This window comes from Perca fluviatilis, chromosome 12, assembly GCF_010015445.1.
Source record: "Perca fluviatilis chromosome 12, GENO_Pfluv_1.0, whole genome shotgun sequence".
Lineage (NCBI taxonomy): Eukaryota > Metazoa > Chordata > Actinopteri > Perciformes > Percidae > Perca > Perca fluviatilis.
Genome location: NC_053123.1, coordinates 6929934 through 7147433, shown reverse-complemented (window position 1 = coordinate 7147433; position 217500 = coordinate 6929934). Strand labels below are relative to the sequence as shown.

The 217500-nt window shown below is 40.0% G+C and overlaps 7 protein-coding genes, 1 long non-coding RNA gene and 1 other non-coding gene across 17 annotated transcripts in view; 8 read left to right on the top strand and 1 right to left on the bottom strand.

Annotated features, from left to right (window-relative positions):
* The first annotated feature begins 3225 nt into the window (after positions 1-3225).
* trnas-cga lies at positions 3226-3307 on the top strand. The gene has a single exon. It is a non-coding gene; the product is annotated as a tRNA-Ser (tRNA).
* Positions 3308-3838: 531 nt separating this feature from the next.
* nabp1a (nucleic acid binding protein 1a) lies at positions 3839-8402 on the top strand. The gene is made up of 6 exons (XM_039818769.1): positions 3839-4899; positions 5094-5232; positions 5403-5474; positions 6137-6221; positions 6803-6872; positions 7268-8402. The coding sequence occupies exons 1-6, from the start codon at positions 4806-4808 to the stop codon at positions 7465-7467; spliced, it is 660 nt and encodes a 219-aa protein (XP_039674703.1). The 5' UTR covers positions 3839-4805; the 3' UTR covers positions 7468-8402.
* Positions 8403-13791: 5389 nt separating this feature from the next.
* On the top strand, positions 13792-16400 carry LOC120569903 (C-X-C chemokine receptor type 2-like). Of its 2 annotated transcripts, none has more exons than XM_039818076.1 (2): positions 13792-13896; positions 14319-16400. In XM_039818076.1, the coding sequence occupies exons 1-2, from the start codon at positions 13890-13892 to the stop codon at positions 15365-15367; spliced, it is 1056 nt and encodes a 351-aa protein (XP_039674010.1). In that variant the 5' UTR covers positions 13792-13889; the 3' UTR covers positions 15368-16400. The 2 variants fall into 2 exon arrangements, with proteins under 2 accessions (XP_039674010.1, XP_039674009.1); XM_039818075.1 differs by having other exon boundaries at positions 14292-16399.
* A 5057-nt stretch (positions 16401-21457) lies between these two features.
* spegb (striated muscle enriched protein kinase b) lies at positions 21458-68473 on the top strand. Of its 2 annotated transcripts, XM_039818073.1 has the most exons (41): positions 21458-22583; positions 38226-38309; positions 38833-38899; positions 39074-40617; positions 40781-40924; positions 41099-41281; positions 42128-42294; positions 42581-42669; positions 44777-44952; positions 45224-45484; positions 45970-46128; positions 46562-46751; positions 46900-47129; positions 48067-48186; positions 48335-48439; positions 48844-49050; positions 49152-49275; positions 49818-49990; positions 50070-50182; positions 50387-50555; positions 50710-50806; positions 51032-51232; positions 51519-51576; positions 51714-51791; positions 51964-52136; positions 52217-52243; positions 52373-52525; positions 53776-53818; positions 53952-54020; positions 54144-56895; positions 57033-57182; positions 57730-57846; positions 58444-58611; positions 58770-58892; positions 60388-60552; positions 60845-61691; positions 62253-62492; positions 62662-62885; positions 63863-63938; positions 64654-64803; positions 64974-68473. In XM_039818073.1, exons 1-41 carry the CDS (start codon positions 22166-22168, stop codon positions 65227-65229), a joined length of 10890 nt encoding a protein of 3629 aa, XP_039674007.1. In that variant the 5' UTR covers positions 21458-22165; the 3' UTR covers positions 65230-68473. The 2 variants fall into 2 exon arrangements, with proteins under 2 accessions (XP_039674007.1, XP_039674008.1); XM_039818074.1 differs by lacking the exons at positions 38833-38899; positions 39074-40617.
* Positions 68474-68852: 379 nt separating this feature from the next.
* On the top strand, positions 68853-71632 carry LOC120570216 (SPEG neighbor protein-like). The gene is made up of 5 exons (XM_039818450.1): positions 68853-69040; positions 69575-69681; positions 69788-70095; positions 70928-71069; positions 71343-71632. Exons 2-5 carry the CDS (start codon positions 69575-69577, stop codon positions 71479-71481), a joined length of 696 nt encoding a protein of 231 aa, XP_039674384.1. The 5' UTR covers positions 68853-69040; the 3' UTR covers positions 71482-71632.
* A 2424-nt stretch (positions 71633-74056) lies between these two features.
* On the top strand, positions 74057-103559 carry LOC120569618 (carboxy-terminal domain RNA polymerase II polypeptide A small phosphatase 1-like). 2 transcript variants are annotated; one of them, XM_039817568.1, is made up of 7 exons: positions 74057-74469; positions 86483-86631; positions 90935-91036; positions 97347-97403; positions 99306-99398; positions 101293-101478; positions 101636-103559. In XM_039817568.1, the coding sequence occupies exons 1-7, from the start codon at positions 74397-74399 to the stop codon at positions 101762-101764; spliced, it is 789 nt and encodes a 262-aa protein (XP_039673502.1). In that variant the 5' UTR covers positions 74057-74396; the 3' UTR covers positions 101765-103559. The 2 variants fall into 2 exon arrangements, with proteins under 2 accessions (XP_039673502.1, XP_039673501.1); XM_039817567.1 differs by lacking the exons at positions 74057-74469; positions 86483-86631 and adding an exon at positions 87316-90237.
* obsl1b (obscurin like cytoskeletal adaptor 1b) lies at positions 103383-141867 on the bottom strand. Of its 6 annotated transcripts, XM_039817561.1 has the most exons (38): positions 141461-141867; positions 138764-139884; positions 136265-136534; positions 134911-135171; positions 134464-134775; positions 134092-134358; positions 133599-133874; positions 133145-133420; positions 132613-132888; positions 132040-132315; positions 131420-131692; positions 130968-131240; positions 130789-130863; positions 128642-130126; positions 127908-128183; positions 126158-126433; positions 125164-125442; positions 124690-124965; positions 124175-124450; positions 122662-122922; positions 121947-122222; positions 121578-121850; positions 120725-121000; positions 120353-120628; positions 119797-120072; positions 119441-119716; positions 119030-119299; positions 118678-118944; positions 118281-118550; positions 117436-117702; positions 116095-116361; positions 115294-115406; positions 114211-114364; positions 110836-110997; positions 110493-110597; positions 109406-109672; positions 107878-108147; positions 103383-104884 (listed from the first exon to the last, which is right to left on the bottom strand). In XM_039817561.1, the coding sequence occupies exons 2-38, from the start codon at positions 139776-139778 to the stop codon at positions 104874-104876; spliced, it is 11055 nt and encodes a 3684-aa protein (XP_039673495.1). In that variant the 5' UTR covers positions 139779-139884; positions 141461-141867; the 3' UTR covers positions 103383-104873. The 6 variants fall into 6 exon arrangements, with proteins under 6 accessions (XP_039673495.1, XP_039673496.1, XP_039673497.1 ...); XM_039817562.1 differs by lacking the exon at positions 128642-130126 and having other exon boundaries at positions 141461-141866; XM_039817563.1 differs by lacking the exons at positions 128642-130126; positions 130789-130863; positions 130968-131240 and having other exon boundaries at positions 141461-141866.
* On the top strand, positions 112157-133251 carry LOC120569626. The gene is made up of 8 exons (XR_005640925.1): positions 112157-112266; positions 117554-117683; positions 118505-118564; positions 121720-121889; positions 122094-122247; positions 125303-125436; positions 126173-126292; positions 133192-133251. It is a non-coding gene; the product is annotated as an uncharacterized LOC120569626 (long non-coding RNA).
* A 44883-nt stretch (positions 141868-186750) lies between the features above and the next one.
* col18a1a (collagen type XVIII alpha 1 chain a) overlaps positions 186751-217500 on the top strand; it is a 66494-nt gene continuing 35744 nt past the window's right edge. Inside the window, exons 1-15 of the mRNA XM_039817583.1 lie at positions 186751-187226; positions 197125-197666; positions 200539-200622; positions 202734-202805; positions 208174-208249; positions 209890-209946; positions 210752-210888; positions 212782-212808; positions 213051-213257; positions 214071-214097; positions 216172-216234; positions 216404-216481; positions 216986-217036; positions 217184-217309; positions 217414-217476. Coding sequence (XP_039673517.1) covers positions 186857-187226; positions 197125-197666; positions 200539-200622; positions 202734-202805; positions 208174-208249; positions 209890-209946; positions 210752-210888; positions 212782-212808; positions 213051-213257; positions 214071-214097; positions 216172-216234; positions 216404-216481; positions 216986-217036; positions 217184-217309; positions 217414-217476 — 1980 coding nt within the window. The 5' untranslated portion in view covers positions 186751-186856. The remainder of the gene's footprint in view (positions 187227-197124; positions 197667-200538; positions 200623-202733; positions 202806-208173; positions 208250-209889; positions 209947-210751; positions 210889-212781; positions 212809-213050; positions 213258-214070; positions 214098-216171; positions 216235-216403; positions 216482-216985; positions 217037-217183; positions 217310-217413; positions 217477-217500) is intronic.

The window sequence follows — 217500 nt, the reverse complement described above, 5'->3', positions numbered from 1 at the left end:
ACATTGTAGGGGGTATGCATACCAATCTCTGGCACTGCAGGTTTCCATTACCTAGACCCCACTACATCCATTATATTTCTTCTACGGTATATAAGTAATGGATTCCTAACTTCTGAAAGTCAAAATATGGTGCCCCACATATTATGATATTTAACTATGCAAAAATCATGCATTACAAAAAAACAACAAAGCCAGTTTGCTTCAATGTTATCTGTAAGAAGGAGATGAATAGACCTAAATGATTTTAAAGATCGTATTACCTGTGTTTATTAAATGTGCTTACTCATACAGATGATTTTTTTTTTCTCTCTCTCTTCTATGCATAAATCATCTTACTGAAAAGGGATTAAACACTAGGCTTATGTGTACATTCTTTGTACTGTAGAGGTTAAAATATGACTGGCTTTGAGGTATTTTCTGCTTAGTCATGCACATGTGTTACTTTGGTGATAGCTCTGTCTGATCATTTTGGAAATGTAATATCTAGATCTGTGTATGTGTGTGTGTGTGTTTTTATCTGCCATGAAATCAGACGGTTTTATCTGGGTCATATGTGAAAGCTTATTTTGATAGAAGGTTCAAACACCATCTGCAGCATTTGTCAGGTAGTGATATCATGTTTTAACATCATCTTTGTTCATACAGAGTTCTTACCTTTTTATGGCCTGTTCGTTTAGTTAACCACTTAAACCAAAGACGTTTCCTTCACAGCAGAAGATACCCTGCCACTTGAGTGTTTAAATGAACTCCTCCTGTTTCAAGCATCTTGTAAACATGCAGGCATTTCCTTTCAGAAATTAGTATTGTATACATCAATAAAGATTTTATAACATTCAAATATTGTTTGTGGTCTTTATATATGTTGTTCATGTCATGATCCTAGCGACTTGCATGTTTGACTTATAGTTCCCAGGGAAACATGTAGTTAAGCTCGCTGTCGCTGAGGCCATTGCGAGTTTGGAAATAACTGTAGGTCATAGCATTTTAATCTAGTAAATCTGAGTGTAGGTAATAGGGTAGTGGGGGATTAATTTTAGTGAATGTGAGTGGTTCATTTGCTCAACCCCTACTTACATACTGTAGCACAGTTTGCGGATTTAGAGTGCTCTATATAAAATCAAGACAAGACGGACGATGGAGTCAAAATCACAAGGGTCGCTTCACCCAAATTACAAAATAACCTTTAGGCCTATCCATCCATCCACAGCTTAAGGCCCCGTTTACACGAAGGGAAGACGCAGATATTTTCCTGTGGTTTGGCCTCTCATTTACACGAAAAACCCAGTTTTTTTTTATCACAGAAAACGATTATTTCTAAAAACTCCGGCCAAAGTGGAGATTTTGGAAAACTTCGTTTGCACGTTTGCATGTGAGACAAACGGAGGTTTAGGCAGCCAAGAGAGAGAAAGAGGACGTGATTGGTTGCTGTTGTTGCTATTGTCGGGATTCTGATTGGCTAACGTGGGCTTGAGCTTCTCGTTACACTGCCACCTACAGGTCTGGCATGCTCTTGACTGCATATATACACGGGTACATATCATTGACATATATATAATGGACCAATAGATCCCGTTGCTCTGGACGGAGACCAGTGAAGGCTATGAGAAGCACTTTTCCGGTGATACCTTGCTTTACTGCGCAGCCTCCAACTGAGAGAGACAACATAAATGTGACGTGAGCAACCTGTCTGAAAGTTGGAAGTCTTCTGGTAGCTGTGCCAAGAGATATCTCAATCATTCCCAATCTTACAGAGACGGAGAGTGTAGGTGTATGTAAGGAGATAACATGGGCACAGGCTAATTACTGCTAACTAAAATGCTATTTAACATTAGCAATTAAACCTAAACAGCTAATGTAAGTCGAAACTGCCTGCAAGCTTCTCCTGTACTATACGGTAATTCCTCTACTGTGCGACAGTAAGTCACTTGGTTATGACACAATCGTTAGCCTATTTTTACAAAAACGTCTGCTACGGGGCCATAACGTGAGATACAAGGTAATGGAGCCTTTTATACATTGTCGTGTTTCTTTAGAACTAAACAATGGACAAATAGAGTCTTTAAACGCTTCAGATGTAAAGTTATTCGCAGTCAAGTGACGTAAAAAAAAAAATGGCGGTCAGTGGAATGCTAACAGGAGGTGATACCTTTGTAGCAACAAAATGGCGCCATCGGAGGTTTGAGTTCTGAAGCGAAGCTTACCCCCTTGGTACATATAAACGAACACTTTTCTGAAAACCGAGAGGTTGAAATGTCCGTTTATGAAAATAGCCGGCCACGTGTGAACGTAGCACAAGTTCCTTGGGGGGGGGTGTATACTTCCAATCAAAATAGTTTGCAGTGTGTTATTTAGAGTAACATGAGACTTTGTTTCTGGAAAGACAGGTTTCTGTTCATTTTTTATTTTGTTTTATAATATTTTTCAGAGCTTTGGCAACCGGAAGTGAGATTTCATCCTCATCTGGGGTGGAGGCAGTAGCCTAATCTCATAGACTAGACCTGTTCAAACAACTTAATGAATGTTGCTCAATTAAATACTTTATATAACCCTAAATAATTAACTGTAGCTTAATCTGACAAGCTACAGGCAAAAGCTAAAGTACATTGTTCTTCTGGCAGTTATTACAGCTCTCATACTTTTATTTTGACACGTTAATGTTACTTCCTGTCCAGAGCGGATTTGTTTTAGTCAACTTTGATCTTAAGACGTAAGACCAAAAATAACATTATAAACGAGACCTGTGTTCCATCAGATTTTCAATGATTATGCACATTATAAAAATGAGCCCGTATTCTCGCTCTTGGGTTAAAACATGAATAACAAAAAAACAACAGTTGAAAAACGAGCAGTTTTCCAGTTAATTTTTAATTTGTATGGACATTGGAAAAACGAGAAAACGGAGCTCATAGTTTTGTTCGACCCGTTTTTTCATTTTTGGTTTAAAACGAAAAACGGATTATACTTTAGTACCCTGACCCAACAACAGCTACTGTGAGTAAGCCGAGGTGTTTTGGTGGTGTTTACCTCCCTCTTGTGTCCAAGACTCAACACTCTGTGATTCTTCCACAACATTATCTTTCGTTATATCGATTGCATTCTCTTAATACATCCATGATGGCAACACTTCAATTAGCAAGCCTAAACACATTTTCTGAAATATTTCAACGTTTGCAACTGATGTCTTTGTTGTTAAATATGTTTCTGGAATCACTTCCATGTTATGTAGTCACGGTGGCCGAGAGGTTAAGGCGTTGGACTCGAAATCCAATGGGGTTTCCCCGCACAGGTTCGAATCCTGTTCGTGACGTTATTCTTTTTGCTTTATTTTCAAACGTGTTAAAAATAGAAGGCAAAATAAAACCCTATATTTATAACTAAGGTGTAACGTGTTTTACACGTGTAACTACTGTTTATTTGCCTTTTGCGCTCCGAGTGTGTCTGGTCCAACCCTAGACTGTATATGAAGACGATAAAACGGGCTTAAAATGGATAATTAATAATAAAGGTAACAATTACCCAAAATAACAAACTTAATGAATAACGTAGCTTCCTGCCTTGACATTGAACTCTCACATATGCTCTCTTATTCTCGCGTTGTTTGTGAATAAAATTAATTTGGTACAATCCAACTACTTTCTTTCTTTTCTGTAAACAGATCTCAGCCCATTGTCTGCTTGTATTTGTGATTGCAGTGTATTTAGAAATAAAAGCGTGGTAATTGTCTCTATCTGTCAACTTTATTGTATAAGAGCAGACAAAAGGAAATGTATACGTGTGTACCCCTTCACTATGTAGGATAATGGAACTAACCGAGTTTTATAAATTAGACAGGCACCCACTGACGTATTTTTTGGGGGCATTGTTGAAGCAGGGGAATGCATGTAACTGTTAGTGAACAGCTTGTATATATTTTAGACAGCGTTTTGGGGCCTAAGTGCTGTTAAGGCATATCTAACACGGGTATTTGACATAAGGCTTTTCGAACAACTTCAACGTTATAGGGCGCCTTAGTTAGATGTAGACTCATGACAAAGAATTTGGCCAGACTGCGCGCTAGCAAAGCTAACAGTTCCTTAGGAAGAGGCACACAAAGGAAATGCGGTCGATTTGAAAGTATTAACGTAAACTAAATGGTCAAGGGAGATAACTTATCTACAACTACTTTGCAACACAATAACGTTATATCTCAAGCTATGGTGTAACCTGCAGGCAGTAGAGAATTTTGTTAAAAACTAACCCCGACACATCTTTCATCTACCTAGCTAGCTAGCTAACGTTAACTCGCGAGCGTTGGCTGACGTTATGTGAAGAACTGCCGTAATGGCGACAACATTACTCGTAAAAAGAGTGCACATTGACTTTTATCCTAAAACTAAAAGAAGGCAGCTAGCAAACTAGCCTGTAGTACGAGCTACCTAACGTTTAGTCAAGTGTTCCTTAGCAAAGCTACTCCGCTAGCAAATGTGCTAGTGTAGTTTCTGTTTCGAAGAGGGCAGTTAACTGTTCGTTTCAGATCTTTCTTCCAGTGTCAGTGTTTGTTGTATTTGACTTGAATATAGTCGACTAGCTAGTTACCTTAGATGCCTTTTTGTCTATAAGCAGTTACGATAACGTTCGCTAGTATTTGAAGTAGGAATAAGTTAGCATTGACTAACCGGCTAATTAGCTAGCTGAGCTAACGCTGTACGACTGTAGCTAACGTTACCCACTACAAAGTAACGACAGCCAGTAGCACCGCTGCTGCCACCACTGGATTTAAGTGACAGCAAGGGGACGAACAGTAGTTATTTCTCTTCGAGACAACAATGGCAACCGCAACAGGCGAGGCCCTGTTTTTATTAAAGGATGTGAAGCCTGGGTCGAAAAATCTGAATATCGTATTCATCGTGTTGGAAATAGGTAAGTTAGTTGGCCCGTGACGTCTCTTCCGAGCCCATCAACTCGTGTCAACACTGTAAATTCACTGTTAATGGGGACTTTGACTTTTAATGAACTCGTACCATAGCCATACATGCTAGCAATTTAACCCAGGTTGGAGTTGTTTTGAGTAGGTTGGCTATTTTGTCTAACTTAACATTGCTTTGTTCTATTAGGACGAGTAACCAAAACGAAAGATGGTCATGAGGTTCGCTCGTGCAAGGTGGCAGACAAGAGCGGGAGCATTGCCATCTCTGTTTGGGACGAGCTCGGCAGCCTTATTCAGCCAGGGGACATCATCAAGTTGACTAGAGGGTAGGATTGATCCCACGCATGGAAACAAACTGACAAGTTACGTTACTTGCTCAGTTGACACATTAATGCACATATATGTATACTGGTTATATACCTGAGCAACTTTTTGTTTTAAATTATGGGAGAAATAATTTTGTCTTCAGAAGTTTAATTTGATGTTTGTGTGTTAGCTATGCATCCATATGGAAAGGCTGCCTGACCCTGTACACTGGAAGAGGAGGGGATCTACAGAAGATTGGAGAGTGAGTAGCTGGGCACAAATCTGTTTATACTTCAGTAAAGTTCTTGTACCTGTTGGAATTCTCTACTGCTCAAGCATCATACAAGACCAGGGCATTTTGTGAAATTGGTCGGTAATGTGTTGGTTTTAAATAATTGCTTTTAAAACATCAATACATTACATGTCATTTAGCTGATGCTTTTATCCGAAGCGACTTACAATTGCTATAGATCAGAGGTTGCACGCCTCTGGAGCAACTAGGGGTTAAGGGTCTTTCTCAGGGACGCACCGCTCCCAATCGAACCCAGATCTCCCACACCTAAGGCATGTGTCATATCCTCTGCGCCATCATCACCACCACCACCACCACTATATACGCACTATATAATAAACTTTTTTAGACAGAGTTGTATAATTCAAGAGCAATCACATGTCAGCGGTGTATTTTCTCTAAACAACTTAACATACTGTATATAACCTTTTTAATCCCAAAATATCACATTTACACTAGTCTCACTTTGGCTTTTATTTTCCATTGAGTAGCCTCCTGGAGAATAAGTTTTAATATTCTCCTTTTTTAAAAGACTTCATATCTAAATCTTAAAACGTATGCCTTACGGTCAGACAATGACCGTTTCAACCGAACACAATTTCTGAATGTTGTCTTTAAACATGTCTCCACAGGTTCTGCATGGTGTATTCAGAAGTGCCCAACTTTAGTGAACCAAACCCAGAGCTGCAAACCCAAAACAACCAGCAAAACAAGTCTGTGAGTAGCAATGCAACCCCCCCCTGAAATTGCTGCTTGTGTGCCCATAACATAGACTATATATAAAGATGGACCGCGGGTCTCCACTTCCTCCCACTGTAGAAAAGTGAAGCCAAAATATCCTGGAAACTGCGCAGCCATCTTGTAATCTGGAGCCAGAGTCTGCACCGTAGTGACCAGACAGTGGAGCCGCACTATCGAAGTCCCGGCTATACGCCTGCCCGACCAATCGCGTTTCATTCACAGTGGTCAATCATGACGTTTCCCCTGTTTTTATGATTTATGCCCTATACTGCAGCAAATAACCATGTGGGGGGAGATGAGGAGTTTTGGCTTCACTTATACAGTCTATGAATCAATCCCTGGTCAATATATTCACCCTTAGGTCGGGATATTTTCAAAACAGAAATAAATCTGTTTAAATAATGGCCATTCCAGTCCCCCTTTAAACATACCTTTCTTTTGATGACCTATCATAATTTAAATCTGATAACTTTGTGTGTAAAATAGTTTAGTCTTCAGTCCAGTCTTAACACTACTGGTGGTAGATTGATAATGGTGATGTTCTCTTCCACTAACAGGGTAAACCAGACCAGAATCAGAGGGGAAACTCTCCGCCCAATCAGAATTCAGGTACACCTGCCCCACCAGGTCAGTATATATTTCTTCATGCAAATAAATTGTAGGAAACTGAGTTGTGCATGTCCTCTAGATGGTGTCAGTCCAAAATGACTGTAGAATGTGGGTGTAGTGTGTCAGTACAACAGAAGTAAACTTTTGTGATCATTTGTTTGCTAAAATCTAAAATGAGACCTCTCGGCACTTGCATTTTTGTGTTATGACAATGGGCCTTTATTAGCACTGATGATGATGATGATGATGATGATGATGATAATAATAGCTCTGTTCTTTTCAAGTGTCCCAGTAGGCTGACAGTGACTCAGCATGCCTAATGCGCGTGTGTGTGTGAGGAAGGATGACATGTCTTGAGATGATTTTAATTTTTTTCCCCCTGTGAGTACTTATCTGTGTTTGTCAACCCAAAGGTAATGGTTCCATGCCACCGTTTAACAACAACCCACCACCTGGGGCACCCCGTGACACTGCATTCGGGAGCGTTGGGCGACCCAACGGCCGGTCACCTGGCAATGGAGCACCTCCAGTTACTGCTGCAGGACCCCAAACATCCTCAAAGTCTTCAGTTACCATTAGCAATGGCAGGGACCCAAGGCGTGCCAAAAGATGAAATTGGGGTTTGGGGGGGCTCATGTGGGAATACTATGGACATCCCCATTTCCCCCTGCTCCCCTTTTTTTCTTTTTTTTTCTTTTTTAAAAATGCATTTCTGCCCCTTCCCATCACAGCCTATATTGACTTTCAAAATATTGTATTAAATTATGGACTGCTTGCATAATTTTTTTTTTTTATACAGGCTAACCTAGTCTGTATAGTTTTGTCATGCGTAGTGCAAGTAGCGCTCTCAGTAAGCAGTGTGATTGTGACCTACCACTTAATGCGCTAGTGGGACTTGTATAGTCGATGGTTGAGTTGTGGTCAGCCTTTTCTTGTCTACACCCCCGTCTTCTAAATCTTACTGCAAATTGCCAGTTCTGTGCCAGTGTTTCCTTCCCTGTTACGTTCTTTCAAACTATACACCCTACTTGAACACTTGATGCACTTTCTTCTCTTAATTTATGTCGGGGCAAACTTGGCTGCCATTTAAATCAGGAAATCTGTTTCTGCTTTTTAGTGGAAACGGCCTTAAGTTGGTGAAAATGGACTGAATGCACAAGCAAAATTTCTTCAAAAGGGTCTTTGCTCTCTTAACCGAACTGTATCTGAAGTGACTCTGTGAAAGGTGTTAGTTTAGAATTTTTAATAGGTAGGTAGATTGATATTAAACAGTTTTTTCATTGAATAAGGTTTTTTTTATTTTATTTTTTTGTTCGCCATCAACTGTACCTTGATCAAGGTGGGACCACTTAAATGCTGGCAAAGCAGTGCACAGAATAAATTTTACAGTAATTCTGCTGCCACGTGTGGTCTGACAGTCAAACACAGGTTACGGTTAATGTCAAGTTTGTTACACTGCACTTAAGGTATAGAACGTCTTTAGTAATATTGCTATGACAAATTGTGACTGTTGACGTGCAAGGACCTTGAGTAAAGATTTTTATTTGGCTTTGTTCAAATATTTTCTGGCGATGTACACTGTGCCACAGGTAGAAACTGTACCATAGTCAAATCTTCCCACCACCACCACCACACACAAGAGTATCCAGCCCTCCATTACAGATAGGCCATGGTTTACACTGCCACCTTTAGAGCTCCATTCTGTCACTGACACACTTTAAATATGCCTCCCATCAAATTTCATGAGATGTTTTGATTCTACGGCACCATCTAGTGTCTACAAAAATAAACTTAGTTTAGGAGATGGTTCAAAATATGTGCTATATCAGAGTAGTGAGCCTTTTTAAGCAGGTTGTGGTAAAATCACAAGCACATCTACACTTTTACCAAAGGGAAAACTTTGGTATTAAGTATTCCATTTTGAAGCAATTATTTCATAAAACCAAACCCTGTTTCTTCATATCCTTTGTTGCACCAAGCACCGAAACATTGTCTCCGGTTGTCAATATTACCCCATTTCACTTTAGATTCACTTTCTTCTTGCTCATTGTGTCCCAACTGGTAGAGCAGTACATATACCATTTTAATGAGATTAGCTTTTCACATTTCAAATGACACAATGAATCTTTGAGCATAAAAGGGAAACTATTTTTTTCAACAAGATTAAAGTGGTCAAGTAGGATGAAATGCAAACAAAACATTTGTGTGTGCCACTATATCTACATAAACTGCAAGACTGAAACATGGCTGTAGGGAAATGTCTTTCTAAAGCTGACCCAGTCCTAATGTCAGTGGTTGATTTGAAGTGCTCAGACCTTTGATTTACGTAAAAGTAGAAATACTGTTAGAAGTAAAAGCTTTGCATTCAAAATTGTACAAAAGTAGTACAGTAAGTAAAAGTACCATAGTATTAACATCAAAATATACTTAAAAGTACCAAAAGGGAAAGTACTCATGCAAAATGGCTTATTACTGGATTATAATTTTGATTCATATTTGTAATCCTTTTAATGTTGCAGCTGGTAAAGGTAGAGCCAATTTGAATTACTTTACTTTTTTCATTTTTTTATTTTATTTAACCTTTATTTAACCAGGTAGGCTGTTGAGAACGGGTTCTCATTTGCAACGACGACCTGGCCAAGAAAAGCATAAGCGTACAAGACAACATACAGTTTCACATTCAACATAGTACGAGAAAACCGAATACAACAGGCTACAAAGGTACGGATTAAGTAGGCAGTTCAAGCCGGCACAAAGTGAGGTGTAAGTAAGTCGATGGATACGCGAGGGTGGTATGGTGATAACATAATATACATGAAATAGACAATCTACAACATTGCTGAGATGTAGTAAAGAGTCAGAATACAGTTAGTGCATAATTAAATTGTGGGCAAGATAGTGATGTGGATCCAGTGATCAGTTATAACGCAGTATATATAAACAGATAGTCTATATTAGAGATGTTCCGATACCGATACCAGTATCGGTATCGGCTCCGATACTGCCTAAAACGCTGGTATCGGTATCGGGAAGTACTGGAGTTTATGCACCGATCCGATACCACGTAATGAAGCCCTAAAGAAAATCTACGTTAAAGTAGTTTATTTATGTTCTTTTTCATTATAACTATAAAAGAAAGTTCTGGGGCATTCCTTGTATGCGTTTGTTCATGTTTCACAAAGAGTTTAACCTGAGCCAGACCGACAACAAAGAAAGAAATCATATCACATCCATACAGAGATAGTAGTATACAGATGTTAAAACATAATGAAATATATGACTCACTGGTATCGGATCGGTACTCGGTATCGGCCGATACGCAAGTTCAGGTATCGGAATCGGTATCGGGAAGCAAAAAAGTGGTATCGGACCATCTCTAGTCTATATGAATGCTGAGAAGTAGTGAAGAAAATATACAGTTAGTGCAAATATTTGTCTAGGTAGTGAGGTAGAAACATGAATAACACAGTATACATGAAAAGACGAAGAGATGAAGTAGAGAGTCAATGTACCGTATGTGCAAAGTGTGGACGAGATAGTGATGTTAAACAAGCGTAGCACAATATATATGAATAGACAGAAATATTTAAATGCTGTAATGTAGTGAAGAGTCAATATATACAGTGGGTACGGAAAGTATTCAAACCCCTTTAAATTGTTCACTTTGTTTCATTGCAGCCATTTGCTAAAATCAAAAAAGTTCATTTTATTTCTGATTAATGTACACTCAGCACCCCATCTTGACAGAAAAAAAACAGAAATGTAGAAATTTTTGCAAATTTATTAAAAAAGAAACTAACTGAAATATCACATGGTCATAAGTATTCAGACCCTTTGCTGTGACACTCCTATTTAACTCACATGCTGTCCATTTCTTCTGATCCTCCTTGAGATGGTTCTACTCCTTCATTGGAGTCCTGCTGTGTTTAATTAAACTGATTGGACTTGATTAGGAAAGGCACACACCTGTCTATATAAGACCTTACAGCTCACAGTGCATGTCAGAGCAAATGAGAATCATGAGGTCGAAGGAACTGCCCAAGGAGCTCAGAGACAGAATTGTGGCAAGGCACAGATCTGGCCAAGGTTACAAAAGAATTTCTACAGCACTCAAGGTTCCTAAGAGCACAGTGTCCTCCATAATCCTTAAATGGAAGAAGTTTGGGACGACCAGAACTCTTCCTAGACCTGGCCGTCCAGCCAAACTGAGCAATCGTGGGAGAAGAGCCTTGCTGAGAGAGGTAAAGAAGAACCCAGAGATCACTGTGGCTGAGCTCCAGAGATGCAGTAGGGAGATGGGAGAAAGTTCCACAAAGTCAACTATCACTGCAGCCCTCCACCAGTTGGGGCTTTATGGCAGAGTGGCCCGACGGAAGCCTCTCCTCAGTGCAAGACATATGAAAGCCCGCGTAGAGTTTGCCAAAAAACGCATGAAGGACTCCCAGACTATGAGAAATAAGATTCTCTGGTCTGATGAGACCAAGATTGAACTTTTTGGCGTTAATTCTAAGCGGTATGTGTGGAGAAAACCAGGCACTGCTCATCACCTGCCCAATACAATCCCAACAGTGAAACATGGTGGTGGCAGCATCATGCTACGGGGGTGTTTTTCAGCTGCAGGGACAGGACGACTAGTTGCAATTGAAGGAAAGATGAATGCGGCCAAGTACAGAGATATCCTGGAAGAAAACCTCATCCAAAGTGCTCAGGACCTCAGACTGGGCCGAAGGTTCACCTTCCAACAAGACAATGACCCTAAGCACACAGCTAAAATAACAAAGGAGTGGCTTCGGAACAACTCTGTGACCATTCTTGACTGGCCCAGCCAGAGCCCTGACCTAAACCCAATTGAGCATCTCTGGAGAGACCTGAAAATGGCTGTCCACCAACGTTCACCCTCCAACCTGACGGAACTGGAGAGGATCTGCAAGGAAGACTGGCAGAGGATCCCCAAATCTAGGTGTGAAAAACTTGTTGCATCATTCCCAAGAAGACTCATGGCTGTACTAGCTCAAAAGGGTGCTTCTACTCAATACTAAGCAAAGGGTCTGAATACTTATGACCATGTGATATTTCAGTTTGTCTTTTTTTTAATAAATTTGCAAAAGTTTCTGCATTTGTTTTGGGGGTTTTTTTCTGTGAAGATGGGGTGCTGAGTGTACATTAATGAGAAATTTAACTTTTTAGATTTTTAGCAAATGGCTGCAATGAAACAAAGTGAAAAATTTAAAGGGGTTTGAATACTTTCCGTACCCCCTGTAGTTAGCGCAGGTTGTGGTCGGAAAAGCAACGTAGGTGTGAAAACAAGGTGTTGCAGCAGTGGTCGGGAGAACTAGTTTTGCAGGCCGGGGCAAGGTTGCGGTGGAGAGGTGCAAAAGCACCTAAACAGATATATGCAAATGTACATTAGGGCTTGTCACAGACAGTTGGATAGGGTGTGTAAAAATAATACATGAAAGATGAACAATTAGCACGTGCAGCGATTGGACAGGAGGTTGGTGACACGTGCTTTAAAGGTAGTTGGTGAGATTTATCAGTTGATATTTTGTATTAATAAATCTAAAGTTGTCAAATAAATGTAGTGGATTAAAAGGTACAATATTTGCCTTAAAGTTGTGGAGTAGAAATATGAAGTGTCATGAAATGGAAATATTCAAAGTAGAAGCACTTTAAAATTGTACTTAAGCTTAGAACCGTTAACTCACAGTTGCTCACAGCAGGTTAAAAATAAGATTAGGTTAAATAGATAGTGTTGCTAAAAAATGGATTATACAAATAAATGCTATTGGAAAAAGGGCGCCAACGCAGTCCCCCACTACCACAAATTATGCCGATGAGATTCCCACATTTTGGGAATCGGCAGGGGTCAGCACTCCTCAACCAATACTTGAGTTAATGAACTTAGTTACTTTCCATTACTGCCTGACGTTTAGTAGCCCAATGGTTTGTCTCGCCCATATGTTCAAAACATGTTTATGTAATTCCACGTCTGACAAGATTGCAGCACTTGTGACAACTGGAAGTTGAAACACACGAGAAGTGTGGCAGGAAATGTGATGCTCGGCGCTCATGTGTCAACACAGCTGCGTGTCATGAGCTGAGGGGAACTTCCTCAACAGCAGTGGTCAATCAGAAATGTGGTCCCATCATGTGGCCTTTGTTTTTTTTTAATTTCACTGCACATTGATAGAGGTTTCAACCTTGTGACCTCATCAGCTGTCAGGAAAGTATTATATATATATTTTTCTTTCTATATAAATGTTTTATCTATATAAACAAAGGCATCAAATAATAAGGATATGAATCAGTTGGAAAAGCAGAGAACCAGGCAAAATTTAAATACTTATTTTTTTGTTTTTATATACTGCATTTCTGGCATATCTTAATAGTTCATCCAGTGTTTATTTTGAATCCATAAACTAATGGTTTCTCTTTCGATTTTACATACAGTGTGACAGCACATCTCATGACACCGATGATTCAGATAATGTGGCATGGGTTTGTTTAGGGGATGCCTGGTTAAGGGATAACAGTGACTATTGGAAATAGTCTGATGACTGATGTATCAACAAACACTTCACATAAGTAGAAAAGAATGGTTGGGAATTCAAATAAATAAATATGTAAAAAGCATAAGGCAAAAAGTCCAAGAACAGGTTGACAAAAAAAAACAACTGAGAAGTTAGTAGGCTACTTAGTCGTTTTAAACTACATAAATCCAAATGGGATTGGAATGTACGCAAAATAGAAAAATTACAGAGGTCTTTTATCCTAGAATAAGTATTCAAAGTATACTCCATCTACAGAAATATAAGACCTTAAACAGAATAACATCCAAATATATTTTAAAGTCATGTGATGTGAAATCATATCTTCCTTTTTGTTTTTTTGGAGCGAATCAGAATCTGTGTATGTGAGGCAAGCAGGACAATAGGCATATGCTTAGGGTGTGATGGGAGGGGTGTAGAGAAATACAGTGTTGGTTCCCTGTCTCTTTGTGACATACTCTGTGCCTCCTACAAAGAAGACGCCACAATGACTGGTGAGTATTTCCATCCTTAGAATAACAACTTACTTATATTGACTGATATTAAATAAATACATGTATTCATAGCAAACAGGCAGGTTTAAATGTGCAGCCGTTAAATACCTCACTGACATAAGTAATGGGCAGTTTGGCAAAGGGACAATTTACATTTAATATTCTGATGGAAATTCTGTGTAAGACGTAAAGAAATGTAGGCTGCTTCATTTTTTATTTTTTTTAAAACAGTAACAATGATGTTTTAGTGTACAGTGACTTAGTACGTATAGCCTGCTGAATGTCTGATCTGTTAAAAGGTACATTAAGTATTTTTGTTAGGCTTATGTTAACAGGTTTATAATAATGACATGCATTTTGTATGACTAAAATGTCATATTGTTTGCTGTCCTCAGATCCAAACACGTCTTCTTTTATTCTAGACTTTGGCTCTATTTATGACGAACTCAACTTTACTTATAATGACACCGAGTTCAACGTAAACCCCGAGACGCAGCCCTGCGACGCCTTCAGCATCCCAGATGCCGTGATCGTTGTTGTCAGCGTGTTTTACGTCCTCGTCTTTCTGCTCGCCATTCCTGGGAATCTGGTGGTGGGGCTGGTGATTGGCCTGAGCAAGCAGTCGCTGCCTCCCTCTGACCTGTACCTCCTGCACCTGGCCGTTGCCGACATCCTGCTGGCCGTTACGCTCCCCTTCTGGGCCACCGCTGTTACCAAGGGTTGGGTGTTTGGAGAAGCCATGTGCAAAATCGTCACCATCCTCCAAGAGCTGAGCTTCTACTCTAGCATTCTCTTCCTGACCTGCATTAGTATTGACCGTTACATGGTGATCGTGAGAGCTATGGAGGCCCGCAGGGCTAACAGACAGCGAGTCAGCTGGGGAGTTTGTGCTGCCGTCTGGACTGTTGGCGCTCTCCTGTCTATGCCGGGGCTTTTAAATTCTTCTTTTAAATCCGAAAGCTCCAGCATGATAGTGTGCGCTGAAAAGTACGATCCCAGCAGCGCCGACATGTGGCGGCTGGCCACCAGAATTCTTCGCCACACTTTGGGGTTTTTAATCCCCTTGGCCATCATGCTGCCCTGTTATGGAGTAACCATCCAGCGCCTCCTTCACATCCGTGGGGGATTTCAGCGGCAGCGAGCGATGAGAGTGATCGTGTCCGTGGTCGTTGCCTTCCTGCTTTGTTGGACGCCGTACCACATCGCAGTGATGGCAGACACTTTCTTCAGGTCAAAGGTAGTGCCGTACCGGTGCCCAGCAAGGATGGCAGTGGATCGGGCCGTGTTTGCAACCCAGAGCCTGGGGCTGCTCCACAGCTGTGTCAACCCGGTGCTGTATGCGTTCGTGGGAGAGAAGTTCAGGAGGAATCTGTTTCAGATCATGAGGAAGATCGGCGTCCTGGAGAGAACGTCCGTGACGAGAAGCAGCAGGTCTTCACTGTCATCAGAAATCACATCCACGTTCATGTGAGAACACCCAAGAGACACTTTGAACTATTCCCATAAATGAACCACATCAGGGTATGTACTGAAGGATCTCACATGCTGGACAGCAAAGTTTTGATACTGCATTTTTTTTGGCAACTCATATCTGGTGGGAAACTCAATCATTTAAAAAAAATATATATATGAAATTTGCCTACAGTTTACCTAAATTTGTAAATATTTTTTCATACTTTTCTCTATTTTTTCATCATATTGAACTTGGTTTACTATTTTATGTCTTAGCTACCTATTTCTACTTGCATGTTTTTATATTTTTGTTATATATACATATTTGAATGAGCATTGTTGGCGGGAGCCAAAGTTCTAAACGTTTGATTGCCAGCCATTGCTTCTCTGCAATTTTTGTGCACATGACAGTAAAGTATTTGAAAGTTGCTTTCAACCCTGTCCCGGCTATGTTGTTTCAAGTAAAAATCCCCTCTCTTACCTCAGTCAGGTCTAGTTCTGAGGAAACTGTGGCAAACATGTTTGTCAAGTTTCAATGTTAGACTATATTTCAAAACAATAGTACTATGTCACAACTTGAAAACCAACATCCACTGATGAACACCTTGAGATGCAGCTGAAAGCTCTGGGGGAAAAAAAGGAAGAATTGGACCTTGAGTTAAGACACTTCAGCATTAAATAGTGAAACATCTGACCAGTCATTTTTCTTTTATAAGTATAGCATATGCATGTGAATTATTAAATTGATTTTGTATTATTCAGATTTCCAAATCAATACCAATGTACTTTAAAGAGCATTTAACTTCCAGCTCAATGTCTACTGCAGCAAGTGAAGCAGAAACCAAACTATCCTGTGCAATACTTGTTGACTTCTTATACATTTTTATAGTAATGTATTTACATTTTTATAATTAAGTCTTGTTTAAAGTTGTATGTATATTTAGCTGAAGACAGCAGGTTGTCATTCACATGCCACACAATTTGTAATCTATAGTTGTATATCATCATTAAAGTTGTTAAAGTCATTAAAGTTGTATAGACACTGCTATCTGTTTCTGATTAATACAACACCATTGAGTCACCGCATCATATCACAAAAGCTTTTACGTTTGACATTAACAGCTGATAGAAGATAAAACTATTAATGTTTTGATGTGTACAACCACAGCTTGTTCCACCTCTGTACAGAAAAAAAAACCTTTGAAAAGTACTGTTTGGTTACAGAATTATCTCAGGGAAGTGCAGCTGACAAGGTGCCAAATTTTATTAAAAAAGCAGAAGAAGGAAAATAGTTTGCTTATTGCTATATTACAGGTCAGTCTTCCTTCCTTGATTAGGTTTAATGCATCCCACAAAACCAAATCAGAGCTAACATTGTCAAATTAGTTCAACCTAATTAATTAGCTCGCTATGTTATAGTAGGCTACATTACAACATAGTGGACACAATGGAACAAAGATCAAACCTTGGTGCTCTTCACTTACAGTCGTGCCAGCTCTTTGTAAATATCTTATAAGATTAAATAATAAAGCCACCCTGAAGTACCATCGGCAGTTTATTTGGATTTTCTACAAACTAGAAGAATGCACACCAGCAATTCAACAGTAGTGTATCTTTCCAAACACGTGCCCCCTTTAATTACTATGAATAATGCATAGACCCTGTTACAGTTTTATAGAGACTATTTTCTGGTAGAAAGAATTTACAAATGAAAAATAGTTGACATAATAAAATAGTATTATATTGTATACTAATAGGCTAAGTAGCCTACTACCATTCCTACTCTTCAACATCTACCAGTGTTTCCTTTAGGATTTTTTTTTAGCAGTGGGGGCAGGTCTGTCCGAACAGAGGAACTATAGGTCACTTAACATCTACAACCATGCCCGGATTATCCATAAGGGCACTTGGGCCAGCGCCCAGGGGCACCAACCATTCACAACCAGTGGGGGGGCACCACATGACACAAGCTTTAACAATATTTTCCGTAAATTGTTAGATTATTCACTTGAAATTGTTGAAAGACCATACATTACTCGTTTATGAACACTAATTTCACAATAATAGTAATAATAATAAATTATAAATAAATCAATATTACATGACCACTATCACTCCCTTCCCCAATCTGTCAGAGTTGAGTTGGTCCGAGCAAATGTATCATTTGGCGGGGGTGGGGGACGGGGGGGTTAACAATAATGAAAAGTTGCCAGTTTAACCCCCCCAAAAATGGCACCACATTGTCTTAATACGGGCCTGTCTACAACAGGTTCGTTTAAAGGAATATTTCACCGCTGGAAAGCTGAATATATCTTTAAATTGGGTCACTTATGTAGTAGAAATGTGAACAAAAAATTGAAATTGGTGCCTTCTAGGCCGAGAAAAGCCAGAAAATGTGTTTTGGTCTTATATGGATGAAAAACACCAAATCCCAGAATGCACCTGCTTCGTTGCTTTGAGTCCACTCCCAAGCCACGCCTACCGCTTGACAGACCGACAGAGGCATTCAACTCAACTCAAGCGTGTTTTATTGTCATTTCAACCATATAACCGAAACAACGTTTCATCGCGTGACTCAAGTGGTGTTACACATTTAACATATATAAAAACGACATTATATAAAAACGACATACGAAACAGGCTACATTTAGTACACACACTTTATAGGCTCCGTAAAGTTCAGCTAACGCATACTAGCATTAGCGCTTGGTAAACACCGAGCATAAACACAGCCGTGAATTAGTGTGTAATGTAGAATGGTCGGCATTTAACAGTCACAAACTCCACCAGCAGTTAGCAGTTAAATGGATACAAATCACCACATTTCTGCGCCACTCGGTGTTAACACAGCCCACCTCTTTTACCTGGCGACAGAGCATCTCTAGCTCGGAGGGCTAGCAGGCCTGGTAGCTGGACAGTCCGGTACACTATTCAGGCAGGTTTCCACAACAACAAAAACACGGCAGTCTCTGAACTCACGTTGGGAGTGTTGTTGAAGTTGGATGTAGTCCAGTTTGTGGTCTAAATGAGCGGACACTTGCAAGCAGGATCCGTAAAGTTCAGCTAACGCATACTAGCATTGGTGTAGCTAAACACAGAGTATAAACACAGCCGTGAATTAGCGTGGAATGTCGAATGGTCGGCATAGTACACACACTTTATAGGCTCCGTAAAGTTCAGCTAACGCATACTAGCATTGGTGTAGCTAAACACAGAGTATAAACACAGCTGTGAATTAGCGTGGAATGTCGAATGGTCGGCATAGTACACACACTTTATAGGCTCCGTAAAGTTCAGCTAACGCATACTAGCATTAGCGCTTGGTAAACACCGAGCATAAACACAGCCGTGAATTAGTGTGTAATGTAGAATGGTCGGCATTTAACAGTCACAAGCTCCACCAGCAGTTAGCAGTAGCTAGTTGGATTTTATTTCTACACCAGTCCGTTTAACACAGCCCACCTCCACGGGCCGGCGAGAGCAGCCTGGTAGCTGGATAGTCCCGGTTCCGGTACACTGTTGTTCAGGCATGTTTCCACAACAACAAAAACACAGCAGTCACTGAACTCACGTTGTGATTTTCGTTGAAGGAGGATGTAGTCCAGCTTGTTGTTTAATGAGCAGACACTTGCAAGCAGGATGGCTGGGACAGGTGGACAGCTAGCGTTAGCTTTCCACCTAGCCGATGAGGATCTCGTGCAGGCGAAGCTCACGTAGTGTGCCGAGTATTGCGTCTGTAATAACGTTTCCTCCATATTCTCCGATCTGTACCGATGTATCCCGGTGGTACACACGTCCGGTAGTTTGAATGCAGATAATTGTTGTAAATGTTTTCTGCTGAAAACCGAAAGCCTGTTTAGCGAAGATTCAAGATGGCTGACAGTCGTTTTCATTCGGAAAACCTCGGCCAGACTCGGCAGTCCAACCCCCTGTGGGCGTGTTGAAAACATACGGAAGTAGATCCTACTACTGGCTGTAGTCCTTTGCCTCTGGCCCAAAAATCTTCATTTTACGTCATCGGAAGATTTTTTCCAGGCCCCAAATGTAGAAATCTCTCGTCTCAGGGGGACATGAGGGAGGGAGGCACGGTCATTCAGAAATACTATCGGGTTTCTACTGATACAAAGCTGAATGCTAAATCGGTGAAGTATCCCTTTAATAGTCGACTCGGAAGAAAGCAAACGTTTTGATAATAAACTACATCAACACAACAGTATGTGGAGTTAAACTGGACAGGCCCAGTAACGTCTGAATAGTTCTACTTGTTGTTAAATTGCAATGTGAGCAGCAGGATTATGGAGTTAGGAATATAACTCCATACAGGATCATTTAAAAGGCAATCGCGACTACATTTTTTGTACAGCCCTATTTCTGATACCGTGGTGGCAGAAATTTTGCCATGGTGGGCCGCCACTACAAAATCAACAGAGGAAACACTGTCTACTACAAGCCTACTACTACTGCTGCTACTACTACTACTACTACTACTACTACTACTACTACTACTACTACTACTACTACTGCTACTACTACTACTACTAAGTAATGTAGGCTACAGTACGTTTGATCTGGAATACATGTAGGCCTATCACTACCAAACATCCTGTCCAATATTTATATGAGTTTAAGAGCATTTTGTGCTTGCCATAATCTGCTTGCTAAACTTACATTAATAGGCTACATGGTGCCTGACTAATTTCCTGCTTGTCATATGTCCTTGAACATTTTCAAGTCCCCTGCTTTTCTTACAAGGTAGCCTAAAAGTCTTGTTTTGCAACATGAAACTGTTAGGATCTGCAGCTTTGGATCTTCCCTGCGGTCTTCCCCGATGACTGTATCCCCCATCTTGTTCTGTTTTATCTGTCTTGCCGGTGAGAGAGGCTGCGCGTGGCACTCACCTGGCTGCCTGCTTAATCAGCCACCTGCAAGTCCTCGGCGCTGATTGCCATCGCCTCCTGCTGCTTCCCTCCTCGTCAGTTCGTTGTTGCAACCTCAGTGGTAGGCTAAGTACCCGGCCGACTAGCACTTTTTGAATCCCGCTTGTTAGAATTTTTGCTGATTGCCTGTTTTGCCTGCTTGACTCACCCTTTGGTTTTTTTTGTTCCTTCAATCCCTGCCAGGCTCACCTGCTCGTCTGCCACGCTCAGACCCGTAATTTGCTCTGTCCTCGCTCGGATCCCCGCTCACTACCCCCGGACACCGGCTCCCTTCTCCCGCCCGCGCCATGCCCGCCAGTTATTTGCACATTTACTTTGTTTATTGTGAATAAATTGTTGACTCCTGCCAGTGTCTGCATAGTGGGTTCTGTTCAGTTTTGAAGCATATCCTTAACATAAACTGCTTCATTCAGGTCTTGCATGGTGCACGTAACGTGCACCATGCAAGCAGTACCAGCTAAATGCATAGTAATACGCTATTAAGCTGTACTGTCAAGTTATAAATTGCAGTTGCATTTAAACTTTTACTGTTGAGGTACCACGTGTGTTTTGATTTCTCATTGATAATGTGGCGTTATATTTGTAGCAATAATGCTAGCAGTAGAGTTGCATAGCAATAGGCTAAGTCAGCAGTACATTTGACTTAAATGTTTGTGAGCTGCAGTATTACAATCACTCGTCTTCCATTTGATTAAAATATTTCTATTTATTAAGACAGTACTAATAGGCACTACAGGAACTACTGCTTGCCTTAATTTTTTTTCATTTGTTTCTTGTATTTCAGGTGTTTTACTCACTGAGCACCAATGGATACTCTGCAGATAGGATACTGCCTCAAATTTGTTGTTCATGTAGAAGATCCTTAAAATATCTATAGGGCCCCAGCTGCCATCTTGCAATGTTAATGCAGTGATGTTTTCAGTTTCATGATATCTGACCACCTCAACACAATTGGGAGACTTACGCCAGCCTCTACATTTGACCTACAAATTAAATATCTGTCCCATGCTGACCACCCCCTCCTTTGTGCCAAGTGTTGCACTATCTCACATGTTCTACTGACCTCAGGTTGGCTATAAATGACAAGGGGGCGGGAGCCTCGCAGTGAGTGGGCAGGCAGCTCACCATGCAGCTGTCATTGTAAGGCTTGCTGGACTCTGACTGTCATTTCCCCCTTTAGACAGGCTGGCAGTGGCAGGGGGAGATCATGAGTGGGGTGGTTTAGCTCATGGGATATGGAGGCGGGGGCACTGTGCAACTTGCTGGACAGGACTTGATGCTTGAATTCAAACAGAAGCCAAGCAAGAGCATATCTCAAGGCTGCTGGGAATAAAGAGGACTTTACGCTGAAGATTCGCCTTACTCTGCAGAGAGGTTACACACTACTGGGAAATGGTTATAAAATACTAAAAGGTCAGAGGACATCAGGAAAAGGAGAGGAAAAGCAAGGCCGCCACTTCCAGGAGACAAGTCAAGGGAGCTGTTAATGCAACATGATCCAGTGTGTCTTGCCCTAAAAATACCTCTGGGCAGGAGAGTGGCAGCTATCTCTATCTGCGTAATTACTTGGTAATCAACCATTTATTTTTCTTCTTTGGACAAAAACTGAGGTCAGAGAACAGCGATTTGAGGGGAATTTATCCACCACAGATATGCATCGAAATATTATAGTTTGGCTTTTCAAGTTATAGAAAGTTATTGATCTTAAATTCAAAAATGTGAGAACTTAAACAGTAATTGTAAAGCCTGCTCATAGATTCTAATGTCCTTGCTGGATTTTGCTTTAGAATACTAAGAGAGGGCCCAGGCAGTGTTATAGCCACACAATCCTCATACACAGGTACAGAATCCACTGTAGGATCCACCAAATCGTTTCAACCATGAGAAAAGCTGAGGTGCAAATGACCCTGAAAAAAGGGGCAGATGAAGCAGCGGCACCCCCGAGCCCCATCCTCCCCCCAAAACGGTCCAAAGCGAGCCCAGAGCAAGCTGTCCCGGACCCTCGAGGACCTGGCTATTCTACCCCAACTCCGCCTGTTTTTACACGCAAAATGAGGAACGCCGCTGTGGGGACAGGCTGTGACATCCGTCTGAAGGTGACTGTGGCTGGAGACCCGCAGCCCTCCCTGTACTGGTACCACAATGATGACCTCCTCAACATGGAGAACCAGGAGTACGGCGGGCTCTGGATTAGGGATTGCAAACCCAGTGATGCTGGCCTCTACACCTGCATCGCCAATAATCACCTGGGAGAGGCCCGGAGCAGCGCAGTGCTGGCTGTCTTGGATCTGGGTGAAGGTAAGACTCCTAAATACATATAAAACACTTGTATCTACACTGGCCCTCAAGTAGAGAAGACTTAGATGTTTCTAGATTGGTTTGTCAGCATTCCATGTGGTGTCTAAATTCCATGTGGTGTCTAAATCTACTAAAGGAACTACTAAAGCATAATATCATACTCTAAAGTATTTAGGAACCTATACTGTATAAAAACACTTAGCAAGTAGCCTGAAATGGATTTGATTACAAAACATATAGTTCCTCTTAACCTCTTAACAAAGAAATTCTGATTTATAAAACCCTGCATACACGCACATCTGTAAGCAATGTTCCCTTTATAAATCACAGATTACCCACAAGCGTGCGTACGGGAATCAGCCTCTTATCCCGGCCTGTACCCGCCCATTTTTAACCATAAATAGTCAATGCAAAGCACCTCATGAATGCTGATCAGTATGTTAATGACCCCGGCAGATGTTCTTTCGTTACGCCGAATCATGGCGACTGGCGGGGAAAAAGCAAGAAACTTCTCAGAGCTCGGGAATTGCTGCAAATTGAATTATAATTTCGGCCTGTTCTCGCACAGTGTAGGGAAACCTGATCTATAAACTAATAATACCGTCCAAAACGGCAGGCATTACGGCACTCGGGGACAGCTTCGATATACTAGACCTATATGATAAGATTTAACAGAACTATATATTATATCCAAACAAGCCTTAGTGATAAAGGTGAAGATTTATAAAAGAAACACTTAGCTGTCTGCCATTTCCCTCTGGAAACAGCCGGTTTCCCCCAGAGTGGCGAGGACCTGTATTTGGACCAGGATGGCACGGTTCCGGCGCGTTGCCCTCTTTACTGGACCCAATTCAGTACAGAGATCCAAGAGCTCAGCTTTAGGGAATTTAAATCGGCATATTAGCCAGTCATCGTCATGGTCCCTGAAGTCTCTTTTTCTCCTGATTCTTCCATTGGGGGTTAGTCCTCCTGCAGGGCCAGCAGTGCCATCATGCAGCATTACGCACGGGGGTCACCACAGTATTTATATGTTTACAACAATTTGTGATTGTAGACACCTTGCCAAAATCACAGCATCAACTAGTGGTATCCGAGATACAATTTGAAGACGAAAGTCTAATAGGCAAACACACTTTTCTTTAACAGTACTAAAGTTCGGACCGATAACGAGGACATTAAGTATAACGATTGCGCGAGAGCTTAACTGCTGTATTTCCAGACTTGTGTATGCTGGGTTATTTTACTCCCCAAAGGAAAGGGACACAACAAGCATAGGAATAAACAGGTTCTGTACAAAGACATCAGTGTCAACAAGAACTATTTTGACTAACTTGTGTCATATAAGGTGTGATAGATGGATACCATATACTGAACAAATTGAATTGTTGCATTAGTTCAAATTGTATGTTAGAGATATTTATCCTAAACAAATTCCCATTGGTCCTTCTATTGTGCAGAGATAGAAGAGAGGTAGAGAGATGGTTGTTGTAACTCGATGCGACACTGCATTTTTGAAAGACGTCTTTCTAAAATGTTGATATTTTACACTGTAGGTGACACAGATGATATCTTGCAAACATAGGTACTCTGTGAAGTCAGATTTATTTTCAATATATAGCTTAATGTTTAAACAAGGAATTGTGGGTATTGCTGTTTGAGATTAGCATTTGAATAGATTTCCACCATGCATGCAGATACACTGAAAATAACTCATTCTTTAAACAACATGCTTTTAAAAATTTGGCTAAAGCCAGTTTGTGAGTGTATTACAGTCAGATTCCTCAATTTCTAGCCAAGGATGCTTGGAAGGCCACTGTAGCTCTTCTCTGTTAAAGCACTGTTGGTCCATTGTGAAGCCTCTTATTATGCATCTTGTGATCTCCAGCACTGATCTAAATTCAGCTCGCCTGAGTGCTTTGGCCACCTCAGCTGCTTTGAAAAATGGTATTACCAGCTCCAGAAATATGCCCTTCGTATATCAGCTCAAGTACTTTGTCATTGTTCCGCAGTGCTCGGCATGAGTGTGTAGTGGAAACTCAACTCTTCAACTTAGAACTGCCTTTTCTTGCTGAGCGTATATGTCAAGACTCGTCACTGCTGAATACAGTTCAGTCAGTTCAACACGAGTAAAGTTCTGGCAAATGATAGCATTCTCTGATGATGTAGAATAAAGGACCGGGTGCTTGCATAAGGATCCTCGCTGAGTTCAAGCAACAATATGCTTTGTGCAAGCTCAGGACAAAAATCGGGTACTTAAAAGAGTGGCGATGTCTGCAGACTGGGCAACGTGATGACAAGGGTTCTTTTTAGTGTGGGCAGCAAGAAACCACAGTGTATTACATTTCCTTAGCTGTATAAATATGGGATGCTTGGACATAGTCCACGTAAACGAAACACCATCAACCGTGAGTACTTAAAAAATGAACGACAGGAAGAGATGCTGATAACAAAACATCTCCATTTGGGGTGTGATTCTTGGAAAAAGTCATTGAGCTTTTCTTCTAAAATTCTTTTGTTTTCAACTTAAATCAGTAGGACTGACTTTGTTTTGAATGGTGCAAAACACCAGATTAAAAAATGAAGACAGGAAGCCTACAATATTAACTACAGTAATTATACAGTTTTTTTCCCCCAGCGCATAGTCATTAGTTGGTCAGCATGAAGCTTGGGCTTGAGGAATCTTTATTTGATCACAACTTCATGTATTCTACGGCAGAATCAACGTGTTGTTTTCACAGTTCACACGCTATCGCTGTCCCACCTCAGTAATGTATTGCATGCATCACCTCAGGCGAGCCACTTTATGTGGAAATAAAGTAAAAATAGAGAAGCAAGATGAAAGGGGTGCTTCCCCACACCCTTGTTATACTGTATGATAGTATTAGTGCTCAAACAGCTCACGTTTGAGGGCATTACAAAAGAAAAGGGTTTTCATGTCAGCGGGCAACACAACAGTCACACAGATTCCCATAGTTCTGTTTTTAAGTCCGATCAATCTATCTGCTGGACAAGAGCATTGTTAACATTGTCAGGCAATGAGGACGATGCAAGCAGTCATCCGTTTGCTCCTGGATCCTCTTGTTTTGTGTTGTGGTGCGCACTCAAAATGATCTAGATTGGGAGATTTTATGCATTACAGGTGTATCAGAGACTGAATATCAGAAACCGTTGTAGGTCCACAGTAATCATCAGTCACAATTAGTTTTCTTCAAACAAGGCTTGAAAACCAGCTCTTGGTTCACAAGGTTTTTTTTGGCTCTCCATTTTAACCTTCAGTTTGATTCAGCTCTCTGCTGCTGTGCAATGTGCGTAGTCTACAGCTGTCCCATCACTCAGTGATACTGGCTGAACCCTTTCTCTCTCTCTCTCTCTCCCTCTTTGAAAATGTCTCCCTGTACCGCCCCCCTCGTCTACCAACTCTCCCTAGTTATTTATACATTGGAATGTGCCAGGCCTTAGATTTTTGTGATGTTAGCAGGCCACCGTCTCTCCTGTTACACAGGAAGACATCACTGCTAATTGTAGCCCGGCCCTGTATGACTTTTCTTTTCTCCCTCTGCTGATCTGGGAACGGAACAGTTTTGAATCTACTAAATGAAAATGCAGATGCACAAATGTCTGCCATATGTTGTGATGTCATGCATCTCTCATGATCCATGCTGTTTTTACTAAACAATGTCTCTCTTTTTTGGAGATTCTGCATTTGATTGTGCAGTCAGTGGATTATTCAGTCAAATATGTTTGAATGTATAGCACAAATAAGTGCCTGAACTGTAAAAATAATAACAGTAAAGCAACAGATAAAAAATTAATAAAACCTAGATCTTTAAATCTGCATGTAATTTGGTTACTTGGGGGGCAGCAAAACAAGTTGCTGAAAGAGGCAATATTAGCATTGGGAATCTGTTTCCTGGCTACCTCCCTCTTGGTCTTGTCCGAAAAACACATGGCACTTTATCAGGTAAATGCTTCGCCAGGCTCACTTGCTAGTTACTCACTTTGGCTGTCATTTGTGGCTAGCGTACAGTGGGTTTATCTTGAGTTTTTTTTTGGCTGAAAAATAGGTCCTTGCTGCAGCAGAAAACAACCGTGATGAGAGCTGTGAGAGGGAACCAAAACAGTAAAGTTGGCGGGCGTAAAAACCGAAACAATGACATGAAAGACGCTACAATGCTCCATCGAGCTGAGGGGAGGTTGCAGAGTTAGGTGATCATTATCTGTAGGTCTGTCTCTCCAAGTGACATCTTGATCATTATACACATTTGACCCATTGTTCATAAGAAAATATGGATTAGTGCAGCTTTAAATCTTGGGTTAGTGGAATATAGCTGTAAACAAAAAACAAAAATTAGCACCATTTGATTTGATAAACATCTGAAATCCTCCTCCTGCTGCCAACAGGCTTTTTCAAAAATGTTTCAAATAGTTTGGCCTCAGATTGTCAACTCGTCTCTTCTGTCAGGTGTCTTCCAACAGGCCCTGAAAACTGCCACAATCTAAACACGTCAGTCACTGATGAGCAATTATAGGCCCATATCAAACCTTCCGTTTCGAGACAGAATTATTGAAAAAGTTGTACATTTCAACAGCTTAACAGCTTCTGTGATATGCACTACATATCTGAGACAGTCTTCCAGAAAACTGAAGACCTTTCTGTTAGACGCTGCCTTCTATTAAATCAAGTAATTGTTTATTTCTCACACTGCACTGTAACTTTTATTCTTGTATTTTTATAACTGTCTAATTCTATTTTAGCTTGCTTTTATTTCTATCTCTCTATGTTTTATGTAAAGCACTTTGAATTGCCTTGCAGAAAAGTGCTATATAAATAAACTTACCTTGCGTTGGTGAGACTGAACCAAACAGAAAGCTGCAGGCAGTAAAAGCAAAAGACTGAGCTGAAAGATGCGAAAAGCTGCAAAGAGCTGATGAGAACAGCAGAGCTGAGTGATTACTACCAGTTTAGTAACTGACTTGATTTTATTCTAAAAAGCCATATTGCCTGTTTAAAGCTTGCAGAGTAATATACGGTTTGAAGAGACCTAATACTGGGAACTTTAGATGTTACCGCTGAGCATGACCATGGCCTCTTTCCAGTAGTTTCCTCACCATGTTGTCTTCCTTTTGACCTGGGCCTTTAATGTGAGTGAACAGGTGGAGCTGCAGTTGCACTGTGGAAATCCCCTACATCACCATGTGGCTTTAATAAGTAGACATTAGTAGATCAACAAATGAATGTTTAATGGACAAGAAATCCTAAAGGGTAAATATGAAGCATATTAGAGCTGTTAACGACTGTTTTGTCTTAATCACAGTAACAGGGACGTCACTAGGATTGAAAGACAGGGGGGGCTTAGCCCCCAGGGTATGTGTAACTTGCGTATGCAAAATCTTTGCACTCACATCTTTCGTTACTGTATTAGAGCTACACATAAGTCAACCACCAGTCAAGAAACCAATATGTTAACAAGTCAAAAGTGACAGACATATCCTCTTCTTCCATTTCTACTCAGTTCCTTCTGTCTTATCCTTTAAGATAAAACTAAACCCTAAGGCTAATTTCCTGACTTCGAAATGCAAAGTGGTCACATGAAACAACATCCAAAATGTCCAAAAACTGACAGAGGCCAAACAGCTAATAAGTTGGTAAGTTAAACAAATATGAAAAATAGCAGTACAAGAAAAAGAATAGGCATCACTGCATACTTTATCATGTAAGATATTAATACGGATCCTATTTAAAGTGGCTACTGTCTAAATACAATAACCTGATGGCGGAAGGAATAAAAGATTTGGAGTAATGATTACTGTAGGACTGCTTTCATTTCATTTTCACATGTGTATCTGTGGGGTAACATGTAGCCTACCACACAGTAGTAGACTACGTGTTACGGTGCGTACTGCACCGTGAACTCAATACAGCGAAGTATGTGACAAATTCTAAAGTTACAGATTAGCCTATTTGTTTCTTTATAATAGGCATACATAAATCACATGCCAAATCACTATTGGTCAAAACATTAATGAATAGGGGCGGCCTCTAACACCCCCAGTAAGAGCGTTCTCCCCATGTAGGCTAGGCTGCGCGGCCCGGATTTGAATCCGACCTGCGGCCCTTTGCTGCTTGTCATTCCCTCTCTTTCTCTCCCCCTTTCCTGTCTATCCACTGTCATTATTAAATAAAAAATAATCAAAAAAATAAGTTTGCCTTTCCAGTTCAATAAACCAAGTACTGCCATCTGACTCACCCATCACAAGACAATGTTACAATGAATTATATCATACCAAAGCATTGTATGGCTCAAGACTATGGCGATATAGTATTCACTAAAAAGCACCCAAGCAGAAAGCACAATAGTAATTCTGAAACGTGATTGACTGAAGATACAACAATCACACAACACAGCTGAGCGCAGGTTGCAAAATAACAGTCACTTAGTCAGCTGGCAACTTCACAAACTGCAAAAGCCAACATATACTGCACTTGACCACTAAGTCTCACACAGGCCTATAGCAGCATCACAAAATTATGATGCAATACGTCTGATATGCATGGCATTTCAATAAACTTAAACTAAATATGTACATTATCTGGTCACACGGTCACAAAAGGTTGTATTAGCCTAGTCAATTTACAGATAGCATAATAGCTCTTACCTTTAGAAGTTCTAATTTCTTGTCTTTTTCTTTGCAAAGTCGCAGATCAAATCCTCAACGTCAAGCTCCCTCAGCAGCTCGCTAAACCCTACTACACATGCGCTGCTGTGTGTTGGTAACTTTACAGGCAACGCAATAAATGTCTCCGGTGGACAGTGAATATAGAATCCACTCCCGTGGTACCGTTTCACCGTTGTGAAGGTGTCGGGTCTGTGCCTCGTTAGTGAGAGAGCGGGTCTTTCTGCCGCCAGCCTCGTTCCCCCTCCGAGATGCTGGATATTTAGCCGCCCGATTCTGAAAGGCTAATGTCCCTCTGGGTATAACTTCCTCCCGGACGGTCTCTGTAATCGGTCCCCGTAGTTCAGGGTCTTCAGAGATGATGGTACCTGAGGTGCTATTACCTTGTTCTGTAATGCTGATGACCGTCCGGCCTCATCTCTGTCTTTTTCCACAACAACTTCGCTAAAGTTAACGTTAGCTACCGTTAGCTGTGGCTGAGTGTAGCTGGTAGAAGGCAGCGATTCTTCCAAGCTAACGTTGGCTAGCGCCTCGACATCCTCCTCTTCGTCATTCCCAGCTCTTTTAAAAAAGCTTTTTTATTCGCGGGACATTTATTATAGCAGCCGCTTTCACTTCCTTTTCCACACTTTCACTCGCTGATACAACCCAATCTGACCGGGGATCAGTTACTAATTAATTCCACTCTTTCAATCTCAACTCGTTCTTAGAAAGCTGATCTTGAATCAGTACGATGTAAACAACCTGCTCTATGCCCACCCACCTTTATCTTTAGCCAATCTACACAGTGCATGCGGCCAGTCATCATACTGACTTATAAAACACACAATCACGATACTTCATTTTTTGTAAACAACTTTCATTTTATTCTGATTGGATAATTATCACCATAATGATTAATGCCCATTGGGTAATCCGGGCTTGATCGCAGTTTGCCAACAAGGGCGCTGCAGCACCTCCAGTGCGTCTATGCGGTGCGGTGCATCATCTTGATAGCACAACGACTCTTTGTAGCCTACTTCTGTCTAACTTCCGACTTTTCGGCTTTGTTTATTGTAGCTGGATATATCATTTGTTGCATCTAAATATGAATGAGGGGATAAATCGAATTGTTGTTCTTATTATTTAGGGGGGCTTAGGAACATTTTGGAGTAGCTTCAGCCCCCCTAAAATAGGCCTAACGACGTCCCTGCACAGTAACTCCAATCTGAATTTTCGAGTCTATGAGGGACCTTTATATCCCATGCTAACATTCAAGATAGGACGATATGGTTCATGCAAAAACAGACAACAGCATGGCAATGAGTAAACATGATTAAATTACTTAAATCTCTCCCTGGTCTGAAATTATTAAGCCTCTCTGAGTTAAGTAGCCATCTTGCACAGTGTGGATTTTCTGAAGCCTAAAAAGAGAGCCAAGGGGAGATGCAGAATTCTAGTTTTCTCTCAGACCACTTGAAAGAATTTTTGCTGAAATATATAAATTTTGCTCAACGACGCCAAATACAAATTGCCTACTACAGCTTTGAGAAAACGGATTTGTTTTACTGGAGTCCACTGGTGGAACATTATGATTCTTAAATTAGCTCTCTTTTAACTTAAAACTATCATAATGCACTTTAGTTGGAAATATCTCAATATCAAATGACATAATCATATAGTTGAAGGCTGCTGGAATAAAAAGAATGCACAACCCGGGAACAAAACAGCTCCAGTGCTTTACCCAGATGCCTTGATTGTCTGGCAACAGTGAGGTTATTCCATTTGCAATCATTTTATGGACTTTCACAGACACAAGTAAATTGAAACAAGACACAATAGAACCGATCACTTCTGGCTCTCTATTCAAGAAAATTCCTGAATCAAGTTGATTTTCTTTGTAGTAGCATGGAACATTTTCATGCCTACTGGTACTAACACATAACCACCCGGCAAAGTTCCTATGGCTCATCAGAAACAATTTTCAGAGAAAGAAATTTGACTGTCAAATCAAAACTAAAACCAAAGAGCTAAAAAGCTTCAGGGACTGCAGAGTTGGGTAATAATTCTCGGATTTCACCACTAAGAGCAACTCCTCTCACATGACATGTAGGAATTATATCTGTTGATGATAATACGATATAACAATTTCTTTAGGGACGCTTTAGGAAAAACAAATGCCAATACATTGAGGGTGCAATAATTAGCATTTTAGCATCAGTAAGTCATTCTAACACTGGATATGTCGTAGTAACCATAAAACAACTTATAATTAAAGCTGAATAGACTGGCAGCCTCTGCATTCATATAGCATGCTGTAAAAAAATCACTTTAATATAACACATTACTCACAGACAAACTAGTATGTATACAGTTATTGTGAGAACACAATTATTGTGCTACAGAGTATTATTCCAGTACATGGCCAGTGCCAAATCGTGCTGCAGCTAATGCTAAATCAGTGCGTTATTTTTGTCACAAGACAAGAGGATGATGTCAGATTTCCCTTCATAAAATTAATTTATGTATGAAAAGAAAACAGAAAAGGTACACATTAAGTGCAGCTCCTAAGCAAGCAAAATACACTCTACATGGTCTGATATTACATAATAAACAAACTATGGAATTAAGCCTGTAGGTATTTGCAGTTATGAACACGATAACCGTATTCTGTGGCTGCAACCATTAGATATTTAGTATGAGTTATTATGGATGTACCTTCATGTATAACGCTGTAAAGTTAGTGCCCTTTTTTAGCATAGGTTTATTTCAAAATGTGAATTTACTTAGGCGTGTGAGCATGCTCACTGTGTTATTTTGTCCTGAGCACAGTGCCCTGCTATGTGAATTGAAATGTCATTTCTAAGCGTAGCTATTCCTGTGTACTGAGTTCTACTCGGCGGTGAAATGAAATGTGTAAGCAGTAGTGCTTATTCCTTTCCCTCGGGGTAAAGGATTCTTAGATACTGAGTCTTTCAAAATAAAGCATGTGAGAATATCCAAGAACTATCACACTAAACACATCAAACATTAGCAGCAGCTGAAAATGTTAAATGTACAATACAACAGCTATTATCTTTTGTGTGTAGCAGTGAGCACGACAATTAAACCCATCACATCCTTTGGAAATAGGATTGCTTTGTGTAGTGAGTAAGCAGCCAGTAACACGTTTGCTGTGAGAGCTTTCGGTGTTCCAGCAATGCAGAGGAGTGAGGAAGGTCCCTTTAGCTGTTGCAGTTATTCTCCCCGTCTCTGCCGACAACACAACATCGGCTCGCTACACCAGTTGAAGAACAAGGCACAGACACATGGGGAGGAAGGAAAAAATGAAACATGTCAACCAATGCTGTAGAACAGTGATCTCAAGAGGGCTGGATCACTCCCACTGGTTTTTCTGCCTATCAGTGTGCACTGCCTGTGAGGTGGAACACAGCGGGGGAAGATGCTTACACTGTCGCTGGCTATTGTGTGGACAGGGGGGCTCCCTCAGAGTGGATGATATGCATGCAACAGACATTTCCACCTGCGGATAGCGATCTGTGCTCTACGCTTCTCTGAAACGGATTCTCTCAGAAGAAGTGCTGACACTCTGAGGTGCAACTTGTTATATAATGGAGAAAAAGTCCTTTTCCATTTTTCTTTGCATTTGATTGAGAAGCTTTAACCTGCATGTTAGCAGACTTACAATATATGTCAAGTTGAATCTTTTACCTCCAAGTCAGACATTAATATGTCCTGATTTAGGCGTGTAGTAATGGCTCGGAACCCCCAGCGTATCTCGGGGAATACCCTGCTGCTGAATGTGAGCCAAGACAAAAAATCCCTGTCGAGGACATACCAGCAGTGGCTATGAAAAAAATCCAGACCAAAGACAAAAATCAGGCAAGTGCTATTTCATGTTATCTTTGTCAATCATACTTCTATTTATTATATACTGATTCAAGCATTTACTGTATGTAGAACATACAAGACTGTAAAACATTTCATGTGAAATGTTGACAGAAGCATTTTATTAACATTACTGCTCAACAACTGGCCGCACAATGTTTTCTCAACTGACGGTGTCAGATGCAATGACATTGATTAAAGGATATGAGGCTACTCTGTGCACCTTTAATCGAAAGGGAAAGAGATTAGACCAGTGTTATTGTGGAATATAATCACCTTGGTCAACAGAAACTAGCATTAGAACTCTGATTAGAAATCACCAAGCTCAAGGCAGCGCCATAGCTTTGAACTAACTTCGAGGAATTGTGAGTTTCACTAAAATGCTGATATATTGTGATGTTCCTTACACTGGTATTCTTCTTTTATGGGGTCATAGGCTTCTTTATCGTTAGATATACATATCGTGAAACTATTGAAATATGGTAATGTTACAGTGCGGTTCTTAAAATAGCAGAAATAAAAATAGAATCGAGAAGACGATTAAAAGACAAAACCGATTTTCTTTTTCTCCTCTTACAAATGTCACAACAACAAAGAGGGCAAAACTCAGGTGGTACTTAATGTATAAATCTCATTTTGGAGGATGTAACTGGAGCTGTGTGGCTTCCTGCAGGGTTGCAGCGGCAGGTTTATGAACCACATTTTCCTGGGATTGTAGTGGGATCTATACAGTAATACCCCATGCAGTCACTCACTGCCATCATACCCCTGTCAAGCCAAACTAATTAAGCTGTGTGATGTCTAATCGCCTCCTATGTCGGAACTTGCTTACTACTTAAGATGTGCTTTAAGGCAGAGTTGAAAAAATCTAAACTTTTTTCTTTAAAGGTCCAATGTGTAGGAATTTCTCCCATCTAGCGTTGAGATCATATATCGCAATCAACTCTCAGCAATATGTCCTGTATGTCCCTTACCGGCTAACGTATTTCAAGATGGCGCATGAATATGGAGCGTCTACCCAAGGGGTTAAGCTCAAGGTTTGCTTATGTTCACTCCTTACATATACCTACACTCTCCGTCTCTGTAAGATTGGGAATGATTGAGATATCTCTTGGCACAGCTATCAGAACACTTACAACTTTCAGACAGGTTGCTCACGTCACATTTACGCTGTCTCTGTCAGTTGGAGGCTGCGCAGTAAAGCTGGCCATCACCGGAAAAGTGCTTCTAATAGCCTTCACTGGTCTCCGTCCAGAGACACGGGGTCTGTTGGTCCATTAATATATATGTCAATGGTTAAGCTTCGCTTCAGAACTCGAACCTCCTATGGCGCCATTTTGATGCTACCTAGCCATCACCTCCCGTTAGCATTCTACTGACTAGCATTCATTTTGACGTCCCTTGACAGTGAATAACTTTACATCTGAAGCGTTTAAAGACTATTTGTCCATTGTTTAGTTCGAAAGAAACACGACAACGTATAAAAGGTTCCATTACCTTGTATCTCACGTTATGGCTCCGTAGCAGACATTTTTGTAAAAATAGGCTAACGATTGTGTCACATAGTAGAGGAATTACCATATAGTACAGGATAAGCTCGCAGGCAGTATCGACTTACATGAGCTGTTTAGGTTTAATTACTGATGTTAACTAGCATTTTAGTTAGCAATAATTAGCCTTTGCCCATGTTATCTCCTTACATATACCTACGCTCTCCGTCTCTGTAAGATTGGGAATGATGAGATTTCTCTTGGCACAGCTACCAGAAGACTTCCAACTTTCAGACACGTTGCTCACGTCACATCTACGTTGTCTCTCTCAGTTGGAGGCTGCGCAGTAAAGCAAGAGATCACCGGAAAAGTGCTTCTAATATCCTTCACTGGTCTCCGTCCAAAGCAACGGGGTCTATTGGTCCATTATATACTGTCTATGCGTCTACCCCAGTTCATGCGAACGCAAATGTAAAATTTCAAGCCAAAAGGAATACTTGGAATTGATGGTGGTGGTCAATATTCATGAAAAAGGACAAGTTTGTGAACGGGCAACACAGATTTTGACAATGAACAACTAAACACGTTACACACTGGACCTTTTAAAGTAACTTATAGTTGCTTTCACTATCATTCAATGAAACCTCTGTAATTTCCAAATGCAATTTTCTTAACCAAAATGCATCCAAAGGAGTTAATCATCATCAAATGTTGTTCACTGTTCCTCTAACAATGTCCATACCCAAATCCTGGGGTGTGTCTGATACATTTTTTTGTCGGTCAGTAAATTTTCTGATGCAGTGACCTAATTCCATACTTTACTATTTACGACATACTGTTTTGAAGTTAGTATATTGAAAATAAAAATACTTCATGAATATGTTTTAAACTAACTGGAAATGATATAATTGCGCCGTCAGACGTCAATCAAACTGTACCATAGTCGTTAGAATACATGGATGGGCTGGGAACCATCAATGTCTGTACCAAATTGTTTTTTCAAACATTTGTTTATTGATGAGATGTTTCAGTCTGGACCAAAGTGGTGGGCTGACAGACATAGCCATCCCTTGAGCCACACAACCAGCATTACTAAAAACTAATGCACTTTTAATTAGTACATACATTTGCGAATGTAGCGTTATCAGCGCCATGGCCAACCCGCAGAAAGCGCACGCTGCGATACATCAGCTTGTGTCGTATTTACCAAACCTGCAGTTCATCGGGTAATCAGCGCCTTTCTCCGCCCACTATGCCGTAAATTGCGCTGTAGCAAAGCGTTAAGTACTGGTGCTATGATACGGCTGAGTGCAGACTGCGATATTCCCACTGCTGATGCTATGACTGAAATGATCCTGATGCCAATATGCATGACTGCTTAATCTGTAACCCTTAATGATTTTGTGTTCACTCAACTGACAAAGTGTGATCCTTGTGGCAAAAATCCTTTCAGCTCGTCTCCTTGGCCTATGTCTTCGTCTTGCTCGGATTACTGCTGCTATTTCACCAGGAGGCATATGCGAGGAAATCCGCTTCCAGGTTTACACCTGCCTTTAAGAGGCGTTTTTTGTACATACCATGGAATATATAATTAGGCGCACTTTACGCTTCCCCTCCCATCTCTTTATGGAAAACTCCCACTCTCCCCTTGACCCTCCCGTGAATGCATATGCATGATACGGAAAAGCGCAATTTGCCATTTTCAGTCCCCGCGACAGGCAGTCTGCGCTTTTACCTCAGTGCGGCCTGTTTGTACATACCTCGCCATGCTTTTACTCGCATGTTGCGAAACAATTACGCCTGAAGTGGGCGCAAAAGCGTTAGTACATCTGGCCTCCGTCTTACTAAACTTGGCATTTTCATGCAGCATGTGGAGTATGGCCTAAATAAGATATAATGACTGGCCTCTTGGAGATGTTGCGGCAACAACATCAACAACATATTTTTTTTGTTGGTAGTTGTGGAACATCTGACTCTTTGTACAATGTGTCTGTTTTCTTATTTTTAATCAAGTCAGAGTAAAGACCGACAGAAGCTTGTCATGGCTAACAGCTCTTATCATTTTTGGTTTATGGAATCATTTGGATTATCAACTTGACACATGGCTAGCTATTAGAACAGCTATTTAATCAATAGACATTTTATTACTTTTCGGACTATAGAAGTGATTACTGTGATGTGCCTTATTGTATTTTTCGTTTGTGAACACTGCTTCATATTAAAAATTTGGACAAAGTTTGCTGATGCTTATGAATGCTTTTTGGAAACAGTTGTACATTTTCTAAATACAATGTAAAAATCTCATATACAATGCATACAACATACTCTGGTGGCATTTAAGACATGCTCATATATAAAACATCTGCATTTGTAACTGCTTTATCAGAACATCAGGTGCTATTCTGGGAAAAAGATTCCATTGAAAATGTCCAAGGGAGTTTTGTTTTGAAATCTGCAAAGTAGTCATATGATATAAATATTGCATGAATGTGCCACTTATGTAGATTTAATAGCTTTAAGTAACAGCATGAGCTTGACACACACACAACATGCAAAACACTTTGAGAGTTACCAGTTTTTTTCTTTCAACATTCCCAGTATTTCTCTACCGTTTTCAATATGAATAACCTTATTGTGTTCTCTTACTGCAAGGGAACATCAGATAGCCTCTGTTTTTTTAAGTCCACCTACTGTGAAGCAAACGCCTCATGAAAGCTGCTGGGATGCCAATGACTCAATACTGCTTTCTATTTTGAGTTCTGCCAATGACTGAATTTTTACTGAGTCGGAGGAAAATAGTCATATCTTTCAGATAATACAGCTGGAACAGCTTTTTAGCTTCAAATGGATAAAATGGAGAGAATGTTTTTTTTCCTGAAAATACTGAAACACGTATGTATTTTGATCCTACGTATTATATTCCCGTTCTTAACATTAACTTGAAGATGCTGATGAGAAAATGAAGAATGTTAAGGACTCAGCAACTATTCAGCTGCAGCACATGTAGTACATTTAGCCTAGCTGTGCTAATGAGACCCCGAGGGTGAAAACATTTCAACTCTAATGACAGTCATAATCTAATAGAGATGAGGTCCAATGCAATGGAAAAGTGAAGTTGAAGGAGGTTAATTTAATCTTGGATATGTTGTTGTTGTAAAATACATAATACATATTATGCATAATATATATATATATATATATATATACATAATATGTATTATATATATATATATATATATATATATATATATATATATATATATTTTAGACTAGTGTACCTGTTTATTCTTCACAGCTGGGATTCTGTTCTAAATATATTGCACAATTGAAATCTCCCCTTCAACATGAATTTGCCCTTGGATTTTTCAATTGCCTTTCACCAAACACCATTAAAGAGTTAAGTAAATAGGATAATGTAGTCTATTGATTCCTATAGTAACAGTGTGCACTATTTTCTTCTTCACTATGGAAACATGGTTTTCCACTAGTGTTGAAAGATCTTACACTATTTGTCTCAACTAATAGTGTTCTTCAAATATTGCTCCAGTTCTATTGAGTCTAATTAAGTGAGAAAAAAAAATTCTCATTGTTTTATGTATTTTCTTTTCAGATTCCGAAACAACAGAGGATGAAGGTGACCAATTTGAGACCAAAGAAGATGGTGGGGATGTTGAGGACCAGGCTGTGCATACAGGTATCCACCATGTTTCCAGCTTGCAATTATTCCTTTAGACAAATGTGGATTTTGTTACATTTCTGTTTTACTGATTTCCACCAATGCTACAATATTGCAACATTTATAGACATTAATGACAAATCTAAAACTGGCCACTTATGGGCAACATTGACATATTGTCACTTGATAAAGTTATTATGGTGAAGGTTTTAGCAGCAACTTCATCTACATGATGAATGTAAATTCAATATTTGCTCTTTTAGCCCTGTGAAACCTGTGAAATACTGGCTCTTTAGCTGCTTATTGCTCCACTGTGTTGTGATCCAGTCGCTAAGTTAGTCTGTGTCCGCTAGGTGCTGGGTATGTAATGTACAGTATGTAAAATGGAGCTTTTTCTGTGAAAACAGCTGGCTGCTTTGGCTGAAAACAAGGCTGATGAGAGATGAGTTTGCATGCTGGAAAAGCTTGTTTGATAATCAATGCAAGAACCTGATTGCTTACCTGTATCATATATCGTATCTCCTCTTTACATGAGATGCAGTGATGGACACATTTGCAGAAGATGACAGTAGAACACATGGATATGAGGATCACTCTATCACAACCAGGCAAGGCAAAGAAACATGCAAATAACCCTAGCATTTAAAAAAAAAAAAAAAAAACTCAGGCTGCTGATTGTATTATTGGACTCAGATTCCCTACTAAAATACCATGAGAACACAATGTGAATTAGTAACAACTTACTGATTCCAACAGATTTTGCTTCAAACCCTTTATTTCAGGAGCCAGTCAGAGAATATTTCAAGAGAATCGCCCCCACAAGCCCTCCCACCCCCATCCCCGAGACTCGTCAAACGTCCCTCCACCTCTCCAATGCCAAGCCGCTCTGGTTCAACTACACCTCTCAGCTTGCGGAAGAAAACTGTTGTGCCAATCGATTACCAAGACACAGTGCCTGCTGAGTTTGAAGAAAAGGTTAAGCAGCCTAAGTCTGCGTCCCAAAGCAACACCCAGGACTACCGAGCACAGACTCCACTGAGCGACTACTCCCGGAAAGAATTTACTCTCAGACCATCCCCAAAGCTTACCAGGGCAAGCTCAAAGGTTTTTGAGAAGGTTCGTGGCTTAGAAGAGCGGAGACGAAGCCTCGATATTCCAGAGGGTTCCATCTCAGCAGGATCCTGGGCTGGGTTCAATCGGGCTGGATCTGTAGATTCAGATGATGGAGGAAGCCGCTTGGGCATCTCTAGAGAAAGTTCAAGGGAAGATCTAAGGGAGGCTTTGAAAGAGGATGCTGCTGAACGAAGATCTATGTTTAAACAGAGAGCTGCCTCACTGGAGGAGAAACCTCGCTACTCCCAAAAAGTTCAGGACATTGAGAACAAGTTCACCGAGGAGCTCCAGCGCATTAAGAAGCTTGTTGGCAAACCTCACCTGAAAAAGTCGTTTTCAACTGAACAGCTCACTCTAAAGAGCAGGCAGCGCCAGCCTTTAAGGAAAATTGAACCTATTCCACCACAAGTCCTTCAAAAGCTCCAGGAAAGGGAACGTGCCCAGTGGGCAAAGGAACAGAGAGAAAAAGAACATAGTCAGCAGCCAATGCAACAGCAACAGCAAGCACAGCAAGAACAAAATAAGTCCCAACCCCAAAAGACAGCAACGACTGTAACAGTCAGTAGATTTGGAGAAGTTGCAGGCACCCCAGAGTCCATGCAGTTATCTGACTTACCAGGACAACGATCAGTGAGAGAATTAAGTCGAGTCAGTCCAGTAATGGAAATCATCCAGAGATCATCATCACCATCATTATATCATCAACAAAGGGCAGAGTCGCCAAGCAGAAATGTTGCTGAGATGACATTACGTAAGGTTGAACGAAGGCCGCCAAGTCCGCTTGTACAGAGGGTATCTCGAATGCAAGAATCCTCGCATATCCAAGAATCGCTTGTGCAAACATCACAAAAGGATGAGACTTCAGGGAGAAAGACGCCAATAGAGGTAGCATTAAGAAAAATTGAAAACAGACCTGAAAGTCCATTGGTACAAAAAAGGGCTGCCATTGTGCAAGACCTTCCTCCTCAACCTCCTCCAAAACCCCCAAGGATGTCACCGGTCACTCCAACGGAGGAGAGAATGGAAGTGGATCCATCCAAACCAGCCCCCAAGATAAGAATCCCCACGATTATTGTTGAAGATGAAAAGATGGAAGAGGATGTTCACGTGAAGTCAAGTGAGCCTCAGCAGAATACTGCTAGTGCCAAAGAGGGACGACAGCTGAAGACCAAAGGGAAGAACCGTCGCCCTCGACCCATGTCTCCAGAGTTAGGTTAGATTTGTTGTGCTTCTTTTATTTAGCTTGGGAAGTTCAAGTCTGCTTGCTTTTCATGTTTAATCAACCAATTACTCATTCCTTACGAGAGGGGATTTTCCTCTAATTTGATCACAGGGAAAAAAATGACTTCAGGCGTGTCTTTTGTTGAACTGTGCAGATTCTTCAGATGATTCTTATGTGTCTGCTGGAGAAGACCCAATGGAGGCCCCTGTATTTGAGTTTCCCCTGCAGGACACTGTAGCATCTGCTGGTGCAGATGTGCTACTAAAATGCATCATTGCCGGCACCCCCCTTCCTGAAGGTAACATGTTGTACTGGTGTGTTTTAACATCAAAGACCTCACAGGTATTTTTGAGTTGTATATTTAAGCAATCAAATCACAAATAGCTATTATAATTACTATATAATACCTGTACTATATATTATTATACAAATAGCAAATCATTCTTTGTCTCCTCTGTCTTCTCTGTTAAAGTTACCTGGACGAAAGAAAATATGGAAATAACCGGCATTGCAAGTTACGCAGTCAAAGCGGAGGGTGAACGACACACCCTGCTCATCAGATCAGCTGGAATAAGTGATGGTGGAAAATACTGTGTAACTGCTGTTAATCAGGTGGGAAAAGCATCCAGCAGTGCCACCCTTACAGTCAAAGCAGGTACGTTTGACTTTTGGGATACCAGATGACACTAAAATGAGTATATACTGTATAGTGCTGTTTTGTGGTGGTTTGCCTTCACTCTTGACTCTTCAAAACGTGAAACCTAATCTGAAATCGTTTGATTAGCATTAATATGAAAAGGAAGTTATTTTAAATTAGAGCAGTTCAACCAGACAGGATTATGGACGTTAACATGAAAAGCATCTTGCGGCTGTGACTACCACGACAGACATGTTGTTTATTGTTTTATTGTCATCACCACTGAAATATATCTATGTCTATGTCCATTTAACTTGGAGGTCAGTTGTTATTATAAACTGAAAATTGTTAGAAGAAGAAGAAGGCCATTGTACCTAACAAAAATTTGAAAAGCTCTTATTCTACATCTTAAAAAAAAACATCTTCCCAACAGGGCATTGTGTTTCAGCTGATTTCTCCCTCCCTTGTCATTATTTCACTGAGCAAAATGTCTGTGCCATATATTCCAGCTGAACAACCTCACTTATAGTTACCATAGCAACACAGAGGCGAAACTGAACCTATAAATTGCCCACTGAGGCTCACTGGCTCCACCCACTGTGAATCCACTATTGTTTGGATATAACATTTGACATCTCAGACTCTAATTATATTTTATGGGGGATTTTTCTCTCTCTTTCTCTCTCTTTTTTTTTTAAATACATGAACTCCTTGAACTCCTGTGTTCTTATTGAGCTGTGCTCTCAGGAACAAAACAAAAAAAGTTTACAGAGACAAAATGAAAGGTACATCTAGGAATTGTTTGTAAGCAGGATTGTCTGAAACTACAAAATGAACCATAATGTAACTTTGTCGCTTTTACAGAGTCTGTACAGGAGCCAAAGGGAAACCTGGGCGTGCGTAGGGATATCAGCAGCCCTATTACATCTGATGAGGAGTATCTCAGTCCGCTGGAGGAAGGCATGGATTTTGGAGGGCCAGAGCTCAAGCAAACTTTTGACACACGATTCCGGGAACCCCCTGCATTCCTGGTGAGACTGCACAGAGCTCGGTCTGATTAGATACTTAATTGACTTTTAGAGTATGGCATTTGTATGTTTAGCATTGACACTTACTCGACTGCATTTTTGACTGGTTGGTTGCAAAATATTGCATGGAAATGTTTTATGTACAAGATGTCCCTGATATTATCGATATTCATTTTCCCGTATGAATGTGTTGTCTGACTGTGTGGTCATCCTATCAACACATCTGTCAAATGAAACTTACAGGTAAAATGCATCTCTCAGCTTCTAACTTACATTACATTTCAAACAGGTAACAATGAGTGATCAAGCTGTCATTGAAGGACAGGAAGTTACCATGTCTGTTCGAATAAGTGGACAACCCAAACCCATGCTCTATTGGTAGGTTCCCCCCCCCCCCTCACTTCATCAAACTACTTAAATTCATTGCTTGCACGGGTAAGGGAAACAACTGTCTCTGTATCACACAACCCATGAGCAAGCTTGCTTGACTGCATAGTTTGTTCTATGGCATGCTGCTTTATTGCATCAGTTAAAGGGGAAGACTGGAAGATGAATGTTTACTGCCTCACAATCACCAGTCTGACGGAATGAGTCTTAATAGGGTAAAGGGAAGCATGGCGTGCTTCCCCCATTTACCATGGAGCTGCTCAGTGCCCAGAAACACAAATGTCTGGCTGAGCTAATGAGCTCTTAGACAACAATCTGGAATCCACATGCGATGCTAAGGCCATCCAAAAAGAGCCCCGATGTGATTACACTTCCTTACAAGGGTCCTTTAGTGTTTGTAGAGCACTTCCTTATATGTTCTATGAGCCAGTGGTTCTTTATTGCCGTTGTTAGCTAGGACAGCAGCTTCACAATACGAAGCTGGTAATATTCTATATTTGTCCCATGAAAAGACCAAAGCCGGCTATATCTGATTCCTCTGTGCCATAAAGCTCTGTAGGTGGCCCCCTCAGACCTGGCATTAACATGCGTCTTGGGTGATCCGATCACAAGTGGACAGCTCTTAGTACGTAAATTCACACCTGGCATTAGAATGTGTCTCCACATGCATCTTGAGTGACCACTTGTGATGGGATCTTCTCACTTCCCCACACACGTATAACATTTCCAATTTCAAAGACTAAATCCGTTGTTGTCTTTTACCGGCAGGAGGCAGCAATGCACTTTCCATATCTAGTCTTCTGGCAATTAAAAGAAGAAGCAATACAAGAAATACATACTGGGTCTATTCCGTGGCGTGTTCCAGGCGAACCAAATCGGCCAAGATGTTTGACACAGTTGAAATATTTCGCTATGAGCTTTTCAAAAATTTCAGAAGTCATGGACAAAGCCAGGTTGTGCAATATTTAATATGACGCCGTTTGCGCGCGAATGAGTACGTACTTAATGCAGAGGACGTCAGTTAAGTCAGTGGTCCTTCAACGTGGCCCAGAACACATCTGCCTACACACTGCTAAAAGAATGTGGCCAGCTCCGAATGTGGTCTGATCTCAGTGCGTCTTGCGGCGCATTCACACCTGTACAGCTGTTCACTGGTGATTGGATCATCCAAGACGCATATTAATGCCAGGTCTGAACAGGGCCTTTGTCGAGGAACTACTAAAAACACATCAATGAGCCACACAGTTACCTGGGTGATCTTAATAACTGTGATGTTCCTTTATTACCACAAGCATGGGAACATAGGGATTTTGAGTTAATCCTACATCTTGCTGTACAGTAAATACTCACAAGGGCACCATCTTAGGTGTTGAATTAAGAGTTATTTCTCACACTTCCCAGATGGTCTGGTGTCATGGTCTAATTATCCATGCAGCACGGCTCGCTAATTTTCTCCGTTTTGCAGAGAAGAACGAGAACAACACTAGTGTATTTTACTGATAAGGCAACAGGGCACCCACTGTTGTCACCAGTTACCTTATCTGTAACGGCATGTATTCCATGTTGCTTTATCAGTACAATGCATTGTCATGAACTGTGTCAGCTGAACAGTGCATCCCACACTGGGAATTTTGAATTAGAACAAATCATTACAGATCGAATACTCAATTTGTAACGGTAATTTGAATTTCATATAAAAACTAACTGCCTTACTCAGTAAGACTAAATGAATTGACAGATGGACTAACACATTGTAGGTGTTGGTCTTTTCATGGGATTTGTTAACAATAAGTGCAATGTAGAATAATGCCAGCCTTAACCTTTAATACAGAAGACAAGAATAGGCTGAATCATACAGGCAGGTTCTTGGAGTTAGTCATGACTCTTGAGAGACAATAGCAGAAAAGAATGTGCTAAACATAATATTGGCAGTCCTGGAGAATGTATCCCACCCAACACCCCCTTTATACCAGCCAGGAGAAAGCTTGTAGTTGGGGAAAAGTGTGTGCTTGGTCATCGATCATTGCATAAATTAAGTTTAAAAAAGCTCTGTGTGGTTTATGCATGATTCATCTCTCTTAATTCTCCTCTTATGTAGGCTGAGGAACAGAGTTACAGTAAAAACAGGCCCACGTCACATTGTACGTGAGACAGAAGATGGCGCTTTTGAAATGACCATCAAGTCAGCAGTGAGATCGGACTCTGGGATTTACACCTGTAAGATCATTAACGAGTATGGGACGAAGCAGTGTGAAGGAAAGCTGGAGGTAAAAGGTATGCTTCTTTTCTAACGTACAGGTTTGTTGTCTTTAAGACTGTACAAATCCACATCTTACTTCCTTTCTGTGTTTGATGAATGGAACTGTTTTTTTTAAGTTTTATCAGGTTAACTACTTGCAACATTGTGACTAAATTGCTCACACTAATTTACTTGTTAATCAGCATATATATATTGATACATTGTGACCATTGGCTAGTTCGCAACACCAACGTTCAGGTATCACTTAACAGCACTCTTCAGAAAATGTCCTTTATTTGCACCCAGCGCCACCAGTGGAGCCAGGCCTGGCTGTCATTCGCCCGGTCAGAGACATCACAGCCAAGGCTGGAGAGACAGTTTTATTTGAGTGTCATGTCATCGGACCGAAGGACACTGATGTGGACTGGCTTGCAGATGGGAAACTGATCCAGCCGGCGTTGCTCAACTGTAAGATGCACTTTGATGGGAGAAAGTGCCGGCTGCTGCTCAACTCCGTACACGAGGATGACAGTGGCACATACATGTGCAAGCTCAGCACAGCTAAAGGCATGTCTCAAGAATACAAATCACAATATGTGTGATATAAAATGGAAATGAATAGGGGTGTAATGAAACATCGATCTGGATCCATATATCGATTCAATGATCACCGATCCAATATTATTGATACATATCTTGCATTTTGATGTGCATTTTTTTTATTGAAAGGAATAGTTTGTTTTTCATTTAAACATCTGGAAGAGCTCAGGAATAAAGTTGTCAATTATTCCGTAACTTTTTGTGAGTTGATATAAATGTAACTGTGTTAAATGGACATATTATATCGTATCGATCACAGGCCCCTGAATTGAATTGAATTGAATCGTACCGTGGCAGGCTTTACGACATCAGCAAATATCTTATTGTTGTCCAAAGAATCTATATAATATCATACTGTGACAAAACTTGTGATTTACACCCCTAAAAATGACTTCATCTATTGTCCTGCTTGTCTCCTCTGCTACTTCTGAACTGAAATGTTGACTCTCCAGAGGAAGTGACTTCATGTGGCAAACTCAAAGTCATCCCTTCAATTGAGCCTCTCTTCACTCGCAAGCTGGATGTTCTAGAAGTGATTGAGGGCCGTAACGCTCGATTTGACTGCAAAGTCAGTGGGACGCCATCTCCTAAGGTCATCTGGAACCACTTTGGTAGGATTGTACCTAATTGTTCTTGCACCCAGGTGTCTCACAGAACATCTTAAGTTTAAAGGTACAGTTCACCCCAAAATCCAAACTACATATTTTTCCTTTCAAATGCATCTTCTGGCACCACAAGTCGAGCGTCATCTAGTTCTGTTATATTCCAGAGAAGGCAGACATTTCTACAGCCGATATCTCCAGCACTGGGTAATTATAAAAATAAAAATAAAAATAATCTAGATTGATAAGAAGCACTACAGGTATGAGGAAAAAAATGTATATTTGATTTTGGGGTGAACTGTCCATCCAAGCCTGTGAAATGATCGATTCTTACCTTTTTCGTTTTATTTCTTACCCTCTCTGAGTTTTGCTGTTGATTTTGTGATTTATAACCCACTTTAGAACTAAAGTGATGAATTGCTCTTTTTTTTTTTCTTTTTAGACCATCCGCTCACAGAAAATGAAGACATTCGTATTCTTCAGGAAGGAGGCCGCCACTCTCTTTTCATTTCTCATGTGACCAATGAGGATGAGGGCTTTTACACTGTCACCGCCCGTAACAGTCACGGCGAGGCAGAGAGCTCCGCCGAACTTTACATACAAGAGCCACGGCCAGCCATCTCCTCACAGATGTAAAGATCCTGTTATTCTTTGGATGTTGGCTAGAGCTCTTGTGCATTTCAAGGACCTTTCTAGATTATGAATTATAATATGTTATAATTCACATATTCTGCTATGTGCTACTCTCTCCGTCCTTCTGTTCCATGTCTTCCCTTTTAGGGCTAAACTGGAGAAGATGCCATCGATCCCAGAGGAGCCAGAGGTCCCAGAGAATGAGGTGGAGCGTTTCACTATGCCGGACTTCATCAAACCCCTTTATGACCTGGATGTGATCGAGGGAAAAGAGGCTGTGCTGAAATGTAAAGTCGCTGGTTTGCCATACCCCACCATCGTCTGGTTCCACAACGGCAAAAGGATTGAGAGCACCGAGGACAGAAAGATGACACAGTGTAAGTGTTTGAAAATGGATTAATATTCAGCCTGTAAAAGTACTCAAGCCTTTACAAAGCAGTTACACTCTGGGCAATTTATTTCAGCTTCTTAAAATTCTTTCATTGAAAGTTAAATTAAAATGAATAGTTTATCAAAATGGAAATTAACAAAAACCTTAGCAATTACATAAAGAAAAGGAAACTTCAAGGAAAATCAATTGGGTTTGTCTTTGCTTTAAATGAATCCCCAGTTATTGCAGTATGTAATGTATAATGTTCAGACAGAAATAATCACAGGAACAATAAGAATTCCCTGACTTTTATTAAACGTCACTTTTGTGTAAAACATATGTATGGACTCTATTGAATTTATAATAACATATATATATATATATATATATATATATATATATATATATATATATATATATATATATATATATATTGTTATACGAGACTAAACGACAAAGTATGTTATTTGTCAGTGCCTTCCATATGACAGTTACATAACCAATTCATATAAGCATTTTTTCGATCTGCCACCTGTATAGTTAAGGCCTGGTTGGGTTTAGGCATCTACAACTACTTGATTAAGGTTAGGGAAAGATCATGGTAAAACTTGTGTTGACAGGATGTAAACCCCAGTCACTGGAGTCAAATTCAGACATGTTGTAAACCTGACCATCCAGCCCAGTCTCCTTCATAAGAGGATTTAAAGCTCTGTAACGATATCACGCTACTTCCGAGAATGGACAGTTAATACTCGCACAACTACAAGAGTTTGCTTTTCAGACATTTTAAATGATTCAGAGTATTTTAACATTCATACATTTTTCAGGTCTAAACAGTCTCATTTAATAGGCAGGGATTACGTTTAATTTCACATTGTTACAGAAAGCTGAGTTGCATAAGACCAGTATACCTTATATCCTTCTTTCTCTGCTTTCTCCTGTAGTCCGTGACGTCCACAGCCTGGTCATCCGCTCTGTGTGCCATGCCCATGGTGGCGTCTACAAGAGTGTCATCTCTAACAAAGTTGGCAAGGCCACCTGCTACTCTCATCTCTACGTCACGGGTGATTTTCTCATTCCATTTCTTTTGGCACAAACCATGAGACAAAAACACAATGGGCTTCAAACAAGTACTCGTACTAGCAGATTTGTTCGGGCAAAGGCCGATCAGAAACATTTATGGACCTCTAATTCCATCGTCATCATTTTCAGATATCCTCCCTGACCCTCCCGATGGCACTCCGGTGATAGAATCCATCACTGGTAAAACAATCACCTTGAGCTGGAAGAAACCAAGGAGGCTGGACCCTTCCATTGGTATGTGGGGGAGACCTCTAGCTCACCAGTAGAGTATGCGTCCCATGTAGGCTGAGTCCTTTGAAGCGTTCTGGTTTCGAGTCCGACCTATGGCCCTTTGCTGCGCGGCCCTTTGCAGCATGTCATCCCCTCTCTCCTCCCATTTCCTCCCTATCTGCACATCTAATAAAAAATTTCAAAAGTCCCAAAAAATAATCTTAAGTAAATAAATAAAATAACATTGTTTTGTTCACCAGATCAGATAATACAATTATATTGAAAAAAATGACATAATACAGACAAAAATAATACGTAAAAAGGACTTCATTTTATGCTTACAAAATTGTTTTATTTTTGTAGACTGATAAAAAAGTAGTTTCAACATCGTAGTGTAGATTTTTGCATGAAAGACTTTTTCTTTCCAGATGCCAGCTCCCTGATGTATGCCATTCAACAACAAGCCCTGGGCTCCATCCAGTGGATCATCATAGCTTCTGGCCTGAAGGAGACCACCTTCACCATCACCACCCTCTCCAAAGGTGTGCGCTATGCTTTCAGGGTCCTGACCATCACCTCCAAAGCCTTCAGCAAGCCCTCTTCTAACACCGACCCAGTGCAGCTTCTGGACCGAGGTACATTCAGGCTTTCAGAGCATCCATCCATCCATCCATCCGTCACTGTGTGCTAGGTTTATTCAATATTCTCTGTGTGTACATTTTGGATTTACTTCTAGGTCCCTATCTTCAGGAGGCTCCAGTGATTATTGATAAGCCAGATATTGTCCACGTGATGGAAAACCAGTCAGTCACCATCACTGTCACCCTCAATCATGTCAACGCTGCAGTCATCTGGAAGAGGTATCTCTGTCTCTGTTGTCAAGTTTCTTTTAATAACCTTTTTTCTTTATTTTATTTTTACATGAATGCACTTTACTTGTATTTTCCTGTGATACGTTTTCCAACATATACAGTATATACTTATATACAGTAATTGTTTTAATTTTAAATTTTATTTTAGTCTCATCAAATAAAGAAAAGAAACAATGTTCCAATATTCATAGGTTTCTAACAACACTGCAGTTGGATTTGTGGTTTTGTTGGTAGTTCATGATTAGTTCACTGGTCCAAGTCAAGTGGTATCTGGTGGCAAGGTTGCCACCTTTGGACCCCAGTGTATTACAGGATAGTCAGGGTGTATGACAATTCATACAGGCAGCTGTTTATTTCCAAGTGATTATCAAAGATTACAGAACAGTTAAAAAGTTTTTTTTGTTATTGTGCCCTGAATCACCCTCAAGCATGAGCCAAAACACACACCACACCTGCCCAGTGAGTCCGCTGCTCTGCTCTCCAACTACAACATATTAATCCTGGCTTACAATACAAACACTTCTCCACAGGAGGGGAGCGGTCCTCGCCAGCAAGCCAGGCTTGTATGAAATGACAATGCCAGATGATGACCAGCAAACGCTGAAGCTGCTTAAAGTCAAGAGTGCTGACATCGGAGAGATGCAATTTGTGGCCTCCAACAAGTACGGCAGCGACAGTTGTACCTTCAACATTGAGATGGCAGGTAGGCAGGAGATCGATCTGTCCGTCTGTCTGTCTAGTTAATGTAACTTGGTATTTCACCTTTGCAACTCTGTCCACAGCTCCCCCAACATTTGAAACTATCATGGAGGACCTGGACGTTTGTGCTGGGGAGACCCCTCGCTTTGCTGTTGTTGTGGAGGGCAAACCCATTCCTGACATCCTCTGGTTCAAGGTTTTTATCCATTTTAGCAGTCAAACATTAATTTACAGTAATACAGTTTATACCAAGATAAACTGAACTATACAGCAGGGTCTGTTTTTTATTTGAATTTGAGTTTAATTTTTTACAGTAAATGGAGATTTACCAAAACCGATCATTTTTTTTGTTATAACTCTTCAAAGAACCATTGCCAAAATGTACAGTATTTGCTTTCAGAATGATGTCCTGCTGTCGGAGAGCAGTCATTACACATTTGTGTACGATGATAATGAATGTTCCCTGGTGGTCCTTAACGCTCGCCCAGAGGACTCCGGGGTTTACACCTGCACTGCCAGGAACTTGGCAGGATCTGTGTCCTGTAAAGCTGAACTCACCATTCATGAAGGTAAGAGGTCAATTTATCAGAGCCATACAAACTCTAACACTCCTTGAATGCATGGCTAACAAGCTAAGTGAAGGAACTAATGTTTACCATTCAGTACTGTCATTATTGTGAGTCAGAGTTCCCTTCTTTAATAAAAACTTGCTCATTACTGTAGCTAAACGTAAAGAGGATCCAGTGGACGATGAGGAGACTATTCTAAGAAAAATGCGCAGACTCACTGACAACTATGACATTCACAAGGAAATTGGAAGGTAAGGCATTTTAAAGGCAGCATTTGAAATCCCATACTTTGATGCAATATAATGCAGAATAACCATTTTCTGCATTAGAACCAGTTTTTATTAAACACCCCAACATATGCTGTTTTTCCTCATGTCTTAATGCCTCCGTCTTGCTATTTTGAACAGATTTTGAATAATTCCGGACTTGAGTAGTAATGAACTGAGTTTTCCTCCTGATTTTTTTTTTTCCTCCAGAGGTGCATTTTCCTATGTGAAACGTGTGACCCAGAAGGTTGGCAAAATGGAGTATGCTGCAAAGTTTATCTCCACAAGGGCCAAGAAGAAGGCGTCTGCTCGAAGAGAGATGAACCTGCTTTCCAAGCTGGACCACGAGAGAATCCTTTACTTTCAGGATGCCTTCGAGAAAAAGAATGCAGTCATTATCATCACTGAACTGTATCCTTATTATGCTGTTAAAACACGAGTACTCTGATGCAGAGTACACATTTAGCCTTGAAAAGTAAGTGAAATGATATGAATGCAAGAAATGAGCTTTTTCACTTTTATTTATATAGTTGTACGCATTGTGTTGTTCTGAAAAGCTTTTTATGAAAAAGTCTGTCTTAAGAGTGAAATAAACATGTATACATGCATGCATACTGTAAATGATTACAAACAATTAGCAATTATTGTATAATGCGTCTAAAGTCCCAGAAAGAATAGCCTTAATGAATCTCTAAAGATGCCATGAGGAACTGCTTGATAGATTTACAAGGAAATCTACAGTAATGGAGTCTGATGTAAGTGCCGTGTTTTATGACTCCACAGCAAATCTTACACTAAACACTTCAATTTCCATGTCATGATCATATGTATGTCATTTATTTATCAAATAAATTACGACTGTACTGGTATGTTTGTGTTTTGGAACCACCAGGTGCGTTCATGTATAAGACAACTGATTGAGGGTGTGGACTACCTTCACCATCTAAACATCATACACCTGGACATTAAGGTAGATTCTCATGGATCCTCGCTCTCCCACTCTTTCATTGTCTTCCTTTAGATATAAAAAAACGTGTATTAGAAATGGAACACTGGAAAAGTTTTTGTTCTTACATTTAGCAAATGATCATACAAAATGTGCACTGATGGCAGAACTTGATAAAATACTATTCTTTCCTCAGCCTGATAACATCCTCATGGCAGACTCCCTGGGTGATCAGATCCGTATCTGTGACTTCGGTAACGCAGTGCAGATCACACCCGATGAGGCTCAATACTGCAAATATGGCACACCAGAATTTGTCGCACCAGAAATTGTCAATCAGACCCCCGTGTCAAAAGCAACAGACATCTGGTAAATTATCTCTTGAACTTAGTTTGTTTGTTTTCTGTTAACACACAGCCTTTTTATAATTGTCTTCTTTATTTTCCAAGGTCCATTGGAGTTATTGCATACCTGTGGTAAGTATAATTTTAAGTAAAAAGATTTATTTTCTTCATTATTAAATGTATTTCAGGATGCTGAATATCAATGTCAGTTTTTGACATGTTTGCCTGTCTTTAAACATGAGTATTTACTTCTGTTATCAGTCTGACGGGAGTTTCTCCATTTGCTGGAGAGAATGACCGCAGCTCCGCACTGAACATCCGGAACTACAACGTGGCCTTCGAGGAGAGCATGTTTGCGGAGCTTTGCCGAGAGGCTAAAGGGTTCATCATAAAACTGCTGGTAGCAGACAGGCTGTGAGTTACTCTGCTGGATTTCTTTATCAAGATTTGTTTTATGTAACATTATTGTGAAAATACATATATACTTATATAATTTATAATTGCAACAAGCCATTCAGGAAATGAGTTCTACTGAATAATGCATGAGATATTGAAGGACCTATTTTCAGTCAATCCTGATGTCTGAAACCATCCAAAATATACAGTATAGTCTTTTAGGTAAACACAGTATATCAGAATGAGAAATCCGATTGATAACAATGTCCTTATTTAACATCTGTCAATAAACTTGTCATCACTTGTAAAAACACACAAATACAAACCAGATTTTTGTCAACAACAATGAGATGATGACGTGAAGTGTGCAGTTTGTCAATTCAATATCCGTCTCATTCACTATTCTCAGATTTAATTCAATATTTTTACTTAATTTACTTAATTATTTTAAAGTAGTAAATTTTTTAATGTACATTTTTATATGATAATTAATAGTCAATAGTAATAACAGTATTATAATAGTTAATTTTTCAAAGCTGTTTAAATAACTCTAGACAATGTCACAGCTGTCACCACATTTTCCTCTCTGCCAATTTGTTACTGCATAGAGAAAATTGTTCCATAATAAGTGAAGTTGCTCATGTTGTTTCAATATTAGATGGTTATCATAGTGATGGTCAAATGAAGCTTCGTGAACCACTGTCTTTATTTTCTGAGCTCACTAGATGGCGCTCTCTGTTCAAAGAAAAAGGTTAAAGGAATGGCAATTCAGTGTGTTTTCAACCCTTTGTTGAACAGAGAGCCCCATCCAGTGGGCTCAGAAAAAAGAGAAAATGGTTCACTAAGCTTCATTTGGCCATCACTACTTATCAGATGCACATTTAGTTTTTATATTTAATTTTTCTTTAGTCCTTGTCTGCAGTTCTTATACGACCATATTCCTCTGGTGCTTTTAGGCTTTTTAGGATTTAGGATAGCTAAGACAACCCAGTTTATTAAGCTAGATAATGGAGGGGCGACCTCTAGCTCACCCAGTAAGAGCGTACGCCCCATGTAGGCTGAGGCCTTTGCAGCGGCCCAGGTTTTAATCCGACCTGCGGCCCTTTGCTGCGTGTCATCCCCCATCTTTCTCCCACCTTTCCTGTCTATCCACTGTCACTCTGAAATTAAGGGAAAAAAAGCCCCCAAAAATAAATAAAAATAAAACTAGATAATGGAACAAATGTGCATAACCTGGAAGACTGAAATATGCCATCATCTTCCTCTAGGAGACCTAATACTCAAGAATGTCTCCGACACCCCTGGTTCAAGGTAAGACTAGGCCATTGGTACTTCACACTACAGTGTTAATCATCGACAACCTCTTTTTGCAGTAATTTCTCCTTGATGATACCTTGCTACGTCCTCATTTCTTTTTATTACATTTAATGTCTTTATTGTACAGCTACTGAGCAAGGGGAAGGCCATAAGTACAGAGGCCCTGAAGAAGTTTGTATCTCGCAGAAAATGGCAGGTGGGGGATGTTTTATTGCCTATTCTGGCTTTCTATATTGCGTTACAATTAGAATGCCTATACATAATTATATGGTCACATCTTTTAATTTTTTTTAACTGTATCATATTTCCTCTTTCACAGCGTTCACTAATCAGCTATAAATCCAAAATGGTCATGAGGTCCATACCTGAGTTGCTAAACGATTCCTCCAGCCATGTCTCCATTGCTGTTCCCAGGCACCTTAAAGAAGGTTCCCCTTTGCCATCATCATCTTCAGATTCTGATGAAGACATTGGTGAACTACCATTTATTCCACAGCCACTTAACATGGAATTTTCTGGATCAAGGATATCACTTAATGACATCCAGACCAATGAGCAGGAAACAGGAAAACAGGACGAAACGAGTATATTGTCTGGGTCTCCTGCTCAAGCCCAGAAGGCAATGGAATGTGACCCTAAAGAAACAGATAAAGAAGGGGTCGAATTATCAGGTAAAGGCCACCTGCGGAAAAGGTCGTCACAAGAAAATGACAGGGGTTCCTCAGATGAAGAATCCCCTGCTGAATTGCCGCAAAAGTCACAGCTGACTAGAAAACCCCTGCGAAGGGGTTCAAGCATGGAGTCGGACAAACCAGAGGGTGGACGACGAAGAGGAGAGCTAAGACGTGGAGGCTCAGCCGACAGTGCATTGCTGCTGCGGATTACACCGGAGGAAGGAGCTGGAGAAGGAAACCAAGAGAATGGGAGGAGAGTTCTCAAGAAAGCTGTCTCTATGGAACTACCGAGGAGGAGCACCAGCCCAGGAACGGCCAAGATGAGTCAAGAAGACTACGCTCTTAAACTGGAGCTGATGAGACAGCGACTGCTTCGTGGTGGCTCTGTGGACAACAAGATGAGTGGGCTGAGAGGACCTCTGTTGGAAACATTAGGAATGGGAGATGAAAAACGTGCAATATCCTCAGATCGCTACTCTCGTACTGCTCGTTTGGGCCCACCCCCACTAATCAGAGCTGCATCCAGCGACTCTGCAACGGAGGACGTTCCCAAACCCAAAGTTTTGCGCAAAACTGCTTCCTTCAGTCAAGGTGATTCAGAACCCATAGCTTTACACCGCCGTTTAGGAGCTCCCTTGGAGATACCCTTGGCGCAGGTAGAAGAGAGAAGGCTCAAGGAGGCTATATCTATGTCATCTCTCACTGAGCAAATCAAGCTAGACTCCCGTCCAGTAACTCCCAGGGAACCTTCACCAAAACTGCCGGCACCAGAGTCAATTGTGCAGGAAAGTCCAACCAAAACAGAAAGCGAGGAGTCATTAATGGAGAAAGAGATAAAGCCTGATGACACTATGAACGAAAAGATGGATGGGCTGACCACAGATAGTAATTTTGATGAGAGATCAAGCACAAGTGGTTTCTCAGAGAAGGACATGAGCATATCAGAAGAACCAATGATTGAATCAGAGTATACGGGCCAGGGAATTCCTACACCTCCTCCAGTGGCCCAAAGCTCGAAACTTGAAGAGAAAATGGAGGAAGAAGGAGAGATCGAGCAAGAAGAAAAAGGAGAGATTATGAAAGAGGAAGAGGAAAGAATTGTCAGTGTTGCTGAATCGAATGCAAAAGGAAGTGTAGACGCCTCTGAAGAAAATATAAAAGAAGAAGTAACTATGCCTGCAAAATCTTCTGATATGATCATAACCACAAGCTCAGTTATGTTGAGACCAACACAGGAATATCCCCATCCATCAGCAAATGTTGTGTCAACTTATGTGCCACCCTCGCTTCCTGCTCGAGTTGTTCTTCCAGATGGAAGCACTTCAGCATATGCAAGTATTATGCAGACCATCATGGTCCCTGCAGTTCAGCCTCTCAATGACCAACCTTTAGGCCCTTCCACACCCATTGTTGCTCCAGCCACCTCATCATCCTCAGTATCAAGTGACACATTGGTACCCACATCTCCACCTGCCTACATGTCCTCGGCTTTACCTGGTCCACCAAAGCCAGCCGTCATGTCAACCATTGAGCATGCTGCTGTGTACTCCCGGGTAGCATCACCAGAAATGATGACAAAAGAACCCAGTCCACCGAAGACTACCATACATGCTTCATCCCAACAAGAGCTCTCAGCAGGAGTTGACTTCGAGGACATTACCTCTGAAGAGGTCTTTGAGGCACGCTTCAAAAAACGTGAATCTTCCCTCTCAAGAAGTCTCAAATTTCTGTCGCGGTCAAAGAATGAGGACAAATCACAAGCGATTTCACCAGACTCCACAGAGTCAGGTGAAGAGATATACAGACCGGGGCCAATCGGTGCACCATTGCAATTAGCACCAAGGAGACTTGAGGAGAAGTCAAAGTCAGTCCTGGACCTTCGTGAAGCTCAAAAGGACCAAGGCTTTATGAAAAGACTCTCTATGCGCCTGAAGAGAACTCCGTCAACTGAGCGCAAGGACGAAACGACCAAAGAAGAGGATTCCATTGCTTCAAGACGTAGGCTTTCTTGGACTCTCGGGCGAAGAGGGTCACAGGAGAAGAAGGAAGTGGAGATGACGCGCATGGATGGTGGAGATAATGCGTCGGGGGAACAAGATGAAAAGGAGCTAAAGAAACCTAATGAATCGCCGGTCTTGGCAATGCGCAGAAAGATTGAATCAACAGTGGCGGGTATCTCCACAAGAATTCGCAGTTTTTCAGAGGAAAGGAAAGCATCAGAGGACAAGGAAACCAAGAGGACACCAATTCTTTCATTGCTTCGCCGTTCAACGTCAGAGAGCCGTGCTATGAAGAATATCAGTGTTCCTCAGAACCAGCTGGCATCTCAGGCCAGTAATGGTGCCTCATCAGAGTCTCTAGACTCCATGTCCAGCCTAAAGTCAGAAACACCTAAGGGTATGTATGGTATATACTCATACGTCATATCTTTGAAAAGTATTAAGTTCTCCGTGTTTGGAGAGTACTATCAAGAAATGACTTTCTTACATGCATGATGGTTGATTCATGGAGGCAATTGTTTTTTTCTTGTACAGTTGCAGAGACTGAGCGCAGATCCCGCTGGGACAGATGGGGCCTGACCAGAGGGAGGCGAGACAAGACAGTATCACAGCCAGACATACCAACAGCAATCTCCAGAGAAAATAGTTCCTTACGTTCACGCCATTACTCCAGACTAGCTTCTGGTAAGTTACACAGGAGTCTGCATGAAGAGATTCTGATTGCATGGTGTCAAGGGTAAGGTAATGAGAGCTTAAAGCAATAATTTGACATTTGGGGAGATAAGCTTTATCGCTTTCTTCCCCTGAGTTAGATAAGAAGACCACTCTCGTATCTTCCCATCAAATATAAGGCAGTTAGTCAGTCAGCAAGCAGCAGCTTAGCTTAGCAGAAGAACTTTATGTTTTCCTTTCGTAAACATTGCATGCTAAATGGTCTACCAAACAATAACACACAAATGTATGTCAACATCAGTAAAAAAATACAATTTCATTGCTTCATAAATGTACATGTGATGCCTTTGTATGGCCCATACATATACCTTGAAAATGAAGAGGGTTTTGGGGGAAGAACACAAAGATAAAGGTTCCCAGCTGATCCTATTTCAGAAGTTGTACAGTGGTTCCAGTGATGTTGGTCTTAACCATCATTGGATACAGCAAATCATAACTTTTAATTTTACTCATCAATATTTGGACATTATTTAAGTGGTCCATTGTCTTTTGGTTCCAGATTTCCCTCCAGTATTCCACATCAAGCTGAGAGATCACGTCCTGTTGGAGGGGGATCCAGTCACACTCAGCTGTCTGCCAGCAGGCAGCCCCCACCCACACATCACCTGGATGAAAGGTAAGGATCTCTGATGCAAACAAGGCAGTGTAATGATCTCACAGATGGATGGTCAGAATGACTTCACTTGCTAATTACAATAATTTACATCATTATTCTTGGGTGTATGAGTGCGGCAGAGACGGAGAGAAACAAAATGTCTCCCCTGTGTTTTCTGATCATGATGGGAAATCTGTGGCAGTAAAAGTTAACCCTCTCCTCGATTTCATGCTGTTTACGGAGAAGGAGAACCCGTAAATGAGTACAGGGAAATGCAACGCTACCAAGCCCAGCCAAGCAGACCAATCACAGTTGTCGCCGCGACGTTTAGTTACATTTCTGAGGAGGTGCACGTCAGGCTGCTGCATAGGGTCCGTATCTACGCATACCTACGTACATACCTACGGCGTAGATTTAACGCAGAACCATAAATCAAGCTTTACATTTCATCTCGCTACATACTAACATACGGTCCCATGATTAGAGAAGTTGTAGACTTTTTTATTTTATTTTAACAGAACTTAGTTAACACTCTTCGTCATTTTAATTTATGATGTTAAACTTAAATCTTTATCATTATATCTCATAATAAGACCATTTTTGTGCATGTTTCCTCAGATAAGAAGCCCCTGGAGATTGATGCCAGGATGAACATGATCGCCTGCCCTGATGGCCGGCAGCTACTGATGATCATGCAGACCACTAAAAAGGATGCAGGGGTCTATGAATGTGTTGCTACAAACCCCCTGGCCGCAGTGTCCAGCTCTTGCACAATATCTCTTGCTCGTAAGAACTGAGACATACACCACTTTTATTATAGTTCTATATCTAAATAAATAGAGTAATAAAGACTGTTATAGTCTACTGGATAGACAACAGAGAGCTTGAAAAGACACTGGAGGCCAAGTGATATGTATATAATAAGGATACATTTGTTTTTACAGGTCTGCCCAATCGTCCTGGGACCCCTGAAATACCTCAGAAGTACAACAACACAGCCCTGGTACTGTGGAGGCCCTCAGACACAATAGCCCCCTGCACATACTCTCTGGAGAGGAAGGCAGATGGTCAGTGTTTACTGACAATTATTTCACGTTTTATTTCCCTTTTTAGATTGAACCCCATGGATGGTTGATATTTTTTTTTACCGTAGGTTTTAAAAGGGTTATGTAGATCCAGGAGTAATGGAGTTTCAAACCATATGTTGTGTGTTGCCCAGAATACTGAGGTTTTCCTTTCCATGCAACGCACCTACTCTCATCAAACAAGTTAACCCTTGTGTTGTCCTTGGGTGAAATTTGACCCGTTTTCAAAGAAATATGGGTTTATTACAACCAAATTGCCCCACAATAACTTGGATGCATGCATGTACGTTGGATGTAACCCGTACAACATTCCTTGCAGGTAAAATTAATACTTCCATTTCATAGCATTTGGAAAAAAAATGTTTATGAGGTTTAAAACAGTATCCTAATTAAACTTCATTCAATATTCTCTGATCTTAACTATTAGTCAAAATAATTCATAAGTTTTTGCTTTTTTAAGCTAAAAAATGAGGTATGTCATTTAAATTAGGTTTATTGACCATAAGTTAAAAAAAAAAATAAAAAAAAACGTTGAAAAAAGGGAAAAAAACATTTTTAAAAATCGCCAAAAGCAGTAAAAAAAAAAGTTCTTGGTCAACGGGAAGACAACACAAGGGCTAAAGTCATAATATGTAGGATTTTCCTACAAAATTATGTATAGACTACTTCAAAATGAATCCCTCTCAATCATCACCTATGACCCACTAGTTAGTGTGTGGTGGTGTCTGTACGCAGGGACCCTGCCCTCTGCCTGTATTTTCTCTTTTCTTCTTATTTTTGTGGGATTGTGGGATCTTTATGGGCATCAGCAAAGAGCATTTGGGCTCTATGTAGGTGTGTAACCCCCAGCCAATAACAGGTTGGGGCAGGTTGGGCAGCCCATTCTCATTCCCAACCGCTGCTTTGACTCCAGCGTGTGATACCGACGCGCAAGTGTACCTGACACAGACACACAGAAACAGACGTGATGAATCTCTGCATTAACTCATAATCCGGCAATGTGGCACCTTCCTGCAGAAGTCTGGGTGTGTTTATCGTTCTTTAGACCATAACCGCTATAAGAACAATCAGAAAAGTGTTTTATTTCTCTGATTTACTTCATTCACTCCAAAAGGGTTGCACAGCCTTACCTTTTGAGAAGTACCCTTATGTGCCTGTCTGATGTATACCTTTAAGGTTGCTACGGCAACTTGTGTGCTATGGCATATAGTGGTGAAGGTGAAGTAGCGAACTACATGTTTATGGCTGATGAAATCTAACCTGAAACATAAATACAGTGTAGCAGCCTCACAACATAAGAACCACTATTTAACTAAATGGAATGTTTTTCAATTTATCAATACGTCCATACACTTGAGATATGAGACTGACTTATAAATAGCAAAACAAGGTGTCTGTGTGTATTTTATTTAAAATATTGCAAGTGTAATGTCTCTTGAAATAAAATGGGCACACTGATCTTATTTTTACTCCCCAGGTGAGACCAACTGGTTGATCGTGGCTACAGGGGTTGCAGACTGTTATTACAATGTGGTTGACTTGCCAGCAGGAGGCTCCTTCAGGTTCAGGGTGGCATGTGTCAATAAAGCTGGCCAGGGCCCCTATAGCAACCTCTCAGAAGTAGTAAGCCTGGATACTTCAGGTATGTATTATCTCCAAAAAAAAAGTCCTTGAGAGCTTTAATTCACTTTCAATGCACTATTTTATGTCCCTACCTTAACAGATAAAGTCAGATGCAACAGATTGCAGTACAATATTGTTTTTTTGTGTTTAAGTGTAGTTTTTGTTTTGCTCAACTCATTTTAGGTTTTTATGTGTATGTTGATAATACCATTTGTCTGGGACAGCGTACATAACATACCTTATTGGACAATGTGTCTTTGAGGTGTATCCTCCCTCTTATTGCCCCTCCCCTTGTCTTTCATTCGAACCAGCTAAATCCAGTGCTACTGTGGTGGTCAAGACTGTCCCTGCAGCTACTCCCCCTGTGGTGATGATGTCATCAATGAAAGTGCCTCCCATTAAACCAGCTCCCAGTAAATCCACTATAGTAACACCTGTCCCTCCCTCAACTTCAGCTCCTGCTCCTGCTCCCTCTGCGGCTAAATCTGCTTCTCCAGTAACCATCCAACCCACTGTGCAGGTTGAAGCTAGCCGCCCTGCTGTTACTGCGCCCGTAAGTACAGCTCCCTCTGAACAAGCTCCTGTTCAGACCACCACAGCTGTCCAAGCCACGGCAGCCAAAGCCAAGACCACCATTAGCATTAGCGTGAGCAAACCCCAAACCAAATTGGCACCTCCCCCTCTTGTCCCACCCAAACCTCGGAGTCCTGTAAATGCAGCCCCCAACAAATCTCCATCTCCTGTACCACCACCTGCACCTGCCATCGGGAAACCTATTTCATCCGTTCCCATGTATGTGCCAGCTGCGGCTGCGCGGGTTACTCCACCTTCGCAATCTAGTTCCACACCGACAACTAGCACCCGTTCAGTCACTCCTGTGACTGTGTCACCACCAGTGACCGCGTCACCACCTGTGACCGTGTCACAACCCATGACTGTCTCGCCACCGGTGGCTGTCTCACGGCCCGTGGTGGTGGTGCAGAGCTTGACACCGCTGCTGCAGGGAGGGGACAACCGGAGTACCCCGTCTGGACGGGTCACACCATCTGGACGGGCCACACCTTCGGGACGCAGGACGCCTTTGGGCAAGCCTGGAGAGGGATCTCTGCGCCAGGGAGTTCCACAGAAGCCTTACACCTTCATGGATGAAAAAGCAAGGTAATCACTACTGATGGAACCTGGCTTAAATATGAACAACCCATTTTAAGCAAAACTAACTCAAATGTGGGCTGACAACTTAAACCCTACCTTGAAAACTAGTTTAGTTTACTTTTAACGATTTGAAAGCTGCTATAATCAATATTATTATATTTACAATAGATTAAAGAGACAGTTCACCCCAAAATACATATTTTTTCTTTTACCTGTAGTGCTATTTATCAATCTAGATTATTTTGGTGTGAGTTGGCCAGTGTTGGAGATATCGGCCATAGAGATGTCTGCCTTTTCTCCAATAAAATGTAACTAGATTGCATTCGGCTTGTGGTGCGCAAAAAATAAATAAAATAAAAACCTCAACAGCAATGTCTTTCCAGAAATCATGACCGAGTTACTCAAAATTAATCCACTTCCACTAATCCCTACCTCTTGCTTTAACGTCTTATATCTCATGGATCTACTATTTGATCTGTTGTTGTTTTTAGCAACAGCAGGCAACTGTTTTCAGCGACAAAGAAATAACTTGGAAAAGGGACCACTGACTTATTCTTTGTCACACAGGGGTCGGTTTGGTGTGATCCGTGAGTGCCGGGAAAACGCCACAGGCAACCTCTTTATGGCTAAGATTGTTCCGTATGAGGCAGACAGCAAGCAGACGGTGCTGCAGGAATACGACATCCTCAAGTCCCTTCATCATGACAGGATCATGGCCCTGCACGAAGCTTACGTCACACCGCGCTACTTGGTGCTGATCTCCGAGTACTGCAGTGGGAAGGAGCTGCTCTTCAGCCTCATAGACAGGTGAAGCCAGACAGCTGTACTTGTTAAATTGGTTGCTTTGTCTGACGTGAAATCGTTAACCTGGTTTCCCCATTTAAACTGAAAGAACAGAATTTATTTAGAAATGCATCGATGAGCAACTGCCTCAAAATCGTCTCCCTCTCATAAGCAGATTTCTGGTGCGTTTCAGGTTCCGTTACTCCGAGGATGACGTGGTCACCTACATCGTGCAGATCCTCCAGGGTCTGGACTACCTCCATACCCGGCGCATCCTCCACCTGGACATCAAGCCGGAGAACATCATCATCACCTACATGAACGTCATCAAGATCATTGACTTTGGCAGCGCTCAGACTTACAACCCTCTTTTCCTCAAGCAGTTCAGCCCTCCTATTGGAACGCTTGAGTATATGTGTAAGAGCCCTGTTTGTTCATTTTACATTACCACAGGGAATGTAAAATTAAAGCTTCGCTCGTCAGTATTTTTATGTTAACATACTGTGTGAAAACTAATTAGCATTAATTGCTCATTGTTTTGGTTTTGTGGCCCACAACGTTTTACCGTTTTGATTCAGTCTCACTGCTCTCATCAGCATCATTTCTAGACGCAGTTGGCGGCTGTTTTTACAGAAAAAGCCCTAATAAACCGACCACTGTTTGCTTTAGAAAGATGGTAGAGACCAAATAGGAGCTTAAAGGAATGTGAATATTGGACTTTGTGTCTGCTGGATGTGTAAATAAGCAACTCTTTGCTAACACTTGAGCAAAATCAACCTTACAAGGTAATATCAAAGTGTGTTTACAGGTTGTGCTGCCCTCAAGTGGCCAAAAATCAATGATTGCTCTTATTGGATTGCTCAGGTCAATATTATTCCTGTAATGATCATTTAGTTAGTTTGATAGTAACCTTCTTAAACTGTATTTACTCAGTAAGTCTAATTTAAATCATGGTCTATTTTGCAAGAGGGACATGAGGACAAAGTACATACACACACAAGATTATGACTATTTGTCCACACAAAGCAATTATCACAGACCCTAATTTAAACAATCAGAAATATAAGTCCCTAGGAGAAATGAATGTCCCTGTGCATATTCAGAGAAATCATTTAATAGAAATGTGTTCTATGGATTTATTAAGTGACTGATGGTGGTTAGGCTGATTAAGGTAAGGCACTTAGAGGATTAAACAAGTAGAATTAACTTCAGAATTACATTAACTGTTTTGTCAGTGGGCATGCACTAGCTATAAAATCCCAGGAGTATTATGAACTAAGAACTAAAACTATGCAACATCAGTAAATACATACTGCATAGTATGAAGACTATTTGCAGATGTAATGAAAGTTCTGTGTAAAACAATGAAGGCAAAACACTTTTCCTTTCTTCAGCTCCAGAGATGTTGAAAGGGGATGTTGTGGGTCCTCCAGCTGACATCTGGAGCGTGGGTGTACTGACTTTCATCATGTGAGTACTGCTTTCATAGCTTGCAGCCAGCAGGCCTTCTTCAAATAAACTTGTTATAGTGTTCTTTATGTGAAAGGAGGCTTATGATTTCAAGATCACAGGTCTTTTCTATATACTGTGATTTTCATGGTCTGGACATCTTGTTGCTCTTGTGATATTCATTTGATTCACAACTAGTCTATATCCACGTCGTTCCACTTCCGGGATTGCTCTCGATGTCACTCCATTCGGATGTCTGTTTTCATACGTCTCGTTTCCTTCCGCTTTCTTTGTGTTGTAATTTTAAACTATGGTTAACTGCTCTCTCTGCAGGGGAAATCCAAACAGCGAGCTAGTCTGTCCAATCGGAGTTTTCTGTTGCACGACTAAAACTACCTTTGAACGTACACATGTTCAAACAAAACATGTGTACACACACCAAAACAAGTTCCTTCCCGAGGCTATTTTGCAGCGGCACCGTGGCTCGGCTCGGCACTTAGCGTCGCCCAAGACGATTGTGATTGGTTTAAAGAAATGCCGATAAACCAGAGCACGTTTTTCTCCCATCCCGGAATGCTGTGTGGACTAGCCAGACCTTCCTCCACAGCGCTGTGGAGGAAGGTCTGGCAATGCGAGACTAATTTCACAACTAACCTAAGGAACCATCTCAGATTTCATTGGGCATTGTTGACATGTTTTGAGGGTGTCAAAAAAACTCCCCCCTCTGATTTTTCAGGCTAAGCGGCAAGTCGCCTTTCATTGAAAATGATCCTCAGGAGACTGAAGCCAGGATCCAGGCGGCAAAGTTTGACCTCTCTAAACTCTACCAGAATGTGTCCCAAAGTGCCTCTCTGTTTCTTAAAAAGATCCTCTGTAGCTACCCTTGGTAAGTTGAACATTAGTCCTTTTTTTAGTTGCCGTATTGCATAGAATTTCTATCATTGCCTTTTGCTGAGACCTAATTTTACAGCACTTTACAGTACTTTATTACAATCCATTGTATGCTGCCCTTTTCTGTTTTTAACATTTGGATCCTCACTGTCTGATCTTCAACAGGGCCCGGCCCTCCATTAAGGACTGCTTCAATAACTCCTGGCTTCAGGATGCCTACCTGATGCGCCTTCGCAGGCAGACTCTCACCTTTACAACTACCCGTCTCAAGGAATTCTTGGCCGACCAGCAGCGCAGGCGAGAGGAGATGGCCACCAAGCACAAAGTCCTCCTGCGGTCCTACCAGAGCTCGCCACAAACCCCCACCAGCCCTGCCACGCCAAATGTGCCAATTTCATCCCCCACACCTCTCACCCAATGAAAACAGGCTTCCAAAAGTCAGTTGTCATGACTTTACAGGGGGGGAAACATCCTCAGAGCCAGACAAGACTTTGGCCCTGAGGTGGGGTGGTCCCTTCAGGTTTGAGTTGTTGAACTTGCTTGGAAGAAGAAAAAAAAAACTCAAGAAACAATCAGTGGCTGTGATCTACAGAGACGTCACTTCTTTTTCTTGTCTGGTTCTGAAAGAGAATCTAGAGAATGCTTTCACACTTAAGGGAACTCTTTCAAAGTTACAAGAGCCTGACTGTATTTTTTTTATATGGTGGACCTTGTTCATGCAAGGCAGGATGTTGTCTTCAAGTTAGTACCTCAAGGTTTGTAACTTTGCATACATTTTGGATAAATTACTTCCTTTCTTACTGTCAACTCTACAATGATTAGAGGGAATGCATTGTAGTTACCTACCACGAAAGGCCTAAAATTGCTGCAATTAGAGTTTTGATGTTAAAAACATTGTTTCATTTAGGTTATTGACGAGATTCCAAAATGATGAATACTCAGCACAATCTCAAAACAAGGAGTATGTTTCCTGTGCAGAAGTTAATTCTATGATGTCTAATTCTGTGTCCATGATAAAGGAAATCCCCAGATTTGGGCTAAGTATTGTTCTCCATAAACTTAATCCAACTTTAACTAAAGCAGTGTTATTCGTGCTACAGTACCAGAGTTTTTACAGTTCTGTAGCATCTCACTGATTGTCAAGATTGTAGCAGTTCCAGTTACTTTGTTGTTCTGAGTTTTTAAAGTGTAAATTGATTTCAGAGAATACAAAGGAGGATTCTAGTATACGTCTAAAGGGCTTTTAGAAAAGGACTCTTAAAATCAGCACACATTTCTTCCCTAATGTTACTGAATATAGTAATGATTCTCAAAATCAGAGTTTTGCTTTGGAATTCGTTATTAGATCATAATTTTTGCTCCAAGTGACACTATGCACAGCATAAGTGGCTCCATGCAGAACTGTCACTAGTTCCTTCACCACAAGTAAGCTAACAACCAGAGCATTGGCTTCCAGTTCAGCTTAGCTCTTCCACTCATCCCAGTGTAAAAGATCCAGTGGGATTAGCCACGCAGAGATATTTGCACTCATCTCTGAGTTTACTAAAATGACGTTTACAAGTTTGCAGAGTCCGTCGGTCAATGTGTTCTCTGAGTGTGCGTACAGCACTTTGCCTGAGATACGAGATCATTATTAAATGTAAGATCATTCAGGGCTTTAGTGCTAAACTCAATCGCTTTAGAAACCCACTGGTGATACTGGGGTGCCTCCAAGTGCCCTTAACCAGTTAGCATTAGTCAGCATAAACAATAGCCTTTCCAAACCATTGAGAAAGGATGTTCCTTAGGACATTGATGATAATATTAATTCTTATTTTAGCTGTAATTTTCCATTTCTAAAAGCTACTGTGTTGAAAAAATGAGTGATTTATTAGGTTTTTATAAATGATAGCTTTTAAATGCCGAACCTTAAGAAGATTTAAAATGGTTAGAATTAAATTAGAAATTATTATTTATTTATTCCCTTAATTAAGTAGCACACACCTTTTTTGGTTTCCAGCCCATATAAGCTTGAAAGACACTGTACACAGTAATATGCAATATTACAGCCCCTGCAGACTATACAAAACATGAAATCAGAAATGTTAACAAATCTTAGACAATCCTTACAGCTCTAGGGAATATTTCATTAATTTGTAAGAGACACCTCTTATTCCATGCTCTATGTATGAGATATGTTGCGGTATGTACCTCTAAATAAAATCATAAAACATTATTAAATCAGTGATAGACCCGAGGTCATCAGCTGTTTCGGGTCTTATCATCAGACACCCTTGCCCGGGCGACTGTGCCGGGGGTGATCAGGTCCCAGCTTGTGTCCAGGTAGCTTAATTCGCCCCACTAGTCATCCAAAGCCAAAGGGAAGCCTTTTCAGCGGCTTCCAAGATGTTCTCGATGGCTCTTTGTTTCTGCAGTCCACAGAAAAAAAACAAGTCAAGAGAATGTAACTGAGAGGATGCATGCCTGGCTGATTTGCAAACCATTACAGAATGGGATAATTCATAAATTGTATCTAATTGTTTTATCACTCTGGAATTGCAATTGGGCACGTACCGGCTTTTGTCCCTTGGATTGAAAGTAGAATAAGACTCAGTGGCATATTGGTGTTTAATGTCTGTTTCCAAATATATTGTTACGTCTCACCACAGAAAATGCCCATTATCCCTTTTTGTTCAAATATGGTTGATCCTAAATATTTGTTTTGGAAGTCCATCCTCAGGCGTCAGTACCAGCACCTTTGCTTTAACAATACATTGATCATTTATCAGTGATGCATTGATCATTTGATCTTTCCTCATTATTTCTTGGTAAATAAATGGCTATGTTGTGTTGTTTCTCTGATATTGCTTTTGCCTTGTGAGGGCAAATTCAGTTTTAAGACCAGCATGTGAATCCCTTTGCTGTCACGCGTGTTAATATCAAGTACAGATTTCTGTGACAGATTGAATTAATTTCATTATACATAAAGTATCAAGAACTGCAATCAGACACTGATAAGTCTTTTACGACAGTATCACAAAAAGCTGCGTCATACATTCAGCAAAAAATCAAGAGTTTTAATCTGTGTATTGACTGACAGATTGTTAGTACTTCTATGAAATTATTTTGCTAACTCTATATATTCTAATGCTATTGCTAGATAAATACTGCCCTTTTCTGCAGCTCTTTGTCTTTTGGGCTCAGTAATTTTCCTATGCAGAGTAGAAGTTGAGCACAGAGGGACTTGCTTTAAACCTGAATGAAAACATGCAAGATCAGCATGAGAATGCGATTCTAAACTGTATGTCTCTGTGCAATATATTATGTTCTATAATCATATAAAATGAAACTACAACTATTTATGTAAGCAGACAACAGTTTTGAAAAAAAAAAGATGTTGAACGCTCCAATTTTGTATTAAAATCCTATGCCGTATTTTGTTGAATGTGTTGCAGTGCCTCGTGATGGATATTAGACCCACAGACAAAAAAACAGTTTGTTAAATGAATGATTATTTTTGATTATATGACTGTGACTGCTTTGTGTGTTTTGCAATTTGTTTATTTATTGAGTGACTGTATTTGTTATAGCTGCTGCTGTTTATTTTGTGACATTTCTGAATCTGGCATGGAAAAGGCATGACAGCTGTTAAGGCTATGAACAATAAAGGGAATATGACAAATATATGCATTCTTGCTATCTGCTTGTACAGTGGAACTATGTGTGAAAGTGGAAGCAGTTTTATGAATTTACTATGAACCATTCTTAAACTTGCAATATTTTAAAATGGTTTAAATTGTACTCCTTGGTGCTAGTAGCTGAAGAGATGACTTGAAAGGTGTTTAAAATAAAAGATCATAGTCAGGTCATGATTTTATGATCAAAGAATGTTCTCAGTTCAGGCTGAGGCCACTCCCTCCACATGACCCCGATGACCAACGGTTATGTGTGTATTCTCACCAGGGACGGCTCACATTTCCACCACAAACAAAACTATTAACTGCTCCAAATTCTCACGAGTATTTCATATGAAGGCTTTATAAGGACAGACGAGTATGGCTGCAACATTTGTTGCGCATCCTCAATCAGTGTGGTCATGCTGAGTATTTTTTTGTATCCAAAGAAGGAAAAGGAACATCTAGGTGATGAGTTGTTCTCCCCTGAGGACCTCTAGATATAAAGCATGAAGTGTTTAGGGTTGCTGCCTCTGGAGTGGATCTGGAGAAGAGAGCTGCTGCGTGAGGATCTCCAAGGTAAGAGATGTGACATTAAGTTGTAAATGAAAGAAATGCTTGCTAAGGTAATGCCTTTTAATTAATTTGCACACAAAAAAAACATCCTTCAGTGGTAAAGTACATTTTCACAGATTTTCTCCAAGGTAAGAGATGTGACATTAAGTTGTAAATGAGAGAAATGCTTGGTAAGGTCATGCGATTTAATGCATTTAAGAACAAAATTCCTCCTAACTCATCTTTTCCAGTGGTCCAGAGTATGTAGGCCCTTTTCACAGATTTGAACATGTCACAGTAGAAAAAGCACAAGTGCAATGAACAAAATGAATGATGGCTGAATTCCATTTAGCTGCTTCAGTTTCAGGGTCCCATTGTTCATGCTGGCTCACTGTCACAATGTCATGGCTTACTGGGGCTCTTGAATAGAACAGAGCCAACTGTGCTTGTCCTGCTATGACAAGTCAAAACTGTCTGCTCTGATAAATTGGATTTTAAATAAGGTTTTTAACTCATTTCATGGTTCCTCCTAATGCTAACCTGCTCTGACCACTGCAGATGTCCAAAGTGAAGCCTGCGCCCCCTCCTGGGTGCACTGTGAACATCAGCGATCCTCAGGTACAGGAGGCTGCCGTCCGAATCCAAGCCTCGTATCGCGGCCACAGGTGCAACACTATCCGGTGTCTGTCGGCATCATTGACATTCCAGTGCCTTTTTGAGCAGAGTTTAAGGCATGAAAGAATTCTTACATTCCCGTGTTTTATCACATAGGTCGCGTAAAGAGCTGCGGGAGAAGGGCCCTCCCAAGATCCTGCAGGATCTCAAAGATGTGGTTCTTGTTGAGGGCAGCGCTGCAAAGCTGGAGTGCAGAGTGAGCGCCTTTCCAGATCCTTTCATTGTCTGGTCCAAGGATGGCAAAGAGCTGAAGGATGGTCCCAAGTACCGCTATGTTTTTGAAGACCCGGATTTTGTGGCGCTCGTGGTTAGAGATGGGATTCTGGCTGATCTTGGAAAATACACAGTTTCCATTAAAAATCCATTTGGACAGACATACGGATCTGCCTGTATTCTAGTGGAAGGTGGGTACAGATCATCTGTTGGCATTTGTTGTTACTATACTTTACAATGAGACATGGATCTAAGTTTTGTATATTTGGCATGATTGGAAGAATCTGAATTTAATCAAACAGCTTCAAGAAATAGTTCAACATTTATCGAAACATGCTTTTGTTACCTTAGGACAGAGCCAGGCTATGAGTTTCCTCCTTTTCCCGGTCTTTATGCTAAGCAAAGCTAACCAGCTGCTGGTTGTGGACATATATTATCATTTACAGGAAAGATATGAGAGTGGTGCCAATCATCTCATATAGCTTTTGGCAAGAAAGCGAATAAGAGTATTTCCCAAAATGTCTACTATAAAATTGTTGCTCTAAACACCTAATTTTCTTGAACAATGGAATAAAAACGTTCCTAAGCAATCATCCTAGATGAAGTGAAGTACTAACTGAAGAAAGAGTTGTACCTGTGGACAGAAATCACTTGATGCTAATGGTTGCTCCTGTCCTGGGACCTGTCTGAAGCCAAGCTTTCATTCCTCTAGTGATTAGTAGTGCCTCTTGTGTCTCAATTTGCGTTTCCTATGATGGCGAAGGAATGTTCCGCCCTACTCGGCCTCTGATTGGCTTATCCTGGTATTCTTACCCTAACCCTAACTAATCTCACTCCTCATGCCTAAACCTAACCAATCCAAAAAAACAAAGGCAAAGAGTACTAGCTAATCCGAGACAGAGTAGGGCAGGACATTCCTTCTCCATCCTGTACGACTTTATCTTTGAGGCAATTGCAATTCTAGCACTTGTGATTGTCAATAAAGCATGTGGCTGACATCGTATTTGCATCATGCATCCCCAGTCCCTGCTAAGGTTTCTAAAGGCCCGGACAACAAGAAGGCCAAAAGAGGGACAACAGTGGTGCTCAAGGCTGAAATAAGTGGGGAGCCTCCTCCAGATGTTGCATGGCTTAAAGATGGAGATGACATTGAAGAAGATGACAGGTAGGCTGTCTTAGACATTCAATTAGGAGGAATGCTGTACTAATGTATTTCTATTTCTATAGTGTGTGTGTGTGTGTACAATGCTTTTCAGGATGTGTGTACATAGAGAAAAGGCATTGTGTGTGAACTAATGCCATCAGGACACCCACACACACACACACACACACACCATCCAATTACTGTAGATTGCAAATGAAGTGATTGTAATTCAGAATTCTAGGGACAGCATATTTAACAAGTAGTGATAATAAAGGTGCTACAATTGTCTTTCAGGGTATTCTTTGACATTGGAGACACCAACACGATCTTGACCATCAAAAATGCTAAGTTGTCTGATGCCGGCAAGTATGAGGTGTTTGTGGAGAACAATCTGGGCACAGACCAGTCCTTCGCTCGCGTCGACATCCTCTGATGTAACCTCTCAACTACACTGGTGCTAATGCAAAAGCCTCTGTTCTCTTACAGCGCAATCCAATGGACAATATACGGTATTGCTGCTGTGTTCCAACTGTACCTTCAATCATGCCCATGATAAAAAAAAGTAAAGAGTTTTTTTGCTAACAGCTTTTGAGTTTTTTTTTTTTTTTAAATGATCCATTATTGATGACAGGATAAAGTGTTTGTATTGTGGGACAAAAGCAGAGATTTCAAAAGACAGCATGTTACAATAATAATATATACAAAACCTGTACATACATAAAAGGGTACATGTGAGAGACGTGTGTAAGATAGTATCCATAGTGTGGTTTTTATTACTGTAATTCATTTGTACAATTTGTCCTGTCCTGGTTGATAAGAACAGCTAAGTCTTAGGTTTGCAAAATCCTGCTCAAAGACGGGGACGTGTGAGTGAAGCTGAGCTGGGATGAGTAAATGACAACCACAGCTGTGAGGATAGAAGCTGAGACACAAGTCAATCAAGCAAACGAATGCCCCGAAACATATTTCTCTTTAAGCCTTAATATCTCCTTAATGGAATACTTATCAAAACGTACCGCTCATTAGAGTACAAAACTAACCAAAAGACCACAACTTCTTAAAAAGTATTTTGTATTTTGAAAGACAAGGTGGACATGAATGGAATTAATTGTGTACAGTCAGAGATATATTTTGCTGCCGGCAGAATAGCCGTGATCAGAGGAATTACAGTTGTCAGGTATTAATACACTGGCTTTTCCACTCAGCTGTGTACGCTGATTATTCAAATTGTAACGCAGTAAAACCAGGCAGAAAGTCACAGCAAGTTTAATTTTTCAGTTTCAGTAGTTAGTATAGTTACAGAGGTTAGACTGTGTGGATCAGGCGCACCAGGGAGACAGTCCACCTATACAAAACCCTTCAATGTAACAGATTGCTTAAGGCGCTGACACACCAACACGATAATCGGCCGTCGGACAGTCTGGCGAGATTGGTGACGAGTCTGTTTGGTGTGTTCCGTGCCGTCGTCCGTTGGAGGGGCCGTCGGCTTTCATTTTGGCCCACCTGACATGCTTGGTCGGAGGGCGGGCAGTCGGACTCAATGACCAATCTGATTGGTGGAGTGCTAACCCGGAAAATGGCGAGCGGGATGAGTGACGAACGCCTCTACAAATCTTACGAAAATCTTTTAAACTGACCTTTGTCGATCTGAAATGAAGACAGATTCAGCAACTGTATGGCAGTTCAAATGTTTTCAGAAACACGTTTCAGTGAAGTATTTTCGTAAAATACGAGATCGTATTTCGAACAAGCCGCCCATTATCGGTCAGCTGCAGAAGCCAGACCCACGTGACGCGTTCGTCATTTCGCGCAGAACGTACGCTCAAGACTGCGTAGCTTCGGTGTGTTCCAAGGCACTTTTTGGACCTCGGGGAGCCGACTGATCAGTCCCACTGCCTTTTCTGCCGACGGTCAGCCGTCGGGTCGGTGGGTCAGGGCCATTATATGCAACCAGAGACAAATGTTCAGATCACTTTAGAGATACAACACTATCCAACATAACTAACAGGTTAGTAAGTTGTAAATGCTCCCAGGATGCTGTATAGATAGCTGCCCATTGCTCCTAATACTTAGGAGGGGTTAAAGGCAGTAATTGAATTTCGCTACATTATACCGTGTATATGTGATGAATAGGAATAAAGTTTGTTTAGTTTTTTTGGTGAGAAAAAAAAAATCCTCTTGTGATCCCAATTTCACATTCAATTTAGATTTTTTTTGTCTTTTTTCTTTGGAAAAAAAAATCCCCCATTCCTTATCATAAGGTTTTTTGTTAATGTTAAATAGCCTACCTTCTTTTCTGGTTCAATAAAGGCCAAATAAATAGTTGCCTTGTACTCTGTAGCATGAATATCCATCTCTGTCATGATTGAGCTGTTTTAATTTATATTATATGTTGTGTTTATTTTCTATTAATATATAATTTTAATTATAGATAAATATGCAACTGTTTAAATAGATAGATAGATAGATAGATAGATAGATAGATAGATAGATAGATAGATAGATAGATAGATAGATATATCTATCTATCTATTTAAACAGTTGCAGCTATAACATATTTTATAAACTATCCTTGTTTACATGGGGGAGGACTCTTTCTGAAGATTTTTCAGAAAGAAAGTTACTTTGATCTGGCACTTTAAAGACTCCCTTACTTCCTTTTTTTACTCGGTCGGTTTTAAGGCTGCCCCCATCAAACGTCAAAGCCAGTCTATGGTTTGAACAAACTTTAAAAACACGCCACGTGCAAGAAACGGTTCACTTAAACGCCAGAAAATTGAATTTTTTTTTATTATTTTTTTTTACGATTAACAAGATATATTGGGAAATATATCTAAATTATGAAAAATATCGGTTTTATACAGTTAGCACTTATATTCGGCGAATATACACTCAAAGTCAAACTAAAAATTAAACGCCAAAAAAACGCATTGAAATGTATCCACAACATTCCCCCCCCCCCAACTAAACGAGCAACACGTTAACGTTACACGTAGGCCTACAGTGCTATTTAGTGAAAAGCTTCACATCCTGCATTGTGGCTTTAAGAATGGGGCTTCCTTGAAACCGTCAAGTTCCATGTTAGCATGGTCAAATTGATGAACTTCTTCAACGTACGAACTTTTAGAAACAAACTACTTTAGACACTTTTAACGTTTTGTATTTTAGAGCGGTTTGGTCCGGAATGGTTTGCTTTGGACCCCTTTCTGCTGTTTAGAGCGTTTCTTTATTTTTACGCTCAGTATGCGCGTTTGCAGACAGGGAGTGGCAAAATATAAATAATTATTTTTCGAACTATTTTATACAAGCAAAAAAAAAAAACGTCCTTATCTTTGAGTGACGGACCTAATGGACCATTCGCCGTCGATAATCACGCAAGTAACCAGAGACGAGGAGGAAAATGCGACTTGTCGTGAGGATGGTGAGTTTGGGAAAAAGTTTTCTGAACTTTTCGGCTGCGCATGACAATGTCAGCGAGGCACACAATAGCGGTGTTTTTGGACGTCACGGTGTCCTAATGCTAACTGTAGCACCGTGAACGAGCTCATGGCAATGCCTTCATCATTCTGAGAAACCTACATTTGCTGAATGTTGAAAACAATTCCGTCTAGCTTTCGAGTTAAGTTTGAAACCCGGGGACGCCTTGTGGGTAGGCCAAAGCCACGAGCAGCCGCTTAGGAGCTTTAAATACGTACAAAATGGACAGGAATCTTGATTTAAACGAGCGGTGAAGTAAAAAGAAGTCGCTAAGTTGGCAGAGTGTTTATGCGTGTTTATGCAGAGCGAGTAAAACGTAAGAAATAATGGGTCTATTCAAAGGGGGCGGGGTCACTTTGACAGTTCACTGTTATTGTTTCGGACTTTGATGTTGAGCAGCTTCAGTTGAGCTCATCAAGTTATCGCAAGAAGGTATTTTTTTCTTAACAATATGAGCACATGCTGCTACTAAAATGGACTTTATAGGCTAGCCTCAACCACGTGTTCTCACTCTAGACTGGAAAGCACGTCCATAACTCAGTAGTCTGCCTCAGTAGTAGGCTATGGCTCTGTCCTTATCGGTGTTATTATAGGTGTTCTTATCACTAGTTCTGGGCTAAGAGGTACTTCCTGAATGTATTCCATAACTTTGAATTTACAGCTCACAAGCACAGAGGGACAATTCCACTTACTAAAACTTGTGAAATGGATTTGTGCTCTCACAGGGGTCAACCAAAGCATGGTGGAAATAATGATATATACAACCTTGTCATGATATATAAACAATGAATGTGTAATTTGAAATGTTCCCAGACAGGATTACTTAGTTTTAGCTGTATTATGTTATTAAGTATCAAGAAAACCATACATTCATCTACTAGAAATGTCATGATAAATACAGGGGCACTAAACGGGCACACTGTAATTACCTGTGTAACACACACACACCTCCCAAATTAGGATAGAAAAGCAGATTTACAGGGAAATTACACACAGTGAAGGGAGGAGAGATATATTTTTCCAGATTCAGCAATTACAATCAAGATGCATAAGGCACTAAACAAACAGGAAGAAAAAAAAATGCTACTGAGTGGTCAACAGAAGCAGACAGTATTTGTCTGTTTTCTAGGTGCTGCTTTGAAACAAGAAATATTCTTTCTTGGGGGCTTAAATGGGCTGCTGCGTTTCTTTTCTTTTTTTTAATAACTATTTTAAAGATTTTCTGCATAACAGTAGTACAAACGGACAAACACCAAAAACAAAACTTGTGTGGTTCCGTACACACACAAGTACTATTAACTAATGCTAAGTAAAGGCTTGTATTGCAAGGCATTGCCTAATATTTGTCAGGGTTTTTCCTGACTCAGAATGGGCCTTTTGGGGGGTCAAGCATGATCAGTCCGCATACAGTAAATGCAAAGAGTCTGTTACCTTTTTTGACAGAAATCTAAGCATGATAAACAAAATGCCTATTATGCTTGAGTAAATGAACCCCCCCCCCCCAATTAACATAACCGCTTTAAAAAAATATTAATATTTAAATACTATCGTTAAAATCATCGGGAGAGTTCAACACAGCCTGACTCTGGACGTTGAAACACGAGCTTAGCGCTCCTATTCAAGTTTATGTTCGCCTTGTTCAACGGTTGTTTGGTAAATTGCTATTAAACACATTTAGAGAGGATTTGAATTTGATTAAAAAAAATCAAAAAATTTCATAATTCCTGTATGCAGTAAAAACCCTGTTTGTGATTATCATTTTCTTCGCACCATTATGAAGTAGGCCTGAAGGCCAGCAAGGGGGGGCTCTGTGGTTAGCACTGTCTACAAAGGTGCTCTCCTTGTGTTTGCCTGTGTTTTTTATTTTTTATTTGGCTTCCTCCCACACATAAAGAAAGAAGACAGGTTAAGCATTAGGAGTACTCCTACCCCTTTGCCTAAACAAGGCCCTGGCATCAGAATGACCGTTGCCTGCTCGTTGCCCACTGGCGATTGAAATACGGGGGGGATAAGTTTCCAACAAAAAATTCCCTTAGAAAACGTCCTGCACACCGACCATTACGCAAGCAATCATTTATTTAGAAAAATACGTTTCGGTCTGGACCTTCATCAGGCAAATTCACACATTCACCTCAACCATAGCCTTTAATAGTTTGGTTGACTGACCAGGACCAATCAGGTCCGGCTCTTGAATGACGTCATTCATTCACAAAGTGGCACTCCCATCATGGACTGTGAACAGGACAAGGCAGAAAAATTGCCACTCAATACATTTAAAAGCAATGGATAATCAGACCAGTTATGTTCTAGGCTCATAATCAATGCATTGTCATTAGCCCAATACTTTTCTACACTTAATCAGAGAGGACACAGTCCATTCAAAAGTGGATCATTACATTGGTTAAATTTACATTGTAGCAGTCCATATGCCCCTGTACAAAGAACAGTTCCTGAGGATAAAGAAATGAGGAAAAAATAAGGAAAAAACAACAAAGAATTCCCAACATGGATCGATAATGTGCATCTTTACAGTATTAAACATAGCTTCAGTTCAACTTCAGTAAGTAAGTTTGAGATGATTAATTGTATAATATGGCAGGTCTCATTGTTTTCAAGTGAATGTTGTGTAAGTGTTTGAGGTGTTGCCAGACTTGCCAAATCTTTTCATTAAACAGATAGTATCAGTTTAATTAAATTGTGCCTCTGTGACTCTAATTATGCACAAACTGTCCTTTGGCAGAGAGATACAGATGGTGTAGCTTGTTTTTGTGGAAACCAGTTTCTGAAGGAGCTGTCCCTTTTTGGATTTAAAAGAGTGTGGTGATTGAATGAAAGAAGACCATGACTAAGAGTTGGGGTACTGAAGTTCTAATTAAATGTTGTATCACACCACCCAGTGATGTTATTTTATTGCTTCTCATGCTATGGCATTCGCCTTTATAGAATCGAAATGAACTGATAAAATCAGAATGATTGAATTATTTAATGTCCTATCCACAACCAAACCGCATCAAATTGGGCCGCAGCATGTGGGGAAGCAGGATGAAGAAAGGAAATTCAGCCAGTGTTTAACTGAGCATCACTGTGCAGCGTTTCTGCTGTTCTCTTTATTAAAGCGGAGTCCAGTCAGAAGGTGGCAGCACCGCCCTGCTTACTCGTACAAGCCAACTCCAGCCTGTTCTTAGATTACTTCCTCCTGGCCAAGAGGTCATGAGTCCAAAACATGGCTGCTATCCAGAAGTGAGGGGCCAGAGAAATAGGAAAGGGTGAGCTGTCTTCAGCCTGACTGTAGTTTTACAAATTGCTGCAGCCATATAGGTATTAACCTTTAACTTCAGGAAACTTTCTTTCAAAAGTCTTTGCAAAGTTCCATGCTATGTTTTGTGGCATATTTATCGCACTTCACAATACTACAATACTAATATATGTATGTATGTATGTATATATATATATATATATATATATATATATATATATATATATATATATATATATATATATATATATATATATATATATATATATCGTATGTATGTATGTGTGTGTGTGTATGTGTGTGTGTGTGTGTGTATGTATGTATGTATGTATGTGTGTGTGTGTATGTGTGTATGTGTGTGTATATATATATATATATATATATATATATATATATATATATATATATATATATATATATATATATATATATATATATATATATATATATATATATATACATACATACATATAATAGATATATACATATAATAGATTATTTTCAGTGGTCATTTTCTGCACCATCAAGCCATTCTACTGTTCACGAAGTCAGCACTGCAACTGGAATAACTACAGTAGTCTTTTCATCATTAAGGTGAATATTTTCAGATGCAAAGCTGTTTAAACATGGTTCTGTCCTGACCAGTTTGGCCACCGTAAACCTGCCATACTATTTGCCTTGGAGGGATGTGAAGCGAGTTGTCAGTTTGTAACAGAATATCAGGTGTCAAAGTGGCGGAAAGTCGGTCGTGGGAGGCCTCAGTCTTTCTGTGTCTGGATAGGAATAGAAGCAGTGCAGAGGCATGCCTAGCCTGAAAGCGTCCCAGATAAGCCTGCGTTCAACTAAGTAGGCTAAAAAATGCTGATGTGGCGCGAGGTCGTTGCTGCCCCTTTGGATATGCTGTAACCTCGTTATCAGTGTCTGAGCCTCTTGGGCAGAGAGGTGTGAGGAATGTTGCAGTACAGTTTGCTTCTTGCCCATTTCTGCTACCTAATTATACACGTGGGACTGATTTTGAAACAAAAAGCTTAATAAAAAATTAGGTGCAACTAAGGAATCTAGCTACAATCACATTAATGTGATTAATCAGAAATGGAAAATACTATGTTTAGTGAATGAGCTTACTTGCTAGAACTCAGCTGGCTGTGACTGCTTCTGTTTGACTTGGCTAAACAAGGTTTATGATCTCCCCAGTGCTCTTTAAAATCTGGTTGCAGAAAACTATGATCAGTGCGTAGCTCTTAAATAGCAGAGGTTCAGTGTTTAAAGGTTGTCCCTGGTCCAGCATGCCATGTAGATGACCCACCTACAGATTAGGATCCAACCCACATGTTACATGGAGCACCTCAGAGAAAAACTGTGTATGCTGCACAAGCTATTTACTGTGTGTGGCACATGGCTTAGCATATATATACACAGTATATACTGTATAAAGTGTGTGTATATGTGTGTGTATGTGTGTATGTGTGTGTGTGTGTGTGTGTGTGTATGTATATGTATATATATATATATATATATACACACAAATGACTGAAAAATATTCCTTTAAACTGTGCAACAGCTGTGTCCGACGTGTCCTCATATTAAAAATGCAACTGAAATTGTATTTAATCTTAAATAACAAAATCAAGTAAAAAAAATGATAATAATTAGATTTAAAAAAAAAATTATTTTCAAATTAAACAACTAAGAACACGTAGTACTGTCTGAATTCACGTTTCAGACAAATAATTATAAAGAGATTACGTCCTAGGCCCTTTACAAATTGCATCGCAATTCATTTCTTTATCTCAAACGGTTGTAATCTTTAAACATGTATAGATTTTTAACCAATTCACAATGCATCGTTACATCCCAAATAAATAAATAACAACTTTCTTCTATATGCTTCTATAAAACTTCATATCTAACTGTCATAGCTTTTCAGTGTTTCTAAATTGATGCATACCATTGTGTTGAGGCCATAGGTTGACACCCATGTCAAGCTCACTTTATTTTTGCTACGCTAGTGACGGGACTCTAGGGACGGCATTGTTATTATTTGGTCCACCGCTTTGGTCCAGTCTGAAATATCGCAACATCTGTTGGATGGATTGCCATGAAATTTGGTACACACATGCATACACCCCTCAGGATTAAGTTTTACAACTTTCTATCCCTTAACCTTTCCTGTTGCGTGATCATCAGGACAAATATTTTCCCCCAAATACTTTGGTTTCTGACCAAATATCTGCAATCTAATGGCATTCCTATTAGCTTCAGCTGTACTTTTTGTATTAGCAAATGCCGACATGCTAAACAAAGTTGGTGAACATGGTCAACATTGCCTGCTAAATATCAGCATGCTAACATTGTGATTGTGAGCATTAGCATGCTGGTGTTAGCCTGTAGCTTGCACTGTGCACTGCTTACTGTATAGACACAGTACAGCCTCACAGAGCCACTAGCATGGCTATAGAGTCTTATGTTATGTTTCCACTGCATGGTGCGACTCTGCTGAATTCAACTCACCCGTGTTTGGTTTTACATTAGCAGAAGTGGTGGATAGTACCTTGTACTTTTTTTGGTACCACCTCAGTGAGTTTCAAGTGAGCTAAGCCTTATACTAAAAGGTGGATTTAACACTCTGCAATTATTAGTAATTTTGTAATTTCGCATGATTTCACATGTTTAAAAAATCTCCACAAGCCATTTCCAACTGCCAGTCTCTCTCACCTCTGCAACTATAGGTAGGTCCATAACACAGGATTACTTTCCAAGATAAAGACAATGGGTGAATGTCAGGCAGGCCTAGTTGTCCCTTGTTTCAGGGGTTATTCTGTTTCTTATGGCTGATCCTTGTTTTTCTTCTTTTTTTTTTAATGTCCCCACAACAAAAAAATTATTTATTTCATATGATAAAATGCAAGTGATGCACTCAACACCTACTTAAATGGAGGGTGTTCTACAATCAGGCTACCTGGTGGCCTGGGGGTTTGAGATGCTAACCTGGTGAATTTAAAAAAAACAAAAGAAGGTCACACAATTTGAACTTCCACCTGAACTTGGCATTCTTTGACAACTTGAAAATATTTCCCATTGAGCTCCCCTTTTTATTTGCAATTTCTCACATGGTTCTCATGTAAATGACTTGTCTGGATATCAAATGGTTTATTATTTATTATTAGTTATTTAATATTAATTGTATTGTTTTACTGATCATCCTCACAATACATTATATATCATATCTTTCAGAGCATTATATATCCTAAACGGCACGCTAGAAACCAAAGGGGATTGAAATGAAACCAGTTCAAATGGCTTGTGGTTTGTACTTGAGCTCTCTTATTTTGGACCTTAACTCATTCTATCAGGAGCCGGTGCCGTCTGTGCAGCCTGGGATCATAGACTGTTAATATTAATGGACAACACATCCGGTTCGGCCAAGTGCTGCAAATGCGGAAGTGCCTTAAACCTGCATTCTATCTGAATTCCAGCAGGAGGTGACACGTGCGGTTGCAAAAGGAGTTTGGTTTCTGTAGAAGTCTATGAGAAAGTGACCCTACTTCTCACTTGATTTATTACCTCAGTAAACATTTTCATAATGAGTTTATTGTCTCAATCGCTCTCGTTTTAAGTCTTCTGCAACCCAGAATGATGTTAATTTTTTGAATTATGGTCTCGTTGATTTTAAAATCGGCGCTAAAGCAGGGGGTGTTTTAGGGCGGGTCTATGATGTGATTGCCAGTGAATGTGTGTAACGTAGAGTGTAAGGGCTCCTCCCTCACTACTCCTTCTCGTCTAAAATCGACACATCCGCAACCAGGACGGCTGCGCCCGTAACGGCAAACTCGACGACTCATAGCAGATCTCCACAAACCAATGGGTGACGTCACAAATGCTCTGTCCATTAATATTAACAGTCTATGCCTGGGATTCAGTTGACATTTGCAATGTAGACATTTATCAATAGAAATATTTTGGAATTACATAATACTGCAGAGTTTACAGCTTTGTCAGCTTTATAATGTAGTCCTCATTATGAAGCATTTCTGTGCAGTGTAAACACACAGAATAGTAATTTCCAAGGTTTTGTTTGTGACTGTTTATGGCCTGGTGGTAGTAAGCGGCTCTATATATATATATATACATAGAATATCATCGTTAACCGCTGTCAGCAGCTGCTCTGGCAGGCTATTTTAAGCACTCTGAAATGTAATATCAGTAGAGGTAATGCACTGAGCAGCGTGATGTTTTCTTACACGACAAGCTTCACCTGCCCAGTCCCCTCACACGTTTGCACACAAACCTTTCATCCTGGGACCAAGAAAGCTATGTCCCAACAAGCATGCCTACGGCATAACGACAGCTCTCCAGTGGCTTTGTCCACTTTCAGCCCCAGTTGAATGAATTAGTCAACAGGCCAGCGACATAGAGAACACTTTAAAGTAGGTCAGACTTGTTCAGGGATGAAGCTCGGCCGAATAGAGTGGTTCATAAAGGTTTTTGTAATGTTCTCAATCGCTTTGGCACAACCATCAAATGACTATTAAAATTTGTCAAACTATATGACAATTTATATGAACATTTGGTCAGTTGTTCACATGACTATCGTCATTTATAGTTGCTCTGGCACAAAATGCATTGAGTAAGCCTTGCAGGTCAAAGTAGTTTGCATTCATTTGCTATTGAATCATATTCTGAAATGCAATTATACACATGTTCTTTGTGTAAATCCCTACATGCAAAATATAGCAACCAACAATCCCAATAACTGTCACGTGTGTGTGTGTGTGTGTGTGTGTGTGTGTGTGTGTGTGTGTGTGTGTGTGTGTGTGTGTGTGTGTGTGTGTGTGTGTATATATATATGTATGTATGTATGTATATATATATATATATATATATATATATATATGTATATATATATATGTGTATATATATATATATGTGTATATGTATATATATGTATATGTGTATATATGTATATGTGTGTGTGTATGTATGAGGATATCACAGCAGATTTTAGTGGGGGGGGGGGATTGAATGCGTCATGCTAAATGTTTTTCCCTCGTTGCACTGCAAGGGAGGATATCAGGTGTGATGTGAATAAAATGTTGTGGCCAGACAGAGAGGAGGGATTGGATGACCCTTGAGGTTGATACATTTGCTGCATATTTTCTTTTTTCTTGCACATATTGTACAACAGTACCTGATAATTTTGCTGTTGTGTATATATTTTTCTGTACAAGCTTCCTTTGTGTTTGGCTGGTGTGTGCATACTTTGAGCAAGAATAGTGTGTGTGTGCCATGGCTGACATCAATACTATTCAGCTGCCTAAATATACAATGTTAGCAACTGGACAATATTACAGAGGGTAACTTAGAGTACACTGTCATTTGACAAGATGTCTTTGCATTGTGACTGTCTAGTTCTAAGCAATGCTAAAGGAACCTTTTTGGTTTGATGGCAATGATTTAATCATTGATGGATTTATATACATTTGAAACGAGTTAATTATTTTGATTTGAGTAATCACCTTTTGCAGGTCACAGAGTGATGTGCTGAATGTACTACGTGGTGTGAGGATTGTACATAGAGTTTTGACAAGTTTGTTTCAGTAATGTGCCAAAGTGATTGAGAAAAACTGTAAATTTAGAATTAGCTGTGGCGTTTTCTTTTGTGTGCTGCGTTAAGATAGTCGTTGAATTCGATCACTCTTGAGTCATTTTGTCCATATTTCATGTTTTTGTTTTTACTCTGTATTTTCAGGTGTTTTGGCTTTATATTTCTGGATTTGTGTTTTTGTATTTAAATTGTCCAGCTCTTTCCTTAATTATTATCAGATTGTTAGAATCATTATATCATAATGCAGTGATGAAAATAGGCAGCATTGTTATGAATAATGGTGCTGCAGTGAACAGAAGTAAAAATATCAGTTTTGTGTCAATCAGTAGAAAGTTAAGAACATGCTAAATGGAGTGAAATTGAAACAATTTAAAATCAATGCTTCTTTTTTAATAATGCATTTCTGTTTTCTATATTCCCGCATTAGAGAAAATGTTTTGTTATCTGGGCCGTCAGTAATAACAACATTTGTGAACAGACTCTATTTGTTGTCTGCTAAACAAGACCATTGCCTGCATGTGCTACTCTGCAATCATTACTCATTTAAACCCAAATCAAGATGACAGGTCCTTGATACTCTCTACTGAGGCAACAGATTTAATCCTGTGTGAGCCACATCCTAATGACTTAGCTGACAGCTCTGACTACTCATCACCGCTCAGCTACTTTTTCAGTTCTTTTGGAAACTCTCATCACTCTGACACCAGTTGATAGGATGTTTGGTACAACTTGAGTGATGTTAAGGTAGATCAAATGAAAATGAAGTCATAAGACCTGTTGAGTGAGCACTGTGCTGGTGTTCACCGTACTCCATTTAAAAAAAAATAAAAAAAAGAATAGCCTTTTAAATGCTACCTTGTTGGCCATCATCCAGTCATATGGTAATTTAGGGGGCAATTTGGCCTTGTGTGCTCTGATTAATTTGGCACGCAGGTAACACACCAGTCTTAATTTTGTTTTAAAGATAACTAAACTCCTGGCATTTGCTCACCCCTGTTTTGGAAATAGGAAATAACGGGTCTAACAGTAAATGAGTGCTGGATCTAATCATATGTATTTTGAAAAGTAACTGTTAAGCATTTTAAATAATCTTTAAAGTGTTAACTTTGAGAACAGAATTTGTGGTGGTGTTTTGTTACCTTGTAGGGATTTTTTTTTTTTATGGGAAATTAGTTTGGAAGTACTGTTCAGTAACTTGGATAATGTTCATGAAAAAGAATCTTCAATGTTAGTTATTATGTTTTTTATTTAAGCAAATTCTTGGTATTCAAACAACAAAACATACACTGGAAATGAAACTGATCCAGGATGTTTTCATCTGACTATTTTGGGGCTGAAATGTACACCTATACGTACATGGTTATGCAATGTATTTTAACCTTTTGCTGCACAGCTAAAATAACCATAGTCAAGCAATACACAGAATGACAGAGCACAGTCGGGGTCCTGCTGACAGACCAGCCTGAGGGATGCACAGATCAGATATTCTGGATCAGCATTGCTTCTAATACTAACATCTTAAAATGGTTTAGGGCTGTCCCAAACGATTAATTTGTAAACGATTAATCTAGCGATTATTTTTTCGATTAGTCGACTAATCTAACGATTAATTTTTCAATTAATCTAACGATTAATTTTTCAATAAGCGATTATTTTCCCATTGTTCAATTATTAACAATTTACACAAAACATATTTCAATAAGGTTTAAATCTCTATTTATTAAAATTGTTTAATACTGCACTGTTCAAGTAAAATGAATTTTTAGTGCAACCTGAAGCCAGATGTCGGCCATCAATCCAACCACAAAATAAAGTCCCTTTCAGGAGGAATACAAAAATAAAAACTTAAAGTAAACAGAGCAAGTGCAAAAAGAGTAGTGTATGAGAGATTAACCTGTATTCGCTTTTTTAACCGTATGGTAAAATAATGAATAAGCTCTTGTTTAACATCCAAGCTCTTTTCCCTTTAATTTAACTTTAATTATTTTTATCTAAAGGCTGGTTAAGCACTGTAGGGAGGAGAAGTTGGACAGTTTTATTTGTCTCGTTCCAGTGATTGGCACATCTGGGTGATGACGTCGGATATGCGTTAGCATGTTAGATGTATTTCCACTCACATACCCAACAACTGCTGAACAACGCTGACACACAGTCCTCATCTTATCCACCACTCTCTCGGCTGTAGCCTACTACTGGAACTGAAGTTTTCGAGGCGGGGACAGCGTGAGACGAGAAGGAATGACACCGGATGCTCCAGACTGCAGCCATACAGTCTCGAAGTTTTGCCAAACTTGTCGACGCATTTATGTAATCGACTACGTCGACGAATCGTCCCATCCCTAAAATGGTTCCTGAGCCCTGGCCAGATGTGACTGAGACCCTGTTTACACTTGGTTTTAAAATGCGTTTCGGTGATCGGAAAAGGACTGCCAACACATCGCTGTTCACCCATGCGTCTCCAGCTGACCAATTGTGTTTAGATTTCATTACTGCAAAATGATGAATGGGCATGCAACACTCAACTCATTATAAAATGGGCAAGTTATAGAGCATTGGCGTGCCAAAACCACCACCCCGTCCTGTATTGATGATGTCGCATTAACGTTTACACTACAAAAGATATGTGGTCGAATGCGTCCCAGACCACCTCGGCAAGTGGTTTGAGTGATCGGATCACAATGTGTCTCGGTAGTCGTTCAAACTTGTTAGCGCTGTCCACTTCTGATCGCACAAGATGCATTTTAAAACCAAGTGTGAACAGGGTCCAAACACAATAGATACTATTTGAAGAAATAAAACTGTACCAACACAATAAAACATAAAGAACAGTACAGTAAACATGAATTAAATCCAAAGAGCGTGCTAATGAGTAGTTTGACTGGTTCCACTTCTGTCATTGATGTTACACACTGAAGAATAATCCTAATCAGTTCCACTTAGCAAGGTTTATGGGTTGATATCAGCCTATTTCCGCACAGTTATTCAAGTACGGAAATCAGTACTGGGGAAGAATAAGTGGGATCTATGCTTCTCTGTCATGTTGATACCGTATGAGCATCATGCCTTATGTTTCCTCTCTGTCTCGCTCTGTTTCAGGTGCCAATGAAGTTTCCACCTCCAAGAAGCCTCGCCGCAGAGGCTTTCTCGACAGTCTCTTCTGCTGTCTATGTCGCAAAGAATCAGAGCCACCGCCACTAAAAAACAATTCCCCCCTCTTGGTAGAAGAAAATGGGACTCTGTCAAAAGTAAGTTCACCTCTTAACATCCCTTTCTCACTCTTTTGGGATGTCAACTTTCTCTCCCCCTTATCGTCTTTGAGCAGCATGTGTTCAGCATGATTGACAGCCATGTGAAGCGTGAAACATGTTTTAGTCACTCAAAGCTTTTCATGTTTACAAGAGCACCTCTCCTGCTGAGAAGTAGTACAGCAGTGTTGAAAAATACTCCATGTTAAGACATCTATCAAGATGACTGGGTGTCATGGTCAGAAGGGCGGACATGGTGTAAATATTACAGAGACGTGTGACCTGAAGATCACTGCATTGCAAAAATTAGCAAAAAACAGCTACTGTAGATGTGCTACGAGCAAGGCACATTCCACTAATCATCAGAAGTGAATGAGAGCATATGGTATTTCCTGGATTCATAAGGGTTTCATTTTAGAAACTAATAATTATCAATTAATTATTAAATACTGTATTAATAAATACAGAATTCCTGTGTAAAGCTTGTTTGAATAGGAATAGTCCATCAATGATTGACCACTATCACGTTACCTAACATTTTTGGACAATTGACAATACTTCCGGTGGAAAATATATTCTTGGAAAACCGCATGGTTTTAGCTGTTATGGTCTTAAGTGGTCAAGACGTTCTCAGGTGTCAGTTTCAGATTTATGCCTTAGTTCAGCCTTTTATAGAGATTTGATATTCCAGAAGTTATTTGTCACGTCTTTCCAAGTCCCTAAAATAAATTGCTTGGTGTCTGGCAAAGGGGTGGGTCGAGTCAAGTGCTAGGCTCAGTTTTGGTTGTGACAAACTGTCATATCAACGTGCATGCTGCTCCTGTTGCTGTTACTCTCTCTGGGGGCTGTGCTCGCAGTGACTCCCCTCCCCCCCTCACCAGTCATGTGACTATCCACTCTCAATGGACCCTCAAGTTACCTGCCAGTCATTTGGACTTGGACTCTGCATGATCCGGAACCAAAGCATGGACTAAAAACATTGAACAAACTAAATCCAGACTAAGAAATCATTTCCTGATGTATTTGGAAAACTCTGAGCAAAGTAAAGTCTCCGGGGAAGGGCAGCTGTCTACTGAGGCCATGCTTGCTGAACAATGCCAGGTTCCCAAATTAACAGAAGCGGCTGATTTAACCAGCCCTTCAAAGGGAAGTGCTGAACTTGGCATACAGGTCCTTGTGGAATATACTGAGCAGACTGTTGTCAGCAAAGAAATGGACCCTTCTATCCTTTGTGTGGAACACTGTAACATGAATAGAGAGGAGACGGAACCCTGCACATATTGCAATGGACACTCTGAGAGCTTTGAGCAATGCTCAGAAAGCGACGGATTTTTTGAATCCGACCAGATTGCTGATGAGTGTGAGACTTCGGGGTTAAGCCAACTATTTGACGAATGTGCTCAACACTGTGAGTGCTTTAAACCTTGCAAGTCCTCTGAGCACTGTGCTAATCATAGCTTAGCTTCCGAATGTAGCCCTTGCTGTGAACACTGTGCAGAGAACCTCCAATTATTTCAGCAATGCAAGCCCTCTGATCAACAGTTTGAGTCTTCTGACTTTGAGCCAGATACGTTGGCAGTGAACCATGATGGTTTTGGGCAGTGTGAAATGTCTGATTTCATACCTGAATGCACAGACCACCTCGACTTTGTGCAACATGACGAGTCTTCTGATCAGCAGTGTGAGTGCTTTGAACCAGACACATCAACAGAGGACTCTAAGCAATGTGAAATGACTGGTTTCACACCTAATGACTCAGTGGACTTACTGGACTGTGGCACGGAACGTTTTGAGTATGATGAATGCACCGATGATGATGATGATGGTGATGATGATGAAGAGAGCTGTCAACCTGAACAAGAACATGAGCAAACTGAAGCCGAGCCTTTTGATGAAGAGTCCTGCATGTTATCAGAGGATGTCAATTCCTCACATTTCGACATACCTGTTCATGTTTATTTCGATGACCGTGAAGATGTTCACTTTGCAAGTGAACGCTGTGAGACACACCAGCTCACCGAGGAAAACTCTCCACATGACACTGCATTAAACATGCCCACGGATCACTGTGAAATGTGTGAAACTGATTACTCTGAAACAAGCCAAGAGTACGATCAACAATGTGCTACTTCAGAACAGTGTTTTGATAAGACCTCAGAGTTCGGAATTGAAGAAGACGGTTCCTCTGATTGCTCTTCTATTGAAACCAAATCCTTTAAGACTTGTCCTGATGGCAGCATTCCCTCAGACCTCTGCTCTGATTCATCTGGGGAATCCCAAAAAACCACTCAAGAATATTCAAGCGATGAGCATATGCACTGGGAATCTTTTGAAGAAGATGACGAAATGGAGCAAAGCAATATAAATGGCAGTAATGAGGATCAAAAGATAACCCCTACTGTTGATAGTGTTATTGAGGATTACTTTGATCTATTTGACAGAGCTGACTATTGCGGAAACACATTTGCACAAAAGCAACGTTACATCTCCTGCTTCGACGGGGGAGATATCCATGACCGCCTGCATCTTGAGGAAGTCCAATCTGAGGCACAGAAACGTGCCAAAAATGTATACAAATTTAAAGAAATCAAAAGAACAATTGATGTCCGGGAAACTGATGCATGTTTGGATGCTCCTGAAGAGGCATGTGAAGATACTTACGAGGAAGATGCAAGTCAGAGAGGTGATGCCTCTACTGGGTCTTGTGAGTCAGAGGAGCAAGCTGAAGACTGGATTAAAGAATCCGGATCAAGTTTATCAGGGGATGAAGTTGAAGATGATGGATCAGAAGTTTATGCCCTTTATGCAGAGAATTGTGAGGAAGATGAGGACACTAATCTGCTCGACAGCCATGTTCCTGAAATCTACAATGAAGAAGAAGCTGAGGTCTGCCTGTTCTCTGGTAATAAGGAGAGTATGAGTGCGCCATGTGCAGATGACATCTCTGTTGAAGGTGATGCTTATGAAGATGAAAGCTTTGTTCCTGAGAAATATGACTCTCTTTGTGACAATGCCTCTGGACATTTACAGACAACTGTCATTGTTACTGAGCCCGAAGACAAAGTATTTATGGCATGTTCAGAAATGGAGCCATATTGGTCACTTGTAGATCCCGAGGAAAATGAAGAGATGTGTGAGCCAGGTGTTGAGGAATACTATGTATATCAGATTAAAAGCATTCAGTCGTCTGTTAAACAAGCCCTGAATGGATTTATTATGGAAGGAAGATCATATGATCAGATGATTACTGGGGATGCTTCATGGAATGAAAGAGAAGATGCTCTTTTATTCCTGAAAGCAGTCGGATTTGAAATTACTGAAGTTATTGAACTTAGTGAGAATTTTGCCAACTGTTCTGTTGTGGAAAAAACAGCCAACAAACAAACTCCGGAATCAGAAGGGGACTGTGGATTAGGTGAACAGGCAAGAGAAATAAAACCTACTTTAGATATTATTCACAGTGTTGTCACACAACTTACAAAAAATGAGGGAAGGACTGAGGGAAACGAGTCCTCCGAAAGAGCGGATTCAGACGAGGACGAGTGGAGCGACGAGATATACTCGGAGCCTTGTGAATGCGAGTACTGCATTCCACCAATAGAGGAGGTATAATACGTCTTTGCACCTTAACTGTGAAGTGTTGGAGTAGATCAAATTTGAGTTTTCAGAACTGTGGGAGAAACCATAAATTATGCCAGAATCAAGGCAAATCGGTCATCAATGCTGCTGGTCTATTTTTAAATCATTAAGACTGTACCAGCAACTGTGGAATAAGTTACAAGAGATCTCAGCTTAGCAGACTGTGTGGTATGTGTGTCAAACTCCATTATCCTCATGTGGCATTTCACTCTACACGGACAAGCACATGCATCAGTGTTAGAGGCAGCAAGTCTGGTCACACCAGCTTGTTTTTAGCATCAGAATCACATTAACAAACACCGATCTTCGGCCACTTGTTGAAGGACGGGCCACAGTATGGTGATATTTACATGCTCCATCAACGGGGCAGCAGCTGTAGCATCCAAGGTTTCCTGTAACCCCTCACACAAACACAAGAACACAATTCAGTCTCTTAAGTGACAAGACACACACATAATGTGCTGTAAGTCTACACCTACAAATTGGGATGGTATTTATTTTTATTATTTATATATTATTTATGTATGTATGTATGTATGTATGTATGTATGTATGGTAATTACTTATAATTTGTCACTGCTGCTCATGTTGGGGGCTTGAAGGCTCAATTAAACGTAAATGGGGTAAGCAAGGAGCATTAGGTCTAAACTCTTTTTGTCTTCAGGTTCCAGCAAAACCGCTGCTTCCCCGGATGAAATCGAATGATGCAGGAAAGATCTGTGTGGTCATTGATTTGGATGAAACACTAGTGCATAGTTCATTTAAGGTAAGCTGGCCTATGTGACCTACTTTCTCTCGTATACTATACTATACACTCTCCTGGGAAAGTTGACCGATGGACAACCACTAGCAGACACTTATTCAAAACAGATCATTAAATGGATTAGCTTATCTAAAACAAATAATTATCATGTCCATCCAGATGGTTATAGATTAATTCAAAGTATTCTGATGGTATAAGCTTTTGTTTGTGGAAAAATGAGACAGCACTGGCGAAAATATTTTCAGTTTGTGTTGCTTTCCGTCTGTTCATCTCGGTGTCCCAGGGTTGCATCCGTGTGGGTGGGGGGTAGAATCATGCAATGTTGTCTACGTTTGAAGGTTTTCCCATGATTTAAAGGTCCAATGTGTAGGAATTTCTCTCATCTAGCGTTGCGATCGTGTATCGCAATCAACCCTCTCGCACCACGCAGTTCAAAGTACGTATTATGTATGTAGCCTTCACGCTTCAAAAAGCTGGTCTCTTGCTCTTTTCAATATCCGTTTTCTTTTTCTGGGCGAAGAAGAAGACTCCTGTTCCTGAAATTTGGATTTTGAATACGTGTGGTCCTCCATGTTTCCTTCTTCAAACTTGCCAGGGCCGGGAAGCTACAATACCCATTAGCAGCGTTAGCAGCTCCTGACACAAGCTTATCACTGCATACATTGTTCATGGGCATAGTGCTGGTTTGTGCCCATTGAGTGTAGTTTCCACTCCATTTCAACACAAAAATGGCACACTTATTTCTTGGAACAGGAGCAGTAACATCCTGGAGTTTTGTAGTCACCATGTGGTTACCAAAGCAACCAGCGGAGACTCCAGGAAGTTAGTGTTGCAGAATAAGAAATTATCTATCTATCTATCTATCTATCTATCTATCTATCTATCTATCTATCTATCTATCGTTTTTATAACACTATGGTTGTACTTAAAAAAACAAATATACAGTATTAAGGGTGTGACGAGATCTCGTTTTACGAGATCTCGCGTGACGAGATTTCTCGTCGAGGTGAAAAGAGTGAAAGAGTGACAGACAAGACAAACACAATATGTAAACATTGTAAGAAAGAAATGCCGTACTACTAACTACTGCACCCGCGAGTCGCGGGTGCAGTAGTTACCAAAATGTTGCCACACAAATGATTTAAAAGTGGCAGGGGGATTTTCAATAGTAATTCCACGCTCCATCACGCTGACATCACATCGCCTCACGAGACAACTTTTCACCTCGACGAAAAATCTCGTCTCGTTCTCATGAACCCAATCTCGTGATGTGTTTCGTCTCGTGTAGTAAGCGTCTCGTCACACCCCTAGCTTGTAACCTTGGTTCTCTGAGTAAAGACTATTTTTCCCAGTCATATTTCTTAACTGAAGTTTTCTTTAAATCGCGTCTCGCTCTCGTGACCCCAATCTCGTGTCTCGTCTTGTCTCGTGAGCGAGTGTCTCGTCACACCCCTATACAGTATATATTATACAATTTGTTACCGTAATTAGTCAGCTTTAGAGATGCTGGTAGGTTATAAACCAAGAACCAGTTTTCACTTTGAGTTTTATGCCCTCATTGTCATCCAAAGCTCATCATAGAACTGTCATCCTAAAGTAGTTTTTGCACTGAGATGTTCATGGACTCATTGGAGTACAACATAGGTCTCACTGAAGCCATATTAGACTAAATGTGTGGAATATAGTGAGTAAAAATGACATGATTTAAGGTGTTGCTGTGTTTGTTTTTTTTCATGTATTGAAATCTGCTGGCAGTTTTAATGCCAAGATCTAACAAAATGCCATGTAGCTGCACTGCATTGATGTGATAAAAGGTGTCTTTACAGCTAAAAAGTCCACACTAATTGGAAATCACATCACAACTATGTGAATGGCTATACACTGTGGCATGCTGGGTAACTGTAATTGTTTTGCCTATTTAGAGACAATGCAGTCACTGGAAAATCTTTTTTACAAATGCTTTATTTAGAAAATATAAATTTTTATATTTAAATAAAATACAAAAACTTCCATCAAAATTAGTTTAGTCTTTTTCCATTGGTTTCATTTGGACTAAATGGCTTCTTTATATACTTTGGCCTTTAATTACTTCAAGTCATCAAAGTCATCAGGTATTAAAACATAGCTAGGACCGTTTCATTAGGGTGTCTGCTGTTAGGCTTCCATGCTGACTGTTAAAACAAACAATGTACTTGCCAAGGCAAAAATAGGATTAGCACTACATCACTTTGCATATTTTTAGGAGACACATTATTTTTACCTTAAACGACTTAGCTCATGTGCCACCTAAACATGAACCATTTATTTTACGGGTGCTCTGGTTTCATGATGCAGAACCTCCTGCACCCTAAAACCAAAGTAAGATGTAAAAATAACTAGAACTGCAAGCAGTTGTGAATGGGGTCCAAGCCCCCCGGTAAATTGCAAATGCAAAATTGCAATTGCAAATGCAAAATTACAATTGCAAATGTCCTATTTACATTCATTGTGTTATTGGGCAAAACGCGTCTGTTGATAATAGCGACCCCTAATGGCCAGTTTTCACCAAAATTTGTACAAAGCCTCTGAGTGCCATGTAGAACAATAATCTAAAGTTCTGCATTGATACCAATTACTATGGCAGAGAAATTACAATTGCAAATTTACTATTTAGTAAAGTGGGCAAAATGCGTCTGTTGATAAAAGCGGCCCCTAATGGCCGATCTTCGTTAGATTTGGTACTGAGCCTCGGAGTGGCATGTCTAACAATAATCTAAAGTTTTGCATTGATACTTTGGCCACGATATGCAAAAGTTTGTTTTTGTAGCTAGCTACCCAAATTTGTTTGTATGTAATATCCGCATTTCTGAACGGACCAAAATTCTTTTGATAACATTTTTCGCAAGTCGGTCTGCAGATCCTATGTGCAGCGATTCATGCAGATCGGATGCACGGCCTAGGAGAAGTTTGAAAAAGGAGGTTTAGCGTGTATCACGATTTTACTGTGATACAAGTCTAGAACGAAAATGGGCGTGGCCTATATCGCAAGATTCAGTTCCATTCAGGCAATACGTGGATATAAGGTTTTTGAATGTGTTGAACGGTGTGGGATTTTTGTATTTTATAGCGACACCTGCAGGTGTGATTAAAAATGTTTTGATAACTTTTGATCATGAGGGTTCACAGAGTCTACCTGCACATTTTCGTGCAAATGACCCCTTACGGCCTAGGAGGAGTTCACAAAAGTATGTTGCGCCTGTATCTTTTCACGCGCGTGTGTGGAAAGCGGTCGTACATCAGCTGAAATGTTGTGTTGTGCATGAACGTAGTGTTTAAACTTTAACCAAATAAAATATTGACTTCTTTTGAAACAAGATTTTCCAGTTTTGTAAGTTTTGATTTGTTTTTGTATATAAAATGCCAAAGGGAGCAACCAGAGGCCACGGAACGGTTGCAAATTGACTCAATCTGGTTGCCAAGGGCACCCGGGCGACCGCTATTGTCGAACCCTGCGGAAGAAAAATAATAATAAAAACCTTAGCAATTTTAATAATTGATCCCACCACCCTCGAGCTTGGACCCCTAATAATAATTAAAATCAGTTTTCCAAGAATGAAAAGTAAATTGCAAAGGACAAGTATACGTGCAGCTGTTAACAGCAATGTACCATTAGGTCAGACTTAAATATGATAAAAAGATTATCAACAATAATTCTTTCAAAAAAGGCTTGTAACTTGAGTCATTTATATATAAATACTTCACTGTTTCTAAAAGGAAATTACAACTACACACCTCTTTAAATCAAATCTGTAAATCACTCAATGTTAATATACTGTGAGTAAAGATGCTTTCAAATAACGTATCGAGTTTTAGATTGTTCCTACAAATAACTGGCTTCCTTTTGATCAGTTTGATACCTTTTAAGGTAGCATTTAGTGAACAAAGTAGTCAACGGCAAAAGCCCAGGCTCCTGTGTCAAGACAAATCATGCAATGAATACCATGTGGTGTTTAGTCCTTCTCGGGTCACAGACTGTCCTAAAGGATGTCACTGGATATTGCAACTAGCTATGTGTAAACAGGGTCAGACTCTGTTAACTTCATGTTTAACACAAGGTGAATAATAAAACTCATTATTACTTTGACACACACATTAAAAATAGTGTTATAGGTAACCGTTTTGGAGTTGGTTGTAAGTGAAGATTAAACAAATGCACTTATACAAAAATGAACATGAAGGTGTAGAACCACGGAGTAGTAAAGTATTAATTTGACCCTTAAAGGGATAGTTCCCCAAAATAAAAATAAACATTTTTCCTCTTACCTGTGGTGCTATTCATGAATCTAGCCTGTTTTGGTGTGAGTTGCCCAGTGTTGGAGATCTTGGCTGAAGAGATGGCTGCCTTCTCTCCAATATAATGGAACTCGATGGCACTCGGCTCAAAGCAATTTGAAAACCTCAACAGCAATGTGTCTTTCCAGAAATCATGACTTGGTTACTCAAGATAATCCACAGAGTTGTGAGCAGTTTCATGGAGGAACTATTTTCTTTCTACCAAACTACACCCGCCAACTGTATCGATACGGTCGACGGTAATAAGTGCCATCTAGTTCCATTATATTGGAGAGAAGGCAGACATCTCTACGGCCGATATCTCCAACACTGGGCAACGCACACCAAAACTACGTAGATTGATAAATAGCACTACAAGTCAGAGGAAAAATAATAATTTTGATGTATGGGTGAATTGTCCCTTTTAAGTCATCCCAAATTATTCAAACCCTGCGTGATTCTGTAGCAGGTCAGCCAGACCACCACATTTTTAAGGTGACCCAGTTGCCTTTTAAAAGTTTATTACCCATTTCGAGTGGTTAAGGAAATAAAGGCTCAAATAGACCAAATATGTCACTTGATATTATATTTGTATAGCCTATATTGTAACTACCATTCAGAAATGTAACCACACCATAAATGCTAAACATACAAAAACATACACAATTTGCAAATTAGACACTAGGCCCTGTGCCTTGTCATGCAAATGTTGTCATGATAAAAAATAGGGGTGTGAATCTTTACTGGTCTCACGATTCGATTTCCATTATCCTGTCAACGATTCAAATCGATTCCATATCACGATGCGCCACCTCCTCAATATTATTATATATTGCTACACATGGTTTTCACCAACAAATTCAAGCAATCGGATGAACTGCTCTTTAAAAAGACACTTCCTGGATGTAGCAGTCTCAACACAACAGACAAAAGGCAAAAACAAAAAATTGCAGCAACCATAAAATCAACAAGTAACATCAGTAGGCAATAATCGATTGTGGTCAGTCACTGGATTGATGGAGAATCCTCTACGGCCGCATCAAAAAATGGATGAATTAATTAATTAATCATTTAGATAAATTTAAATTTTTCAAATGCAAAACATTTAAACCAGCAGATACAGGACAGAACATAAACCAGCATGCAACATTGAGAAAAATACTGTGCATTAATTCTCAAAGCGTACACGCACTTTCTGTTTATGGTTAATGATAAACTCGTTCGGTCTCACTTTCATTACCTCATAGTATATGTTTAGGCCATGCTGTAATGCCTTATATAGAAAATGCTTGGGGTGATACTAACATTTGAGAAGCATATTTCAGATGTGAGAACTGCCTAAATAAATCATAAAAGTTATGACCCTTATCACTTTTCTGTAGCGCCCATATTTCCATGATGGAAGTGACAGGAGTTATTTACAGTATTGTGTTATTTAAAAGACGCTGAGGCGGCATCTTTGTGTCTGTGTGTCTGACACATCCTCACTTCGGATTTGTTGCTATCACTCACATCTCTCTGGAAAACAGGGCTGGGCAATATGTTCAAAATCTTCTGTCCCGATATGTCATTTCATATCTTGATAACGATGTATATATCAGGATATAGCATGTTTTCTAATAATTCAATACATAAATAAATACACGAAATAATCACATGGCAAATCCTGTTTTTGTATACTCTATGTATAAATACTTGACAAATGAAAAGTATTTTCTCATTTTATTAAGAAGTTTAGTGTGAAATGAACATAACGTGGAAGGATCAGAACGTAAAACAGCGTCCAAATGATGTAAATATTGCTGTAACGCAGTTCGCCAGCTGTTTTTTGTAATCGAAGCAATATAGAAAAATATGTACAATAGAGTTTCATAGCATTTTGACGATATACTGTACATCTTCATAACGCCCTGTCCGAATGGTAAAGTGTAGATTTCCTTTTGAAGATAAAATGAAATTATTCTTTTTGTGTGTTTAACACTTCTACCCCTTTTTTCAACAGCCAGTGAACAATGCTGATTTTATCATTCCAGTGGAAATTGATGGAACAGTTCACCAGGTAGGCACTTGATATGCTTAAGTGACCATGTACTACATCACCACAATGTTAAAAGCAGCCATCGTGGAAGTTTCTACAAGCTTGATCGACTTCATCATAAAAGCCCCAAAGATTTGTGTACACAATTGTGCAAGCAGGATTAATACAGAGAACCATGTATGTACCACCCACCAGAAACCACAATCTGTGCTATTAACCATTTGACCTGAACAGTAGGATGCTTTATGAACTAAGGTTGTCACAATACCAGAATCTGAAACTTATATATACGATACTTGTATAAAAAAACATTGAAATAATGACTGCAATTGTAGATTACAAGGGAGTACAACATGTACACCATGCCATTCATTTTTACCTCTGTTCTTAAACTTTTAACAATTGTTTTTTTTTTTTTACAAAATGAACCAAAACACTGACAACTAGGAAGATCTTGGATGGATAATGAGAATCAATATGAAACAAAATTGAAATCATACCCTGTACACTAAAATATAAATGCAACACTATTACTAAGCTTGTTTACAAGATATTTAGCCAATGCTGATCTACTGAGGAAACCATAAAGTATATCTTTGGATGGATGGGAAGACAACACTCAATGGAAATGCTTTTGACTCTTCCGGCCCATAAAAAAAATAAATGTAAAATCAGTTACTGGATGGTTTGGGTTACACTCAAACAAATTGTAAACCATCAACTGGGCTGGAAACAAGGAAAATGTAAAGCAAAATCTAAAAAAGTAAAAAGATTTAAAATTATGACTTGATTCGGATAACGACAAGTTATCTTTTTCTATTGTGCTGGTACAGAAGAAGTCAGTGTTTGGTTAATTACTGGAGAGAATGTCGTTTCAGCCACAGGTTGAGGACTAGCTGATTTTCTTCCATGTTGTTTGATCTGTGTAGCCTTGGGTTGAAAATCTGATTGTAGATCTTTTTTTTTATAGCTTCAGTACATTCTATACTATTTAATGTATAATTAAGATCAAATCATTTGAAACACATAAACAAGTATTGATACTTTTGAAAGCCTTATTATGAACTTTCAAATTCAAAAGTAAGGGGGTAAAACTCCAAAATCCTCCCTGGTTTGCACTGGAAACACTGTGCTAGCTACCTGACAGTGCTGTAGCTCGCTCTGTTGATGGCTCCAAGCAGCAGGCGGCTATTTACGTGGCCTGACGAAATGAGAAAACCCTGGCAGGCTTCTCAGAAATAACTGGCCATCAATCTCACTCTGTGGGGCATATTATGTCCTGCTCATTGGTGCTGGGGAATGGCAGTGACTATTCCCTGCAGGCGCTCAATGGTAACCCCAATCTGTTGTGCTGGGCCTCCCAGCAGACAGAGGAGCTTTGTTGTCCGAAGGGCCTGGGTCTGTTTCAAGTAATCCAGGATAGGCTTGTTTAAAGTGGGGAAAGCCTATTCAGGATGACTTGGTTCAGAAACAAGGCCGCCAGCATCTTAGTGGAAGTAGATACAGTATAAAGTCCTGTTGGGGTGTTTTTCAAGAAATGTTACAGCTTTATGTTTTCTTTTGCAGTATTTTATGTCATTATAGCAACATAGAATTATCAGCATACAACTAATGTTAATGGTAGATGAAATGGATATTATTCCTCGTCGTCCAATATGACGTCTGGGTAATCACAGAACTGTAATGTGTGGAGACTGAAATTATATATGATATTAAAAAGCCTAAATTTGGACAGGTAGATAGGTTGCTCTGTTACGTTTTAATAAACTACTACATGGTCAGAAGTAGGATTACCATTTTCCTTTATTTCTTTATATATTTCCCAATGAGTAGTTGTATTCCTGACCATATCCATAATAAAGTGAAGCATGTGGCAGACCAACTGTGCATTTCATGCTCCAATGCTTTTGTGTCTCCACCCAGGTGTATGTGTTAAAGAGACCCCACGTTGACGAATTCCTCAAGAGGATGGGAGAATTGTTCGAGTGCGTCTTGTTCACTGCCAGCTTATCAAAGGTCAGAGTGCTGCTCTTCTTCTGTGCAACGAATGGTTCAAACGGGACTTATCATAAGAGGCAGATTGGCGTTTATCAGATGGACACACCAGATGTGGGAAGGGACACCTGTTGTAGAATTACTGGAAACCCATCGTCATTTTTTTGTGTTTGATTTGTAGGTGACCTTCTACATACGCCCTCGCACATAAAGATATATTTATGATACCTGTCAGGCGATTAACCTTTCACATTTACTTCAACTGTGTTAGCCTCGGCTTAACTTTGTGAAGCATTTGGTCGGTTATGAGTCATGACTCGGTGACTCCCTCGCGTGACTTGATTCATTAGGTTTTAGTTGCCATGTTTGAGCTTTCAAATACTTATTTTATTTTTAATAACAGGGTCACACATTCAATAGCCTTGACAATTTCCTGTTCAAATGTATTCATGTGACAGGGTTTCCATGAAATGGTCCTGAGAAATTAAACAGTTCATTGATTCAAAAGCAAAAATGACAAAGTTTCTGTGATAACAATACAGGTTCAAAGTATGTAGTGTCTGTTAATTGCATTAGTTGCCGTGTTTGTCTACAGCACTTACAGGTGCTAAAATCAAATGCTGATCTTCCGCATTTCATGTTTCAAAAATGTCTAACACTTAAATTTTGCGGATACCACTTTTCTTTCATTCGTGCTCAAACTGTGCATTGAAATGTGATGCAGATTGGTTGTAAATTTGTGTCTGCTATGATGATCTACTTTTAACAGGCTTACTATTAACAACAATACACGTAAAACATCAACCAGTTAAAGCAACAACCAAAGTTAGTGACTAGCTAGTTAACCTAGAGGAGCATTTAGCAGCTTAAGAGACAGATGGTGCTCTCAGGAGGAGTTGGAGACCAGCAGCATTGCTAAAAAGTGTGATTATTGGACATTCATCTTGTTATGTAATGCTAATGTTGCTGTGTGTGTGTCTGCTGGTAAGGAACTGTTTGCTAATGGGTTCACCATTTCAACTACTAACTTGTACTAATATGTCAATGATGTGTTTACAACTGGTTTGTGTTGCCCCCAAGTGGTAAAAAAAAAATAAAAATCAGCTAAAGCAACTTAAAAAAAATCTTATTTTTGCCTTGTTAGGACTTGTGAGGAAATCCTACAGCATGCAATGCCACTTAGTTTCTGCCATTTAGTTCAGTAGTCTGTTTGTTTTGTTGATTTTTGAATGAAAAATGTATGTGGTTCTTTGTCTACCTTTTTACTGCTACCAGCACTGGGGTTTCAGAGCTAGATCGCCAGTTATGTGACTGGCTAAGGGACTATTTAATAATCACCACAGCCGCAGATCTATATTCACCTTCACCCAGCCCTTTTGCACATTGTGCTGCTGCACATACATACAGCAAAATAGAAGGTGTGCACAGAGATGCCCACACAGTCTGTGTGCCTAAGACCTACCACCTTGAGCTTGGCATTTATTATTCCAGTTTCAACTGATTGTGCATTCCACATCCATTTGAACAATTTTACATCTTTTTTATTTTAAATTCCGTCTGTTCAAATTTTTTTTTTTTTTTTTTTATAAAATGTCATAACCGTTGCTCCACAGGTCGTTTATTTTATTGTTGTGGTTTCCATGGTGCCGAACTGACCTAAAAGTACATTTCCTTTTTTTTCGCCCTAAAAAGGGGTAGCAAGAGAATGCAAAAGTATTTGTTTTTGTTTTTTTCGCCATCTTATTTCTTTTCTCCCCCATATGTTCCTTTAGCGGCTCTGTACATAAGTCATGTGCAGTACAATTTGAACGTACATACAGTACTATTGCATAATTGCTGTACAACCACAGAATAACCTACAAACCTAGCACAGAATTGTGTAACCCTAGCCCCTGGTTTTCTCCTGTTCCTGTAGTATGCAGATCCTGTGTCGGACCTGTTGGACAAATGGGGGGCCTTCCGCAGCCGTCTCTTCCGGGAGTCCTGCGTCTTCCACAAAGGGAACTACGTAAAGGACCTGAGCCGTTTAGGAAGAGACCTCAACAAGGTCATCATCATTGATAACTCCCCAGCCTCCTACGTCTTCCATCCCGACAACGCAGTAGGCCATCTAGATTTCTTTCTCTGCAATACACTAACCTGCATTTGTGTTGTTCACTACAAATCGTTTTGGGATAATGACGATAAAATATTAGGTACTGTGGAATGTTAAAAAAGGTCTTCTAATCCCTCCACATCTCACTTCCTCAAACCTCCAGGTTCCAGTAGCGTCCTGGTTTGACGACATGTCAGACACCGAGCTCCTCGATCTTATCCCTTTCTTTGAGAGACTAAGCAAAGTGGACGACATCTATGAAGTTCTCCAGCAGCAGAGGACTTCAAGTTAACAGAGGCAGGAAACTAGGATGAAAATAATCCCCAGCAGCTGTCGTCACGGGGCCACGGAGGCTGGTGGGCCGCAGGCTCCACGCTGCATCCGACTACAAGGACCACACTGCAAAAAATGTCTCATTTAATCTCGTATTCTTAACAGTGTATTGCATAAAAAAAGTGAAAGAAATCTTTCCAGGGGGGTTTGGTAGTAATCTAATCCAAAGATTCTTTTTTGTTGTAGTAAGTCTAGATAAAGACTGAATATGAGATTCAATGACTTCTGTAGATATCTTTTGCAGTGCAGCTAGTTTGTTGTTGTTGTTGTCGTCGTTATGTGACAGCAGTGACCTATTTAAGTAAGCTGTAAACCTAGATTGCTTGAACAGTTGTTCAGCGCCATTCTACAAATGAACGGCATCAGTCGTTTTCATTTCAGTTTATTGTAGCATTTTTATTAGTATTTGAATCTCTTACACAGAACAAGTCATTGAAGACTGTTCCTTAAACTCCATTAACTTACTTTTGTTTGCTCACATGGCCGAATGTGTATGTAGGAAAAGACAATCATTAACTTTAGAGAATTGTGGTTTAATATTGTAAACATGTTAAAGGCACATTTAACTACGAAACACACATTTGTGGTGTGCTCCAAATACTGTGCGTTTACCTAATGTCTTCTGAAAGCTTTGAACAAATACTGTTTGTGGTAGGAATTTGGCTCCAAAATTGCATTTTAGATTAAAAAGAACAATATTTATGGCAATCTACTGCCATTGATTGTAGTCTTCATTCACTACTATCACTACTATACTACAGATGACTGCTAAAGATTAATCACTAAATTCTAATATTACTGGAATCTATATATGAATGTGTAATAACCCTTTTATATTTTGTCTTATGCCCAGTCCAGTCACAAAACACCCTCATCTTGTTATTCATTAGTTGACCTCATACTTGCATATCAACACATCTTGAAAAAAGCTTAATATAAGACATGAGATCTGGATTTTTTGGGACAATTCTGGATTAAGAAAACCGATTGACTTCACACTGATCGGACCTTTCACACAAAGAGTTTTACCACTGCAGAAATGGTGAGATTATTTTTGTATATACAGTATATCAGAATTTTAGGCAATCGTTTTGAATTGGTTTTGATGTTATTTTTCCGAATGTTATTTTATCTTTTGAGTTTTTTTTTTTTGTTGAATTGGCCACCACAGTGTGCGGCCCCATCAATAATGCAATATTGTTCATGTGTGCAGGAAGAGGCGCTAACCTGCTACGGCGACTTAAGTAAGTTTTGACGTTTGATTTTAAAGCACACTTTGATCTGTAAACCTTTTTTTGTGTAAGACGTTAATGGAAGTCAAATGTTGTGCCGTATCGAGCTGTAAATACAGTTCCATTGGGGAAACGTGTGTGTGTGTGTGTGTGTGTGTGTGTGTGTGTGTGTGTGTGTGTGTTGTGTGTGTGTGTGTGTGTGTGTGTGTGTGTGTGTGTGTGTGTGTGTGTGTGTGTGTGTGTGTGTGTGTGTGTGTGTGTGTGTGTGTGTGTGTGGTGTGTGTTAAAACGGTTACTTTGACGATACCTGAAAAACCATAACCTGTCTTTAAATAATGATTTAACTTTTTTTTTTTTTTTTACTGAATGCAACGAGAGTATTAACATGACTCAAGTAAAGAAACTGGTTCCAACAAGTGAGTTTTTAAATTGCTGCTGATAATTGTTTAGGTTGAAGAAAAGAAAAAAAAAGACAACTAGAGATATTTTTACCTGGCATCAATAAAGCATGTTTTATTGAAACGGGTCATATTTCACAACAGTACTTTTTTTCACATATGTAACGCTCAACACAACATGACATGGCAGAGGTGGAAAGAAGTCAAATGGAAAAATGGAATATGGAACAGATTTCATATGAAAACAACTATCATTCTCTGTTAAGTTCAAACATAATACACACACAACATTAAAACTAGCATGCCCTGATTATCAATCAAGGTGATCAAGTAATTTCCTATAATCTATTTCTTTTCTAAATTACCTGATTTTTGGCCCAATGTATTTACATTACAAGCCCCTTGCTGCAAGACATTACTGTCTTTATTCAAACTTCTCATTGAAACATAAAAAAAAAAGATCTATACAATGGACAAATGATGAAAAGAGACGTTTGTTTGGATGACCCATTTTAAAATCTAAATTTGATCTCGATACATGGCTGTAGTCAACTGGAAACTTAACATTGTGTTTTCTATGTGATAATACTAAGACAAAAATCACTGTCACACAACAGCCACACAAAACCATGCTTTGATATATGGGAAAATTACTGAGTGCAAATCATATTATATTGCATAAGAAGTGGCACAACTGCACATGTAGTCCGTAAGTCAGCTATGGTTGAAAATATGTGTCAAAGCAGACGACTCGAGTTCATCAAAATTGCGTCCGGAACAAAAAGTAATTTTTTTTTTGAACTGGCAAATATCTTAAAAAGCCACGACCACATACACGTTAAGTGTGTGTATGCAGCCTGAACAAAATCAGATAAGATGAAAAAACATTTCGGAGAGTTAGTTTTTGTTCTACATTAGCACTTCAGAAGTGACCCTATAAAGTGAAATGTCTCTTTACATGTAATGTGGGTGGATTGCATTCAAACTATGTGGAACTCTTGACATAGACCTTCCATCCTTGTATCATTCTAACCATATCCTTGTATTTAAATCAGATATTTATTGGCACACATACACATTCAGCTCAAACCTGAACACGGTTACAGTCAGACCACTTACACACAGGACATCGTTTACATCCAAACTGCAGTTTGTATTGTGATAATGGAACTGTTTATATGTATTCACACGCTGACTATGACTCATTTTACATAAACCAAAATTGCATAAAGACCATTCTTAAGGCAAGTTACTACAAGAAAATCCACTCCCTGAATTAACTGAACTGCATGAAAATCCATCACAACCCTGTTTAAACCACTTTTTTATAGACATACTGTTTGTAAATATATAAGCAATGTCAATGTTACAACTTAAAAAGCATTAATATATTAAATCAGTCCGTGTCAACTAGGTGATGACAGATAGAAGATGTCACTCACGGATCACCTGGGAAATTTGAGCAGAGAAAAGAAATGAGACTGAGGGTCAGAGAGCATAGGTCAAGACATTCAGTCAGTCAGTCATCATTTGACCTTATTCTGTCAAAATGTAAACGCGTCTTGTGTAACCTGTCCATTACACAATAGCTAGTTTTTACTAAACCTATACGTAAAAAACTTTTGAAAATAACTTCAACGATTATTTAATTGAAAGTGCACCTTATTATTTTTATTTATTTATTTTTTTTTTTGAATCTGGGTTAGTATTGTAATACCTGTTTTGAACTTTTTAAATCTTAAATATCTCTATTAAAAAAAAAAACTGAAACTAATACAGAAACTAATAAAAACTTAAACTTAACCCTTTTTACAATACAAACTGAAATGAGGAAACCCACTTTGTAAACTAACTGAATTGAAAACAAAATTAAAAACTAATGAAAAATACCAAACTATAATGAATAGGTCTGGTGTGGACATGAGCTGTCAGTAGTTTGACCTAAGAGTGATTTTTCCTTCTCAGATTGTTTAATTTAAAGGCCCAAAGAGATGAAATGATTCAATATTTGACCAGGACAATGTCTTTTGTACAACAGAAATATCTTCCTTTTTTTTTCTACCTTTAAATATCTTATGCCCCTCAGATACATATTGAGACCCCTTCCAACCCCCCGGATTGGGACCTACTGTTTTAAGCTTAATTGAACTTTGCGCAGATGCCGACTTTTGCAAACCCCCAAACTTTTGGCCAACCTGAAATGGACTTTTTGACTAAGCCAAAGACCTGAAACCAAATCAACAAATTATAATCCTCAAATGTACGTACATCATAAGGCCTTATTGCTCACTCAGGTAAAAGTAGCACTGTGTGCACTTATATAAACAGTAAAAGTCCTGCATTCAAGTTTTACCATATCTTAATCCAAAATATATTGATCTGAACCTGCTAAGTAACTAACTAAAGTCGGCAAATACATGTAAAATAAACAAAGTACAACATTTGGTAAAGTAGAACTAAAAAGTAGCAGAAAATGAAAATACTTCCTCAGAAGTACCTCAGAACAGTAGTTGAGTAAATGTAATGGCTCCTTAGTTACTTTCCACCACTGCCTATGATTATACCATATCCCCTCTAAAGTTTCTGACCATTTGAATTTCATTTTTAATGTTCTAATGTGAGCGTGAGTCCTGGTTGTGCTGCACATGGCCCTTAGTTTATAACCCTCTGAATTCATGACAGGTTTACAACAGATCACTGAACATAATACTCTTTCATTTAAAGCCAACATAATAAAGTAAAAAATAGTTTACTCTCCTACGCATTTAAATAGCTTGAGATGGTCCTGCGGCTATGTGCTTTATGTTGCTTGACCTACATGCTTGCAGCTTGAGTGGGGCCATAAACACCCTATATTATTTACAGAATGTAGCACTCTAAGAGCCAAAACATTTGCTGTATTTATTGATGCATGCGCTGTGCCAAGTCAGGCAACACACTTTAAAGTGCTCATATTATGCTCATTTTCAGGTTCATAATTGTATTTAGAGGTTGTACCAGAATAGGTTTACATGGTTTAATTTTCAAACACCATATTTTTGTTGTACTGCACATTGCTGCAGCTCCTCTTTTCCCCCTGTGTGTTGAGCTCTCTGTTTTAGCTACAGAGTGAGACATCTCACTTCTGTTCCATCTTTGTTGGGAGTGGCACATGCTCAGTAAGTACTGCTAGCTAGTCAGTTGCAGAGTATGATGGTGTGACATGCTAGCAGCTAGGCGAGCATTATAACGTGTGTTCCAAAGTGACGAGTGTTTGTAAAGGCTGGACTACAACAGAGCTGTTTGGAGCAGTTTGTGAACAGTGTTTTCTGTTGGAGATGGTAAGTCCCTTTGGGGGGGACTTTGGGCTTTTTCACTTTGTAAACCTATAACATGCACAAAAAGATATATAACACAATAAAAGAAAGGGAAAAATCCCAAAAGTATAATATGAGCACTTTAAGATGCCATCGTGACAATTCAGAATCAGTCTGATGGATTTATGTTTTTTTTTTTTTTTTTTTTTGGTGCTTCTAATGCAAATATGGCTTTTTAGTAGACCAGTTTATTGAATAAAAACCATCCTGCATCAAAACATTTTCTTCCATCACTTGCATTGATCCACTACTAGGGGTCAACAAGCTTTAATATCAAAGAAGCCATTTTCTGCATTTTTTACAAATCTGTCTGGAGTGGCAAAGCATATTTGAGCCTTATAATGAAGGGAAGACAGTCTACTAAATCTAAATTAGCCTATCAACATTTCTAATGGTTCTAAAAAAAATAATAACTTTAATTCATTTCCATATCACTTTTTGAAAAAGCCACTGGAGAGGGGTTATAGAGCCTTTAGTCAAACGAGCAGACTCAAGACTTTCTTATTATCTCCCTCTAGTGATTATTGTTTAAATTACAATACTGGGTTATACATTCACTGTCTCACCAGTTGGTCAGCTAAATTCAGTCTGACGCTGTGCTGGAAGTAGTACTCAGATCATGAGTAAAAGTAGATCTACAGTGTAGAAATACTCTGTTACAAGTAAAAATCATGTGTTTGAACTTTTTATACACTTAAAGTGAAAAGTAAAAATATTCATGTCCAAGGACAAAAACCAAAAATGATTGGATTTTACTATTAAAAGTTGGGTATTATTACTTGTATATTGTGTGCTGTTATCGTTTTTTTTTTTTAAATATTAGATACGTTATATTTTGTTATATGAAAGGAATTCTTTCATTTAACAAAATTCCTTAATTTTTTTGTAAACTCAAGAGATTGTTTAAACATATTTGTGAATATTAAAAATCACGTCACACAAATTGTCATATTTCATCTCTACAGTCTTTTATGATCTTACATGTGCGTAGCTATATACATAAATCCATACACCTAGCCTTTTACTGACAATCTAAGTACATTGAAATACAAAAGTCCATTACAAACAGCTACTTCTTTTACTTACTCAGTACCCGAAGCTGGGCTCTGCTGTTTGCTTTCCCAGAGGTGAACTCCACCACTCCGCTCATGTCCGGGGAGGTGTGTCTGAGGGTCAGCCTGTGGACCGTGCCCATCTTCTCCAGGCGTACCCGAGAGCTGGGGTGTAGCGGCTCCCCATTCAGACTCCACACGGGAGCTTTGAGGACAGGGACTGAGACCTCACACTCAAAGCGGGCTTCGCCAGGGGCCGTGACCTCCACGTCCTTCAGCTCACTCACCATTAACACCGACTTGGCTGAGGCGGTGCACAAGAGAGAGGGAAAGCTGTTAGCTTACAACACATATTTTTAGCAAATAGTCTGATGTGTCTTTTAGTTAGCCTTTATCCAATTATTATATGCTTTTTAATCAATTATACTAAGTGGTGAGTGATAGGTCTTTCACAGTGTATGTCTGTTGTATGTCTTCTACTCCCTTTATTTCTGGGAGCTCATGGTATCACTACATGTCTCATCCAACTTGGGCATGCAGTATAGGTGATCAGCCTTTTTCACAGGAGACATTTTGACTAGTAGGAAAAGCACAGATGTTTCTAATATTATTATTATTATTATTATATGGCTCTTCTCTATTCAAGTATCCCAATAAGTGGGACAGTGAGCCAGCATGTACAACACTAAATCAGCCTTATATTTCTTACTCTCAGTTTATATTTTCCATGTGAAAAAGGCTATTGTTATTTTTAAGGTCACTCAGAAATGTCATCCTTTGGCATGTTCATGGGACATTTTTTTTATATAAAAAAGAATTATTATGACTCAGTTTGTGTCCAGAGGGTTGAATTGGGCCTGCCATTTAGAAATCCATTGTAATATATATATATATATATAAATTCAAGTTGACCACAACATCCGTGTAAGAGGCTACCTACCATGAGTACCCACCTTTCAAACATTCAACCGAATAAGTGTTCTTTAACTACAAAAACATAAACCGCTAAAAACATTAAGGATGTTGCAAATGGCCACATTAAATTTAAACAAGGCAAGAGTGAAAGAAAAACAGCCATGTTAAAAAAAGGGGGTAAATGTGTTCATTACAATAAGATGAAATCAATGTGTTAGCTTTGCTCTGACAGTAGGGGGAGCTATGAGGTTAAGTAGTGTATGAGATCCTCTGTTGCACTGCCGTAATAGTAAGGTGTCCTACTGTTGCCATTCTTACTTTATAACACTCATTGCTGATTGCTATTGAACTAGGACAACTAAAGTTCTGGGATTTGTCACTATTATCTATACTTGGTATAGGATTATTATTCAAAAATATTTACTTTTAAGAAGCTGGAATCGGATAATTTAGATTTTATTTTCATAAAAAAGGACTTAATTGATTATTTAATAGTTGACAACTTATCGATTAATCAGTTAATCTTTGCAGCTTGTTCTGCATTGTATTGTATCACACTGACTATGTTGTATAATTAGCTTGCAAATGAATGACAATCTTTGGCTGTAAATTACACAGCCCTTGGAATTAATCACGAACTCTCTTACCCTCCACTGTCAGTTTTGCAGAGCATGTATACTCTCCAACCTGCACGCTGTACGTGCCCTCATCATCCAGCACCACCTGCTGGATGATCAGTTTCCGATAACAGCCTTCGCTGCAGATCTCAAAGCGTTCCGAGGGCAGCACGACATTGCTGCCTTTGTACCAGCGGATACTACATCTGGGGTTGGACACGGTGCAGTCGAGGAGCACGCGGCTCTCCTCCAGGGCGGTCGTGTCCTGCAGAGGCTTCACAATGTTGACGGGAATCTCTGAAAAGGACAAAGTGCAATTTAGATTTGTCACACTAAACTGTGACTTAATAAAATACTTAATATATGTCTAAATTCTAACAACAGAAAGATGAGCAAGATAAGATCAAGAGCTGCACAATTCAACACACTTTTTTTTTTTAAATCTTATTTGACCTCAGTTTAATTTGAACAGAAAAATAACTGCACAGCTTTAAGTGCTTACGGTAAGTAAAGCACACACATTGTTTTCGGGTGTAAATCTAAAATTCTGTGCGTAAAGCTTATTGAAAATCGAATGGGCGAACCCAAAGCTCATGTACTTAATGGAGTTGGGGCCCGGGTGATATGAAGAATATCACATATCAGGATATTTTTGATCAAATAACCTTGATGTCGATATTGCGACGATATTGTAGGGTTGACAATTTGTGCTTTCACAAAATATATACACAATGAGATTTGTGATAAATAATCATCAGTAATGTGGATAGAACTACTAAGTGAGTAGGCAAATAATAGAACAGTCTGGTAAGTTCAGAAAATGACATCACTTTACTCTATTGCAGCCTGTAAAACCAGGAAGAGACCACACTTATATCATATTACGATGTTACGATATCCAACATCTAAGACGATTGTCAATATTCTCATAGTCTCATATCACCATATCATATTGATATAATGCCCAGCCCTAGTTGGGACTACAAACATTCCTGCTCTATAAGCCAACCCTAATTGTTTAATATTTATTTAAATGAACTATGTGTATTAATTATTTTCATATATCTATACATACTTCCTTTGGAACACCTAGTAGGCAAATATATATCCATTATACCTTCCACCTCCAGGGAAGCGACAGATTCAACATGTCTGGTGACAAACTTGATCTCTCCAGAGTCCTCTGCTTTCACATTGCACATAAGAAGAAAGTGTTTGGTCCCTGAAATAAGAATACAATTGTCAAGATAAATAATAAGCCTGATAATAGTTATTTCTAGGCAATTCCAGATATTATTTACAGATTTACAAATGTCTTCTTTTTAGGTGTTATATTACATTTTTTTTGTAGATAATCAGGCCATTGTAAATCTTGTATACAGTATTTATAAGCATAACATCATCAGCGGAGCTGTGCAGGCACTATGACTTGTGTGCGTGCTTGTGAATTTAAAGCTGACCTTCCTGCCGTATCTTGATGGTGCTGGTGGGTTGTATCCTCTCCCCATTTTTGTACCATTCTCCTGGCACATCCTCCACCGAGACCTCACAAACAAACACCGCGTTCTGATCTTCCTGGATGTCCACGTCCTCCAGGCGCTGCAGGATCAGCAGCTCACGCTCTGCCGACAGAATACACGGTAAAGGATGTTTAGGAAATGGGCATCTTTTAATAAATCAAAGTAAAAAATAAGTAAAGAGGAAAAAACAACATCCTTCTTTTTCGTTGAGCAGGAAGGAACAGGACGTCTGTGCTACAGTATATGATTCCCCTTTCCCTTTTCTAAAATACTGTGCATGTAATAAATCCCACTTTTCTTTTCTTTTTGTAATACAGCCTACAACTGTACATAGAGAGCTAACTGTACTGCTCAGACATGTATGTGTTATACAGTAAATATCAGGCTGTGATGCTGCACTGTCATTAACTCAAAGGCAGGCCCTGGTTTACCAGGCAGCATCCCCTCCTATGGTATGACTAAAGGAATACTTTCAAAAAACTTTTTAATTTTACTTTAAAAAAAAAAAAAAAAAAAAGATTACATCACAGTAATATACATAGCCACTAGTGGTACTATAGTAATAGCAGTAGGCCTACCTAATATGAGTAGGTCTTAATACTAATAATAGTAAATACTAATATTTAATTATACTATTATGAGAAAATTGGACTTGTAAAGTGCTTCTACTTGTAGTATATGCTTGGTGAGAAAATTGGAATAATATGTCCTTACAATAAATTCCTACTCAAACATATACCTTTGTAATTTGTTTTGTCTTAGTAATATTGGATCTATGAACATTATTCTACCAGCTTCTAACTGTTCACCTGAGTGCATTTCCTCTATATAAGCTATTTATTGTGTCAAAGAAAAAAAGTATTCACAATTACACACTTTTTCAAATGTTAACCTACAAGTATTTTGAAAAAGGACATTCAATAGCCTATGTATCAACACTGAAACCTTTCACACCCACACAGGTGCTTTAAATTACTCTAATTAGACCTCCGCTTAGGTTGAAGTTGGATGGAGCTTTGCTGAAATTTACATGAAGTACCAATACAAGTCTAATCAGCCATAACTGATTTGTCCAGTGCGAATTCTCTTAGTATACATCCATGGAGTAAACTAAGACCAATGTGCACCATCTTGGTATGCACTTCTCAAGCTAGCAGCCTCCCTAAAAATTGGGTTGGCACATGATTTGTCTGAACTTTTGTTGATGAATGGGTGAGAGAAGCTAATTGTTGGCTAAATGTAAATAACATTTGCCCAGAGAAAATAATAAAGTCCCCAGCATTAAAGAGAAGCAGCAAATTATAGCAGCTAACAAAGAAGTGGCTAACAGCAACAAAGATGCCAGCACTTATCTGGCATTGTGAGGGTATGGTAAGTGCTTTTTCTCTTCTTTTTTGTTGTTGCTCAAAATAATCCTACATGGCATGACCAAGCTAACTGCACTGGGAGGGTTCACATGCTGTCAATACATATATCTATGCTGTGAATATAGCTACTTTGACTAGCTGTGACAAAGCTAGCTAAACGTTAGCCTACTTTACTTGCTAGCATTATGAGTGGAAACATAGCTATGTCTGTGTGTTTCTCTCATGTTATGGTCATACTGAATGCTATAAGGGGTCCAACATAGTCTGAAAGCATTTAACACTTTTTTCTTTGACATCATTTACACTTTCATAGATCTTTTTCACAGCAGACATTTTGAGTTGTCAAAGGAGTGTAACGCAGGTGGAACTAGCTAATAACATTAAAGCCACAGTTCTATTGAAGCTTCACAGTGAGCTATCGTGCCGAATACAAACAATGGTAAAGTGAATACATTCTTTATTTCATTAAGTACACCTAGCTATGTGTTCCTGAAACAATGACATAATATCTCACTGTTGTTAATTTCCCTGTTTTGTGAGTTTTAAGTGTTAGGTACCATTAAAGAAATGTGTATCTGCGTGGATTTAGCTTAGTGCTGAGTCTAATTTCTAATGTTTGAGCAGCTGCAATGTTGATTATGTAGAACAGCTTATGTGTGCTATTAGTTATAAGGGTCATTCCTAGCATTGGGTGCTATTTGAGTTCCGATGATATAATATATTGTATGTTGTGAAAAACTGGGCTAATACTTGTTTCTAAAAGCTTGTCTTACACGGTTAACCCACCTCTACTATAAAACACAATATGTATCCAGGATAAATGAAAAATTAAATAATTACTATAATTTTAGCACAAGTAGGCTAAACTGCAATGTCCCCAATCATGTTTGCTCAACATCAGAAACAAATATAAGTAAGAGAAATTAAAAAAAAATCTACATTTTTCATTATTGTATAGCCTTATTTATAATATAATAATAAACAGGAAGTATATATTTTTGGCTGGATAGTCCTCTACAAGAAGCAGAGAAAGTATCACTCTTTATTCAAACTTTTTTCAGTGTTTTAAAATGCTTGACTAATGCGGTAAAGCATAACATGTCCACCCTGGAAATATGGTTAATAAATGTTTAAAATCTTCCTCAGTTGTCACCAAGTTCTAGCTTGTTTTTCATCACATGAGTAGTAATAGCCAACATTAGCATAACATGTCCCACCCTGTTACTGTTTTGCCTTTCTTTAATGCAATGTTTTTGTTCACAGGTGTTAGGTCCACCCTGTTATGTCCTGTAAACCCCATTTCTCTTCTTTCCACCCTGTTACCTGTGTTTTTTTAAATAAAATGAACAAATATTAATAATGTCTTTGTAGGAACTTGCAGGGAATGAATTGGCAAATTCCATTTAAATTCCTTTTTTTTTCTAAAAGAAATTACATTGTGCCTTTTAAAATAGAACAAGTCTTTTTTTCAAGATAATGCTTGTTTATGAATACTTTGTAAAATATATTAAAAGGGGAAGGTTGACTGTAGGCAAAGCTGAAATGGCTCTACATAGTAGGAATGACCCATAAAGTAGGTGAGGGAATTAGGAGACTCATTGTTTCAAGTAAATGACTGACCCATAGCTAATCCATGTATGAATTTCTTAAAGTGCCCTGTAACTGAGTTAGCCACATTTCTTTTGACAAATAACTGATGCAAAGTGTTGTAAAACAAATGTAACCCACAGCTTGTGGAGCTTACTCAGCCAATACCTCTCTATGGCAGTCATTTTGGTAGTCTGGGCTTCTGGTGTTTTAGTACTCTTTCCCAACCATATATCGTTAAATTGTTTGTGCAGTTCTCTTGAATAATATTACACATCTTCATGCAACCCTTACCACTGTAGTACTATACCACTGTAAAACTAGAGGCCCTTTTCTGTAGTTTCTAGACAGCAGACTTTACCATAGACCTCCACAGTGCAGGATGTAGTAGCATCTCCAACATCGCAGGTGTACATGCCAGAATCACTGACATGACATTTCATGATCTGAAGAAACCGTTTCCTTCCCATTGCATAAATGCGCAAGTCCTTGCTTGGCTTCAGCTCAACCCCGTTCTGAAAATGATTAAAAATAAAAAAATGATTTAATTACAAGTACAATTAGGCCTAAGCATCTCCAAACAACTAAAACTGCGGCCTATGTGATGCATTGTCCGATTGAGTGAAATGGGCTTTTTTCATTATTTGTCAATAATATTTAAATTCTTTGTTCACACAAATTTTGGCTTTTCAGATAGTGGCTTACTATCATGTAAGCTGTTGTTTTAATGTTTGTTCAATGTTCCTGATGCTGTGTTGATTGTGTCCGTTAGCTACTTCATAAAGGCCGGTGCTTTTATTTTGAAGAAGTAATGTCGGTAAGAGAACAAGATGCACGGTCAGGTGTGTCTTGCAAAAAAAGTTCTGTTTTGTTTAGCACCTGGCTGATAAGGGCACAAGGTTTGTCAATATTTAGTTTCCTATTGTAATTGATAATGAGTGACTTTATTATTATTTATTTTTGTAGTTTTGCTTAGTTGGAGAAGGAATGTGCTCGCAAGAATGCTATGTTGGCTCAATGTACTGTAATTTCAGTCATGTTAACAAGCAATTGGCATTCCTTGGTTTGCTAACCTACATCTAGTATTGCAGTAACTACAGTATGTGTTGCGAAGCATGCTTAAATTGGGAGGGCAACAGAATTACCAATAAAGCTATTGTGAACCATCAGTTGAAGAGTTGTAGGCCTTTCACACCAAACAGTTTGAGCTGCAGCAGTATACAGCAAAAAGGAAATATTATTTATTATTTATTGGAAATAATGGGTTTCAGAGGGCAGCGGTGTCATTGCCGCATTTGGTCTGAGAGGCCTATTAGACCATCATTCTGCCCAGGGATGCTTCACATTGGATATAATTCCCCCCCCCTTCATCATAAATTTTTTTTGGCTCTCAAGTTTTGCAAAAATAATTGTATGCTGAAAAACAAGAAATCCAACAACTTGCCTTCATCCATTTCACATCAACGTTGTGTCTTGACAGCTCGCACTCTATAGAGATTACTGCACCGTCAGGGAATTTCTGGTCTTCCAGTTTTCTGAAAATGGTCACTGGAGGCTCTGGAGAAAAAGCACGCTTAGTTAGGCAAGCAAAAAGATTTTCTTAAATTTCTCTAAAACAATGCACCAAGTAGCCTATATGTGTTGCTGCTCAAAATTAAAGTAGCAATATGGTTTAATTTACCACGATTAGATTTTCATCGTTGTCATCACCGTAGCTCAAAGGGATAATGCATACATAGTGACTTGGCATTGAGGGGATTATTTTACAGCATGCTGTTAAACTAGCACCTGACAGATAAGAGTGAACAGAGCTACCACTTTTCACTGGGTCATGCTAGGCTTCTTTGTGTTTGTAACGTGAGCCTGGATAAAGCCAACAGAAGTAGAGCCGTCACTCTGTTTTATTATCATGCCTCAACTGGTTGGCATCTGGTCTACTCTGAGTGGACCACTTTAGCTACCACTCTTGAGGTGAGGTAACACCAAAATGTTTCAGTCACTTGTTGATTTGGTAGTAGTGTAGTGTACATGGTTTGCTTGTTGAAAAGTTGCAAAGTATATTGTATATTAGTTAATTAGACTAATGACAACACTACGGCCTTGTAATACATCTCCTCAAAATGACTTTTACTAGTTTTTAAATTTGACCACATAGAATTATGCTGTTATATTTCTACTATAGTGAAATCAAACATTGGTATCTGCTTGTTGAAACATTGGCAAAACCTCTTCCTAAATGACCTACCCTTCACAACAAGCCTGGCAGTCGTCTTCAGATTCTCTACACAGAACATAAAGGTGCCAGTGTCTTCTACTGATAGATTGGAGATAGTGAGACTGTGGACTTGTCCTTTGGCACTCATACGGAAGTGATTTGTCGGCTTAAGCTGGATTGCGTTTCTCATCCAGGTGCCTTGGACATCGGGATGGGAGAGCTCCACCTCAAAAGATGCCGTTTCTCTCTCTGTGGTTTTAATGTCAGTCAGCCCTTTCTTGATTGTGATTTTTCGAGCTGTAAAGAAAATTGCAGAGCTGTGTATAAGGCATCACAGTACTCTTAACAAGTGCAAGTACATTTAGCTTTGTGGCCGTTGTTTGTGTTGGTACTTTTTTAGTATAATGTAACCTGAATAATAGTTAAACAAAGGTTATGTTTGAAAGATAGGTACCGGTATTTTCATTCCACTTTTAACATTGAGCAGATATGGTGTCCATTGTGTGTTACAGAATAGGCTTGGAGTCTGTTCTGTACAGTCTGCAGTTAAACAATACAAGCTGGCACATATTGACAAGCCGATAGTTTAGTCATTTGAGTATGGGGCTTTACACAAAAGCCAGCTTTGAAACTGCCAACATTTTTCACTTATTCTAACAGACGAGCATTCCCTGTGGAAAAAAGGAGTGTTTATTTTGGAGACCTGATGACAGCAACCTCAGTTTTGAAGGCCAGGGTGTAAATTTAGATGCAATGAGAGGAGATCCAAATTCATAGGAGGTGCCAACAGCAGCCTGAAGTCCTGACTTTCCCCTTCCCACCCACAATAGTGTTGAAAGAACAGCTTTTAATTCACTGACTGGCCTGTGGATCATAGGACTAAGAAATATAAGAAGCGTGCTCAAAGAAAAACAAGCATAAGTACGTCTTAATTACTACAAGATGTTTTATGGTGTGTCAAGCTTGCTACTTTCAAGAAATGTAAGTGGTGCTTGTTCATAGATAAAATGTAACTTTGCAAAAAGGAATTCTAGTCATTGAACAGTGGAATCTTAACTTGTTATCTATCAAGCACTTCCCTTAAAAATGTAATCTGATTTGCCTTTGACATAGATAATGAAATCATCAGAGCTTGGTTGATCCTGTGTTAATACTAAAGTCGGCTTGTGCTGTAAGGCTATCACCTGTTGGTCGCCATCATGCACCAGTACAAGAGCCGCCCTGGTCCCCAGTCACTCAAATTACTCTTACTCAGTTAATTAAGCTTTGCCTTTACAAGAAGGTGGGGCGGGTGTGTGCTTGAGGTTGGGTCGTCGGCAACGGCGGTAAACAAACAACAACAGGGCATAGTGAGAACACGTGCACACTCACGTTCCACTGTGAGCTGGGCTTGCGTGCGGTCATGGAGGGTTTCACAGCTGTAGGTTCCCCGGTCAGACATGGCCAGATTGTAGATGGTGAGACTGTGTTTTCGGCCCTTGTGTTTCAGGGAATTCTTGGCTCCAGGGTGGATCAGCACCCCTTGCCTCATCCACTGCACCTCTCCCGAATCCAGACTCACCTCCACCTCTAGAGTTGCCTCACTGTACTCTTCAGCTACAACTGGTGTCATCTTCTTGGTAAACAACACCTGTTGCTCTAAAATGAATTTAAGGAATTACTAGATAGCAGCATTTATCATGTCAATGATTTATGTTTAATTTCTTTGTTAATTCTACGATACTCTAAAGCCATTTCTAGACAAAGCAAATTATAATATAGACCATAAAAATATCAGCAAGGTTATATTAAAAGTTCAAGCACACAACTATAAAGCTTAAAGGACCCCCCTGCAGCGTCACATACACCAAGACCACTGAGCCACTTGTGTCTCTCAGTTACCAGAGGAATTCTAACAGGAGAAGCTGCTAAGCACTAGCCGTCAAAGGCGCCTGTGCAACAATTTCAACTTGTCTGAAAGGGTCATTATTTTGTGTATGTATATATATATATATATGCTTATGTGGTATTAATGGTACACAGGCATTTACACTCTCTTACAGAACCTTTATGTTTATTACTCCAGTGTTGCTGACAATAACTCAGTCAAAAATATGGTCACAGCTACCAGACAGATCTGAGGTTATTGAACAGTAAAATGGTTGTTAAATGTAGCTTCTGTGATACATTAACACAAATGTATATTTAGTGTTAATGAATGGGAGAACAACTCTCACCTTGAACGTGGAGTTCTGCCTCTGATACCAACCCCTCTGCGTCAGCTGTTACTCTGCCGCTATCTGAAACCATGCAGTTGTGGATGCAGAGCATGTGGCATAGTCCGTTACTTGAAGTGACAGTGCGCTCATTTAGAGCTACTTGCTTGCCATTTAAGCGCCACACCAACCGACTGTCCTCTGGTGAGACCACACACTTAAATACTGCATCTTCTCCTTCACAGACCGTGATGTTACGAAGCTCCGCTATGAACTCAACAACACGGGGAGCTGAAGGCAAAGCAGTAAGCTGAATTAGATTCATTGTGCTAGCACATATACATATAAAGTATTTTAAACTATTTTCAGTACGTTATTTTTCTCTGACCTGCCTTTACGTTGAATTATTTAAACTTACTTTCTACAGTGACAGTAGCTGAGGTCCTGTCATCTGTGGATTCACAGGCATATTCTCCAGCATCTTCTTCCACTAGTTGGTGGATGGTAAAGCTTCGTTCGCGGCCTTGTGCCCTTATTGTGTGCCGACGGCTTGGAGAGATCTCTTGGCCATCTTTTAGCCACTGGACATCTCCTTTAGGCTTGTTTATCTCACATCGTAATATAAGGCTACTGCCCTTCAGAGACACAGCGTTCTCCAGTGGTCGGATAAATTTCACCTTCATTTCTGATGAGTAGAATAAAGGAATGCAGTCAAGTGTGTTTACTTGGAAATATTGGGCACATTTAGTTTAGGAGTGCCAAATTCTTACCTTTGACTAAAAGACTGAAATACATCTCATCTGTGTTTACGTCACAGACATATTGCCCAGAATCTGACAGCTGCAGGGGATTAATGGTGAGCTTGTGGGTATTACCCTCACTGGAGATGTGAATGTTGTCCCCGTTCAATAGTTGGCCATCTTTCAGCCACCGAACATTAGCTCTTTCTCGGCTCACAATGGCACACAGCGTAACACTCTCATTTTCATAGGCTGAGACGTTATTTTTTGCTTTTTTATTCTCAAACTTGACTGGCAGCTCTGAGAAAAATTAGATTTACAAAAAGGTTGCGTGTAAATTCCATGTTTAAACATGAAACAATAGGTTTCCAAAATCCAGCAGAACCTACAGAAATTCAATCTATACATGTTTCAAAGTAATTTAAATTAATTAAATCTTACCTTGGACTTCAACAATTGTTGTCAGTTTGTCATCGATGGCATCACAAATGTATTTTCCAGAGTCGGAGGGCTGGAGTCCAGAGATGACAAGCTTCCTCACCACGTCATAGCTGTCAATTTTTATACGTGTGTCTGGTTTCAGTATCACGCCATTGCAAAACCACTGAACGGTGGCGTTTGACCGAGACACCTCACACTCCAAAATAAGGTCATCTCCTTCTACCAGGATATGATGCTCTGGGTGGCCTGAGTTTCCAATGATTTGTACTTGAGGCTCTGAACATAAAAGACGTATCATTATTGTCCTGAGTAAAGGAAATACAGATAACATTAGCATTGCTTAATAAAATGATTACCTTTGACAGTGATATAGAAGACCATCTTATCATCCACTGCATCACAGGTGTACTCTGCCGAATCTTCGAGCCCAGCATTTAAGACAACCAGTGATCGGAAAACGCCTTGCTCCTCGCTACAGTATCGCTCAGTGTCCTCAATTAGCTGATTATCTTTGTACCAGCTGACTGAGGCATTGGATCTTGATAGTTCACACACAAGAATGATGTCATCTGATACTAAGAACTGCTTTTCTGTCTTTGCATCGGTTTTTCCAAGAATTTTTACAGGCAACTCTGAAAATGAATAAAATCTCTATTAGAGAGAACAGAAAATCCTCCAAGCACCGAGTAAAATGCACCGAAATCCCCGAAGGATTGTTTTAACTTCTCATGAGTTATTATCTTAGTATCTGGATGAAGTCAATGATCTGGTCTAAATTAGCATAGATTTTCTAGTCTTTCATAGTCTGGATCTTGAGTACACAATATAAAGAACTCGTAAAGATTGTCATCTTTCGGGACTTTGGGGGCTCCATATCATTTTGAAGTAATAGTTTTAAGTACAATAACCTACCTTGCACGTTTACATTGAAATCCATCACGTCATCCTTTGCATCGCAGACATATTGCCCAGCATCTTCCATTGTTAGCGAGTGAACGGTTAATTGACGCATGACACCATCCTCAAGGATGGTGATATTTTTGGAGTCTTCTACTTCTTCCCCATGCTTCTTCCAGGTGACCTCGGCATTTGATCTTGAAACCTCACAGTCTAGAACCAGAGTCTCCCCAACCACTTTGTCCACTCTTCCTGCCATCTTCCTTGGCCGTATGAAGCGAACAGGAGGCTCTGTGCAATTAGAAAATGTTGTTAGAAATGGATAAACGCTGACAGAGCAACATATTTAGAGGACCTACTTTTTGTTCCTTCTTTAGTGTCCTTTACCTGCTATGTTTACAAAGAATGTCACAGACTCATCTGCAGTATCACAGACATATTCAGCTGAATCTTTGACGGTAGTTTCTGGTATAATAAGTCTTCTGTAGACACCATCCACCTCTAAGATAAGGTTGTCATTCTCCTCCACTTCGAGTCCGTCTCGATACCAGCGCACCACTGCGTTGGGCCGTGAAATCTCGCAGCTCAATACCATCCTCTCAGAGGTCTGCTGGCACAGTTCCATTTGGGACTGACTTGGGGACACAATCCGCACCGGAGGTTCTGGAAAGGGGCGTTATCATCCAGTTTAGCCATCAGTCATTAGTTTAATGAATGGTACAAGATAATCATTATTTTCGAGGTGTCAAGTTGATGCATATATTGCCTGCAGGACTGTCTATGATGCATCTCGATCCTGGATGAAATCAGTCAACCCCTAACTTTGGCAATGGCAAAGGCATTAGTATGCTTCAAACAAAGTGCTTCTTAGGTCATCGAACAGCATCTGAACCCTCCTCCCCACCTTTCCAATGTTAAAATTGTTATTTTCTTTCTAAACTTGATAACTCAACAAGCATGCCCCCATCACATAGCGATTGGATAGGTGTGTGGGGGTAATAAACCAGCAGGATTTAAACTTAATTTATACGTGTCACTCTTACACCCTTTCTATGATGGCTTTCCAACCAACCCTCAACTGCGGCCATATCAAAATGGGTATTAACGCGCTTCCCTATAGACGAACTTGTTAGTTTGAAGCACACTGATACCACAATCTACTCCTTTTACTTTTTGCTAATACAATACTGAGATACTTACATACATTCAAACATACTGTATGTAGGCTCAGGGATTTTACCTGTAATACTAAGGTGAAAGAATATTGAAGCGTCAGCTGTATCGCAGACATATTCTCCAGAATCTTCGACTCCACTAGAAATAATCTTCAGTCGTCGATAAGGGCCTTCAATCTTGAGCTTGATTTTTTCACTCTCTTGCAGCTTTTGGCCATCTTTGTACCAGCTGACGACACCATTTGGACGAGACAATTCGCAGCTCAGAATAATTTCCTCTGGGACATGACGGTCAAGGTGGACATCCTCCTTGGGGTAGATTATCACCACCGGGGGTTCTTAGAAAGAAGAATACATGAAATTGAAACATTGTCCACGTAAGTCAACATAAGTGATTTCTTTTTGTGTGCAGTTTTTATAAGCTATTTTATTACCTCGTATGTTAACCTTGTACATTAGAACGTTGTCTCCTGCACGGCATGTGTATGTGCCTGTGTCGGAGAGTTGGGCTGAATGTACTGTCAGATTCCTTGTGGTGCCCTCTGCTTGTATTGTGATATTGTTGCATGCTTGCATTTCAGTTCCATCTTTGTACCACTGGACAACACCATCAGCCCTCGATACTTCACATGACAGGACAAACTCTTCTTTTTCCACGACACTCTTGAAAAGGTCCTCCTCTGGGATATCAACAAATGTTACCGGTGGCGCTGCAGAAAACGGTACACAAAAGAAGTGAGTTGTTGCTTGAACATGGAATTAATTGTTTATGCCCATGCATAGACATGCTGATTTAAAGCCTTGCTATCTAGATAACAACTCTTCATAGACATCATAATGATCAGTGGGTGTTAATCCACTTTTAAAGCAAAGTGAAAAACAAGTTTTGAAGCAGTGCACTGATGTAATGCAATTACCATAGTTGTGTTGGAAAACCCAGCAGACTCATTAAAATACATGCTATTAAATGTGAAGCACGTATATGAAAAGCAACTAACGTTTAATGAAATTAGGACATTTAGAAGGGAATCAGCTATGATGAATATAATGATGAACAGGTTTTGCTTCCTTCTTAGATATTAGAGGTAATGAAGTTGTATCAGACTCTACAATGACAACAACTTTCCGAGAAAAAGCTTAGCATATCACCTTTCACCTCCACATAGAAATCGTTGAAATCTGAATCATCATCAGTTTTACAACTGTATACCACAGAGCATGAAGACGTGGCCGACTTCATAACCAGTGCCCTTTCTTTGCCCCCTGAATCGATGTTTATTCCTGATTTTGGCACGAGTTTTATTCCATCCTCACACCAGCAGGTCTGGCTTGTAGGGTCTGAGATCTCACACTGCAGATTGATCGGGCTGCCTGCGTCAACAGATTTGCTCCTCTCAGCCTCTGGAACAGCTGAGAATCAAACTGGTGCTATAGGAATTTCAATCCATTGAACAGTAGATAGAAATCAGATTTGCTAAGCTATCCTATGTAACAGTAAGATCACTCACATCAACAGTGAGTGAACTCGCATGCAATCAGTGATACAGCAAAATGGAACATGAATCTCTCTTTTTTTTTTCTTCTATTTGTTCATTAAATCTTTGTTGTTACAGAACATGTACAGCTCAATTGCCTTTTAGACTAGGAGGTCTGCAGTATCTGCAACTCATCCTTCATAAGTCTCGCCAGAGTCACACAGTGGAAAGCATAATAGTCTGTTCTGCATCCTACAACAAGTGGCAAAGTTTGACCCGATCATGTGGGCCACTATCATTACCAATGAACAGAGCAGTTAAATCAGCATAAATTCTTTTAGTTCAAATAAAAAATTGTGGCAAACATGTTAGCAAATCAGCTGCCTATTTACACACCTAGCAGACACAGAGAAAACGTATCATTCATCTGGAGTTTTGTTTGTGGCCCTTTGTCCTTTTAGCTCTGTTTTGTTCTCCATCAACTCCTGATGAAAATATCTGGCTCTTTAGCTGCTAAATGTTTAACAGCTAGTTGCCAACTTTGTCAGTCCCCCATGCTAGGCAGGAAGCACACAGCCTGTGTATCAGATAAAACTGCTGCTGCATCTTGAAACCGGGTTAATGAGGAAGAGTGAGACTGAACCAAACAGTAAAGTAGCTGGCTGTAAAACCAAAACAATGTGCTGAATAACAATGAAATGCTCTGTGGAGCTGCGGGAAACTGCAGTCCAGTGAACACTCGCTGTGGTTTGTTACTACAAGCATCCCCTTTCCCATTACACATAGACATTTGATCAACTGTTAAAATGAAAATTTTGATTGGGCAGTTTTAAGATGCAGTTGTACCACCATGCTCTTAACAAAGTCCAGTCTGAATGGGCCTTTAAGTATTTGCTTGTTAAAGCAAGAATGGCATTAGACCTACATATCAATACTGCTTCTTAAAAAAATAGCAATATTGAAAAATATCTATTCGTTTACATATTAATCCGTCATCAAATTTAAGTAAGCTGTGACAGCGTTACATTGTCTATCAGGGTGTGTATTTACGCCAACATTAAAGTACAAAATTATCAGCACACCTTATCTCAGAACATTATAGAATACAATAAAAAAGTTGATCCAATAGCCAAACATTCACTGAAAGAAGTTAGTGATTCTGACAAAGCTGAAAATACTTAGATCACCTGCAACATCCACCTTGAATTCTATACGGTCATCTGCGGCCTCACAGCTGTACAACCCAGAGTGTCTGACTTCTGCTGATGGAATAACCAAGGCTCTCAATTTTTCTTTTGTTTGGATTTCACATTCACTCTTTGGAAATAGCTGCTCTCCATCCTTGTGCCAATAGACTTGGGCAGTTGGCTCTGATACTTCACACTGCAGCTTAATTGGGCAGCCTGCTTCCACAAATTTGTTTCTTGCGACCTCTGGAAGTGCTGAAAACCTCACAGGAGAGGCTGGAGGGTATTATAAGATTTGCAGAACACTGTTGTTAAGCTGCCAGAACATCATTTAACAAGTAATGTTCATCAAAGAGTTTGGTTATTTGAGCACAGTATATACAACATATGAAGCTCTGTGTTTTCAGACAGTGTTACAACAACTCTAAATACATTTAGATGCAATTGGGCAAAGAAGTGTACAGTTAGGGGTAATTAAGGAAATGCTAAAATGTTCATCTTGAAAAGAAAATCACCTTCGACGTCCACATGGAATGCCACAACATCATCAGCCAGGCTACAGCTGTAGAGGCCAGAATCGGAGACCTTAGCAGAATGGATAATTAATTTTCTCAGGGTGCCATCTCTTTTCATATCAAGGCCAGTTTTGCAAAAAAGCTCCATCTCCTCTTTAAACCAGGAAACCTGGGCGAGAGGGTCTGAGACCTTACACTGGAGGATAATTGGACAACCAATTGCAATCATCTTGTATTTTTCTGACAGTGGGATTGGCATGATCTGTGGCGATCGGCCTAAGAGAAGGGAATAACAAGGGTTTTGGATAAGAGATGGATTCACCAACAGTGGACAAAACACACTGTCCAGCCACTCATACTGTACCATGTTCTCATGAACATTCAAAATAAAGCAAATTGTTTAGCACTCACATCATAGAATGAGACGCACATAGTAGGTATCATAAGAAGATAGTAAGGATGAAAATAAATCACCTTCTACGTCCACTTTAAATGCAATGGTGTCGTCTGATGTTGAACATTCATAGGTGCCACCATGTATGTTTTCAGCTGAGTGAATGAGCAGTGTCCTTGTTAGACCATCTGACTGTATTTCCATATTGTTTTGTGGTAGGAGTTTCAACCCATCCTTATACCAGTCGACATGGGCAGAAGGATCATGAGAAAGATCACAGCTGAGGACAATGGGAGAACCTTCTTGGACGGACTTGGTCCTGTCAGTCTCTTGAAGCTCTGAGAACTTCACAGGTAGTGCTATAGGTTTCAGATATTGCAAAAAGAGTGTCTTAATAAACTTCATAAATGCCATCATGCATGTCTTGAAGTAATTAAATATCCAAACTGTTCAATTACAAAGAATGTCAGGACAGGACAACATAACATACAACATAAACACAACCTGCTTAACAAGGACAATGAGAAAAACAAAAAAATATTCAAAGGGCTAAAAGAGCAAGAACCAAGTTCTGTAATTTTTACAGTTATTGTACACTGACATTTAAAGCACAGACAAAATCACAGGTAAGAGACAAACAAGAAAGTAACAGTGTTTGTTTATGGTAAAGTATTCAGTTAGTGTCTTCAGCGAAAAAGAACAAGACATGAAATGCATAATAAGAAGCTGCATTGTGAAGCTGCATGTTTTAATAAGATATGGAGAGAGGATGTCCTAAATTATCTAATTTCATTTAGATAAAAATTGGGCATCATGATTAGATGTGATAGGAAATTATTTTGATTAGAATGATAACAAATCATGCAATAACAATTTAACATAACGAATTGAACTTAAATTATTTCAGAGGAAATCTTTTTCTGTACATTTTTAGAAAAGTAGTTGACCAAATTAGGGAAGCAGAAAAATTCACCATTTTCTGTTGGGGGGATTGGACAAACGTGACCTAATCACCTCCTGCAGTTAGTTGGCCGTGCAAGGCAGTGAAAGCGCCACAGAGTTTCTGAGCATCACCTTTTACTTCCACAGCAAACTGGATGTCATCATCCTTTGACTCACAACGGTAAACGCCAGTGTGAGACCGCTCGGCTGATGGGACAACTAGACTCCTCAAATTTCCCTCTGACTGGATGTCTACACCATTTTGAGGTAAGAGCTTTGTTCCATCCTTGTACCAACTGACTTGTCCAGTGGGGTCTGACAGCTCACATTGTAGAGCAATGGGAAAGCCCGTCATGACCGTCTTTTTCTGGTCACCCTCAGATAAAGCTGAAAACTTCAGAAGTGGAGCTACAGGATTAAATGTGAAATAGAATTGGTCAATAAAACAGATCCTGTTGTTAACCAAAGGAAGCAAAGCACAAACTGTGAAACTAAAGGCTTCAGCAGGGTATTCAACCATTAAATTTTTTTAAATCTATGCCCAACAACTTTTATTCAGTACTTACAGAAAAATGTGTAGCTTTTAAATCATATTTTGTACAGGTAACCTAAAGTAAAACTTAAATAATATAACTTAAAAAAATAACTGAATGGAAGTCAGCTTTTATGGGAAAATGGTAAATGAAGAATCAGGCCAAAATTAATGTTATTTTAATTAATGAATTCATCTATCCCATCATCCAAATTTGAAGGTTATCCTGTATGTCCAGTCTTGAGCCTTTTTTCTAAAGTAAATTTAAGAAAAATCAACACATTTGGCATTGCTTATGTGCTTGTAGGATTATTCAGCACAGAGAGTTTCTAGTCACTTCCAGTAGGACGTTGCAAAGTTGGAGTCACTCCAGTGGCTAACCTGGTAGAGCAACACATGAAAGGGACTAATGAAACCCTGGCTGCTTGACTCCACCCGTCCTACTTTTCTTTTGATGTGACTGAGAACCTCCCAAGAAGTTAGGGTCATCTAAATGCGCCAAAACTGTTTGCTTCTGCTGTTCTGGTAGGGATTTTAGAAAAAACTAAATAGTTATTAGGATATTGAGCCTTAAAGAGAGGGCTGTTGTATCTTCAGGGCATGTTTGCTTTACTGACAAGTGCCAATCAAGGTCACATCGCTTATATTAACTACAATCTGTTCTGCTAGCCTCTGCCAAAGAACATATTTTTCAGTCTTTCTGAAAAACTAAAATATGTGCTCAGGAGCTAAATGGGTGTTCATTACGTATCGTTCATTATTAATAAAAGTAAAATTGTACGTAAGAACTTTACGTGGTGCAAGTATGAGCTCATCTAGCCACCTAACTAGCTACTCCAAGACATGAAAAAGAAGAAGCAGAACGGCTGTGCCACACAATGTCAGGTAAGGTTTTACCATGGCTAAGTGATTAGCTTAATTACAACATCTTTACTTTAGTAGGTGGGTAGGTAGCTACCCACCTTAAGCTAGGAACGTACTGTATCTAAGGGTATTTTGATTTAGAGATAGAATGGAGCTAGAGCACAGAGATCCTGCCATCTTTTACATAATCCCAAGTGGCCATTTATAGCTAATTATTAATGTTATTAAGTCACAACACTTATACAGTACATTGTGACGTTAGTGTGCAAACTGCACAAATAAGCAGCATGTAGCTAAGAGCTCTTAATCTGTACAAATGTCATGGCAGTGTCTTCATTTTTGCTGGTGTCTTGAAAGAGGTTGATTTGTATTCATCCAAAAGTAATTAAAGAGTACTTGCTTTTTATAAGCGAAGCAAAAGCATTTGGATGCACTTGATCCTGACTAAAATCTATTTGCAGAATAGATGAAAATTATTTTTTTCACCTTCAACATCCACATGAAACTGCATTGCATCATCTGTTGTCTTGCAGTTGTAAATCCCTGCATGAGACGGCATCGCTGACTGGATAGCCAGTGTTCTTATGGAGCCCTCTGCAAGGATGTCTTGCCCAGCTGCTTCACGTAGATTAATTCCATCCTTGTACCAATTAACTTGAGCGTTAGGATCTGATATCTCACATCGCAGCACTATGGGTTCACCAACTTCAACAGACTTGTTCCTTTCAGCCTCCCAACGTGTTGTAATTGTCACGGGTGGAGCTGGGGATGTTTGAGGTAACATCAAGAGAAAATTGCATCACTATTACTGACTACAACAAAAATGATGCTTTCAAACAACAGAAGAGCAAAATCTCAAATCAAGATTAGTCATGCCAGTACATCTTAAGAGTTAAAATAAGTAATAATAAAATATATGTATTTATGCTATTAGTAATCTAACAAGGTATATTTAGTTAGACTTGAGATAACTAGGCATTCAAGTTAGGATTTGAAGCTAATTTATTTACTCTTTTCCCTATCTTTAATATTCTTCACAGACCACCCAAGCTCAAAGTTTTACATTGACCACTAAAGTAGTTTTAGTATGAACAAAATCATGTAAGTAAATGTAGAAATTGTCAAAGTGTCAAGGATCGCAAAAGCAATCTCTTCATTTTACACAATGGCATCATTGTGCCCGTCCATTTTTGTTTGATAATGCTAACCATTTAAATCACCTTCAACAGCCACCTTATTTGCAGTGACACTGTCACTCCAGTGACTGTCATATGTCTTTGATAGATAGATCTCTTCTGATTGGACAGTAGATGTCTGCTTGACATATTGAGGCAATGCAAACTGGGTAGATGATCTCTGCCCAGAGTTAATTATGTGGTCTACTTGGTCTTCTGATGCCTTCATGGTCTGATGCCACTCTGCTGGGACTGTTGTGGACTGATACAGGACCTTCGCGTGGTTAGGTACTGCTTGGCCTGTGTGGTCATCCAATCTGACATGCTTTCGCAAGTTGTAATGCTTTCTTGGTTGGACCGTTTCTGCCTCTTTAGAGTTATATAAGTCCAATGATTGAGGAGATGCAGTGGACAGTTGGACAGTTGACATCTGTAGAGGTCTGTTTAACTCCTCTGATTGATCAGTTGCAGTCCATAAGGAGTTATAGGGTCCCTCTGAATGGACAGTTTCAGTTTGTAAGCAATCAAAAAGCTTCTCTGAGAAGGCAGCCGGCAGCTGTATGGAGCTACAGAGCTCCTCTGATTTGACAATTGCAGTTTGTAAGGTTTTAAAAGGCTCCTCTAATTGGAGAGTTCCAGTATGTGTGGATTGTAAGGGCTCCTCTGGTCGGACAGTTTCAGTGTGTGACGATTTAAAGGACTCTTCTGGTTGGACAGTTGCAGTGGGTGAATATTTAAAGGGCTCCTCTGGTTGGACTGTTGCAGTGTGTGAGGATTTAAAGGACTCTTCTGGTTGGACAGTTGCAGTGTGTGAGGATTTAAAGGACTCCTCTGGTTGGACAGTGTTTGAGGATTTAAAGGGCGCCTCTGACTGCAGAGTTGCCATTTTTAAGGAGTTACAGAACTTGTCTGATTTGACTGTTGAAATCTGTAAGTGGTTAGTAAGGTGTTCTGACTGGGCAGTTGAAGTCTGTAAGGGGTTATCTAGCTCTGACTGGACAGTCTGCATCTGTTTTGAGCTATGTAGCTCATCTGATTGGACATTTAGAGTCTTGAGAGTGGCTTCCTCTGATTCAACAGCTGCAGTTTGTTGAACATTACAGATCTCATCTGTCTGGACAGCTGTCTGCAGGGAATTATCAAGCTCTTCAGATGGGGCTTTTGCATGCTGTATATAGTAAATGAATTCCTCACCATGTGATTCTGTGAGCCTATTAGTGTGATGGTGTATGTCAGATTGCGTCATTGATGGCTTTACAGAGTTACAGTAGACAGGAGATTGGGCATTTGTTGTTTGTTGATTGTCAGAGAGCTCCTTTAGCTGTTTAGGTGTAATCCATTCAGTCATATATTCATATGTTGACTGGGAAGTTGGCATATGAATTGAATGTTCTTCGTATGTCTGTGCATCTCCTCTCTCGCCACAGAAGGTGCCAGAATTGCATTTTGAGGACATGCAGTCAACTTCAACAGGAAAAGCCTCTTCAGTGGACTTCTTTTCTTGTTCAGAAGAGAGCCTTGGCGATGTAGCTATAAGCATTGTGATGTACACAAAGAAAGGTTTTAGGTGGTTGTTGGTCTCAATACTTCTTCTTATAACAGAATTTTGCATCAGTGTGGGTTAGCATGGAGTTATGGGATAATTCATTGCAAAGACAAACAAGAAGATCGACCAGGTTTGGTCTGAGATTGAGCTCCTATATTTCCCCCTTCAACTGATTCCTAATACTGTTATACCACCAGTATTTAAACTTAAAAACCTAAAAAGCATATAAATTTTCTTCTCTTTAATAAGAGTTCCTTGTCATTGCAACGGTGAAAGGTTCAGGGCAGCAATGTGAATGAAAGGGTCTGGTGATGAATAAGACATAAGATGGATTTAAAGAGTGGTAAGCTGCTTGTTACAAGCAAAGATGGCTGTTAAAATGAAAAATGAATTGACAAACAACATATATGTTAGTATGAGGAGCAGCTACTCAGGTACTGAACACCCACATGTTTGATTAAGAGCCAATCACTGCAGGAAATGACATGAGACCAGGATTCAATATGACAAAAAGCAATTGTCTAAAGGGAAAAAAAAGATGCAGATGACTCAGATGATGGATTTAACAGAAAATACACCACTATTGTTAGTGGCAAGTATGTGCTGGGTTAAGATGGATGACTGATGTTGAAATATATCAAATCACCTTTGACATCCACAGTGTATTGGGCAGATGCATCAGCTATCTCACCAATCTCGTCACCACAGTGACACTGCTCTGCTGTTTGGACAAAGCCAAAGAGAAAACAATGAGCTGGGTGATAGCTTCATGTATGTCACTAAATACTTGGTTCTTAATTGTGCAGGTACAATGTGGAGCACCACCTTTCATGTCCACATTTAACTGTGCATCACCAGATGTTTGACAGCCAAACCTCCCATCATCAGACAAGTCATGTAACTGGAGGGGCATGGTTTGGCTGCTGCTCTGTGATTTACAGTCAGCTTCCCTTTTTGGGTAGATCTGGGTTCCATCTTTGTACCAACAGGCTTTGGCAATTGGATCTGAAATCTCAAATTGCTGAACAATTTGGCAGTCCGCTTCCGCAGACTCAGTCTTCGCGACACCAGGACCAAGCAGATATGTCGGAGCTGGCACTACAGACAATCATTGGGGGGATAATTTTAGTGTACATTATCCTTGATGTTAGGACAAGTGACTTCAAAGAGATATTGTCAAAACTGTCACAGATATTAGCTCTGCATTGTAACAACAAATAAGAAGACAGACCAAAAGCTACACAAAGAGTTAGTCATAACTAGATCGAGAAAATCACCTTGATTGTTTACTATTAATTGGGCAACATCATCTGCTGTTGCACAATAGTATGCTCCAGAATTTGAAGGATGAGTTGGTTCAATTACAAGAGTCTTCTTGATGCCTCCCATTTCAAAATCAGGATCTTTGTTAGAATCATGTTCTTTATCCCTCTGCCATGACACCTGGAAAGCAGGGTCTGAGGTTTCACATGTTGGTTCAGTTGGGCAGGTTGCTTCAAGTGACTGCGTCTCCACAACCTCTGGTGAGGGTGATAACGGCAGCATCGGAGCTAAAGATGATGATTCATATTATAATTGCAGACTTAACAGTGCATATTTACACGTTTGATTAAGAAAGGGGTTATAGTTTCAGCTTTCCCAAACGGGAAACCAATCTGTTCTATCGCAGACCAAATTCAATAAGAAAAACACATTTTCAAGGATTACATAGATTCATTACATGGATTCCGTAGAGATTAATTTTTACCACGATTTAAGAAACTGTTAAATCTTCACACAAAACACCACTTGAACACAGACAGACAGACAGATACGCATATTGAAAGTGTTAGTTGCATTTAGTTACCAGAAAGCTCTAGGATTTGCTCTAAGATTCAACAAATTAAAAAAAAATCACCTTCAGTATCCACAGTGAAGTGAATAGTGTCATCAGAGGTTTCACAGCTGTATAGCCCTGAGGGCAAGACCTCAGCAGATGGGATAATGAGTCTCTTCAACGTGCCATTACTCTGTATATCCCAATCATTCTGCGGGCAAAGCTTTACAGCATCTTTATACCAGCAAACAGGCACAGTGGAGTCTGCAACCTCACATTTCAGCTCCAAAAGTTTGCCCGCTTCAAGTGACTTGGTTCTCTCAACGTCAAAGATAGTAGAGTACGTCACGGGTATAGCTAGCATTGGAAATTCAGGACAGCTAAATAAAATCAAGACTGTGGAAATGGACACCTTGCAAAAATGTAAATGCTGAGCAGCACATGAAAAGGGCTTTGGGGACTTTCAATTTAGGTCACAGCAGTCGCAAAACAAATGATTAAAACTAATTATTATCTAGTGTATTAACAGTTCTTTAAGGTTATGTGCACGAAACAGTCCTTCAAACCATACAGTACAAGCAGGGATTATTAGTGGCATCTAGAAGGAGTTGGTGGTTACAAAATTAACGCACAAGATAAAAAGTGTAAAGTCACCTTTGATCTCCACTTGAAACTCCATGGTATCATCCTGTGTAGTGCATCTGTACACACCAGAGTGGCACAGCTCTGCAGACTGAACAACTAACGTCCTTATGTTGCCCTCTGAGTTGATTTCTAATCCAGAGTTTGAAATGAGCTGCATTTCATCCTTGTACCAGCAAACCTGGGCCTCAGGATCCGACACCACACACTGGAGTACAATAGTGCTGCCTGCTTCGATCGACTTGGTCCTCATTTCTTCAGGCATTGCTGAGAACTTCACAGGTGGAGCTATAGATATGTTTAGATCTTATGTCAACCTTAAATCAACCTCATGTCAGCCCTTAAGATTATTCATCATAATCTATTTAACAAAATACTTTAAATTGCTAACATGCTGTATTGCAGTCAAAGAAAAGGTGACAGTTTAGCTGCACTTCTTATGAGTGCTAAGAGCAAAGGCAACGGACAACATTCAAAAGTGTCATCAGAGTTAGTTGCTTTGCTGAGGAGGAGCTTGTTAATCGCGTAAGGTAAAACAAATCACCTTTGATGTCCACACTGAACGTGATGGTGTCACCCTTTGTCTTGCAGCAGTATAACCCAGCGTGGAAAAATTCTGCTGAATGGACAATCAATTTTCTCGCCAAGCCATCAGTTAGAATTTCTACTTCAGTTTGAGGATTGAGCTTTGACCCATCTTTGTACCAGTGCACCTGGGCGGAAGGATCTGAGAGCTCACAGCATAAAACAATGGGGTAGCCGGTTTCGATGGTTTTGTTCCTCTCCGCATCTGGAATTGCTGAAAACCTCACAGGTGGGGCTATAGATATTTAGATATTTTAATGGATCGTTAAAATGTGAATTTTATGTTTTGATAAGTCAGACTTTAAGAGAAGACTAAATGCATTTTGAAATAAGAAAAGAATAAGGGGGTAATAATTGACAATAAAGATGGTTAGTAAAAGACACCAGCATTGTCAGAAACTCACTCCACTCACCCTCTACTTCCACATTGAACCTGATGACATCATCAATGGCATCACAGCAATACACTCCCGAATGTGAGAACTCTGCTGATTGTATGACAATTCTTCTCATGGTGCCTTCTGATTGGATATGCAGACCCTCCATTGTCTGTAATTCCACCCCATTCTTGTACCAGTGCACTGGAGCTGCAGGGTCTGACAGCTCACAGTAGAGCACTATGGGGTTTCCAATTTCTACAAATTTGTTTCGATCCATTTCTGACATTGGTGAAAACTTGACAAGAGGAGCTGCAACATTTAGAAAAACAATAATGTTTTACATAATGAAGTCTTGTCTTTTAGGATAATGAACTGAAGGATACAGTACATTAGCGTTCTCTTGCATTGTTGGTGCCAACAATGTTTGCACATTTTCAAATTCCAGTTAAAACAAATAAAGAAACAATACATCTTAGGCCTACCAAGACATATATTCAAGCAAATTATGACAGTAACCCATACATACCTTGAATGTACAGTGCTGCAGAATCCCGGATCCCATAGGCAATAAATGTGATCTCGGCTCCATTGTCTGTATCACGTACTCCTCGAATGCGAAGAGATTGGTGTGTTCGTGACCGACGCATGGAATAATGTTCATCTTCCTGAAGCTGAGTACCATTTAAGAACCACGTACCGATAACTGAAGCAGAAAGCTCAATAGAGAACTGGGCATCTTGCCCCTCGGGTACCAAGGCATCCTGTAAGGGAGCTTGAATTCTGGCAACTGGAACTGGAAAAGAGAATTTGTACATGATTTAGCAAGCAATATCCTTAACAATGTTGTGATTTAATTAATCAATAACAAAAAACATGGCATAATTTATTTAGCACCTACCTAAGTGAACAGCTCTAGGGAACTCAACATTGTTGCTCTTTCCATATTTGTTTACACTGCAGATGCGAAATCGATAATCGGCTTCACATGGTACGCTGTCACCAAGGATCTCCACAGAGGTTGCAGAGTCAGTGGTCAGGCACTGTAGCCACTCCTGGGAGCCAGTGCCCACTTCCTGTCGCTCAAGCACATATCCAGATGGAGGGTTCTTCCGTGTGTCCTGAGCAGGAACCCATGAGAGAAGAGCTGCATTAGCACGCTCTGTGTTAATCTGCACACCCACTGGACAACTGGGAGGACAATGTCTGGCCGCTGAAACAGGAGAAACCTATTATGCATCAATTTCTCTTTGGACTGGAATAACTGATCAGTTGATCAATTCTAACTCTAACTTTTTGTGCAAATATTGTATTTGGAATACTACAATCTACAGTTGAGGGAACCTACCTTTCACTCTTAGCATAGAGGAAGTCTTGGATCTGCCTACAAGAAAAGTCACAAGGCCAGAGTCTTGGGGCATTGTATTAACGAAGACCAGGATGTGAGTCCGACCGAAAGACTTAAGGATGGTCTGATGTGTTTCACGCAGCTCTATTGCATCTTTATACCAATGTATGTCCATTTCTTCTTTTTCCACTTCAACACAAAAGGCAGCGTTTTCACCTTCCAATACATCCACTTTTCTTGGAAGCTTCCGCAAAATTGTCCCTGCAAGAAAAGCACTCCTTAGCACATTAAAAGGACAAGGATTTTGATTATCTAAAGGAAAACAAGAACCCTACAAACAAAAAAAAAAGTGATATATCATTTGTAATTGCCTGCCAGAACAACACATATATAACACAAGTAGTGTCTGATCTAACACTCATTAGGACAGCATAATTTGTCAATGCCTTCTAAAATCTTTACAAATCAGCGTTGTAAAAATAAAACACTTTTCTGATCTGACATTGCTGTGGTATGCTAAGGTTTGGTTAGGCTAATGCAATAAAATGACCTTAAATGGAATTGCCTTTTAGATGTAACCAGCGATATTCTTATCTGTCCAATGTGTTGTAGTTCCAGACACTGGGTCCGGAATAGGGCGGACAATGAGAATTTTTGTCCACCCACTTTCAGGTTTTAAAGTATAGTCACTCTATTAACCAGCGGTGCAGCTAGATCAGGCGTTTGCGTCACGTTTTGGGTCACCTGTAACCGGAAGTGAAGTAATGTAACAGATGTACTGATTTTAACCCAAACTATGCTCTTTTTTAAAACTTAATCAAGTAGTCTTGTTGCCTAAATGTAACCAACGTTTCACAACGTTAATGCCGTGTTTAAAACTGCAACGTCAATTCTCTGGTTTAGATGAAGACTGAAAACGCTCCTGTGGGTTGTATTTCCTGCTACCATTAGGGGTGTGGAATAAACAAGCTATAATGTCGTATGATTTAGAGCAGAGGTCTTCAACATATTTTTAGGCCCTAAACTATTCAATTAATAATAATTTACATATTCATATATCATGTTTTAATGTCAAATATACATGTGGAAGGCACAGTGAATAAGCTTAACTGTATATGTGGATGCCACCATAGTGGCTACCTTACCTATAGGCCAGTAAGCGTATCATCAATGTGTTGAGGTTGTTGTTTTTACGATATGTTGGATTCATGTTAATGTATATTTTCAGACATATTTTAATTAACTTTCAAAAAAGTATTAAACTATAATTTGGCGGCCCCCCTGCAGTGAGTCTGAGGATGACCTAGGGGTTTAAAAGGAATTGTTGCACTTTGATAATTTTATCCTGTTTTACCTTTCACAGCTACCTCTGCAATGCTTCTGCCCCCATCGGGCATCTCGCAGAGGTAAATCCCATCATCGTCAACTCCAATGTCACGGATAGTTAGTCGCCGTTTTGTTCCCCACTCCTCCATTCCATATTTGGCCCCTGGCTGCAGTCGTCTATCCTCCAGATACCATGTGATGGCAACAGAGTCCTCTGGAACTTCACACTCGAGAACAGCCAAATCTCGTTCCCATACTTCTAGATCAATGAGAGGCTGCTTGAACTGCACAGGCGGCTCTGGCACCAAAGAGGAGGAAACACACCAGTTTGATTAAACCAATGCGACATCTCCTATGATTTTCCTTTTAATTTCTATCAAAAAAATTACTAGTGTTACTTAATCAATATGCATTCTTCAGGCAAGTCGACCCTGCAAAAAACTCACAAAGCACCTCATCTAAGTCCTTGTAGTAAACAGTGTAAATTGAAATATATTTGGCAGTAAATTCCAGTGTAGCAAACAAGATGTGCAAAATCATGAGACAAGTGGCTCATTTAGTTAAGGAATGGAAGGGTCATTAACACACTGGTGTTAGATAGGAAATAAACTGTTTGTAACTGACACCATCAGACAGTACCAGACAGTTGTAAACAAAAGAACGTGGGCTGTATTTAGTAGTCTGTGTGCAAAGCTCTTAATTTTCTTAACTTACCAATGTTTTAAGTCCAATTAAACACAGACAACTAATGAAATACATTCACTATTCCATTTAAATCACCTTTAAATCTACCCACTGACCATTAATCCAATGCTACTGTCTTAATCTCTGACTGACACAGTGCTATACTGTCTGTTGGTGCCATGAGTTTGGACTTCTCTGAGCCATGTGAGAAATCTGATCCCCAAAGACTTCGATCACATGGACACCCCCCGAAGACCTTTCACAAGCTGAGTGACTTTGCAGACATCGTACTGCTGTTGGAATCCACCTCAAGCTGATGAACTTTTCCTGTTTAGATATCTCTCGGGTTAAATTTCAGATCATTATTTAATTGCATTAATCCTCCAGTAGACCAGGATTGAATTGCTTTTAATGCAGCTGGTGTTGAATCATTAGACTATATTTGCAGCTCACTGGCCTGCTGACCAGCCCTTTTATGAATTCAACTGAATGATGATACAAAGCCATATACCTGATGTTTACGTCAATGAGTTCCTTAAAGGGCAACTGTTATATAGAATTTTCAGGATTATACTTGCATTTTTTTGTTTGTACTAGAACATGTTTACATGCTTTAATGTAAAAAAAAAAGAAAAGAAAAAAACTTTATTTTTCTCATACTGCCCATTGCTAGTTGAAGCTGTAGCTACTGCAACAGAGTATATAGCAGGACTTTGTACCGTGAAAAATCACCAAATATTACACAACCAGACATGTCCCAGCAGTAAAGTGACAGGAATTTGGGGAGAAATGACCAGCATTGGCCGAGATTACAGCTATGCTAACAATTTCTAAATAAAGGTTTTTAAACCAAATACTACTAACAGAAAATGTTTCAGGAGTAATGTGACCCGAATTGGGGAGAATTTAACGACACTGGCAGCCAAGGTGACATTGTTTACTGCCGTTAACATGTAGTTACATTGGACAATGTTAACAACGCAGTGGCTTAGAAAAAAGAACCTGCAGCAGTCCTGCCTAACCTGGAGCAGATGACCAATCATAGCAGGCCGGTTTAGAGTTGCTTAACACTTAGTCAAGAGTTTAAAAACTGTTGAAACCGGAGCGTTCAGAACAGTTGGAAATCTGAATGTTTTAGCTCACAGGGATTTGTCTAAAATACGTTTACCTCATTATTTGAATGTTTTGACCACGTTTAATATGAAAATTCAACATTGTAACATTGTAGATATGACAGAAAACATGGAAAAGCGTAATATCTGACCTTTAAGTATTTTGTGAGCAGCAACATGTGTCATACCATAAGCATCAGTGTGCTTTAGTACAATTTGTGCTGTTATTTGCTTCTATATTATCTTCTATATTGAATATTGGGATAATATTCTTTTATAGTTCTCAGGTATATACTTTGAATGTCAAATTAGGTTTTTGGAAGATAGGGACGATTGTTAACAATACGTAATAAAAAAAAAAAACAGTCAAAATATCTCCTTAATGATAACATGTTTGTAAGATTACTGTATATCAAATCATATTATTTCACCATCTTCGACACAATATCACCGTTCATTGTACTGCCATAAAACATTTTAAAGTTTAATTTTGCCTTCCCTGTCTGGCCCTGTCCCCAATAAATGATCTCAGAGCACCTCTTTGGAGATATCTCATTGACATCATCATGTCAAATGGACAGAAATCTGATCCAAGAGCCCACCACACCCTCACTCACTCCTTTACTCACTGCAAAAAGCATCACAGTCTGCACTTCACTGTCTGACTTCACTTTTTAAAGTGTACCTACAATTCTATATATACAAAATTTTACAAAATTATCTCAACTTACCCTTTACGGAGAGGTGTACAGCACTGAGGGTTTGCCCGGCAGTATTTGATGCAGCACAAACATAAACTCCATTATCCTTCTGCTTACAGTACAGAACTTTAAGTGTGAAGTATCCTTCTCTGTCCTCGTATAACAAATAACGCCTTCCGGACAGTATCAGCCTGCCATCTTTCCTCCAAATGATTTCTGGTTTGGGTTTCCCAGTCACAAAGCAGCGGAATTTGGCATGTTTACCCTCTGTCACTGCAAACATTTTCACTTTAGTTGACTTGGTCATGGTGTCGTCTTTGAGCCGATATGACACTTGCCTACTGCTCCTCTGTTTTCCCTGATGGGCTTTCCAGTGGCCATTCGTGTAGCCATTACGATTTCCCTCTTCCTCATGTCCTGGGCCTGCATCAACCAGCAACACAGCTCCTGCCAACGCTTCCCCAAACTCATTCCTGGCTTTGCATGTATATACACCACCATCTGGAGCACGAGTCTTAAAGATCTTGAGCTGGAACCATCCACCGTCCTGGAAGCCCACAGTGAAATGTGTACTTTCAAATATTTCATTGAGTTTCCTGCCATCCTTTTCCCAGACAACCTCTGGTCGTGGGTTTCCCCAGAGCTTACAAGAGAAGACAGCATCATCCCCACGACCGGCGCGAGTGGAGAGGGGCTTGATGAGGAATCGTGGCTTATTTTCCTCTCGGAACTCCATCTCTTGTGCTTCGCCTTCCACCTTTAGTGTGGCCGCTGCATATGTTTCCCCAATGCTATTCTTTGCTTTGCATATGTACTGGCCACTATCCTCGGTGGTCACAGCTGAAATGATAAGATTGTAAACATTTCCATCCTCGAAGACCCTGTATCGTCCCTGTGGGTCAATCTTTTCATTGTTTCGCTCCCAGATAACTGCAGGCCTTGGATCACCACCAATTTGACACTTCAGGACTGCATCAGTTCCACTTTGTACCACCACGGGTCTCGGATAGGCCAAGAAACGTGGTGCACCACCAAACACATCCATTTCTGCTTTGCTGTGAGCCTCACTTCACCTTAAGCAGTCCAGGATAGTTATAAGTGGCAGTTATTCACTGAGGGAAGACCAAGTCCAACTTCTGCACTGCAAATTTCTAAAAGAGAAAAAAACAGATGGATTACTTTACCAAACCGCTTGTGAGATTGAAATAAATTAAAAAAATGGGTCATTTGCCAGATCATTCAACATTGTATATAATAACTGTACATGTCATAACATTATATTTTTAGCCTTCATGTTATAAGGAAATTAACCCTCATACTTTGAAATTGAAAATATAACTTCTGTCATTCAAGCACGCAGCCTCCGTGCATGTGTTTCAGCGCAAACGGATGGTATGATTATTAGGGCTAATTGAATTAGATCTGTCTGCATGAGAGAAAAACACAGGCTAGCAGTGAGAGGGGGGACAGCCTAGTCCTATTGCAACAGCAGCCACAACACATAGCCAGTACAGCTGGTGCTGTATTTCAATGGGAAAGTGCTTAATATAGTACGGCCTAAATAAAGACCTGCGAGGGAGTGTGTGTCAGGTATCACAAAGAAGGCTCTGAAACCGGTGTGCTCACACAAACACAGGCCAAAATCACAGTCTGCAATCAAAATACGCTGAGCATATGTCACTGTTAAAATAAAAATAATTTTAACAGTGACATTCAAAGAAAGACCACCCTAACAGAGCTGCCGTCACACGCTTTTTTTGGCAGCTCTGTCTGTACTCATATTCATGAATAAATCTCAGTTAGGCAATCCTAGAAATTTTGTTTATACTAAAAAAATTTCATTCTTTCTCTCCTCCCTTTTTACAATTTGTGCAATCTCATTCTTTACCTAAAATTTTCGTTTTAGACCCTTTGAACTTGAAAGAATATATGTATGTATATGAATGTATGTAATATATGTAAACTGAGTTTATGTGTTTTGGGACAGCTCCCAAATAGTGCTGTAACTTAGTCCTATTTGATGCATGTCTCACGTCTCAAGGAAGGCAATCTCAGGATAGTGTTTTTTAAAGCCACCGTTTTGTCCATCATAATATTACATAGGGTTTCTTTTGAAGGAGAGTTTTTACTGAAACAGGTAATACTATATTAATGATCATATTCACAATGACATGTTATTCAAACACAAAACACAAACCCTGGTCAAATACTGGATAACTGAACAATACTGTCTTGTATGCTTTTCCTACTTTTAATGTATTGTCAATCTTTATGTGAGACTCATGCTGACTAAAACAGAAATACAGCATCCATTTGATTATAGTTTTTCCAGCTTACCTTAAACATTGTAGGCTAAATTGAATTGCATTTAAATATTGATGTAAAAGACAAAGTTTAACGCAACAGTTTTCATTGCTTTACAATTCATATTTTTTTTACTTATAATTGAACTGCATGTTGATGGAAATCTATTTTGTAAATTTTGTATAACCCTTGAATATATTATTTGATATAAATGGGTGTTTACGTGAATTGTATAGGTTGCAAAACTGTTTCACATTGCAAGATGTTTGATTAATGCAGTTTGGACATTGCGTTGAAAGTCTTCAATATTCCCTCCGGAGGTTTAAAGAGAGGAGATTAACCCCTGTGTTTACTTGTCTGATTTAATTGGAATGACCTCTGCCCCTTGTGAAGCTGTGCTGTGTACCCCCTCACATGACCTACCTCGCTTCAGTCGCCGGGAACGACCGTCAACATACATTCCGCACTTGCAATCTCTCTTTGAGGTAAGAAGCAATGCCAACCGTCTCCTGAAGGCTGAGTAATGTCCCAAGTTGACTTCAGATTCAGACACATGCTCTTCATCAAAGGTCCCAAGTTCTACTCCAGTACATCTCTAAAGACCTTTTTTTTCCCCATAGGAGGAACAGAAAACAGATCTTCAGTGTCCACACCAGCTTCCCGTTTAACAACTTCAGAGTGGTCCCCCAATCTCTGTGTCGTTCAGGCCTTAGACAACCCAAGTGTCATTGTTCGTGGAATACCGTTAAATGCTTTTGCAGCTGCTGCTGTCCCCTAAAAATACTGTCTGCCTCGATGACAGCAGTGAAGATAAGTCAGGCACTTCCATTCACTTGCCAGCAGGGGCTAAAGATAGTTCAGGTGGCCAATGCATGCAGACTGCTGAGCTTCCTTGAGGCCTTGCAATAAAAATCTAAAGAGAAGAGAACGCTTCTGGTCTCCAAATATTTTAAAGCTCGCCTTCTCTAAATCTCCAGCATTTGTTCACAAGTTGTTCACACGTTATTAGAAAGTGTGCTGACAGTAGAAAGCAATTGTTACTTGTAACAGGAATAAATTAGTTAAAACATGGCTCTGAAAGTTCCACCTTATAGTGCATTGTCATTAGGCTGGTATGAACAGATACTACGAATCTAAGAACAAAAAGCAAAACATAACAAAATTATAAGCTGATGTTTTACGGTTCTTAAACACGGTTAACCTCAACAGGTCTATATTTATCAGCATGTACAATTCTGAAAACAGTCCAGCCTTAAAACATTTATTAATTACAAGGGATAGAAGAGGGGGAAGCCTTTGCTGCTGCTGCTCACTGTACCATTATAACATCTCTCTTTTACTAGGGTGGGGGGAGTTAGATAGAAGTGAGGTTAACAGACCTTTGTAGCCTTGGCGGTCAGGTTTTTGTAGGTAATGTAGGCACCAGTTTTTGATGAGGAAGAAGAGTGCAAAACTATCTCCTAACTCATCTAGGAACACCAAGCAGAGGCTTGGTTAGTGGCTTTTATATTTTTGGTGGACAGGACCCAACCCATGGATATTCAAACGCACTCTTCTTGAAGTGTTGCAACACCAACAGCCAAATTCGGTGGAATATGTGCAAAAGAGATGTGTACAGATGTTGTTTTGGTCAACGTCCTGCTCACTTACTAGATTGTACTTGCTTGATGTGTGCAACTTCAAGTCCATGTGTGGTCCTGAAGCGAGGATCGAAAGTTGATACCAGTAGGCTTCCACACAGCAGAGTGTTGTGCTTACATTATCTCACCTGCTAGTATTCAGTGACAAGGTATCTTGAGCACAAATATATGATCTACCTTTTCAGCACTGTCAACCAGGACAACTGTGCATTTGACACCCACATTTAATTCATCAGTAGCAGAGTATGGAAAGCATCTCCATCCCATGCAAATTCTTGATGTTTGGCTTGATGTGTCCAGTACAATGGAGCTCATGCTTGTCCTTACCTGCTGTTAATACACTGGCTTTAATACATGTACAAGTACACTGCTTCAATTTAAATATGTGCAAGTTAGCACTTGCAGGCAGTGGTGGAAGAAGTATTCAAATCATTTACTTTAGTACAAGTAGCGATAGCACACAATAAAAACACTCAATTATGAGTAAAAGGTCCTGCAACAAATTGTAATCAACCCTGTACAAGTATTTTTCTGAATTTTCTTTTTTAATTAAGGTGTTCATTGAACCCTTTTGACAGAGTGAAAAAAATAATGCAATTTAAAATTGCACGTAAGAAATTTTGTTTGTCTCATGATGTAATCAGCTTTTAAAATAGAAATGTAATATAAAAGATAAATGCCTTATCTCAATTTGTTTTCTTTTAGGCAAAATATATGTTTTTAATTGCATTTATATTTTAAATATATCCAGTAATACACACACATGCACAATAACATATGAATCTACAGTAGAGTATCAAATATTTCCCTTAAAAATGTAGTGCAGTAGAAGTATACATTGAGAACAAGTACCTCAAATTTACAGTACAGTACTTAAGTAAATGTACTGACTTGCCAGTTAGTAACTATGCTATGCAGTATTGATACTATCATTGATTCAGTGGCAAAAATGGAAGTCTGACCAAAACCATAGATGAAAATGAAATAGCTTGTTTATTGTTTAATTTCTGCTGGGGGATTTTGGAAGTTTAGCAGTTAGTTTAGGCCTTGTAATATTATACATCATATTTTAATAATAAACCAGTTTATTTACAATATGTACTGTATAAGCTCATAGTGCCAAAAAAAAAAATGTTTATGCTACTCCATCCAATTCCAATAGTTTATGCAGTTTGACCTTCCTTTTCCTTCTTTTACAGGAGCCAATAGGCAGTATTTGAAACTATGCCTTGTAGTAGTGAGGGGATTGGACAGCACGTGGGCCTGGGTTTTTCAGTGTGTGATAGTGAGACCGTCTTAGCGTAGGCTGCAGTGTCCCTTCAGCTGTTTAGTGGCTCCACAGCCCCACACTCCCCACACTGTCCCTCCTCCATGATTTCAGCTGTTGGAAGTAATGTGATATAAGTCCGACCCCTGTAACTGGTTATGAAATTCTTTGGGCCTGCGACTGAGTAACAACTTAAAGGGCTGTAATGTTATCAGACCTCACATGTCCTGAACTAAGAAGGAAAATGTTGTGTGTTGTTTCTCTATCTTGTATCAGATAAAGATAAACGTGTTTGTGTATGTATATTGGCCACCATACTAAGAACACAACAGCGTTTGGGTTTACCACATCAAGAAAAGCTGTCAAGTAATGTTTTCACACTTTGCTGATAATGATATTCTGGTTGTCGTTCTAAGAGCAAATTTCAATCTTTCCTTCTCTTTGCAAGCAGGCTAAAATTAATCTGCAAATACTATTAAATCTCTCTTCTATCCCAGTCACAGGTCGCATTCATCACTTCTACACAAATAAACACTGAGATTATTTATATTATTGATTTCTGCCTCAGCGTGTATATTGTCTTTACAAAACTGATTTGAATAAAAAAAAAAAAAGTAAAGTAGTAGTGTTTAAAGTAGGCTGGAATTTCCAGCGGCACCGGAGCAATCTGGGAAGTGGAATGTCGTGGATATAGAACCGAAATAGAATCCTAACAAATGGGGGGGGGTCCTTTGTCTAATTTATTTGAGTTTAGGGCTCCTTGAAGAAGAAAAAATTTGGAAACCACTGCTTTGAGGTAAAATGTGTCAACGAAACAACACATCTTGTTTCAATATTTCCATTTAAACAGAGGTTTTAAGTTTAAGGCTTGTTTTCATTGAGCTGTTAGTACTTTGGACACTGAACATAGAGTCATGATTGTATAATAAAGCATTTTGACCCTATTAAAATAATTCTATTCTAAAATAATAATAATAATATGATTTTTAAATGAATAAGTTGTCATTTTACTTTGAATACACTATGATCCTATACTGTAGCAAGTCTTCCAGTGTTGTTCCAGGTATCAAAAAAAAGCCAAAACAATTAGCATGACTACAGCTGTGACCCACTGCTTGTCAGATGATGATAATTGAAGTTTCATTATAGAGCTGCGGTTGGCACTACATATTACTCTTTGTGAAAAAGAGTCCCGCCCTGCTCTCTGTGAGGTTACACTGCAACATAGCATTTAACAGACAATTTTGCCTTTCTTTTCCCTGACATTGGAATGTGAGCAAAGCAGACATTCACAGAGCTGTGGACGTGTTCAGACAGTAGCCTGAAGGCCTACAGATAGAGACACTAATACAGTCTAATACATAGTGCCAGAGGACTGAACCCAATGCCTTTTCCCTGTGATAACAAATACACCTTATATGCTGAAAGAAGTCATAAAGAAGGTACTACAGGTACCTGGTACATGTAAAGAAAGTACCATTACATAAGTGTTTTATTAATGTTATAAAACCGTCCAATCCAAGACATGCATCAGTTCTTAGGCCTAGCTGTACTTCTGCCTGGAACTGCTGCATTGATGGGTAAAGTCTTCTTTTATGCGTGTGGCAATGGTGACAAAAGCCAAGCTGACATTAATATATTGCATTGTTTACATTTAGTTGCATCCTCTTTTTATTTGTTGTTAGTTTGGTGTATTTGACAAAAAACATAAACATTTATATCAATTAAAATCAAGTTACATATGAGACTTTTTCCCGTATTTTTCACAATGAAGTTTGGGAGTTTTTACATCATGATTGCTGTTGTTTCTTCACTCCAACAAGTTCCACACAGGACACAAGACTGGGTTATCTAACACGGACACACACAAAAAGAAAAGAAAAACCAACCAAACACAATCAACTGTGTATACTTTTGGGTGACAGCAGTGCAGAGATTACTTGTACAGGACCAGAATCACCTACCCTCTGCAGAAAAGAACACCAACTTCGTCCTCTGGTGGCCATGTTGTGTAAGTGCAACATGCCACAACTCAACTCATGTTCAAGCTTTTGAGGGCTAATAACAAGACTAGTTTTATTTGAGTATGATTCGATGGTTTTATTTTGTCATTGATCTGAACAGAAGCTAGAGATGTAAGTGGGACTAAAAGATGGTGATCTTTGAGTAATTTGGAATCATTTTTGCATACAATATAACAGCTCTACCACTTCTCACTTATGCAACTGCTCTTTTGTGCATAGCCTATTTATACCCCTTGTCATATATTGTTATTTTGCTAACATATTGCATGTTCTGTAGCATGGGCATATTAGTTATAGGCTACAGTAGGCCTATGAGATGACTCTTAGTTCTTCTTTTTGTTTTCTTTCTTTCTTTTTTTATAAAAAGGCATTTATTTTTACATTGCTAAAAAATATCTCTTCCTCTTCTTACCTTTCTTTAACCTCTAAGCAAAATAAAGGAAAGTAAATAAGCCTTCCCTGAAACTGCATGTGGTCATTATCTTGTCAAGTCCGGTCTTGTGAGCCCACTACTCGATAAGGTGGTGACAGTGTAAACTTTGCATGAGTGACAGAAGATTTTCCGGGGGAAAAATTTGGTTTACACAGCTCAGGCTGTAGTTTGTCACCTATTCACACATCCACTCAAGCTAATGTCAGTAGAGGGACATAACCTTAAGCTTGACACGTTTGTCACGAGAGACACAAGCTGTCTGTTCTCTCATCATTGTTAAAATGTCAGAAGCGGGGTGGGGGGGGACAGTTTTGCACCCCAAATAAATACAAATCAGAATCAGAAAATGTTTATGGCCAAGTAAGTACTTACAAAGAATTTGCCTTGGAGGTTGGTGCATACACAAACAAAGAAAAATATTGAATATTAATGATCTTATGTTGAATTTTACGTTGATTTCATGTCGATTTTAGAATGGTTTCTCTGTCTTTGTATTGTGAAGCAACAGATTGTAGCACTATGCCCAAGACAAATTTCCACTCAGGGACAATAAAGTGTATTCTATTCTATTCTATTCTATTCTATTCTATTCTATGGAATAAACAATAAATACAGAAACAAATACTAAATAGCTGTTCAACATAAGCAAAAAGAAATAAAGAGGCTGAATGGATTGAGTGCAGTATGTGCAAAAGATGGCCCATGTGCAATGGGCCAATAGCCTATTTGTAAAAAATAAAAAATAAAAATAAATAAAAACAATATTCTTGTTCTTCTTCTGTCTTAATATTATTATTTTTGTTATTATTATAGTATGTTTTGGGATGATACCGGTCCCTGATTATACAAGCGACTGCAACTTTACAACCGGTGGAATTTGTTCCCTTTTAGGACCTGGCGGAAGTCCCTGATGTGAAGCCGTGCAGGCCCCCCCACACGTCTCCTCAGTCTCCAGCAGAGCGCTGAGTCCCCATCAGCTGTTGGAGCCGCGTGCAGCAGCAGCAGCAGCAGCAGCAGCAGCACCGGAGCTGGACCAGGGAAGCTGGGCACACTTTACACCCCGGTACACCCCATGTAGCTTTCCCACTCCCTTTCCCAGTCAAAGAAGAAGATGAAGATGAGGTACATTTTTTTTGGGGCGTTTGTATTCCAACTTTTTTTGTAGCCTAATTGCAGTAAAGCGCTACAGTTGTGAACGTGATTGCTTGCTTCCTCTGCAGGTGTTCCTCATGGCTGGAGCGCCTTCTCGGCTGCGTCCTAATTCTCGTCAGCTCAGCTGCGTCGCAGTGGCCAGGTAAGCGCTAATACTGGACACATGAATGGAACGGCTCCGATGGCAGGCTGTAACCTTAAGTTAGTTTTACTTTCTTGAGAAACCTTTGCCACATTTACAGTGTTTTCTAGCGACACCATGTGCATTGTTAATAAGCCTTTGGTAAATCAATCTCCTGATACACTTGAGGGTTCCTTCACAATAAAAGTTTAAAAACGTAAATGACTTGCTTGCACTGAGACATATAGCCTACTTTATGGGAGGCTGCTGGAGGTTATCTGTAACCTTTTATTGAAAAATGAGTTCAGATAGTTACAACTGCAAGCTACTGTACTGTATGTGTCCCTCAGTTCTCACAAGAATGATGGTTTACACAACTCAACCCTGGAAGGTTGTAGAGCCACACTTCAGTCAGTTATGGCATTACTGTGTGGTTGGTCACTACTGTCTTTTCTTTGGCTGGGATTGCATTTGTCTACTGCTTATTCTTATCTCTTTAAACAGCCCCCCCTTTTATGTATCACTAATAGACTGACTAGCATGGTTGCTGCGATGACACATTGTTAGGATTTAGTGATAAAACCCAGCAGTTTGTCCATTCGGAGAAGTGGCTTTAGGAGTGTTTACTGGTTTTTCTCAAGTCCAAAGTCTGCAGTGCTCAGAAACCTACATTGCGTCTTTGTTTGCCCTGTGTCTTGCTCTGTGTCTAACCAGAGGCTGTTGCTCGTAGTGGCTGCATCTAAATATTGAAAGATGTTTATGTTCCCCGTTTTCCCTTCTGATGAGTTAGCACAAACACAATTCGTACTTGTATCACCCCAGCAGTTATAATGTCAGTACCTTTGAACCATCAGGAAACAGGATGATTTCTTTTACACACAATGGTAATGGTGTTAAAGAGCTAAATGAGCCGCTGAATGAAAGAACTCTCTTCTGCTTCTGAATAATTCATCCTTTGAACCTCACTTATGTCCTTCATTTAATTTAGTAAACGTGGAGTTGGAGAACTGAGTCACTGTCAGATGGTAGGGAGAGGAAACTGAGAGGACATTGATTAATATTTGATCGACTTTGATCACAACCAGCTAGATGCGGTGTTTTAGGAGCTGTTGGGAGCAGACACACTTTGACTGTACTCATTGTATTGTCTTTTGTAACTAATCCAACCCATCTAGTATGATGAGCAGGTTTGATCAAATTGTTTGCATTTTGTCATTCATCTACCTTCTGTTGGTCCTTCTTTTTTGTTCAAGAGAAAAAAGATGGAGAATGTTAATATAAAACGATTATATTAACATTCTCCATCTTTATCGTCAATGGAGTTCAGAACAGGTAAAAAAAAAACTTTCAAAGGCTAGCCTAAAACATATTTCAAGTAACGCTCAAACAACGTGACATTTTCACCGTAATGCTGTCCCGTCTGTGTGTGTCCAGGTTGAAAAGGCCTGCCACTCTGTCACAAGAGCAATGGCTTTGGCTGCCTGCGACATGGTTGAATTAGGTCTGATTCATTCCCAGTCCCTGGCTGGGTCAGGAATCCCTATTGTCATGTGATCTTTGACATGCACCCAGCGTGGTTTTGCCTGAGAGAGTCAGGGGGAAGGCAGGGGGAGGGAGGGGGGAGGGGAACGGCTGTAGGGGGACACCCCACTGTGCCATTTAATGGCTGAATTAGATGCCACATTAAAAATCACAGCTGGTTTGGGGTTCTCTCCTTTTCAGTGCAGCGCATGGTGGCCGAAGGTACAGGGGTTGACGCGTCGCATTATGCATGTATAGTTGCAGCATTTGCAGGAAAACATCTGCTTCCATATCTCAGATGTGTCCTGAGAATGACGATCTGAACTTTTGCGTTTTATTCTAGTTTTCTCTCTGTAGCTGCAAAAATCAGTTTTGATGATAGTTTTTAAGTTCAGTTTCTTGGATAATTGAACATTTTGATTTTGTTTTCCTGATTGTCATTTTACCACGCTATTCAGGATTCGATCCACTTCAAAATTTCCGTTTGCTGTGTGAATGGATTTTTGAAAGCTTTAACAGTGACGACCAGTGAAGGCAGTTAAGGGGAGACACTTGAATAATTATCAGTGTATAGTAAGTAAATGCACTACTTGAAGAAACAAATCTTTCTTCCTTTTTTATTTGCAATTCTAATGGCATGTTTGCCTTTATTAGATAGCAGAGAGACTGGCAGGAAATTGTAGGACAAATATAGGGGGAAGGGACGGTCCTTGACTGAGTTCAAACTTGACACGTTGTGGTGACATTATGTTCCACTGTGCCAACAGAATGCCCCACCTGTGCCGTATTATTTTTAGTGATAGTGCAGGTGGTTGCCAATGAATAGCAGCATTTTAATGAACATTTAAAAATAAATCGATTGCACAAAATATGCCATTCTGCTTGTGATTACCCTTGTGCAGCACTTATACACACACAGAACATTGACAACCGCATGATAATACTAACAAAGATAATTCAGGTCTACATGGTGTGAGTTCTGTCAATGCAGAAGGAGAGAGCTGGAACTTAGGTGAAGAGTAGGTGATTAAGTTTTCAAAATGAAAGTGTAAAACCAGTTTCTTTTGGGAAAAAAAAAAAACTGCTCCGTACTGAGATAAAGAATTAGAAAATGTACCAAAGTACTTAATGGTTTTCATTGAAACTAATACAATGTTCAACTTTAGCTACATAGGCTACATTTTGATGGATGTAGGACAAAGTACACAACAAACTTTGCGCACACAATTCTATTCTTGACATCCCTTTATAAGGCATAGGCCTACAAGTATTCAAATATACAAATGAAAGGACATTTATGGACAATTTGCTGAAATAAAAAAATTAAAGAAATCATAAAATGTATTTTGATTGACCACAAGTGTAGGAATTTGTAAAATACATGTAATTCTGCACTTTGTCTTATTTTAAAAATCACAGAAACACAGGTTTTCAATGCAGGACGTGGACCAACACTGAATTTCTAAAAAAGACACAACTGGTATTGTAATCTCTAGACCTCACAGTACAGTACTCTGAGTTCAAGTCTACCCCTTCAAAGTCAGGTTTTCTCTGGCAAACGACTATTAGATTGGTGCCTCTGTTAGGATCATTTTAACTCACAAATGAAATAAATGGACCGACTGTGCACAGATTCGGCTGACTCATTGAACCTTGTGATGTCTAATCCCTGGATTTTCTAGTCGGTAAACCTACTTATTCATGATCGACTTCTTTGGTGGTGCCTCAAGGCTCGGAAGTCCCATCTAGGATTGTTTGGTTGTAGCATTTAAAAGATCATTAAAACCTCTGCTTGGACAATTGTATATATATTTGAGTGTCAAGTTTGGCTTGTGACTTTCAGTGTTTGCTTACGTGTGTGTGTGTGTGTGTGTGTGTGTGTGTGTGTGTGTGTGTGGGGGGCATTCAAAATGTCAAGTGGGTGTCTGTACCTCCCTTTCTGGCTCCTTTTTTCAGCATTTTTTCAAAGTTTGACTCAAGGGATTGACACTTCCTTTATGCATGTCTGCTCTTACTCGTGCCTGTATGGCAACTGTCTTTTGTCTGTCATTCACCAAGACACAGCTACCTCTACAAGCTCTCAAATCAGGTTTCAGATGCTTCAGTAATGGACTGAACAGGCCTTTTTAAAATCCCATTTGATGCTTTGCTGTAAAAACACTCGAGACCCCATATGAAGCTGTTTTTTTTGTTTCATAAAGACTGTCACAACAAGGTTTATAAGGTAATTTCTGTCCGTCTCTTAAAACTAGTACAGCGTAACAGGACCACACTCTAATGCAGCACAGCTGTCCAAAACCAGGACAAAAAAAGTGTCTAAACACTTACTATGGAGACTAAAAAGGAAATGTAGATATGGTGTAGTTTACTTCAATGAGGATGTGTTTTTGTAAGAGAACCACGGTGGTCACATCCTGCTTTGATTACTTAATTCAACCCATCTGGATCCTGTAGTGAATCGTAAGACTTGTATATCTGTGTTGGACATTGAAAAACACACGGCCCAGTTTGAGAATCAACCCAGCGTCACCAGGCACGCTGTTTGAATTAAGGTGGATGTACACATCGGAAGCATAAAGTGAACGGGATTGTGGCTTTGTTTTTCATACTCTTTTACATGAGTTCCATCTACCACTTATATATTTCCTAAAATTCTAAAATTTAAAATAACATTGTGGTAAGCTTATGCACAACATATGAGTTCATAACCAAAGCAGGGAGGGAGTGAATGTGGCCAGAGTCCTAGGATAACGTTGATCTGCCAGATAACTGCTCAAATCGAGGGAAAACATTGAGAGTTCATTTATTTATCATACAGTAAAGCAAGCTTCTGCTTGCTGCATTCATTTAAAATTCTTGTTGGATTCAGTTATCGTTTTTACCTTGCAAGTGCTGATATCAGAAACCTAAGTGAATGTCCGCTGTCGTTCTGGATCGGACTTTACAGGAAAAGAGCATTGTGTAAATCATTTTAGACAAAACAACTGGCCACAGTAAATAGAGTGACTTGATTATGTAGACAACATAGTTTTGTTAGCATTGCACTTGCAGGGCTTTGCTCAGTATTTGTGATCCCCTATCATCTTGCTCTCTAGGTCACGGCATCCTTTTGAATGTTCCAGACAGCTGTTATTTGTATTTTTATGTGCTCCCACCACTCGGTGTTTCAGGTGCGCTCTGCTGTTCTCTCATGCTGTCCCTGATGTCAAAATGCCAGGTTGACCGCGGCAAAATACAGAGGGACACCATAATTACTGCTTATGTTCCAAGAGAATAGGATTTGTAGGGCCACTTGCTCTGTACACCCAACTATCTCCAGCACTAATGGCACACTGAGTGCCCTCTTACCTCTCAGCACCTCTTTCCTGTTTGTGGGAAACCCTCACTTATTTGCTTGTCTTTCCCAGCCTTAATCGGTGGTAACAGTCAGTGGAAGGTGTGAAGCTCTGCAAATAACAGGACTCTACTGTATATGCAGGTTTTGTTTTACACATCTGAACATAGAGCAAGATGGAAAAGCTTAAGTATAACCAGAAAAAGTTAAACTGGGCCTCGCCCATCCCTGTAACCATAGTAATGCATATTGCATGCATTTTGTATATGATTCAGGAAAACATTTCCAGATATTTCAACAAAAATAAGTGTGGTCCATTATGCATCATCATGGAGATGAGAGCTGCAACAAGATAAGAGATTATGATTCCATTAACTTTGTTGCAGGAGTACCAGTAGTGTACAGCATGTTGAAGCAAGCCACCAAGCTACTTCATTCAGCAAAATTCCCCACAAATGTCACGGGTGAAGACAGCAGCAGTTGCAGTGGTATACTGGAGCATAAAACCACGTAATGTTGTCCCAGACCTGTCAAACACCCAGACTACCCTGGCAAAGGGCTTTTAGCGTCATTTGAGGCCATTACATTCCAGGCTTACTTCTACTCCTTGTGGTCAGTTTGTCAGCACTGTAGGCTGTACCCTGGGTGAACACTGGTTTCCATGGCCACCAGGTGCAGATTTTTCCACCACAAAGCCGTATTTGGCTGTAGCAAAGGAAACCAGATCGGTCTACCTGGCACTTTGTCCCTGTCTCTAGCTTTAGGGAGTGTTCACTTGTCCTCACTGACAGCCTGCTGAACACAGGGAGGCATGAAACAAGAGACCCCCCCCCCTTCCCCCTCTCCACCCATTTACATTCTCCTGTCCTGAGAAATCTATACCATAAGCTTTTCACTCTCCATGAACGAGGGCTGATCCCGAGTGACCGAGACCATATAGACCGTCTAAAGTTATAATGGGATCCTCTGACATTATTTCGAAGGCCCCTTTCAGATTCAGACCTGAAATAAACATATTTTTACTGTCAGATGCGAGCACTGTTAATTCAAGCACCGGCTACCACCCAATGCGGGTTTTTTTTTAATGAATGAATAGACCATTCAGCATTTCATGAGGCCCCTCTCGGGAATGCCATTGTGCGTTTCGACCCTCACTTTGTGGTTAGATCCCTCTTTTTGCTCTCCACATCGTCTTATCTTCTGATTGACTCTCATGATGTGCAGGCCGCTTTTCAAGGTATCCTTGAATTCCACTCATTCACCCGTCCTTCAAGAGCTGCCATGTCTGAAGGCACTTCTCTTTTTTACCCCCTCACAAATCTCACACCATGGGGGTGTGAACTGAGGAGAATCCCATGGGCCGGAGAGATTACCATCAAGCCTAGAGCTCCTGTGACAAAAGAGGGATTTACTGAGTCCTGTACCTCTGTCCTCCACTTTCGAATGGTCTTACCGGAAGTAGGACTTTGGGTGAGGTTTGGTATTCAATGACATGACCTGTCTTTATTGTACCTGTCCAACACTGAGAGGTGGACTTTCCAGGTGCAGTCAGTATTAGATGTAATCTCAGGTAGTGGAGTTACATTTGAAGATAAAGATGTTTTTTTTGCAGGAAACAGACTCCTGGGCAGTGCAGTGCATGTGTTTCCTTTTTTTTTTTACCCTCATAGTGTTTTAAGACTTTCTTGTGGCAGCGATAGAGGCAGTGATGTTTCCTGTACGGGACTCTCACACACCGCCTCACTGACAATGCTGATCCTGCGGTTACATGATTGGACACAGCAGCGGGACGTTTGGTTGCATGTCTTCTAAAGTTGAAAAAAGCTGAAAGTATTGAAGGAAAAACAAAACAAATATTCGAATCCCAAAAGTGAAAATAATACCTACCCAACAAACAAATATCCGAGTAGTCAAATATTTAGATCCAGCCCTAATTAATAGACAACTGAAATGTGACATGGAGGCCCAACATGTGTCAAAATGGTTGGAAACCACTGGTTTATGGCTTATCTTTAACAATGTATTTTATTTTATAATCATGTTTTAATTTAACATTTAAAGTTGATAAGTAATAACTACAGCTGTCAAACAGTACTTAAGTAATTGTACTTAGTTACATTCCATTACTGCAGAAGACTAAGGCTCAGCTAAGCCGGGATTTTTACAAAGTGAATGCTTCAGTTGCTTGTAACTTGGAAGCTGCTAATTGTTGTGTGAATCATGAGCTCGCAGACAATAAAGGGTGCCCTCTATTCACTCTGTGGTTGTTATGGGCCAGGTGGCACAGTGCCATCCATTGAGAGGTTTAGAGAGCAGGAACATAGGCCAGCCATGGGGACGTTAAATATTTAGAGGTCCAGTGAAAGATTTGCAGGGCCATTCCTCTGCTAAGATGGTAGCACCGCATCAGTCGGGGAGATGGGCTGAAAAGGTGTGCAGTCAAATTGCTCCCACGGTGGCCACTTGACTCGCTGAAACATGCTGTGAAACTCCGTTAGTGCCATGTTCAACAGAACCCTGTGGTTTCACAAGTCCAGTTTATAACCTTATTATTTGGCCGTGGTAATAGACTTGGCTGTGTAAAGGTTTTGTAACCTTGAGGTTCCTGTCTTGAATGTGTCCGCCCAAGTTTAAAACACAATAGAAGGTAAGAATGCAAGAGGATAGTGGCACATAATTCAAAATAGTAAAGGTCTCAGTAACCATCCATGTAAACTGACGGTGTGTCTACTTAGCAGGTGTTTCAGCTGCTGCTTTCACTACACAGGTTGTGGAGACATTTTGTAAGGCATAAAAGTTACAAATGTGTAGTATTGTATCCCTTGTTGGGAGCCCAACTCGGCATGAGAATAAGCTCAGCGAACTATCACCAAGCAGTCACAATTCCCTAACAGAGAAAACTTTATGCACTAAAACAGAGGTTCTCAATCTATTTTCAGCCAATAACCCCTTGTGAAAGCCATTTTTTAGATAGATATTAATCCATATGTATATCACCTGAAGTCTTAAAAGATTTAAGATGTTACTTTTTAGCCATAACAACCCAAGCAAAAACAAAAACAAATAAAAGCTTTGTAAAGGGAGAATGACAGGAGTGACAGGAAATAAGAATTTGTATAGCAATACAGTACATGACCCAACTGAACCTGGCAGCCCACTGTCATCTTAAAGTGTATGGACCCCTGAATAGGCACACGTTTGCCTTAGGCCTTGGCAGGTTTTGTGCTTGTTTTTTCTCAGTCTCTTGTTTCCTCCCTTCTTCTCTTTCAGTGAAACTCTAAAAGCATGATAAGGTCACTGTTCGTCGAAAGCGTTCGGGTGAGAGTAACTACATTTCTGGATTGGCTCACTATACATAGAAAAGATCAGCCGGAAAGGTTGTATTTGAGAATAAATTCTCTAACCTTAGTTTATACATATATTTGATCTCTTATCTGAGCCATGAATGTGCCGTATTCTGCCCTGAAATAAACGTTTCCTGTTGCTTGTCTGAAGGGTTGGCATAGCAATATCTACGTTTACTTTGGACAAGAGACATCATATTTCTACAGACATGATAAAGACTATTTTGTCCTAGCTATTATGTCGGTTATCATTTTCAAAATACCTAGTTAAATAAAGTCATACATCTCGGCTGTCATCTCGGTCAGCATATTTTTCAGCTGGTTCACTAAGTTCACTTGCTTTAGATCAAGTTGGTGTACTAGCTCACCAAAGCCCCATCACGTGGATTATAACATGCCATTGCTTAGCTTAAGCTGAAACAGAGGAAGAGCATGACCTGTGGGCTTTTTGTGCTAAAGTGCCCAGTGGGGGGAACAATGGACGCTGGCACCCTGGACCCTAGTCTGGCCTGTACTAATTGAGGGCGCTGATATTGTCTTGCGATGAAAGCCCTTTTTGTCCCAGTTACTTTTCTTCAATTACTGTATCCCCCCGGGCCTCTGATATAGCCAGGCATAATGTCATTCCCTTCCAGGCTTTGTCACCATTCATTACAGAGGATTAAAGTGTCAGTCGAAGGTGAAGTATAAACTAGCCAGCATTTTTCACTGACGGGTGTTTGAAGGAGTTATGCCTAGTAAGCTAAAGGTTTGTGCCCCGTCAACACCGCTCTTACTATAGAGGATGAGACTTTGCCTTTTGGGGAGTGCAGGGGATCATCTGAGGGAAAAGTCTATGTTCTCATTAATCTATAGCCCCTTTCACACATGCACTGCATATCTAGACATTACCCGGCGGAGCTGTATTTGTGAACACAATGGTTGGAATCAATTTGATCGGACATCAAACAGTCCTTACCCTGACATCTCCCAAGTACAAAGTTTGTGTCTTCTCCAACTGAGCCCAACGTTTGGGTGTGTTGATTATGTTTCTGTCAACTTACGCAAAACCGGAGGAAAACAAACATGCAATGTTGAAAAAAGCTGAACGATGATGATTTACACAAAGACGGCAACGAAAAAATGTCTTACTGGAGAAACGACAAGATTTGGAAACTTCTGTTGGTAAGGGCCGAACTTATCAGACAGATTACGAACTGGCTGTGATGCGTGTAATCCGCATCATGTCTGTTGCACGATCTACCCATACGCAACGCATTTTTTATTTTTGTTTACAGTAGGTGAGAAAGCATTTGACATGGACAATCTCCTTGTGCTACATGTTTGAAAGACAAACTCCGAACTGTGTGGGGATCTGATTCCTCGGACATTGTCCGGAGTTCATATGTGAAACTGGCTTATGTTAGATGTGATTGGTAGCCTACTCGGTAGCCGGGTAACAAGGATTAGGACTGAAGAAATGGGTAGTGGCTCTCAGCGGTGAGCTTCTTTCAAATATGGTGAAAACTTAAAACTCAATGATGTTCTACTTAAAATACATTTACATATGTAATTGTCCAGTGCAGGGTAGATAAGTGGGCGAGCACACATCCCCTGCTTTTATTTGCTTTCATTTATTGTATTCTATACTGTGGAATGTGTATCCGTCTGCTTCAAATGTCAAGGGTTTAGGCCTGTGATTCCCTCCCAGACAAAGAGGAAGCTTTGTGACAAAAAACAAGTGTTGTACCCCTTTTCAAGCTCAGATTTACTGTCAAAGTGTTGATCTGCATTGACACGTTCTTGAAGTGCTGTGCAAAGCTGAAACTCAACACTTGAGTGAGGCCTAGTGGGTTCAAAGAACCAGCAAAAGGACAAAGAGACGGGACTAGCCAACAGACTGATCTAACAATCTGCTCCTTGCACAACCTGACTAATTCACAAATGAGATCTGCATGCACATTCTTTCCACATGAAGCCCACGTCTTGAGCAGATGATGGTATTTACTTATGCATTCAGGAGTAACAACAGGAATGGAAGGAAATTCATTTTTGGCTTATGCTGATAGGATGTGCATATGCACTTGTACCTTTGCCAGCGTTTTTAGCTTCTTGGTAAATCATAGACCAGTACAGGCAGGTAAAATGGTGAATATGAAGATCTGATGGGCCATTTTCAAGACACATGACGCCACTCTGTAATGGGTGAGGAATAGATGAGTGCTGGAGTTGGAATGGCATAATAATCTTTATAAATATCACATTTTGAAAAACATTTTTGGGGATTTGCTTTCCATCTCCAGATAGGATACTATCTATGAAGCTCACAGAAAAGGTTTTCTTCTAAATCAAAGGTTCAGAGGTCTTCAAAGCTTTTGATCCTTTTTTACATAATCTAACCTGGATTGTGTCAGACATCTTTTTTTTAACATACAGTAAGTAGAGGAGACCAGAGTTTGTAGAACAGAAAATGTTCTGAGAATGATGAAAAAGTGGGAAATTAGAGGAGGTTTAAATTACATGCAGCAACCCAGTAATAATTGACTTAACTTTTAATCTTCACTGCATTAAGACATCATACGGCTACCCTTACTGTAAATACTGTAGTTTAATTCTCTATACTTTAAGTAATATCCAATATGTCCATCGTTCAGTAGCTTGTGCTGCATAGCCAACAAATACCATTGAAATTTCAGCATCAAGCATTGCAAAATGTGGCTTTGATCTGATAACTATATCTCAGAAAATACAACTGCTTTCTTCTTACACATTTACTTAACAATCACTTAACCATCAGCGTTACTGATGATTATTCATGGTCTTTGTCAGACGCTGACGAAACACTGTATAAGATACAGCATGCAAACAACGTCTGCTTCTCTTATTTTGGAGGACAGCATTTGGGCATTGCTTGAGCAATCAATGTCTGGGCACATGCCTAGACATGGGCTTAATAATTTCTAGCTAAAGCTTCTTTCTTAGACGTTTTGATCTTTGAGTCCTGGTCTTAAGTCTTTCAGGGTGATGGAAATTAAGTTATTCCAGACAATCCCCCAGAACTATAAGTGTTGATGGATTTGATGAAATATTGTTACTGTGCAACACACTTTGTTGATGTGAATGTCACTGTGTAATGTTAGAACTATAAACCTTGAATTTTGCGTGTTGAAACATTGTATCAAGGTTGTTAGATGGTCAGTCAATAAATTGTCCCGTGTGACTGGCAGGAGAATCTTAAGAATGCTGATAGCCTGGGAAGTTTGTCAGTGGACAGTCTGCACGCCAAAGAGGTGGGCCTCTATTTTATTAGATATGAGCATGTCTTGGAATGTGACCATAATGTACCTTTTGACTCCTAGAGCCAACAGGCAACTTCAAGGTGTAGAGTGGTCAAGTCCTTTGAGGTCCCAGTTTTAGTCAAAAATACTCATTTGTGGTTTCTTTGTCTTATCTTAAGGAGTTTGGTTATTGCTTGTAAGACCATTTAAGCCAATTCTCCATATGCTGTCTAATTCACAGAGTAAGATGTACTGTATAAACATCTCTAACCACCATTTTATTTTGTTCAAATCACTATTGGTTCACTTGCCAACCAATGTTTTTTTTTTAAACTTGGCTGGAAGGAAACAACACTATCTAACCAGACAATTGTTGACAGAAAGCAGGTGCATTTACTGATAGTATAACGTCAGTGCATCTCTAATCTTTCTGCAGCTGTTTCACAATAAAAGCCCTAAAGCAAATAGGGCTGGATACCAGTATTGCTGATACTATTTAAAGTATCCAGTATTGATTCCGTTTTGATTCAATTTGACTTGACCCTTGAAAATTCAGTTTCTGCAGATAGATTCCATTGATCGGGTTTTACATTTTTCTACATATAACAAATGAGCCTTGAATATAAAATTGTGTGAAGTGCACATTAGAAGCTAAAATATACACAAATATCCCTGTTATAAAACCGTGAACCAAGGATTTGTCCCGTAAAGTGCAGTAAGTGTGCATAGCCCGAAACAGCCTTTTCTGCATGTTGTAATACAGTAACTCGATTTCCACAAAGTAGACATTTTACACAACACAGAAGATGTTATGTTGACTTAAAAAAAGCCATAAATGCAAAGATATACCTCTGGATTTTAAGAAGCGATATTGGATCATTCAATGAATCGGAATTTTTTTTCCTGAGCCCTACAAGCAAATATAATTGATTTTGGCTTCTACTGTGACACAGAAGCATCTTTTAACGTGCCAACGCGATGGACTGTAAACTCATTTTTCATTACGCCCACGGTCAAGCTGTAAGTAGTGCTCCAGAGACAATTATTCCGACAAAACTTCAGTGAGTCAGAGCAAGGCCTGGGGAAACTTTGCTTTGGTTAATTTGATCTTAATTTGAGGTTATAAAGTTGATCTGAATCTCCCAACCCCCCCCTATCCCACCCACAGTGTAATATTTATTAAGAAATCTACATATTGCAACTACACTTATACATAGCCATATTCTACTGCTCTTCATACTATTTATTCTGCACGTACACTTATTCTTACTACTATTATGTTACTGTTTCTGCATTACAATGGTACTGTTACCACACTGCACATAGCTGTACATACTGTACATATCTGTCTATATGGTTCATACTGAATATCCATATTTATTCAGTTTTTCTTGTAATAATAATAATAATAATAATACACTGCATATATATATTATTTGCACTACTATTATAATGTTAGTGCTGCTACATTGCACATATATGTACATGTTGTTCATACATTGTTCATATTACATAGTCATATTTATTCTGCTCTTATAAGGTAACTGCTAATACACTGCACACATTTATATTTAATTTATATTACTCTAAACCACCTTCTGTTAAAGTGCCCATATTATGAAAAAAACACTTTTTCTGGTATTTGGGGTGTTCTTTTGTGTCTCTGGTGCTTCCACACACATACAAACTTTGAAAAAAATCCATCCATGCTGTTTTGAGTGAGATACGGTTTCTGAATGTGTCCTGCCTTCAGTCTCCTAGTGAGCTGTTCAAAATCGGCTCGGACTGTGACGTCACAATCCGAAATGAGCTGGCTAACCGCAACCGTTAGCTCGTAGCGTTAGCATTAGCATGCTAACGCTAATGCTAACACTAGCATGGTACCTCGTTCTCAATAGCAAAGCACTGCTACAACACACACAAGTTCACCATAATCTACAAAAGAACTACTTACATGTGCGCCCTCATTTAGAAGTCTCCCAGCTAATCCTGCCTTGTAACTGACTGAAGTTGGAGAAACAGCCTGTCTTTTACTTCTATGGAGCTAGCTAGCTGACATGCTCTACATCTGAGCTACTGAGCATGTGCGAGTGCAATCAAAGATAGTACAGAAGAAGAAGAAGAAAAGAGGTCTCACTCTGTAGCTAAAACAGAAACCAGGTGAAAAGAGGATCTGCAGCAGTGAGAGAGAGCTGTGCAGTACAACAACAATATGGTGTTTTTTGAAAATTAAACCATGTAAACCTATTCTGGTACAACCTTAAAATACAATTATGAACCTGAAAATGAGTATAATATGGGCGCTTTCACCAACTGTACACTACTGTCTACACTGCACCATATTTCTTGTCCAGTCTATACTTGAATATCACATTGCACTTTTCTGCTCTTTTTGCACTTCTGGTTGGACGCAAACTGTATTTCTTTATCTTTGTACTCTGCACAATGACAATAAAGTTGAATCTAATCTAATTTTTGAATGCTTCTTTGTTGCTGGATAACACACGTTATCATGTGGGAGAAAACCTCCCACAATCATTAAACCAACTGAAGAAATGTCTAACCCATGTCAGGCATTGGCTGGGTTCCCAAATCTGCCTAGGGTATCAACTTTCACATTTGTTTTCTTTTTAACTTTTTCTCCGTCCCTGGAGAACTTTAGGTTGTGACAGTTAAATGTGTTAGGTCACCCTCATTTCTTGTAATTATTGTTTGTTGAACCTCACAATGTAATTGCCTAATCTAATTCTGACTCCTGATATGGGATTGACCCAGATCAGATTCTAATGCTTTGGGCCTAGCACAGGGAACAACAGGAACTGATGCAGCATCAGTTTAGAGGCACACATCCCACCTCAGTCATTTTACAGGCTTCAACTCGCTCACAGCTTTTAAAAAAGCCACTAGAAGACTTCTGCATGCAGAAGGGCTTTGCTGTTTGTGGTCTGCAACTGTATGTTTTTAATATCTCCCTCTAGCCACAAGATGATTTGACGTAATGTATTTTTTTCACAGCAGTTAATGTGTGTAAATGTTGTTTTACTGACAAGGATCCCGCCGCAAATTGTCTTAGTATTTCAGAGTAAAGACCAATTGAAGTTGATATATTGGGCATTTACCCACAAAAGGGGGTTATCAATTAAGCATTCAGACATGTTTTCTCAGTATCTCTTGTAAAGCTGCAGAATGTGACATGGAGTGTCCTCCTGTAACACTGCATTGATGGATGGCTCCCCCCCCCCCTCCCCAACACCACTGCAGTATGCTTACCCTGAGGGCAAGTCAAACCCCTCACTTCCCCCACCCTCTAAGACCCAAGTCCTGCCTCAGGCTCCCGGCTGCGTCTCAGGCCAGGACAAAAAAAGTGATGAGATGTGTCTGTGTGAGTGGAGGGTGGGGGGTGCGGCAGGGGTCCACAGTGCCTTGGCTTAAGAGGCTGGCCACTTTCCAAGAGTTCAATACATCACTGGAAATTCACAATGGGGTGAAAAGTACACCGGCAACAAATAAACTCAGTGGTGAGCTGAGCTGATGGCAGACGATTATTCAAAGTGTATAGGACAAGGTGGATCTGTGTGTGTTGAACAGGTTCAGTGCGCTGTTTGTAGTGTTTGAACTGTGTCAGGAGAAAAAGCCATCAGGACGTGTTGGCCCACTTCCTGCTCCTTACCTTCCATATGCCTTTTTTCTTCCTGCCACCACTCAGGTATTTGGACACATTCCGGCCGTGCATACCGCCGCTCAGCCCATACAGCGAGGCAGCGCTATTGGGTTACTGCAGCGTTACCTAATAGGTCTGATCTGGGCTCCAAAGCGGCATAGTTATAAGATTGGCTTCCTCATTAAGCCGAGGAGGCAGAGAAGTCTGCACCTCTTACCTTTTGCAGGTTTTCACCTACTGTACCTGCCTATTAAATGCTTAGTTTCCCCCCCCCCAGTGAAACCAGAGTTGTATGATTTCCTTTTCAAATAAAAACCCCACAGAATAAAGTTTGTCCACTGATGGTGCAAGACATCATTCAACTGAGTAGAAGCCCAGAGCTTTCCCAGGGGTTATTAAATGCTTGTCAACGCTCATCACACGCTAACAAGCCATGACGGGTGGCTTCCTGGACTTTTATTATGAAGGTGGGATCTTACTTTCTGTTACTCTTGCAGAAGGAGGGTGGACTAGCCTGGTTGACACCAGACCCGTCTCAGTTGTAACTGAGAGTGGGTCTGGGCAAGCTTCATCCACAGCCCATTTCCAAAGGGGCGTCACCAAACGGACGCCGCTCAAATGCCTCCAGGCGCAGTTGGATAGTCCTTCAACCAATCAGAACAACGATCCGGGTGACGTAGCAGCGACAGCGGCATCAACGGGTTCGGTGGCCGTCATGTTGAATGTAAACAAAAAGCTGCTCGCCGTCGCTGCGCTATCGTCGTCGTGTAAGGCCCGCCTCAACGGTTGGGAGTGGTGCCTCGAATTTGGAAAAAATGGAAATGGGCTTGAATGGGCTCTTGGCCAGACTGACTTGCAGAGCAAATCTCAAATTTGCCGGAAGTTCGTCAGGGTTTTCCCAGGCTATTGGTGGACATGTGTTTGCCACTCATCTTGGGCTATTGACGTAGTTAGTTCTGAACAAATATTTTCATCTAGCACTTGAAAGAAAAAAAGGAAACATAAAGAAGAGAAGTACAACTCATCCCGCTGCTTCATAGAGCGTTTGAGAGAATGATTGATTTCTTGTGCGTTGCTTCACTAAATTCAGCCTTCAGAATGTCATTTGTGTAACAATTTGTAGCTGCTGCGGCATACCCTTTGTAGTTTTTGTATTTATTCTCCATCCGAATGGTGCATTGTTTGTCAAAAAGAAGAAAACAAGGCCACACACACACACACACACACACACACACACACACACACACACACACACACACACACACACACACACACACACACACGCATTTCCTCCCATTTGGAGTTCACCGTCGTCCGCTGCCAGAAATGCCATGGCGTTAAGCCGCATGTGTGTGTGCAGCTCCAAATTCTGGTGTGTGTGTCGTTAGGTTAAGGATTTCTGTCACTCACAGTGAAAAAGTCCCTTACCCCCTCCCTTACCCCATCTCTAAGTCCTGACTTTATTTTATCTCTGCTCCCCCTCAGTGAGTCCAAATGGCCATAAGCTCAGTGGTTAAAGTTGAAGTGAGGGGTCGGCATGCTTTCTCTCTCTCTCACACACACACACACACACACACACACACACACACACACACACACACACATACACTAAAGTCGCCTTGGTGAATAGTCACAGCTTGTGGGGAATGCCTCAGAGCAGACAATAGCCATGTATTCTTACTTACTTCTCCCATTATCCAACTGAAACACTGCAGGACTCTGAGATCTAGTGTGTTAGCTCAAAGTGTCCCGGTCTGGCTTGTTTTCTTCTTGTGACACAGATCTGAGTGAGTAAGTAGGCCTACATTGGGCAGTTTATAACCAGTAAGAACTGCTAAATGCTGCTGACACTGTTTCAGAAACACCTTTTGAAATTTCAATCTGTCTGTCTATCTTTAATAATGTTTGGATTTGTAGCCCCGAAGTTAAATAAAATAGACATAAAACAAAGAATTGGACGAGCAAATGCCAGGCATGTGACAGTTGGCATAATCACAATTCACCTGTATTCATTTTTGGCAGCCAGGGCAGTTGGACCAAACCAAAACATGTTCTGAATAATTGGAGAGGAAACAAAGAACACAACTAAATAAGGAAAATTACATGGGAGATGGCAAAGTTTAAAGTGTTTGAGGCAACTTTTGTTATCATAATTACTGACTGACCCATTATTTCAGAAACATGTTTGTCATATTGGTATCGGATTTTAGGACAAAAGAGTCTCCAGCCACTACTAGCATTACTGACAGGCTGTCCTTATGCACGGAGGCATTTTGAGCTAAACGCTAACATCAGCAAGCTAACATGCTCAAAATGACTGATGTTTAGCATGTACTGTTTGCCATTTTCGATGTCTTAATTTAGCGTGTTAGCTTGCTAACATTAGCTAGTTAGCATAAAATGCTAAACAGCTGAGGACGATGGGAATGCCATTAGTTTTACCGACATTTTATCATGAGACAAAGTATTGGACATATTTCAGTTTTGGCCTGATTATGGCGCTAGAGAAAAGGGGACGACCAAAAGTCCAAAGTCAAGGATTCATCCCTTGGGTACCATCTGTACCAATTGTCATGACAACTAAAAAAATAAACATTGACAGGTACAGTGCATGATGTCAACCATCTATGATAAGATGTATGATCTTTATTTTGAACGATAAAGACAGCAGGCCAGTATGTGCTATGTGAAGGGGACAGTGCAAGGCAGACCTTCTGTTTCTGGAGCAGTGGTGGCAGTTTTGTTGCTGTGGTGGCCCACTGCTGCTGAGTGATACACGGATGTGTGTGTGAGAGCAGTGGAATGTGTTAGTTGATCAGCTCTGTACTTGTGGTCCTGGGTTTGCCCACTCAGCTCTGTCAAATCTTTGATGTCTCGGGATGAAAGGATGCAGCCTTTCCATCTTGTCTTTCGTCTACAAGGACAGCCTGAGTACATTTAAGTGTCCTCCACACCCAATGCATCTCTCCTAGGACCTGGTCATAAAAGTTAACTTGCAAGGGACAGAAAGAGGGACAAGTAAAGAGAGCAGGTAGTTAGAAGGCTAGAGCTGTACACCACACCCAGACTTTAAAAGGTACCATTGTGTCGAGATGACACAATCCTGTAGGACACGCTGCCTTGTTCGTTTTTGGTGATGATTGATTAGTTTTGTTCAGTTTTATTGTGTGTTTAGTTTTCCTTGAAGCAGTGGAGCACAATATTGAAAAAAACTGACATTGCAAAAACAATGTATTTTTCTCTGTGAAATGAAATGAAATGAATGAATAGGATATGAAAAAAATAGCCTACAGGAATTCCCCCTCTACTGGGGTCCAGGGGCATGCTCTCCTGGAAGACATTTTAAAGTTACATGTATCAGTCTGGTGCGCTATGAGAGCAAAATTAAGAGGCTACATCTATGAAGAACTTTGTGCTTTTCTAAACAAGATGGGTAAATGAGACAGGGTCTGTGTTTTCAGACTGGTTAGGTGGGTTTCAAACATGGCAGCAGACCCCTGAAGTAATGATGACAGTCCATCCTGGTCCTGCAGGGAGAGAGGGCCGAAAAGCAGCAATGGCTGGGGGGGGGGGGTGACCCCGAGCCTTTCAAAGCTGACCTAGAGCCAGTCATGGCCTATGGTCGCCGCGCACCGCCATGGAGGAAATGCGCCCAGCGAGGCAGAGCCGGGTAGATGAGGGGATCCTCCCACACCGAGCAGCCCTATGCACATTTGAATCCTCCTGGCAGACCTCCACTCATGTCTGTGTGTTATGTCAACATGTTAATCTTATTTTTGAAAAATTGTACTAAGACTGGATGTGAAAAGACTCCGAAGAAAATCTACAGTGACTTAAACTGTGTAGGAGTAGTGCTGTTTTGGTACAAATGCTTTCGAGGCTTTTTGCTTTCTATCTGGTCTTTAGTAAAGAAAACATGTGCTCAGCTTGGGGTTAGGTGATTGACGTTAGCCAGTTGAGGGTAGCTGAGGACTTTTCACTGTTTGGTCATAAAAGACTTTCCTTGTCTTTATGTTTGTCTTTCATTGTCCTGCTGCATTGTTCACCCAATATGAATGTGAACACCCTGAAACACCCATGATGGTCAGTATCAGCCCTTTAACCAAAACGCTAAAATGCATATGTTAATTTTTTGCTTGATTCAAGAAATGCATATGGTCATTTTGGGACATCTATAAATTATATTTGAATTTGAGGAATTTTTTTTTAAAAAGAATATCCCTTCCTACAGTCGATTTAGTGAAAAAACATTGCTGTAGCCATTTAGCGACATGACTAATGCAAAGCAATGATGAAGGAAATCCATGTACATCTGTTTAAGTGATTGAGGCCCATCGTAGTACAATTGCTGTGTTATGTGTCTAGATGACGAATTCTGTCACAACCACTCTTATTCTGTCTCTCTCTTCGCCTACACGGTCAGCAGAATTTTCCTAATGCTTCATGACAGTGAAGTAAATCACATCTGGTTAGAAAACCCCTCCATCTTTTCCCTCTCCCAAATCCCAAATTATGTAGACATGTTTTATCAATCACCGGCACTTGATTCTGGGACTCCCCCGCTTTGTGATATTCTCATTTTACAACTCGGGGACGTAGCTTAAAAAAAAACTACTTGTGTTTTAATGCTTGGCGACCTGGCCTGGACCTGACTTGGCTAGATTTGGGAGATGTGATGTGTTACGAAAGGCTGCAGCATTGACTGTAACAGTGTTGATGGGCCACTGTTTCCAGCCATGTATGTTAAAGAAATAAATCACACTTCGTTGTAAGGGCAAGTACAGTTCTGGTCGACAATCAACCTGAGTCAGTCTTGTTTCCAGGAGGCTGTAGGTGGTAGAAAACTCCACCCTCTCTGACTGACCACACAAAACCACAGCCCCGGGGCGATACTTTTGGTGTGCCTTCCTGCCGTTCCTCTTTCACATGCAGTATTTGGGTATTGCAAAGCCTGAACCAACATGATTGGAATGCATTTTTTTCCTCTTTTGTCCCCTTTTTTTTGTAGAGAGGCTCTTTTGTTCTCTTGGGATCATTTAAGTAGGAATGTTTTCACTTTGGGGTTTGGCGCTGGGGGTGGGCTGCGAGTGAAGATTGAAAAGATGGACATTGCAGAAAGACCTTTGTGGGTCAGAGATGACCAGTCTCTCTGTTTGTTGTTTGATTAAAATCATAGAATTGGGCCATTTGTCTTGACTATTTACATAGCTTTGACACAGCATCCAAACAATACTGTCCTTTCTTGGTATCCCATCTTTCCAATGTGACTTGGATTTATACTCAATGGCCACACTCTCACGACATCACCAGTTTTACACATGAAGGTCAGTTTATAAGTCATGGTTAGTTCTCAGTAGCCTGTAAAAAAAAAAAAACATCAAGTTTGAGAAAATAACCCAGATGATGCCACATTTATAGCACCGATAAATATAGTATTGTTTTCCAGTTAGACAGAAGCCCAAAGCTAGCAATAGTGTCATGTGGTGGCTTTGTTTAGTCTCCTGGCTTGACTGGGGTGTGATTGACGGAAGGTGATTCATACTAAAGGGAATATAAGCTGCTGCATTAGTTGAAAGAATAAAACACAAATCCTAATCACAGTGTCTTGTCTTGGTTCTCCATGTGTGTTCCCAAATGTCTGAAATAATATGATTTTGAATTTGAATCAAAATGTTAAGGAGAGATTTTGCTGATTTAAATCCAGCTCTGTGTCATGACAGTGTGGGCAGTTTGGGCAGTGTGTTTATATCAACGGTGTGTGGCACCGTTTATCTAAACGCAATGCCCACACAAATATGATGTATAGCTGGATTTTAATCGGCAAAGTATCCCTTTTAAGTATTTACAGTTGCCTGTTATTATCTTTTACACACAGTCTACAAGGCATGAGAGGTGGGTTCTCATGCCGTGAATAAGTACCTTTACTCTACCACGGAATTACATTCTTTCCAGGATGTTTGGAATTAAATGGAAGTAAATAAGCCCAAGAAGTATGGCAAACAGAATTTGAAAATATCTTTAATTGTACCACACTCTTGCAACAGCTGTCATTATCATTATAGCAAAGAAAAAAGTATTTATTACAATTACGACTACACAAATCACTAAATGTTTTCTTTAGCATTGCTTTGGTGGTTGTTGTCATCTTTAAGTTGCCCAAAATTAAAGTGTAATGGAAATGTCAGAGTTTCTAATACAGCAGCTCACTGCTCTGGAGGTGCTTTAGCTATTGTCCTCATCCATACCCCTGATTTCTTTAGGCTTGGGATTGTCTGTTGTATGCAGATAATGAGTCAGCAGTATTCTGGGGTTTTATAACCACTGTCTTTGCATGCTTGTATTGTCTTGTCTTGCACACAGGCTTTCATCTGCAAACAGTTTCTGTGCTTACGATAGATTATGGAGATGAAGTTCCACTGAGCATGCAAAGCCATAGAATTTCCTCTTTTTTTTATCCCACTTCTTCCTTTACAACTCGCTCTTTGGAACAGATCTGCTGAACTAAGGGAACAATTCCCTTTGATATCCCTTTTTTAAAGAAAATGTGTGCTACATGCGTTGTCTTTGCTTTTGAATATGTATGGTGAATGCTTTGTGCACCTCAGGGCTCTCTGCTGAACCTCTTGCCATTGCATGTGTTTCTGAACTATTTCCCTAAAGAAAATGAGTCACAGGTGAGTAGCCCCAGTCTGTGACTCTCATGTTACATTACATTTACAATTTGTTGAGAACAGCGGTTGTTGTCTTTGTTTATCACAAACTGAGGAGTATATTTGGAGAAACAGATAGGTGCCACTGTGGCTTGAATGTAATGCTAATACATGACTAATAGTCTATGGTAAGGTGGCGATGCTGTTCACTTATTCCAAGTAATATTACACCCAAAGTCTATTTTCTGAACACTCACCCGCTGTAGACTTGAAAGGTGTCATTAAAATGTTTGATCCATCTTGCAGAGTGATCCGCTTGCTTATCCTTGCAAACATTTCAAACCATCCTTGCAGCGTTATCTACTTCTCTGTTGTCTCGGTAAGTTCCAAACATTTTTCAGTGCTGAAATATGACTCAAACTGCCATCTTAATGATTACACACATGACCCTGCAACGGTCATTAGGAGATGCGAGTGTGTTTGTGTGTGTGGTTCGCACACATTCATAAATCTGATGATAAATCGGCTTTATTTTATGGCCTGTGTTTTCTTTGATTGATAAATGGCGTCATTTCAAATGAATATCAGCTGATAATGATGGAACCCTATAGTTTGAGATAATTTTATACATTATGCGATGATAGGTATTTACCGTCTAGGTATATAAGGCATGGGAAGTGTTTTTTTTTTCATCATTTGTTAATTTATTGTTTTACCTGGCCATTTTGTGGACTGACAATGAAAAAATATGCCTAATTATAGTTACAATATAATATCCATTTACAATTTTATTAGAATAATGTGTTTTGGTGTAATATAACACAGTAATATGGGTTACACATGTTTTCCCCTGTTCTTTGTCACTTGTTTGGGACTATTACATCAGCAGGTATGTAAAGCTTTGATATAAGTTATAGGATTTCAGTGTGATATGGCGATGACGCTGCCTTGCACTTGTCCACAAAACTTTTTTTTTAGTGCTAATTGAGGGCCCTAAATGCTTGGTTGGCTGAGTAAAGCCTCATTGGCATGGCCACAGAAAAATGCTCCCCCTAACGGCCAGGAACTTTTGATGTTTAAACGCATGTGTTCGCTCATTTTGGGATTAAGATGCTAAGGAAATGACCTGGTTGACAATGCTGGAATTACCCAATGATTTGTAAAGTCCAAGGCTTAATTCTGGCACCTCTAGCATCAACTGGACATGCACAGACACACGGGCACAACTAAGCGCACACACACATACTGTACCTAAGTGTTAAAACCAGACATGCTCTTTGGTGCTTTTAATCTTAATCTCTGTTTGCTAGAATTACCTTTTGGGTGTTTCCCACTCAGCACAACAACTGTGCAACTACAGTATCTATAGATTTCATTAGATTTGTGGATTGGAAGCCTCTTCCAGGATAAAATCATTGTTCATCATGTCTCCAAATCTTCTATATCCTTCCAGTGTAAGAATTTCTCCCATCTAGCGGTGAAATTGTATATGACAACCAACTGAATATTACTTTCAAGCCCCTCCCATTCCGAGCGCGTTTAAACTCCTACGGTGGCTGTATTATTCCAAGAAGTATGACTTTGTCTGTGAGCGTTCCTTCCAGTGTAATAATAGTTTTACGTTATTTTGGTACCATTTCATTGCTAACATCAGCTATCAGGTTCCCATCAGTGCTATTGTTATTCTGTATATTGTACGAGATTAATAGTGTAAGGCAATGTTTACAGCATCGGAGAGAAGCAACGGAGGTTTGTGTTTTTGATATATTTCTCTGAGCAGTATGAACAATGTCAAAGAAACTGAAATTAGCTCTTAGTATCTCCATGTTTACACACAGCTGTTCTGGCTGTAGCTAGTCTGTGTTACAACTGCATTACGTAAGTTGCCTGCCAGGGAAATCACGACACGTATGATTACGTTTATCATACGTTACCTTTTTCATCATTGACGCGAGGAAAAGTATGAAAGACGTCGTTCTAGCGTTATGCACCACCATGCTATAGTTAGCCAAGCCACTATAAAACTTTTAATGTACCTTTTGAGAAGAAAGCAGGCAACTTCGGCGTCCCTTTTTAAAATCCTTAACAACTTTTTCTATCTTGGAAAAGCCACTCCAATATTAACTTTGGTCTTGTTGCCTTGCCTGTTCCGTTGTTGTTGTTGTTGTTGTTGTTTTAATTCTCTTTTTAACTTCCTTGGCGACTCCGTTACATGTCCTCGAGAATACGCGTGATCCTCCATCTTCAACCGGCTTTCAAATCTGCCGGCAGTCGCAAGTAATCTTCTCCCCCTCCCTGTCATTCGTCACGGTGCAACTGAGTGTAAAAGTGCGAAAGATGGAGGTATGTCCCTCTTTGGCTGATGCATTTTAAAGATGGAGGCGCAACATTGCGGCTGCCATTCGAGCAGGTCACTCGTATGTGTTCTGAGTGATTCTGAATGGCAGATTCTACACGTACGAGAATACTTTGATTAGTTGGTGGAGGTAATTACACATGAATTAGCACGTATTTGTGAAAGAACAAAGTTTTTTTTTGCTAAGAATCAACTCAAAAATCACACAATGGAGCTTTAAAGCTAAACAGATTGAACAGATAATGTGTTGTCTAAGGAAGGCATCTTTGTGAACATGGCATAAATGTTTGTAAAAGCACAAATGTTTGCAAATCCTTCTTGCATGAAAGGCCAGTCCCCGGTGTTATTGACTGTCTGGTAATAGGCGTGTGGATTTCCCCTACATCTGTTAGCAAGTAGGAGACATTTCCAATTTACCTCTCCTTATCCTGACTCATGTTCTCTAACAGCAGAACAAAGTTTTACTCATATTGTCGTGAGTCAGCGAGCGGAAATAAACACGGTCTGATACTGAAAAATCATCTGTAATGAATCCAGAATGCTTTGTTTTGATTGTTCTGTAGTATCCATGACACATGAATTGAATGTTAACTTCAATATGCGCTTTATAGATACACTATGGACAGTGGCAGTAGTAAGACCTTAACAAGAATGAAGGAATGAAAACGGAAACACACACTGTGAATTCATGTCTCAGCGCATCAAAGTCTCGATCCAATTCTGGCAAAGTGACGATGGTTGGTTTGTACCGAAGCCAAATCGGCCCGCCTGTCTGCCGTGCCTTTAATTGCTTTAGTCGGAAACATTAAAGAGTTCACCATTAACAACCAGCCACAGACTTTCAATGTGTGAGACAGGAAATTCTCAAATAATGTGGGTAAACAGCACAATTACCCGTTTCTAGAAGAGTTGTTACAACATGAAGTCAAATCCCACATAAAAGAGAACCTGGCAACCATACTGAGATTTTTTTTGGTTATGATGTTAATGGAACAAAGCGAGCCTAAACAAACACACAAGGGTTTATTCTTTTAACATGAAGGTTGCTATTAGTCATACATCTTGCTTTATTTACCTTTTTTTAAAGAATTTGGCAATCTGTGATCTAATTTCCAGCCACATTGCTGATTACAGGCACCAACTAAGGCAAAGATGGAAGGTATTTAAGGTACTATTTAATAGATTTAATTAATGTTTTAATTAATACATATTTTGAAAATCTAAGCTTTTTCTACTTGCTACCTAAATAAGCATTACTCTGCTGCATCAGCTGATTGTTGAGTTTAGTTACCTTTTTTTCGGTGTTGTTGCTTCAGGATCAAGAGCTTCTCCCCATGCTCCATTTCCCTGAGATTAAACTAAACCGATATTCTCATAACCCATATTCATTGTGACTGCTTCATCTGGGAAACGTTGATAATAACAACCCACACAAAATAAATATGTGCACTAATGAATCCTCAGGGGACAAATACAGTGTACTGTATATATTAGAACAGACATGTCTGAGCAACAGACACAGCCTTTTTGAGAGAAACAAAGGTCAAAGGATGTCATCTCTGTTTACCATTTCCCTGCAGTCACTTACACATGCCCATCCGGTTATGGATGCTAATCCCCAAAGTCAACACTCCTAATGCCGGACTTCCGATCTTCACGTTGTCTCATCTTTGTGGGAAGTGAGAACGACAGCGTTGTCATCACCAGCTGGCCCCAAACACAACAGCGTAGCTGATCAGGTAGCAGCCAAAGATTGGTGAAGAGCTAGTATTGCAAAACCTGATATTATTTACCTTCTGATCCTCAGCCAGGGGATTAAAAGTAGTGGCAGCAACGCATCTGCTGTTCAGTTTTTGCAGTTTTGTTTAGTTGACTTTCTTAAACATGGCTTCGGTTGGAATCTGACAGTTTTTATGAGGTGACGAAATATGGCTCGGCATTTGGCCCCAAATTGGACCCCTTGGCCTCTTTCATGTATGTCGGATGTCTGAAGAAGGAAAAGTTCAGACTTGCCATGCACTGTACTGTCAGGGAAACAGATGCTATGGGCAATTCCTCTACTAACCTCTCCACCTCCAGACTCCCGTCAACTTGTGGCTACCAATGGAAAAATGAGAGATGAACTATGCCCCGCTTTCTATCAGTTGGTGGGGCTCTGAAACGAAAATGTTAACAGGCTTATTTGATCAGCCTGAACATAGTGGCATTTACTAGCAGTACTAGCATCATTACACTGGCTACCAGTGGTGTTTGATTGATTGATTGATTTTTAAATTCTTTGACTTGTTTTTAAGGCTAAATGGTTTAGCACCTTCATACCTCTCTGATTGCTTATCTTAGTATGTTCCAAACCGTTCCCTGGTCGCTTAGTGCTGGCTTGCTCAGTGACACTACCAAAAATGACTTACAATTAAGTACAGTATGTGTTATATATTATGACTTATTTGACATACTATGTATATTATGACTTCTTTCAACATACTATCCTATAACTTTTTTTTATCACTTTATTCGACTTATTATACTATGACTTTTGTCAATATACAATACTATGACGATCACTTTTTTCAACATAATACACAGACTTTTTTTGTCATACTATACTATGACTTTTATCACCTTTTTCAACATACTATGCTATGTCTTTTTTGACATATTATGATATGACTGTTTTCAACATGCCTATATGGCATGGTGGCTTAGTGACTTTTTATGATTTCTTTCAACATATTATGACTTTATCACTTTTCCCCACAAACTATACTATGACTTTTTCGACATACTATACTATGACTATTTTCGACATACCATACCATATCATTTTCTGACATACTATTACTTTTTTAGACATAGAGACTCATACTTTCAGCTAGTAAATAGTAGTTTAGCATTAGCTTCTCAAAAAACCTTTACATATTCCACTTTTTTTTTTTTACATTAGTGGTGCAATTCAACTTTTCAATGAAATGCATACTAATTAAAACTATTTTTCCAACTATTCTCACTAAAGTAAGAGGCCTTTGACTTACATTGGCATGCTTTGTGTTCAGGTGGTGATGTAGATAAGAGGGCTTCATACAGCTGTTAGCCAGAACCTCACTGCACACCACACACTGTGGCTTTGGGCAGTCTGCATCGCCAGTCCAAGTAAAGCCCAGACCCAAATAAGTTTCATCATATTTCCTTTGTTTTCTTCCAGTCTGATGCCCAGTCTCGTTGCCTCTTTTCCCTAATTGCCTGGATGATGAGCATATGTCCTCTTGATTTGCCTGTGTTCTCCGGTCCCGGTCCTTCCGGCCCAATGCATCTCTCCATTTTTCTCGCCTCCGATTCCTCAGTCTCTCTCTTTCATGACTTATAACTTTAGATGTCCCACTTGTCAGCTTCCCTGATTTTAGCCAGTTGTGCATATTTGCGTAAATAATCTATTTTACCTAGTAGGCTAGCTAGTTGGCCTACATAGGTAACGTCAAAGCTATTATTGTTACGCTACACGTACGTTACGTAAAGACAGGCTGACTGGCAGGAACTGAAGTGCATTTTGGGTACATTTATTCATTCATTAAAATGTAAGTTTTTATTTCATGAAAAATCCCACTAAAAAATATTGGTGTAGTTATTACACCATTATATTTGTCCTCTCGCACACCCCCTAGAGGCACCGCAAGGGCAACCACACTTTGAGAATCGCTGCTCTAGACAGACCTGGTCCAGACACAACAGCCCAGCAGCAATATGTGAATACATAAACGTTAAAACCATAAAAACTAAACTCAACTAGAGTCAAATGGTTGAACTACTTACACACAACCCTTATGGTGATTTATCATTAGCCAGTCAGCAGCTCCAATTGGAGGTTAAGTACTATGCTTAAGGAGCTCTTCGTGCAGTTAATCAAAAGAGATGTCAGTCATATATTCCCCCAATCCAGATTTTCCCAGCTGTTCTTGAGAGTGCAACATGTAACCCTCCAGCAAAAAGGCCTAATTCTCTGGCCTGTAGCCACATGTGCCTGCAAATATCACTGCTCTCTACCACAAAGAGAAGAAAAAATTGGTTGATGTGCCCAAATGTGCTGACAATACCATATGTTTGTATTTTCTGTTGCCCCAAAAGTTCATGTTAGAATGGCGTTATCCTAATTTTTCATATGGGTCATCAGGTATTCTGTAATAAATATGTAGCTAACCTGAATGTGACATTTCCAACCCTGTGACCCTCTAATAAAACAAGCCCAGTGTCTGGATTCCAGTTGTGGGAGAGTCCCTCTCCATTCTTTTCAGGTCTAGAGAGCAGGTAAATGATTTGTCAGAGTGGGATGACCCTTCACTTCAAGTTCACCCAAAGTCCCGCCGGGCCATTCTTTGAAAAAAGAACTTGCTCTATACATGATAAAGAAAGGAACAAATGAAAACCAATGTATAGATTCATGGTTTGTTAAGACCCTATTTTAATTCAGTCAGCTTTTAGAGTAAGGTGTATTGATTTAGAAGGCAACTTTGTTTGTTTCCATTATAATGTTGTAAATACATACTGTAATAAATAACTTGACTTTAAGTGGAAATTTGGAGTCAGCTACATATGTAAATATTATTCTATTTATATTATTTATCATTTAAAAAAAGGAAATGGGCATTATTAGGTTAAATGTGCATTATTTAATAACAAACTATTACTTAAAGAAATACATTATAACGTACCAGTGATTATAGAGTTTGGTGCTATTTAAAAGAAGTTGGAAGAACTTAGTCATCCAAACGTCTGTGTGCAAGATGGCACTTTGCTGCAGGTCAGTGTAACTAAATATTTAGGATGTGTTTCCTGATGGTCTGGATAGACTTTGTAATACAGTGTGTCTGCCCCACCTGTCGCACATTTGATATTTGTGTGTGTGTGCTCACATTTGGTGTGTGTGTGTGTGTGTGTGTGTGTGTGTGTGTGTGTGTGTGTGTGTGTGTGTGTGTGTGTGTGTGTGTGTGTGTTTGTTGTGTGTGTGTGTGTGTGTGTGTGTGAGTGAGAGAGCATGCTGATGACAGTCCTGTGACCTAAGTGCTTTGGACAGTTATGAGGTCAGTATCCCATTGAACCCATTATACACCTCGGGGTGATTTAGTCTCCCTCTGCTGATGAAAACGGTGAACAGCACAAGTGAACCAGCAGATTTGGTGTAAATGTATCCCCCCATGTAGATATTCTGTGTATTTTTGGCACAAAGATGAAAATCTGTTTTGGGTTATTTGCTTGACTGAAAAAGAGGTTTACTTTGGCAGCGGTGATAATTCTATAATCTATCCATATGTCTTCTCATGCGCTATTAAATGTCAAAGAGCCGGCACCTCTTTAAGGACGTAATCGTCGAGTCCCATCATTCAGGAAACATGATAACTGTGAACACATGTCTGTGGTTTTTCTTTGTGCTGTGACATCAACATTTCAGGTGTTGAGAGTTTTGCCGGAGGCTCCGCTACCACATTGGTGTAGCTGATGAAAATAAACCCCTTGTAATTAGATTATCTTATTAAACATTGTGTAATACAGTACAGGCCAAAAGTTTGGACACACCTTCTCATTCAATGTGTTTCTTTATTTTCATGACTATTTACATTGTAGATTCTCACTGAAGGCATCAAAACTATGAATGAATTTAGATTCCTCAAAGTAGCCACACTTTGCTTTTTTTGATAACTCTGCAAACCCTTGGTGTTCTCTCAATGAGCTTCATGAGGTAGTCACCTGAAATGGTTTTACCTTCACAGGTGTGCTTTGTCAGGGTTAATTAGTGGATTTTTTTCCCTTATTAATAAAAAAAGCAAAGGGTGGCTACTTTGAAGAATCTAAAATATAAGACATGTTTTCAGTTATTTCACACTTTTTTTGTTAAGTACATAATTCCATATGTGTTCATTCATAGTTTTGATGCCTTCAGTGAGAATCTACAATGTAAATAGTCATGAAAATAAAGGAAACGTATTGAATGAGAAGGTGTGTCCAAACTTTTGGCCTGTACTGTATATACAGCCATACCCTTTTACCTCCCAACTACAAACAATCATGCACAAGCAAACGAATGCACGTTTTAGAGATTATGTTTTTTCCTCAGCATTTCAAAGCACGTGCCTTATCTGCCATAATGTGCTGTTGCTGTTGACAGGTCTTATGGATATTGTGTTTGATTTTCCACAGGTGTGTTTTTGTTAGGGGAGCGCCACCTGTGTTGTAAGGTTTGCTTTTTGTCATCACTTGGTGCGTTGTGCAGCAGCGAGGATGTAGGACAGCATGTCAAAGAGCAGTGGATTTTACTGCTCATTGTGAAGGTGTTCTATTATTAACATCTTATTCTTCATGAGACAATACAACCATCTATACTTGGAGTAAACCGTTTGCATTGGGCCGCTCCGTGGGATAAAAACCAAAACAAAGAACTGCTTTCATTCTATTGTGGTTGCTTTTGAAATGTAGTTTAAGATTAGTGCTGCAACTACCAACTCTATTAATCTGTCGATTATTTTCTTGATTAATCGATTAGTTGTTTGGTCTATAAAATGTCAGAAAATGGTGAAAAATGTCAATCTGTGTTTTCTAAAGCCCAAGGTAACATCTTCAAATGTCTTGTTTTGATCAAAATTCAAAGACATTCAGTTTAATGTCATAGAGAAGTGAAGAAACCAGACAATATTCACATTTAAAAAGCTGAAATCCGGGACATTTTTACTTTTTTTTATTTTTTTATTTAATTACATTTTTTTATAAAAAAAGGACTCAGACCGATTAGTCCATTATCAAAATAGTTGACAACTAATAGATTAAACGATTAATCTTTGCAGCTCTATTTAAGATAAATCACTTTATAATAGTCAACTGAGGCAAGGCTGTGTGATTAACACAGTACAGTATGTCACCCTATTGTGCATTTGACTGCATCCAGTTGTGGCTCACATTGTGGACAGTAGAGGGAGCTATTTCCCCACTGCACCTCACTACCCTGGGATGTGAAGTGATACGCCAGGCTCCTGGGTACATCCCAGCACCATCACATTTTCCTAGCCTGCTGCGTTTTGCTTGTCATGCAGCTGTAGTCCTCTGTTTAGTATGTGTAAGTCAGTGCTAAAGATTTTGTATCCCAAGGGCTCTGCAAAACAGTGGGGATATTCTTCCTTTCCAACATTACTAGAAAACACCTCCTAACACCGTTGAAAGACGGCAATGGCACACTGATTGTGGGCAAACTCTCAAAAAACCTCTATAAACCAGCCACACAACTTTTAAATGTCAGGGTGTAAATAGTAGTCTTTCTGAGCCAACACATATTTACATGTAAACATCTGTTAGAGTAATGTACTCTGCAGTTTCAGCTCGTCTCCTCTGAAGAATCAATGCTGTGTCTGTCATTAGTTGAGGTAACGCATCACCCCCACCCCCAAGGCATCGTGGGCCAATCACAGTTTAGACATTTCCGGATGCTCTGACAATTAGTTCAGTCATTACAGGTACAGGAAAGTTTTTTTTCTTTTTCTAAGGGTGTCAGCAAGGCAGTTGATTTTCAATCTCTAGGTAATTTTCTGCATCACATCTTTTTTTATGTTCTAAGTTAAAACCTAATAAGATAATTCCTTTTAATCAGTGTAATATTATTCAGAAAGCCACATTGCCTTTTGATGATAAAGCTAAGAGAGTGAAACTGGAATTCTCTGTTAAATGCCTTTAATACAATTTGAAAAAACGTGTCCATCTTAGTAGCTATGCGACTGTGAGTTTTTAGTTTTATTTACATAAATTGATGTAAAGTATTTCTCTGGTTTGCTGCTGCATGAGTAGCAGTTCCCAAAACATACATGTTTCATGTTTGATTAAGAATCAACAAAGGAACTAATCACTCATTGGTCACCAGGGAATTTCAAAGTGGAATTTATAGTTCAGGGTACAATTTATGTGCATTGTGCACGACAGCCATCTGGCTTTGATCTGCCCTGCTAGATAGGTGATGTTTACTGAGAAAATTACATTTCTAAATTGCATTGAAGATAGTCAAACATCTATCACCTATACAGTACCTCTTTCCTATACTGTAACTGTTGTTTAGGCACCACAGGCTACATACTCTCCTGTTGTTATGGAATGTGTCTTATTCAGAGTGACAGCCAAGCTGTTTCTGCTTGCCTGAGCAGGACTGTGAGGAACCCTGCAGGGCTCTGTCTGCCTGGCTGTCTCTTTCTACAGGATACTGGATTGTTCAGTGGAGACGCTTGAAAGATGTCACCTAGTCTAGGTTTTTATTTTTTTTTGGGGGGGGGGAGTTTTTCCTAATCCAAAGCGAGGGTTAAAAAGAACAGAGGGTGTTGTATGCTGTACAGATTGTTAAACCTCCAAGGCAAGTTTGTGAATTGTGAAGTTGGGCTGTATAAATAAACTTGACTTGACTTAACTAGCAGTTTCTAACATTGCACTTACTGTATGTTCAGGATCTGCTGGGATTTTATTGGACTGTATTCAGAACTCATTGCTTAATTTGCCATTTGCTTAGTTTTCAAACTCACTTTCATTTTAGTTTAGGTTAGAGTTACTAATCAAGACTTTTGTGAGAAGTTTTATTTATATATTTCATTTTGAAAGGGAACACTTAGTTACACTTTGATTCAGGCCTTGATCAATACTTGTTACAATTGACATAGATCTCCAAACATAAAAAACGGAGGACTAATGGCCTTTTCGGGATGCCTTTGGCATTGTGGCAAACACTGTAGGTTTTTTCATTCATTCCAATGAGACCACTGAGTTAGGGTAGGAGGGCTTTTACTTTACTTACTCAACTTTGAATGAATTCGAAGTGACTGGTAATTAATTCATATTAACTGTAACACAACCCACATAGTCTAAACTAGAGTAACATTCAAACATTGATTGACGGTGCCTCTTGAGTAGCAGGTTAAAATGCAGCTGTATACAGCCATACCTTTATCCACAATTTTTCCATTGATTTATAATCCCATAAAAAAAAATCCACTAGTGGTGTGTTGAACAATGGGGCAGACTGACAGTACATTTTAGGAATACCCCTTTCTGTAGTACTTATACACTGTGAACTTTGAATTAAAAAAGATGATTACAGATGACTTATTGTTAAGGCTTTACACCGGACTACCTGATTCATATTTCTTCTTTAATGTCCACACCAATGCAGGCCTTTGTGTAGTTTGCCCTAGTGTTGTAGTTTGAATGCACTCTTTTAAAGTTTTAGCTAGCCTGTAGCTCTTCTGTAGACTAGTTATACATATTATAGAATAGTTATGTTATGAAATAGGAGGCATTTACATTGCAGGCAAAGCAACTGACTCACAACCTGCTCCTGCATCCCAATCCAGGACTGTGATAATTCTCTATTTGTGGGAAACGGGACCCCTTTCCCTCCTAATCTGATAGCTATGACCTTCTGACCCCCATTCTGTTAGCCAACCCCCGACCTCTCATTATCTGGCTGTCTCACACAGTCAGTGACACACATTCACTGCTTGGAGATCTAAGAGATGTGAGAGAAGATGTCATTTTAATTAGGCGTTTCATTCAGGCATGGCATTTGTCCTGTGTAGAGTGGCAGTATAGAAGCACTATATATGTTTCAAAGCTCAATATGCTACTGCTGATATGTAGAGCTCAAACTTTGTTTTTTGAGTCTCACACAAAAGCAGTTTTATCCTCCACTCTCAGCACAGGATCAGTGACTATCTGGTGCCACCATGCTTGCCATCTAGCAAGTCTAACCTTTACTCAATAGAAAGTAAAGTTTTCATTGTGGGACACACCATAGATTACACTAATTCCCATGAGACTGGAACAACTAGGGTACATGACCACAAATTGCTAATTGTGCTTTCAAAAGAGGGGATAAAATGGGAGAATGCACTTGGTTTTCAAGATTCACAGCAGGCTTTAAATTTAGCTTGAAAGCCGTTGAATAGTCCCTTCACTGTACAGTGATTCACCGCTCTGTTGCAACCTGTTGCTCAGGGATACTAGATCAGATGAGAGAGGTTCTATTTTTGCTAACTGGAAAATTCAGCATGCACGGTGTTGAAGATAATCAGATGATGGTATTTCAAGCATTCCCTCGTGTTTTTATTTCTGTGGTCAAATTGAGTTATGTTTATACTGCTGTTGAGCTGTGACATGCTGTATGGCTGGAGCTCATGCAGGGTAATCATGTGTGTGTGTGTGTGTGTGTGTGTGTGTGTGTGTGTGTGTGTGTGTGTGTGTGTGTGTGTGTGTGTGTGTGTGTGTGTGTGTGTGTGTTTCAGCCATATGTTCACTATAGTTTGTTTGTGTTTACACTGTTGCTCAGCTGTGGCATGCTGTGCGACTGCAGCCCGTGTGTGTGTGTGTGTGTGTGTGTGTGTGCGTGCACACGCGCATGCGCGCACACACGTATTTCAACCATATGTGGGCTCGTTCATGAGTGTCTGTGGACATCCTAATTTGTGTGTCATTTAAAACTCCCAGCTCTGAGTGCCTCGGAGCTTAATGCTTGTATAACCAGTGAGACAGTGACCACACTATGACTCACAGCGAGAGGTCAACGACACCAACTTGCTGAAATAACATCAGTGAAGGTGCAGGGAGAGGGGGGGGGGACTGCCAAAAGGCCCTTTAGCTGCTCCAAGGGCTACAGAGAATAGAGCTTCACGTTTTTATGTATTGTCAACCTGCGTTGTAACATGCCTCTCTGTTTGTACAGCAGTTACTATTCAGGTCAAAATGTCTTGCGTTTTAGTGTTGCCTTGCAGTAGAACCCTTAATGCCTGTAAAGCCTTCAAATGATGACGGTGCTAAACTTTAAGTGCTAAGGATGTAACTATACATTTTACATATTTTCTCACAATTTTTTTTTAACAGGAACTGCAGACAAATGACTGAAAAACATGACTTTATTTATATAAACTTTGCAAAACAGATGTTACATATTACATTTTGAAAGCAAATCCAACATCAAAATAACTGAAAACATTGAAAAAAACTCTTTTAAATGAACTAAGAAAATGTAGTGACGTCTGAAGTCAAACAAGTGAAATCAAAACCCACACACTGACGTGCATTGTTACATCCCTATTACATTCATGTGTTAGTTGTTTTAAGAAGTTAAGTGACAGTTCAAGTTTTTACTAACACAGAGAATGTTTATGTAGGATTACATATACTCTCGCTCTTTCCAGTGCCAGTTGTGTATGAGATTGTGTTGCACACATATGCCCTCGTATTCTTAAATTATTCACAACAGCTATATTTAGCCCTGATGAAATTGGTAGCCTGCTTATGAAAGTCGATATCTGAATGACAGCTTGGCATAAAATACTGCTGTGCAGTGACGGATAATTGGACGCCGTTGGCCTCTCGTGGATTATGTTCAGCGGGTTTTTGTTGGTGTTGTAATTAGCCGATCATTCATCCTCCCATTGATGGTCTCAGACCACAGACTCATTCCTGGTCTTAGGTTTCACTCTTTTGTCTGTGCAATGTGAGGACAGACACTGGGGAGGCATGGAATTTCAGTTCATCCCCTGCTCAAACATCTCAGGATTTCACAGTTTGCAGTCATTACAAACATTTCTAAAGGATACCACTTTGCAATATCTACACAGTCGTTCAATAAAGGTCTTTCTTTACAGAAAAGATGGAGAAGTATACATTATTCCTGGCAAAACTAAAGCACTTATTGGGTCACATCACCAAAATCATTAAAAACATCTCTTGGTATTGAGCCATAGGGATAGTCTTCCATCAGTGGTGCCAAAAGCACTGAAAGATTAAATTATTTTCTTATCTGGGTAACTGAGCCTTTGGATTACTAGATCCCTGCTGAGATTATGGTGAGATTATGAGATTATACTGTTGTCAAGTAAGATCTTTTTCTTACTAATCATATGAGATCTTATTTTAGCCATGTGCATATAATATCAACATTGGTTACAAAAATCAATGACTCTTTAACAAATACCTTTTTGAACATAGTCATGACATTCCATTTCATTGACAATTGCCCAGACGTTGTTATCTGTCAACAAAATTCTAATTGTTAATCCCACCAATAATTTTTTTTTCACAGGACTGTTTATGTGACATGTTTCATTCCCCCAGAAATAGATGTATCATCAGCAAGTACAGTGGATGTGTTCCTTTGTTTAGTCTCCTTTCTATCTTCGATTTACAGCACAGTGCAAACTTTTTAACCAGTCTTACTCTAATTACCTGTTCTAATTACAAATGCCACTCTTGAAAACAGGAAATCTCCTGGCCGTGTTGTCTTTATGACTCTTGCAGCCTGTACTCTATACTGGCAGCAGTAGACATTAAAGGGATGTTGAAAAGAGGGGCTTTTGACAAAGTTCAAGGTATGTTATGATATCTGCAGATTATCTGTGCTGACGAAACTGTCACTCCAAAAGCGCAAAAGTACTACATTCATTAAGGGCAATTTTGTCGTTTCCTTGTCGGGTTTTTTTCCTTAAGTAAGCGGACTGTTTGCTAGTTCTAAGGTGTCATGGCCACCCAAGTCTTTTGGCAAGTTTCCCATTTTTAAAGTGTGTATGAACATTTTTAAACTGTAATATCTTTTATCTTTCGCGGTCTTACAAAAACATCTTCAGGCTAATTCATTGTCATCTTTGGAATAATACCAAACCATTGGAGTCTTATTCTCTCTCAGATGATTTTTTCTTTGTCTGGACTCTGTGAGTCATTAGGATTTGGCATCTTGTGTAGTTAAAAGACCGTAAACGGGACAAGATAAAAGAGCAAATCATGCTGGTGGGACTCCCCACAGGAGATGTAAAGTGTAGAACAGTAAAGGCACCTCTGCTGTCAATAAATTACAGTGATCCTAACCTATACAATAATGCAATACAGTCCATCAGAGGGGTAGAGCTGATGTTTAAGGCTTATCATTACCTATCACAAGACATAGTTTATTACCCTAGGGTTAATTACCTAAGTCCCTACTATAAACATTGTTGATTGTGGTTACACACTGACTAAAAATTACCTTGATCACTGAGTTGGCTTGTAGCTGATAATACAGCAGCAGTCAACCTTTTAATGTTTCCTGAAAGTAAAAAGTGATGGACCCTTTCTTGCATAGCATTGCTTGTAACTCAACTTGAAAATGAGAGAATGTTTCCCACAGAAAGTTGTCATTCTTCTTTCTTTTTTTTTTTTTTCTCAAGCAACTGCTAGAATTAAATTGTCCATTTTTGACAGTTTTAGAGTGAACAATTGCTTGGTTAAGAGTGTTAACTCCTTCCTGCCTAGAGGGTCAACTAATCTACATTCACGCTAATCATGCTGTAACTAGCCTCTTAGAATTTGCCACTGAACTGAGGATAGAAAGCCTTAGATTTTCTATTCTTTGGGTTCTTTATACATTATTTGGCAAATACACTTTTTTCTTTTTTGTTCCTTGAAGGAACAAATGTTCTTGTAAATAAAAGTCAGACACCAGACAATCACAAGTCCCTTAGTCATATTTGGCCAAAAGGAAGCTGCATTTCATATGACTACACACAATATTTTCTTTCATTGAAATTTTCATCAGGCCAGAAAGTGCAAAATAGCTCAACCTTGTGATAAATACGTGCACTATAACGGAGTTTTTTTCTTGAAATAGGTGGCAGTTAACTAGTCTTTGCAGTTTTGTTCACTGTATACATGACATGTTGATGAAGGCTGCATTCATTCATTATGTGCCCACTTTTTAGGCTTTTCATTTTGAACTTGTAAATAATTTCCATCTTACTTTTTTTATAGCTTTGGTGTTTACCCTCCCCCTTTGCTAGACCAAACAAACATAATCTTGCAGACAGGGGTCAGGTGGATCATCACTGACCCCAGACCATGACAGAGCTAGAGGATAAAGTTGTCAAGCTCGCGTTAAGACATTCATGCATCTCAACATAAGCGTCTGTAACCTTTTTATAGGGATGGTTGCATGCTGTGCAGAAATGACCAGAGTTTCGTTCTACAGCAACTGAGGTTACAGGCACAGAATGCTTGCCTTTATTTTAAAGCCTGGTACTATTAGAGAGACACTTGCACCAACCTCATGTTCCTTTTATCACTAATCTCCCATTAGCAGATGTTGAGGGTCTCTGTCAACTGATCACATAGGCAGTATGAGAAACCAGTCTAAACAAGAAAGTGAGGTCTGGATTACTGTGTAACCACAGAGCACTAAAAAAGGGGGTTTTAACTGGATTGAACAATAAAGGTGTAGGCAAGGACGAGCGGAATTTGGTACTGTCTTGATCTAAATGTAAGACAACTTTATTTCAAACTTTCACTGATTCCAGTGGATTGAATTTCCCTTTGCTGATTTTGAATTAGATATATTTTACCATTATCCCATAAAATAATACAATTACTGCAATAAGATTTTGTTGTTCGATATTTAAACATGTTAACATATCACAACGGCAACTTTGCGAGATAATTGGTTGCATAATTGCAATTGAGTCAGACGAATTTAAACCACTAGAGGGAATTTAGCACAGCTCCTTACATTTCAAACATTCACCACAAAATAGCATTCACTTTTCTTAGTTGAGTTTGGCAAATCACAACCTTTGCTCCCACTGTAGTTTCACGCAGTTTAAAGTTTTTTTTTTAAAGCCATCGTTGTAGTTTTCCAATTATCATGCTTTAACAAAGAGAACAAGTCAAGGGGAACAAATTGCCTTTCTCTGTAAAACACTGAAAGCATCGGTATTGCGCACTGAAAGGCAAAGCTGGCGTAATTCTAAAGTATCAGTCAGCAGGAGAGATCGCTTTTCACTGCTGTGACAAAAGGAGAAGGAGGAGGAAGGAGGAGTTAGGAGAGGAAATATTGCCAGGGCAGCCAATACGGAGCACATCTCCTCCTGCTCTCCCCCCTCTTCTCTTTTGAATGGGGCACTCCTCTTCACTTTTCCTCTTGGCCTAGTGGAGTGTGTGTGGAGTCAGAGCTGGAAAGTGTGTGTGAGGAGTGTAGTGGCACTGTGGACATGTCACAGTTCACTCTGGGAGCCTGATAAAGCGAGTGGATGTGTTCAAGACCTGATATTATGCCCAAGATGAGGACCCAGTTTGGAGTTTTGTTTTTGTTCACCCTGTGCGTGGTCTACTCTGATGCTTGGTTCTGGGCCTGGACTGGTACTACAACTTTGCCCCCGACAGTGGACAATGAGGGGTCTGGCAGTCCAGCAGGTAGTGGAGAACCACCATCAGAGAATATTGCAAGGGTTGGAGCGGAGATCATTGATGAGGAACATGGGATGCAAAAGGTTGTGCAGACTTGGGATGAGACCACTGAGGGACCTCGACTGACCACTCTAATACCTACAACACAACCAGAGAACAAACGTGCATCAGAAAAGGGAACAACAGGGATTTCATCACGCATACTTAAATCTGGTAATGGTACATCTTCTCTTTTGGGTATGGCTTCTGGAGGATCTGATCATTTAAGTTTTACAGGAGATGTTTCAGGACTTGGATCTGGGCTTGAGTCTGAATTGGCTTCAGGCTCTGGGTCAGGTTTTTGGTCTGGTTCTGGAATCACATCTGAATCTGAATTTGCAACAGGATCTGAAACTAGCTGGGGATCTGGCTTTGAAACACAGGGGTTTTCTGAGGAAAATCAACAAGTAGTAATGACCACTGATCATAGGGGTATAGATAGTGGAGGCAGTGTAGCTTCCCATACAAATGAGCTGAAATTGAACTTTCAAAAGAGTAACCGAACAGATGAGGGCCATAATCTTGGTAGCACAAAATCAGAGCAAAATTTAGATTTATCTGGCGACAATCCCAATAACCCAAGAGGAAACAGAAAACTTATCAGTAGCTCTAATTGGAGTGCTAATGACTTAAATTTGACAAAGTATTCTCATGAAAACTCTACCCCAGAAGATTTACTAACCCCAAGGGTAGGCAACAACTTGGTAGAGACTACCCAGGACAACCAGCTAGTGGATGCTTCTCAGTTACCAGCTGGTGAATTAACAGCTAACCAGGACTCAGTTAACCAAGTGTCACAGACTACACAAGTTTCATTTGTTAGCCAGGCACCTTCTACAACCCAAACACCCAGAACTAATAGCCAAAAAACGTTAACTACCCAAGCACAAACGGCTAGCAAGAGACCAGACACTACCTTAAAACCCATTGCTGCCCAACCTCAAGTACCCAGTCAAGCATCAGTGACTAGCCAGAAAGTGGTGACCAGCCAAATTGATCACATCTTAGATGCCACTCAGACATCAGTAAGTGAGGCTAGCCAAGTAACCTTAATTAGCCCGACAGCTGTAGGTAGGCTGGCACCAGCTGAGAGCCACACAGAAGTAGCTAAATCAGCACTAATCGCAGAATCCCCTCAATGCTTGTTGCTAGATACTGCTCTCCCTTTCTGCTCCTCCATGGTTGGGGAAAGGTTTGTTGTGCCCAATTACCTCAACCAAACCACTGTGGAGGAAGTCCAGGTACTCCTAAATGAATGGGCATGGCTGTTGAAGTCACCTTGCCACCATAGTTTGGAGTGGTTTTTCTGCCTTCTCTTGGTACCAAAGTGTGGCTCTCCGGTGACGCTGCCGGTGTTGCCTTGCCGGAGTTTCTGCGAAGTCTTGCGGGACAGTTGCTGGACACTCCTGAATGAGGGACGCCTCCCTTTGGAGTGCCACACTCTACCAGACGAGGAGGATGATGGGTATACGTGCTTGTCAGTTAGTAACCAGAAAGGTAATAACTGGTTCAAATGAATCCTAGTTTTGGGATTCATTTTGAACCAGTTTTCAGTATCCCTACTCCCCAGTTTGTCTGGTGTTTCCTCCCACTACCCAATACCCGATACCCACCCAAATAATTGACATTTATCCCTGATGGCGCAGTCAAAAACATTAACAATATCTTGATTCCCATGCGCAGCAACATAATTTAGAAGAAAAATAAGCATGCTTCAAGTTTGTCAGTCCTGTTGTTAAAAGGTAATAAGTTCTGGCTACAGCCTAACAAGCATGGGGCCATCCCTCCTTACAGTGCTGCATGTATGTGTTTCCCTTGTCCTTTGGACCGCATGTGACTTACTACTTGAAGGTCATTAACACACACACACACACACACACACACACAATTGAGGTGTATTTCCTCTAAGTTATTCATTCAAAGGGTAATATTTTGCTAATACAGACATACTATATCTATCCTGCAATGCAATCATAGCATCAACAGACATACAGTCTATAGTGTTAGGCAAGCCTCAAGCAGGCCTGCCACAAAAAATAAAATGTGAACTGAAAGAACCTCCGTTTTCAAATTTAACTACATAGTTCTTAAATGCAGATTGTAGTAACATTAGAAAACTCAACTAACACTACAACACATTTTCTGTTTCCACAGATAATTATTTATAAGGAATAAAGTACTAATCAATCATCTAAGTATTTTTTTTTTCTGCCTTGGGCATGTTTTTATTAGCCTTAATACATCTGAAATTGCATAAGACAGAGGCACGTCTTCTGTAAACGACTTATGCATGAAACACTAGATAATTTGGCATGTAGAATTGCATGTCTCATTTGACAGCAAGTGACTTGCAGACAGCCTGATGTGCATTTGTCTTTTCAGGAATGGACAGATTAGGTTGTCATGCATGGGAAGTGTTCATGCTTGCATCAATGGTTTTCAGTGGGATGTCACGACGTTGACAACTGTGCTAGGCAAAAGTATTTATCACAGCTGGAAAGTTGCTGTACTCAGGTACAACATTTTTAACCAGTGAATGTATTTAGATTCAGTATGGCATGTCAAATATCAAAACACTCTTTGAAATGTGTCTTTCAAAGCAGTCTTAGAGCTGAGGGGTTACATTTCAGTAAGGTTCTTGAAATTCCAGCAAATTAGTAGTAATATGGTAATTTATGGTTAAATTGGTTGATGATATAACCCTAAACCTTTATGGGACCAGTGTGCATTTGAGTATTTTCTCCAGGGCTAACAAGTACAATGCATACCCCTGGTAAAAAAAAAAAAAAATACAATGGAGAAAACAACTCAGATGTTAAGTGAGTGTGGATTCATCCTGTATTCTTAGTTCTGTATCAAAGAGTCTAATATGAGAAAATCTGTTTCTGCCTCAAATTAGGAACGTCTTGAACTGCTTTTACTGGGCTACTGTCGTGCCTTCCACTTTAACTTTGTATCACTGGGAGTTGCTGTGTCTTTTTACAGCGTCATTATCTTTCTGACAGCTTGCTTAATTGACAGACAGGAGTGGACAAGATTTCTCTGGTTTCAGGACTAAGTGATGCATCTGGGTCCAAATAGATGTGCATGTGTTTAAATTGTCTACCTTTCTGTGTGTTGGTGGGGTGCAAGGCAGTGCTGTGGTTTTCTACATCGGGGGGGTTAGGGTAAGGTTTTATATGTTGTCTTGCTGTAAATGCCACAAACGTCTAGTGGTAGCTTTTCTGGTTCTTACTGCATAGCTTTACACTTCCATTGTTTGATGAAAGTGTAAAGTAAGGTGTTCCAAATTTGTGTTTGGGAAAGCAAAAAAAAACAAAAAACGATATATATATGGCTTCTACACACAGCAGCCCTGACATTGCTATTTGCAACCTAAGGCAATTTATAGGCTCTCGAGAAGCTGGTTCACCACTAACATGAGCGTGTTGGTTGTCACCTGTTAAAGTAGCCTCAAGGTATCACTGGAGTGCTTTCAGTCACTCTAAATCATTCATGGACAGACAGAAAACCAGCACAGTTACGACCATCTGGTACCACTCATTCAAACACAGCGATCTTAAAAATCTACTAATGGACACGGTTTGTTGGAGTGAGGCTCAATAGACTTGATGTAAGAAATAACTTTACTATTGACTTACTTCTGTCCCTGTGAGGTGTCTTTGGCCCCACATTCCGAAGATGTTAACAAAATGCCTCATGATGTGCCTACGTCAATATCATACTGGTAAATGTTTAAAAGTAGTTAACATGTTGGTGGGCTTTGGTTTAAAACAAAATGAGGTCAAACATGAATAGCCAAGATAATGTGTTACCAAGCTCTGTAAATGTGTGCCCTGCAGCCCAAAATGCCTTTGCCAGTTTATTAGGCCAAAAACTTTATCTAGGGTTTTTTTTTCTACTGCATCCACCTCCTAAATTCACTGATCAGAACCCCTACTATGCAGTGTCTGGGAAGCTTCAGACACTTTTTAATATCTGCAGCTCTCTTTGCTTGATGTGTGGGAGGAGGGCACTCATATTCTCCTTAATACCACCCCACTCCTACATCATTTAACTATGACCTGTCATACAAGAATGTCTCATGATATACTTACATCTTTTTGAGTTGGTATTTCAGATGGAATAAAAGTTGAGGGCTGTCGGCATGGGGCAAGAAACCCAATGAAACAGTTTACACACAAAAATATGGCCTATAGATGTGTGTATGTGGGAGATCACTGTGGGAAGATTGCAGAGATATCATTGTGTGCATGGAAACATTGTATGAAATCTGTCAGATGTTATCCTTTTACCATGGGGGGGCTACCACCCCTGTGGTAAGTCAGGATTGTTAGGGCACAATAGCCCTTTTAATGATGTTTTTCCATGGTTACCAGTTTCCTGCTTGAAAGATGAGCAGTCATTCATATCAGGGTCTAGAGGTCAACCTCAATTTATTTTGGTTAGTTCTTGACGGTAAAACTATATCCTGTATGAGGGCCTCCATTACTCTCAGTCAGTCACTAAGCTCAGGCTGTTTTAATTGAAACTAAAGTGATCCATGTCCCTGGCCACCTCTGTGGTGGTCTAAAAACATGAAAAGGATGCTGCTCTTTTGGTGGTATCGGTGTAGTTTTTGTTTTGTAGCTTGTTACACCCTTTTGGTGGTCTGACACTGACTTGTAGCACCATAGTTCCATTGAGCCGAGACTGATATTGTATCTCATGACAGGAAGGCCCAAAGCTGGCTCCAGTTCTTTGGCGTGCTGCTTGCCAGGGAATCGTTTTTGAGTTGGCTCTCAGGAGGGTTCCAATTATGGGCACAGTGTAGTCTGACTTCCTTGCTGCCAGAAACTCATTGCCCCCTCTGGTTTGTGTTGTACCGGTACAAAATGAGAAGTGATGAGGCAGTGTTGCAAAACACAGTACTGAACAGGGATGTCTCGAGCTGGATAATGGCCCAATTTTGACCGTAAAAGTGTTTTAACAGATTCTAAAGGAGAGTGGTGCTGCCTCAGCACTATGAATGAGCTCTAAACCTATTTAGAATTTCAGCTCTTCCTCTGTGAATATCATACATACGTTTTTTATTCCAGAGTTCCCAAAAGACATATTTATGAAGCTAGCAGTATGTGGCAGAGGGTTTGTTTACTCCCTGCATGTTGCCTCAAAAGTTGGTTGCTTACAGGTAGAGAACTTAAACAGTATCATATTACGCCTTCCCCACAGAGTAAAGTACCCAGCTTGTGGTAGGCCCATCTTCCTTTTTGTGGTTTGAGAATTACAGCTCAGTCTTCAGGGCAAGCAAACATGAAATTTCCTTCCTGAACTGTGATGTGGTTTTCGGTTTAATATCTTTTCCAAGCATTCTGCATCATCAGGTTGAAGATACCATTTGCCAAGAGGTTCAGAGAATATGCTTTGGAGAAAGAAAGGGCAATTTATTCATGGTTTTTATATGTACCATTTTACATTTAAAACATCCTGTGTTTTTTTTTTTTTTCCATTTATTTTTCAATTTAGTGACATATTAGATCATACGCCATGTAGTGGAACCTGATTTTGGTAATAGAACTATTAGATAGTAGTTACATACAGTATATATTTTTATGTTATAGTCTAGGGCGGAATTTCCACTTTTCAAAATCCACTTTCAAATTAATTTGATATTTTATTTATAAGTCTCAGTGATCAGCTCCTATTTTAAACAATAAAGAAAGTAAAGGACATCTTTTTTTCTTATAAATAGTTAAGTACTATTCTTTCTGGAAGAATTTATCATTGATTGACAATCAACTGAATTATTTCCTGGATTTTGTATCACAATAGTTCCTAAATGTATGTAGTAATGCAGGAAATGGGATTCAAATTGAAAACATTTTTGTCAGAGGACCCCAGCCCAGGCCCATTTTGTGTCTCTCCCCCTCCCCATATGTAAATTCCAGTAATCATGGTACCATATCTCCTTCCACAAGGGCTGCTGTGTGTATAAGTGCACCATCCGTGTGTATCAATGAGCTTACGTTCTCTTCAGCAACAACATGGGCATTTAAAGGTAAAATGTATTTGTCAAAATAAAATAAATCGCAGTATTTTTTGCCTGATAAAATGGATCCCACCAAGTACTTGACATTGATATAGCATTACAATGACTCCCTTTAGTCCTCTAAGCAGCCAGACCTACATTAAAAATAACTAAGATCAAACAGGGATCAAATAAGCAGAAAGTAAACACAGTCACCATATCGTGTGACCAAAGTTAATTTACTTCACTTTTAAATCAATTGGCGAACAAGCACAACATGTATAGTTTATGCTGCAAATGCATAAACATTGTAGACATTTTTTTTTTTTTTTTTTTTACAATAATGGAAAGTAATTTATACGTCTCCAGAGGTGAACTCTGACACTCCAAACACAGGTCAGGCCACTGACCAGCTTTTTTTGCAGAGTGAGGGGAAGAGATCATTGGCCTTGTCAGCAGGCCTCAAGGGATGTTTTAAATGGTGATGGAGTGTAGTCAGTGAAGTTGCAACGTTTTCTGGGACTGTCCAGATGTTTCAATGTTTTCCAATGGATTATAAAGGATCCTGTATTTCCCAAAGCTGTGTATACAGCCTCACACTGTGTATACAGCTTTATCAACGGGGTATCACAAACTCTGGTACCCCGTCCTGGAATGTAAGAGTAAAAAAAGCGGTGCATTTCTGGTCAGTAAGCCGCCTTCTTGACAAGACAAACTAGCACCATAAACCCAGCACGGCTCCATTCATCAGCAGTCCTTTTCTATGCCCGATTGGCCTTGAAGCTGTCATTGGTTAACAAAAGCTGAAAAACCTGAATTGAGATTGCACTTAACATGCCAATAGTGAACCCAACTTTTTTTTTATCTCTGAAAAGGAATGACTGGCTGGCATTTTGCTGACAATGCAGGCACATTAAACAGGCTTCAGCAAAAGCATTCCTTTGCGAGCCTAAAGCAGGTTAAACCTTTTCATCTGCTTTAGATCCGCTCACGTAATTGTCTTTATTTACACTTCCAAGCCTTCTTCTTTTTTTTTCATTACTGGCTTCTGGCACAACTGCATCAGGATCCTTTTTTAGATTTGTAGTTAAGAGTGATCATTTTTGCATTTAGTGTTTGTACATCATCTGGTTCACATGGATGTTTCTTCATCTTTTTAGTAAATTCTGAACATCCAGTCCAAAAAAAGCGCACATCTGATCTGTGTGAGTGATGACTAATAGGTGGGATGTTTCCCTAATGAGGGGTTTGGGAAGCTTGGAACGTCTGTGCGAGGTGAGGTCTTGCTGTTCATTTGGCAAATGCATAAGATGATCAGACGTTTAATTTCTAGGAGAAAGAGATGGTCATACATGCAGCATGTACTCTTATGTACTTTGCTGAGAGGGACAACCAGAATCTGTTTGAGAGATCTCACATTCCAATTTTTTTACAGACCTTGAAGTTTAATTTGCATACAGATCTGATATTTTTCATGACCAGTTGCTAATTTACAGTCCACATGTTTCTTGCACATCATTAAAGAAAGTGAATTGCAGGCATTTTTTAGTATAAATGTTGTCATTCAGAGAAAAAAGAGATATATGATAAACGCTCAGTTATGGAGTGTTTCTGCTTTATAAATAGCCCTCATATCAACGTCAGCACCCGTAGCAGGAAAGTTCTAAAATTAAAATGGCGTGCGTTACCGCGTAATGAATTTTACCACTGGATCACTACAAAAGCGTTGCCTTTTTCAACCCTACTCTGGCAGAGATTGTGCACAAAAGAGGGAGCTAGGTTCAGACATGTGAGCACAGGCCCACTGAAGAGACCCTCGAGGTTTCTCATTCTGACTCTATCAGGCTTAACATCTGGTTGGCCTGCTGCAGTTGACTTTGTTGTTAACTGCCATTCATGCAGCAGTCAAGGACTCATCGTCTACCTGAGGGGCTCTGAACCTGGGACTCTGTGTGTCTGTCTGTCATTTCATGGTTAACGTTTTCCAATTTAGGTTGAAAAAAAAAGTCTTTTATGCTAAAGGCCAGGTTTCAGGATTTTAAAAATTCAGAAAGGTTTATCAAGGTTTTACCAAGTGACATGTAAGATGCTTTATTGTCATTGCACGTTAAACACAACAAAATTTGGTTTGGCAGCAATCCTCTTAGCTTAACTTATACATATACAAACATGCAATATATTGACCAACATATATAAATATTAGAGTATATACAGTATACATATAGAAATGTAAAGAGTTATATACTGTATAAAAATTATACTAAGTATATTTTAAATTACTGATTCAATATTTACATACAGAACAAAACTGAGTGTATCTAACAAGTTGATAACAAGTGAGTCTATGCCTAGGCGCAGCTACACTGTAAGCTAACATGCTCACAATGAAAATGATGATGCCTAATTTTGTGTCAAATTATTGATTTCTGTAGTCAGTAGCTGTGTAGTAAGCAGGATAATGTTGAGCGAGCGGGTCATTATTTCAAATTAAACCCCTTCAGGGTGATTACAAGACCTACCCCAATTTGCAATAATGACCTGCCTGCTGCTATACATATACATACTGCATATCCCTTACTCACATACGCATCCTTTATATGATCTAAACATGCTTTTCCAGATATGGTTTATATTTTTGACAGGTCTTAATACTATAACTGCTCCATACATATCGATGACATGTACATATTCAAATTTGAAACCAGTTATCTGAGGAATCTTTTCAGAAATGTCTATCTTATTGGTGCGGAGGGGAACTACATAATTAACACTGGAAAGTAGTTTTTTTGCTGTCCTGTTATAGTTTGACTGGGTTCTCCATTAGCTCTGTCAGTTGTCGGACAGCGCGCAGAAAAATTGAGGCCAGTGTTTATGGTTGTGCAGCAGAAAGCAGGACCCCGGGTTCAGCTAAACACCTCGTGTGTTTAAGCTCTCAACAAAGCCAACGGCAGACCCCGCTGATCTCCAGCACTGGGCCCAGTGGGGAGGCTTTGAACCGGGCAATATTAGTCACCAGGTGGTAAACCAAAGCATTTCTTCAAAGCGCCAGAAACGGCATCAAGTGTTCTCCCAAAACAGTGATTTTCCTTTTAACGTGAGGAAACATTATTTCTGATCAAAGCAAAAAGGTTTGATGCTAGTAAAACATCACCATGATGTGAGTCAACACACATCGCTCTTTGTGTTTCTTTTATTTTCCTAAACGCCTCCAATTATTATGCAGTGACCTCACCAGAGTCACCCACGGTAATGGAAGAGTGAGCGAAGATATGCAGGAGGCCCAGCTGTGGGACATTTAGCAGATGTCACACAAGTCGGAAGAGCTTTTTGCTTTTTAGTGTCTTCAGGAATGGGATTCGTAGATATCAATCTGTACCCTGTTCTGCACACAGGTCTGTTGATGCAATTGTCTGCCATAGAGTTTTGCAGACAACACACCTAGAAGCTATATCTATCCTGACACCTGCGTCTCAAGTCACATCTTCATGCACTGTATGTATCTTCTACGCCTTCAGAGCTCCCTTCGGATTAGGAAGTGCAGGTTTGGCGTTCGCTGGTCTCGTCTTTGGAATACAGGCCTTGCAATGTCTGCTAAAGTCATCTGCTTTCCTTAGTCTCATATGGCCTATCCATTTACCTTTTTATGGGGCATGCCGACCCTTTCCATATTTCAATCTAGAAGTTACAACACTGTTAGTTTGTTTGTGGTCCCCTGAGCAGAGTTGCTTTGCCAATGCTTCTCAAACAAAGCTTGTTTGGAGGCAGTTGTGATAACTGTCCATCTACATTTTATGAAATGGGTCAATGTTACTTCAGTTTTGAACAGGAATAATCTTTGACCAATTATGCTGTTGATTATTTTAGTTCTAGCACAACAAAGACTCATACTACAGTCCTATGCAAGTTACAGCAGTTGTTTCTGCACCCATCAGGCACATTCACCCCCAAACCCCTCCCCAGCAGCCTGGTCTAACATTATACCCTGCCATGCAGCCCTCCTTTCTAACTTCCAATATATTTCAATGTGTATTGTAGCCTTACATTTGTTTTCTCTCCTCCATCTAGAACAGAGTGGAGTCTCCCTGCTACAGCTGATTGGGGATCCTCCTCCTAATACGATCAGCCAGGTTTTCGGGCCCGACAACAGCCCTGGCTATGTCTTTGGCCCCAATGCCAACACAGGCCAGCTGGCCCTCGCCCACCTGCCCAGCCCCTTCTACCGAGATTTTGCCCTCATCTTCAATCTGAAACCCACCTCTGACAGGGGCGGCGTCATCTTCTCCGTCACCGACTCCGCACAGCAGATCATGTACGTGGGCGTTAAACTGTCGGCCGTGCAGGGCAGCAAGCAGAACGTCATCCTGTACTACACGGAGCCCGACTCCCAGCAGTCGTACGAGGCGGCCAGCTTCCGTGTGCCCTCCATGAGGGATACCTGGACCCGTTTTGCCATCGCTGTGAGGGACGACAAGGTGATGTTCTATCTCAACTGTGACACAGACCCTCAGGTGATGCGCCTCGAGAGGTCCCCGGACGAGATGGAGCTGGAGGCCGGCGCTGGGATCTTTGTCGGCCAAGCTGGAGGAGCCGATCCTGAGAAGTTTCTGGTGCGTACGCAGGCTTCGTCTGTTTTCAACAAAACAATATTCAGAAATGAAATCCAGAAATGAAATTATTTAAAAGCTGTATGACATTTAAATGTATACTGTATTTATTTTAAAAACTTTCATAGTAGATAGAGTTATTTGCAGGACTTCATTTTTGTTTTTTGTAGGAAGACTGCACATCTCACATCCCCAAACAATTTAGAGCCAACATAAACTGCGAAGAGACAGGAATCCTGCTGCTGCTGCCTGAAGCACAGTGAAGTGTTTTGTCTTTCCATAGTCAATCATGTGAAACATCTTGGCCGAATAACTCAAATGATTTGATTGCTCATAATTGGCCTACTCTGCACCCCAACACAAATGCCCAACCCTAACCCTAACCCACCATCTTTATGAGAGTAGTCTGCAAATAATGGGAAGACCTCACAGTTGGGATGTAATTACCATGAGTCATTTGACCATTGTAAATCCCAGCAGTTGACTGCAACAACTGTTGACCTTAGCTGTTAGGGTTAAAGTCATTTACCCGCTGGCTACCTGCACGGAGAACACATGCAACTGCAGGCGTGTTGTTCATGCATTCTGCCACTGACTCTATCGCTTTAGTGATTTTACAATCGGTCAAACAGTCACTATTGACTGATGGTTTTATGTCCTTATAATTCACTTAGACTACATTCAGACTGCAGGCAAAAGTGGCCCAAATGTGATATTTTTTCTTTTTTTTTCTTTCAAGTGACCAGGTCAGACTACTTCAGAAGTAGTGTGAACACTCAAATCTGATCTTTTTCAAATCAGATTTAGACCACTTCCATATGTGGCTCTGAATCAGAACCAGGTCAGATTTGTTTTCTTCTTTTTTTTTTTTTCTCAATGTGGCCGCAGTGTGAACAACCAAGGCAGATTTGAAGCGACTTTTACGTCAATCTATATCGACATTTGTCATAATTATGCGCCGGCGGGAGTCAGCCCCAGACACAGACAGTAAAATTGAAAACTTGGAGAACAGTGATGGAGCAAGTCAATGGAGGGAGAGTGAGGTGTTAGACCTAATTAGTGTATGCTCATTAATGTTACGGCTGCCATTACACAAACATTTTGAAATAAAAGCGAAAATGCTTACTTCCTCCATAACCTCCCTACCTTTAGTGCAACAGCGTGCTGCGTCTGATGTCATTGGTATTGTTCTTTTGCGCATGCGGGTCAGTTCGAAACCACAGTTTACACAGGAATCTGATATAGGCCACATTTTAAAAGGTCATGTGAACAGCCAAACAAAAAATCTGATCGGAGCAAAAAATCTTAATTAAGCATTAAGACTTGCGGTGTGAACATAGCCTTAGAATCAGATCAGAATCAGATATAAAAGATGGATCATTACATCATTTTTTATAAAGTGACACCTGAAAATACAACACAGGTTCCATGTTGAGGAGATATCGTTAATTCATGCATTTATTTTTTATCTTAGAAAATAAGATATTTAATAGACTTTTAATGGCTTAGATGGAAGTTACTCAGTCACTTTTAATAGACTACTGGCTTTTATTGGCCCTGAAGCCATAAAGGCAGAGGCACTTTGGAATAACTTTACAGGTGAGCCAAAAAAGGAGGATATTCCCTCCATCCACTGCTAAAAAGTTTATTTAAATAACAATGATTATATTGTTATATAATTAAGAAAAAAAAGATATGTACACTACTTAATATGTCAAAATTCCAAACAAGTACTTTCCATGTGGCTGCAAGCCCTTGTTTGCCCAGCTGAAACAGCTGTTGCACTTGTTAAAATCTTTTTTTGTATTGCCATGTTTGAAGGCAGCTGCTTATTTAGTTGTAAACCACTTTGCAACTCTGCTGCACAGTTCCAGTTTTCTTTTTTTTTTTTTTTTACACAAGCCCATGTAAGTAGTGTGTAGTCAGATGTTTTGTCAGAATTTGGAAAAAGCAACCTAACCCTGTTTCTTCTTTCAGGAAATGTTGGCCATGTGCTATTTGTTGACCCGAGCATGACCCCGAGCTAGAGGTCTTGCGATTTTAATTTCTCTAATCAAATCAAGACTTGCCGATCTTCTTCAGCCTTTAAATATTTACATTATGTATTTATAAAATGGACATTCCATTCTGAAGCAGGATTTGTTTTAGTGGATGTCCCTTTTTCTTCATCATCCATCACTAGCAAAAACATGCTGCAATGACAGTTTAGTCCTTCTCATGCATGGCATCTGCGATTTATTGTGAAGATCTAAAGCAATTTGTTCGAAAAAAATACCATGACACATCGACTAAACACTGTAAAAAGCCTGTCTAGAGACAGGGTTTCAACGTCAAAGAGCCTTTGCTGTTTATCTTCAAAGTTCTCTTAAAAAATCCATTTGACTTTTTTCTCAGGACATGAATTTGTGCTGGAGAGTCAACTTCAAATAACTCTGCAGCAGCAGAGAAACCACCTCTTCATTCAGAGCTAATGGCCCTTTGATGGGCACAGTCAGATAGCATTCATGCTACAGTATCTGTGCAAGTATCCTGTGCTGGAACATGTATCAGATTGTTTGTGTGAGGCAGAGATAATGGCACTTCACAGGAACAGGCTAAAACTGGAGACATCAATAGCTTCTCTGATTTGGCGGAAAGGGGGAATTCCCTCAAAAATATGACCAAAGTTCAAAGATAAGCATCCATATTTCTATGTCGAAAGTAAGGCGAGCGCGTGTGTGTGTGTGTGTGTGTGTGTGTGTGTGTGTGTGTGTGTGTGTGTGTGTGTGTGTGTGTGTGTGTGTGTGTGTGTGTGTGAGAGTGTGAAAACAAGTGCTGTTCTGACATTATGATATGTATGATTAACATCAAAACACATGTCTTTATTTTGCAACAGGGGGTGATGGGTGAGCTGAGGGTGGTGGGAGACCCCCGTGCTGCTGAGAGGCACTGTGAAGAGGATGAAGATGACTCGGATGTGGTAAATGACATAAAAACATTTTCTCTCATTACATACTGTGTGAAAATACAAACAAGCATGTAAGCTAGGCAGCCAAACAGGGTTCTGTTAGGATAAAAATGACAGTCTGATCTTAGATTTTTCCTATCCTGATATTATACTGGGACTAACCAGCTCTCATCTCCATGTCTTCCACATGGATCGTAAACTGGCGATTTCTTTTTTTTGCCTTTTGGGACATGCAGCTTTCGCCTCAGGATTTTCAGCCATCATGTGCATAGTTAGATTATCATTTTAAAAGGAGTCAGCTGGAAACACTAAAAAAAAGTAATCCGAAAACAAGGTTCTTCAACCAACTCATGGAGCTAACATTAACCTAATATGCTAACTAGCTGCCGCTGATCAAAGCAACGGTTCTATTCAGTTGGCAGACGGTGGCCGGCAGGGAACCGTCACACGTGCGAGAAATTACCATTGGGGAATATTCACCTCCCATCCAATTTAGAGTTGCAACTAACGGTTACTTCCAACAAACCAACCAAACAACAATTCAAACGGACCACAAACCAGCAAACTGATTTCTGTGTGTGTGTCACATCCTGCACTGCCCATTTTCAGCGCGGACATCGCCGGCGTTGGCAGTCACTCGCCTGCATTGGCGCATGACCCTTCCCTTGGTCTACCTCTGTCTGAAATCAGGAGCCTGTCATCTCAAATATGACTAAGAATGTTGCCGGTGGATCTGCCACTGCATTTGGGAAATGCCCTGTACAAGTACTGACATTTTACTGGACTTTGTTGATTTATTCCATCCATAAATCCATTGTTACATCCAGGGTTCAAAATTAACTTTTTCATCCACCAACCAAATAGCTAGTGAATGTTCCAATTTTAATATCCACTCAATAGACTACCATTGTTTTTTTTGGGCTGGTGGGTGAAGCTAATCTACCAGCCAATTGCATATTTTACCAGCATTTGGCTGGTGGATGGTGCTAATTTTGAACATTGTTTACATTACTTAATATCAATAATTCAATTTTATTTATAGTGTCTAATCAGGACACTTTACAGATAGAGTAGGTCTAGACCACACTATAATTTACAAAGATCCAACAATTCCCCCCAAGAGCAACTATTGGTGCAACACAGGCAGAAACCTTGGAGAGAAGCAGGCTGTTACTGGGCGGCCATCTCCCGCTGCCGGTTAGGACACAGAGACTCTGATACAGATATGCAGGTATATACAATACAAGAGATATACAATAGTAAATCTCTAACCGATAAGTGTGTGAGAGCCACGACTGACCCTGACCACCCACACTCACACACAAACACAGGTGCCTCACTGCAGCCCACCACCCAGCATCCTCTGCTGCTGTTGCCTTCACAGCTGCTCTGCTCGCTCAGACCACCAAAACCTCCTCCTTACTGACAGAAGAAGGCCCAAGTTTCGAACGCCTGTGCTCGCCAGATCTTTAGATGTTGTGTTGATTAGTTGAGAGAATCCCATTGCAAGTGGAAATGACAGGTTTTGGATTTCAGGATGTGTCTTTTATCTCAAATGCTAACCTCACACACAGCTGTTTCCCCATAGAGGACACGTTCAAGATATTGAGTTACCAAGGGGAGTATTTTACACCTACTTATTGTATTCTACATTGTCTGATACAAGAAATATACAGACATTTGACTTAATGACATAGGCCACTGATCATTTCAAGAGAGTTTAATATTATATAGCACCTTAATTGAACCGGGTAAAAGGCTCATTGAAATTAAAATATCTGTATAAAGAGGGACCTGGCCAAGAAGGTGGCATAAAACCACAATTACAGCAATAAAGACTAAACAGACAACTCAAATAGGCCAATAATACTGTCACACCGAGCACAAATAACAGAGGTTTAGAGTTAAAATATATATTAATATTTAAAAAATGCTAACACTAAATTGCTAAATTCCTTTTATAGCCGTCTTGGATTGTACCAATAATTTAACTAGAGTGCATGAACATGACACACATGGTGCCAGGATTCTCACAGTTTAAGGAACATTTTCAGATATTACAGGTTTGTAATAAGTGCCCTCAAGAAAAATGAAAATGTAAAATGTCTGCTTGGTCTCCTAAGGCTTCAGGTGAAGGAAGTGGCTATGAGGAAACCAGCCCCCCAAAACCAGCTGTGGAGAAGCATAGATGGACGGTATGGAACAGCCTTTTATTTATTATTGAGCTCTTTTACTTTACTTACTACAAAGGTCTGACAATAGTCACAAACTGTTGTTAACGTGGCTTTATTTTGTTTCATTAAGAACTGGGCTCCTTGCAGTTATTTTGCTGCCCTTCTTTTCCTTGCTACATACAGTACAGTATATTGAAACATTCTGGGTTGGTCTACCATTTTCTCACTGGGAAGCTGATGTAAAATTGTAAACCGAGATGTAAGAAAGAAAGGAGAAGAATGAACGAGCTTTGTTTTGAGGACTCAAACAGCTGATGAAGCCAGGCATGTATACCTGGCCGGCGAAGATTATTAACAGCAGGCCGTGCTTCTGCAAACCCAGAGTCATCCCAGTGTTAGATATAGCCCTGAGGTCTCAAGTTACTCGCCATAAGTGAGGGAACACTCATCCCTCAGCTGAGATTAAAAACTGCTGAGTTGATGTCTGGAAATTGAGCTGCTTCTGTCTTATAGATTTGGAGACAAAGACTTTTTACATAGAGAGTTTCCTTTCGTCAGACTAGAATGGTAATGACCTGGGCCTTTCTAAAGTTTAGGAGTTCATAAAATGCTTCTGATATGTTATTGCTATTTTATTTGCTTATAGTTGTCCAAATAGAAAGTAAGGTCAGCAAGAAGAATGTTAAGGTTTTAAAGGGTAATTTGAGATTTTTCAGCCCTATTTTTAAGTTACCCTATAGGTTTATTCAGCATAAACTGCTTAAAGCTGCAGTAGGTAAGATTGTGAAGATCCAGGACTTTGCCAACAAATTTGAACATCGACAACTTCTCAGTCCCTCCCCCCTTTCTGCTGCAGCCCAAACCGTCTCCTAAGCCCCTCCCCCACAACGGAGTTTGACAGAACTGCCGGCATGTCAGACAGACAACATTTTCAATAACTAAACACTAACACAATGTTTACTCACCAACTGTAAAACGATGCTAACTAGCAGGCTAGCGTTAGCCATTTCAGCATCATATCAGACCGACCACTGTGCTAACGTTACTATCATCCTCACCAACGTAGCTTTGTGGACTTTTGACTACTAATAACCAAGTGAAAGATAAATCATTTATGGTAATTATGTTACCGGTCGAGAAGAAATGTGGCTACGTCTGCATCGTTCTTCAGATCTTTAAAATCCCAGAGCTCACGCCACCTCTGAAAAGCCGCTCCAATATTCACCGGAGTTTAGGGAAACTTTTCTGCAGCTCGTGCGCGGGGAGGGGGGAGGGGAGAACGCTCTATATGCGTGTGCCTGAGCAGTGATTGACAGGCAGATAGACCACCCCTGTGGCCTTGATTGGAGAAAATCAACCGGGAGCGGTGGAATTTTGCCAATCGCACTATAGGCTGTAGGAGGTGCCAGAGGAGCTGGATTTTTTTTATATTACATAATTCATGTAGTTCTACTGGAACATAGGGTCAGTTTCAGCAAATATGACAGAAAGTTAGTTTTATAAGACTTACCTACTGCATCTTTAAACAGCAGGGTATTTACCCGGTGTGAGGTGTGTGATCTGGATAGCTGTAGATGTATCACCTGGATGAAGGCCTAATGTTAGAAGACTGATAGACGGACACCTCTTAGCCACCATGCACATGTGCACTATTCTGTTGACTCACACTGTCATGCTTATGTTCTTATTCCCACACCATTATTTTTACAGTTCGATAAATCACTGCGTGCACTTGTATCTTTTGGTGTCTTCCTTCATCTCTCCTTTTTTCACTCTCACTATCTCCCCCCTTGGTCATTCTGTCTTACTCTCTCTGCATTCCGTCTCTCCCACACTCACACACAATCAGATTCCACAGACACCCACTCACACCCTCCCTCTCTCTCTCCCACACTCAAAGATAGCCACGCACGCTGAAACGGAGCACAGCTCTCCACCCTGCACTCCAACTCACAATTACAGTGGAGTAGAAAAACCAGATGTCAATTTGGACTTGATCTGATCCTCCCCTCCCCCGCCTCTCAAGGCTTTGTTATTCTGACTGGTTTCTCAATCAACTGTGTACAGGGAGGTGGAAAAGAAAGATTGAGGAGAGGAGACGGGGAGGGCAGGGTCAGGCACTTGAAGTCGGAAGTCTCTTTATCATTACTGCCATATCCTCGGCAACTTTTATTAGGGGCTTTTCCATCTGTTCAGTAGGTATTTATCATGTTGAATGTGATGTAAAAGACAACAGCTGGCATCTAATGCCTACCTGCCCGTGTTTTTCCATCTGATGTCTGTTCACAGGTAAAACCTACACTCTGCACAATTGTCCAACCAGTGCAATTAGGGCAAGTCTGGGCAGAGACGAGTTAGACAGGGAGAGTTGTACAAGTGAAACTTTCCATTTTGTCATCCTGGAATTCATGGTGATAGATGGCGGGGCTAATCACTCACCCTGAACAGTGTCACTGCTGGAGTCCAAGTGTCTCCTTCAGCAGGAAGCCCAAAGAGGAAATGTTTCAAAGGCATATATAGTTTTTTTAATTCTAACTGCATGTGATGCAAATGATTGAGTACAGCTACTTAGTTGTTATTAGCAGTTGTCTGTAATGTCCATCATGTTAAGAAAGCTTTTGTAAATTCTTATTGGGAACACATTTTTGGATTCCATGTATTAAGAGTTATACTCTTATCAGAGATGTAGACTTGGACTTGGAAATATCCCCTATTGACTCAAGAGAAATATTGAAAACTGCTCAACTGAATTTTGTGACTTTAGGAGCTCTGCCAAACTGAACTGTCGTGAGTATTAACATTAACATAACCATTCAGCACGATGAAATCAAGATAATTCTGAATTCAGGTGAAAGAAATTCACTTTTCATTATGAAATAAATTAGTCTGTACACATAATAAGTAGCAGACTTATTTTCCTCCTAGAAGCTAGCAGCAGATTTATTTATGTGCTAGTTCCTACTTTTAGTTATTAAAAGAGCTCCTTGTTGTTAAATATGTAGGATTATTATTCGGCATTTTAACTTGGCTATTGTACGGATTATTCAAAATAACCTATTTTTTATCCTGCCTGCCCTATATTAAACACAATGTTGGCTGTATTGCAGCTCCACCAAATAAGAGACATTTTGACCAGCTTTCTGTTTGTGCTAACAGCCGTTAAGCTGATTGTTTGCGGTGATATGTGATAGCTGAACGATTTTGTAGAAGTTAAACAGAGTGCTGAAGGAGCCTTAATGCAAGTTTTGCATTTAGTATGTATTTAAGTCTTAATGAGACACAGCAATGTTTGGGAAAAAGAATTGTTTCCGTTCAAATCATTGCTTTTTTCTAAGCCTGATTACACTTTCACGAGAGCCAATTAGAGTCCAACACATGAGAGTCAAACCTTGGTTGCTGCATTTTACAAACTGCCAGACAGTTTTTCTTTCATCCTAAGACCAACAACAAAAAAATCCAGTAAGTTCCCTCTGTGATACTCAAAGGACATGACCGGAAAAATAAATAAAAAGAATAACCTCCTACACTGCTTCAGAGGTGGAATATGTTCATAGCCGAGGGAGCTGCATACCTGTTCTTAGATTCAGGGGGTTGTGGGGTTCAAATCCATCAACACTATGTTCTAAAGATGGGAGCCTCCCACCTGTCAACCCCATCTATGATGGATAAGTAAAGGAGTGAACAAGTGGGGTATTCTTTATCACATTAATACAACTTAGAACACTCAGGCCAAATTCTTGGCATAGCCAGTGCCGTGCTACACAGTGGGGAGAATTCCTCCGAAAGGAAACAGGTAAATTATCTACCCTGGCTTCAGCTGCCCCCTCTCTTTCATTCTTTAGCCCTCTCCTTATTTGAATTCCACAGGTGACAATTGGAGCTGTGTCACCGGTGAAGAATGAGTTACAGATGGGAGGGGGGGAGGTGGGGTCTTTGCATTATTTCCTCCCCTTCTCTTGTTTTTACCCACAGGCAGTTAGGAGCAGAAGTGTCCCCACCTCCCCCGACCTCCGATACCTCCTGTTGCTTCTCTCAGTCCTGCTGTGATTTTAGTGATGGAGCAGTGTTGGTAGACTGGATACTGACCCGTCTTTCCTTTGTCCACAAAGACACTTTACTAAATAGGACACACACAAACATAACCGTATCATTTCTAAATGTATTTAGTTAGCTAAACAATTTGATTTGTTAATGCAGTCATTCAAAGAGGCAGTAGAAAGATCAAGATAAACACACACACACATATTTTCTAATTTCAACCATGAATGTATAATAAGCACAGGATACAGCGTTGAGGTGGAGCCCCGTTCATTCCTATGGGAGTTGCTCAGTGGCACATGAAGCCATCATGGAGCCAAAAAGCATGGATGATGCTTCCTTACTGTGTGGCCCATAGAGCAGGTGCACTAGAGACCTCCGCCGGGCGCTCCCCTAACTTGAATGTGGATTAAATTATTTCATCGCACGGCTCTTCTATTCTTTTCAAATGTTATCGGACCGAATGGATCAAATTCTGAAAGTAAAACGAGTCATTTTGTTGGTTGTAACGCCCCCCAAAAAATGTATCCACTGATTTACAGACGTCTCTTTCGCCATGTAAGTCTATTGAAAAAAGTTTTTTAGGGCCAGAGGCATGATGGGCCAGCAGTTGTAATTCCACTGTTTGGCCACTGTGTTCAATTTGCTTCAAAGCCTGACACACTTCCTGGGGGCACTGAGTTCAACCCCTTTGGTTTGATTGAGGGTTTTTCTAGTTTAGTTGTGCAGGTTAAAAATGGGTATTGGAGTGGCAGCAACCACATAAATACCCACAAATGAATACTAATGAAGGTTGTTGTGTGTCATTCGTATTGTAAACAAACTCAATCATTGTACTCTGGGTGTCAGTATAACTCTGAGTAATGACATATTGCAACAGCAGGCCTTATCAATGTGATAGACCGGGAGCGGTGTTCCCTGACTGCCTTAATAATGTTCACATAGAGGAGTTTTGCAATAGGGCCCAGGCATGAGATGTCTGACAGCAATTAACACATAAACTGCAATTACTGAAAACAATGATTGGGCAAAAAAATGTAAGAAAAAGTTGAGTTCTGTCCTTGGTTTGCCATGCAAACATGTGCACTCAATCATGTTTACCCTGTTTAAAAGGCTTTGTGTAGAGCTGGGAAACAAGCTTTGGCTGAACAAACTATAAACATTAGTGTGATTGAATGTTAACACAACGGCTGCTTTTTCCCATGCAGTCAAATGGCTCTTGCATTGTTTTTTCAATGTAGGGGGGATCACCCGTGAAAACAGAGCCATGGAATCTAGAGCAGTAAATGCCCTCCATTGCCCTTTTTGAAAATATGTATCTCTCTCTGTTGCATGATTGTTGTTCCTGCAGACGACTACTCCGTCTTCCCGGCCCATTCAGCAGCCACCACTGACCAGGGTAGACGTGTCAGTAGCAAGAGAAACAGGTGAGTTGATCTGGACAAAGTCAACACTTCCTGAAAGGGGACAGAATCTTTATTTAAAGATTACTCATAGTTCTTAAGTTCTGCAAGCGAGAGAGAGAGAGAGAGAGAGAGAGAGAGAGAGAGAGAGAGAGAGCTCAGCACTGTTTGTTTCTGTAGTTTTGTGATTAAAAATGTTTAGTGTACTGTCTCTATGCCAGCCCTCTTCAGTGTTTCTACAGATACCTTTTGATCTGACCATTACTGTTTTGAAAATATCACTCTTTTTCATACATTTATTATTTTACTCTGAAAGATGGAAACTAGATGTTTTACTTCCACATTTCTTTCTTTTTTCTTTGGAAATGTAGCCTACTTCCACATGCTGACACAGGACTTAGCTCACCTGTCGGGTATTGAGCGGGATGTTTGTGACGGCACATGGTGTTGCAGAGTTCATATTCCTTGAACATGCATACAGTAGCTGAGCTAGTCCGAGCTTGCTACTGACGCATTCACTGATACATGTCTCCATCTAGTGGACATAGGGATTAATGCAATAGTGATCGGGAGGCTCTCATTTGTGGGAATTACGTACATTGAAATACATAATTTTCACTGCAGCAGTCTTGGAACAGAAAGATGTTCATGTTTAAAACATTTTGAACTTTTCCCTATGTTCTACCACTGAGGGTTAAAGTTGATTTGAGAATAAGTCACCCCCATCTTACTAAGTGATTAACCCACAGAGAATGTAATACTGACTTGTGTCTGCTATGTACTAAATTTTCTCTATTACAGATTGCACAAGGTCTTCCAGTGGAGAATATGTCAGTGTGTCACATAAAAAACCCTTAAAATCTTAAAGTGTAAAATTTAAAAATGTTTTACTTTGGCACCATCTGGTGGTAGTGGCATGAATGACACAGCTGTCTCAATTTGATCCCCTGAGGCACAGGGCTTTTCTTTGTTGCATTGTCAGCAATATAAACTAACCAAACCTATTTTATACAATATTATACATGACTTTAAGGAAGCATCACCACTAATGCTAAATACAACGTAGGTGTTTGATGAAGCACGCTATGGAACCCAGTAGTCATCACGGGACGCTCATGTTAGTTCATGACAGAGAAAGAAAGTGGTTCTGTTTTAGGCAATTTTACATTGGAAAAAAAATATTACTTGAAATGATTACTTTCGTGCATTTTTACACTAAATCAAATTTATACTTAACATTTTTTGTTTTAAAGTCAAGTCCCTTGTTGAACATACAGTACAGGCCAAAAGTTTGGACACACCTTCTCATTCAATGTGTTTCCTTTAGTTTCCCGACTATTTACATTGTAGATTCTCACTGAAGGCATCAAAACTATGAATGAACACATATGGAATTATGTACTTAACAAAAAAGTGTGAAATAAGTGAAAACATGTCTTATATTTTAGATTCCTCAAAGTAGCCACCCTTTGCTTTTTTGATAACTCTGCAAACCCTTGGTGTTCTCTCAATGAGCTTCATGAGGTAGTCACCTGAAATGGTTTTCACTTCACAGGTGTGCTTTGTCAGGGTTAATTAGTGGAATTTTTTGCATCCTAGAGACTGACTCGAAACAATGTTAATCTGGAGACTTAATTTAACACTGTTTTTTGCATTGTGTTCAGCAAGTGACTCCCAGCACATTTCTGTGGAGTCCGGGCCCGGACTTCCTGGGTCACCAGGTGGGTCTAGGGGAGTTAAAAACGCAGAGACAAGCATCCAAATCTCCTGTGTTTTACTTGCTTTTTATTCTCTGCTCTGATGCTCTGCCTACCTCATGTGTACTCCTCATGCAGGACCTCACATGGATTTCAAAAGCGCACAAGCATGCCTAAATCTATCTACTTCATGCTTCTGAATTCATGCAGGGTGGCTGACATGCTCGTATATAAGCCAGGGGGGGGATGGAAAATTGGGCCGTTCAGGCTGTAATTCTGTGGATAAATGTACACAGAGAGAAAATAGAAGAGCACATTTAAGAGAAAAAAACATGTATATAGATAGATATATGCTATGTGGCCTTACATTTTTTTAATGAATTTTCCATGCTTATGGGATCCATTTTTCCATTGTGCACTTCATGTTGCTGTGCATGTCAGTGGCATTGGAGATGTGCGACTTCTACACAACGAGGAAGTGTTTTTTTTTATTTCATACAAGCTCCACTGAAAGGGACAAATCTGTGGGTAGGGTTTACGGTCAATTCAGCTCCCACCAGAATATAAATATGAGGAGGGTTGTGCATGCAGGTGTGTGGGAAGGTGTATTCAGTTACTTCCTCCAACGCTTCACATGGCCTTTTAAATTACAGCCACACACACTGGGATTCTCGCTCCATCAAGCAAAAAGTAATTTTCTTTTCCTCTATTCTCCTCTTCTTTTGGGTCCTGTTTATTGTTTGGGATGTGGGATACAATCATTAATCATTTGTGAAAGGTCTTTTCATGAGGGCATTAACGACTGTGTCCTTTTTGTTGTCGCTTTCAGGGCCAGTGGGGGCTAAAGGAGAAAAGGGTGACCAAGGGGATACAGGAGCGAAAGGAGACAGGGGTCCAATAGGGCCGAAGGGAGATGCTGGCTCGGGCTCGGGCTCCGGCTCACGGGGTGGAGCCCGTGGAGACAAGGTTTGAACCTTTTTATACTATCTACTTTGATAGTGGATGGAATACTTGTATTAGACAAGCCATATTTGTCATACAGTGTGATGGGTGGGGCCAACCGATGATGCAAGAAAAAGTCTTTTTAACCCAGTTTGTCGTTGTGAAAGTTACAATGGGCAGTGAGCTAGTTGTAAAAGCAGGAGCAGGGACAGGAGCAGGGCCAGTAACAGCAGTGATATGAGCTTGGGTGAAATGTCCCAAAGGAACACCAGAGGGAGCTGCAAGTCTTAATTTCATGCAAACAAATGCATTATAATGTCAAGCCATTTAGTTACTTTGTTATACATGTTGTACGGTATTTATTTTATCACATAATGTACTTTTTTATTTTTTATATGGATAAACCGTGTGTGTCTATTAGGGCCAAATGGCATCACAATGATTGAAAAGTTAGGAAAATCCTCAATGTGAGACATTATTGTTGGCCTGACCTTGGTTTGATTTCCTTCCATCCTAAAACACATGCACATAACACACTGCAATTCAGATTCAATCCAGCAGGGGATATGGAAACAGGATTTGGTTCTAAACGTTCTGAGAGTTACATTCCCACTGGTGCCCCTCTAATGGGAGTGACTGTGTATACACTCCGTGTGCATCAGTGAAGTGCTTTACTGTAGGTGAAGTTCTCAAACAAGTGGATTAGAGCTGCAAAGATTAATCGATTATTTGTTATCAACTATTAAATTAATCGCCAAACAATTTTGATAATCGATGAATCGTTTTGGGTCATTTTTATAAAAACAAGTATAAGATGGATAAGATAAGATATACTTTATATTATAATTGTCTCTGATTGCAGTGCAGTAAATGTGAATATGCAGTGCTTAATTTGTAAAGTGGAAGGTCCCGGAGCGCAGGGGGGGATCCGGCGACTCAAAACGGGGGTTGGAGGTAACGGAAAAAAAAAAAAAAAAAAAAGACACTGCCTACGTAGCTTCTCTGACTAAAAAAAACTAAACGACGCTGTGTGTACATCAGGGCAATGTTTATTTTTATTTCAGAACACGCACTGCATCGGTGCGAAATGTAAAAAAAAATATATAAATAAATACACTGCAACAATCGTTTTCACAAGCAGCAATTATCCATCGGAATATTTAATTAACCAAGAAACCCACCGTGGTCTCCACATTCTTGAGAATGTGGAGAAACTGTTTTTGCTTGTTGGAATCCGACTGGCCAGCGTATTTGAACAAGTTAAGCAAACTTTGTTGACTTTTTGACATTTCCCCCCTGAGTTAAACAAGGCTATAACCGCAATCTCAAGCAGCACAAGCGCTTGTGTCACTAGAAGTGCAGCACCGCGTTATTGAAGTGCCTCCCCTCCCTCTGTCCCTCTCCCCCCTCCGTCTTACCCTGAAAATTCACCTCAAAAGACATTGAAAATGCAAACACAAGATTTTTGTGGAACTTCAATGGGGAATAAAGACAGATAACAACACTGAACACTACACAAACAGTAATTTCATTTTTTCATTTAGGCGATTAATTTTTCATGGTGACACAGGAGGTGCCGGATCCAATAAAAAAAGGTTCTGGATCCAATGTCGGAGGTGCCGGAACATGTTCCGGCTCAAATTAAGCCCTGTGAATAAGTCCTAGTTTTTTCTCTCCTCTGTGACCGTTAACAAGAAAACAAAACAAGACATTTGAGGACGTCATCTTGGGCTTTGGGAAACCCTGATCAACATTTTTCACCATTTTAGAAACCAAATAACTATTTGATTATTCAAGAAAATAATGGACAGATTTAATCTGCAATGAAAATAATCGTTAGTTGCTGCCCTAAGGTGGATGTGTCTGTGGATACGTATGGCTGGCACTGACTTGGCACCGTCTTCTTTTCATTTTTAGGGAGAACCAGGGGAAAAGGGATTAAAGGTAAGTTAGAGATCCCATTTTTTGAGTATTGACAACTTGATTTGAGTCGCCTGGCAGAGTTCCAGGTGTCTTGTACAGACAGAATGCTCTCTGTGATACACCGTGATCCCTCACCAGGAGAGGACTGCGACACCATTCAAATGAAAGAAGAACTAAATAACCCAGGTCCACTTTAAATTGACTGAATATGGAAAAGCTTTAGTCCGTACCTCAGTTATCACCGATGTTTCTTCTATCTCCAGGGCAGTGCAGGCTTTGGCTACCAAGGAAAGAAGGGAGAGCCTGGCCTCTCTGGGCCCCCCGGCCCCCCTGGCCCTCCAGGGCCCGCAACCGAGTTTTCAGTCGGCGGTGACGGCTCAGTCGCTTCCAGAGTCCCCGGGCCCCGAGGACCAGCTGGACCGCAAGGTGCCGCGGGCCCCCAGGGACCAGCAGGAGCTGATGGAGAGCCAGTTAGTAGACTACAGTTGAATTCTTTGCATGAAACCCGTAAACACAGCAGCTGTGCTGTGCTCGTTGGAGCAAGATCTCCTGTATTTGTCACAACATATGGCTGTCTTTGTTAGAGTGAAAAAGACCATCACTTAACTGGTCTTGAGGGAATTACTGTAATTGTTGGGGCTTTGTAAATTATAGTGTGGTCTAGACCTACTCTATCTGTAAAGAGTCTCGAGATAACTCTTGTTATGATTTGATACTATAAATAAAATTGAATTGAATTAACGCCCATGTGCCGTCGAGAGTCTAAAAATGTGTCATTACTAGTGTTAATTTCGTCTGACGAGACTAAATATGTTCGTCAACAACCTTTTTTTCCATGACTAAGACGAGACGATAATTTACTTTTATATAACCATTTGACTTTTATTATTTTGACTATTTTAAAAAAAAAAGACAAATGTTTTGACTAAACCTTGACTAAGATATATTGAGTTCTCTTTTGACTAAAACGAGAGTAAAATAACGAGACTTTTAGTCGACTAAAACTTGACTAACAAAAAAAGATATGTGACTGACTAAATATGACTAAAACTAACAAGGACATTTGGCACAAGACTAAGACTAAGAAAATTAAATAAGAATAATAAAAATAGGTGACAAAATTAACACTAGTCATTACACTCAAATATGATCCTTTTTTACAAGTTCAATTATAAAGTTACAACGTATATGTAATTGGAACTAAGAATTGTCACGTGAATTAAAAAAAAAATATTCCCAAATGTGTCTCAGAAGACGTGCGTTTCTTTGTTTCCTTCTCACAGGGCGATCCAGGGGAGGATGGAAAACCCGTAAGTTGTTTTTATTCCTGCACAATACCAAAAACACCGACAGTCTTATCTACTGTCAAAAGGTTCAGTGATGATGGATGTTAAAGGGGAACTATGCAGTTTTTTTTTTAGCTTAAAGTGCCCATATTATGAAAAAAACACTTTTTCTGGGATTTGGGGTGTTCTTTTGTGTCTCTGGTGCTTCCACACACATACAAACTTTGAAAAAAATCCATCCATGCTGTTTTGAGTGAGATACGGTTTCTGAATGTGTCCTGCCTTCAGTCTCCTAGTGAGCTGTTCAAAATCGGCCTCGGACTGTGACGTCACAGTCCGAAATGAGCTGGCTAACCACAACCGTTAGCTCGTAGCGTTAGCCGGCTACCATGCTACGTCGTTCTCTATAGCAAAGCACTGCTACAACACACACAAGTTCACCATAATCTACAAAAGAACTACTTACATGTGTGCCCTCATTTAGAAGTCTCCCAGCTAATCCTGCCTTGTAACTGACTGAAGTTGGAGAAACAGGCTTTCTTTTATTCTCTCTAGAGTTAGCTAGCTGACATGCTCTACATCTGAACTACTGAGCATGTGCGAGTGCAATCAAAGATAGTACAGAAGAAGAAGAAGAAGAAAAGAGGTCTCACTCTGTAGCTAAAACAGAAACCAGGTGAAAAGAGGATCTGCAGCAGTGAGAGAGAGCTGTGCAGTACAACAAAAATATGGTGTTTTTAGATGATTAAACCATGTAAACCTATTCTGGTACAACCTTAAAATACAGTTATGAACCTGAAAATGAGCATAATATGGGCGCTTTAATTTACCTTAACTGAACAGCTTCGGAGTCATTGGAACGGTTATATGACTTTTTTCGAGTTGAACGGTGGTCGTCTATGAGCGGAAAAACCACCCTTGCGACTTTTGGCCAGCGAGCCGCTGGCCTCGACGTCAGGAGGTACCGCGTGATATCAGGTCTCGCCATGTAACGAATTGCTTCACGGCACTGCACACATACACGCCCCCATCCAGGAACCGGCTAGCTATAACAACAAGGTAGCGATGGAGTTTTTCACACTATCGTCATGGCTGAGCCGGCAAAAAAGAAGCAGAAAGCTAGGAAAGCATTGTCGGAGGAAACGGCAGACTCACCGAGCAAGTTTTTACACAGTGACTACGTTTACAAGCTGTCCATTTTTGGGTTATGGTCGGGTTAAGGTCACTATTCGGGTTTCTGAAACATTCGGAATAACCCGTTTACATGCGTGAGCAGAGAGAGTTACTCCTGTATACATGGCATTTGTAATCAATTGGCAATATCCCGATGTAAACGGCGACGCACGGTTAGCGTCTGGATGTACGGACAAACCCTGCTTCGCGTAACTTTTCGGTCACCTTCTTATAAATCTCACTATCTCGGTACTTTCTGCCGTCAACGAAAGACATTATATTCATGGTTTTCACCACACTAATGAAGAAATTGGTTTCCTCCTCGCTCCAAAAGTGTGGTGCTGTGCTGCGTCTCGCCATGTTTACCTCTACTTCTTGTTTACTTACGGTACACTGCGCGCAGGTTTTCTGCATTGACATATATATATATATAACTATATTATTATAGTATATAATTATTATTATAACTATGTTTTCTGGCGCATACAAGAAGTTCCTCTACTCAAAAGACCGAGACTCCTTGCGAATAGAACATGCGCAGAACACAAATCAATGTTCCTTTTGATGGGGATATGCCGATACGCGTTTACATGACCAAAATTTCGTGTTAGAAAAGGGGTAACCCAGGGATCATTTTCGGGTTTTTAAAAACCGGAATATGAGCATATTCAGGTTTTTGCCGGTGTTTACATGGCCGTGCGCGACCGGGTTATTGCTAATATTCCGGTTTTGAACGGGTTATTGGCTGCATGTAAACGTAGTCAGTGTTGCCAAATATCTATTCTGAAGCTGTAGGGGGAGCTCTTTAGAGAAACCTGCGAGCAAAAAGCGAAGAAATTGATAGCGCCCCTTTAAAGTAGATAGGAAGTCCTTTACACTTGTTCTTTCCCTGTATCTCTCTAACATGACCGTGTCCTCGGCACAGGGTCCTGATGGACCTCCTGGCTTCCCTGGAACCCCAGGGGAACCTGGAGCTAAAGGAGATAAGGTTAGAGCGTCACAATAACAGACAACATATTGTATATTATACATATCATATTATAAAATATTATAACATTTACCAAGTACAATAGACTGTGTAAAATAGAACCACCATGTCTGTCTGTGTTTAAATGGATACATGTGTTGTAGCTTGCCTTAATGAACTTGTCTCTCAGGGAGAGCGTGGAGAGGGTCAGCCGGGCCCCAGAGGACCCCCAGGACCTCCGGGACCCTCAGGACCAGGACTCAGATCTGTGAGTTAGTCTTGTATCAGCGAGAATTGAAATTGATTGTGATTTTGACTCCTAGCGACCACAAAAACAATGTAATCGAGAAAAAACGATTATTTAGCTCATTAAGTTTTGCAAGTAAACTCTTATTTTGTCTTGTGTTCTGAATGACACGCCCCTCCCAAAGGCTAAACTCACTCAGCACACATTTGAACATATTTTTCACGTTATTTATTTTAAGGGGAATTCAAAAAGTTTCACAGGAAGAGCATTACGAGATATTTCACACTTCAAGATCATGATTTATTGTTTTTGTTTAATGGTTTCACTGTTTTTTAAGTTCAATAAATGCAACATCTTTCCATAAGTAAATGAGTTATCGTGTTTAAATAATCACAATTTCAATATTGACCACTATAATTGTGATTCGAATTTATTTCTCAGAATCGAGCAGCCCTAGTATCCGCCGACTGCCTGCCTGTGTGACTCATTTGTTGAACACGACTGATTTCTCTTCATGTATTTCAGACTTTTGTGGACATGGAAGGCTCAGGGTTTCCTGATCTGGAATCTGTTCGGGTGAGAAGAATTACAATTTGAAATACTCCTTAACGGTAACAAACGTGTGTAGTGGAGGACAACATCATTCAAGTCAAAGAAGCTGAATTGTTGGTTAGAGACATTTGAGTTTCTGGATACGCTAATGGATTCTTTTTGTTGTCGTAGGGACTGCCTGGTCTACCAGGTCCCCCTGGTCCCCCCGGTCCTCCCGGTCCCTCTACGGTAGGAGCAGGAACAGCATCAAGTTCTGGGGCATTCGGACCACCAGGGGACGGAGCGCCCGGTCAACCTGTAGGTGTCTCTCAACACAATGAGCCATTTAATTCCCCTAACCATCTGAACTGTAGAGGCTAACTCATCAACAACTACTGTACACCTGAACCTAATCTTTCTAGGGCTTGCCTGGTTTGCCGGGTACTGATGGCCTCCCAGGAGTGTCTGGTCCAAAAGGAGAAAAGGTAATAACCTTTTTAAAAAAGTGA

Coding starts and splice junctions, on each gene's coding strand:
- nabp1a (XM_039818769.1), top strand. CDS start 4,806: ATGGCAACCGCAACAGGCGAGGCCCTGTTTTTATTAAAGGATGTGAAG. Junction 5,233..5,402: donor ATCATCAAGTTGACTAGAGG/GTAGGATTGATC, acceptor TTTGTGTGTTAG/CTATGCATCCATATGGAAAG. Junction 6,873..7,267: donor AGGTACACCTGCCCCACCAG/GTCAGTATATAT, acceptor GTCAACCCAAAG/GTAATGGTTCCATGCCACCG.
- LOC120570216 (XM_039818450.1), top strand. CDS start 69,575: ATGTCCAAAGTGAAGCCTGCGCCCCCTCCTGGGTGCACTGTGAACATC. Junction 70,096..70,927: donor TGCCTGTATTCTAGTGGAAG/GTGGGTACAGAT, acceptor ATGCATCCCCAG/TCCCTGCTAAGGTTTCTAAA. Junction 71,070..71,342: donor GACATTGAAGAAGATGACAG/GTAGGCTGTCTT, acceptor ATTGTCTTTCAG/GGTATTCTTTGACATTGGAG.
- LOC120569618 (XM_039817567.1), top strand. CDS start 87,649: ATGTATTTGGAAAACTCTGAGCAAAGTAAAGTCTCCGGGGAAGGGCAG. Junction 97,404..99,305: donor TTGATGGAACAGTTCACCAG/GTAGGCACTTGA, acceptor GTCTCCACCCAG/GTGTATGTGTTAAAGAGACC. Junction 99,399..101,292: donor TCACTGCCAGCTTATCAAAG/GTCAGAGTGCTG, acceptor CTGTTCCTGTAG/TATGCAGATCCTGTGTCGGA.
- spegb (XM_039818073.1), top strand. CDS start 22,166: ATGAGAAAAGCTGAGGTGCAAATGACCCTGAAAAAAGGGGCAGATGAA. Junction 46,752..46,899: donor CCAGCCATCTCCTCACAGAT/GTAAAGATCCTG, acceptor CTTCCCTTTTAG/GGCTAAACTGGAGAAGATGC. Junction 58,612..58,769: donor TTGCACAATATCTCTTGCTC/GTAAGAACTGAG, acceptor TTGTTTTTACAG/GTCTGCCCAATCGTCCTGGG.
- obsl1b (XM_039817561.1), bottom strand. CDS start 139,778: ATGGATGTGTTTGGTGGTGCACCACGTTTCTTGGCCTATCCGAGACCC. Junction 132,889..133,144: donor GTTCAGTGTGGACATCAAAG/GTGATTTGTTTT, acceptor ACATATCTATAG/CTCCACCTGTGAAGTTCTCA. Junction 109,673..110,492: donor CGCTTCCCTGGAGGTGGAAG/GTATAATGGATA, acceptor TGTCCTTTTCAG/AGATTCCCGTCAACATTGTG.